Here is a 288358-nt window from a genome sequence, read left to right on the forward strand (position 1 = left end):
CCTTCTTACGCCTCGGTGGGCATTGGGAGGATGTGGTCCCCTGGCCGGAAGGGCAAGGGACAAGGAGTGAACAGAGGTGGGGGTAGAGAGGCACGTGAAAGAGCCAAGTTTCCTGGCTTTTAGGAATTTAACCTTTAGTGTTCTCTCATCCTGGATTTTGTTTGCAAATCAAGAAATGGAGAAAGATTTTGGTAACCTCATAGTATCACCAACAGTTTGTTAAAAGACTAATTGCCAAGTAGCTTATGCATGTGGGACCATTAGTAATTCTGTAGCTATGCAAATTAAAACAGTGATGTATGATTTATAGCTTTAATAATGTTCTGAAGGCTCTTAAATTTTAATCACTTGCAACATCCTTTTTAATATTCAATTACTTTATTAACTAATTAGGTCACTTGCTGAAAAAGCACATAAGGCTGGTGCTATTTTAATATCAGCTGAACATCACAAAATACCTTTGAAATGGTGTAAATGGTTTATTTATTTTAAATAGATCATTAAGATGCTATAATTAATAAATCAATTACAGAAAAAAGACAAGAAATTGATAGATGCCAAATCACAACAGTAGTGGCTTCTCTGCTTACTTCATGGATGTTCGCAGGGATGCTGAACTCGGTGAACGTGGCCACTGAAGCACCTTCCTGGATAATTCGTATTCAGCTGCAGGGGTAAGGTTCAAGATATGCCTGGTTCATTATAGATGCTTTTTGTATGAATTTAGCTTTCTGATTGATAAAAGCTCCATCAATGACCTTGAAAAGTTAAAGTATTTAAAAGGACAGCCCTCTTTTACAGCTTGCTCTTTTGTCTGCCTCAAAAAAGATAAAACTGTAATGTCTTTGTCCCGCTAATGCTGGGATGAAAGGCAGAGCTCTGGAGGGAGGGAAGGTGGGTTGATCATCGCTGACCTACCTGCTGTACCCAAAGCGGACGAGCCCTTGCCCCTGCCAAAGACAGGGGCTGTGGCAGTACAGCAGCATCGCGTCCGAAGCGGGGATAGAAAGTTCTACCCCTGCAAAACCCACAAAGACGCTCGTCTATAGCGCAGAGGTTTACACCTCCAGTTTACGCCAACCCTCGATGTAAAACCTGAAGTCTGAGAAGTTAAATTTGTCACCAGTGTGGCTGCAACTCTGAAACAGACTTTGAATAACCCATCTTCTGTTTTAAAACTTAGTAATTAAGGCTAAGACTAGGAAATTAAGTCAATATTTTTAACAGATTTTGGCTTAAATTATATCAATGTGGTGATACAGAGGGCAATAGTTGTCTCTCTTGAGAAGCTGCTAGAAAAGAGCTGCAGTAATTACAGAGCGCTCATCTTCCCATTTTAACTTTTCTTGCTTCCATTTTCTTGAAACTAAAACCCGTAAATCAGGGGGCACAAAGCTTAATGCTGCAGTGATCTTTCTGCTAAACCTAACACTGCCCTTTACAGTTGCAGGGAAAACAATTCCAAATCTCAATTTGCAGAGAGTTTCCTAGGAACTAAAAGGTATGTGGTCTAAGTCTGGCTCTAAAGCAGAGTCCAGGCGAGGTACAAGACCTCTACTCCAGCTCCTCAGAACCAAAAATAAAAGCTGCCTCTAACCTCTGTCCAGGGGAGGCTGCAGAGCGGTTGGTTATTCAACAATTGACAGTAACTTTTACCACTAGTGTAGCTTAAGATGAAATCAGATTTTTTCTCTGAGGAAGATTCTACCTAGTTAACATTCCTCATCAAAATAATTATCACTGCTTTAAGAGGCTGCTGTTCGGCATGAGTAGCCATTGAAAGGAAGAACACGCTAGGCTAGCCTGGGCTGGACTCGACAGCTGGGCAGAAGGGATAGGGATGCCTAAAATAACGCTAAATCCACGTCACGTTTATGGGAGCTGCCGCAGGAAATAAAGGCACAGAACAATATAAATATAAAATACCAAATGTTGCTACAGGTTGGGGCAACGTACGATGCTACACTCCTTGGAACAAGTGCAGATACAACTCTTAAGGGGTCAGAGATATTTATACAGTCAAATGAGGTCACTGTCACTGTTTTTAAGAGTGTTTATTTCACCCTACAACAGTCCTGTTGTACGACATGGCTCAGGGGCTCTTCTTAGTCTCCTTACAAAGCCCCAGGTCTCAGACAAATACGTGCATTTTCATCACATTCCTGTAACTTCTCCCCAGTCATTTATTCACATGGTCGATTCCCGCATTGCTCAAATAATTTGTGTAGGAAAACCCCCATCCTCCTCTGTCAAACAAAAAAAAAAAAAAAAAAAAAAAGCCAGACTAGCTGGAGTTGCAAATAAAAGGTCACCAGCGCCTCAAACACAACTGGTACCATGAGAAATAAGGCAGGAAAATGGAGCAGAAACCACCTGCAAAGCTCTGTGAGCCCAGCCCTCCTCCTCCTCCTCGTGCCATGAGGCTGCAGCTCCCTTCTCTGCCACGGAGCCACCAGTACCGAGGAGCAGCTGTTAACCTCCCCAGCTCGATTCAATGTGACAGTGACACTTCACAGCACATTGCGTCCAATCTCATTTGAAGCTGACAAAGATTGTTTCTGTTTTATATCTATTGGTTTATTAATGGCTTACAGCCTCTTAAGCAGATGCATATTCATTAGATAGCCAGCTGTTAGGAGGTTCCCAGATGTCGAAAGTAGCTCTGTCTTGGAATGCATTTTTTTTTTTTTTCCCTTATCGTGAAACAAAGTAATTGTAGCTCTATTAAAGAACCAGTTAATTACTGAACCAGTACCTCACGGCATGATTAAAGAAAGAAAATAATCTGCAAATTTGTGAGGAGTAAAGACATTTTTGAAAGCAGAGATGAGCTGAGCCTTCACTGCGCCGTACACACGCAGAACTCACACGGACGTGGAGACCTGGATTACTCCATGAAAAGAACCCCCGCTGCAGCCATCCAGGGATACACTACGTTCTGCAAAGGCACCTTTCCTCATTTTCCACATTCTGCAGAATTTCTCCCTTACCTTTTAGCCTTCCTTATGTGAACAGTGGATGCAGAAGCACATAAAAAATGAAAATGAGACACATCTCAATTGTTAAAGGTCATTTTAGATGGCGAAGCAAACTTCCACAGCAACCCAGCCAGATAAAACTGTAAGCAGATCATTGACCAAGCCATACAGATTGACTTACAAATTCCACAGGCCATCCTTTCAGTTGCACAACATTAACCAGGCTCACCTAGTTGTCTTTGCAATTTACTATTTTTTCCTTTCTTCCTTCTTTCCTCAAAGCGTCAAAAGCAGCTCCCAACAGGCAGGTCTTGGCAGCAGGGCTGGAACCACCACCATCTTCCTACCACCCCCAGGAAGCCCTTCTCCCACAGACACATTTAAAATGTTAAAAGCTCCAAATCCAAGTGGTTTGGGGGGGGAAAAAAGGGTCACGCTGATTCTTTTTCTGGCTGATGGGAATAGCGCGCAGCCCGGTCCAGCTCATCCCACCGCAGCAGCCTCCGAGGAGCAGGGAGCACAGTGCTGCTTTCTCCCCGAGAAGGAGCCGCGCTTCAGTTGCCAACGTAGGAAGAAAAGGACAATATTTCAGTATTTAGCTTCCAGTTCTCTCATTTGTACTTTTGCTTTTTGCTAGTCAAATCTGTCAGCAAGTACCTGGAGCTGTACAATGAGTGATTTTTCACTGTGCTGGCAGTTCCGAGTATTAAGCAAAAAAAAAAGTTTCCTTTGCAGTCAAATTAAATATTTTGCTTAAAACAAGAGTTTCAATATGTGTGCAAACCCAATGGGTTTGCCTGAAGCAATTTTGAATTTTAGTTAGTGACGGCTTGAAACAAAATTGGAGGGGAGGAAGAAAAAAAAAATTAAAAAACCTCATTGTCATTAAAAGCTTTAATCAGAACCAAGTGACAGTACTATAAAATGTCCTATGCTATAAAAGTGTTTACAGTCGTTCACAGAGGAACACGGAGGCAATTTTGTAGAGTGACTCCTGGAGCAAAGGCCTCTGAGAATAAAAGTGTCTTTAGATATTTGTTATCCTGTTATAGTCGGTATCACCTTGAGTATACAATGCCTGCCTGCATTATGTAAACACTTCATTGATAAATCCCTCCCCCACCTCCCTTAAGCTGTGTCAGACTGTTCTTAGCTGACAGATAGAGCTGAAACAGATGCTGCTATAAATACCCTTGTTTAGCTGTTTTGAATAGAACTTCTTTTGTAGAACACGGTGGATGCTTTAGCTATCACTGAACTTGCATCTGTGCCTGGAATTTATTACTCCTTTGTACACATCTAGAGGCATTTTTTGGATGATTCCATAAATGTGCACACAGGGATGGATCCTGATGCCCCTTTCTCAAGTACAGACATCCTTTATGAAGGATTTCACTAATTTTAACTGAACTCTTAATTAAGTTTAGAAACCACAGAATACAGAGGTGGTAAAGGCCACCTCTTACGACCAGACAGAACAGTTTGCTCTATTTACTCCAAACTTCCATGACAACTGCTTTTCAGCATGGCGTGAAAAGATCACGACACTATGCTGGCAGTGGTCACAAGGCCAAACCTGGGCTGTTACAGCTAGACCTGGCTTTAAAAGTGAAGGAGTTGTACTAACATAGCAGCATGATTTGGGTTATATTAGGCAGCAACTGATAAGCGGTAAATGGGTCATCATTCATGCAGTAGCTCACTTGTATTTTCACCTGGAAAGATAATTTATATTTTTAATATATTATTTTGCTCATAGTTGAAATATCAGATGGAAAGATTTTGATATCCACCTTAAACAAGTTCAATACTGTTTTAAGCAAGCACGCCCCATTTTATGGTTTACATTTTAGATAAAGACTGAATATATTCTGCTAAGCACTGGTACCTATGACCCATGTTTTTTAACTGGGGGAGAGGATGGGAAGAAACTTCCATGCAAGAGGCTCTCAGCACTGCGGGCTCAAGACGCATGGGGATGCACCTGGCCCACGTTCTGAAGGCATCTCCCTGGGTTTTCTTTTCTAATGTTTATTTTGGTTCAAAGGACTTCCTTCTCATCTACCTGCTGACAACCTGGCTGGCTGAAAAAAACTTGTCTTCACGCTCCATACAACCTTCTTCGTAATTAGGATATTGATCCATAAGATGAACAATGTATGGTAGGGGCAATGAATCAGTTCAGTACTACAACTGGTCCATATGCTTATGTATGTGACACAGCCTTGAGATACAATGGAGATAACCACAAAAATCTACTGTAAACTGACCAAATTTTCCTACTGAGTTATTCTAACCCTTGACAAATGTCCTTCATTATTATTAATGTCCCAATAGAAGCTAAATCACTGGTTCCTCTGAAGAGATGTGAGCAACCTAAACAAGGACATGATCTTTTAACTCAAAGCCAACTATTTAACAGCTAAACTTACCTTAAAAGGACAGCATTGAGAACGGACTCATCCTACTCATCAGAAACCCTCTGAAGATCACCGAGCAGCACCATGCCCCTCCAGCACTACTGACAATAGCTTGGTTTTCCTTGCCACCCCATCTATTGCCCCAGAATTAGCTTTCTTCCCACCACAATTTTGCATATATTGAACCACTTTGAATCTTCCCATCCGTTAGAACTAGAGGTTTTGAAGATGATTATTCCAAATAAGTTTAAAGGTTTCAGAACAGGAACCAGAGCGATCTCTCCTACTCAGCTGTTAAAGCCTGCCTTGATTACTTTGATGTAACAACACTTGAAAGCTCCTATTCTTTGAAACTAATTTAAACACATTGAATTGTTGAAAGATTAAAAACCGCAGTCAGCTAATTACACTCACTCTCATCTCTTATTCAGCAAATGAATCACTTTTCATTACCACTTAGCTGAAGTACATGAATTTCTGCCTAATTAGAAATGTTGTAGATGGAGCATTAGCAAGGCTGGAGCGGGTCAGGATATCTTGCCTGCTTCATTTTTAATTCCTAACAGTAGAGCCAGATAGGAAAGGCTTCAGATAAGAAGTCATTAAACAATTTTAAATTATTTATAAAAATTACTTTGCCCAAATTATAATTATTTTTTTTCCCAAATGCTCTCATAAATGTCAAATGGAATGAAAGGAAAAGCAGCCCAACATTGATTTTAATGAACATTTTAATGTTATGTATAACAGAACATTATGAATACAATGGAAACAAAGTTTTATCAATTTAATAATAAAAAAGAAATCCAACATAAGAAAAGGGAGGCAATAAATTTCATACCTATAATATAGTGCTTATTCTTAACAATATTCCCAGCTTGATTCTAGAATCATGATTCATGTGAACTTAAATGCAGAATTACAGAAGGAAAAAAAAAAAATCCCCAAAACCTTAATTCATTCTTTTGTTTTCAGTAAATCAGTAAAATCTTTGACTGCTACAGGTTTCCTTTATTAATATATATATATTTTAATTCATCTATTGGATTCCACAGCTGCTAATGCCATATTTACACAAAAGAATCACCAAATGTTGTATAAAAGCTGAGATCTAATGCTGTTGGATTAGGCAGGGTTATAGATTTACATAACTTAAGTGTAATTCACCTTGTTATTTTTTGTAATGATGCAAAAAATAAATATTTTTGCCTTTTGACTGCTGCTGATGCCATAAACCAGTGGCTCCGTAAGGATATTGGTGGTACAAAGGATGATGACTGCCACTGTGAAAGAACTGCAAGAAAGTGCATTTTCTGTAGTTTTTCTGAAAGGAAACCTTCCAGCAGTCCTGGATAAAGCTTCTCCCAGCCTTGCACTGGATATCAGTTATAACAACAGAAGCATGTTAAGACCCCAAAAATCTGTTGATCATCAAATTGCTGGGACAGGATTTTTACAATAAAAATTTGGGTAATATAGCAGTGTGGCTGGAATATTAGCAAAAGTATATATACATTCCAGGTCCCTTTGAATTAGCCATAATCACATAGGTAAGCCATTTTTGGACAAAAATATATATTCTTATAAAAAACTGATCATAGTACTTGAGTGACTTCAATTGTGGACTCAGTGATAGTAAAAGGAATGATCCAATTATGACAAAGCGATCAGGGAGAGGGGGGAAAAGAAAATCAAGCTCTTTAAGAAAAAAAGAAAAGTATAAAATTAGATTCAAACATTTTTACCCAACCCCCATTCCAGTCTTCCATCAAGTCTCAAAGTTAAAATTGGTTCTTCTATGTAGGAAAGTTTTTTTGATGGTCTCAATACAAATTATTTTGCAAAATCATCTAACGCATTCCTTAGAAGAACGTTTCACCTCTCCAGAATTTGAACCCTAGTTATTTCAACATTTAGAAAATAGCTTTTGGTTCTTTATGTTGAAGTTTTAACTGATAAAGGAGAAAAAAAAAAAGTACTGATCAATGTTTTCCATCCCTTCCCCATCTATATTTGTGCAGCTAAAAATCCTTCATTCGGTTTGCCCATTTATTTCCTTTGATTTCATTTTATTTATTTTACAATCTTTATTTGCTAAAATTGGCAAAATTTGCAAAGGCATCTTGCTTGGGTTGTACAGTCCCAGGAGTCAGAGAGGTCATAGCGATATTGGGTACCCCCATTCCTATTGTGCCCGTCAAACCCATTCCGGTAGCTGGCACTCCCATGTTCATGTTTATTCCCATCATTCCCTGGTTCATCATAGGCGTGGGTCCCATGGACGTCATTCCCATCGTACCTGACATCACACTGGGCATTCCCATTCCCACAGGAACGGGCCCTCCCATCAAGGGGCTTGTCTGGGGTCGAACAGGCATCATGTTAGGCTGAGGATTGAGGTTCACGGCTGCAAAGTTTTGAGTCATGACATTCATAGGTTGTTGCATATCTGCAAAAAAAGAGAACAGGACACAAAATTCATTAATCAGAATCTGATGCTGAAGATGCTCACATATTTTAGGAGACTTATGTGGTAACTGCTGTGAACAAAGATATGATGGCCAAAACCATAGCTATTTCACTTGTTTTCCTATCTTCTATGTGAAGTCTTAATAACTGTGTAAGTTTTAAATAGCATTTTATACCAATATATGTTAGTATGCATATTCTAGATATGTTCTAGAGATTAGGAAGCCTGAAATCAAGACACAGCAACGGTGCAAACTCTACAGTAAAAACATGCACAGACACCAGCCTCCTAGCACCTCAGTCTCCATTTAGAAAACACCACTCGAATCGGAAGCATCGCAGCAGTTCAAGAAAGAATTGTGACTAAACATAAGAAAACAGTAATTGACAGAATACTCCATCTCAAAGACAACCTACTAAACACACACAGAGCTCAGCATGCATGCAGAACAGTGCAAAAAAATCACTTACTTTGTTGCTGCATCATGGTATTAAGTGATGGCTGCTGGGGTTTGGAAGGCTGCATCCCAGGTACTAAATTGTCCAAACTGATATTTACACTGGGATCTGACCAAGTTGAGGGTAGAGTTTTGCTTGCATTCTTCTGGACCATCTCTGTGCTTGTATTATAAAGGGAGTTAGGCTTCGGCATCATAACGTTCATGTTTTGCAGAGGCTAAAAAAAAAAAGTTTGTTGGGATCCACTTGAAACAATTTACCAATAGGAATCAAGACTGAACAGCAAGTGTTAGTTTTTCCACATAAGGCAATAAAAAGCCAATGAGATGTTTAGCCATGAACTTCAGCTCTTCCAAAGCAGCATTTCCATGTGCTGTTAATGCCATTAGAATGGGTTAAAAAAATATTTTGTAAGCTAGAATCAAGCTCCCCAATCAATGTGCAAAATGACAGTGATCATCTGCAGTCAAGTTTTGAACTCAAACATGCTCCTCCTCCTAACACCAAGTTGACCTGTTATGGTTTCCAAAAACACCCTCCACTGAAGGAGGCACTGCTGTGTTTTGGAGAACAGATCAGTCCTTGCCTCCATCTACTTGAGGCTGGAAACCTGTGGAGGATGGCTTTAACTTTGTCTTCCACAACAAAGCAGCAATGCTTCACAGAACAATGAAGACCCTCTCAGAGAAGACTAGCTTATAAAAGGAGGCTTTTCAAGAACATTTGACACCTTTTCTAAGAGGCTACTCAAACATTTTTGGACAAAACTTTCTTACAAAATGCTGATCACAGCATCTGAGTGATTAGGTATGGACTCCAGGAGTGCAATAGATTCATTTTCAATGCTGTGATTAAGGAGAAGACAAAAGATTAATTGAGGATGGTCATTAGCAAACTGTACAAATAGCAGCATACCTGTGACCTTGACATGGGTAAACTGATGCCCACAGCATTGGAGCTCATCATAGAGAAATTCATACTTTGTGAAGAGGTCATGGTTGTCTGAGAGGGGCCCATCAAATCAAAAAGATCAGTAGAATTTGAAGCAGTTGGAGGCTGGGCAGAAGCTGGCTGTGAGCTACTGAAGAACTCTCCAGATGAAGCACTGGGACAAGGAGAAGCTTGGTTGAAGGCACTCCAGTCACCAAAGTCTCCATTTCCACTTGTTGCTGTACCTGAAAGGCAACAGTGTGGGAGGAAGGAAGACAGATAAAAGAAAGGCAGAAGACTTAGAGAAAGGCAGTGAGCAAATGCCATATTCCATGAACTGAAACAAATGAGAGCTGATCTGTGTCCGTCCAGATTAACATCTGCAGGTAGAACCTCCATCTGGACATCATTCCCTCTCATGAATATTCCAACAATTTTAACAAGGTAGCAAAGGAAATACGAAAACATCCATGCACAGAAAGATGGATGTTTGATAACATGTCACCTGTGGATGTGAGACAAATACAGACAGGTTTTCTTTAGTTGAAATATGACTGAAAGATAACTTAGGGGTAAATTGGAGGCTCTAGTCAAAACACCACACAGAACTTTGATAACATTTATCAATTTACCACCTCAGCACTCAGAGAACAGTTGTGAGGAATGAGCCACTTGATAAAGCAAATTCCATCATGATAAACCAAAGATAATTACTTCAAAATTTGGTTATATACAATTAGTAGCTCTTTGTATAAAACAATGCTGAGGGAAATAAAACCCAGAACTTTGAAAGCAAGTTGCCAGGGAATTCTTATTTGAGGTGATAAGGAATAATTTCTTCCCATCCCACGAAGCACTCGTGTAAAACGCATGAAGTTTTCTAAATCTGATTCCTGAACTAAACGCCTCAGCTTGAAGCAGGAATTCAATCTTGGATCTAACAATTCTCTCAGCAGAAGCTTTGTTGAACTCTTACTTCACCACTTAAACTTTGTTTCATTTCAATGTACCAGGGCTTTTGTAGACAAATATTTAAATCAACACACAGCAACTTACAGTGCTCTCTGCATCTTGCTGTGAAGAGCCCAACAGTATAAGCTGTTTGTATACAACTGCAAGGGTACCTATTTCAGGATCACAGATGTCCAGAGACACAAACCAGTGAACTGAGAATATGTCATAACCTTGGAGTCAAATGGGAGGAGATGTTATCTCCCTTAAAAAACACATGTTTTTCTATTAAGAAAAGGGTTACTTCACAGGGGAAGTAAAGCTTACAAAAACATCTACAGGAGATGCTAAAAATAAAGCAATGCCATTTAAACAGCTCTCGTTGCTACTAGTGAAAATCTTGTTCCAAGTTTGGGCCATTGTACAGGTCAGCCTTTTTGATTATGTCACTGATATACTTCTGGTACTTCCGCTAGGTCTCGAGTGATGTCATTGCCATATGAAATGAACAGTTAAATCATCCCTTGAATTTCTTTACATGAGCAAATGAAGTCTCAAACACGTAAAGCTGGGGTAGATGAATCCAGTGCCAGTCTCCGCTTCCTAATCTATACAACTGCTAGTTCTATAATAGCCTTCCATAGCAATTGTCTACAACTGTATTCTACCCACTCAAAAGGTAACTGGAGTAGTCTTTTATATCCATGTAAATACTTATCAACACATGCCTTCAACCTTTAGTCATCATTATTATTTATCAACATACACCTTCAATCTTTAGTCATCATTATCTTTACCAATTTAAATTTAGAATAGTAGGAGAGTAAATCTGTTCATGAAATCCAAGTATTGCCAACAACTTCAGTACGTGAACTGGACCAATATTCATTAGCTTAGGGCCTTACTAGAACATTTGCTTTGATCTCCCTCACAAAGAGGGGCTATATTAGAATGTTTCAATTAGTATTACATATTAAAAATTAAAACCTACTTTAAATATTCCTGATAGATAAGTAAATGCTGAGTGTGCTGCTTCTATGTTCAGACCTGTGCACTGAGCACCAATAATGGCAGTGGGGGTAAAAGGAATAAGGTTTTGCCCCTTCAGTAGAACTTCAAAGATGATTAATCAAGAAGGAAAAGATTCCTAGAGGGGCTTATGCTGTTCAGGAATGATTAATCATTTCACAGGACTCCTTGTCCCTTGCATAATGGTGATTGGAATAGATTAATCATGTTAATGCAGATAAAGGATTGTATCAATTTAGACTGTATTAACACACAAATTATTTGCATAGTAGGCGGCTTTGTGTTTGCAAAACAACTTGGTTTTGACTAAGAAAGCCTGTAAAAAAGCTAGAGCAGTTCTTTCCTATCAAGCAAATTAAAGGTGTATTAACTAATCCATGCCCAGTACAATTTTCCTAACACAGCAAAATAAAGGAAGAGATCCAAACATGCTGACTAAAAGCTGGCTTACAGGTAGGTTTGCTGATCAACCTCTTTGCTATTCTTTCCTCATTCCGGACTTAATCCTACACCCTTGCTGAGAATCCCCAGCCTCAAACACCACTACTGCCCAAATTAACTTCACAAGAGATAGCCAGCCAGCTCCCTCCACTCTGTTTGTTTACAGCACTGTCCCGTCTATGTAGCACTGTAGGCTCCCAAAATCATTCCACTGGAAGGAAGCTGATTGCTTTAGGTAGCTTCCCAGTCCATTTTTTTTTTTCCTCAGTCCAATTTTAAGGGAAATGTTTTTCAGACAGTGGCCATGTCTACGTAATAGCTTGCATGTTTGCGTGCAAAATGACTGGACATGCAATGAGTCAACCGTAAAATCTTGCTCATGTCATCTAAGGAAGATCTAGGTATCTTTTATTTAATAGGCTTCTCCTAAAAAAGGAAGGAGACTGTAACAAATCGTTATTTAGCCAAGCTAAAATAAAGTGTTAGTCAGCTTCATCCCACAAATGTATATATGCAACTTCAAAAGCCATTGATGTGGTTGTATTACGTATGGAACACATTACTTGAGCAAATTCCCCTCCAACACACAAGGCCTTCCAACAGCAATCCAGACATCATGGGAAGCTTTGGAAATGGCCTCTCTCAGGCTCCCCTCATTACGCCATCTGACAAGGCCAACATAACTGTGTGTCTCTAAACAATTACAAACTTTTCTTAATCTTAGGAGACAGGTGGGAGCTGAGGACATCTTTAGGGACTCAAGTTTTCTATCACAGGTGGGCTGCTATTTTTCATTGAACATGATCTCATCTTTTGGGTTTGTTCAACCTACCCATTTAATTTACTGCCCTGCCTATATCATTAAAGTTCTTAAGACCAATCTGAACCCTCTGCACATGTTCGGAAACTACAGATAGCAGCATAAAACCCGTCTACCAACTTTTCAGTTCACAGCATTATCACAAGCAAGCAAACCAGACTATTAAACACTTCATGCAAGTCTTTTTATCCCACCAGAGCAGCTGACTTTTTAAAAAATAATTAATAATACCTACCTGTATCTGAAAAGCTTGCAAACTGTTAGCTGAAGTATGAGAAAACTGCTTTTTATTGCAAATAAAATATTTGAATAATCTTACATAAAACACTGGGAAGACTATGAAGATTGATAATCTGAATGGTCCTATCACTACAGCAAATTTTGCAATCATTTTGGGAACACAAGTACTGTCATTTTGAAGCATTCCATCACTGTAGATAGAACTCCAATCAAAATATCTCCTTGCCCACAACTGCAAAACTGGGATTAAAAACTTAATTGTTTAGTGGGCACTCTTCAGCCAGCATTTGGACCCCCACTCATTCATTTCAGGTTTTACATTTCCACTCCAGAAGTCACATCTTATTTCCATGCATTTCAAAATTAGGATTGCAGCTATGTTTTAAGTCATATTATATACTTATATTATCAGATGAACAAGGATATACTTGTAACTTCTACTAACATTTTTCTGAAATAAAAGTTAATGAAAAGTTTCAGGTCCAATGAGACATCTGTGCCAGACAGTAGAAATCTTCCTTGCTCAATATAGCACTTGTGGTCCAGTTACATAAATACAGTTTGTGCTGGAGAAGGAAGTGACTTTCAATAATGCCATGTGGCATCTCTTCCCTGCTTTCTGCCCCTAAACAGCATTTCAATCTGTAAATTAATCCTACCTTGCGATGAAGGGAAACTTGCTGAAGCAGCAGCCGAACTAAAATCAGCAAATCCTCCAAATGGGTCAGTCGATCCACCTAGAAACAGAAGGAAGCCAACTGCTATTACAGGATTGTACAAAGATCCATTGCAACAACTGCATGCGGGATTTATGAAGAAAAGCTGTTCTGTACGAGGCAAGATGGATTTATTGATTCTGCTCCCTAAGTTGGCACTGGTTTTGCTGTTCGTCACCATACTATATTTATACAAGCCTGAGCAACAATAAACTGGATTATTTCCAACTGCCTTGTAGAGCTTGCAATTTTGTTTTCCTAGGGAAAAAACTAAAAGACAAGTTTTTGCTATCTCTACATTTAGAGAGATTAAAAAGGTTAACAAGTTTTAACTAGTGAGGGATGCTACTAGTTTGGCAGTTTGTAAAATTAAAACTTTGGAAGTGAAATATATAAAAGTCAAATGTTCTTATTATAAAAAAGTTAATTTATTATGCTTACTATGAAAAATTACATGTCGCCTTATATTTAGTTTTTGTGTTACTTAAAGCATGAATGATTCTGCAGTGATCTTGAATTGGGATTTCAAGGACAGAGCTTGCATTTGTGTTCATTTTTTCATAAGTTTGCTTCCTTTCTACAGCAGGAACGTTAAGTTTCTCAGGCAGACATTTGTATACTGCACATAAATTATTAACTTCTGAATACAGCACAGTAACAATTTTTCACTAAAAAAATACAGTGAAGATATAAAAACAGAAGATAGAATTAAGAACCATACAGGAAAGCTTGGGTTTGTTTTTTTTTAAAAATAAACAAAAAAGTTTATTAAAAAAATCAAATTAGCCTTGCTACTGCTTTTCAGTAGGCATTCCACTGATCTGAGAAAGCTAAGTTGACCTTATTTGTTTGTCCTCAAAGATTTCACCTCCAAGCAGTCCCACCCTCAGAAGAAGCTGCAGCAGTTCAATTATTTTGCTTTTAGTGTTATGCGTACATTATATAGGTTACATCACAGCTGCTTAGCCTGCAGTGCTTAGAAACTAGCCAGGTGGGACTGGAACATCTGTGCTGCACTCAAACACCACCAGGGACAGCTTCCAACATCTGGTGCCATTTCTGAATTGTCTTATCGCTGCAAGACATTCTGCCCCATCTGCTACTCTCAACTGGGTTAATTAAACTAGAACCATCTCCTTTTTAATAAATGGCTAGCAGTAATAAAAGGAACCATTCACTTTCTAATACATGTGTACTTGTATTTCTTTTTAATGTTATTTTACTGTAGACATCGCCAGGAAGGCGACTGTTCTTCCAAGGGGAAGTGTCTTTTCTTGCCGAGAATGTAGCATATGATCTAAAACATAAGGGAATGCAAGGATGGTGTGTCTGAATTTTCAGAAATATAGCACTACTGAAATCCTTTTACCACTTTTTCAAGAGGGAGATTTCACACAAAGTCAAGAAATTTCTTCAACACAAATTTTGAAGTGATCCAATAATCATCTTACCTATGTTTGTACACAAGTTTTATGCTGACTACAACCTGAGAATAAAGAGAGTAAGATGAGCCAGTGAAGTATCAAGCTGAAAAACTGTTCTGATCGTGTTTTACTCTGCCTACTGCAACAAACATTTTCAAATCATTTTTTTCATCACGTGTCCTCACAGAGTTCAGAATAGGTTAATGGTTTGAGGGTTTATATCAGAATGAGCAACATAGATGACACACTCTCAACCACATCCTCAAAAAAATCAATGCTCATGCTACACCTATTATCCCTTGGCTGTTTGACAAAGTATCTAGGGATTAATTTGATTTTAAAAACAGAACTAGGTTCAAACCCAAAATAACCCCTTAACATTTTCAGTCAAATCAACTTTTTCTCCACCTCTATTGCCTGTTTTCAAATGAAATGGAGTTCCAGAGAGAGGTGGCAGAGCTTAAGCTGAATGCATTAACTCTCTCTAGAGAAAGGTATCACCAGCTAAGATTAAAGAACCTCACCTCCAGTAACACCAAAAAAATTACTTCCAGCAGGTCTAACCACAGATTCTACGTCTTCTCAAACGGACTGTTCCTTCATGGTAACCAACCGCCCCCCTCACAGACAAATTGTGTTGCTTTAGCACTGTGTAACCCCCCAAGCCTCACCAACCTTCCTCCACATCTCTGCACCTGAAAATACATACATAAGCAAATTCCAAGTTCCCTGAATTCACATGACTTCCCTGCCAGTTCCTTCACAGGATAGATCAAAGGCTGCATTTGACCCTTTCCCTGTGTCTTGCCTGACACTGGGAATGTTCCCACACCCTGTGCTGCAAGGAACAGTGGTCATAACAAGTGACCTGCACGTGAAGGACAGTGCTAATCTTCTCAACATGAGCTATCCTCAAAGATTCCCATGCGAGATCTGTCACTACAAATGAACCCTTTCCATCTGCCTTCTCAGGTCAGCAAAGAGGTTATTTAGCAGGACCAGCTGGTAATATGCCTCTTCTCAACACCACTTCTAAATGCTACTTTGGAAAAAGAAGAAAAAAGGCAAGAAGAAAAAAAAAGGCTTACTACAGCAAAGAACTGAACCGATACAAGATTCAAATACACTGTAATATGGAAGCTGCCACAGTTCTGTTTGAAATATGGCAAGTCTCAATTTGAAGTGGAAAAATTTATTCTCAATGTGATTTTATTTTTATACATAAAACCAAAAACATGCACACACATATCTAAACCAACCCAAAAAAGGCTCTAATCTCTTTTCCCATAAGAATTAGATAGGAAACATTTCAGTATTGATTTGGGGTAGTGGTTCTGATCCAGGATCTTAAAATTCCACGGAACTGTGGTAATGCCAATGTACAATGAACACCTTTGTATGTGAAGTTAATAAAACACAAAATAACGCAAAATAAGTTGTTCCTTAAATTTGGGGGCATTTGTGCATAAAAACAGATGCATGAAGTTAATTTAATTTCTTAACCATTAGGAATTAACATATATTTCAGAAAAGACATATAGACTTTATCTACTTCCCCCCTCAAAAAAGTGTACAAAATTTTAAAGATCCGGCTTAATCTTTTCTTATTTCTGGTAGATCTCTGATACTAGATTACCATGACAATTTCCCTTCCCTCCAATACAGTTTTGATGTATTTTATATTCTATTAAATACTTAGAGGTAGCATTTTGGTAGGCTAATGATAAAAGGAATTGTGTCACAGAGTGCTCATTATACTGGTTTTGCTCAAACACTATAATAAAAATACCTAGTGTGACATATTACAGGGGTTCCCGCTACATTACACCCAGAGATGGCATAACTTCAGATAGAGGTAAGAGGAGTCTTTACATATGCACAAATGCAGCCACCCTGCCACACATGTGGACCTCCAGCCATGGACTGCAGCCTCATGTGGTTTTACACCATCTTTAAAACAAAGACTGGAGCTGAATATCAGTCATCTCCGAGATACACACATACACTTCTACAAGCAATGTGAATATGATCCCATATATAAGAGAAGCTGCTTCTTTGTAATGGAGAGAAGTTACATTAAAAGTTTCTATCTACAAAAATGCACACGCTCATATTTTATTTGTTATTTCAAAGTGATCTTTAAACAAAAAATCTGCCCACAGTTAACTCCCTCCCATTTGTGCCATTAGACCACAAGTGCATGGAAGTCCGTTTTTTACTCCACGCTAGCCGCAATCAAAACTGTTGATATTAAGAACCTGTAAGCACAATAACAAGTCTTTAAAGTTTTCAGTTTTGAAAAGCAAACCACCAAGCCCCCAAACTCTTCTATCAATCCTCTAAGCAATGCACTGAAATTTAACACACTCCTAAAAAGAAATTGCATTTTGAGAGCGTAAGGCTAAGTCAATATGAAAGTTAATGGACTTAAAATTCAACTGCACATTTAGAGAGTGATGGGACATGTTTTACAACGACGAATTTTACTTTTAGGTAGCAATTTCTTTTTGGTACTAGGGTTGGGATCAGCCAAGTGCCAAGACAAAATAAGATAAAGAAACAAGTTTGCCATATACATTAGATGAAAGCTTATATGAATACTATCCATCTCCAGCTGCCTAAGATCTGAACTGCACTACGAGAAACGCTTGAATATGAATGTATCGCACTTGCTTTTAGAGTTAATTATAAATAACTGCATTACGAACACAGTTTCTGACAGACTGATCTGGCAGTTAATCTTTGTGCTGCTAACATTTATTAGTCCCATGCAATAGCACATACAGTACCTTGCTAGAAAAGGTTCTAGGCAGCTCTGAATTTTTTCAGTATTCATTTCTCAATTTATCTACTACTCTATCTATATAACAACAAACAATGCTCAGAAATGTTTCAAAATATGCATTAAGAAAATAAAACCAAAATGTGCCTACCTGTTGAGGCTGGCTGGCTTGCTCCATCAAACAACAGATCAACCAGGTCATTAGATGACTTGCTGCCAGAGGGTACAGAAGCCTGAAGAAGAAATCACACAATAGATCTCATCTCATGATGTTATCACTCATCTTAAATGACATTGAGAAGCTTTCTAGGTTTTTTGGGTGCTTTTTGAAGCCAACAATCACTGGAACCTGGCTAAATTTCAAATCAAGTAGTGAATAGCTAGTAGCTCTTTTTTTCTGATAACCGAAAAACTTGATAACCTGTCAGTAAGTGTGCAGGTTCAGAGAATCCTTCACACTTCAGGCCAAGATTTTATCTTTGCTTTCCTGAAGAGAGTAAAACATGGTAATGACCACATTTAAAAAATTCTACATCTTAAAGCAATCACGCAAAAAGCATTCTGTAATTAAACTGTTCCACTGCCTTTGAAAACCCCAATTAAACATTTTTGATAAAATATAGCTCCCTTGAAGGCTGCATAACAAAAATTCTACCCTAAACTAGAAAAATGTCTCAGAAGTTAGAAGAACACTGTTTCCAAAGTCATGTTTTATTGTGCCCTGCTGTCTCACCTTTGCTGTTGGCTGGGCGGCAACAGTCTGTTCTGGACTTGCTTTATCCCCTGTATAATGTGCTGCTGCTCCCAAGTCAATGGTTCTTGAAGGATTTGCTGTGCGTTTGTGTGTGATGGTAGTTTCTGTAGCTTGTGTAATATGAATATGTTTCGTTGTCACAGTCTCCTCTTCATCTTTAAATTCAGCTTTGGGAGATTTACCTCTTCTTGATTTTTCCTCATCACTGTCGCTAGAAAAACAAAAGCGATAGAATACCATTCATGATGGACTTCTCAGTTACTTAAGTGGATATTTGGCTTAAGCCACAAGTGTTTTTGGTTACTGCAATTCCTTGCAGCAATGGTTCATAATAAAAATACAGCTTCTTCCTACATTTGAGAAAGGAAATGTTTTATCCTTACATAATGCATCTACATAACACAGCATTGTACCTATTGTACAAAAGTGATGAAGAAAAACAAGTTATTTTGTTAAACATTAACTGCAAGTCCACAGCGGAGGATAATAGGAAATCAGTGTTTAAATCCAGTACACTTAATTACCTTCTGACAGGAACTCCCCCACACATTATGTAACACTTGAGCAACAAAAAGTTAAGTTGGCAGGTCTGCTCAGTACTTGCACCAAGAGACAGAAAGCAGTGAACCAAACACAGGTACTATCTTTCAGATTTCAAGAATTCCATTCCTATTTCAACTCATTTCCCTTTCCAGAGAAACACGCTTTTATATTCTTTAAAATGGTTGTGGAAAAAGAGTATTTACAGAATTATGCAATGCAATGATACTACTCATTTTCTATCAAAGAACACATATTTATTCTTAAAATGTAAAAGAACAAAAAAGCGTCACCATTTTAGGCAAAAACTTTTTAGATGTCACTGCATAATATTTGTTTAATATCTTACATTCTACTTGTATATTTTAAGTCTTTCACAAACAAACCAATTGCCCCCCACCAAGATAAGATTTGTACATAACAGCAAAAATTGCTGTAGAGAAAGCTTAAATATATTGAAAGGTATTTTGAAATAGTAATTCCCTTAGCAACAAAGTTGAAAGTGGATGGGTTTTATATTTTAATAATGCATTAGAATACTAAAACTGCAAAATTTAAGAAAGGCTGTCCCTTTGTCAGTGGGAATATGACTAACTGCAATATACTCTGGAGGGTAGCCTTTGTTCTCTGTTAACAATAGTGGGCTCTTTGGAATACATTGCATGTGTCATTTCCTCTACGCATATTACCTACTCACCACTGGGGATGGCTCAATTCATTAACATCAGTGAATACAAATACTCACTCCCTTTTTTAATGTTTTTATTTTTAAAAGAAAAATATCATAGCTGCTGACCAACCTAGTGACTACTGACATTAGCTTGAGCCAGCCTTACACAGACAAGTGAGCTCAAATGGCATCACCTAACCTTATCCTTCCAAGGCACTTCAACCCTGACTTGCAACAAGAGGCTACTGTTCCAGTTCTAGATTTCTGCAGATAGCAGAGGGGACCACTAACCACATTTTCATTTTTGACATTAGTATTTTAATGCATGCCCCCAGAGCAGACTGATCTGCATATTAGTGTGGTACACATGGTACATCCATCCTAAAAGCCTTGGAGGAATGTGGATGATGTTGCCTTTCAGAGGCGCGTTGAAAGTATCCAAGCCTGGGACAACCGCAACTAAGACTCAGTCTCTTAAAACCTGCTGCAATGAACTTCTTGTCATCACTACAGAGTCCGCCTAGTCCATATATGCATTCTGTGGGTTGAGGAAGTGATTGATAACCATCTAAGTCAGATCAATGGAGCTACTGCTACAGAAATGTTAAGAGATTAATCTCACTAAGAATGAAAAAAAAGTGAGTCTTTGGTGATCTACAGCAAAATAAATGTCTAAAAGCTTTTGAGAAAAGAAATTAAACATATATGCCTGAAAGCAGGACAAATATTACAATATTCAGTTTTCTCTGACAACTTGTACTGCTTTCCAAACTGTCTCAGGAGATCTTTTTTTATTTTTCTTTAATGGTCACATTAACAAAAAAAGAAAAAAAGAAAAAAGAAACATTACAGATTAATGTTCTCTTTAAATGTGTTTACTGTGCTCAGAATAGTAAAATTGCAGTGCTCCATCTGAGAATTGCAGGATGAACTTAAAAATAAAAGTTAGTTAGCATTGTACCAAATAATTAAAAAAAAAATTCTGCAAAGAATGGTTGCAACTTCCAGAAACCAAAGTATGGATACAAAGTCTTTTTCTTTGCCTTGAGGTTTTTGTGGTATGGGGTGGTTTTTTTGAACAACATTCTTTAAGGCAATAAAATAGTTTACTTATAGTTTGAGACTATCTGAATTAAACCCTACTACAAAAGTAATTCTTTACATGGTTGTTGCATCCTTTTATGAGAGTACTAAAACTTTTGTCTCCTTTCTACTGTTACCTGCATCAACCTTTCTGAATACTGGAGAAACAAGGATTGACAGTTTAAAAATTTTTCTGAAAAAAGGGTAATGTTTCAGAAGAACCTCTGTATATCTGCAGGTTATTTAGAAAATAAAACTTCAGCATACAGGGATATAATCAGGGCAGCAACTGGTTCGTTCACTCAAGACCTAAGAACTAACAAGCACTATGAAAGAAAACTGGAGGTTTTCCCACCCCATGGGGTATTGATTCCAGTCTTCTCTACTTCCAAGGGGATATATTACTGGAAAAAAAGAATCCAATTCCCCCACAGCAGTACTAGCTTTTCTTCTAAAGAAAAAAAGCAGACTAGGCTTCTCCAGTTATCTGTGTGAACTGCAGTTTCACTAAAATCTACTGTAAACTCAAGCCAGCTGTATCACAGGTTAAGTTCTTGGTTACTTCAAGCATTTTTTTTTCTTCTATGCAAACTACTAGCTTTGCAAGTAGTCAGAAATCCAGAAGTTTGGCCAAGTTCTTCTACTGTGTATACTGGAGGTAAAGATCGTGTCATCCAAATTCCATTAACCACTGAAGATGTGCAAAGTCACATTTTTCCTTTGTGCTTTAAGACCTTTATTGGTTTTACAGTACTAAAGTAATAACATTTACAAAGCTATTAAGATAGAAACAATAGAACATACAACAGATTGGCCAGCTGAGCAAGTAGCACCATTTACTCACTTTTCCAAGTAAAACAGCAACTTAATTCAATGTTGTTATATAGCAGCAGGCTACAAATAAACGAGCAAATTTTTTGGAGGCTTCTTTTATTTTTTGAAAAAAGTTTGCTGACATGTGAAAACACAGAAATGCATGAATTTCATGAAGCATTTACAAGAGAATGTTATGTTGTTGTGAGCTTAAGTCACATGATAATTAAAGTTTCATGTTTCTATTCAGTTCAATGTTTAACTTCATACAGAATATAGTATTTTGTTAATATAACATGAATTATAAGGTTTGCATTTACAGTATCTTTAAGTATAAGTAGATAGGCATTCTAGAACCTTGAGTTCAATCTTCTTAGATCCTTTGATGCCTCCTGCAGAAAGAAATCCCTTTATTTCTACAATCTGATAAAATACCTCCCAAAAGGAAATTTCAGGCTGGTTGCCAAAGCAATGTTAGAGAAGCCATACTGCTGCAACCTGGATTCTTTCTTATGGCAGGATAACCAGCAACTACCAAATTGTTTTTGCTCATGTATGTCCCAAAAAATTCTCCTTTTATTTCAATCCTGAGTTTATTACTTTCATAAACTTGATGACAAATACCACATCTGATGTTTACCAAAAAATGGAATAAAAATAAAAAAGGGACAAGAGTTACAAGACCAAAAAAGAAAAATGTAATATTAGCCAGAAAAAAAGATCAGTGGAACTTGAGGTAGAGATGTACAGTGGTAAGTCCTCAAAATAAGCTTTTTATAAAGTTTAGACTGCAGAAAGGACTGTCTAAAACACTAGAAAGTACAAAACTTTACATCCGCACAAGTAAGTGACCAGGAGCCATTCAGACATAAAGCAAAGAAAATAAGATTAAAAAATGTTTACTGTACATCCTCTACATGAAACGTGGATAGTGAGCTTCATAGACGTCATGGGACAAGTTGCTTTTGAAAGGTAAGTACAGAAAAGCACACAGCAATATACCCTTGTTAAATTTGAAATTGTTTACTTCTGATCCCGTCTCTTTGTAGTCTATTGATAGTAAGTTCTAAGAGGGAACCCTGATGTGTGTAAAGAATGCCGTTTTTATGATTTATTAATGCCTTAGGAAGAGGACCATAACACCTTTTTCTCAGAAATGCTACCATTAGAATTATTTTTTGTTTCTGTGCAAAACTGCATGAATTTTTTAATATATGTGTGTGCATGTGTAATTTTATACATACATATGTAAAAATGTGTGTGTTAATGTATCTGAAGATATTCCTGTAAAAAAATTAATCAAATTTCAGTGCAAATTTGAATTTTAAGTTGTTTCCCAAAAGGAAATTATTTCAATATAATTGAGTACTTTCTCTACAGCAATTTCAGATTCTGTTAAGTATGAATTTGATCTCCGGATAATAAAATTCAATGCAATGTTGAAGTGTGATGTATTTCAAGTTCTTTCTGCAAGCAAAGCAAGGTAGGTTTTCCTCCTTAGTGAAAAAAATGTAATGACCAGACGTAAAATACAACAAGTTTCTGGAGAAGGTTCAACTGACTTTTTTTTTTTTTTCTAAATATTGAAGTCAGTCACCTACAATCTGTTCTTCCCAAGATCAGCTCAGAGGAGCAGCACTGTGTCAAGGCAGGTCTAAACAATTTTACATCTCCCTCTTTGGCACTTCAGCATTCAGAGTAACTGTAGCATTAAACAGCAGCCTCAAGCATACCGGCGCAAGGAAGACCACTGAATTGCTGAGACAAGAAAAAAAACTTAGGAAATTTCAGCCAAATTCCCTGCTTCACCAGCATCTAAGCTAAGGGCAGTAATGGAAGGCAGCCAAGAGTAGTCAGCTATTGACAGAGCTGCATTATCCCCCATAGCCAGTAAGAGCTGCATAAGGAGCCCATGAAGCAGGTACTGAACCCAAACATACTTCCATACAGACAAAAGAATGGCATAGCATTGTAACTAATAACTGGCAACGTCAAAGAGCTTTATAATAGCAATTATAAAGAGAATAAATTAATGTTAAAATAACTGTAGTACCTGCACCTTTCTGGAGAGTCTTCTCTGTCTTTCCTTCGGAACTTGCTGATGGTATCATCGATTGTGCTTCCAATTTTGTCGCTTAGCTCACCTAACTTATCACTGAACGGAAAAGCTGGTTTTTTATCCCATTCTTCATCCCATTTTGACTTGGGCTCAGGATCGTATCTTTCACCTGTGTAAGGCATTAAGATAAGAAATACTAGAGATAACGGGGGAAAAAAATGCCTGTGGTCTTTTTGGAATCACTCTCAAGCTGCCTTGCCCTACATACATAAACCTTACAAGTTTTCAATGCAAACTGAAAGCTCTCAGTGCTGAATCAACAGTATTACAGCAATGCACAGCATGTAATGCCAGTCATTAAGTGGCAGGAATGCAAATTCAAAGACTTTTGTGTATGACAATGACACAATCTTAATGCATGGCACAGCACATCAGGACACTGTTGGACTGCTGGAGCAGCACAAGAGGCACAATCAACCCTGGGTGCATAAGTAGCTTATCAGAAATGGGATGTGCCAGTTTTGTAACAGTCACCTAATGTATGATATTCCATTCTTGGCCAAGCTGTGTGCTCAGAGGTAAATCAATGGGGTTTTTTATATGTTGACATTCACGGACACATAAAAGTGTAGCACCAAAATACTGAAAGACGTAGGTGTGCAATGCATGATAACTTTGTTTTCTTTCTTTCTCACACTTGGTGATTTAAAAAAAAAAAAACCCTTTAAAAGGGGATAAAAAAAGACGACACAGTAAAGCAACTCACCTTTTCGACAGCCACTGATTACTCTGAACATGTTTACCAGCACTATTATCAAAAAATAAAAAATTTTCTAATCAAGTATTCAAGACCTCCATACTGGTATCTTAGCTTACAAACAGCTGACAGTTTTACTTGAAATTAGTACATTTGCTGTACAATCTCATTGAGAAAGTTTAAAAAAAAAACCAAACCTGAAGGCTGGGTTTGTTTATACACATCCAGCCAACCTGAGTTTAATTTAAAACAACAAAAACAAAAAACCCCAAACAACACTTACATTTTAACAAGGCTTAACTATCAGAAGCATAGCACACCTTACTAACTCGTACTGTGATCTTATATCAGACGTTCTGCTGCAAATATAGGTATATAAACCACCCCAATATAGCTCAGTTTCTAGACAACACTCAAACATACTATATTTTGGGCCATCACACACATGAAACAAGGCATTTTTTGTACTATTGAAAAATATGAAATACTAGTTAATTTTTTTTTACTTAAACCGTATAAAATTGAGTAGCAGAAAGGAAGAAAGGCAAAAAATTAATTACTTCAAGTTACATACAAATTACATTGTAGCTCAGGTAATGTTCAAGATTTATTCAATTAAGCCATTTTTAATAAAAAGAAAATGATGGATTCCAGCACTACAAGGTGCAAAATTTGAGTTATATCTGTCCAATAATACCATATATACCAGAGGATATATTTCCTTACTGAAGAGCTAAGTGCAAGTCTCCAGTGATATTTGTTTAGATCCATAAAGGATAGACAAACCTTTTCAAAGTAGAGAACCTGTTACAAATCAACGAGATACTCAGTGAGATCTTTATCATTGGAAAAGGAGAAATTGCTAAGAAATGTACTACTGTTAAATTTTGCAGGAGAATAAAATGGTCTTATTTCGATATATGTCAGGCTCTCAAGCATTTTAATGTAGGTTCCATTAGAAGGTTTCCTTGTGCAATAGGAATTTTAAAATAAATTAAAAAACCCAAGAGCTTGGTATTTTCAAGACAAAATGAGCTAAGGAAAACTCTGAAAATGCAAGCATTTTATATTTAAGTAACTAGAATATTTTAGATTAGAAGTCTGACCTGGGAAGAAGTTTGTTTTGTGCTGCTACGAAGATTTTTTTTTTTTTTAAACTTTACTCAACAAATGAAGGGATAATTAAAAATCCTTTACCATAAAAATGAAATACAAGACAAAGGAGACAGTCCTTTAAATGCAAAAACTTGAATGGTAACTAAAGAGCATATGGAGAAAGACTTCTACCCAGCATAGAGGGATAGATCACGACTCTGTACAGAGCAAGTCAAAAGATAAGCTCGGTGAACGAACAGAGGGACACATAAAGTACAAATGCAGTGACTCATAAGTACTTCCTAAAAAGAGAATCACCAGAATTCCAAGCAAGTAGCAAAAGCCTAAAAGAATATAATAAAACAAGACATATCCTGCCATGGAGATAGAGATTTTCAACTACTCTGCATACGAGGAAAAGGTAAAACAGAGGAATACAGAAGTAACCTGTCAAAACAGAAGCGAGCGAATCTAAGTTTAAGGCTCACAGTGAGGGACAGGTGAAGTTCAAGTCCTGCAGTTACTACTCAGATCTTATAACCAAACCCTTCTCTCAGAGAAGTCACTGACTCTAGCAAACCAGAGCCTTGTGACTTGGGGACTCATCCCTTAATAAAAGCAGCCAAGGATTTATTCAGGCCAAAGAAAATACAGATAAACATCTCAAGACTGACAGCCGGATCATGGATGACACACTGGGATACACTGGACATAAAAGCCAGCTCAAACTCAGATCCCTGCTATGCATTATGGCAGGGACTGGGGAGCAAGGAGGAAGCAGCACGCTTGGACTTGATAAGCAAAACAGTGCTGGTTGTGTGCCTTTACCTAACCAAGGCTGTCAGAGAAAGCTGTGTCCTCTCTAAACAACGAGAAGCTGATCACATCACATCCTCTAAAGCCAAGATCTTACAAACACACTATGCTGAAGATGCAAATAGTCTGACAGGACTCATTGCACACATGAGAAGATCAGTCACCTCAGCAAAATGGGTGAGTTTATTTCCAGAAGCAAGGGTACATCAGACTACCTGTCAACAGCATTCAGATGGTTTTCTTCTTTGTTTTGTGCATGTGTATTTTAAATAAAGGACTCTAGTAACAGAGGTCCTATTACAAGTACCAGACCCAAGCTGGATATAGGACTGGCACCTTCAGCCATCACAAATCTCAGCCATCATGGCACGATTCTTTAATTTTCAGAATTTTGAATTCTGAAGATCTGATGGCAGGTTTTCTGATTTTCTATGAGGAAGCAGATGATCAAGTAACCCTTCACATCTTTTTTTAATATACAATACAGATTTTTATTTTTTTTTAAAATATGTATTATTTTTTTAATGAAAAGTTTAGAACTTCCTTTCCGGTGTTAACTATGGCTGACACTGACAACTGCAGTTCCCTAGGATTTAGGAATGAGCAGTGGTGCACCAGATTTCCAGCCTGCATACGGGTCTGCTGTGCTGTGCAACCAACATCCAGCTGCAAGCTTAGTATGTCTACACAAAGTAAATTCGGTATTACCTCTGGGAACCCTCCCTTGAAAACACACGGGACCTACAGTACTAATCAAACAAGATTTTAAAAACACACAAACTGAGAGAGTAACAACTATATTGGTAAACTCCAGACATATAAGCTCCATCACTAACAAGGTACTTAGTACATATATTTCAAGTCAGATCTGACAGACATCGGAATCCATACAGATAATCCACAGATCTTTTTCAAGTATTACTTGGGAAACCAAAAAGTTTAATGGCATATTATCTACCTTGTTTCACCCAAACGGTATCACTGCCCTAAAAGCCCTAACCCAAATTAACCAATTCTTCTAAAGGAGGCTAGCAGGAGTAAGTGAAGCAATTCTTGTGTTGTGGTGGGTGGAAAGTATCATTACTTTTTGTTTTTTTTAAATTAAAGACTGATTAAGAAACCCTGACTAACAAGGGCATTTATTTACCTACTTCTGCTAGAGCTGCATTCATTTCACAATGAGACCCTGCCCATGGGTGAAAACAAGACAGGTTAAGTTTTGGCTAAAACAATACATTAATGTCATTTGTTTAAGTTTCTAGTTAGGTTATTACCTAAAAAAGATTAAAGATTTTTGAAGTAATTTAAATTTGTATGTGGGGGGAAAATGTGCAAGATTTCTTTTACAATAAAAACAGAAGCAGTTAAAGAAATACAAAGAAAAAGCATCTAAAGGAGCATCTCAGAAATTCCTTAAGTTATCTGTGTTATCTAAGCCAAGTTAAAAGTCAAGATTGTCAATCCTTGACCAAGAAAGCCTAGTACTCACTGTATCTGAACCCTCCAACACTGTCCGAAGAAACCCCAATGTATTTGTCTTTGTTCTTCTTTGCTTTCTTCCTCTCTTCCCGAAGTCGATCATCATCTTGAGCAAATTCAACCATTTCTTTTACCTTCTGGCGTATGTTTATACCTTGGTCTTTGCCATTTTCATCTGTGTAAGTAATGCAGGATAGAGACGATGGATGGAAGAAGGGGGGAAAGGAAAGAAAAAATAAATCAGAGGCAGCAATACTGAACATCAAACTGATAAAAAAATTGAATTATGAACACAGCAGTCAGAGAAAGATCTTATGACTACTAAGGTCCACTGCATTTGTTTAAAAGAGACCAAATATTTTGTTTCAAGACAAATTTTCATCCTTAGACAAAGGATAATTTTCACTGAACAGTGTATTTAGAAACATCAAACTGCTGCTGAAACATTGAAAAGATTAACAAAGACTGAGACAGAAATTATAGTCCCCACTTGAACAATTTTAACCCTTCAAAATATAACCCCTTCTCCTCAGTCTTTTTAATACAGTTTTTGCAAGTTTAATTGCAATAACTCACATTGCAAAACTGAATTTTTTGAAAAATTGCTTTCAGTTGGGATATACTACAAGCTAAACATGCTCCTTTCCCAGCCTTTTTCACATTCAAAACACACACTGGCCTTGCTGCCTTTGCACTGTAAATATTATTTGGTGGGAGGAAAAAAACCCAGCTTCAAACAGATGTGTGTGTTTTGGAGCTCTAACCTTTTCTTCCCATATGATTAAAGCTATTCCTTTACGGACACCACAGGGGACCAGTCTCTAGTGCATATTTTAATATAAACCCGAACACTCATGTTGTGTTGGTTCTGTTGTTATTAGCCAGTCTTTTCTGCAAGTTCTTGTCTTCACTAATTAATACTCTAGGGTCCCACGTCTTGGATTCTGCACTCTTCACACAACTGGCAACAGTCACATTCTAATTAGACTGGGGAAGCTTCTAAGCTGGTTCAGGTGACTGACAACTCCAACTACTGTTTTAATTTGCTTATAAGATTTTTCTATTGCTCACCTACAAAGTGGTAATTTTCCAGGGATCGCAAATCATAAATGTGTTCTCTGGCACTTGTAACAACACGCTCTGATCCATTCCTTATGAGGTAAGCTAGGAGCAGCAAAGACTATAAAAATACAAAGCACTTTATGATTGCATGAACAAAAGCTCTATTTAAAAAAAAAAGCCATAGAAAACCAAACCTACCCCCTCCCCAAATAAGTAAGTAATAAGACTTTCCCCTTTTAAATAAATGCTTATTATATGAGTTCACATAGAAAAAACACAACCTTTTCCCCCCATGCACCCTTTCCTCTTTAAGGTAACGAAACTGTATTTGTCAAACTCTAATTTATTATTTCATCACAAGTAGTTACCTTCATCAGCTACTGCTTGTTTTAAAAGCTAGCACTATCCATTTAAGAGAAAAAGTTAACACTGCTAAATGAAGCATTTCCTTTTGCCTCTTGTTTACAATTTTCCAATGGTTTTCACTGAGAACTCGCTCCTACAGAAATACAAGAAACCTTCTGCAGGATGGAATGGATATACAAAACTGCAGTTCAGGACAATTTTAAGCAAGTGACAAAACAAATGAAGTCTAAATAATACTTTAACTGCAATCTTTTATGTTAAGGATTTCTATCTAGAAAAAAAAATTAATGCACTTTCTGCAAAGTAGTGCCTTTATCAGCTAAAACTATCATTATATTTCAACCTATCCAAACCTGATAAGCAATTCCAAGCAGTCTTTATAACATTAAGTAGTTATGTGGGATAGCATTAAATATTAATTTATATTGTACTTCAGGGAAAACAATTACTATGAATACAAAACATCAAGCACCTGTGAAAAGCACAAACCATGCCTCAGAATTAATTGTCTTGTTACAATCCTAGCATCAAGAAAAACAAAATATAAGCTAGTCTAATACATCAGTTTTAAAAAAATGAGGTTATATTTGCATAATTCAGTGAACATCGAACACCACTTTAAGTGCAGCATAATATAATCTTAAGCAAAAAGTTTCTGTACCATGCTAATTAGCCAAAGACAAGAAAAATGCAAATTATTTGTGTTTTTTTTTTCTTTCCCAAAACCCAAGACAGACATAAAAGCCTCATATGATAAGATCTGCAAGAAAATTTGGTCCACTCAAAGCTAAACTACAATTTTTAGAGAATTATGAATTGGCAGAAAATTAAGATTAGTTTCCATTTTATGTCAGGTATTCTTGAATTCCTTCAAAACACATTTTCCTGATAGCACAGTAACTTATCTACTTCTCACAGAGCACCATAACAACTCCTTTGGGTAGATTCAAAATGTGAATGCTACTCTAATACTTGAATATCAGCAAAACATAATTGCTCTGTTTCATTCGTTAAGTAGCATCTTAGACACACTTCTAAAACCAGAAACTTTGGGTTTTTTTCATATACAGCACTTGAAAGACATCTTTGACTTCAGTAACAGAATTATAAATCATATAGTTAGGAAAGAAATTATAGGTTGTTAGTGGAGTAAGCGATATAGCAGTACCTAATCAAGACTCTACATCAGAACATTCTAACAGGAACAAGCATTGTGTCCTTTGTAGACCAAAGTCTTGAATACTTCCACTTCATACACACCTTATAAACTCTCCTCCAGTTCTTTTTATTGTCTTTCAGCATTCGAGTCCAAAGCATGTTCATAAGTTCTGGAAACTGTTCATACATAAACGTAGCCCTAAAGAATTAAAAGGAGTTAAGAAATTTTATTCTCTGTGGTTTGTCACAATAGCTTGTTAAAACTCAGGGCTGACAGTAGATGGCAGGCTTGATCTAAGCCCATTCACATTTGATGACATTACAAGGGAAAAAGCTATCCTTATTTCTTACTCATATAGAAGTAATTTACATACCAGTACTACAAAAGAAAAAAAGAGTAAATCTAAAAATCTGAGGCAGTAAAAGAACCTTCACTAATTTATAAAGAAAATAATGCTTAACATGAATACCCTAATAATCACTGCAACTAGTCAAACATGCAACTTCCAAACTCGTTTTAACAGAAAAAAGTTCAAGGAAGAATTTGACATGTTTTCTCTATTTGGAAAAGTCACAAGAAAGCAATTTGGAAAAAAACACTCCAAGAGAATCTGATATATTGAAAGAATTATGAGGCTACATAAATAAAAATAAAGAATTTAAAAAATACTTTGACTTCATTTTTTGACAGTTTTCAGTACATAAGATTACGCATTAAAAAAATAACACTTGATTTAAAGCAACTTTTCAGCATTATCAGTCAGCATACCACAGAGTTGATTTAGCAGCAAATTTCACATTCCTGTATAAAATGCACCTTTCTTTTCTTCATCACTGAGCCAAATTATCACTTACTTGGCAATCTCTCCCATGAGTTGCCCTGAAGGTCCCCATGGATCATCATTGGTTGCTTCTCGAACCTTAGACTCTATTTCTGAATAATTCATAACCACATTGGTGCTGCAAAGGAAAAAAAATTAACACACATGAAGATTAGCATCAAAACTGAGAAACACATGAAAACTTAATAATGACACTAGTGCATATCTCACTTAATGAGATACCTCTACAGGGTGGAAAAGAAAACATCTTTAGTGCAGAAGTTACCCTGAGGACACTATACAACACATTTAAGCTATCTTTAAGAAGGTTTTACTATTCTATTAGTCTTCAAGAATATAGATGAGACACTACGCATTACATTACAGCTGGATTCAGTCCAGTAAAAATGGCTTTTGGTCAAATTAAAATCCAAACTGAATCACTAGAGTCAAAGCTGATAGCTTCCCCAACCAGGTATAGTTTGCTCACAGGTTTATATGGTGTACAGTTACTTGCAAGAGGTGTTGTAACTCAATCAGAAGCAGATTTTTTTTTTTTTTTTGAATGATGAGTGCTACAAGAGAAACTCAAGAATATCAGTACCAAACAGGCATTAGTGAAAAAAAAATTAAAAAATCACACAGAAGACTGAAGTAAAGGCGATGAGGTTCACTAGAAAGTCTGGTTTGTGCCTAGAATATATTTAAGGTAAAACAGCAAAAGAAGAAAAGCTGCAGAGCATACTATTACAACTAAAGCAATTCAAAATATAAGGAGCTCAGGTTGTTTTTATGAGAATTCACAGAAAAATGTAACTTGGAAAAAGGAAGCAATTTTTCCACATTGGTTATATTAAAATAGTCAATATTTGTGGGCTTTTTTAAAAATTAATCTCAAACTGGTAACATTCAACTGTAAGCCCAGGAATCTCACTTGTGCCTCTGAAAGCATCCAGATACATTTGAGAACACAATGATTTTCCTTATATTTTAAGGTGAGCAAGCAGGCCCAAAACAGCATTCATGAGGACAAAGTTTGTAAAACAGCTCTCCAGTTATGGAGCAATATAGCACAGCACACTAATGAACCATCGGTAAAAGTAAACCTAGTGGCCTCTGCTTTCCCCACATACTTTGTAGTGTATTTGAAATAACTTAGAATTTACGTGTTTACATCTATTGTATCAAAAGTTTGAAAGTTTACTTAACTGTTAAAAGTACATCATACAACTGGTTTTAGCAGCTAAAAAAACCCAGGAAGATGACTGCATTCAACACAAACCATCCCATAAAGTCAAATTAATTAAACTGTAGGAAAGATCTAATGATCTTTTATCACAATGTGGAGAAGGCATTTGCTGCTTAAAAGCCTCCTCTGAACCTGAAAGGACTAGAAAAAAATAAATTTTAAAAATCAAGATGCTTTAATAGTCATCCCTCTGTCCATGCAGGAGTTGGCACAAAGCAGCATTCAAGCAATACCCGTTCAATTTTATTTGGCATAAGGAAAGCAAAGATCTTGGAACTGAGAGTTATAAACAGCAGAAACAAGAATGAGATCCCCTTAAGTCTGAAAGGGGACACAGAAGGTAATTGTTAAAACAGAATAAAACTCCTGGACTTAATCTTGGATTCTCAGCATGAGAATTCCTGCTGTCAGATTCTGATGTATGATTTTATTCGACTTCGTGTCTAAAGAGAACGTAAGCTACATGACTGAATAAATAATCAGCAAGCTAACAGAACCTATCTATATAAAAAAAAGCATGTAGGAACACAGCAGTAGTATGAACAACAATAATTAAGGATTTATAAATTCATTTATGCTAAATGCACCTCAAGCTTCTGTTTCTCACGTTTTCTTTACCATACATACAAATGTAAACTAATACCATCTTTATTTCCCATATGCATGGAACATTTAAAAAACCTCCACAACCCCAAAGCTACAGGCTTCAGCACTTTGCAGCTTTCAGCACACTAGTTCCCTTGTCCAAAGCAAGGAAAGGCAGGGAGCTGAATGGAAAGGTTCTGGTTGTTTTTATAACCCCTCCTTAAGCGCTTGTTTGAGAGAGAGACTTGATGGGGAGTTGGCGGGGGGGGGCATGAAATGAAGCATTTCCTTCATTTCTTAGAGCAAAGAATTTAAGATTGGAAAATGCACGAAGAGATGCAAACTTACTGTAATACATATAATGCAGGCATTAGCTATGGAAGAAAGTGCATGGCTAAAGCAGCATTGGGGTGAAAGTGGGAAACGGAAGAGAAACAAGGGAAATTAAGTAATGTCAAAAGAAAGAAGGTGTAGTTAAACCCCTGTAAGTAGAGACATATTCTATTCCTAAAGCCATCCTGCAGTAAAGTTATTGTTCTCAGCAACAGCAGAAAGCTCTTTTATAAATGTCAAGATGAGATCTAATGGCACAAAGCGTTCCAAAACAAAAGCATCTTTAAGCCACATTTAATTCGGCAACAAATGTAAACTTCAAGGAAAAAAAAAAAACAACTGTTGTATAGTTTGGCATCATTCCAGGTCACTTAAAAATAACCATTTCTAAAAAGGTGGAAATACAGTTTTATTCTTCCTTTCCCATGTTTTCTATGGCCCTCGTTCCATGCCCTACCCATGATTCCTGTGACCTTTGCAACAAAAAAATAATTTACGTCCAGATGTGAAGGGAAAAAGTGACTAGCTTGATTGCCAAGACTTCCTGTGATTGATATAAATTTAATATCCGAGGACACTTTCAGACACCAGGGGGGGCTCTCTGATTAGTTTATACTGGGTGGCTTCCAGGGAATCGTGCTGGATTGCATGGACACAGTCTGCTTTGCAAACAAATGGACATACAACAGTCAAGATTGACAAAGTATCTTTGCAGTCAGTGTTTAAAATCCCCTATTATCTGCAAGACTGCATTTGGATATACCCCAAAGCGTTAACTGAAGCCCTGCACAACTGGAATCTTGTGACAAGCGCAATTACAAGAACTTTTGACATGGACAAAGACATTAAACACAAGAAGTGTATTTTGAAAGTTACATCCAAAATAAAGGCACAGCAAATAAATGGGTTGACACTAACATTACAAACTGTTTCATTCTTTTCTGTTTGTCTTACATTTCTTTTAAGTCTATTAAATCAGACTAGTGTCAACAGATTATTTTTACTCTTTATTGTACGCCTTAAAAATTATTTCAGTATTGTTTCTTTCAAAAAACCAAAACTGTTCAGAAAAGCCAAGAGAGGGCACTGTCACATCTCTGTGAAACAGTAAGCAAAATGTTAGCTTTTAATTTCTTGCAAGATAACACTCAACTTTAAATGTTTGCACCTACAATTTATAGCAACACTGAATAGGTAGCTCAAGTCTGAGACTAAATTCCTCCCCGTGAATAAATGGACGTCGTTAATGAAAAGCCACTGGGTAATAGTTATAAATAACTTATCTCAGACTACAGCAGACAATCAGACACTTCCTTTTAAAACAATAGTTAAAAGTTTTACATACGTTTTATAAACTATATTTTAACATATTTTGAAACTGAATAGATGTACCATAGATAAAATATGAAAAAAATACTACTTTGTCCACAATTTTGTCTGAAGAAAATTATTTCAAAGAATTCAAGCAATTGTAAATAACTTCAAATTCTGTTCTAAGTTACACTTTGAGATTTGTACATTTGAGATAAAGCTGTCATCTGGATCCAGGTGCCATATCCTATACTGTGCTAAAAAACCCAGAAGATAAGCAAGAGGGGGAGAGGAGAGGGACATGAGGGGTGGAAGAAATATTGCACATACGTCAAATTATACATTTGAGGTAAAAATAATGTTTAGTTGGTGTTAGGGAGAGGCATAATCTAAGAGGTGTCCCATCCTCCCCCCCCCCCATATCAGTGGACATAAATACACACAAACACTAGTGAGCAATAAATGTATCTGCAGAAACCATCTATTTGTGTTTGATTTCAACATACTCCAGTATAAGGCTCCAATAGATGTATTTTGGCTACTCTGCTCAGGTTTCTGACCTTACATAGTAATATATGAACCAAGCTACTAATGCTCAGAAGGACAGTATTAGTGAGGATGAGGTGTACTCTGCTCTCAGTAACATATCAGTGCTTCTTCAGTAGTTTTTTTTCTATAAAATAGCTACAAAATAAATACTGAAAAAGAAAGCTTTCCTCTTTCAGACTAAGAAATAATTTTTAAAAAACAATCACTTTCATGCCACGAAAGTAAAAGCATAGTATTTCCACCCAACATTCTATTAAAAAAAATTAAATGATCACATCATCATGAATTTAAATGTTTCTTTCAGAGTGAAGATTTTTCATTGTTCAGAACCACAAGGTGTTTTCTACAGATTCACATGCTGTTACTGAAGTCAGCTCAATTATCTATCTGTTAGGAGATTATCATCACTTATAAAATAGTACACAACTATAACTATACTGCTTCTAGTAACAGCTTCCAATTGGTAACATTACAACCAGTTTTGTTGTGCCTGAACTAATTATCCCACATCAATCACTGCTGGTTCCACACTAACAAAAACCAAACCTTAATCTCTCTAAATCATACCCCTCGAACCAGGAACACTTTGGAAACACGGATGGGGAAACGCAAGGCTCTGAACATAGCAACAGAAATTGAAGGAGTCTATTTTCTCAACTAATCTCTGCTCTAAAATTCACCACCAAACTCTAACATTAACCCGCAAATAACATTTCGTAACAATGATTTACATGCACTATCAGCAAATCTACTAAAGAAAAAGGTGCAACAATTTTGGTCTTTGTTCACTTGATTCAACACTTTGGTTAGAAATTCGGATGCAGCATACAGCACTAGCTAGAGTAAACAGTTCAATGCCCACCGTTGTCCCAAAAGAACGCCACACAGTTAGATATTTGCACTTCACGCTCCCCAGCATCTTCCTATATCCTCCAGACTTTTTTCATGGTCAGTGGTGTTCTGTTCCCTCATCACCCTGACAATACAGTCAAGTGCATGAAATCACAACTTACAAAGGAAGCTTCCAGTTCACAGATAGATTTTGGGAGCAATGTTCTTTTGAAGGAAGCATTCCTAAGATAAGCGTTCATCAGGCAAGGAATAGAGAGCTATATCTCACAAAGTTTCAGATCTTCAAACAACACGTAAACTTAGCATTTTGTACTAATGCTTAAATAGCAGCAGAGTCTTAAACATGCAGAAACCTTTAAATAGCATGTGCATAGGAGACCTGCAATAGAGAAAATAGCGCCATGAGAAAAGAAAGTATTTATACATTAAAGGTAATAAAGGTAATGAAAGAATAATAAATATCTATCTATCTATCCATCCATCCAGAATGGAACTTACTTTAAAACCTATTAAGGAATCAGAAAGCCTAACAGATCTTAGTCAATGTTTCTGCACAAACTTAAAAGCCTTGAATATGCCCTGGGGCAAGAGTGAGACCACTCCATTAAAAGCACCATTAGGATTAGAGTTGCTATTGATGTGGGTGGTGTCACTGAGGACACAAGTACCATCCTGGACATTAGATCCACAGAAGATTTGTGAAATGCCATGTCTAATCTTGTGAAAACTAAAACAAACAGAAGTCACAGAGAGGGTACATTACAACAGTTTCTTTATAGTGATGATAAAGGTATTGGATTGGACAGGGTAAGCCTAATTAGAAACACTTCGCAAACCTTTGGGAAGCTGCCCACTGTGCTGAGGGACTGAGCAGCAGGAACAAGAAACCTGGTTACACAGTTAAATTTTTTTTTTCAATGTATATTTCAAACCAATTACGATATCATGTATACATGGGATTCCTATGTGCATAATATTATGCCTTTAACTATTACTCCAAGGACATCACTGGATTATGCACCTTCTGTTTTCCTTTTTTTTAATTTTACAACTGGGAACACTAAAATACTAAAAGCTGAGATGAGAAACTTTCTACATTTTACCACCATTAACAGTTTCCAATGAGACACCATTCTGCAAATATCTGTTTAAAGACTAAGTGCAGAAGAAAAAAAATTCAAGCGTTACACACGTTTGTCTATCATATGTATTGTTTGAACATTAGTGCTATTTGAACAAATAGCAACACTAAAGAAATTATAATTTTTAAAGAAAAAAATTAGTCTTAGAGGGGGAGGGGTCTGGATGAACAGAGGACAACAGAAGCTCTGTTACTGTACAGGACTATAGTGTGGTACCAAAGTCTTGCAAGAAACAAATATTTTAACCTTTTGTTATTTAAGCCTCCAAAACAGACACAATATAATTTTATCTTTTAAATAACTATGTGTATAGCATTATCCTTTCAATAGGCAGTCTCATATACTAATACTTTAATCTCATTCTTTCTGTAATTTTGTTAGCAGCTTACTTTTAGAAAGTCTTCTCCATGTTTCCCATGACCTTCACAGTGAAGAAAAGCAAAGCAAACTTCAAATTTGGTCCATGACAGAACAGACATAACTGACTCAGAATAAAATCTCATCATCTCACTTAGTGAAATAACAAAGGAGAGTGTTAGATTAACAATCTCTAAAGTCCACACGGACTAAACACAGTAAGAATACACTCGCACAGTTCTATGCTGGGCTTCTCAGATTTAAAAATGAATAGATTGTATTGTCCAACCAGAAAGGAACGTAAATGGCATCTGAAAAATAAGTAGCTCAGAAACCATTAAATTACAGCATAAGGACAGTTTCCTTTAACTCTAATTGAACAAAGAAGAACATACACAGCTGGTTCATTTATTCATTTGCATATCTCCATCTAAACATCACTATGATTTTTATGGAAAGGCACGTAGATAGGAACAGGAGTGCTTTCTCATACAGATGGTTTGTTACCAGCATGGTGGTAGCTTCAACGTAAACCTCTGAACAAAGGCAGCAGTAACTTACATCTGGATGCTGAGCTAATGCTCTGCTCCTACAGTAAAGTGCTGGCTTTGTCTTCCAGCAGATGATTTTCTCCTAACAGTTGGGTTTTCTGCTCCCCTTCAGCTGAGAAGCTAGCAGTCTTCCACTACAGTCAAGATAGGGACCCACTAGCTATTGTTCATCTGATCCATGGTGCATGTTTTAGGAATACTATCCAAACACAACAGCAGCAATTTATTTTCAGATTTCCCAAAAATCAGTACAGGGGCTGACAACTTAAGGCAAAAAAATATATATAATGTAGCTTTTCTTTTAGACATGAGACTGCATCCATAGTTGGTTTTTTTTAAAAAATGAATGAACGAATGCACTATAAAATAATATGAGCAAAGTGAACATTCAACATCTGGAGAGGAGATAAGGCAGACCCCAGAAAAATTTCCACAATACAGAGTTATCTAAGAGACCCTCACACCCACAGACATACAAATGCATTTAAGATGAAGCCTTTGGAGGGGAGGGAACACATCTTATCCCCACCATTCATCTTCTATGAGTCATGCATCTAAACTATTTTTAGTATCTAGATTAAAAGGTTCCTGTAAAGCAGGAGTGGAAATAGATGGAAAGGTTTCTGAGAATGCTAAAAAGTTCTTTTAATATTAAATGATCCATTTTTAAACTGTGTGCAGAAATTTCAACTACTGAGAGTACACAGTAAATAAAAAAAGCTAAACTACTCATCTGAGTACAGGACACACCTCCCCCACTCCCAGGTGGGGGAATCTTGGCATCTATTAAATTGTTAATTAGTTTCCAGAAACACTTTTTCCAATTAAAAAAATCATTTAATACTTATCCATCTGGGCATGAAATACTTTCAAAAGAGCATTTGAAGCGGTGAGCTAAAAAAGCAGCAATCCTGATCCGCACAGCACCACTTCCCAAACCACTGGGGGCCAGCACACCGTGCAAGAAGCACCTCGCAAAAAGGGGCATCGTATATTAACTCCACTTATTTCTGTTAGCATCACTTCCTTCAAGCTCTGACGGATTAAAGCTGATCACTAGTCCAAACTTGTGTTTCAAGAAACTGAAAGGATTTAAGACAAAGTCAAATGAAAAGATGCATTTCAGCACCAGATTTCACTGCCCTGTGACAGTCTGTCACTACCTTCAAAAGCTGAACATGCAGACTGGTTCAGCAACAGAGGACACAAAGATAAAACATAATTCATCCACCTGTTTTCCCAAACAATATAATGGACATTCAGGAATGTATGTACCTAATGTTATTAACAATTACTCAGAGAAAAATAAATTGCCTTCAAAATAAAGATGGTGCTGCTCGTCCCCCCAGTGAACTCGGATATTAGATCTCAGCCAGCATCTCTCTCCTTGCTTGGTGAAGACAAACTAGCTAAAATACATGTAACAAACTTAATGCATTTTCATTTTGCTCCTGTCAGTGATGTCACTTTTGTTATAAAACACGCAGCTTAGATTCAGAGCCTTACAGATGAAACATATGGATACCAAACATGAAGCCAGCAGTCCACATTCAATGAAGAAACAGATGGGTACCCATCTGCCAAAATGCCTGGTGAAATACTTCAGGTTACAGAGAGGTAACAGTGCAACATTAGCTGATACTTGACCATTTGAAGTTACCTATTTTTAAGCCACTCCTCAGAAGCATGACAAATATGACACCAGTCAATTCAGTACCTGAATACCGGGTATTATTACAGACCTTCTATGCAAGTTGCAATTACACTCTTTCTGACCAACGATACCATCTTCATTACAGTACAGTAGGATCTGAAATACATTTTCAGCTTTTCAACTTAACAGTTTCATAATTTATGTGGCAGATGTGCAAGGCAAACTGCACAGAAAGAGATAAGCCAAGAAAAACATCCTGATGGCCGCAAATGAATTACGACTTGTGGGAGGAAGGAACTATAAAGCTATTTCCTGTGCCTTACAACTTCTAGTCACAAAAGACTAGCAAGTAAACAAGACAACCCCAAATCCACCACACACACACACTTTCAAAAAGGACAGTGACTTTAAGAATTAAATTGAAGCCTGTTAGAGAACTCAGAAGATCTCTCTTTTACAGAAACCACCACTGTACGTTGCTGAAGTCTTCCCTTCCAAAGTTTTCTCCCTCTCTCAAAAGTTACCCAATTGTAGCTTGCTATAATCTTAATGTTTCTGTAATTGCTATGCTACAGCTGAAGTAGTTTTTGCAGATGTTGGGAACATGAGGCAACTAATTACATGGCAGTTTCAAAGCATATTCATGCAAGGAATGAACACTTCCCCCCTCCCAAGTTGATTCAAGACTGATATTTCATCTCTCCTGCTGCAGATTCCCTGTAGTATGTAAGCATTAATACTTTCATATTCTTATATAAAACCATCCCTTGTGGTTTACAACAGCAAATACATGGCTGCTTTAAAGATCTTAATTTGTCAACAATTGTAGAGTGGCAATATGTGGTGGTAAAGACTTCTCAAACTCGCTGAGGATTTTGCCATGTTAATACTATTGTTTGTGATTTTGTACCACCTCTATATAAATTATTTCTTCATCTAAACTCCAGGGCCATTTCTTTATTTCCCCATTCTTTATGGGATGTTTTGGTTCTAAACACCCACTTTAACATTCTTCAGTTAGCATCCTCTAATCTTCAAGGATTAGACTATCTTCACTTCAAATACACACTTCCACAGTTCCATTTTTAAAGGCTTAGTAAGTGCTGTCATTTTGCTTATTATACTTCATTCAAAAAACCTTCTTTAAAAGGTGACTTACCAAAATAAATGTTATACTCCAGAAAGTAGAATCAAGCAAAATACTTCCTTTTAACTTACGTTGTAAGAACACCACAACAGGGTTTCCATTGTTTGTCAGGATTAGTTTTCAGGTCACATTTTTTAGTTCAAGTTTTAGTTGAAATTAGAGTACAATTACACCTAAACCATTCTTGTGACAAATCCAATTAATCTTGAATGTGAAAAACAATTTCATAAACAAGTGAAAAAAGCTGCCTTTCAGGCAATAGTTGACACTTCGGTGGGATAGTTACATGCTAAAACAGCAACTCTGCTTTTGATTCAGACAGAAAGGCGACACTGTTACTGCCCTTTGCATGTTTTCAGTCTCCCTGCACTCATCTGAGAGTACGTCTGGCATATCAGATTGAAGTCACTGCTTTGTCGCTCCTATTCCTGTGGATTTAATTGCTTTCAAAGTTCAATACACTATGCTTAAATAATAACAGCCATATAGTCAAAAAAGAAGTGGAATTACAAAACTTGGATAGTTCTGCAGTTACAAAAGGTTAAAGAGATCTCCATATGTATGCTGTAATCACATGACTAGATTTATTTTTGCTCAGTCCTCAGACTTACTTTGCTACTCTGCTCCTTACACTTCAGGTTTTTTCTTATGTAAGAAACAAGCTGCAACAATTTTAAAAACATTTTTTAGAGTTAACCACATTTCTTTACAGAATTCAATCAGATTACGCTTCCTACTTCAAGACTTACCAAGAGCCACAATGCATTTTCTATCAAGTGCTACAACTTTAGTTTTTCTGTATTTGTGATCAGGTAACATGACTCAGACTGAAAACAAATGTTTAATTGAGTAGGACAAAGAGCAAGAGAAACTAATTAAAGCCACACTTTCTATAGAGTACTTTTTAGATGAATAAAATACCAGCACAAAAAAGTCTATCCCAATAAACAGTGCTAGACAATTATAATATAGAACTAAAATTTAAATACATTATTTTGGGGGGGAGAGAGAGCCTGCAACACTCTCCACTAAAGCTTACACCATCCAATCAACTGTGTTTCTTTGTACTTTGTTGCATTCATATAACTTCAAGAGTAACTTTCCCTGCAAATAAAAAGGTTTTTTTCAGGTGTTGATGATGAGTTGCATAAGCCGCATTCTGAATAAGGTATCTAAGTGCTACTTCCTTTTTTGTACATACAAAGTATTAAGATACCACATTCAAGCCCACAGCTTAAGTATTTCACGTGTGTACAGAAACTTTCAACAGAAAAGAGATTTGCAGGTACTCCCAGGCAGTGAACTTTCAGGATTAGGGCACAATATTTTAACGTTGAGAGAGAAATATTTACAAGAAGAATGATATCTTACCCTTCTTTCAAAACAAGAAATAAAAGGGGTAAAACTTTTCAGAGGACAAGCAAGTTGTAGTTACACTCAACATGAGGCAACAGTAAGCTTTGCAGCTGTGTAGCTTCAACCCACTTGTGTACCTCAGACTTCCCATTTTTGACCATAAAAAATTTTGGATAGAAGAGGAAGATAGGGAGGGGAAAGAAAAAAAAAAGGAAACCTCCTGATGCTATACTTGCTTGAAGTATATTAGCTGAATAGTTACATGTAAGATTTTACTCTGAAAAGTAGGAACACTGCCTGGTAGTTACTACATCTATGAATGTCACAGACCTATTCAGTATTACTAGTAACACTGAGTTCTAAGTAATCCAAGCTTTCCATACTCAAAGAAATGTTTTAAATATTTGTCAACCGACAGAGTATTTGGTGTGAACAGAAGAATGCACATGCAATAATATGGAGTTTAATATTGCCAAAACCCACACACCCCCAACATTAATGGGCCGCACTTAATGATCCTTGTAGTTCCAGCTATCCCTTCACTGCAAGCCGAGTACCATTAAAACATTGCCCTAATTCCAAATTTACTACAAATTAAGCATTACTCTAAACACATGCTAGCTGTTCCACTAGGGAGGGCTGATTAAAGTTTAAACAATACAGGCGCTGAAGCTTTTAACACAAACCGATCGTTCTCTGTTACTATATAATCACTTTGGCATTGTGACATCCCATGCACCCCTGTACTTTGTAATATCAATCTTCTGCAATCATTTTGAGAGGAATAAACCTGAGTACAGATAACTCCTCTAAGCCAACAGTAAGCACCTGTTAGAAACTCTTCTCTGATCAGATTCACAGGCAAGATACAGGTAAGGGTACCAGATCTGTCTGGAGTCCTTCTCTGAAAGCACTATCCTCATCCCCTCCAGCCCAAGGGCTCCAATTCCTGCCAGCCCTTCTCCCTGCCCCTTCGGGCTCCAGGCAACCAGGGCCAGACGACAGCATCCCAATTGCATGTAAACCATACATGTCAAACACACCCAACATTTACAACGCAAGTTGCACTCCGTCCCTAACACCCAAACTAGCTGTGAAGGGCTTGTGGTATCCTTCTGCCTTCAACTACAGAGCTATGACTCTGTGCAGCTTCACATTTCATCTGTGACGTAGCAAACTACTAACCTCACATAGCCTGAGATGCACGTCTCAGGTTTTCTCAACAATAGAATCTAGGGGTATGGTCCAAGTAGCAGGTGAAGCAACTAAACAAGAAAACCAAAAAACCTTCAACTGCTGTTTTAATACAGCCTTGTGTCCTGGAAAATGTCTCAAGACTAAGGCAGAAGCTGCACTGCACTTTTCAGAGTAGGAGAAAGGAAAAGGAAGCAACAGTTTACACAAAGTTATCAAATTGCAGGCTCATAATCAGTTGTTTTCCTTCATTTATTCAAGTGTCTTTCAGTAGAATTGTTATGCAGGAGGTATTCAGTAGGAGACAAACGCTTGAGACTACTATCTTCATCTTCATTTTTCTAAAGTGAATCACATTGTCAATTACTGATCTTATTACTAAACACACTGAGTTAATTCTATAGTTGCTGCTGTTTGCAAAAAACCCACATCAGATTTCAGACCTTTAATTTAATGAAAATAATTAAAATAAAATCAGAAAATGAATACTGATGTCACTACAGAGAAGCTTCTCTTCTCAATACTGGTTCCTTACAGTCTGCTTATTCTTTGAAGCTGAAAGCAGGAACTATTCCACTATTCTATGCAATGCTACAACACCTGCTACACTCAATAGCTCTAATGCACCAGCAGTGTTTCATATCCAATACTGAAATCCAATCCAGAAAAACACATTACATCTGTTAGACAATTTAAGGAAGGTGCTGTCTTTACGTAAGACTACATGAAGTATGTTGGATGCAAGAACCTTATTTCTGGACTCCACAACACAGAGCCATAATACAAACACAATCAAGGCCCTTTAAACTTGTGTTTCAGCAAGAGTATCTTCCTTTTCCTGTGCAGGAAGCTATTAAAAAACTAAGACTTTCCCTGCACCTCACCTTGCTAACAAGAATGAACAAGAAATTCAACATCTTATAAATTAAAGTGCAATTAAGATTTTGCAATCCTTCAGTTAGTACTTTGTACTACTTTAGCATTAACAGGGCTGTGCAAGGAGAAACCTGTTCAGTACCGTAATCTCTGCCAGTGTCAAAAGATGCTTCTTATATCGTATAAAAAAGTAAAGGGAAGTACGCAGTGACATTTCTACAGAATAAGCTGGGCATCCAACAGTTTACAGCTAGGGGCAACAAATTCAGGGGGATCTCCTGCTCTGCCTTCATCTTTTGCCAGTGCTCCTTCAGCATCTAGTGGCCCCATGGGCGGGCACTCTCTGACTTTCTGCTTCCAATTTGTTTTGAACTAGGTTGTATGCCTTCCCCAAGTTGTTCTTCAAACTTGCTCACTTGTCTCATTTTGTTTTTACGTGAGAATGACTAGCAACTCTAAACTTTGCATTTTCTTCAAATGGACATTTCAGCTTTCTGAAACACATGTTTTTGCTTTGAATTATTTCTTTAATCCTCCTTTTCACCAATGATGTTTCTTTTTCATCACTGTCTTTGAGAAGTGGAAACAGTTTCATTATGAGCCACCAATATAGCATTTTTGTTATCTCTACATCATCTGCAAGGATTCTGTTCTTCAGCGTGCCCTTGAAAGCTTTAAAAAAGAAAATCCCAATTTTTATGTAAGCAACCTTTTTGAAAAGTGTACCCTTTTTTTCTTTATGCTCACGAAAAGACTTTTAATCCAAGTGCTTTATGTTCGCTATCATAGAGTGGCTCTAACAGTAATATGCTGAACCAGAAGCAATGCACGGTCAGGATCAAGTCAAGGCTTACCACTTCTGTCTTTTTCACTAGCTCTTTGGTGAACCAACCACTGATCATCTAAATGTGTACTGTCCTCAGTATGAGATGCTGATGCAATGTGCATCTAACCTACGTAGGATACCTGAAGTCACCCATTGCTATCACGTTCCCTGCCCACATCACCTCTCTGCCATCCACGTGGGCTGGGAGGATATCAAGTAATACAGTCCTCGTTCTTGCTCTGCCCTCACACCTTTGGTCCTCAATTTTCAGTTCACTGGGACTGACTAGGTGACACGGTTTGCTTGTTACTTTGGTCTGAAAGTTTTCTTCATCCTGTTGCTCAACTGTTCAGCCGTGCCTGTGTTATTTTGTGCTTGGCCTATAACAGAGTCCTGCTAACCCCACTCTTAAAATGGGACACTGACAGAATAGATTTATCCAAAATTCTCTGAAAGAAAAATATTCCAGGTTCCACCTTATTCTTCAGTCTTCTATAATCTGTCTTAAGCCAAGACAGATTCCCTTTGTAACACATGTACATCTTGTACAATAGACCTATAACGATTATTTTTCTCTTCACCAACTGGAGGCCTTCCTCCTATTAGTTGTCATCTCCTGATCAAGTTAATTTTGTATAATCATAATAAAGTTATGCTGACAACCAGCTGTTTCCCCACTATTTCTTCTGTAACATCTTATTACATGGGATAAGTACACCATATATAATCAAAAGCACAAAATAATTTAACTGATACGAGAATTACAGATGAGGCTCATGGCACATGAAACAATCATAAAATACTATAGAAGGGCTGCACAATGTACTTTGTGTCACTCATGACATTTCCACTGGTAGAAATAGTAAAGTGTTTTTTCCCCCAAAAAAACTGTTAGGAAATACAGGACTGTTGTAACTTCTCAGTCCACTTTCATTTGATATATTCTAGCTGATCTTCATTTTAGTATTCTGTAAAGAGCTCTTATAGTTCCAGAGAGCTGAGTCAGAACCAGAGAATGGCTGAGGCTGGGAGGGAGGTCTTGTGATCCCCCAGCCCACCCGCTTTGCTCAAGCGGGCTAGTAGGAGCAGGTTGCCCAGGACCATGTCTGGACAGGTTCTGAGTATCACCAAGGATGGAGCCCCCACAGCACATGTGGGCAACCTGCTCTGGTGTTTGACCACCCTCACAGTAAAAAAAGTGTTCTGTCCAGATGTAATTTCATATAATTACATCACTGTTTCAAGAACACTCTTGAAAAAAAAAATTCTTGCACAGAATTTAAATCAGTTCAAACACAGCTCCTACGAATGGCACAATTACTTAGTTTTCAGCTTACTATACTGCAGCCAGTAAAAGTTAAGCAAAAAAAAATGTTTCAAAAGAATCTCCTCTTTTCCTACTTTAGATTGTTCATCCTTTAGTAACCCTGGATTACTATGTTTCTTTCCCGCTACAAGTGTACCTAAGAATAAAAAGCAGTCACCATAATCCTAAATAGACTAAATTAGCTTAATACCTATTTTCTTTTTGTCATTCTATTTTCTATGAAGACAGGTCACAACCTAGAAATCTTTCTACTACTGTATTAAGCAGTTGGACAAAGTAACATTAGTTAATAGTTAATGGCAGTGTCCTACAGCAGTTCACAGCAGAGTATCCAAAAATGGGCACAAGCAGTAAGAACACACCATTCAGAATAAATGAAGTATTAAGATATGAATGTTATGATGCTAATATTCATTATTTCATTAGAATCTTCAGATTGGTATCTCACACTAAACAAAAAGGGTTGCTTGGCAAACTAAAAACCCGCAAGTTCACAAACATGCCTTTTTACTCACAGCAAGCATTCTTTTGTCAAACGAGTGTGGCAAATTACATACAAATTAACTTTCAAAATGTGAAGCCATGTTTATTTGTGGAGGATAATGATGTTTCCTCTCCTTTCATAGGTATCATTTGTTAAACTGGTTCCTCCAGGAGATCAAGTAACTCTTATGCCCTAAAAAGGTAACAAGAGCTGTTTCATTTGCCTCCAAGCCCCAGTTTCTAGTTCCTGTCCACATACAGATGATAATATCAAATTACACTGTGTATTTACAACAAACCAGTTTCACTATGGTTCAATACATGAACTATTTATTTATTTCCTCTCTAATTGTAAGATTACTGGATTTTTATGATCTAATGTTTGCAGCTACAGAAGTTACAGTTACCGCATAATTAACAAAAACCTGACACTGGCAGTGTAAAGGCTAAGAGACTCCACTTCCCAATTAGACATCTATTAGCACTAAGTTTTCAAGCTGTCTCAAGCAATGCAATCATCTGTTCGTAGCAAGGAGAGATAAACCACTGTGATAGAAGTTAACCCATTTAGACAATAAACACCTTTGAACGGTGGGGGGGAGGGGTGTCCACCTCTTTTTGCACGATCATATGGAAGAAGAGTTAAAATTATTAAGTAATCATCAAAACAAGGAATAATTAAAAGTGACAGCAATCATGAAGGTATCAGCTCTAAGTTACCAAGACTGTAATTTATTTTTCAGAAGATGCATCCACCCAAGCCTTTTTCTTCTGTTTACATTCGAAATGGACTTAAGAGAAACCTTCAGCTGGGTAGGCTCACAGAAGACAAAACACACACCTCCCAAGAATCACATAGGGATGTATTTGTTCACGAAATATGAAGTGATGTCTTGAGAGGAAACACTGAACAGTCCGTAATGTACATTAGGATGCTTCTAAACAGCTTGACAGGATGGGGAGAGCAACCAGCAAGAAAAACATTTCTTGTTGTGACTCAGAATGGAGCAGAGAAAACCCCTACTCCCTAACTCCCAATAGGTCTCATTATTATTACAACAGATTAGAAAAATGCAGGTCAGTCTCATTAAACATGTTGAATATACACTAATATTTCTAATTGTATCCCAAATGAACCAGTTAATATCTATTAAGCATGCAGTCAGCATTTAACCGGTTAGGATAGGACACACTATTTGGATGAGGGGAGGGAAGAATACAACAGCTTTGAGTTAGTTTCCTTAAAACACATAAATACACACTAATAATACTGGTGTTGTCATGTTAGTTTCATTTTTAGCGGCAAACCAAACACATCCAAAAAGATTTAATCTATTTAAAATAACAGCCTACACAGAATACCACTCTCACCACTCTGTAATAACTGAAATACTACCACTATTTCTAGTATAATTAGCTGCACTTCTAAATTGAATTGAAAGCATCTCATACGAAGATCTGTTGGGTCCTGAGATCACTTCCAGCCTGAATCATTCAAAGTAGCACTATACAAGACAACTGTATTTCATTCAATCTATATCCTTTCTCCCAAATTTGGGACCTGAGAGTGGAACCAGAAATATTGATGCATATGCCCAACACAAGTGATACAAACATAAAAAGGTTAGCGCAGGAGCTTGAAGTAGTGATACACAAAATAGAAGAGCAACTTTAAGAAATTGAAACTTAGGACTTAAATTTGTGATCTTTTAGAGCAGTTTTCAACTCAGATACCACTAACAGTGCAGTTTCATATAATAAAGTTACATAAAAATGTATTATCATTGAAAAAGGGTTCCTGTCCTTTCCCCATCAACAGAAGTGCTTGTGGTGCCACGAACAGCTGCTTACACAGCACGCTGCCAAATCAGTTATGAACCCTAAAAGCTTGGGGTTTTTTTTCCGCTACATCAGCAAGATAGCGCAAGCAAATACAACCAGCAGCATAAGGAAGGCAAAGACAGTGAATGGCTAGGTATAAAAGCAGGACATTCTCTTTTAGTGGAAGAATAACCTTAGAGCTCCTCTACCTGCTTGTGAAACCACATGCTAAGGGTGTACTTCAAGCCCTAAACCTGTACCTTGCCCTCCTTTGCCCCCAGCCACTTATTCTTTCCAAATACCATTCCTTCCTTTATGCCAGTACAAATATTTGTGTGACCATGGAGTTAACTATACCAGGGAACTGATCCAGTGGAGAATTACATTGGCAAAAACAACTGGTTAGTCTGCGAGAGAGATTCTCTCATGAAGCAGAAAGTATGCTAGTGCCAGCAAAAGGGAGAGAAGTGTGCAGTCTGCGGCAGATGGAAGGCTGTGAAACCTCTTTTACCATCAGCCTACGCTTACACTGACTGAAACTACAACCTAAGATTTCACAGCTTAGGCTATGTTTTCATATTTATGATATTGCTGATAGTGTTTGTGACTTCAGGGCAACTACAAGGGGACACTCAGCCATGTGTTCCATGTCCTCCACTTACACTAGCTTTAATGGTCCCTCTCCTCTCCCCTTCCCTCCCATCTCAACCCTGCTTCCTCAGATATCTGAGGGACACTCTCGTGCAGTTGTATGACAAACAAGTTTAGGGAACTGATCTAACTTAAAACCAAATAATCTACAAAGTCCTTTTGGGAGAGACACAAAGGAAGAGAGAAAGCTTCCAATTGGATCTGTTCCTCTATCTGGTTCACTGCACAGCAACCCAAGCCACCACACTTACACAGCACATGACACAAAAATAAACAAGCAATGAATACTTTTTCTAACGCTATTATTGAAAAAATACTCAGAGAACCACAGCCTACACAGCTTTCTGGAAAGAAGTGAACTACCAACTTGTAACAATTTCACACAGTCTTATCTTAACAGAGACTTGTACCTTAAACGACAAATTGCACTCCAGTTAGAATCAGATCTTATTTTTCAGAGAGGCAGAATAGAGGGACGGTTTTGTCATGAAAGACCTATGTTCCCCTACACAACACCTCTTTCTAAAGAGGCTACTGAGTATCCTTAAAAGATTTAGCTATACCACAGCTGTTTATTCAAATGGCACATGTAAATAAAGCTCATGCTCCAAACCAAAAGATGACAGCAGCTGTCAATCTTCTTCTATAACTGGGCCCATATTTGGCCTATGTCAGTAAGATCCAGCACACTAAGGAGCTGGAAAAAGACCAATTGCAAAACTGAATGCTTCATTCACTTAGTACATTTGCTAGTAATTTAGTTTTTCATTTTCTTGCCCTGTATTAGTTTTGCCTTATGAATAAAAAAAATGGAGATAAGCTTTTAAACAAAGTCTGTAAAATAGTCAACTTTAAACAGAAGTTTATGCTATTGTACATCTTTGTTTTAGTAAAAAAGGCAATTAAAGGGAGTAGCTGTCATGATTTTTCCAAAATCAAGTTTCAGTTTTCCCTCCCTTTTTTACATACTGTCTTAATGCTAGTTTGGAACACAGTGGCGGTTTGGAAGTTGAAGTTTCACATCAAGCACATGCCAGCAAAGTATTTGGAACATACTTGAAGCAACAGGTCATGTTCTGCACGTTGGAGATGAGTTTCCCAGCTTCAAATGGGACTTTGTGTATTATAACTTCTGGACAAGCTGTGTACCAAGCTTCAGAATAAACCAATGGAGAAATTCCAAAAGATCCAAAATGAAACATACAACTCTTAAGATCACCACATTTTTGTGTTCTAAACCTACTATGAGACAATGCTTCACTCATTCTCCAACATCTCGTCTTTCTGTTTTTACAAAAGCTTACCCTTTTCATATAAATACAGAAGTTCATTTAAAACTTGAAACGAATTGAGGCAGATATGAGATACAAGAATCAGATTAGAATTTCAGGATTGCATTTTAGGACCATTGCAATCCTTAGAATTGCACCTTGAAATAGGGAGGCCTGAGGAAAGAAAGCAGTAGTGTGTTCCACATTTGCACAATGCTTTGGAAGTAATTATATCTTGTATATGAAATAATTATGCAAATCAGCTAATATTTTATAGTACATAGCTGGCAACACAACCAAGAGGAATTAGCACAGAACTAAGCACCTTGATCCTTTTGACCACAGTTGCACACAGTGATGTAGGTAAGGCTCTTATCTTTGACCAGCTTCATTTACTTCCCAAGCAGAAGCCTAGTCTTATTTCTGGCCAGGCAATGCAAAGCTATGTTTTAAAAGTACTTCAAGGACACAGAACTTGTCACACATACACACATCACTTAGATTCCCTGAAAATACATAAGACCAACACCTTAGCTAGCCTTATGCAACTTAGTACAAACTATTGTTAGCTTCCATAGGGTGTAAAATAGCAATAATACATTTGAAAGAGCACTAACAAAAGCACCACTTGAAGGAGTGTGTTAATGAAACTTGTGTATTTGGTCACAATTACCTTATGCTAACTCTTAATATATACTTCAGCTTGTAATATATATCTACCTTTGATTACTCCACCAGCTGAATATTCAAACAGGAGAATGACATACCTATGTACATGAGATAACAGAGCATAATACTTTGAAAGATGCTTATCACCAATACTAAAGTACATGGCCCAAAGACTATAACCATTTTTATTCCTTATTAAAAACCAACAACTTTCTGGCAGTTTTTTAAAGGAAGGAGGAAAGCCCTAAGAACAAGTGCTGTGACAAGTACTTGGCAGACACAGCCACACACTGCTGCAGAACCAAATGAGATGTTCAAATACATTCTTCCTTTGCATTCCCAAGACTATTTCTTCCCTCTCACTCTCTGGTATCCAGGCAGAGGACAACTCCTTATAGTGCTGGAGATAATCATCATCATCTTGCTTGTAATAACGATACAAAATGCTGTTCTTAAAGCAGTTATCAGCAGGACATCTCTTAAGCAGCAATAGGAGGATAACTCATGCAGTGAGGGTTAACTGTCCCTTACATAAAACGATGGAAGTGTTCACTGCTCTGAAGATCTTGCTTATGCAAACCAAAATAAATCTTACATATAAAGAAAACTAAATGATCCTGGAACTGGAGCAAAGGAGTTTACAGGAAGGTCAGATAGCAATGGACTACTGTTAGACAGTTATTTACCCTTTCGCTGGATATATCATATGATGGATCATTTCCCATAATACCTGCTATTACTAAACCAGCAAACAGCACTTCATTACAGAAGAGCTCAATAGTCTGGGTGGACAAATCCATGAACCATATGAAAATCACCCGTAAACAAGAACAATTACAGGCACATTAAAAAAGAAAGTAGTTAAGAAAGAGGATTTAAAACCCCCAGCTGAGTATATGTAGGATCCTGCTTATACGTTGGTCAAACATGAGCATACTACAGGCAATGAGCAACTGAGAGTTAACTGTAAGCCCTGTAATTGTAGGGTTAGTTACTGGTATGTACTTATCATATTAGTAAGTATAATGCATACATAGCATGAGCTAGCAGACAACATCATCAGACTGGAAGTCAGCAAATCCAGAGTTTTAACTGTTATCAACTCACTATGACTTTGTTTACTTGACACAATTATCTTTTTAGTTTCCCCTCATCTGTGAGGTGGGGGTAGTCCAGAAACCTCTACTCCTTAGCTGAAGTGCAAAGTCTAATTTACACACCTTACTTTTGACTACAACAGCTAGGAATTGCAATGACAATTGAAGTAGTAATTCACTGTTTTACCAATAATTTATCCTTCTCTTTACACCTTGTACAATTGGAAGTATTGAAGAAAACATGCTGTTTATTAACTAAAAAAGCTTCTTCCCCACCTAGTTGTATTGGAGCAGATGACAGCAGCACCTTTAGCTCTTCCACTAACACTAAAAATCCTTCCTCTCTGCATAGATATAAGATCGGAACAAATAACAGATGGCCCTAGTGCCTACTCTACAAATAAATTTTCAAGTGTTATAAATGCTTCCATCATTTAGTATCCATACAAGCATTATGATCAGTTCTAAACAAGACAATTTGCTCTCCAGTTAAAAACAGCTTAAGATATTACATACTTGGGCAATTCATCAAGCTTGCAAAATCTATGAAAACATAGCTCTGTAACACTTCAACTCCCACTCTACAACATCAGGGAGGGCAAATACTCTGCTGGGTCACTAGAAAGGTGTGGCTAAGAGTAGTCCTAGCAAAGGAGTTAGGACTCCGCTAGGTGGACAAACAACTAAACTGGAAGGGGCATGGAAAAACAGGAGGATGGTGGCTGTCATATTCCTAATACTGGCAAGAAATTCACAGGTTCTCTCCTCTTCCTTTTAAGTATACACCCAAGAAGCTCAAAAACTCAGTGACAACTATCTCACCCACCTTAACTAATTCAAACAAATGTCTGGATTATACTGTCCTTACTACATACACATCTGTCACCTTCACCAAATTTTTAATTAGGCTGTTTCTTACCCTTTGATGTGTGGAAGGTGCTTAAAATGAGCTCTCTTGCATTCTGGTCATGCATGTAAAAGATCACAAAAGCTAAGCATGGTAATGAAATTTTAAAGAAAGTGGCTGTAAAGTCTCATCACATTGTGACACAGGCAGCAATCTAATTTCAATGGGTCCAAAGGTCTTCCATCCTGCTTACTGCATGTCCTACATGTCTGTGACACAAACTAGTTAGCAAAAGCGTTAAGTTACAATGATATCTTATATTAAGAGAGGAATTATTGCTATGAGGATTCCAACTAGCCTTGCTAACTACATATGCACGAGTGCTGTTGTCTTCTGCTTTAAGCAGAACCACCTTGTGCTAGGTTAGCAAAATACAGTAACATTTCAGGAAAATAAGAATCAGTAGATTCTGCTTCAGGAAAAGAGGATTCCACAAAACTAGAGAGAAATATGATGGCCTGGCTTTTGAACTTGGCCACAAGGCCAAGCTAATAACTTCCTGCTTCTGCCATGCTAAAAAAATGTTTTAACAGGGTTTCTTAATATTCCTTGTTTTATTTTGAAAAAGCCATGGGGTTTTCTTTGTAGAAGTCCCCTGTAAATGTCACAGGGAACACAAAGCACAACATATACTTGTCTAATAAGATTGAAAAAGGAAGTTACCAAGTTGCATAATACTCTAGATTTCCATAGCCAGGACTCCAGAACTGTATCTCAGGGACTGTAATACCTTTTGCCAGTTCTGTTACCACACAGTAGGGAGATACTTGGTTGAGGCCTTTGATAGTTTGATTATCAAAGTACAGATGCACCTATACCAATAAAAATACAACATCTCTCATATAAGCTGCTTCTACAGAGTACTGGCCAACCTGCAGATCCTTAGCCTCATGCAGCTCACAAGCAGTTCAAATGCAACACTTATCCTCAAGTTTCATCACAACTACAGGGCTGTTTCACAGCAGGCATGGGTAACCTGAACCGCCTGCTATGGGAGCCGCAGAGCATGCAGGACTACTGTCACAGGGTCATCCAGAGACAATGCTGCAAAACCCGTTGTACAGCAGAGCAGTGGGATAGCTGGTGACCAGCACACTTGCCACCTGCCAAATGTTCTTACAGCTCACACTCCCACCAGTTATCTAAACTATGCGATGCGTGCCTCTGCACTCTGTCACATTAAGATGCTGCTATGCAGCTCGTTAGGTCAGAAAAATTGGCCACATCTTGCAGATAATGCTTTGGCTACATATTCCTACTGCAGACCTAACCTAAGTCAATGACAAAACAGAATCTAACAAAGTCAACATTACTTCAGGAGTGATTCAGAACTGCCACCTGACTCACTAACTTTTCATCAAGCACCACCCTGGACTTGAGCCATCAGAAACCTCTGCCATTTAAACTGAGTTTACTGTTATAGAGCAAACAAGTTGAGCACAGAGGGTTGCATTTATTTTCCAATTCTTTTGTTTACTTTCCAGTTCAGTTTTGACCTACTGGGGAAAAAACCCCCATACAAGTGAACAGCTGCCTTCTGAAGTTAATTTATTCACATAACAAAATAATATGAAATAGAATTTATTCCAGAAGGAATAAGAAAATGTAGTTTAGAAGATGTAGGTCTACAAGCTAACCAGAAACTCAACAGTAACTCAATTTAATGCCACGCATTTGAGGAAATCTCACGCACATTCCAGTACCTGGGAAGAAACTGGAGGGTGGAAGAAGTTTGACATTTATTTAGAAACTGCAAGAATAAAGCTTAGGACAAGCAAATTTTACTAGGCACAGGCAGGCTTTATTAGTTATTTGATTTAAGCCCCAAACTTATTCTTAATGCTCAGTTAGAAACAAGGTATTACTGTTCATTCGCAACTAATCAAGGCACTTAAATTTTAAGGGTGGGGAGAGTTATATTAGCAACTAAGAACAATGAGGTTACCAAAAAAGAGGAAAAAACCCCCACATAACAAAGTATCTTGTCACATCTTAGGACAGTCTAAACCTGATACTCAATCACATAGTCTTCCTAAACTTCATATATAATAGGACCACCATTCAGTATCAAAAATAACTGTCTTAAGCACAAAAGCATGCAGATCCATACTTCTGAGTTACTAGAAAATGCTACAATACAAATAATAGAGGTGATTCTAGTGGAAAGAACTACAAAGCAGAACTGACCTAATGAACTGGATTGCTCAATTTCTATCACACTGAAGTAAACATAAATACCAAATACTTCAATAATACTAAATACAAACTTGAATTTTTCCTGTGTATTTTGCAGTTGTTAACTTATTTTTAGGTTCTAAAACATTGAAGAATTTTAATAGGTTACCATTTTCAATTAGGTTTTTTGCTGTTAAAGTGGCCCACAGACACTGAACAAAATAATAGTAGCTTAACTATGTATCATCGCTTACTGAACTTTCACACAGCAAAAAATCTGAATCAATACAAGTCTTCTACCTTGAAATATCTCTGACCTAATCTCTCAGCCACCTGAAGCCCAAATAAGGCTAAAAAACCAGACGAGTAAGTTGAAATTCCAAGATGGTAAGTATCAGCTGAATATGGAACCAAGATGCAGAGCTAAGAAGCACTACAAAGCTAGCGAAGCTTGAACTAGTGAAATTTCAAGCTATTTGCACATTTTCAAAATCCCCATATAATCATATTCCTTTTTTAAGGAAAGAAAGAGAGTTTCTTGTTAAAGTTCAGTATGTTCCTGCCACAGCATCAGCAGTTATTTATGAGGCAGATAGTATCACTTAGCATCTTCTGCAGAGAATTTTGTAAGTCATGGCCTTAAGACACAAGACATTATGACAAATCTGCACCACACACAATGGCACTATTGATTTTGATGTCTCTAAATACTATTTACTCTGCAGGCTACACTTCCCCCACCCTCTTGTTTGGTTTTTTTTAAATACACAGCCTGCTTTATTTGGATTATTTCCAGAAAGTTAATTCAAAAACCATTTTTTATTATTTAAAATGTCCACTTCTTGCACCTGTTTTGGAAATGGAATGTCTTTTCCAAACCAGATTTTGATGTACTGTTTCGCTTAATAACTTATGAAATATCCTTAAAAGTAAACATTTCAAGAACAGAGACAGTGTTATAATGCTATAGCGATCATTAATTCTACATAAATAAGGGCACACAAGCAAAACTTGGAAAAGCTTGCTTTCCCTGAAAACGTCCTTTTACATCCTGGAACTTCAGACAGGCTTATTTGGGTTGTCTTACTATATACCTCATTTGTCACATTATTAACATTACTTTACAAGTGCTGACTTTGCATGCAAGAAGCTGTAAAAAGTAAACACCCTCCTCAGGGGAAGTCACTGTGGTTTTTCAATGTCATCTGATTCTTGGCCTAGAAAGTCTCGGTGTGGTATACAGCACCACAAATAAAATACTCGATTGTCATGAATAAGCTGCCATTTCTCTTCAGTTTGCTGTCTTTAAGCCTATATATAAAGCAGGCCAGTTTAAGAACTGTTTGGAGAAACAAAAATAAAACCATTCAAAATAGAACCTCAATTTTGAAAGACTCACCCTTTGACTTCTAAGGCTAGATACAACTATCAGGTCACATAATCTCATTTGGTATTTACTAATCTACAGATGTTAAGCCAGTTAGTCCTCTAAGTAGTCCACAATTCATGGAAGAGTGCTCCAAGTTTGGCCCTAAAGATTTATTGTTTAAGGAGGCAAAACATAATCTTTGTTGTGTTTCTTTACCATATTAAATTTTTCTCGTGCCAAAAATAAAGGAGTGGCTGAGAAACTCAACAATAACGTCACATTCTCAAGCTGCAACTCAATGATTACAATAACCATGACTGCAGCTAAGTTTGCAGTGAGAGGAGGTTCTAGTTAAGGAAATAAACTTGCAAATATCTGAGCTATTTAAACGTCCAAGGGATGGGATAGAGCATTTCACTGCTCTACCATGCACCATCTCTGAAAAGCCCAAGGGTGGTGAGTCAATGGCAACCACAGTAGAGACCTGTCTTCAGGCAGGAGAAAGACACTTAAGAGAGCATGTGGTGACTTTGTAAGCACTCTGAAAATTTACTGCTGCACAGGTGGTTCTCTACTCCCCTCCTTTTTTGAGTGACTTGCCTGTTTCCTCCTAAGCGGCCTAAGGGCCATGGCAGGAGCCAATCCAGCAGAGCCAGATTTTAAGGGCTCACGTACCAAAACGGACACACGCGCCCAGGACCCCGGCAGGCAAAGGGGTACCCAAAGAAGAAGCGCAGCTCACCAAGAGCTAGAAGGGCCCAGACGAGCCCAAGAGGGGCAGGAAAGCAACCAGCCATAATGGAAAGGCCACAGGCTACCTGGACAGCAACCCCTGCCTGTCGGAGAGGCGAAAGCCGCGCCAGGAGGACGAGTGGGGGGCCGCACCGGGCAGTCACTCGGGGAGCGGGGCCGGAGGCGGGGAGGGGAGCGGGGAAGGGGGCCAGCGGGGCACGGAGGGGGTGTGAGGCAGCCACCTCAGCAGGGGGAGGGGCAGCGGCCATGTTGCGAGGGGGGCGGGGGGAGCACGGGCCCGGCTGAGGGGCCACGACCGAGCCGCCCCCGGCCCCCCGCCCCGCCTGCCCGCGCCCCGCCGTACTCACGCCTTGTCCACCAGCTCTCGCACTTTCCACATATTCAGCATGGTGCCGACCGCCTGGAGACCTCTCCGGCCTCGCTGCCCTCTGCCGCCGGCCCCAGGAGGCCCCGCTCGCCGCGCTCCGGGCAGCCGCCGCCGCGCCGCCGAGCCAGGCCCGCTCCGGCTCTGCCGCCGCCTCTGCCAAGCGAGGGACGCGGCGCCGCTCCCGGAAATGGAAGGTCTCGTAGCCGCGTGGCCTGCTGGGAGATGTAGTCTTCCCGCCAGCGGGGAGGGGAGGCCGGGCCACCCCGCAAAGCCTGCTAGGAGCCGAGCGCCGGCCGGGCGCGGAGCCCGCTGGGAATTTTAGTCTCCGCTGACGAGAGCAATGCCTGCTGGGAGTTGTAGTGCTGCCGCCTTCCCTGGGCGGGCGGCAGACCGGGCTGGGGCTGGCCGTGTCGGGAGGGCTCTGTCGACACTATCATACAGCGGTACAACCGGGGCTTTGTGCCCGCCTTCATCTTTGGGGTGCAGGTCCAGCCCGGCTCTGACCCGCCCTCACGCTGCTGCAGCATCTGGCCTGTGGTGAACTTCTTGACCTACAGCCAGGCGAGGCACTGGAGGGAGAAAGGTCTGTGTAAATAGCTGGTTAAAGCACAAAACACAGGTGTAAAACTCATGTTGGACTAGAATATGGTTTTATACCCTACTTTTATTGCGAGGAACTCATTTAAGAGCCGCATTCTATCTTTGTGACTGCCTGTTTACTCACCATGGTGTATGGACTACAGTGAATTTTGGGTGGACTTTCTGGATTCCTCCTGCAGGCCGAGACCAGGATTTCTGCAAGAAATGAGACACAGGAAAGCAGACGAAAGGGTGCAGCATGTGCACTAAGGTAGCACAGTCCATCAGGGCGCGGCACATGCGGGAACCTTGTCTCCACTTCTCGAGAAAGGCCAAGTCAATTGACAAAAAGCCAAGGAACAATCATGTACATTAAGGCTGCCTCAGGAGAATATTAACTGTTAATACACTTGTCACCAAGCATTGCAAGACCATCTTCAAATATTGCCTATGCAGGGTATTGAACAGGAATCACAGCTCCCTGGATATAATGCAAAGGCACAGCGAAATGCCTACAGAGAAGTCAGTCAAATGATGTTATAATCAGGATTGTTGGACAGTTTCATTACATACATTTACTTTTGTTCTCTATCAACTTGTTTTCAATGCGAGTTTTGAATGACCAGTCATGATGGGGGGACTTTCTTCTCAAGAGAAGTGGAAGTCTGTTGGCTATTTCTTTGCAAGTCACAAGGCATGGACAGAGTGTCTAGGTATTATAGTTAGTCAATAATATATTCTTGATGTATATTTCTAGTTTGTGAGCTTGTGTCATAAATGAACATATTTTGCCTAAAGACAATATACATCTGCAAAATTTTATCCAAAGACAACATATATCTGTAAACTTTTTGCATTTAATTGCAAAAAAAGGCATGAGAAAGTTCAGTTGCATCTGCACTTATTGATAAAATAAGTCACCTCTTTTAAGAGTTAGTGGTTCTTTGAACTATTCAGAAAGCTAAACAGCTGATCACCTGCCCATTTTCTGACATCCCATTATATCTTCTTACATAGGTACTTTCATAGCTTCTGTCTCCTGAACAGCTCAGTGAAATCTATTTGAATATAAGAACATCCTGAACAGATCATCAAATCCAGCATCCTCTCACTAACAGTAATAAGTATTAGAAGTTCGTCTAAAGAATGTAAGAACTGGTGAATGTGGATGGATCAACCCCCAGGTACATCTTTCCCATTTTCTGTGGCTTAGGGACTTGGTTCTGGAGTATTGGTGTTAAAGCTTTCTGTTTAGGAGCCCTGGATGGACTTTTGTTTTATGAATTTAACTGATTGTTTTTCAAATCTTTTTAGATTAGCTTACACAACACATTGTGGCAATGAATTCTGTGTTATAACTGTTGTGTGAAAAAATAGTTCCTTTTGTATGTTTTAAATCGCCTCCTTAATAGTATTACTAGTTTAAGTATTACGAGAATTACTATGTAACAATTCCCTATTGCTCCTTTCCTTGTCAGTTGCGAATTTTGAAATCTGTAGATTTCTTACTGTGCTGTTTTCTTGACTGTGCCTAAGACTTGCAGTATACTTAGTTTCTCCTGGTTCAGAAGTTGTGCCATACTTTTTCAATTCTACTGTATTGTTTTGAAGCTGAAGGGGAAGAACCAGCACTGCATGCAGTAGTGAAGACACTGAACAGCCTACTGATGTTTTATGTTTTTTTTTTCCTCAGTTCCCTTCATAAGTTTGCCTTTTTGTATGCTACTAAACACTGAGATGATATTTTAATCTGCAGCACAACATCTATGGTGACTGTTTGTGGTTGGGGTTTAACTGAACTCAGTGCCAGTTTTGCTGTCCCCACAGATGTGGGGCACATTGCCATGTGCCTTTCCATCATGGACTTGGAGGAGAGATATCCTTAATTTAATATCGTAACACTTGGCAAAGCAAGCTGGGTGAGAACTCTTGCTCTTTGATATCTGCCCTTCATTTTTTTCTGTGAATAAACTGAGGACATTCATCTTAAGAAGTAGGAGAAGACATTTATAATCTGTTTAAAGAAGACATAAAGTATTATAATTTGAGGTTGCAGAAAAACAACTTTTCTGATTCGCTAGAAATGTTATTTTTAAATTTGTCTTCAGTCCATATTGGATCAAAATAAAATTTCTAAATATATTTCTGGTGAACTGCAAGTCCTCCAGAGTCTGCTGTGGTGCAATGAAACTGATTCCTCGAGCAGCAACAAGCAGCTCCCAGAGTTCTGAGTGCTGGAACAGACCTGCCAACTCATGATGGGCTGCAGGAGGTGGTTTCCAGGCTCCAGACTCTAGCCACACCTGAAGGTGCACATACCCCCAAAGTCAAATCCACCCATTCCTCCCTGTTTTCCCATCAGGGATGACATTTGGACTGAAACAGTTAGGGGTCAATAAGCCATCAGGATTTGGTTGATTTGATTGATTGTTTTTTACAAATCTTTGTTTCCATGTGAAAAAAAATTATGACCCACTGTAATCATACACTAGAAAAAGAAAATAGTAAAGAGAGAGTATTTTAGACACAGGCATAGGAGAATAACAGTATATGCAGAAGAAAGAGAGAATGAAGCTGGAATTTAAAAGCAGTTAAGATGAAGGTGCGTATCTTTTAAGCATTACTAGCTATATCTGGATGCAGTAATGGGGCAAGGAGAGACGACTGGCATTTATTGTCAATTTCAAGGTATAGTAAAAAGCAGGTCTTTATGTGAGATTGAATGCAACATGACTGACAGTAATTTTGCCATCCCCATTCTGTCAGCTACTGATAAAGTGCATGAGCATATGTATAATTTCTGAATTATGTGAAGACACTTTCTGGTTCATAAGTAGTTCCTTTAAAAGAAAGATCTGATCGGTATAGGTAGAGGGTAATGCAGTTTCAAAGCAATGCAATATTCAGCATAACAGGTAGTAGTTGTAACATATATCATGTAGAGGAACTGTACTTTATTATAATTTGAGCCATCAGTTACAGGAGAAGCAGTTAGAGAAATTGAACTAATTTGAACACTGCAATAGAGTTTGCACCTGGCTATTCCAGAAGTTAATATGGGCCATTTAGTGCACAAAAAGTCTTGCACATTCCAAATGCCTGGAGAGCAATATTGTTGTTAATATCAACCATATTAATGCAGAGCACAGAGATGTCCAAGTCAGTGATTAATTTACAATTAAAATGTAGGGGAGAGAAAAAAAGGAATGTCAAGGAAAAGCACATTGCAGCAGGGGAGGGAGGCAGTGGCACAGACTGAGAAAAACGTTTCCTTTAAAGCAGTTTTTGTTTTCACGATTTCACAAAGCTCCACTTTTTACCCACTTACACAGCTGAAGTCTGAATTTCGTAAAGTCTATTTGTTCTAAGAATTAGTCAATAGGGCAGAAGTAACATTGAAATAATGTTCTCTGTTTGTAGGCTGGTTAGTGTCCCAGGCTTTTCTGAACAATTGAAGCTTCTCCAAATCCAAATCTGTCTTTCTGTAACGCATCCCATACACACAAACATATCGTGTTACAAACAGAAAGTCACTAGGTGGGCTGGTTCGGGAACTGTCTTCCTGCTCTGCTACAGAATTTTTCTGCCTCTGGTAAAAATGGCAGAATCCTTCAGTCACTGGTGTCGTCGTACAACTCCCTCTAAAGCTTCCACCACTCAGCACGTCAGCCCATACCACACTACTATGAGGAGGAGAGAGTCTTAGGGTGCAGGCAGTAGCAGGGAATATTGGCAGCGAATACTCCCTGGGGAAACTGCAGGGTGAGTGAAGAAGAGACCCTGGCAGTGATGTATGCTGTTCCAACTTTATCCATCCTAACACCGCCTCTTTCCCCCTGGCTGAGGTGTTACACCCATTTGCTAACTGCATTTGCATGTCCAGGACATGTCTGATTCACTATAAAGGAATGTAGGTAGCAAACTTCTTCAAAGTTTTTTAAGAAGTGAAAATGATCCTATTTAAAGCTTTAAAGCCAAGACTACAACTGCGCATGTTTTATGCTTGTGGAAGACTGGGAGTGCCGGGCAGAGGTAGTGACTTATCTCAGAAGCTGGGAGGACTCTGCCACTCAGACAGCTTCTTCTGCCAAGACAACACTAGCAGTTTTTTGCAGGAAGTCCCTTCAGGGAGGCTGTATCGAATGTTAACATCAGTCTGCATTCAGCACTGGTGCTGCTTTATTTTCTAACCTGAAGAAATGAAGGTTGATTCCATACTGTGGATTTCACTCTGCCTCCTCACAATCTTTTGAAACAGTTGAACCATTTCACTTAGATGAGGCAGAGGTGCTTAGTTCTCAAAGAGAATTACAAATATATGCAAAATTCTTACAGGTTTCCTGAAAATAAATGTTACTGCTCCTGAAAAAGTAGTGCAAGCTGAGCTCAGCCCTTAATGGAAAGCATTTAAGGTCAAGGTTCTCTTCTCAGGGTTCTCCATTGTCCAATAAGCAGCAAATTCTGGCTTTTCCTGTGCCTAGGGCAGTCACAATGTTGCTCTTTGTTGTGGATTCCCTGATGTCTAGAAAGGGGTGAATTCTTACTGCCAAAATATTACTATTTAATTATCAAACCAATCAACTGTGAGACAAATGTCCCCAGGGAAGGAGTCTTCTTTAGTTCCACTTTTTACAGAGCTACTTGGGGTTTTTTTGGTTTCTTGTTTTCTCCCACATTAGCAATTGGCAGTGTGTGCATGGCTCCAAATTAGGATGAAAATGTGGGGTTTGGGGATTGCCAACTAATGGCTGATATCAGATGTTCTGAGCTTTCCTTCAGGCTGATGGTATGGCATTATCTGACGCTTTTCTTGAGGAGGCTTTTGAGCCATAGTTTTTAAAATGCTCCCACTGTTAGAAGTGTAAAATATGGGGAAAACCCCTCTGAATTACGTCCTGATGTCAGAGCTATCTCTGCCATGCCCTTAGACACCTCCTTTAAGTGGCTGTGGTACTTTCCAAGGGAAATTTAGGAATTTATATTTGAGAGCTGATCCTCAGAGTAGAATTCTCTTCTCTCAGATGAATCCTGCATGATCTTTATTCTTCTCACAGAAACTTATGTCCAGATTACTCAGTCTTTTGTTTTAGCTCCAGTATATTGTAAGAATCTAGAGCCCACATTGTTGCTGGTATTTGCTATTATGCAGCTGTTCCAGTAAGTTCTTTTGTTCACTGACATCAATCCATCTCTTTCTAGCATTTATACTATACAGGAGGAGGAGAAAAGGACAGGCCACTTCTGCTTTTTGTAACAGTCAGCCCTTGACAGGTTTGTCTTGGTTAGCAGTTTGAGTTCGAAGTTCCAAAATTCCTGTGACAGTGGCCAGAGTTAGAAAACTGGTAGCAGAACAGGGCTGAACCAGAAGCACATGCCAGACTAGTGAGGTCAGAATGCTTGGGTATGGTTGCAGCCAGTAAGTGTTCCCATTTGTTATGTTGTCAGTTTGACTGTAGTCCAAGTCACTCAGCTTTGTGCCAGATCCCAAGCCAGAACAGTCTTGTTTGCCTGATTTCCTAAGGATACGAAGCCTGTGAGATCTTGCAGTCTCTGTATTTGTGTCTCAGTTCCCTTGCAATTACTGTTAGGCCAATTGCAAACAAATTAGATACAGAGGTGGCAGGCTTAAGGATATGAAGTTATGTTTTGTGAAAATGCACAGCTGTGTGGAGAGAGATACCATATGAATACCCCTGTAAGCATGTAGTAGTAGAAAGGCTGCAGTAGGAGTTCAATTGAATAGCTAGGAATCCCCTTGGAGAGCACTGTTACCAGTGTTACTGCTGCTGAGGGCGTTTGTTCCTTCTTACACACAGGAGAATCCAACCATGAGACACAAAACTATAGGAAAAGAGATCTCCTTTACTGCTGACCGAAGACCTTGTTTCTCTTTGGTCTGGCTACTCTCACATATATTAACTAGTATAATAAATGTCTTACATGTCCCATCAGATAAAGCCCTACTATGACTATCCATCAGCTGTGAACAATGAGAGTTATAGTCATGCTTCCCTCTTGACACTACTAAGTAACCCGCTAAACAGGTGAAAGAAATGGCAAATCAAAATCATCTTCAAGCTATGGCCCAGGGCAACTGCTGTTTGATGGGCCAGTAAAACATGGTCAATGAAATCACTGCAACTTTTTCTCTTGAAGGTCATACATACATATTTTCAGACAAAACATAGGGAGATACGAAAGCAGTGTGTGAACAACCAAAAATTCATCTCATTTTTATTTGGCTGGAAGTTAAAACTGCCATAGTAACACTTCACAAGATGGTCTTCAGATTCCTTTTTCAAAATGTTTAGCTGGACTTGGATTGAAAGTAGATGGAGACATTTTCAGACTGGCAGGCTGTGTCTCTCCAGCCTGGAATTATCCAGCCAGTTTTAGTCAGACAAACTGGCTTTCTATCTCAAAGTGGGAGACAATGCTTTAAAATGCTGCTTTCTTTTTTTTCCCCACCACAATTTTTAATTAGATCATGTTCCAAAGAAAAGAATGGAAGAAAGTGCTACTGATTTTTCTATGTTCAACTAAAAAAAAAAAGAAAAAAAAGCTGTTTAATGAATTTCTTTTCTCTCTATCAGTTCACATAATAATTTATATGCATCAACAGGAAAACAGTGCAAATGCAAGTCCTGTAATGAAGGGTTCCCACCTGAGCAATTTCTGTTAGGGGGAGGAAATGGTGCTTTAGAGACTTTTACTTCCATGCTTCCCTCATCCTTCTTTTCTGTTGCAATTACTTGGAATGTGGTTGTTTTGGTTCATGTTGTTTTACAAATATAAGGCTTTAAAAGCTGCTGTTGACTATTAGTAGTTTACAAAAGCAAACTGCAACCACCACCACCAGCGTAAAAGCTACTGAGGTTTTAGTGAATTAAAAGGAAAGTTGAAAGAGCAAACCCAATCACAAAGGTGAAACCAATGAGGTTTATTGTTTCTTGCAGCATTGACTAACCTTATCCACGCTCATTTACTACAGCTTCTTTTTCAGGATTATTTGGTACTGACCACCATCAGGTAAAAGACAGTGAATTAAACAGATTAATCATCTCCAGTTCCAAAGTTGTTCTGTGAGGTTCTTGACAGTTCATTTAGTGTTGAATTTGCTGTGCCTGTGACCTTCAGTTCTTAGATTCTGACAAAGAAAGTGAGAGCTACCATCTACTCTTCCTCTGATCTTGAGGATAGCTTTGGGAACAAAGCGATGCTCATTTCCAACTGCCTGTCTCCTCCTTCTGGAATAATTGCCAGACAGATCTAAAATTTTGCCTTGCACGCAGTACCACCCAGTAAAACAAGTATGTTGCACAAGACCATAATGCAGTGGCCTGGTTAATTTTATACCAGTTGTTCTACTGCTTTCTTAATTTGCAATAGTTTCAATTCCTTTCTTGTTCCCATTGGTGTGGCTTTTATTTACTGTCTCCCCCTGTGTCATGAACTTAATGCTTACCTTCAGATGAAGGCTGAGGGCTGAGTTGAGAGAGAAAATATTAGCAGCTCTTAAGCTTTGAGACGCTTGTTCATTAGTTCATCAGTTTGGGAACTGCTTGTTTTTTGAATAGAAAAAGAGAGTATAAATGCTGCTAGCCTGAATAAAAGGTTCTGTTATTGGGAAGAGGGGAAAAAAAACCCCACAACAAAAACAAAGAGGTAAGAGCTCTGGAGAGGCACGAGTTGTCAAAAAGCCTTCCCCATCAAACAGACTTCAGAGAGCCATAGCAGACGGATTTTCAGTACCAGTCAAATATAAGAGCGTAGGAAGTTGACATGCTGTCCCTTGGAGAGCCGAGGTATTGACAAAAGACATGCAAACTTGAAAAATGTACATTTGTGGAAAAATCCATCTTGACAACTGACTGCACTTAAGTTGCCAAATGGACTTCACCCATGGGATGAAACTCAATTATTGTTGCACATCCAATGAATCCATCCATGGAGAAAGCACATGGCCAATAAAAGGGAACCGTTCAGTAATCAGATCTTTCAAAAACTATTTAGCTCTTTGCCACTCAGTACCTGCTATAAGTGACGTGTACTTCTCTGCAAACCTGCTTGGCTCCTCGACTAGCTGGTTAGAAGTGCTGAGCCATTCTGGGCTGTTCTGGAGCACAAACTCATCCTGCACAAGCCATTCAAAAGAATGTCTCAGATCCTTCTGAGGAGATGTCTGACATAGCTTTTTCAATTGCAGTTTGCATTTAGTACATATGAAGGATGTTTTTGTGTTTAGAGATATTTTTATGATACTGGCAGTAAGAGCTATTTAATGTTAAAAGGATTGTGTTAAATGGTTTAGTCCAGAAAGTCCCAGTCAAGGCTCCATTAAGTAAGAAGCTTGCAAGCTCTAAGTCATTAAGACAGTCTTCCATTTTGAGTGAGGAAGTGTCTAGTGTGCAGCTGCTACTCAGAGTTTATCTTTCCATACCAATATTTACTAGGTGCCATCTCTTTTCTTTTGAGATTACATTATCCTTTGCACAATCTGTGTACATTTTATTTGCCATCTTCTTGATTTCAGCATAGCCACAGTTATGGTCATGAAAAAATCCTTCCTAGTGAAAGATCTATTTTGGGTCATTTTTATTTTCTGCTTCATAAATGAAAGCCAGCCCCACTAATGGCATCTAAGCCATTTGTTTTAGGATGCACCTGCACACATATTTGTTTCATAACAAAAATGTCTTTGTGAAACTGAAATACTGCAACTGTTGTTTGTGAAAAACAAGCAATAGTTGCTGGCAACAGATGCTTTTAAGAACATAGATATTAGATGCAAGTATTTCATAAGTCCACGTAGTTGCTATGGCCAAATTTGAAACCTTTGCTTCTTTTACCAGCCATCTAGTTCTCTGTTGTGTCTGTCTGTTTTCATAGATCTGTCATGGTGCTTTTAGAAGATGTTGTTCCAATTCAGAATGCAGTTTCCCTCACAGAAGTGAAATTCCAGTTCCAGCACTGTGTACACACACATACGTGGACATGCACACAGACATCTGTCCTTGCACCCATCAATAAAAGGAAAAATGTCCTGGGGACTAAGCTGTACTTTTTTTTTTTTTTTTTTTTTTACTCCTATTGTTTCAACCAAGCTTTTTTCATAATCTCTCTGCCTTTCTCTTTCTCTTTACAAGCTGGCAGTTTGGTCTTGAAACATCCTCTGGGCTGCCAGGCAACAAGCTTCTCCTTATTCAGATTTTCAGGGAAAAATGCAGCACATTGTTTACACTGTCACCCTGACATAAGTTTGAGCCCACTCTCAAGATGAGAGTTATCATGCACTATCAAGTCAAGCAACAGCGATAAAGGATCAAGCATCAACCATCGAGTCTGCACCATCTCAGCCTCAGAGCTGAGAGCTGGAGAAAACATTTTAGCACAGTTTTATTCATATGGTGTGAGTGGATATGAACAGGGTACTGGATTTAACTCTTGTTTCAGCAGTAGGTGTCTAGAACTTGACTGCTCTGAAGCATTACGCGAGTACTTTGATCTCCATCCATAGCCAGCAATGCAAATGGAAATGCAGGGGGCACATGGCCTAGCAAGCTTAAGTCCACTCTCAAGCCTACTCTTCACTTCTTGATATAATCAGAGCCAAAGACTGCTTAACATTTCTAGCGATTACATTAGCAATTTTATCTCAACAAAATAAAAATTCCACATTCTTTGAAGAATCTCCTTGGGGAACTGAAAAAAACTGCCTTCGAACCCAGTAGCGCATTTTCATAAAAACACTCCATATTTGCTTCATATTTATGACAAATCTTCATCACACTCAAAGTGTATCTAGCAAAGTTGTTTCTCTATTAAACATTCTTTTGTCTTCACAGATACAGTGACTCAGCACAACAAGAACATAGTATGCAAGTCTACCATTAAGCAAATATTTTTAATTGTTTGCAGAATCCCTAGAATTCAGCAGAGGAATAGACTGGTGTGTGAGCCAAGAAATATCTGAATGTCATGTAAAGTTCAGTTAATTATTTTCTAAATAGTCACCAGCACTACTCTAACTTGGAGTAGGGTTCAACTGGTATTGTTGTGATCACACTGGAGCCTTTCAGGGGAGGGGAATGTTTGCTTTCACTTTGGCCTGCTTAGTTTCACATTGTGACAAAGCCATTTCAGTAAAGGATGCATTCCCAAAGACTTAGAAAAACCATGGCTGTCGTCTTCAAAAAACTGTGCTTTCAGGGAATCGGCTTAGTTCGATTAGTACTCTGCACATATTCCACATGCCCTTCAGCCAGAAGCACACAAGCCAGCTGTGGCCACAGCAGAATTCAAGTGAACCGCGTCTTCATCATAATCTCCTGTATCTATGTTTGTGGCAGCATAAAATAAAGAGGAAGTGCTTTTGAGTGTTTAGGTTCAACACCACAAGGCTTGAGCTTTCTGACTCTGCTCTGGGCTCCCTGACCTGTTCTAGCAGTGCTGAGGGGATGGGCAGCTGTTTATGAAAGAGTTGCTCTGGCAGCAATGAGTCAAGACTAGTGATCAACCTCTAAACACACCTCAGCAGGTCTACTGCGCTAACGTCAGAGGTTCTAAAGGTAGCAAAGAATCACCTGATTTGTAGTTTGTACTCCAAATCTTGAGATCTGCAAAATAAGCTAGAAGGTCTGACTTTGTTCTATTGCTAAAACCCTGAAAAGCAACCTAAGGAGCACAGGAGCACATCCTTGCCCAGGTTTACAAAGGTATTTAAATGTACAAAGATGCAGACAGACACCTAATAGGATTTATAAAAGTGCCTAAGGGAGTTGGGGACCTAATTCCCATTGGTTGTCAATGGGAATTAGATGTGTAATCTACTTAGGCAATGTGAAAATCCCACTGGCTGCATCTTTTCATGGCTAAGTACCATTACAAGCCTTAGCCTTAATGAATAGAATTATTATTATACTTGGTTTCATTTCCTAAAACTCTGATCTTGGTATGAAGGTTCAGGGAAAAACTGCTTGACTCCAAGCACAGATAGGTGCCGTGGATATGCAATGTCAGGAAACTGAGCTGCTGCAACAATCTCCCTATCTGTTACACTGTTGTGTCTGCAGCTAGTCCATAGAGCTCCCCAGGGTTTTGTGTATTGGTCAGCTTGGCTTTAATGTGTGTCATGTAAAAAATGCAAGTGACTTGGTGAAGGAAAATTGTGCTCACTCACAGCAAAGTAATAAAGAAAACAAAATCATAAGTGCCCAGAGGCTGTGACTAGCCAGTTGAAAGGGTTTCATTTTTCTTGCAAAGAACAGCGTTGGAATCTTCTCACCACTCCACGGACTGAATTAAGTCCCATCTGGTGCTGGAGAGAATTCACAGCTTTGGGCAGTACAAGGACTCTTTGGTTACCATCTTTTGCTCAGGCAACCCAGACACAGGCTGCAGAGCAGAGTTTAACTAAACAACAGCCTATTCCTCTCCCTTTTTCTTGTCGGGCTCGGACTCAAACAATAACCAGAGTTCCCCTATCCATCTAACTTTTCAAAAGCTGTGAAAAGCTTGATTTCCCTAGATTTTTACAGGATGTGATTTTCATTAAACACAACTTGAACCTCTTGTAATTATTTATCCACTTAACTTTACATGCTTAGAGTTATGTTGTGGGAGTCAATTCAGCATATAAAAGGGTCTGAATGAGTAATTCAGGTAGGAAATAGCTGGGGTGGATTTCTACATTGTCTGAAGCTGCAAGAAGGTACTAATTATTGATACGGTTTTCATAAATGTGTATGAACAAAACATGGTGGCTGAAATGCTTTTTGAGCTTGGTGGAATTTGAAAATACCGTTTGTGTTCAGTATGAATATTTTGACACTGAAAATTACAACAATCAAAAACTCTTAAAATGTTATGTGTATTTCTGAGAACCTTGCTCAGTCAGTGGAGTCCTTGACCAGGCAGCATGCTGTATACATGTAGGTGGTGGATATTACATACAGTGACTTAAATTGGCTGAAAATCTGACCAAAGTCTTCAAGCACATGATTATGAACTTTTTGTCATGTCTCACTAAGTGTGTGGAGTGGATAGAGAGGAAACCTGAGGACTGCTAGAAGATAGTAAGTTCTGGTATCAGAAAGTGAGTTGGCACTTCATAGGATTTGACAATAATTTTGCAAATGCTGCTTTTTACTGTGTCACTGTTAGCATTTCATATAGACAGTGGTTATAACAAGCTAGTATATGACTGTATGCCAACCTGGCACTTAAAATGCCAGTTTTCCAGTATATCACACCAGAGAACATGTCCCATAGCAGGATTTCTTGATCTCCTGGCCAGAACTCTTACCATTTCAGCATCTGCACATGCACAGACCTGATCACAGCCAGCCTGCCATACAGGATGGTATGACTTGAGGTTCAGTATAGTTTTTTGAATCAGAAGGAAAAGGGTACACACTGAATGTGGCTGTAATGCCCACTGACAGTCCTCAAGGCAAAGAAAGAGCCGAATGTCCTGTGAAAATGGGCAAGTGCCTTAGGTGCAGTCAGCACTGGGGACCGTGATTGAACAGTCACTAGGAACCCACATAAGGCTTGGCTATAGCCAACTGAATTCAGTTTTACTGCAGATTGCAACTGCCTGCTGAAATCTTGCCACAGCTAGAATTTCTTCACAGCACACCCATTGCTGAGCAACAATGTGTGTCCTTTTCCAGAGAATGGGATCAGCCCAGCCTGGCTCTTGAGAAACACACCAGCTGCACTTGAGAGGATGATGGGATGAATGTTAAAGGAGCTCTGCAGACCCAGCAGAATGCTAGGTTTCCATAGCTCATGGCAATTAGGCAGTGTAATCCCTCATGTGAAAGAGACACCCTTGCCAGAGGCAATGGCATTTAGGTGCAAGGGGGATACACTATTACAGGGAGGAGAGGGGATATGTATGTACAGAAGCCAACTGAGCTGTAGGGATAAGGTTAGCCAGCTTCTTTCTTTTCTTTTCTTTGGCTTTTTTTTCCTTTCTTTTTTTCTTGTAAGTCTATTTGATGCTAGTGAACTGGAGGAGTATTAGGACAAACTGCTTCCTGGCATGGAGTACTCAAACATTGTGCAAGAATCCTTTCAGCTCAGCTTTGCTGACATGCTTGGTTCTGACCTCAAATATCTCAAGTTTTTCCAGTTCTGAGCTCCTCTACAAGTGAAAAGGCCTGTGTCAGTGAAATTGTGCCAAAATACCTGGGGAGCTAGGGCAGACTGGAAAGACTGGGTTGTTCTCCCTATGATCTCAGGCAGGGGGTTGAGTTGCACTGCAACTCTGGGAGGCCAGTCTCCAGTAGAGGGGAAGAGGCATCAGGTGGGATGTGGAGGATTAGTTCCAGTGGGATGAGTGAACACACTGTCTGCCAGCAGGCAAATGGCTCAGTTCCTTTATTTCCAGTGGAAAATATTTCAATTACTTTTTTTTTTTTCTTTTCATCAACTTTTTTCTTAGATCCTTTTTCATTTTCTGAATAAAAGGAAATCATCCTTGGCATAATAATGGGTGAATACTGCCGTGAAAAAGCCAGCTCCCACTAAATGCCCCCTGCGCTTTCAGTAGATATTTTCCAACAAAAGGCTCTGGAATTTCAGCTGTCCTTGTGTGTGCTCCAGATGAGTTTTACTTGGGGTGGTTCATGTTCCTTCCAGTCTCTGCATGTATTTTTTTCACTGTTAGTCTGATTCAGCATCCCTTGAAAAGAATGGACATCTTCCTGGTGACTCCATCAAGACTCACTGAGCTGTATTCACAACACAGAGGAGGCACAAGTTCTCTTCCTCTCCTGATAATGATCACAGCAATAATTTTTACTCTACCTAGCTTTTGTCTGTCTTGATTGGCAGGCTACAGAACTAACTCTCCTGCCTTACAAAGGTTTTATAAACCTCCCTCTGGATATACCTCTTAAACTTCAGACTTGGGATATTTCCCAAATTATTTTCTTTTCCTTTCTTTTCATCTACTTCCTCCTTTAATTAGTGAGAAGTTAGCTGACAGCTGGGAAAACCTGCCCTTACAATTTATTTCTCTCTGTTTTCTCTGTTCTGAGTTTTTCTTCATTATTTTATTTGGAAAATGTCCTTGAAAAGGTGTTTATTTGCCCATCCAGTCCCAGAGCAGGATCTGTGTCTGTGTGTGAATGTGGGCACGTACATGTATGTGTAGCTAGTAGTATCTCCATGAAACATTTCTTTTTCTTGGTTCTGCTGTTTGAACTGCACATCACAGCATATTGAACATCAACTGCAAAGACATTAGTTACTGTATATGGGGAGAAAATCTGTCATTCAATTGACATGATCATTATTTTATAAACTTGCTTACCTGTAGCTGTGAAGAGTGATTTACTAATCCAGAGGTCTTAAAGGAGCCATTGCTGGAGAGGCTGAGGGAGAGTTTAATAACATTGCTTGTTTATGCCATTTGAGAGTTCTGCTTTGTGTTTGTTTTGTATGTGAGCATCTGTATTTACCAACTTTACTCGCCAGTCCTTGATCATGTAGCTCTCTTAAAGCACTGCAATGGTTTTATTTCTTTTTACTCAGATTGCTCTGACAGAGATGTTAGTTCTGTTTGGAGAAGGGAGCACTGAGACTGGAAGCTTTACAAGGCCTGATACCCCCTGCTCCCTTGTTGCACGTTCAGTAGTTTTTAACTGCTGGAGCTCTTCCCAGCAGCTGAAGGGCTGTGTGACATGGAGGAGACTTCACTCAACTTGAGCTCAAGGGGCCTGGGATTGATTTGAAAGTCTATTTTTGACTAGCTGGATTTAGCTAGTCTAAGTTTACACAGCTGTGGACAAATCCAGCTGTGCTGGTAGAAGATGTTGCTGTTCCCAGGAGATCATCATTGTCATCTACCTTGCCAGAGGTTACTGCCCCAGCCATTCTGCCAATGAAACATCCCATGAGTGATCCTGAATTCAAGCAATACCAGGTGGATGGATGGATGGATGGATGAACTGATCTAAATGATTTTGCAGGAAGCAAACTACAACACACTCAATGAGTCTGCTCCGTCAGCATGCCTATAGAGGGAAAGGTGGTATACTCTGGTAGGCAGGTCAGTGTAACATACCTGGGGATGGGGTCTCACACCAGCACAACTACACAGAGAAGAGGACATCTCTCCCTGGCTTAAGTCATAACATAACCTTCCTCAATTTCTGCTTCACTGTCCTCCCTGTGTCACGAGGGCTGGTTAGAACAGAACTTGTCAAAGTGTCTCTCAATTTATGCACACTGTGCAAACAAAGTGTTTAACGCTCATCCCACCCAACAGAGTACTACAGAAGTACAATCCCAGACATAAGAAAAACTGACATCTTTTGAGAATGAGTGAAAATGGCAGAGTCTGACCAAAGGTCAGAGAGTGATATGGAAACCAGCCAGAATTAGAATTGATTATGTTAACAGGCAGCTCCATTCTCAAACATCGCTCTGTCCAGCTTGCCGTAGCCTTGGAGCCACTCCTCCTAAATCCATACAGCGAAGGTTGGTCTTTGAAGAATGAGAGTGGAAAGGGATTAAGCAGTGCTCTCAGCAAACATCATAGAGAAGAGAGGAAAGATTTGTCAGGCTTTAAAGTAGCCAAAAATTGGCAGCAGTAACAAAAAAGCCTTAAACTGATGGGCAAATATGGAAGGCAAACATATTTGCTCTGCTGAGCAGGCACTAATATATCTAGATAAACTAAGAGAAAAATTTCACTTTTGCCTAATCCTCATTGCATTTCCAGCCTACAGATTTCTGGGAATCTGGTGGAGGCCAAATTGCATGACATTTCTAGCCCAATTTGCTGACCAAGGACTTTGGGATCAGCCCTGAACTTTGGACGATTAGTCGAAATGAAATGCTTTGGGCTTAGCTATTAACAGAGTGTCTGGAGCTCTGTGCTGTGAGATTTGAGCACCAGTCAGCTCAGCACAAAGCCAGGAGGCCTGACTGATTCCTAACAGGCTTGCCCTTGTCTCTAGTAGACTCAGCCTAGACTATCAGACCCAAACCCTACGTGTCTGCTTTGTGTTTTACCTAGCTCTCCTAGGGTAAAGGGGGTTAGTGAAAGAAGCTACCAAATATATGGTAGGTACCCTGACATAGTGCTACAGAGGTGCCTGTTGTCATCTGCTCCTAGCTCTTGGATTTACCAACTTCTGCCTCCTCTTTTCTTGTTCTGCACAAGGTTGCTCCTTCTTCCCTTGTTCCCAGCCCTGAGGAGTGAAGGCTGTGGCTTCATTTTATCTTCTTCCAAATTTGGGACTGCAGGTATTGCCTCCAGTTGCACGGCCACCACTGAGCCTGGGCATGGTCCGGACTGTTGCTATCCAGAGCTGCTCCACTGTTCCTGTGTTATGCTTTCCAGCACCACAGACTCTAGTCACGCAGCACAGAGCTGCCCTGCTTCAACCTGCAGGAGCTGGCTTGCGTCGGGCAGGCCTTCTGCTTTCAGGCTCCATGTTGGGCAAATGCAGCTGCAGCACTGGAGCCCAACTGTCCTTGGAAGTGCTGTAGCCACATGCAAACAGAGCTGCGTTTTAGCAAATATCTATGGCTCAGGTAATGTGCAGTAATCTTCCTCTGGACATCTTGGAGTCAACTGCACTTGTCTGGGCACCTGTCACAGATACACAGAAGGGATCTCGATGGGAGTTGCCAGAGTGAGTGTGATTCAGGCATGCAACCTTCAGCAGGCTTGAGCGTACTTGGCATGGGGTCAAGCCTCTCACAACAGCTGTGCCCCTTTGCTAATGGTTTGACAAATATGAGCATTTTTGCATTTGTCACAAAATCCCCAGGCCCGTCGCTTTCATGTTTCCCACAGCTTTAATTCCATGCCAGTATATTGGGCTGGGGCAGGGGGGGGGAGCATGGAGAGAGGGAGAAGCAATGCTCCACAGATGGCCAAGGCTGGAATATCCTGGGAAGCATTAATCCTCTGAAGACAAATATTCCTTGAAGAGAGAGATTTTAAATATGTGCCACATTTCTACAAGCACTTTAAGCTGGCATAAGCCAACCCTGCAACAACCTCTTTCAGAGGGAGGTCCACCATTCCCATTCCTCTGCCTCCTCCTTCCTGGCCCAGGGCTGCTCCTTTCCCCATGCTGGCACCAGCACACTCATGGTTGTGCAGTGAACCAGGCCAGGGAACTCTGCCAGGTTAAAACTAAACAATTTCCTTTTCCCCAGGTTAGTTTCAACCTGGATGAGTTCCCTGATCTGGTTCATTGCAGGGCCAGAAGAACACTTGTGTTGGCGCAAGGCAGGGAGTAGCAGAGGGAGAGAAGAGGAATGTGGGCTGGGGGTGAGGGGAAGGAAAGGCCATTTCCTTTAGCAGTGGTGTTGGTTTATGCTGGCTTAGAGACTTGGTGTATCTGTGGTGTTAATTGCTGAAAATTATGTGCTCCAAACTGTGTGTCACAGCTGAGAGATTTTCAGGAACAAAAGCCTCTCTCCCTTTTAAAATGGGGCCTTATTTCTTAGGTTCTTGTTAGAATAAAGTTTGGTGGGTCAGAGTCAAAACTGAGTCCCTGATGTTACTATGCCAAATCATTGCCAGTCTACCTAGGCATGATAAAAGAGGAGATGGAGGCACAGGGAAGGGAAAAACTGCTTCTAAAATTATACAGCAGATTAGGAGCAGAGCCACAATGACCTGGCATGTCTCCTTGCAGCTTGATACCCACCAGTGGCTTCCTTGTCTCCCGGTGTGACAAGGAGAAGACTGAGTCAGTTGTCTGCCACACTGCCTTCAGTTCCCATGTGCATTGAGGGTGCATATTTCTTATGTATTTATTTAAATATCAAGGAGAATAAATCTGAGTGGCAGCTTGGTGAATGATTTGTCAAGTTGGCTCATTTACGCTAATAAAAGGTGAACTAATTCCATTTGTCTGAGTAGAGCTTTCTCTGGATTTGCAGTGATGTAACTGAAAGCAGGATCAGCCTCACCGACTCCACAGCAGTATTAGCAAGTATTCTGCTGTCCAAATCACAATATTGGTGTTTGACTAAGTTCATCTGAGGCCTCCATTAAATTCTGGGGCAGAATCTGACCCGTTAATGGAAAAATGGACATCAGCAAAAGTTTCCAGTAGTTGCTCCTCTGCAGTCCCATTTATTTCAGTCACGCTGGGCAGTCTCGATGTCAGTGTGGCTGTTCTGCTTTTCTCTAATGTGAAGATATGACGTGTTCATTATGCTTGTTGTGTATGTAATTCACACTGAATCAGTCCCAGTCTGTTGTATTTTGAAGGTGAGGTTCTTGTGTGCTGATTGTGACCAAAGGCATAAGAAATTCCACTTTTTAAGAAAAGAAAAAGTTAATTTTAGTTACTTTTTTCCCATTTTCTTTGGTTCCCTAGAGTGTTATTTTCCACTGAGAAGATAATTTAAAGTGATACTTGACCATATTCCCTTACATTTTCCCACCTGAGGAGAGATATACTTGAACTGATTTGCATATTTATTGAATATATGTTCCTAGGATGGCCACACTGTGATGCCATATCTCATTTACAGCATGTTCGTGCTGGCTTGGTAGCTTGTTAAAAGAAAGACATTGTAAAAGGAAAAAAATATGCAATGCGTTATATGTGGACTACAAACATAAAAGTGACTGAAGTATGGAGGTAAAGGGATAGATTGGCAGCCTGGAGGTATAATAAGCCATTAAACCATTTAAGGGAGGCCTGCTGAGTTTGTTGTTCAATTACAACTGATGAAGAATGTCAATAATTATGATTTTCAACCCTGTATGACATTTACATTTGTAAAAGTTTGAGAGATTGGCCTTACTAAAATCTAGTGAGGCTACTATTAAGGAGCTAAGATGAAGCTCACAGTGCATCTTTTTACAAAAAGAGTGGATTATGCATCTATGATCAGCTTATTCGAAGCCCACAGCCGTTAGTCAACTCTGTCAAGCCTGAGCCAGTTGAAGCAATAGGATGGTCTGATCTCACATGTACGTCAAAGTCTGAGATGAAAAGAGGAAATGGGAATGTTTACTCTTCACTGAGCCAGACACATGGTGGAGTACTTCTGTATTTAATATAAGTCCATGAAAACTTCATCTAGGAATGACAGAAAAGTGCTGATTTCATCCATCCATCCATCCATCCATCCATCCATCCATCCATCATCATCACCATGACCATAACTTGAATTCTTTGAAGAGAACCTTATACATCTTTTCTATTTTAGGAAAGTGACTGTGAGCTGATACAACTAGATACAACACTTTATCTTTGATAATAGACAGGAGTGGTAGTTTTGCCTGTAATAAAATGTCTGCATAGGACTTTTGCCAGTGGCTGAATTTCAGTCTCTGAGAGGCAGATCAGATCAATTCTGTATTTGCCAGTTGTTAGCAATATGGCACTATTTTGTATGTTCCTACCCCACGTTCTTATTTATTTATTTATCTTCTAGATTTAGAAAGTTCATGTGTTAGAGTAAACAAAGAGAATTTAGGTTAACCCTTCAAATATTGGTTATGTAGGAGTGCCACTGGCATCTCTCGTTTTACAGGTATATCACTAATGAGAATTAAAGTGGCCCTAGATGTTTGCAGTGATAGAGTTACTGTGATAAGAAAAGGTTAAAGGATTAATAAACTCTGGGTTTCTAGAGGTTCTCTGGGACAAGTTCATGTAATCCCACAAACCAACTTTTCTATAGCCCTTTTTACCCAATGGAGATGACAAAACAATTAAGCTGATAAAAAAAAGAGAAATGAAGGTTATTTTAAAATGCCATGTGGTAATTTATCTGAAGGGTCTCATCATTCCAGATTCGTTTCCTATGCACTGTAATAGTATTGGTCCTTATAACTGTCTTTGGTAAGATGGATATTATAGCTGAAATCTGTAAGTACTGGGTTAAATTTTAGCATAAGGTATTGGAAGCTGTAAATAAGATCTCACTGATTATAATCCTCCAGTGGTACATAAAATAATCTGAAAAAAATCATATCTTATAATATCAAATGAGATTAATTTGTAACAACAGTGATACACTGTTTTGTTTTAGTATCAGACAAAATGTCTATACTTAATGAAAGGATGATGGCCAGGTGGTTTTTTTTATACATAGCAATGTAACTTAGCTATTATTCCTTATTTATGCTGGTATAGGTGAGAGAAGAACCTTATCCCAAATTCTGAAAGGCTTACTGTACATTATATTATATCATCTCATATAAATATTTTTGTGAAAAAAATATACCTTTTTAAGACCTTCACTTCAAAGAGTTTGAAAAGATTCTTTTTGTTTCTTATACACCTCCACAAATATTATTTTTCAAATTTTTAACCAGAATGCTGATGAAGAGACATTATCCTTATTTTGATTCCTCAACGCCTGTATAAGTACTGTTGTAGAGACAGGGTGAAAATTATTGTTTTTACAAAAAATGTTAAAAAAATATTTTTAAAAGGCATGAGATGTTTTCTGTTGAATATTGCCAATGCTGAAAGATGCTGAAGGTTTCATCTGAAAGGTTTGGTGCAAGGTTCCCTCTTTCAACAAGTCTGTGTCTCAAACCCTGTTGTGTAATAGCTCTAGCTGCCAACTATTTTGAAAAATAAACTGCTAAGTTGGATTCCTGTTAAGCAATCAGCTTTAATCCTCTGGAGAAAGGGTGAGCCGCTTTGTTCCTCTTCCCTGAAGTCTAGGTTAACCTCCTTCGTTTCTTTGTCTGTAATAATTTTGGTTCACAGAGAAAGCCTTCCTTGTGCTAAAAGCTCTGCTTGGACACGGGGTGCTTCCCAGCTCCCGGTGCGGTTGGGTTGTGTGTTTGTATAAGTCTTTAACTAACCAGCCATGATCTTTACGAAGGATTGTGAATACCATAGAAAAGTAGTTCTACTTGGAGAATGGTTTCACAGTTACCTTGCACTGATCTAAATCAGCACAATGCCAAGAGGGCTGGTCTTGCCCTCCTATCTCTGTCTGGAGACAGGTCTCTTGGAAAAGTAAGGATCACTTGGGGTATGGTTTCACGACAGCCTAAACTGGTCTCTGCTGGGACTGGCACAGCTTCTAGTCGTGCGAAGTTCCCTCCATGCTCGTTATTGGTTCAGGGTTCAACTTAGCAGAAACTAATGATTCTTCTCTTTTTGTAGTGTTAGTTTTCTGCCACCTTAGTGAGCTGAACTGGGTCATGCAGGAGAGAGCCCAAAGAGCACCTTTTCCTGTGCCAAGAAAGAAATGGAACGTGCACAAAAGTTCAATATCTACTAGGACAGACAGTACAAAGAGGGTACGAGACCATCAGCACAAGAAACATGTCTAACCCTAGGACTTTCCTCGTTTAGTTACCCAGTACATTTGCAAACACACTTGTACTTGCTTTTTGTTTAAACACCTATCTTTCTCGCCTGGGACACTTCTGCTCTCTGGTCTGGCAGCTGACAATGCATTTCCTTCTGCCGAGAGTCATCACAGACTCCCCAGGGTTGCCAGTACACAGAGAAGACAGTTGCTAGAGGCGCTTTCACACCTACTAATGGAAGAATCATCAAAACTAGTCCCTGGGGGAAATTATTTTCTCGAAGTGAAAAGAGTTAAATCACGGTGGGTGCTTCCTGCATGAAATGCAGCCCATGAGAAGAGACTGCTGCAGGGGAGGGGGTATCTCTTTTTAGGAGTATACCCACCTTCTTAGCACTATATCTCTGCTTGCTTCTGTCTTACAAGAGTATCTTTTGCAAGAACTGCAGCTGTTTACTACGGGATTTGTAGAGGAAAGTAATACAGCCTCCCTGTTTCTGCTCCAAAACCAGGACTGAGACTATTGCTGCAGCCGAAAGAAAAACTCACTCCCTTGCATGAGAGTTACAGGCAGGACTTGGGTAAAGGGCTAATACCCATCAACACATTTTTGATGTCACTGTGCTGTTCCCCTCTATTTGAGCTGACAGCTGATGCCAGAACTTGGCTACATCTCCCCTGCATTGAGAGGAGTTTGGATGTCAGATGCAGGGAGATGGAGCAAGCTTGGGCAGCCAGCCGTGAGCAGAGCGAAACAGTGAGGAATGACTCTTTGCTCCGGGGCGTGAGGTGCCATTGCTAGTCTGACCTTTTGAATACAAAGCATTTGTCAGAAATCCAGAGAAAAGCGAGCCTAACCAGTCAGGGTGGCTCTGCCTTTCTTTTAAAGAGAAGCTAGTGTTCAAGCAGACACACGTACCCCCAGGCCTGACCCAGATACTGTAGGCAAGTATCTGTGATGAAACTGGGGGCCGTGTTCCCTCCCATCAGCAGGAGAAGCAAACCTCACACCCTTGTGTGAGCTCTTTGCTGATTCCAGCTGGGAGCCCAGTAACTCCCAGTCCAGCCAGGGGAAGTTGTTAAAGTCTAACATGATGTTAAAGGCACTATGAGATGGGTGCAGGCAGCTCTAGTGAGAGCTGTGTAAATCTTTCTTGTGGTTGATTCTTTAGATATACTGTCCTGCACCTTGGAGCGTCAGTGCCCAGGGTCTGACACACAGACAGCCTTTCTTCACAGGGTGTCTCCCAACACCTTTCTGACTCCCTGAGCCACCGCTCTCCAATGCAGATCTCCCAAAGCCTCATGCCTTAAGCTCTGGACTCACACGACTGAATCCCCTGTCATGCTCTTCCACAGGCAGGCCAGTGCACCACTGTCTCGTTGTCATGTAGGTTCTCAGCCTCACACCTTGGTGGTCATGGCAGGAAGCTGATGGTGTGAATGACAGCTTAGGGTCAGGAGAAGGGAGTTGTAGTTTATGCACTCTGAGATCCCTGTCAGGGGCACTTTTCTGCACCACAGCTGAGTGCTCTGTCCATTCTCCATCTGGAGATCTGATACACAACATGTATCTTCCTGTGTGTGACAGGTCACAGGCTGCTCTGTATGGCAGTCAGGAGGATGAACCATCCTTATGCTCCCTCATACCAAGTATGATTTTTCAAGGAACTTTTCCTCCCTCGTCCTTTAGATCTGCTTTAAGCTGCTGCAGAGCTGCACCCTCAGTAACCTCCCAGGGACCCTTGGAAACATTCACAGGTTGCACACCACGGAGTAATACATTGGCACATTCCAGTCTCACTTTTAACTCTGCTTTCCTCCCCTAAGCCAATCAAGCACGCAAATCTCCTCTGCAGATTAAGGAAGGCAGGACACCAACTGGGAAGGGCCCCCTCCTGTTTCCTGCGCCTTTCTTCAGCAGCATGCAGAACAATCTGCCCTCCAAGCTGACCCTCAAGGCCGCACAGAGCTGCCTGTAAGTGGTGGGGTGATGAAGAATAGCAGTTGTTTTACAAGACCAGCTGAACACGGAGCTGGGTCTTGTCTGGTCTTTCCATGCTCAGCCCTGACATCTAGTGGAACAATTGCACTAAAGCATTGAAGAAGCTGAGCAGAAAAGATCAGGGTTTGCTTCACTGCAAGGCTCAGTGGAGCAATCATTTCCTCTGTATGCTGGTTTATTTTATTGCACTTAATACTGCCAAAGAATTTGCTGTGGGAGAAAGGAGGAGGCCCCAACATGAACAAAGGGCAAACCCTTCGGGTAGTCGTTTTTTCCTTTTCCTCCGAATATGAACTTCTTTTTGCTGCCAGGTGAATGGTCTAGCTGCAGCAGTGACAAACATCAGTTTCACAGTTACTTCTTGATTAACACCATTAAATGAAAACCAACTGTGACACGATCCCAAGAGACCATAGGGTAAAACTGTCAGAGAGCTCGTAATAAACCCTGTGAAAAATGCAAAATTGCTATGGGCTAAATTTTCCACCCGGCTTCTCAGAACACAGCTGTGCCACTTGTAAGTACAACTGTCTGCACAAGCAACCCGTGCTCTGTTTTCACAGGTGAGAAAGGAGCTCTCAGTGCACAGAAACATTTGTGTATATAAAGCAGATTTTTCAACTGCTTGGCTGGAAGTGATGCACGCAATTGTCTTTCATAAGGAAATGCATAAGTACCTCATCTCAGCTGAGAAGACAAACATGTGGTTTTGTGCTCTTGGAAGGTTGTTGAATGTTTGCAAAATGCCCTTTGTGTAGGAGCTGAAAGCATTACGATGGCAGTGACGACAAAGATGACCAGCTGTTGAGGTACAGCAGGAATCTTTATTTGTAACATTTAGAGACTGCATTTGTGGTGCTTGATCACCAGCACAGACAAATTGAGTTTCTCATGGCCAGACAGCCCTGTTGGGGATGGGTCTGAGTTCATGCCTGCTCAGACACAGGCTGGCAGTGGCCCTCCCACATGCAAGTCAGATCTTTACAAAGGCCAAACCCCATTTTTTTAGCTCCTGATAACAGGGGCACAGAGCAAGAGGCAGTGATGTCTTAAATGGACCCAGGAACTTCCAGCCCAGGGCTGGCGTACTCCTCAGAGACAGGATTCAAAGCACCTGGTCAAGAGACCAACTAGCTGTGGTAACAAGTTACTGCCTATCAGCTGACTCTGCTTGTGAGGCACATCTTACTTCATCACTGATGCCAACTGAGCTGATTACTGTGGCTGTGCTGATCGTTGGCAGCTTACTAAACTGCTTTCAGCTGTGTGTCTAGACCCTGATCTGAGACAGCTGAAGTGGAATCGGAGCCAAAGCTTTTGTACTCTTTGAAGCTCCTACTTGATTCTCCATCAAATGGGGCAGTGACATTCAGTGCCAGGGGACATGCCGAGTGCTTATTGTGTAGGGGCAGAGGCAGTGTCAGAGAGCTCCGGCAGAACGCTGGCATCTCTGCTGCTAATGTGTTGGGCAGTGCTGCTGTCTCGGGGCCATGGCTTCTCCTGGTGGGTTTATTTAGGATTTGCACAGTTTGATCACTGCACAAGTCTTAAACAAGGAATTAATTGAGATTTTAATAAATGGTCACTGCATGCTAATTGAATACCCACTTGATTATTTAAAAATTTTATGTGAAGTTTGTGTAATTGGTTACATTGGTATTAAATTAGCATATAAAATCTCTTGCAACTCTCATATGATTTAATGAGGCTGTTATCGTGCGTGAATAAAACGGTGATTGATGAGTGAAAACCTCTTTTCCGAGCACGGAGATTCTTTAATAAGGTCAGGAATATTTCTGACACGTACTGAGTTACTTATGTTATGCAGGTCACTGTTTGACAACAGAGTGACCCATGTGTATAATGAGGACTTTGGAATTGAAATGGATTCCTAACTAACCCAGCATGTGACTGGATTTGGACCTGCAGTCGCACAGCAGCCTGTGAAAAAAGAGAGGTCACTCCTCTGTCCTGGCTGAACTCCTCTCTTTTTAATTGTCAAGCACTGAAATGGACTGAGCTGTAATTCAGGGTGCAAAAGAATAGAAAATAGAAAAAGCAAATCAGTAATCTGGAAAAGGAGGATTTGAAGCTGCTCCTCACATTAATCCTGATGCCACTTCCGTCTGGCAGGTCAGAGCTGCCTCGTGTGTGGTCTGTCTTGGCTGTGCTGAAAACCCAACATCAGCCCAGGGACAGCCCAGCCAAACCTCCATTCCTCCAGCTATAACTCCCATCTCCTACTGTTCTGGCAGGAGAAAGGTGGAGTGTCTTAAGAGACTCTTTGATGGCCATTACAGGAATTGGCCTTGTGGTGTGCTGAACTGGTTTGGGGCCAGAGTGTGTGGATGAAATGGAGCAAGTGGATGCATTAGACCACAGCCACTCCAGCAGCGTGTGGGCGAGAAGGGACATTACCCTGCAGTGAACCCCCTTGCTAGAATGCCTTAGGGTTCACTGGTGGTTGGTGTAAGGAGAACAGCCACATGGGCAGGAACTGAGGGATGTTTGCAGGGGGTGTGAAGTCACTCATACTCCAGTCTTCCTAAGCTGTGCTGATGGCAGGGTAGTCAGCCGCATAAGATTAAAATATGGATGCTAGGATTTGATGTAACTGAGCTCTGCTCTCCCCCTGTGAAAAGCAGATGTTCTGAGGTTTCCAGGTGCTGAGAAATGCTGTGTCAAGCTCATGGAAGAGCTTGCCAGGTAGTTTGAAGATAGCCAGTTTTCTCATCTCCTGGGCATGCTCCCAAGCCAGTGTTCAATGCCTGATACAAGGCAGACAAACATCTGTCAAGATTGATGTAGGCAGCGCTGCTCCTGCCTTGGGGCAGGCAGATAGTCTCGGTGATCTCTTGAGGTCATTTCCAGTCCTCATCTGAGACAGATTTCCTGGGGAAATGGTGCTTGTACAGCCATTCTGCTTGTCTATCCTCCCCTCCCCAAAGGTTTTGGAGCCAGTTGGCCAATTTCAAGCATGTTTGAACTCAGAGATACTAAATTCCTAGAGCTTCGTGAAAAATCAGCAGCTGTGTAGAGAAGAAATACCCAAATTAGTGCCCCCACTGAGAAATGCAGTTATAGCTCATCTTATTCATTCAGAGAGGCAGCAACCAGCTGGCCAGTCATCATATGTAATGGCCAACCTCTGGGCACAAATGGAGCCATGAAACACCCACAGCTCATGCTGCCTCATGCTCAGCTAACAGGGGATGGAGGAGGCAACTGTGGAAGTAAGTGTGTGGGACAGGAGGGAGAGGGTCATAGCAAGGACTTAGGGGATGTAGAACACAAAGCTGGAGGGAAGTGAGCTTTGTTAGCTGCTTTGCTCCCCTAACAAGTTGTTTATGATTCCATGGTTGTCTTGCCCACCCTCTACTCTGTTAACAATCCTGTTCTTTGGTTGCTTGGCAGAAGATCTAACTCAAGAGATCAAGCAGCAGCAACACATTGTCCAAAGTTGTCCGACTTCATCTGGAGATTTCTAGTCAAGCCCTATGCTCACTGTCTGTGAATTATGAAACATTACGAAGGTGTCCAGGAGTGTATGAGCGTGTAGCAGGGACAATTGCTATGTGGGAGGGTAAAAGTGAAGGAGAATATATACCTAAGGTTGCGTGACTGTGCATGTTCATGATTCCTGACAATCATACTGCATGTACTCAGTGTGGGAACGAAACAGAAAATGTACCTACGTTGATATTTTTTGTTGCCACGTGTCTCTGTTCCCCTGGTCTGGGCTCTGCAGTAGAATGAGTATGCAGGTTCCTGGTTGTCTGTGTGTGAACAGACCGCCCAGACCTTCTACTGGGCTATACATGCAGGGACAAATTTTGAAAACACAGTTTCATTGCATTCCTTCTAGAGGTCTGATTCCTTATCTCTTTCTCTCCTGCCCACTGGCCTGATTTTGCATGCTTATCTGTTACATCCTTTTCCTGCCCAATAAAAACCCATTTTTGGAGCCGGATGTGTATATGTGCCTGACTGCTGACCTCTACAAAGCTTTTTAAATATCCCTAGCTGTAAGCACACATATAATTGACTGTTGTTTGAGTGATTTAGTATTCTTATTTATTTGCACTTACGGCAGAACCCTGCCACTTGGGAAACCTAATGTGGTTGGATATCACAAGTGATGGGGTGGCTAGTTTGCTTCTGATTGTGGTGTGAGTGTGGGGTGCAGCCAGATCATACTTCTTTGCACCACAGAGCCTTCAGGCAGGTTCTTGTCTGCAACTTGTACCCATGGCTGCTCAAACATGTAAGGGTCAAAACACAAGCTGTGCTTTTGATCATGCCAGAGCTCATTCCAGGGAGGAGCAAACTCACTTGTGTGTTGATTCTTCCTCAAAACCTCTCCCTCAGTTTGCCACCATCGCTCTTCTGCCAGCATCAGAGAAGTAATCCCAAAGTGTCTTAGCCCAGAGAACCACAGGGAATACCAGGCACCAGTGGCTACAGAAAGAGTGAGGACCCAGAACACTGAGAGAGGACCAGATTTCCCTTGGCGCATATGCAGAGCCTGCAGACAGGGCAGTACGTGTCCGTAAGGGCAAACAGCACCCCATTTTCCCGAGCACCTCCACGGTCTGTCTGCTAGGCCACCGTTTGCAGGGGCAGCAGACAAGCAACCTGGAAAACACTTCCTCCCAGGCTAAGCTGAGGGTGAAGCTAAGATGAGCACTAAGACCAGGGTTTAACTATGCATTGAAAACATGTTCCAGGCTGGGGGTGGCTCTTGCTGCAAAGAGAGAAAACAAAGAAAGGAAGAAGTAAGGTAGAAAGCCTCAAAGTGATGAAGTGGCTTGCTCAGGGTCACACAACAGGATAGTGACAGAAGTTGAACTGAGCTTTCTTGATGCCCGGTTTGCTGTTATTTCAGCTCAGCTGCCTGGCTTCCAGGATGTTGTGACTGCAGAGCCTACAGTCACTTGCGCCTGTTATTATTTGTACTTCTGTTGAAGTAGGTTTCTGGATTTCACCCATGCTGGTCTATCCTCCTGGGAAGTCAAATGGAAATGCTATAGTCTATAACGATCTCATTCCCCTGGCAATGCACTGGAATCACAAGCGTTTACGTTAGCTAAATATAGCAAAGAGGGACCTGTGGTTGATCAGTATTTCTCCCATTAGTGCTGTAGGTGGAACTGCACTTAATAGGAATTACACTAAATGGATATAGGAGACATGGGGATAATTGACCAAACTTGTCTTAAATGTGTTTGTGGAGAGAAAGAAGCCGCAAAATGACAGGCATTTTCCCCATTAGCCTCTATAGAAGTTAGCAGGCACTGTGGGCCAGATTCTCAGCTAGAGGGACTTGCCGTTGCCTTTTTGTCTTCACTGGAATCGAGCTGATTTACACCAGATGCAAACAGCGTATTGGTGTTGCCTGAAATATTAATGTCTTAGGCTCATGGAAAAGTGAGGAAAAGACATAACTACTACAACCGCAGGTTTATTGTCATGAGTTTGAGCTTTTTAAATAGGAATAACTGAGCCTGCTGAATAGTAGAATTAAGGCCAATATGCCCACTGGTGTAAATCAGCATGCCGCTGTATGGCCAGCAATTGAATTCAACATATTATGCCAGGAAGTAATTTAACATCGAATATATTATTTGCTTAATATACAATGTATGCAAGCTGACAGGCTTATTTCCCAGAAGGTATTTTTTAGTGCCAGTATACCTGAAACTGCAAAATAGATGTGTCTTTTCAGTCTTTCCTCTCTACAAACACAAAGCGCTTCATTTAAATGAAAGGGAACTTAATGCACCATTTATAGCTGTGCATTTTGCACTGGTATTTGCATTCAACATTGATTCCCTTTTATTTCAAAGGAGGTAGTGACAGGATTTGTAAATTATTCCCAGCCACTATCCCCATCAGTCTAAACATGAGAGGTTGTGTTTTTTTCACTGTCACCACTGAGGATTGTGCTAAACAGTAACGTGCATGTAATGGTTCTGGTCTCTGACCCCACCTCCAGTGAAGTCTTCTACAAATATCTCTTTATACCATCACATTCATCTTCTGATGACATGTGTGTTTCTCAGGTCTCAGAAGGATCTTCCTTTGAGCGGAGATTATACGGCAATGCACCGACGTAGTGCTTCATATCTCTAATTCAGAAAAAAAAAGAATCTTGAAGTTAAGTGTGCTTAATTGAAGGAAGGAGCTTTATTTTTAAGAAACTTTCTAGCCACCATAGCGACAGGGAAAAATAACATCTAGGTATGCATTTTTTCCCCAGTGTCATGCCAATCTAATGATTCTAGGACCTGAGTCATGATTTCGGAATGCTCCATTGACTCCATTGGAAATTAAGCACTTCAGGTTGAAATGCTTGTATAAGTCTTGTCTTGAGTAAGATTAGATTTATACTTGTGCTTAAGTGCTTTGCTGAACAAGGGCCCAATTAAGTTAAATATGATTATTTTGTTTCCAGAGACAATCCCCTTTCACAAGTCTGCAGCAACCAGCTCCTGCAAATGCATTCATCCTTAGGAATGAACACAAATGCCTTTACCAAGACTCAAATAAATACAGAGCAGTTTATTTTAAAGAGAATCTGGATTTTCATCTTTTCTAATAAAAAAAAGGAAACCTGATTAAACTCTTTACACTTATAAGTGCCCTACTTTCAAATCAGACCTGACACTAAGTAGGTTAGTGGGAGGGGAGCTTTAACAAATTTCCTTTAACAGAACTTGATGTGATCCTCTGACCTGAATTTTCAGACTTAATCTGCTTTAAAGAACAGGCTTGAGCCTAAACCAACAGTAAAATTCACAAAAGAGCTAAGCTATTAATTTAAAACAACACCACAACAATAACCCCCCTACACTCCAAACAAACCCAAACCCCCAACCTAGGACCATACACAGTCAGCCTGTTAGGATATTTCTTGTGCATGTGTATGAGTGTGCTTGTGTGTATGCTTTTTTTTCTCGTTTTTTTAAAGGAAGAAAAGTTGCTATTGAAAGTGTTAAAGAAGCAAACCTGGGACTAAGCCCAATGCTACTGAAAGGGGCTTTTGATGATACATCCCCTGAAAAACTACAGTCCTCCCATAAGTCATCAGATATGGTATTGCAAAGGCATTTAAATGTGAGGTCCTGTCAAGTTATGCGAAAGCCCCATGATGTATGGCCCAAAGGAGTTTATCTTGCTCTGGGAAAAAAAGACCTTGGAACTGACACTTTATATTCCGAAGCCAATAAAAACATCTTAAAATAACGCCCCCTCCCTTCCTCAAAGAGTAACTGACAGTGAGAGAGAGAGCAGGGGTGGGAGAGCAGTGATCAGCAATGATTCAGTTTCTAGGTCTGAGAACTTTGTTGTGGGCAGTGCAACTCCAATGATTTATAATTAACTCCAACATGAAGAAGAAAATGCCAGGCTTTCATAACAGCACTACAAAAATAACCACATTCTCAGTGTTTGCAAAATTGGAAACAAATGTCCCAAGGAAAACAAGAGCTCTTTACAGCCCTATCCATGCTTTAGAGCAAGGAAAATACTGGAATTCAATCATGACCACAGATGATGAGCCAATACAATTTGTCATGGGAAATTCATCTGGGTAAAACAGGATTGCTCCATTACCCTTCCATCACTCTAACAAATAACTGGATTGAAATCTCTTAAATTAAAAGCAGTTAAGACCTTTTCTTCTTTTTGGCAGAGAAATGTTGTCATCTTCTGTACCCCAAGGACCTGAAAGTGAAAAGCAATAGACTTAAATACATACATTTCTTGCGTCCAGCTAGTGATACAAGATGCCTGGGTTCTGCCTGATCATATGAATGATCTTAGATAGTAGTTACGTAAAGACACCTGATGGTTTTGGGGTCTGGGCCCAGTAGATTCTGGTTTATGTGATTTTAAGTAGGGCATGTTATTTCAATTTAGCAAGATATTACTTTTAAACATGGGAGTAATCCCAATACAGCTAGTGGGGCTACTAGGCAAAGCTGTAAGTATCTTGCTGACTCAGGACCTGAATTAGACAAGTAGCAGTGGCGTAAAGGCCTCCAGAGAATAACAGTGAAAATCCTGAACTGGGTCATGAGGAAGTAGTAAAGATGAAAAGTTTCTCTAAGGAGGTTTCATAAGGGAAGCCCTGAACAGATCATTGCTGGCTTCCATTACGTTAGTAGCAGTCTTGTGCTAATGGATCTTTTTTCTTAAAAATTCATCTCTGGGGTCCTGGGATTTTAGAAACCCATTTCTGCATCTCTCTCTCTCTCTCTCTCTCTCTCTCTCTCTAACTTAAAAAAAAATTCTAATTCTTAGAGTTGAAGATTAAAAAAAAGCTGATATAATCATGTAGGGTGTGACTCCTTTTTGCCAAATGCCAGTGCCTGTCCGTGCTGCACAGAGGACCAGAGACATCCAGAAAGGAACACACAACAAAATGTTGTTTTTGAATTCCTTTGTGAATCCTTATTTTGTGGATCCCGAGGTGAGATGTGTCAGGGACGTGCTCAGCACTCCACAACTGTATCCTCTGGGGGCTTCACCATTCTTATTGATATATTTCATGCTAAGTACTATACAGAATGTAGTAATGCCAGGCAATGATGACAGCCCCTTACCAGGAGCGTTTACAGTATAAAAACACAAATCAATAAAAGTCACGGCTACTACACAACAGAGCAAATGCAACACTAACCTGACAAAGGAAGACAAAAGCAAATGTATAATGAAAACACCCTCTCAATGTGTTTTTTATACTCCAGTGACCCTATAGCTAGCATTTATAACTACAGCCACCTATATAGCTGTCATTCCATTTCTGATAAGATGTATCCCTGTTTAAGATGACAGTTCTTTGGAGATACTTGAAAAGAAAACGCTGTGATTCTCAGTCATTATTATTTTGGTCCAGACCTAACATTTTTCTTTTTTTTCTTTTCCTCCTCTTCTCCAGTTGAACTCCTGTCAAAGGCACCCATTGGAAACAATAAGATAAACCACCTCTGTCATTTACTTCCAATGCAGGAAGTCTTAACTGTGCTCTCTGTTCATTAGCACCCCTGGCTTTCAGAGCAGCCATCCGCAGAGCTGCTGCAGGATTCAGTGACTACAAGCCTGTGAAACCTAATTTTGATTCATGAGCTGAAATCTCTCTAGCACAGCCCTTGTGGAGCTTGAAATCTAGCTGTTTTTTACCTGGTCTTGTGTGTGCAGAGTCAATGTTTGGCCATATTTAGAAGATTTTGCAGAAGAAGCCTAGAAATCTCTTGTTGATGGGTACCCTGTAAAGTGGCTTTGCAGTGAGGGAGTCTCACAAGATGATTTTTGCATGGCTGTTGTTTGGAGGTTGCTGTTAGATTTCTGCAAAATCTCACTACTTTTCTGTTCGCTGTCTAGCACAAACTTTGTTGTTTTGCTGAATATAATCACACTTCTCTCAAATTAAGAATTATCAGAGGCACTGGATACTTTTTACTCTTAGAAAAGCAGAAGAACTTCAAAATGTCTGTTTTGCTTTGCAATATATTCATTTGTGGAAAGTACACTAGAATTAGTTCGCTGGAAAATATTTTCACAAATGTAGCAGTTTCATCAACATTTTCATGGGAAGATATATCAAAATATTCACTTTGATAAGAAAAAGACCTTTCATTCCAAGAGGGTCAAAATGTTTCATTTCAATTTCTTATAATATATGAATGAAATTAAAAGGAAATACAGTGTGAAAACATTTTGACCTTTCTGACGGAAAACATTTTTATGCAGCATAAATGAGGAATATTTCAACAGAAAGTTTGGAGGTTTTTAGTGTTCTTCCAAATTCAGAACGAAACACAGCTTCAAAATGTTGATTTTCCTTGTCACATTTTTATGTTTTGAACAATTTAAATTTTCTCCAAGAGCTGCAAACGTTTATTGCATTGACATCTAAGTGGTTGAGATGTTACTATCTGAGTTTTTCCTAGTGATTAGGACCACAATTTTCTTTAAATTAATATTCATATTGCATTTACTGGCCGCAAACATACCTGGAAATACTTGACAAAGCTCCATTTTAACAAATAGATTATAACATTCATCTGGGATAGTGAAGATTTCCATAAACACCGGCTGACTAACAGTCTTAACATGTCTGTGTGGCAGGTAAGCATTATTATATTCATTTAATGGATAGATAATCCGTTGTACAAAAAGGTCTTGTGTCAATCCAGTGTCTGTGCCAGTATTACGAGTCCTGTCCAGGTGAAATTAGAGTTGGAACGTCGCGATGAAGGAACCAATGGTGGAATCTGTCTAGCCAGCCAGCCTTTCCTTCACCATTTCCTTCGAATTTAGACATCAGCACTTGGCAAATTCTTGTATCTTTCCCAATTTTTTCTGGAGTACAGTGTTGCGCACCACACTGGCAGCTTCCAGTCCTTCTGTAACCACACATCGGTGGAAGAATTTTTCCCTGGGATGAATTTGCTAGGTTGAAGGAAACATTAATGAGACTGTATCCCCTCTTCCTTTAGGATCTCATATTGCATGCTGTATTTCTGGTTGTGGGTTGGAGGATAGTCCATATTGCTGCAAAGTCCTCTCATGCACATGACTTCCAGTCCTGCTCCCTGTGGTGTCAGTAATTTATCTCTGTGTTCTTCTAAGCTGGTTAGAGCAGCGCCCTCCTGCTGCTCGCCTCTCTGCTGAGCTCTGCTAAGGATGCCAGGCCTAAGGTGGGGCTTCATGATGGAGAAACATGCCTCCTGGCACTTGTGGGACTTAACTACCTGTAAACCCTGGACAAAAATAGGTATTTGGCCATATAGTGCTAATGTGAACTGTGCTAGAAACAAATGTAACCTCCTGTGTGTGTTTTCTATGAGTTTTTACCTGTTTTTCCTAGATGAGAATTGGCCCGTTTTTTATTTCCCTATGCAAAATGAGTTATTCTATTTTAGACTTTAGAGATGCTTGTATTGAAGCAACTAAGGAGGAGCTTGGCAGCGAAAGACTATCCCAAATATGCCAAATAAAACTGGCCTTTGTTTTGTGCCATTTCCGGACTCTGCAACATTATAATAACAAATCCTGAAACCATATGACAGTAATACAGAGCATCTTTTTATGATAAACATAAGTAATGATCCTTGTCAAAGAGACACGGGAATGAGTAATACATAGCAATCTCCATTCAAAGGAAAAGAAAGAACAACTGTTGGAAAAAAAAGTGACATTTTCCTAAATCTCTGCATATCGGTGGCCATAAAGCAATAAAATTCCAGGACACTGTGAGCTTAGGCACACAGAGAAGTAAATGGGAAAAAATGTTTGGGAAGACAATGTAACATTGTCTCGTAATTTACAAACCCCTAATGATTTCCAAAGCTGGTATGCGAGATTTACCCTCCTTTTTTGGCATTCAAATTGACGCAGGGGCTTTTTCTTGCCAACTAGAACATTCTTTAGGTGTTTTTTTTTCTTCACATGAAGTTCGTTGTGATCCCATGCTTGCTATTATTCATAAATTAATTTCTGGCATCGCAATAAATTCTAGGAAAACCAATAAACCACAAACGTACAGCTAATTCTTTGTCATTTTTCCTTCTTTCTTTTTAAAAAAAAAAAAATTCTGTGGGAAAGAAAAAAAAAAAAAGAAGCAGTAAATGTTTGCCAAGGTGCTGGATCCACAGCATGAATTTATGTTTCCAATTGTTCTTCCTAACTTGTCAAAGAAGTTTTATTGCAGTCGACAATCTTTATTGGGTCTGTTGGGCAGGGCCAGCTTCAGAACATATCATAGAGTGAGCATGTGTAATACATGAAAACACATTTCCAATGACTGGTAAAACTGGGGCAGATCCCAAAACTCTGACTCAGTTTCTGCTCGGTCCTTACTATGAGATCAACAGGTTTTCTGTGTGAAAAAACTCACCTCTGAGAAAGTTATGGGGTCCTTAACTATTGCATGAAGTAAACATTCACGTCTGCATTTGATTGAAATTTCAGCCCACCAGACATTTTCATTTCAGAAGCAGAAGGAGTTGGTCACTGAGGTGTGCAGTTGTGCATGCATATTGCACCAATGTGTGCACAAACTGCTTTGGGGGATAAAATGGTACTTCTTATAGCAACTGTACCTAGCAGGCTGTCATGGGCCAGGCAATAGAAGAAAGCATCATTAACAACCAGGGGAGAGCCTGTCACTTACAGCTCATTCCCCAAGACAAAGGAAAATGTGTGTCTAGTCCATTAGGCAACTGAGATGTGAAAATAGCTCCATTTTTCTTGGTGCGATAATACAGATTTAGAGCCTCATTTCCATTAAAATTACTGGGTTGAAATGTCCACACTGGATCCTTATTATGATTAATCTATATACAGGCAGGTATGTACATATAGTAGCTCTAGCTCATCTATCTGTCTCTTTTGGCAGAGCTTGGTTCGGATTCAAATTTGCTTTGGGAAACAACAGGCAGGGATTGTAAAGTCCTTCTCCGCTTGGAGATTTTGCTCCAGAACTGAATGGTATTTAGGCACCAAATTCTCACTGAAATATTAGATCAAGAGCACCTAAGTGCCCTAAGGAGCTGGGCATTTCAGCTTTGGTTCTAATGAAGCTTCAAGTAGTTTAGCTACTTAGAGTGCTGCTTGACTAGAGATCATAGTAGTTTTCCTGGCCATCTGGAAGCTGAGCTTATTCTCCTGCAAGTTTTTCTCTTCGAGGCTTTCATGCTGCTGCTTGGGAAAGCTTGCATGAACTGCCATGTCCTGCCCTTGAAAACATGGAGGTTTCTTCAGGCTTGATGGGCATTGTTGGCAGAAAGAACAGATTTACTGACAGAAAGGATGAATGAACTTTCAGCATCCTTCTTAATGACAAATAGCCCCGCCTGAAGTTTTCTTACGTGAGCTGATTAGTTTCAGTTCAAACATTACAGCAATTAGGAAAATTCTGCTTTTTGCCAAAAGGGAAGGATTAACAGAAAGTTTTCTTTTCTTTTTTTTTTTTTAATGCTCTTCTTTCTGAGTGAGCCCTGTCAAGACTCAACCAGGCCTGCAAAGGCGCTTGGAATTACCAGCATGCCAGGTGGTAACACTAATCCAGAGGTAAAACTCCTGCAAAGTGTTTTTCTTGGAATTCTTCACCTTTCTCACAAGAGTGAAGTGCATACAGGCTTAGTGGATTATCCCCAGGCACAGGTTTGCACAGGTCCGTAGATTCCTTTCAGCTGATGACAAGGATAGTAAATAATATGTGCTGTATGTACATATATGTCACCCACAGTCCTCTGGGGTAAAATACGGAAGGGTACTGCTGGGAAGAACTGCGACACAGATCAAGTAGAAGCTGCAGTTTTTCCCAGCCTTCTAGCCCTGTGTTGCTGGTGGGCGTGCTTGGGCTTTGCTCTGATCTAATTAGCTTTGTGATAGCTACCGCCTTCACTCGCAGAATCTGTGGATTCAGTGATGTGCCGGAGTTATGGTGACTTAATAAGGTATAACCCATCAGCTGGGCTTTAGTAACATCCACGCATGCACTTCTAGCACGCTCCAGCAGCAAAGTAGTGCAGTTTAGCATCAGTGCCTTTCTCTAAGGTCAAGTGGGATCAAATTACATCACAGGTGATGTTGGCTGTGAGCTTGTATGTACTGAGGTCATAGTTCAGCAGAATGCAGTAATTTGTGGCATGAATGTGTATCATCTGAGCCTCTGGTTTGTCTTGTCTTTTGGGGATAACCGAAAGCTTTCAGAAGGAGACCCCATCTCTGAATGGCTCTTGGGGTAGTGTGGAAGAAAAGGGTGTGAATGTGACACCAGGAAGACCATGGAAAAAACAAGCAATTGTGGATGGTGGAGACTGGGCAGCCATCTTTCTCATCACTAGGATGACATAGATACATGCTCCTTACTGTGGAAAGACTCCTTCCTTTCCTCTGCTTCCTCCACTCCATTTCTAGTGCTCCTCAGTCTAAACAGAACAAAATGTGATGCTATCCAGTTCACTACAGGACTGAGAGCAGCGGACAGTCAGCTGAGGGTTAGTAAGAAATGATTAATTTTTCCAGAACACTGCACCGCTCTTTTATAAAACATATTAGTGTTGTTATAAATCAATGAACATGGTTTATAATAGCAATGATGCCCTTGAAATCTGTTAATACTGCAGTCAGTAGTGGTTTGCCAGAGCATTTAGTGCCCTTGGTTTCACCTTGGGCTATTAACTAACAAATCGGTTATTAGCCAGTGGTAATGACCAATTTTCTAGGGATGATTGCTTAAATATTGCCCACCTTGAAAAGAGAATTATAGCTCAACTGAAAACTGAACCCTTATTTTCAACTCGACAGAGCTAATGATCTTATCTGATTTCTTTATCTTCCTCCACCTACTCGAAGGTGGTCCGAGATCGTATTACTAGAGAACGGCTTTGCCTTCTGCCTTCTGTGACGTGAATCCAGGAAAAGTTCCATATTTAATATTTATTCCCTAAGCATTGGTGGATGAAGACAGATGGTAATGAAACCAGCGTTGCTGAAAGTGACCACAATGATAACAGATTCTTTATGATGTCCAGGAATTCTGGACTCTCAGTCTCGGCTTAAATGTAGCATGGTGCCAAGCCCGTCACCTTAAGCTTAGTATTCCTGTCATCTCCCTGACCTGTCTTTAGACCTGATGAGTGCAGGCTGCACTAAAGGCATCAATCTGACTTTCTTCCCCGTAAATGTTTTAAACACCCAAAGCTGGTCACAAATGACACATTCTGCAAGAAAACCTTTGTGGGGCGGGGGCTGGGAGGCAAAATATCTACAGTAAAAAAAAAAAAAAGAATATTTACTCTGGAGCTCATTGGATGTATATATTTGTTAACATGTTATTCATTGGAGGTATATGCCCATAGTTTTTACTTTCTGCTTCTTACTGTCTTTTCCCAAAAAGAACAAGTTTTAAACGTTTTTGGAATCATGAAACTCTCGATTTTTTCAGGAGAAGTGCAAACAGCTATGTTTTGAATGTAGTATATGGACAGTGGAATTTTGGTTGTTAGTTTGAGGATCCCTTAGGACCCACCCAGGTCTGAGGACCACAGGGTGAATGAAAGGGTTTTGACTAGAAGCTGAATTTCCCTCTCTTCTCAGGCTAACTCTGCTGCTAAATAAAAACTCAGCATTTCAGAAATGAAAAAAACTAAATGTGGTTGTAACCAGCAGTAGTTTGTTTGGAACAAGAAGTCAGAGGAAGAATTTGGGCAGCACGTTTGGGTCCCTGAGCTCCTGTGGCGAGCGATGCTCTCTTGCAACTCGCACAACGCGCTGTCCTGCAGGGTGCAGTTTCTGTGCTAAGGCTTCCTGTCCAGCTGCAAGGCCAGGCCCACCCGTATTAAGGTTATAAAAGGAGTCCATGATATCCACAGGCATGGAGAGTACTGTATGCTTATCTCTCTCTTCCTGCATCAGGATTGTGTAAATGAGGATTTAAACCTGTGTTATGGCACCAAATGGGCTCCGCTTCTCCCTCCTCAGAAGTCTCTGGCCTGCAGAGAGACAGCAGTAGCTTAGGAAAAACTAAACAACTCAGAAAGCAAACAAGTGTTCTGTGGACAAGCAACTTCCTTCTTTATACCATCTTCTACTTTTATTTAATTTCATTTATCTTTTTCTTGAAGGCTGGGCAGTTTGTGCTATGGAAACTGTGGAAACTGGATATGCAACTGAACTCAGTAAAATCAATGGCCAAAGTCCCCGTAAGGCCTAGCAGGTCAAGATGTGCATGCCAAATATTTGAAGAGAGGTGGAGATGACTTCTTAGCTAAAAGTGGAAAAGCTCATATGCCCATGCAGGAATTTGATGTCTTTGTTCTGTGTGAATATTACATATATTTTTTACAGTGGGACTCAATGACCCTAAAGGTCTTTCCCAACGTAAATGATTTTATGATTCTATTTTATAAAATAGCAGCATTTAAATCACTACCAAAAAAGTGCAACATGGGTGTAAGAAACTACATCTTACAGGGCAGCAATGGAAAATCAGGCCCACTGAGCAGGGAATGAATCTTCTAAGATGCTGCTGGATAAATAAATAAATAGACTTTCTTTTTTCTTACTTTCCAAATGAGCAACATGCAGTGCTCTTCATCTGGCTGAGACAGCAGGAACAGTCTGCTGGGGACATTGGGGAGCATCTTTCTTGCCTCCACTCTCTGCGCTGCCAGTGTCAGGTCACTGGTGCTGGGTCTTGTTGAGATTCCCAGTCCAACAGGAGTAAATAATGGATGTTGCACCAGCTGGCTGGTTGGCCTGTAAAATTCTGTTTCTAAACACAGGATAAAAGGAGAGAAAAAAATACATGCTCTCCTGTCCATATTCCTAATACTGCTTCACTCTAAAGTATGTAATGTAACTTTTACCTAGCAATGTTTTTAATAGACTTTCTTAGTGCCTTAGGGCAAAGCATAGTTATTCTGTACGGTAGGGCCATGCAATTATCTGTGTTCTGTAGTTAAATTAGGTATGCCACTGTTTTATGCAAACACTCGCAGCCTGGTAACCATCAGCAGTGCTCTAAAATATCCAGCACTAACAAACCAGAAGAGTTTGCTGAGCTGGATGCAGCCAGAATATGAAGGGGAAAGGGTTTGTACAATTGTGTTGCTACTACTTTATCACAAGAGCCAAGGTATATGTTCAGTGCATTGCACCTTTTCAAAATCCAACTGCCTGTATTCTGCCCTTAGTGAAAGCTAAGAACGATTCCCACAGAGGGTAGCTTTATGCCAATACCAGCTGAATTGGAACCACCCCTCCTTGAATGAAATATCTTGAGGATAGACACTTAGGGACAGATATCCACAGTGACTTCCTTGTCCAGCTGGAAATACTTGAAAAATGCCTGCATTTCAAAAAGTGGACACTGGACTTTCCTTGAAAACTCACTAAGTGATTTGAGCCATCAGAATAGAAGTGCCCATAATCGTTAGGCATTTTGGAAAGCCTGGTGATTGTTACCCTGTCAAGTTACTCAAAGTAACTATATGAAGCAGGTAAAGCTCAACAATAATTAGATCCTTCCTCTCAAGGCAGAACATGAAGTCTCAAGAGAGGCACTAAAATGTGGCATGACAAAGTGCAAAACAAATTAAATCATGGTGATGCAGTTGAAGTTCCCTTCTTTCAGTAATCCACGGTACACACAAATGCACCTTAACTTGCAAAATTTATTGCCACCAGCAGCATAGCCTCAAGAAACAGTGATTTTCTTCCTGCTTTCAGCTGACTTCTTGCAAGTCTTTATGGCACTTTCTGTGTGCCTCAAATCTGAAAGACTAAATTAACCCAATAGGTCAGCAGAGAAGAGGTTAACCCTGTTCCTTCAGGTAGACAATCTGCTCACAGCTGAGTGGAGGGATGGGGCAGCTGTAGTGCATTATCAGCCTAATTCAGGTGAGACCCTTTGTGAGAGAAACAGCTTACAGAAAAGAAGGAAAGAGAACAGGGGCATTGTCAGAACTCTTTTACCATAGTGAAGGTTTTCTTTCTCTTTCTGTTTTTACTTGCCTTTCCTCAAGGTGTCTTCAAGATGCTTTTAACAGGTAGGATAATTTCCTTTTAGAAGTGCTATGGGCTATAATTAGGATACGGTGTACCTCTGTTCTTCTGAGGGTCCTCTGCAGAGCACAGAAAGAGAATTTACCCTATTTTTTTTTGATCTGAGGTTTGGCTGTATTTGTCTAGGGCTTCTAGATAGGTGGGAGCTCTCATCCAAAAGCAGGTTGACCTCTTAAGAAGCATGGGCTGCAGTAACTTCTGCACAGGAACAGCAGACTTGAAGCTTTCTGAAAGTTTCTGACTTGCTGTATGGGGTGTAAACAGCACACATGCAGCGAGGTTGTCCAAGAAATCCTGGACATATGGTATTCTGTGATGTGGTATGTTCTCTATTACTGGAAACTTTTCTATTGCAATTGGATGTCTTCATAAAAGATACTTGAATTCAGCTGCAGCTATTGGACTTGATGTGGAATTTAATTTAGAGAAGCCCTATGGCCTGTGTTGTGCAGAAGACTAGATCAGTGATCAGTAGTACCTTCTGGCCTAAAATCACAACTGTCTGAATCTATAACTTACCTAGTTAAAAGCTGTTTTTGGCTTTTACAATGGCCAGGTTGCCCCCAGCAGTGTGATTTCTCTAAACCTTACCCTCAAAAAGACTGCCAAAAACTTCTGCTACAAGGAGCACAGGCAAACACGCAGTGTGCTATATGTCTGCTCTGTATATTTGTGGTGAGCAAAATATAAATCTTTCCAGTAAAAGAACTCAGAAGAAGTCTGTTTGCCAAGTTACTTTACTTGTTGGCTGGAAGTTTAAGGGAACTTTTTTTTTTCCTCTCATTCAAGTGAGAAAACACTTGAATAGATTCTCTACTTCTGACCCCTGTTCTCCAAGGCACATGCTCCCACCGCCCTGGGTTTCACACAGCTTCACAGGGAAAATCAGGAGCAAAAAGTTCAACTCTTAGGGCTTATCTGAGCAGGAAGTTAGTACAGAATAAGTTTGGGGGTCTGTTTTAGGCACTGTAACTGTTCTATGTTAACTCCCAGAGTGGATGTTCTCCTGTACTAAAGCGCCTTTGTGCAACTTGGGTTGATCCACTTTACAAGTGGATTAATTTAAACTACTGAAAAGGTACTTGCGGTTCAGGAGTTTGTGAAATGGCTACTGTGTTTTAAATTTTCATCCTTCTTCATTTTGTGCTCCTTTGCTATATAGTCAAGCTCTTACTAGAGCAGCATTGACACTTGCTCAGAGTAACTGCGGAGAACTATATTGCATTTTTTTCCTCTGAAAAGGTCAGAATAAAGTCAATGCATTATTCTCTTTTAGTAAAACAGACAGTGAGATATTTCAGTGTCCTAGGACAGTATCCTGTGGTTCAAAACACCCTGCCTTGTAGGTGGTGTCTACTGCAAACCTGTTGCCAAAGTAGTTTGGCTACACCTTGAAAACAAGAAAGGTGAAGGCACCAAATGGCTGCTGAGGAAAGCAAACCTGTTAAGGTTTTAATTGGAATGAGCACCTGGATGACACTTGCAGAAAATTTTCCTAAGTCTGAGGAAACAAACTTGTAATCTTTCTGGTTTTAAACCCAGTGAATTTTAATTATAACCATGTCAGGGCTATGGTCCGTCTTGGAGAAGCTCTGGCTTAAGCAGAGCATGTGCAAACAGAGGGAGGATCCCTATAATACCATTATGAGGAATAACTTTGTTGATTACAGCATGGACACTTGCACCTACAACTTCCTATTAGATGAAATTTTCTCCAGCAAGTTGATAAAGTTGTTCCTTCTGGTATCTCATGTGTTGATATATCTATATTTATTGGAAAACAGTTCCAAGCAATGGTTATCCCACTAGTGATAATTGAGGTGTGCATTGAAAGTTGACCAGTATTAAAGGCTGTCAGGAAATGGGGTGATACACCCCAGAGATAGTTTGGCACATCTGTGGCTATCTGTGAAATAGTTCTACCTGTGTGAACACCAGTATTGAAGGCTGAGTCATCCCTACCTGCAGCATGCTTTTATCTAGATAAGATTCTTGTGCTTTCTGCTGTGCAGTGTGAAGTTTTGATGCACATGCAATGCCATGGCTGAGACACAGGAGATCAGAACTGAAAGAGCAGATCCAAAATGACGTGAACACCAGAATGACACAAACATCTGGAAACTCCATTAGGAGTGTGGATTCCCAGATGGTGTTGGGGGGGGGGGGGGGGAATGGGGCTGCAGACACCAGACGGTCTCACCTTGCCTTGGCGGCTTGGAGAGAAAGGAGGTGGAGGGTCAGTAGCAACAGAAAAACAATGAGGAAGGAAGATCTACTGAAGCTTGTCTCCATTCTCTCATCTCTTTTGACTGCCTTCCACTGCCTTGGCCAAGTTGCTTGATGAATTTTCCTACTCTCAGTTCCTGGCTTTTTTTCTTTGAAGTCATGCTGTGCTCTGCTCCCAGATGGCTTCTCCTATGCCCCTGTGCTTCCCCTCTGTCAAGCACATCATTAAAACTCATTCCTTCCAAAAGGTAATTTATACACTCATAACACTCCACATTAAATACCTGGGGATTTTCAAAGGGAAACAGTAGAAATAATTTCCAAACATGCTAACTTTGCTATCATTTCTAGTTCTATCATTCTCCCTCCCCTTCCCCCCATGTTTCTGTTGGCTTTACTCAGATTCAAGGATACAGCCCCAAGGTGACACTTATTTCTTAAGAGCCTGGGAGACTGAAAATATTGTCTTCAAGTAAATATGATACATAGCTGATTTACGACAGCTAATGAACAGATGAAACTGCCAGGTAAAGTTTTGTCTTAACAGCCTGAATTGAGAACAGATTTTGATCTCCTACTTCAGTGCTGAAGGCTATTTTTTTCTCTTAGTAACCATGCTGGTACATTCTGCAAAAGGCAGCACATCCTATCCTTTGTGTTAATGGGGAACCCACTCTTTCTGTAAAGAACTTCCTAAAAAGCCAGGAAGAGGTAAACAGTGAACTTGGCTTCCTCTGGTATGGCTTTCTTTTCCACCTGTCTATATAGAATCTAACATGCTACTTGTATTATGTAGGTCATGAAAAATAAAGTAGTTTAGCTGGAACTAAACAAAGGCAGCAGGTAGGAGGGTTAAGTTTGCCATTTCCTTTGCAGGCTAAGCGCTTGCATCTTTTTCACAGAACAGATGACCAACCTAAACATAAATACTCTTGCACGGCTTGCATTGTGCCAAAGATCTTCCAGTCAGTTTGCTACATGGCTGTGCTGTTAGAATAAACTTTGCAGTGTTGTCAGGATGAAAAAAAACTTCATATTGATGCATGATGGTGGTGGTTGTTATCTTTTATCATAAACTTGGTGATGAGCTGCACCTTTGCCCATTGCTTGAACTAACAGTAGGCCTTCTCCTTCCCACAGCCTAGGAAACCTCTGCTAGTTTGCTTAATACTTTTCCCTGTAGTGTCTTTTTGTGGTGGTCTCAGCAAAACCTTGAAGGTGAAGGTGAAACACATCAAATAAAATACTCTTGCAGCAGTGCTGGTTCAGCCAGGGAAAGAGCAATAATGAAAATAGCATGAAAACACCTGATTAGGTTTCCAGCTCTGTTTGGCAGGCCAAAAGACTTTGGAGAAAACAGAGACACCAAACACTGTAGTGAAGTTTGAGCTAATTAATAATAGAGTATTCATTAGTCATTAAAAGTAATTAATACTTTTAATAATAGCATGAAATGGCAAATAGTTCCAAAGTGGGCAGATATGTAGCAGTTGCTTTACTTCTCTTAAAAACAGAAGACAAAACAACAAATACAATGTGTAACCAAGCAATAATATTCTATTTTATAGTCTCTGGCAGTAAGTTAATAATGGCTCTGTGGTGTTAAGGGCTCAGGACAATTTTAAAGGAATTTGATATTTTGGTCATCCAGGGAACCATTTTTAAAGCAAGGCTGGTCTTATTCACGTGATGGAGCCCTGAAATCATAGAAGTTGACCCGCAGCAAAAGCAAACAAAAAGAAGGCTTTTTGATTCTATCATAAACATTTGGCTGTAAATCACCACCAGCCCCAGAACCCACTTAAAAAATATGACGTTATTTGACATTTTCTTAGCAGTCAGCTAGAAAGCTCCAGCTCCCAGATCATACAAATTTAGTTTAATGTAACAGTACAGTAAGTTACCCAGTGCCTTTCATGATTATATCAACAGCACTTTCTGTTGGCTGACACATCAGGCTTGTTTAAAATCAGTAGACCAAAGCAGACATGCTTTCCTTTGCCTTTTTTCGTTTCTCGTAATTTCTGAATTGATCGGTTATAGGAGATTTTGAGAAAGTAGTAATAAAAAAAAAAAACAAACAAAGATGGACAGTTTAAGTACTAACTGTTAAATCATCATTATTAACAACAAATTGGTGTTTTATGACTTTGGAAAGAAACAGATTTACTAATCTGAAAACTGTCTCTCTTGCTCCTTGCTGTTTTCCTCACAACTGCTATTTAGAAGAAGAAGCTGCATGGCCACATTTCAGGGATACAAGAGAAAGCAGCTTCTGTGTGAAAATTAGAAATAGATTTCAATTTTCTTGCTGCTGTTGTAACTAAACAGCCTGTTAACCTATTTAAATAGGAGAACATAGTGTGTACTCCTGGTCTGGAATACATCAAAAGTAATGTGATTATGTCTGTTTTGATACAACCCTATCTCACTGCTACCTAGATGATCTTACATGAATGATACAAGGAATTAGTTCCACGTTTCTTCTCTTACAATTAGCATATTAATGTACCAGACAGATAATGCTAAAAGCCTGGATGCTTCAGTACACACAGTGCCTTCTTCATTGCGCTCCAACACTTGGCCCCTGTGAGTCCTCAGGAATGTATCTGTACATGCTCTCTGCCTCCTGCTTGTCCTGAGAGCAGCCCTGACCTATGGACCACAGCTGAGATACTTTAGGCGCTTATTTACTTTGTTGGCCTCAGAAATTCCATTAAAAAAATGGCTCAGTGTCAGGCTGCCCACAATGGAGCCTTTGCTTTTCCTATGTATGTGTGTTGATGTGTATACGTATGCACGTCACGGCTACATACATTCCTCGATATATGCGGAGATGGTCTAAGAGATTTTTAAATACCTAGCGCTCACACACACGTTTTTGATATATGCTTGTATGTATGTATGTTTAGACCTATGTATACAGTATGCATGTACATGCATGCAGGCCATGTATTTTTGTGTTTGTATGTGTAATGTGGAGGTTTAGACAGTCTCCGATGACTTTACATGTCAGGGATCCAGCATGGCTGGTGAAAGTTTCTAATCTTTAGTCTATCTTGGTGAAACACTAATGAACTTGTAAAAACAGGAAGCAGTGGAAAACAAATGAATTTCAGCTGGTGTTTGAAGAGCTGTCAGATCCCCTCGCTGAAATGTTTCAGAGGAACATCTTTCTGATAAAACCTCTGAGAAAAGTGGAGGAGTTTCAGAAGAGTGATTGGAAAAACAGGATGCCGACTGGCAGGCTTTGCTAATGCATTGCATCTGTAAAGACTCCAGCAACCGAACACAGCATTAGCTATGTGAGAGCCACGGAACTAGGGAAAGTTATTACATCTGAGCGTGATGGGAAGAAGGGGGAAGGGGAAAAGCAGGCTGCTCCCTTTTTGCATCTTGAAGTTTGCAGTTTTTTTGAGTCTTTGACATTTTTCATTCCATCTACTTTGCTGTCAGCACACAGGCTTAATTCTAACACTAATGAACAATGCTACTTTGCTGTCCAATATCATCTTTCATCCAAAGCTCTCCAAACGTTTTGCAAATGTTAAGGAAGCTTTGCAATACCAGCGTGAGACAAAGCTAGGACTTGCTGGCTTCACACAGGATGCTGTAGTGTCTGCACCTCGTTGGCAGATGTTATCCTCATTTTACAGTGGTTTAAATCACAGAATTGCAGGATCCTCAAGTTTCTATTAATTTCCCCTTTTCTCCATTCCAGAATTTCTGACTGTTAAACTGACCTCCTGGTGCTGGCCACTGCTTTTGGGGGGCTGCTTCTTCCACTGTCTAGGTGAGGAGTCTGTTGCTTTGTGTCTTAACTCCTGCTTGACACATGCACGTGAAAACCAGAGTGTGGGAGTGAGACTGGAGCAGGGCCCACGCAGATAAAGGAGTTCAAGAATATTCTTGGTTCTTCCAGTCTAGACATAGTTGTGCTTCAGAAAGCTAGGAACTGGGTCCTTAAAAACAGAGGGATGTTAAAAAGTAGAGCGAAGTGACTTGGCAGCAACTGTGAAGCAAACTGTAGCAGAACTATTGATTACACAGAACCAGTCCTGGTTCTGTGGCTTTACCCGTATTCTTTCAGTTCTGCTTCTGCTGGAGTTGTCCCCCTGAGCTGAACTACTATCTAAGGGATGTGCGTGAGAGCAGGAGCCTGTGTGTAGGGTCTCAGTCATGTGAGACCCTAATACAACATGTCAGCCTTACAACATACAACTTCTGGTATTTTCCCTCCTGGGGTCAGTTGCTTCTTGTTTCTTTGCATTCAATCAATCTGCAATTCAGCAAAATGCTTACGCGTGAGCTTTCCTTACTCAGCAAAGCACTGAAACTTCTGTCTGCAGAACATCTCGCGTCTGTTCAGAGAATGACTCTGAGGATACGCACATGCCCTGTTTGAAGTTGGTGTGCGCGATGCACTGTGGTGGAGCTGAGAACTGCCTTTGGATGTCTTTCTCGTGCTGTCACAGCCCTCTTCGGGGGAGTGCCTCCGAAGGTTGTAGGCTTTGTTTATGCCTAAGTGGTTTCTAACATCCGAGTCACAGCAGCAGAACAGCAATTCCAAACATCCTGATCTCTGCAAGAGGATCTAACACTGGGCCCAGGAAAGCCAAGGACGAGGCAGCAACTGAAATAATGTAAACAGGAATACATCTTTAAAACAACAAGATGCAAAAAAATATCTAACAAAGCTGGTCTTCATTAAACCATTTCTCAGCTGACTCTTCCAGCCGTTCCCACTGCTGCTTCAGTGCATCCTGGTTCCTTCTGCTCCAACAGCCCTTCTCTGGAAGGCAGATGCTTTTGTGGGTGAAGCACCAGGCTGGGAGTTGGGAGACTTGGTTTTGCTACTGAGTTGGGCAAAACCAGTGTCACGTTTTCCTTTTCGATGCCTGTCCTGTGATTCTTACCACCCCTAACTCCCAAGGCCTGTGTTTATGCTTAGTTTTACGTACACGAGTCACAGCAGATGTAGTTTGTGGGTTTACATGTGTGTGTAAGGTGTTAGGAGGGTCGTGTGGGCAGGCTGAGAGCAGCTTTTCCAGGCGGAAGCTCTCTTTGAGGAGACTATTCAGGGCATAACTCAAAAAGTCTCTGCTCTCACTTCTGAATGTCAAGCACTGTTTACATAGATATAAAAATATTTTTTAATCACATAAAAATATCTGCTTCTTAATTTCTGTATGCTGTGCTCCTTCCGTAACTAATTAATCATCACAATGTCCTATGAAAAATGTAATTATCTCAGTTGTCGTTGCCCCATTTCACAGGCAAGGAGAACCCTGGGGACACCTTGCTGTTTGTACCAGTATTTTGTTGATCTCAGTCAGCCTGCGTGCCCCTTAAGTACAAGACAAGATTTACAAATCCTACCTCGGTTCTGTAAGGAAATACAAGATGAAATATATGATGTGCTTTTACTTACAGAGAAAAAGAACTATTTTCATATTTCTAACATAATGCTTACTTGTCTGTCTGTCGCTTTGCTTTGATCTGCTTCATCTTTTTGAGGCAACTGGCTTCCTAGGGCAAGGTCTGCCTTCTATTAGCTGATTACATACCGTGTTCTAACACCCACTGTAACCCTGGCAGGCCTTCACGTTCTGCAGTCATTATCTATTATTTTTGACTGGATAAATGATTTTGTTTATTTTTTTTGTTGTATTTGTATTATCACTAGGCTGTATGAATGAGTTATAATAATTACTAGTTGCATTTTTTTATTCGATTTGCTCATACTTTGATATTAGAGTCCACTTTTATGAGACATACTTTGTTAATCTGCCAAAAATAAGGTAGAGTTCTAGGCCATGTTGTAGAAAGGTGCTAGAGATGTCCAGTCCCAGATCTAGATAACATGTGTGCTTCTAGCAGTAGTCAATGCAAAAATAGAAATTTGGAACAACGTAAATTCTTATATTTCTTCATCTAAGACTCTAGACATCTGAGTTGAGAAATAATTTTAATTTTGGAACCCGGTTATTCAGTATCTGTCATACACATCTGGCCTCGCACTATCATATTTGTTAGCATTGTCTAATGCTGGCTGTGACCGGAGATCAGACATTGGATGAGAAAGACTTTGTTCTCGGGTGGTTGTGGGGTGGTGTTCCTTGATCTTGGCTTCAACCCCATCTTAACTGCTGGACCCCAGTGAACTTGAACTCTTAGAAGTGGCCATGGGATGTGTGACGTTAACGCTGCAAATCTGTTTTTTGCTGTGAAATCCTCTATTGTTCTAGGTTTGAGGCCTTGAGAATTCTCTCCATCAGAAAAAATAATTTGCCAGATGTCTTAATAAGCCCTGTGCATTGATAGTTCTATATAAGGAGGATTTTTTAAAGCAGAGGATGTTTATTTTTGGCAGCTTCTGTCATTTAATGATTTTCCTGCTCCGTCTACCCTCCAGAAAACTGATAAGTGTATCCACTTCCCATCTTTTAAATTAGAGATGAGCCTCAGTACTGGGTCCAGTCTATATATTTGGCCTGAGTCCAAACACTATCTGAACATGGCAGATCTGGGGAAAGTTTCAGTCCGTGTGTAAAACTATGCAGGTTAAAGAACCTTTGTGTCTACTATTTTGCTTTTGTTCATTATGGATTTAAAGGTTTAGCCCAGATTTCTATTATTTAAAAAAGCGCGTATGTGTGTACATAACGGGAAAGAGAAATAGAACATCAACTTGAAAATCCTCCAGTTCTAATAAGGGAAACAGCTTTCTCATAGGTTCCCACATCATCAGTCAGCTCATCACATGCATGCTGCTGCAAGACATTTTTCTTGTAATGAATTGAATAATCACATCTGTTTCTCAAGCTTGAGAAAAGTTTAAAAAGTCATTAATGTTCTCCCGTTTCCATCATTGGCAGAATCTACTTTTTTTTTTATCAGCATCTCGGCAGTGTAGACATGTATGCATGTGAAAAAATGTCTGTGTGTGCATGTGTGTGCCTGCAGCTAAGGTGACGTGCGCGTATCTGCGTACACTTCCATGTGTACCAGTTTCTGCGCATGCACACAGTCACTGCTTGCAAGCATGGAAACAGAGATGGTCTCTGGGTGTAGCAGTGCTGTACCCACAAACACCTGCTTTTCTCTGATAATTCTGACTTTTTCTTTCCATCATAACCACGCACCAAACTTTCTGTGTGGCTGTAAATGTGCTCCCAAGCACATGCAGGCAGAAGACACGAGAGGGCAGGCTTTCCCTCTCCTGCCTCCCTCTGCCCGGGCTCTCTGCTATTGTTATGTTTATGCAAACAGCCTTTGACATAATAGCTTTGAAACAGTTGAAAATTGGATTGTGCCTTTAGGCCAAACATTCAGACCACCACCTTGGCCATATTCATCTGCCACAGTAAATTGGGTTCAGCGTTGGCTCCACACACTGTATTTCAGGGAAAGATTACAGCTTGGCAATAACTTTTGCATAGGAAAGACAAACGCAAACTCCTGGCAGAAACATTGAAGCTGTTTAGTTGTGCAGCCCCCTATCTGGAGGAATACAGATTGTGCTCAGAATTTCTCTGGACGTCTGAGGAGCAAATAAAACAAATTCCCAGGCTGGAATCTCTGTTCCTTTCTTTTTCGGCTTCCTAATGCAATCTAATTATGGTTTAACCTCCTGAAATAAATACCTAATAAAGGATGAATCTATTACAAGAGTAAATTTACTGCCCACTAGTTAGCAGAAGTTCTTTCTGTACTCCCTTTAAGCGATAATGTTATTCGGATTGAACATTGTTTGATTCGTTAATGGTCCCTCTACTGCAAGACAGATTATATGGAAAATAAAAGTCAAAGCAAAGCCAGTCACAGTATTAAAACCCATGGTCAAAACCACTTTTAACATAAAAAGATGTGTTGAAAAGAAGTGAGAGGGTAACAGCCCCTCCAAGAGGGGTTCAGCAAGAATCTAAGCTGTGATCTGAAAAGGAGACTGTTTCCTGGATTCACCGTAGTCAGTGTCACAATTAATTTTCTACAGACTGTGTTACAATTTTATTGCACGTTTAAGAAAGTGAAGGTTTATTTGGGCCTGATCCCAGAGGCAATGTGCTAGTTTCAGCCTTTTCTAATTCATCCTAGCAGATGTGATGTGTCCATGCAATTTGGGACTATATTCTTCCTTCTATCTCCAAGAAGGGTGGCGATCCAGGTGGAAAGGAGGAGATGGTGGCAAGAGCTCTGAGGGCTGGCAGGAGCGATCTGAAGGTGAGGTTAGGGTGGGAGCAAGGCGAAGGCTGGGGAAGAGAAGAAAAGTGGCAATTCCTCTGGCAATCTTCCCTGCTGCATCTCTAGTTTCCATCGTGGTGCTGGCCCATCAGCGGATTAACGAGGCCATTGACTTTGCCAGGGGTGGAGAATATAAATAAAAGCAATTTCCTGGCCTAGCTCCCACTGAAATCTAATCCAGTGGGAAGAGAAAGGCTCTCATCTTAAGACGAAGGCTTTTTCAGCTCAGGTGGTAGCTTAGCTGCTGATAACTTTATTGTGAAAGCAAGATTTTTTTGCAAAATATATATTGGACTTTCTGAATTCATGCAGGCTTGCACACCAGCTACTTCTGGTGTGCAAATGAGGTGACACATGTATTGTTAGCAGGAATGAATAATAACGGGTGCAGTAGAAACACATTTCTTGCATGAGTACCTAAATGTTTCCTGTGCTGGAATTTGCCCAGATCTCGTTACGCTGTACCCGCAGAGGTCTCTCAGGCAGTCTTAACTCTGCTTTATTCATCATATATACCAATATCTCATGCCCTGCTTTTAAGGCTACAGAATACAGCAAGAATTTTACCCTTCACATACAGTTCATGCTTCCGAACGAAGCAGTCCTTTTATGTTAGTGTTGGAAGTAGTAGTTAGGTTTAAACAAGAAGTAAAGCAGGCATGAGAAACTCTGCTCTGCCACATCCTCCACTGGCTATGATGGACCAAATTCTGCAGAAAAAAACCCCCATGTCCATGTTTTAAACACAAATGCTGACCACCTGCCCTGTGATAAGTAGCCTGCAGTACCTTTCACAGTCAAGAGACAGCAGTGTAGTTGGAGTGGGACAGCAAGGACATCACACATGCTCTGTTCCAAGAAAAAAAGTCAGAATTAGACCACTTGAGGGTTGTTTGGTTTTTTTTTTTTTTATTTTTCTAGACTGCTCAGTCAGACTTTCCTGTCTTAAGCAACTTGGGTTTTGCCTGTGGGTAAAATATTTGGTACTGGACTCTGCCAGAAAACAGAAGTCACTAGCTGAAAATGGATAGGAAGTCACACATAATAGGAGAATCATACATTTCCGTAGTACTACGAGGAAGTTTTGCTGCTTGAGAAAATGCTTGTTTCACAAAAAACAATTAAACTTTTTTCTGTCTCCAGCTGTTTCCCCCAGAAAGAAAAAAAAAAAACCACCTCACTAGATGTCTTCAGTATGGTCCCCCCTCCATTTATCAGGCCTCTCACACTGAATAGAGCAGTATTTTTATGGACAAAACTGAGTAAGCTGGCTGAATTTTGCTGTAGCGCACTGATGTGGTAAGGCTCTTTGTCATATATCACAGTCAGAAGTCATTTATTATCCTTCTTTCCTTTGGGAGGAGACTGGGGCAAAAGATCCAAATTCTACCTTTCCTTTTCCTCAAGTGTGTGTTTTATAATCATCACTTATTAGCAGGATTATGGTAGCATCTAGGTAATCTTGCCAGGATCAGGGCATTATTATGATGAACAATGACAGAAGTCTATTCATTAGAGTCCAGAGAAATTGTTTTGCTTGGTTGTAAAAGCACTTGGGCCAAGGAGGTCAGACAGCTTTATTCAAAGTCTTCTGCCCGTGTTACCAACTCTCGTGATATTATCAAAGTCTCCCACCATTCTGGGCTTTTCAGCAAGCACCACCTCCTGCTGTCATGTGAGTCCACAAGAAGCTCAGCCTTCATTAAACGAGAGATCATTCAAGCCCTGTTGATTTCAGGTGAAAAGACTGAAAAATATGGGAAGCAGAAGGCAAAGAATTAACCTCTTGAGATATATATATATATATATATATAAAAAATACATATATATATTAATTTTTAAAATTTTTTTTTGAAGGTCAACTCTGCACTTTCTTGGAGCCTGACTCATTGGAGACAGGACGGGAAGGGACCTTGGAAGTCCTTAGCCCCACTTTTCTCAATCTGCAAGACACTGCTCCCTGGTGCTGGTGCAGAGCGGGAAGGCAGGTGTGAAACACCTCTTTGTGTGACCTGGGGCCCTGCCAAGGCATGAAGGATTCCTCATCATTTGAAGGAGGCAGGAAGAGTGTGGGCTAAATACTCCATAGATACTTACTCCATAAAGTGAGGCTCTATTTCAGTCTAGCCTACCCATCCCAAAAGGACGGCTATTCCTTTTTCATTTAGAGGGTGAAAAGTTGGGAGCCAAGAATGAGTAGAGGGAGAGGGACTATGATAAAAATACTTTTCTCCTCTTTCTCAAGATTGCCTTTACCACAGCCAAACATACATGAATGCCACTAACTGTATCTCATTTATCCTTGGTTTCTCCTTTCCCCTGTCTAGCCCCTTTGTCTCCTGTCTCTATGGCTTGTCAGATATATTTACCCATCCAGGCTCCCAGGGTTTTGCCCAACTCTAGCAATGCTTAAAATGCTGGTTTTCAGGAAAACACTACTTAGAGCAGACAGAAGAAGGATCTGAATTAGAATTAACCCAAAGAAAGCAATTCCCTTTACTGGAGGTTTTTTGATAGCCCCAATTTCAGTTTTGTTCCACTTTGGGAAGCCCCAAATAGAATCTTTTCTGCCAATGTGATCCCCCAAATAGAGGAAGCCCTGGATTCTCTTTTTTTGTCCCTTTGAGCCACAAATGCTGGGAGCCCTGAGGCCCTAACTGATGGGCAGAGCTTGCTGAAATGCAGATTGCCCCACTCACGGGAAACCAAAATTGTTGGAACAAATGCTGGAACAAACCTCAGGAATGAGAAGGCTTTCCATGGATTGGAAATGCCAGTTCTCAGTTTGTTTTGTTCTCAGAAGACTTTGAAGCATTTGAGTTGATGTTTTTGGTTTTAGAAACAAAACAGCTGCCTGGTCTCCTGAGGCTATGCCAGGAGCCCCCCACTCCCAGGAACTCTTTTGTGCTGTCTCCACGTTATTTTCCAACAGAAAAATATGTCACAGGAGAGTTTCCATCCAGTTCCACTGGGAACCTCTTCTCATCCCTAACAAGCCTGGTACTACCAGGGGAATCCCAGATCCCATTTTGAGCACTGCTTAGTTCTTATTCCTTCTTGCTTGGTCCTTTGCCGTGCCATCTCAAACTACGTCTGAAGAAAGGCCTTGCTGTCTGAGTAAAAGCTTCCAGGTTCAGGGTCTTCCTTCCTATTCTGAGAGCCCACGAGAAAAACTTTTGATCCTGTCCTTTCAGGCAAAGGTTTTTTTTTCCTCTTTCTTTCCCTTCCCTTTACAATTAATTAGCTAATAATTTTGCTACTGATCCATTCTTCATTAAAAAGCTGAATCCCTTTTGTTAGATCTGGTCGGAAAAAAGGTAGGAGAATTTATGTGTTAATTTTAGTTCATTATGGCAGAGAGCATCCCACCCCATCACTCTCCCTCTCCCCCTCCCCTTCCAAGCCCTCCCTCTTCCTTTAGAGGATCAGTTATCACTTTGCCCCTAAACTCCTCACACTCTGCAGAGGCATTGGAGGAGCCTTCACTGCCCTTTATCTTCCGCTGCCTCATTAAGAGAAATGAACCTGAGTCTGAGAGAAATGACACAAGGGAAATAAAAATGTAATCCCTTGGTGCCACCTATAATGAATTGTTATGAAAACCATGAAAATATCTGTCTGCAGATATTGTTCTTTGATTTGAAGTCAGTGTTGTAAGCGGTAATTTTTGTCATTAAAGCTGTTAATCTGCGCAGCGTTCCTCATAAGTTTTTATGAAGAAAAACAGCCCTGCTGCCTACATGCTCATGCAGGGAGCTTCTGAGCAGTGCTACATGAACAGGGTGCCTTTGAATAATTAGTTTTAATTATAGCCAAGGTGGTTGTCTGTCTCAGAGATGGGACTGTTTCATGGCAGCCTGCTGTCCACCGTCATGATGGGATGGAATGAACTGGTTCATCTAAATCTCACTGACACATTATTCCCCCACCTGGCTGGCGACGGGGTGTGGGCATTTCCCAAAGCACTGAGCCGTGTGTGTGTGTGCAATTAGCCACAGTGATTGCCCCAACCATATGCTTTTGCATTTGGGGTGGGACTGTAAGGGATCATTGCATCCAAAGCAGAGATGAGCTGTGGTGAGCAGAGGCATGCTAGGAGTATTATTCTTTTTTGTCCTTCCCTGGCTGGCACAGAGCTGATCTCCTTCCAGCAACCCGTCTTCAGCTTTTCCTGAGTGGGGGTCCTCTTTTGCCACATCTGAGTGCTTCCCCGAGACCCCAGGTAGTTGCTTTTCATGCTGTGCATGTCAAGACAGAGCTGCAGTCAAGACACGGCAGGGGGAGTTCCTGCAGCCCCCTTCATCAATCCACAAGGATCATTGTATGCATTTCCAGTGCACTCACCATGTGCACTGTGAGTGCACTCCTTTATCTGAAGGAGTGAGCAGTCTGGAAAATACTGATGTTGGGGAGAGAAGAAAGCATGGGAGTCTTCAGGCATTTAGATTGCTCTGGCTGAAAGGAATTATGGGCATAAATGTTTTCCTGAGTAACTTCCAGCTTTTACAGAAGTTGCATTTTGTGTTTCCAGAGCAATTAGCTGCAGCAAAAGAAGGTGGAAAGGAGCGTAGCTCAGCAGGGAAAATGGGGAGAGATGGGGACACACAAACCAGGAATCTGTGCAGCCTCCCTTCTGTGGTCACAGCCCACCACAATCTCTTCTCTGGCCATCACAAGCAGGGAATTCACTTCTATGTAGCACAACTTAGAAGTGCTCTTCAGAGAAAACAGGCTGTAGGAGTGTAATGCAAACTCAAAACTTGGATTAGCTGGAGAGAGCACTAAATCTAGGGCTGGCACCTGAGGCTGTTACACACTGTGAATTGGGAGAAAAGGGGGCACATACTGATTGAAAAGACGTCCCTCTCTCTGCCTGTGGGATGGCCTCGCTTTGCCCCAGGGCCACGTGCGATACCTACGTGAGCATTGCCCACATATGCATCTCCTTGCCAGCTGTACTGGGAAGTCAGTTTTGCTGGAGACCTTGCTCCATTGCAGTTAAAGAAAGGAAATCCCAGTCAGATCATGAAGGTGTTAAGCCTCAAACCATAGAATTCAAAGCAGTCTTTAACCAGTAAAGATTTCAGAGGGAACTAGTCTAAGAGGAAAATCAGCCTGTGGAAGGTTTTGTGCACCTCCTTCAAAGAATTAGTTCCCTGCTGAAAATAGACTATATGAACCTGCAGTCTGATCTTGTAAGGATTTCCTTATTCCCATCAGAAATTAGGTAAAGTCTCAGTGTTGATTTACACTATGCAAAGATTTGGCTAAATGGCTTGACTTCCTGGATCTTAGCACAACCACAGACACCCCTGTGCTCTGCAAACATTTAGGTTCCCATTTGTGGAAAAGATGAAGGCTGAGAGTGATCGCCACTGACTTTGCAGAAAGGCCATGGTGAAGTGCATGAGAATAGAGGCAGCATTAGAGACTTAAAAATAGAAATAAAAGACCAATAAAGAGAATGAGTTAATAAAACTTTCAAGACACCAAGTTGATGGAGCAATAAAAACAACTAGCAGGACTTGCCATGGCCCCTGCCCCTTAAAGGAAGCATCTTCCCCGTTTGGTCTCTTTAAAAATGGAAGGGATGTAAATAGCTTATGATTCAAGGCATAAGACATTCATTGTCTTTTCTATTCTTATGCAACTGTCCACTCTGAAGTCCTTGTGTTTTACCCTTAAGCATCTGGAATTAGACAGGGTCCAGTATAGACTCCTGTGCAAAACAGATCAGGCAAGATTCCTGTTTATAATGCCCCTAATCTCTATAGAGAAAGTCAATTCTGTTTCCTGAAATTCTCAAGAGCATCAATAGCACCAGGTCTTTTATATAGGCAGCTCGGGGCTTTGTGAGTTCCTGAGAAGCAGCTATTTATCTGCTCTGCTTCACAATAGAGTATTCCAAAATTTGGCAAATTACCCTTTCTACTCCAGGCAGAGTAGCAGTACAGGACAGGCAATTCTTTCCTTGCTTCTGATATCCTACAGCTCAGCAAGTATTTTCCAGCGTTTTTGTGGATGTAAGAACAAGATGATCAGAGAAGAGGGCTCTGCAGACACCATTAACATGGTAGGCTGAACCTGCTGACAATATGTCAATGATTCTTTCTGACATGACTCTAAGAGTAACAGAAGGACGTCTGTAGGATGACTCATGTTAATGGAAGAATGGTATGTATGACTTGAGATTTAGGACAGATGTCAGGTTCAGGGAAGTGTGGTGTAAGGAAGATCATTTTTATTGGCATAGTAGCAGGAGACAACTTGTCAGAGTGATGTTGACTCCTTTTTTTTGTATTGTTTTGGAAGGTCCCTTGGGAAGATGGCAAATGGAAAGGGCAGAGGAAGACCTGGTAACATCCCCAGCCAAATGGAAAAGGTTGCTTTCCTGCAGACAAATAGACCATGTGGTGGTGGTGATTCCATTACCTTCAGTTTGCAAAGGAGCAGCCTTGAAGAGTTGGGAAGAGAGTCGCTATCACCTCCAGTGTAGCCAGGGTGCTTCCTCCCTCTCAGACCTGCCCATTGTGTTAAGTTTGCACCAGTTCCCATGCATTGACTTAAGTAAGGGACCCATTTAAAACATGGCAAAGCCCTCTGCAGACATCCCTTCAGGGGTTAGGCGGTTCTCTTCCTGCCTTGCACAAGCATGCCCACCAACAGAAGTTAAATATTTGTAAATTTAGGTTTAAAATATCAGAAAGCAATCCACCAAATTAAATCAGGCTTCTAATGAGATCAGAAGATACATGTCTTCTGCTGGCACTGATTTCAAGCTCCTGGGCTTAACTTTTCCTGCTTTTGAAGAAGGCTAAGTATTTCAGGACATCTTCATGGTCCAAGAGAGGCCCAGTGAAGACATTAAGCAAAACTGTGATACTTCCTTTTCTTTGTTCAAGAAGTGTATGTGGGTTGCATTCTTAACTGCATTCTGGTAACTATAACAGTAAGATCTACAGTAATGATTAAAAAAGCCTTTGAATGAATTCCAGTCTCTCCTCCCACCTCCTAAAAGCTGGGGTGAAGTTCTATCCAGCTTTTCATTGGGAACAAGAAATTCAACCAGACACCTTTAGCAGTATTAGTCTTATTTAGGTAAAGTCAGTTCTTAATTAATGTTGATGTACAATCTGTAAGGCAAGGATCAGGGCTGTCTACTTCCACTTCTGTGTGTGACCTGCACCATATTTCAGACCTTATACTTTCCTGGTTGCCTCTTCGGGCACGTGACATTTATCTACTGCGATCTCTGCCACATTTTGTCCCTCCTGTTCACAGAAACGATTGCAGATGGAATTTGAGTGGAATTTCCTGCTCTCCCTGGTTTCTGTGTTCTTTTTTGCCATGGGGTCAGGACAGGAAGTGGGATTTTGCAGAATATTTTGAATGCAGTGTGGGAGACTCAAGAAAAAAATGAGGTTAAAATGGTATCCACTGCTGCATCTGCAGATGTGCCAGTGTTTGTTCTATTGTACTGCCCTTTATAGAGTCTTATATTTTCTGTACACAACGGGATCCTGATTCACGATAAGACCTCCAGACAGTTCTGCCTTATACAGATAACATTAGGAACACCCTGAATAATTTGCAAGTTATTAGCTAAATAATAAGTTTCACAAGGCTCCACTGAATAGGCAGAGCTGTAATTTGCAAGTAGAGAAGACCTAAAACTGAGCATGAGTTGCTGGCTTAGAAAGAGAGGGAGAACCCAGGACAAGGATCACATACTCTGAACTCCCTGGGGAGGCACCCAAGCATCTCTCTGGGCCTGCTTCAGGTATGTCTGTAAGTGCCCTGAAAAGACATGTTTCTTCCGTTAGGTTATAACAGATTCCAGAGCCAGTGTGAGCTGAATAAACAGGTAATACAGTATACTGTGTATTACCGCTGGTTGCCATAGCAGAAAGACTCCTACGGACAAAGCCTGCTGAACAGAAGCCTTTGAGTTGCATTGTCTTTTTTGTGGATGGAAGAGGAGGAGCAAGATGATGTACAAAAGAGGGAGCTGGATACAGTCTGGGACTTGAAAGCCACAGGGTTATATTCCTTTTCTGCCTTTGCCATCGTGACCTTGTGTTTGTTCCCCATCTGAACAGTGAGGTTTCTCCTCTCCTCACACAGGCGTTACAGGGACGAACGTGTTCCAGGTTGTCCAGTGGCCAACATGCCAGGAGATTGGAGACCTTACAGTACCAGCCATTATGGAGGGCTGTTCTGCATCACGTCTCTGTCCTCTGACGTTCACTCCAACGCTTGCAGCTCAAACACCCAGGGTCTGTAAGCTGTAAGGATGAACCAGCTTCCCATACTTTCACAGTGAGAGTCAGGCTCTGAGCTGTGGCCAGCAGAATCTGGCTGAGAAGCGTGGGAAACTTCACAGTAAGAGAGAAAATCTGCTCTATCAAGGGCTGTTTTCCTGGGGCTGCAATTTCTGATACATCCAGCACATTTTTGGGGTAATCTGTACTCCTGGAGCAACAGTTGAAAGAGTGGAAAGAAAAGTATTTTATCTTCAAAACAACAATTCATCCAACAAATTGAGAGGGTCGTGTCAGTCACTAACAAAGTAAACGGAGCTCCTCAGCACTCAGACTGCCACCTTTTGCTGAACCCATTAACTGTTTCCTTAATGGCAGAAGACTGAAGTGGATTTTCCTCTTAATTACTTTTAGAGTATGATACAGGTTTTTAAAGTGGATCCTTTCAGAAGGAAGGAATAAATTAATACTTTGGAGATCTTTCCAGGCTAATTTTTGAGTCAATGCAGGAGATTCACTATACCTTATTTTCTCTTCACCTCTTTATTTAAGTTTGAAGAAGATAATTTTCCTTCAATATCTCATTGTAACCACCTCATTTACGAGGACAGTTAAGGGATATTGCCATGATTGTTGTGGACATGCTTTGCTCAGCTGTTTCTCCACTGTGAGTTGTTGTAGTTGTCCAACAATTGTAATTTTGAAATGTTTTAGACTACAAGTCAGGCAGGACTGTACTTATGAGAGAAGCATTAATTTAGGGTTGGTACTTATGTAAGACCTAGGAACAGCTCTTAAGAAGCAAGTGGCTCTGACTGAGTGGAAGCACTTGAGACCTGCCTCTTGCAATCACTTATTCCAAAATTGTGATATTTGCTTATTTAGCCAATCAACACACCTTCAGTCCTACATTAACAGTTGGGACCCGCTGGAAAATTACCCTAAGTACCAGATGCACTTACTGCCTACTCTTGTCAGGCAGGTTCATGGGAACTCTACTGAATTTCTGCCCCTTGCTCCTCCCATTTTATCTCTCAGGCTGGGTCACATCAAAGTGTGCTGGGCGATAGCATGCATCCCATACAGGCATGCCTAGAAGTAGCTCATAAACCTGTTTCTAAAAGAGCCCTGCTTTGTAGGCAAGAAGCACCATGTGAATGATTTTTACAAAGGCTGTGAGATACTCCATAGATGAGGAATATGATCAACGTGCACAAGGCTGGTGCAAGATGACCTCAAAGTTCGCTACAACCATTGGTGTAGAGAAAACCTGAATGGCAGGAGAGCAGCATATTTGTCATGAATGAACATGCATGTTTAGTTTTCCCATATGGGATGCAGACTGTGTAGATGGAGAGTGTCTAAACAAGCGAAACTGTTCCTTGCCTCTGTTCAATAGTGGTTCCTGCTGCATAAAACCAATGATATTACCTTCCTAATTCGCTAATGGGGTCTGAGAGGCAAGATGTCATTTACACTAAAATATGTATACAAACATTGACCATTTTTCTTTAGCGTTTGGAATTTTTCAGTGGGATTTCAGACAATATTTGAGAGGGTTGACATATGGGACAAAGTCTGCATGAAGTTGTTTTTTTTAATAAACTTTCCAAGAAGAAATGTTGAAATATTTAATTTCTAACCAGTTGTGGATTTTACTTGAGGTAAATACCATCCTTCTCTCCTTTACTTGCTACAGCCACGGCTGATACAATGTCATGGAAAAACTGAATACTGCTAACTGTACAGCATACCTTAGCAGCTGGGTTGCAACTGTTACCTGTGAATTACCCTGCTGTATGCATATGTGTTATTTCTGCTTCCTTCTCTTATGGTCCTGAATTAGGACTTCCTCCAACACCTCTGCAATAGAAACTCTGCTATCTAGCTGTTTTCCACATTACTATATGTACTTTATAATTACTTTAAAATTCTTACTTTCAACCCATTCCAGTGAGATAAACTCTAGTATTCTCACTTCAGACATGGGGAATTAAGGCCGTAGAAATAGTAAGGGTTACACTCACAAAGGCATCCAGATGCCTAGTTTCTATTTGATTCCTAAAAAGAATTTACATGTTGATATTTCTTTATGGACTGGGGTCTGAAAAACTATTTGCAGAGCCTAATTTTCAGGTGGAGATGAGTATTGCCTTACAAAAAAGCCTATGAAATTTATGTCCTGTATGAGTTTTCCAAAATCCTTCAGGAAGCCTGCAACTAAGCAAGATTCACATCTCCTGACACTGAGCTGCACTACCTAATTGATGCATTTCATACTTGTAGGAATGTAGCCAATTTTTAATCTTTGATCTTGGTGTGAACTTACTTGATGTTATAAATGTTGAATTTTTAGTGTATTTTTGTACTGTTGCAATTATGAAATTGACTTCTCATATTTATCTTCCTTCAGGAAACTGAGTAACATGATTATTGGAATCGGTTCTTTGAAGCCTGCGATTCCGCAGTATTTTTTTCTTTAGGCTGTCTCCAAGCAGTGACACCATGTCTAGGTCTCATCATAACAGCCCTAATGAAAAAGCAAACCGAACAACCCATCATTAGGTTCATATGTCCTTTAGGATTCACTAATATCTCAGTGAGTCAAGCGGCAGCGCTATCGTTTTGGCTGCAGTGTTTTATGGTCTCCCTGACCGAGTGAAGTCACACGGTCATCTGCGCCGAGGTGTGGGGTGAGCAGCATGCGGTCTCCTTGGAAACTGCAAAGTTGTGCGGGAGGCAGGAGTGCGTGTCCCAGAAACGGCGGAGAGGAGAATGGAGTCTGATAGATCTCCAGCCGGAATTTCACTGGAGGAAAGCATGTCTGATAGCTTGGCCTGCCAAGCCTTTCATCTGAACTGCTGCTGTCCCCGGCGCTCACCCCCCCAACCCCCATTAAAAATACCAGCGTGTTTCCTAGCTGGCCGGACATCCTGCCAGTGAGCTTTGGTATCACAGGGAGCCGAATCACGCAGAGATCCCCGCTGCCACAACGCATGCAGTGGGCTGTCACCCTGAAGCAGCACAAGCTGTGCACATCAGTGCCTCCTTTCGGAGGGGTCATCTTCCCCACATTGTATATGATTAAAGATACTGTGCTTACAGCTAAGGGGTTCCCAGGTGTAGCAGTGTGCTAAAATCAATGCTTGCCAACAATTAACTGCCAATGCCAAATATTTTCCCTTCCGTTGTGATAAGAGCTTAATATTCTGTAGAAAGACACTGCTAGCTTTGAAATGCAGAATACAAGTTGTCTCTGGTTCCTCTGCTAAAGCTCTCCATTGTCACACATCCCCCCTATTTAGCTGGCAGTTTATTTGTTTATTTTTTTACTGGTATTACAAGAGCACTTGGGAATCACAGTGAGGACCTGCAGCCCTGCGGGGACAGGAGCTCCCTGGCCAGGTGCAGGTCCAGCCCAGGGAGCTCACAGTCTATGTGCCACGGTGCAGTGATGGATGAATTGGACAAATTGGGCAGATGTGATTTGGAAAAAACTTACTGCAATGGGATATACAGAGTTTAGCAGAAAGGTCAGCTGGCTGCTTGATTAATAGAAAGCAATGGGAACAATCTGTGAGCGCTAAGCACAAGTAAATGATAAGATATAGTTTACCAGAGGATAGGTAATTGGACAGGTTTTTGGCACAAATGGGTGGAGCAGTGTGGGAGAACACGTGGCAATGCTTAAGGAAGAAGTTGGCTTGCAGCTTCTCAGACTTGTCTGGGACACAGTAAGCCCAGGAAGTTTCTAGGTTTTTTCCTGCAGAGAAAAAAATTAGCTTTTTTTTTAAAAACCACTGAGATTTAGTTCTACCAGTTCCTTTTCATTGGTGCTCAGAAAAGTTTCCTGACTTTGTTTTTATTTGTTTTATATTTCCTATGAAATGTGCAGTAATCAAAACTTTAAAGTGTATCCTTTGGTACAAGTTTTCAGACTTCTAACAAAGCCACATTTTGAAAACCAAACATTGCATTTTTTTAAGGGAAAACATTTCACCAAGAAACTCCTTGTTCATTTTCTTTGTCAGGTTTTCACAGGGAAAAATCTGTAAAAAGCACTAACCACTTTGAATGCTTTGGCTAGCGAAAATTTCCATGTTTGTTGAAAAGGTGTTTTTCCTGAGAAACATTCTGATGAAAACATTTCAACCAACTCCTGAAATTAGAAAGAAATAACATTAAAAGAAATTTGCTAAAGTTTCCTAAAGGGAAACAAGTGTCAGTGTTAGATAATTAAAAACCAGGGACTCAGCCTTTTCTCAAACAACTGAACAGAGCTTCCTTGAACTCATCTTGACTTTCCAATGCTGTGTCAGAGTATGGAGATTAGTGTTGGAAAACATGCTGCAGACAGGAGTGAATGCTGCACTGTTTAAGAATGAAAAAACTGCAGACCAAGCCCTCTTTTTTTTTCCTCTCAGCTACAGCTTTTGCTTGGGGAGACAGGATATGTCTCAATTACAGGAGTGCCTAGCGGCTGAAGTGCTGGATGGAGGTTCTCTGTGTAACAGGAGGCAGTCGCTGCTCTGAAGAGCTTGCAGGCAACAAACAAACCAAAAAGGATGGAAAGAATTAAGACGTTCACGGACAGCTTCTGCTGATAGTGATAGGAAATCTGGATATAAACTCAGGCCAGGATATATAGCTGAGATTTTACAGAAAATGTTCTAGAAGACAGTGTAATCTCACTGCAGGAGGTGGTAAGGAACGCTGAGCATCCAGGTCCAGGAAAGGAGCAGTATGCTGGAAAGAGGAGCTGCACTGGCAGAAGCGTACAAAGAAAAATTATGCTCTTTGTTCAGAGGAAAATTTTGGATTGGAATGCAGTTCACTGCCTTAACTATTGAGGAAAGTAACACAGAAAGAGAGTGCTTCTGGGATATTTCTGTTAGAAATTGCAAAATCTTTTTCCCCCCTTTCTCTGCCCAATGCAATTAAACAGTAATAGGAGTACGTTGCACAGTTTATGAAGCAATAATCCAGTTCCCAAATGGCTAAACCGGGAGACTGATGGCCAAGTCATTTATCCCAATGAGGAAAATAGATTATTGCTCAGGAAAGCAGCAGGATGGCATTGTTACAATTATTCTGCTGTCTGAGTTTATCAGTTCAGAAATCTAGATACGAATTCTTTCTCTGGGATCAGTTTCTGCTTTCCTTGCTTGCATTGCCAGTCCTGTGTGAGAAGTCCTGCTGACTTGCCATGATTACCTGTGGAGCAAAGTATAGCTCTCAGTGAATAAGAGTGACAGGACGAGGGTTTCAAGGCTGCAACAAAACATGGTAGCTAGTGAAGTCAGTGCAATTTTGGCCAGGATATGTGGAGACATAACATTATGAAGTAGGAATGTAACAGCTCTCATGTGACTGCACTGGGGATATTGTGCTTAGTTCTAAGCACCTCGTTAACAGAAACATATTAACAAATTGGAGGGGATCCAGAGAAGAGAAAGTCAGTTGGGTATGTTGATTTACGAATTAAGATGGGCCTGAGTGGCTGATGTCCAATCTGAATCCATATTGGAATGCCTCCAGATCTTGCAGATGTTTGTGGGTTCAGGACTTTATGATCCTGAGTCCGCTGGAGTCAGTAGAAAGACTCCCATTGGCTCCACTGATGGCTACATTTGGGTCTGCCTGAAGAAACCTTGGCTGAACAGTGATTAAGGCTAAGGATATATATATAACTTGGAAAAAGAGTAAATAAAGGGGAATGTGATGTAAGCTTGGAACTATTAGAAGAGTGCAAATGTGAGGACCACCGTCTTGGCTGACATACTGGGAAAATGAACTGGGGACCTTCAGAGTTGGAAGGAAGCAAGAACTTTTTAACATCTTGAGCCAAGGTGGCCAGACTGCAGCGTGTCCCTCTTCTCTGGATCTGGGAAGAGAGTGGAGTGCAGGGGGCCTTTGTGGATAGTACTACCCCGGTCCGACAGGCATGAGGAATCCTTAGCATTAATTGACAGAACCATTGTTTTAGGAGCAGGGTGATACATTTAAGAAAAAGAAATTATTTCTGCAGCCATTAACTGATGAACCAGAGTAACAATACCCCTATGTATTTTTTTTGCATAAGCTTTCTGAATGAATAGGTTGGACAGTTACTCAGAGAGCAGATTGTTCTTGATATTGTAGGACTATGATGTGACTCCACCTCTTTGCCTCACTGTACAAAATAAGCCCTTTCTTTGATCCTGAGACTGTGTGTTAGGATATGGTCATAATTACTCAGCTAGAGCTGAGTCCAGTGACCCAGGTGCTAGTCACTGTCCTGAAGCAATCTCCCTTAAATCTGCTGGTACAGCTGTGTTTTCCTCCCTAACCCACTTTGGGTGAGAGGATCCTGACTACTCCTTCTCCACACCATTATGAAAACTGTAGCTCATCTGGATCATTTTGACAGAGCCAGGTTGGAGAGTGCCAACACACGCAGACAAATCTGTAGGATGGTTATCTCTGTCGGGAGGGCTGCAGTAGCATTCAGACCACTTGCTTAGCTGGAAGATGAGGAAATGCTCATGCTACAGGGCAATACGTGCAACAGTTATTTCTAATATGTCACTGAAGAATTCAGGCACTCCAGATCCTGAAAACAGAGAAAATAAGCAACCCAGACCATGGGGAAAACCAGAAAAATTGTATTAAAATCCCAGCTTGGTCCATGGTGAAGAGCAACAAGAAAGCATGCTATCTCATGGATTTTGTGTCATGGCTGGATTCTCTGTCCAAGAGAGGCTTTCCCTGTGCTCTTGCTATTTCTTTCCAATATGAAGCTTCCTTCTCTAAGAGGGACACACTGCTCACACCACAGAATTTTTCTTCCTGGGAGCACTAACACTGGCTCTTTTCTCTACCCAGATCTTTCCAGGAAATTCATATCATGGAGATTTCCACCCAGTTTCCAGTTTGGCTGAAGTTGGCCAGCAGGTACACAAGTCATTAGATGGGAAGCATGATGATCTCACAAACTTTTTTTCCTTAGTAAAATTGGCCAAAAAGGTGTTTATTTACGTATTCCCAATGGCATACAAATCTGACTCAGGTGGAGAGCCCACTTGTTCCCAGAACACCAAGAAACTTCAGTGTAATTTAGGTTAAAAGCTCTGTTGTTTCAAAATCTGCATGTTTGCTGTCTGCTTCGTTCCCTTAGCTTGGCTGCAAAGCAAGAGTATAACACAATGTTGATACTGTGAGCCTTGCTTTCAGATCCTTGCTAACATCTGCTTGTTTTATATTCCAAATGCTGCTTACAGTAGAAAATCATATCCCAAACAAAAGATATTTCTCTACAAATAAGGAACCAATTAATGTCACAAAGTCTAAACCAATATATTAAGAATCAAAAAAAGGAAAGCAAATGTCACTGAACTTGGAGTAACTGATAGTGCTGCTAATGTCCATTGTAAGGCTGTTGGCTCCAGCCAGTGCGTGTTGAGATTGAATTTACTTAGTTCTGTATAAACAGTGGATCAGACAGGGTTTTTCTGATCATTTTTTTCAAAAGTACAAATGTGATGCTGGAACGCCCCAACGGATGTTGTTTCATGTCAGTGACATAAGATGGGGCTAAAATCTTTCCAAACTTAGTACTGTAGGTGCCTTAGCAGACTTAGTAATATCACAGCAGGGAACAGCAACGTCACATCTGGAACATTATAAAATTGGCAATGCTGAAAAGGCATTAGTAAACATTATTAAGAATTCCTTGCAGGCAATTAGACTGCAACAATATCTTTGGAGAAAGTTTTTTTTTTTTCCTTTTGCATCTTTATTTCTATCTTGCTAATGAGAGACTAATGAGCCACAGACTTGTTACCTAGGAGGAATATCTCAAAAAAGCTCTAGTGAACTTAAAACCAGTATTTACAGACTGATGGCTGTTCACATTCATTATATGTTTTAAGTGAGGAGGGACTGCAGTAAAAAAAAAAAAAAAAGGAAACAAGTTGTTCCTTGCTCAGAGACTTCTGAAACTCTAAATGTCAAAAGTTTCCTAATGTCGAGGTTAGAGCCTTCCACCTTTCCCACCATTTAAGGCTGAGCACAGCTATGTGTAATTTTTGTGTGTTTCTGTTTTGCTGTTACCAAAATATTAGTCTTCTCTGACCATTGCAAAACTTTCTTGTTGGTTTCAATGATTTCAAGAGATTTTTGTTTTGGTTTTTTGCTTCCTTAGGAAACCAGGCTAGTAAGCAAAACCTGTCTGTGTTGGTATACATCGGCATATGCCCATTTCAATCACTCCCTGTTTACAGTTTTTTGTGAATACAGTGTCTCTGTCTTTTTTCTGGCTTCCTAATCTTAACTATCTGAAAGGCTGCTGATAAGACATTGGAAAATCTCAAGCAGAGCGCACTTACAGTTCCAGGCACAAGGAAATCATTCAGAGCTTATCAGCAGCTCTGATACAAGTCTAGCGATTGGGGCACATGGATGGAACTTGGGAGCCATGGCTGAAATGAGTTGCTCTGCTACCATGTTCCTATGTGTCCTTGAGCAAGCCATGCATGAATAATTTTTTTAAAAAACTCTCTCTCTTACAGGTTGGAGACCTAATTTCATCTGGAGACATTAGGCTGGGTAGCCCATGGACTGAAACAAACATCTCTAGGATGTGCCCCTTAGGAGCACTGAACACAGAGACCTTTGCAACTGGATCCCATTCAGCACTTGAGCAAGCACTTAATGTCAAGTTAGGGGAATTTAGTCTCCAAAGAGTAGAGTCACCCAAAATAGAACATGTGTGACCGCACTATAAATCTGCTTGTACCTTCCTCTCCTCTTCCCACCCCAGAAGATCTTCATGCGTTCAAGGCATGGTGGCAAAAGTAGCTTTACAGAGTCTTTGTTCACAGAGACTGGGAGTGTGCAAACCCTTTTTGATTTAGAAACAGCTGTTTTGACATCATTCCCTTTGTGAGGATGCATAAAAGGTTTTGGGTTTGTTCCAGACCAAGTTAGGAAACCTTGAATGTTGCCACAGAAGAGTTCTTGGGCTGCTCACTTTCTCTTGAATTTTCCAGGGTTATTTTCTCTTGGGATGTCTGGTTAACATGTTTATGTTGCCAGTTCCTCTGGCATCTTGGATCTTTCACCTTGACCCTCTTATCCTTGGCTTCTCCCTTTTCCCAGTCTGTATCCCACATGCTTATTTGTTTTATCTGGTCTGTTACAGAAGCCATTGTGTTCACTGGAAGCTGACGTCTGGGACTTGGCACCCACTACAGGGCTAACAAAAGACCATAATCCAGGCTTTTGAACCATTCATCCACACAACTCTACGTCAGCTGTGCAGGGGTGTAAACCTGCGCTTACCAAGCACAGGGTGGCTATCCCACCTGTTCCATCATTTCTCCACCTTATGTGCACTCACTCTAAGGACTGTAAGCAATTACTCTGCTAGGTACTAAATACGATATGCAGCACATGGTAGTGTAAAATTATGGAATTTTGGGGTTTTAATGAGCTCAGGTGCAATACAAAAGAACTTTTTTTTTTCCCTGTCCATAAAATTATATGGCTTGGAATCAGGGGTTTATACAACCCTGGACAAAGCCATTTTATTTAAAGGGTGGGTGTGTGTGTGGGGGGAATACAACAACAACAACACCCTAGCCCAGCACAATTATATGCAGATTTGTTCATAAATCTGGGCTGGAGCAGATGTGCTGCACATGTTGAAAATCCAGAGCATGTTGCTGGAACTTAAAACATAAACATGAACCTGTTTCCAAAGAGGAAAATCTGCTCACAGCGAGGAGCTGACCCCGTGCTTTAAACAAAGATCAAGTCCGTTCTGCCTATTGTGCCTTTGCCATGTGTTTACTTTCCTTGCTTGGTGCCTAGGATAGCTTAAGGAATAGCCAGAAGAAAAGAAGCAATTTACCTAGGTCAGAAAAGAGCCTGTGGCACTCTGGGTGTAAGGAAACAAGAGGTAGGATGTGACCCAACTCATCCGGCTATCGAGGGTCCTATTAGACTGGGTCAGCAGTATCATGCTGGATCTCTCATCTGTATTTTTAGATGCTTGAAGTCTTTTGCCCTGTAGCTAAATCTTGTAGAAAAACATAACTGCACTTCACAGTGGGCAAGGCTGTAAGAAATAGTCTGCTTTAAACACAAACCCGCACTCTGTTGGAAGTTAGAAGTGAAGTTCCTGTAGCCATCTGTGTGATTATATTCCTTTGGAGGGTAGCAGGGCATGCTCTTGAAGACTCTGCACCCTGACTGAGTGCCACCATACTTGCTCTTCTTAATGGTGACAAGCTGAAATGCTGGCAGTCCCTCCTATCCAAGGCTGTGACCTTCCAGATTTCAGCATGAACTGATGCATCTCTGATATGTGTGGTAGGATGCAATGCATTTTTCTCTTTTCTTGGCTTTTAATTTTGTCAGAAAGGGGTGTGGGTTGCTCAAGGGACACTGAGAATGCAGAGTGCTTTCTTCTCAACCTTTGAAAAAGATTAGCCCTCCATGTAAGGGGCAAAGGTGACTTTCTGGTTAATATGACACTGCTTACATGCCATCTGCTCCCACTGGGTGTTTAGATGAAGAAAGGAGTTCATTCTCCATCACCAGGTATCATGATGCCATGACCTATGTGAATACAGAGGTTCAGCTCTCTTTCTTCTTCTAGAGGAAAGGTGGTGGCAGATGTGGTCATCTGTGTGTATGTGCATGTGTTCTCTTAAGTCTCCATGGAAGATGTTGGATGTTGAAATCCATGCTCATCTACTAATCCCACTGCCTACAGGCTGGGCTACTGGTGATGTTAAGAAGATGGTTTCTAGGACTCGTGTACGCCTTCGTGCCACTGCTTGCACTGGCAGTCAGCTGCAATAACCTGCTTACAGGAGGAGGATATTTGTCTGGAGGTTTCAGAGCTTGAGAAACCTGCACCTCTCTGGTAACCTGCTCACGTTTTATTTTTCTTTAAATCAAAGAGCCATGAAGGGGAATGACTGTTAAAAATAGTCAGATTGACGTAGATGGGGATTATGTCAGAAAGGGAATGAGCAGTTTATGCTGAGAACAGTCACAAATAAAACATATCTCTTTGGTTAGTTGACGGTAAGAGAGACGTGTATCTGGATCAGCCCTCTACTTATTGCTACCTTTCCTGCCCAATGTCTTTGCCCCCTGTACAGCCAGGCATCGGGCTGCCCTCCAGAGGTGTTACAAACATTAAACCTGCCAAGGGCAGCAAGATACCTCCATGCTTTGTTGAACAGGTATCATGATGACTAACTGAAAATGGGTTTTCATCTGAGAAACACTCACACATACAAACTCCATTAGCTAATGAGGTTTCCAAGGGGTTTTACAGTTTTGAAGCCCAAAGGCTCCTACCACTGACAGTACACAGCCCAGGCACCACACCACACAGACGAAACTAAAAGGGCCGTCAGTGCTGACATGTTCACCTTAAACTGGAAAATTTTAAATGTTCCCAGTGGCCCAACTATTTGTCCTTCCACCTGACTACCGTTCAATCCATTGCCCGCAAATATGGTAAGAGGAAGAAAAGATGCATTATTATTAATAAATGAATGGAGCTATTTGCTATTTATTATTTAAGCCCTCAATACTGGCAGGCTTTAGTGATACATGAAATACAGGCAAGTAATTTATTTATTAGGCAAAATAATGATTTTTTCCCCCCCGTTCTGGAGCCCTCTCTGACCCAAAACAGCAGGGGGTTTATCAAATACAAATACGATGACTTGTAATTTTAGAGTCTTTCAGAGCACTGTAACTGACAACCTTTTTAACATAAGTACATTGAACAAATAATTTATAGAAGTATTCTGGGAATATTTTAGGGTGTTTTATTACTACTTCTGAAAGCTATGGCATGTTATTGATTTTGGTGTATTAATATAACCTAAAAGTGAGGGCACATGCTTGCCTCCTAATCCAAATCAGCTTTGATGGCAACCCATATATTTTACTGAAAGGAGCCTTGAACTAACGGCAGAGGTTAACAATTACACATCATAGCCAAAAGTTTAAGATAATGAATTTTGCTCATTACACACTTGTCCAGCTCCAGCCACAGGAAGTTCCCCGCTACTCCCTCCTCAATGTCTCATCCAAATTTCTCCAGTAGCTATTTGTCAGAATTTTGAAGCCTTATTCTTGCATTTGTGTCATGCAATTTACATTGTATTCATGAAGGCTTCCACTGAGGAAGGGTAATCATCATTATTGTTTTCTGTATGCCATAAAAATAGTCTATTTCTCTTAAAATGGGATTGCTTGCTTGCTTTACATTTTTTCATATATATGTGTGTGTGTGTGTATGCACAGTCATAGGTATATATAACAATATATAACGATAGCTGTGATATATACATTACTGGATGTGGGTATTTCTCTATTTTGTTCTTTGCTGTTCCTGGAGTACTGCTCCTGGGCACTACAGACATATTCAGTTGTCTCCATCTGTCCAAAGGGTCCAGAGCAGCTTCAGTGCAACGTGTCAGGAAGATCGGTGCCTCTAGCCCTTGCTTTCCAATGACCTGGGTACCTGACTGTTTAATGCTTCGGTGAAAATGGACCAATTCACATGGCTGCTGAAAACTGCCCAATGGTACCAATGCCTAACCTCGCCATCGTGGTGCATATGTCAGCCAGATGACTCATTAGAGGACTCTCCAAACCGCACCACCAAATGTGTGCTCCTTTTTTTTCTTTTCCTGAGTTTTCTCAGTAATCTTCTCTGCTGACAATTAGTTTTACCGTGATTAATTCAGTTCTGGAGGACTTTTTTATCCCACATTTAGTTCTTGCTTTGAAAAGGGAATTGTGGACAGTTTTTAAGTGCCTTGACAGATTGTTTAATTGCCATTATCTTCCTCCTCTTTCAACAAACAATGGTTCTTTTATCTCATCTTTATGTTTTCCTGATCACTCAGTGGTACCATCAGTGATGGTTTGGCCAGCTTGTTGAGTGGGCAGAACCTTTTGGGACTTCTTCTGCAGCCTTGGGGGCTGTTAATGAGGAACAGACAGGCAGCTTCAACAGCAGAGTGAGGGAGAAAAGGGAGGGAAGTTGGCAGAAAAAATCCTCCAGATTTGTACCCTGCTTCAAACTTTCTGGGAACTCCAAGGCTGGGGCAGTCGGAGACTTGTGCTGCACTTCACCATCTCTGGCCCCTTGTTGCCCTCCTGTGCTGCCGTCAGCATGGATATAACAGCATCAGGATGCTATTGTGGCTGCTGCTCAGATTAGGAGAGAAAGGCATGGAGCGCTCACTGGAAGACTTTCAAGTCTTGAGGTGCTGTTGTCCTCAAAGCCAGAAAGACTCTTGCTTACCTTTATGCCATGATTTCTATTTAAAAAGCCTACGCATAGGGAAGTGTGTGAGGTGGACTGAGAAGTATGCATTCAAATATGGACTTTTTTTTTTTATTATTTGGGGTAAGGAATTCAATCAAAATAACTCTGGAGGGGGAAAAAAGCATACAGATCTTGAGGGCAGGGAATAGGCCATCTGGCTGAACATGCCGCCTGTTAAAATGTACCTTAATCCCCACTTCCTGCTTTTTTGCCATATGCTTTGCTGTGTGAAAAGTCAGGTACAAAGCGGTGCCCTTAAAAGAGAAGTTTCATTCCTGGTCACCTAAAAAGGTGACTCCTAATTAAATCCAAAAGAGGGATTTTATATTCATCATAGTAGATTTACTCACATCTTTATTTTCCAATAAAATGTGCTTGCTCGTCCTGTCCTTGTGACATGACTGATGTCACTTCCCACCCAAGAAGTTTCTGGAGCAAGGATTTTTCTTCCCCTTTTTTAAACAATTTATAATTTGCTTTACTGTTTTTGGTGGTAAAACTCTAGCACCGTTTGTGTCCTGATGTATTTAATGTCCTCATTCTCAAAGGAGGAACACCAAGGGCCTTGGGTCGAAATAGAAGTTATACTCTGTATGCCTGCTTCTTTTGCAGCCAACATTTAATGGTTTCTAAATAGTAATAATAAACTGGCAAAAGAGAGAAGATGCTTAAATGCAGTGCTAAGCAATTGCAAATGTAAATTAGTTCTTGGGCCTGTCGCAGGCAGGGTTTTATTGGTACAGGTTTTGGAACATACTAGGCAGGGATTGATACTGAGGAGCATTTCTTAAACTTTGTGATTTTCAAGCTTCATAAACTTTTTAAGCTTTCAAAGCAAATCTTCAAGCCCTGGCTAATTCACTGGTCTTCCTGCAAGTTGGTCCGGGCTTTTAATATGGCTTTGGTGCTGGAACTTGTTTCTCATGTTGTCACAGAGCTAGACCAGACAGGGTCCCTTTGGAAAGGGCCGTCAAACCCTCTGAAAACTAATCAGAACTTGAAAATCTGCGAATAAGCTCAACCATTCACACACTGCATCCCTTGTGCAGGATAGGAGGCCCCCTCCCTGGAAGTGTTCAAGGCCAGGTTGGATGAGGCTTTGGGCAACGTGGTCTAGTGGAGGGTGTCCCTGCTCGTAGCAGGGGGGTTGGAACTAGATGATCTTTAGGGTCCCTTCCAACCCAAACCATTCTGTGATTCTGTGACAGTCCAGAACAGTGGTGGGACAAGCAGGCAGTTTGCCCCAGGTCCCTTGTTCAGTGGGATGTAGCCAGGCCCACTCCAGTATCGTATTTCCTGATGTGCAGTAGACTGCAGGAATTACAGCACTCCTTCCCTCCAGGTGCACATGATCCAGAGAGCTCCTGTTGTTGTTTTGGGTTCTTTATTTTTAGGTTCAGTAGATTTTATTGGGTTATTTTCCTACCCTGTGAACACAGGCACCAGGTAGTCAATAACAATCGCTCCATTAAAAAGGAAAAATAAAATCTTCAGTGTTAGCTGCACACACTAGAAATAAAAAAAAAAAAAGGAAGGGGGAAAGATGAAGGGAAAAACAGATGCCAAACATTGTTTCACATGTCAGGGAGGCTGCTGTTCTATAGACTCATGTCTTCGAATGAGTGCAAGTAAAATGTTACAGAAAAGGTGCATTGTATTGCATTCTTCTTCTGTTCTTTGATATTATCACCTCTGAAAATCAAAATGCTTATTTAACAGCTGCATCATCTTAAATTAACTTTTGGCTTCTAACCTGAGAACGTTTTGGCCCAGACAAGACTCTCCTGAGATTACAAATCAATATGAGGGCCAGGAATAGAAGACAGATAGGCCTTCCACACTCCTTTTAGCTACCAGACCTCCTTCAGCTCAAAATCGTGTTGCACCCGAACCCGTAGTGAAGCGAACACTGGGATTTTAGTCCCAGAAAGGACGAGCTCCGATTCCTCCTCTCCCTTTGCCTAGAAGTGCTTGACTGGCGTTTAGTGCCTCCCCAAACCAGACCCTCCCTTACCGCTGCTACTTCCACTGTCTCCACAAAGAGCAAAAAAACCCCAAACCCCCATGTATTCTGCTCCTAAGCGTTCGTCTCCGAGCACCAGTCACAACTGGTTTGTGTTCCCTGCTTGCTTCTGCCATTGAAGCTTTATTTAGGCTTGATAGTGAGTGAAACAGTCAGGTGTAAGATTTTAAGTCTCCGCTCAGATGAATCGTGCACGGTACATGCCGAGCAGCCCGAGTGTTTACAACAGCCTGTGACAGAACGTGTTACTCGTTGCAACTTGAGGCACTGCCATAGAAATATGGCACATTGCACAGAAATTGCTTTTGCAGCAAGCTGGAAGTCGTGTTATTAGGGTCCGCTATTGGATTAACCCACCGACATGCAATCCAACCTGATACCAGCAGCAAGGATTTATTACCAGCCGTGACTTTCAGTCACATCAGAGCTCATGATGAAATCGTGGGGTGTGTGGGTGGGTGTGTTTTTGTGCATGTGTGTCCATACATGTGCGTGTGCGATTGCTGTGAGGGACAGAGCGAGCGGCTGAGCTGTACGGGAGCTGGGAGTGAGTTCCCGAGGTGCAGCACTGCGTCCGGAGCCCCTTGCAGCATGTCATGTCCCATGCTGGGGGTTACAATCTGCTCCTGTGGTGCTTAGCCTGCACACTATTTGTGTCACTGGACGGCGCTTGGGGATGAAGGAGGGGTGTAATTTGTGTCTCAGTTATACAGATGGAGCCCGTTGAGGTTACAGAATAACTGGGGGTTGTGGTAGGTCCCAAGGTCTTTGCCGTTTAGTCCCCCAGCCCTATGAATGTTCAGATTACGTCCTCTCCGCTGATGCTGCCACCCGGAGTGCCAATTTGTTTCAAAGCTGTTGGTGTTTTGGGGGAGATACGAACACCTGTCCAGGGGGAATTGGACTGAGGTATCACCGGTTCACTTTGCATACAGTCTGGCAAACTGCTGACAGATGGCACTGATTTTCAGCCACAGTTTGCCGACTGTTACCAATTTCTTACCTGCAACTAAAGCACCAAAAAGCTCTGTCCTTCGCCGCCAGCTAGGATCAACTGTAATTTACCTCTTTTAGCCATGCAAATGGTTTAGAAAAAAGGAAAATATTTCTAATTGTCCTTGCAGCTGTTTGACCAATGTCCCGTCCCCTCTTCACTCCAATCCTGTGAAATACAAATAGTCATTTTGTTAAGAAATGCAATTTTTTTCTCAATTACCAGCCTGTGGGTAACCAGATCACCATTGTACCTGGCAATAATGAGCAAGTTTTAATGTAAAAAAAAAGCCAACTAATGAGGTAATTAACCAGTTATTATATGATAATGACTATGCACTTGCATACTTGATGGGTTCAATGTAATTAAAAACTTTTAATATGTGCCTGTTTGTGACCTGTAAAACAATTAAGAGGTTCTGAGGGTTCGGGCTTTTCTTTCTTTCTGCTTTTTTTATACATACATTTTTTCTGTCTTTGAGCTGTCTGATCTGAAAGAGTAAAATTACATATGAGACTTAGAAATAGATTTGACTCTATGCAAATTCTTTGGAGGAGATAAGAGGACTGCAGCCTACACACCAGTGACCATTGTGACCTGAGCTTTCCTCAGTGGGACAGAGTATTTGTTTTGGATTAAATCACAGACAGTTAAGAGACACTGTAATTTTAATCTTTCATTTAGCAGAAATTTAGGCTGCTACCAGAACAATACTTCAATACTTTAATTTAAATCTGAGCATGCCCGTTCCTGAAGTAAGTGGAACCGCTCATGGGTTCAAGTTAAGCATGTGCTTAAAATATTGCTGAATCAGCTGGGAGCATCTAAAAGGCTGCCCTTTCTTAAACTTTAAATCCACAAAAGGAATAGTCTGCATTTAAGTAACACGTACCTTGTTGAGATTCTATCCTGAGTGCCTCTATCTAACAGCACTGGGGGATCAATAACTTCCTATTTTTCAGAATATTTTTTCCTGTATTTAAGACTGCGCTTGTTGCTACAAGAGTCTTTTTCCTCCTCCTTTAGATGTCCCTCCCCATTTGGTAATTTATTATTATTTTAAATCAGTACACACATAAACATTGCTATTTTAATTAGGGAGAAGCAAACAGAAGTCACAGGCTATAAGGCACTGCATGTACGCTTGCTACTCTCACATTTTAATTATTTATTGGAATAAATAAAATTAAATATTTTCATAGCGATCCAGAACAGGATTTGAAGTAATTACTCTGTCAAATTCATCAAAAATTCTCTCATCAAAATAAAAACCTTGATGTCATTGAATAATTTATAATACAAATACACAGAAATTGTAAAGTATTATAAATAGAAAACTGCAGGGTAAGTGAACATGAATTAGTTAAGGGTTATGTTTCTGAAAGAGCCTGTCATAAGCTGTATAAATTTTTAATAAGTGTTTTTGAGGCCTAATTTTCAGTGTACAGTATATACCAACAACTACAGGAAACAACCCGAAAATGGTGATTTAGAAACACAGCTGTTTATGATAGAGGCCAGATTGTGACTCCTCTTCCTGGGCCTTTCTCTCATACAATTTGAACTAATGATGTTTGCCACTGAATGCCTATGGCTTAACATGAATCATCTGCCTAAATAGCAAATACATTAAGTAAACCTAATCTCTATTATTATCTATGAATACCAAATGCTGGAACAATATCTAGCCCATTAAAACCCCAACTGTTCGGTGAGGCATCCGTTCGCCGATGACTTAACACCAGCTTGCCTGTGCTGTCTTTGATAGGGCTTCTGGTGTGACTGAGGATCTTTGCTCCTTGTGCGGGAGCTGGAAGGGGCTGTTGGTCTTCCCTGGCTCCTACAGGGCCTGATCCTGCAAGCCGCCATCACCCCACCAAGTGTAAAAGGATCTGGAAGCACTCAGCACCTTGCAGGTTGATGGTAACTTTTGCATTTCATCTTGTAATGCCAAAGGTGACTCTCCATGCTAATAGTAACCAAGGATGTGTCAGAGGCAAACCCTCTGATCTCAAGTCCTTTGTTCTTCTTTTTCTAATTCTTACTGAGTTCTGGATCAAAATTATCTGCTTAGAGGCCTCCCATAGAACAAATTAGCAACAGATCTGGTCCTTCCCACGCTAAAGCCATTGTTTTCAGTGGATCTAAAATGGATACAAGTATCAACGGCCTTTTTAAAAATCTACCACTGCCAACTCATGGTAGACTCGAAAAAGAAAACTTCCTCCTTCCCAGCCAAATGAAACCTGAGATTTATGGTTGGATCTGTGTCTAAGGCAGCAAAGGAAACCTGCTGCAGCTCCGTTGATGCCAAGGGACTTCTGGGTGCAGCGGTGTAAGGCTGAGGTAATGCCTCTGGAGTCAGTGGATTTGTTCTGACTTAATCCCATCGTAATGAAGCCTGGAAGTATTTTTTCACTTCCTTGTTGTAAAGGTCATTAGGCAAATTTACTTCTATTCCTAAAAGTAGTTCTAGGAGTTAAAGAAAATAGTTTTGGTGCCATTTTCTGCTTATTCTATTTTAAGAGGGATCATTTAAGGGAGGTTTTTTCCTTGGCTTTCTTGTAGCACACCACCATTTTGGTAGACATGTCAGTTCAGATCATATCTGGCTAAAACTTTGTTTTTTGAGAGCCAGTTAGAAGCATGCACTTTTTTGATCGATATGCGTTACAGAAATAGACAGAGGTAATGATTTTCAGACAGCTAAGCCAAGGAAGCTTTATCAGATGTGGAATATGCTATCTCATTTCATGCACGCATCTACCTCTGGCAAGGTTCTTTCTATTTCTGGGACCTAAAGGACCTCAGCAAGGTAGTTCTGCTTGTAAATCTCTGCTACACCAGAAAGGTCAATATACAAGATGCAGAGCAGTCACAGAATGACAGGAAGTGGGAGCAGGATTGGAACAAGTTAAAAATTGCAACCCTTCTTTGCTAGAAAATGAAAAGCCATGCACGGAACTCATGGGAACGGTTAGGAAGTACTCAGGAAGCTTTGGAAAGCTTTGGCTTACACAAACTTAAATGTAGCCTAAATTTTGCATTGATTCTCTGTACAAGGTGAAAAACACCCAGCTTGAATATAGTACAAGACAAATCTATTGACTGCAGAGTAGACGTAGGAATTTATTGCTGTACTGTTTCTCTTCCCATTCATCAGCCAAGATTTTCTTAACTGGCTGCATTAGCTGTGCCACCAAGCATTTTGTGGAGGTTTTCAGTGACTCAGGGATTTAGTCCTCAGTGTAATTACTGCCTGACTCTGTGTTCCCCATTCTGGATGATGTGGGGAACATTTGCCTGGTACTCCAAAGGTGACATTGCTATATATCAGGTTGACAGCAAACAAGTTTTTAATGACTATTTAATTAAAAAGAAACCATTCGATCATTTTACACTTAAATTTTATCCATAATAAACCTTCCTTTTCTTATAAATCTAGGCTACCAAAGTCTGCATGGAGCACAGAGATGGAGGCTTCCATATATTAGTTATTCGCTGGGTCCTTCCTTTCTGTTTAATAATTGATAGGCACAATCGTTCCTCCTACTTCTTCACTGTAGTCAGTAGTGTGTCATCCTCTGCTGTCATGTCAGGTCACCTTCCTGAAATGCTTAGGTTTAGGAGTCAAGTCTGGTATAGACAAGTTAAAACTTTTGATAGTAGAAAGAGATATTCATTTAATATGTTGGTTGCAAATCATTATCAACCCATTTTAAAATGAGAAAGTAGCTCGTATAGGGAATCGCTTAATTTCCCTAAGCACATTTGGGTCTCACTTACTTTAAAGACATGCTCTTAGCTTGATTTTTCTCTTTGGGTTTGGGGTCTTTAACATTTCCTCTTCTGTTGCTTGTGGTTTCATTGTAACATTATTCTTACCGCTTTTCCTGTTCCATCTATTTCACTTTCTACTCCACAAGGATATTGTAGTTTTTTTGGATGTCAAATGGAACGACAAAGGGAAAAAAATCCCCGCAATTCTTTTTTCAAACTATGAATAGTTTTCCTTTAAAAAAAAAAAAAGTTCTGGTTCATCTGCAGCCAAGTTTATTGGAAATGACAGCTCAAAAGTTCAGTGAGTGAGTGAAGTTCCTAGAGATCAGAAGCCCTCTGCTGTTTCTACTGTTTCCAGGCCTCAATACAAGGGCACCTTTTGGAAGTTTCAAGGTCAGCTGTAGGTCTATTATTATGTTGAATGGAAAGGAAATAATTTTGCACTTGTATCCAACTTCTTGTCATCTTTCTCCTTACCCTACTTGGCTTCTTTGTAGTACTTGAAGGCCTCAGCTCCATCTCTTTTGGCCATTGTAAATGGTTTGATTGGTGTTGGCCATGTTATCTCTTCTTTCCTCTTTATAAAAAGCAAATGATCATGTTGCACTGAAGAAACCATTATTGCCATCAAACAATCTGCCTTAATTTTTACCTTCTCTGAAAGTTTCAACTCCTCATCAACATTTCAGAAGGAAGTAACTGTGTTGGTTTTCAGTAACTCTGAGGAATCCTACCAGTTCTGATCCACACTTTGGATAAGTCATAGCACAGAGACCACTTTGGACAAAGGATGCACTGGTCTTTTCCTTTTATTTTTTCCTCTTTGCTGCTTCTGGTTTTTTTTGAAGCATTTGTTCAAGCCCCCTGAAGCGAAGGCAGAGACATGAATCTGTACAAAGTTCCATTAGCCAACCATCTCTCCTAACTGGCAATGTGGAGCACCCTAGGATCAAAATTGTGTATGTTATGCCCAGAATCATAGCTTTGCCTTCCTACGAAGGACTCAGGCTGCTGTGTTGGAATCAAGCATTTGCAGGAAGCCCACCCACAGATACTTTTTCTCAAATGTCTCTTGGCAGCTTTTCCTTCTTCTGTGCCCGGGAGAATATTGCTATAGTTGGTACATTAGTCTGGCTCAGCCCTGTCTGACTGTCTGAAACACAACACCCATTCAGCATCCTGCTCCTTGCCCTACCTCCCTTTTTCTGATTCACAGCAAAGATAAATGGGACATCAGGACATGTCCCTCTGAGTTACTGTTTCTGCCAGTGACTGGTTTTAAACCAGGGCTCAGGATTTAAAAAGTAAGTGCTGTTATGCCCTAAAGCACCCTCTGTGTTTTGCTTGGCACATAGAGTTAGTAGCAGTTACTTAACCACTTGGTTTTTTTATATGGTCACTGAGGCTGAATGTGGGCCTACGGAGCACCTTCAGCTCTTAGCTCTGATGATTTCCTTGGCTTTTACGGAATTACTCCTAACTGACACCAGTGTAACATGGATAAGGACTGGAGCCATCTCTTATCCCACAAGCACAGGAATGATTCTCTCTTCAGAGCCTACACGGTGCTTTTTGTGTATTATCCCTAAAGTGCAGTATATATTTGTCTCAAAACTAAAGGCTAAAGGCACACTTCAACTCTGAGTAGTTTTAATCACAGGTCAAAGGGAGGAACAGAGAAAGAATAAATATGTAGAGAAGAAACTGTGTGAGGGACCTGGCTGACAATAGCAATCATCTTAAGTAAAATGATGGGAAGTGCCTTCAGGCAGGTTAGGTTGTCCATGCTTTTGACTATCTACCACTTTTATGCTGCAAGAAACAGTGATAGCATCTGATCTCAGGGACTGCAGTGTCATTTGGAGACTACTAGTCAGAAAGATATGAGAAGGCTCTATAATCTTCCTAGGAGAAAAGAAATAATAGCATAAGCTCAAACTGGCGGGCAAGCTTACTGCCTACTTGTGACCTGCCCGGAGTGGTTTGTGTGTGAGGAAGACACATTAGCTCCCAGCTACATATCAAGTGGATTTTCAAAGAGTGTTTGATGACAGAACATGGTTTGGGGTTTGAGTATTTATCTGAGCAGCTGTCTCCCCCTGTACAGGCCTAAGCACTGTTTGACATCATCTAAAGCTGTTTCATTGGCCATTCCAAAACAAACAAAATGCAAATAAGCTTAACACCTTTGGAAGGCAACTGCTTAGTTATTGTGTGGAATTCATTTTGGACTGGGGATCTGTAAAGCTGAGTCAATACGCTGATTTGAATCTAAGCTGCAAGCTTACCTTTTAACCTGCACTTGTTCCTTCTTCTAACAGAGCTTTTTTTCGAACCATATATTATCTTGCCTTTATTGTCAACTGCCCTGCATGCATGTGTATGAGAAATACTGTAGGCTCTTGCTTTGAGTTGACACTACCAAGGAAAGAGTTGGAAATAAAAACTGCACTTCTGTCCCCACTCTTCTTGCTTTACAGAGAGATACTCTTGGGCTGCTAACTTGAAGATACAGAGCTCTTTTAGCCTCCATTGCCTTTGGTGCAAGGACTGACCATTGGGCAGCTACATCGTTTTCCCTTGAGGAGTCCAGGAGGGTTGTACTCAGCAGTTGCTCCTCTCCAGGTCCTCCTTGTCTCTCGGACAGCTGCTGCTGAAGTGCTGCTAGGTGCTTTACTGATGATACCAGGGGCTCTGATGTCTTCAGCTCATCCATAACCTACATTAAGCTGCCATCGCTTTTAGCACAGCCTGTGCAATGACTGAGAGGACTGACTCAAGGATGAAGGTTATCTGGCTGAAGGACTGCTCAGGTCAGACAGATAATACTTACAGGAAGGAGGAAATGTCTGGTGAACTGGAAGCAAAGGGCAGCAAGAGGAGTTGAATCCTTCCTTCCTATTTGCTGCTTTCATGATATTAAATCTGGTGACATGAAGTATCCAATTTCCTTTCCTAGGGTCTTCCTATAGCATTTTATTTCTGGGCTTACAGGCACAGTGTCAAGACATTATTTTCTTAGGAAGTACGGTCACTACTTCTGTTTTGGAGTGGCTATGCACCTTGAAGGGTTTAAACTTAGCCTAAAAAATCTCAGACTTTCCAGACCTAAATCTTCATCTAGAAAGTCAGGTTCATATTTAGAAAGTGATTATTTGTTTTGCTATTTTAATTTACTTGGTTTTCCTTGTGGTGTGCCCTGTGAGACTTCATGTTATCATGCTTTGAGCTGGCAGCTGGACAGGATGGGCATTTGTGAGAGTTCCTCAGTGTCTTCATTCTCCTCTATTTCCCTCGTAAGAATCATAAGTGCCCTTGTATTTATTTAGCACTCTGGGAAAATAAGGTAGAGCAATATGCTGGTGTAATTTCATCAGAAAATACGTGACCTGCCTGAGCTCCTTGGGCCAAAATGCAAGTAAGAGAATAAAGATTTTGGGTGCTTACCTTGAAATACCTTTAATAGCTGAAACACTGGGAGTTAAACCTGGGCCAGAGCTGCGTGACTCTCAGCAAAAACCAGCCATCTGAAAAACCAGGCTCTGGAAACCAAGTGCTCCGTAAAAGGGAAACATCCCCAAACTTTCTGAAAGTCTCTGGCAGTGTCACGTTATAGAAACAGGAAACTGTCAGTTTGTCTGTTTGCCAGGTTAGGTCCTTGTGTGACCTCCATTCCTGGGTCACCTCAGTACCTTAAGATCTTTTATACTTCTTATACTTTTATGTTCACGGGGCCAGATTTACACAACAGAATACATGTGATTAAAATCAAGAGAATAGAACTAATTCACCGACTAAAATGGTCTCCACACAGTCTTTGGTTGCATTCCTTCTAAAGTCACTTTTGCTGGAATTTTGAAAAATGCAACCAGAATCCCCCAAAACAGAGCACAAATGCATGCACCAGAATAGACATGTGACCCCTTCACCTTGTGTTCCCACATGGCAGCACTTACAGTTGCCACAGTGCCATTGCATTGGCTCTTATAAATGATTCTGCCACCCCACACCGTGATTAAGTATTGCTGTTATAAACCAGGTACCTCTTATGTTAATAACAACATCTGTTAACTAACAAATTGCTCATTAACCAAGAGTAGCAGTGGATTTCACCAGATTACAGCTCTGCAGGTCTTTTACGAAAGAGCTATCAACAAAATGTTGTGCTTTTTTATCCTTTAAAGATTCAAAGTAATTTTCTTTTTAGTGTTGAGTTTCTTAAAGCAGTGGTTATCCCATACACTTCAGTATTATGTAAAAGCACTGTAAGATGATATTTAAAAAGAACGGGTACTTTCCCTTACTATTTTACAGAATAAAATGTCTTTTCTATATGCCATCTTTGAATGGATTCCTGAACAATGCACCAAAACTTAGCAATAAACACACTACTGTCATATAATAGACCCTATACTTTACAATACCTACAGGGAATCACTTTTTAAAGTCTATAACATGCAGTAGTCTTTTTATATGAGTGACTGAATCATATAAAAATAAAAATTGATAAAAAATAGTAATAAATCTGGATTTTATATCATGCACTGAGCAAAGTCTAAATTAAACTACTGTATTAAACCTTCTGTGAAGTAGACCTAATTAATTAAAAACACCAGGGTTAAGCAATTTAGCCATCAATCTCTTAGCTTAAGTGGGAGATGAGGTACATATGGTAGCTTACTGGGGAAGAAAAATGAAAGACCTGTTCTCTCCAGACTCACACTGACATGATCTAGGGGAGGTTAAATATGAGCTGCTATTCCCAGGGAGACTTCTCCTACAGTTCCTCCAGCAAGATGACTTTCCCAAAGCCCTCGGCAAGTTGGAGTGTGTCACTTATCTCCTGCTTCCAGAACAGTGAGTGGAACAAAGCAGGCTCGCAACGCCTTTCTGAAGGAGTCAGATGTTGATTGAAATGGCAGTGGTGCCACGGCAGAGGGATTTCTCTGTGAGTTCAGACTAGCTACTTACATCGCTGATGCAGTGGGGTTTGCCAACACTCCCAGGAAGGAAGAGGAGATGTCTCTCCAGAGATGGATCCTGGCCCTAGAAGCATTGTTCTTGCATGCTGGACACCAGGTGTCCACTGAGGGTGATACTTAAACTGAGAGAGGAGCAGGACTGGAGGGTGGCCAGCAGTACACTTTTTTGGAAGGCAACCTCAGCAGAAAGGCAGCCCAGTGACTTGATGGATGGTTTCAGTTTCCAAATTGTCAATGCATTTATAGGAAGGGGGCAGCTCAGGAAACTGCTAGCTGAAAATTTTCCATTCAACCCTCCCTCACCACATTCCCTCCAACTGTCAACTTTTTTGTCAAAACAGAAACTTTTGGAAAAAATTGAGATTATTTTTATCGCAAGTTCTCTATTTTTCATGGAACGACCAAATGCCCAAGAGACTAAACTTCTAGGAGCTAGTTAATTTCTAAATTCAGATTTGATGTGCCTTTTCATATATCTCCCTCCAAAAGCAAAGCAGCAAAATATTTTGCTGCACATTGATTAAGTGAAAAAACCCCAGCACAGGTTAGACCTATTTTTTTTCAGTCTTTGGCTCTTCACCATCACAGATGCTACGAAGAAGAGGAGATTTCCTAGGCTTTTCCCCAAGAAGGGCAGCAGGCATTCAGCTGGGTTGCTGGTGGGTGAAGCTGTGGGTAGTGACTTGACTGAGTCTTGGAGAGCTGAGTTTAAGAACAGATCATGGGGCATCTTTCATTTTCTTGGTGGTTCCACAGTGAGAACTGTTGTTTGGCACTCCTGGGTTTTTTTTTTAGTAGAATAATCACGTTCATGTGTGGACAACAGTATGCTTAGAATAGTGTTCTCGTAATTTCCCACTTTCTTAACTGGATCCCATTTCTTCAAATCTTGCAACCCCTCATGGTGACTGTAAAGCAAGTGAATGTAGCTGTACCACCCGCCTCAAGATGCTGCAGTTGCCCAAGAGAAGAACTCTTAGCCACGGACTTTGCACGGAAGTAGAAATAAAATTCAATAGAATTTGGACTCAGATGTCAAAAAGTGATACAAAATTATAAGCAAGCCATACATTGCTTAGTGTTTTGTTCAAAACATATCAAATACCACACAGATGGACTTTCTGAATATTTAAACAGTGGAATGGAATAGAGTTAAGCATCCTCTGTAACACCTAATCAATTCCTGGTACCATTCTATTAATTTAATAATTCTTCATCCACTTGTATCTCCCATGTAACCCTTAATCAATGTGACAATTAATATTGCACACACATGCAAGTTATTGCCCCTTTTCACCTCCCTGCTACTTTTTTTTTTTGCCCCAGGCCTGACAACCTAAGGGTGAGGTTTCATGTTGCACTCAGCAGCTCTGAAGAGCTGCACCCAAAAAGCAGACCGACTCCTGCTGTATGCAAAAATTCCCCTTTGGATCAGAACTGGAAATTATGTCATTATGGGATGAATTGATTCAAGTGGCTGATCTAGCAGAAAAATATTAATTTATTTTGCAAGTCAACCAGCTGCCTGAGCTGCCCAGTGACCATAGGATTAATACATCCATCAAGAAAGGGAGAGGCAGAGGCATGTGGCTGTAGATAGAGGCTGAAGTGGGATCTCCCTTTTGGCAGGGGCTTTCCGTTTGACCAACTTGGCTGTAATGCAAACATGCACCCCCACATCAAGCCCGGGAGTTAAGCTTGTTTGCAGGCTCTTGAGACAGCAGATGTATTTGTGGTTGGAGATGCACTTCAGAGTTCAAGTGGCATTGGGAACACTCTGCATAATATGCAGCCCATTTGAGCTGAGCTACCGAATACAGACAGCCGTTGGGAATGGCGTGGTGGCTCTTAGTAGAGGAAGGCCCAAACCTTGAAGATATTGCGCATTATTTCTTATTCATCCTGTATCCAAGCAAACCCTTCATTCTGTAGAGGAGAGTTGAACTAAAGAAGGACCTTGAGACTTGGCCTCCTATAAAAAACAAGTTTACAGGCACTTGTCTCACAGAGATCCTTTAAAAGAAATTATTCTGTGATATGTACGTGTAGATGTGGCACTTAGGGACGTGGTTTAGTGGTGAACTTGGCAGTGCTAGGATAACAGTTGGACTTGATGCTCTTAAAGGTCTTTTCCAACCTAAACGATTCTGATTCTATGTGCTCCTACAGACACGGCCTTTTACCTCAGGATTGTTATGGATCTAACATCCTAAAATCAATACTTCATAAAGGTGCTTCTAGGTACATCAGCTAGGTCCCTAAGATAAGGTGGGATAAATTTCTCATCTCAATAAAGAGAAATACGACCCCCTTGAGCTTTATTCAATCCACCTAAAATCTTAATTGTCTCCTGGCAGTGTGTCTCTCTCTTCTTTGCCTGCATGGGAAGCCAAGAGTGACTGTTCCCAACTTTGGGAACATTGCACACAATGAAAGCTGGCAGACCTATGTGATAAGGACTTGAGTTGCCATTTTTGCAAATATCATAAACTTTTGAAGTGACTTCAGCACACACAAAATGCATTTATCTGGAAATAGTGCATGTAAGTCTCCTTTTAGTGTTACATAACTTCACTGCTGGCAAATCCTGGTGAATAAAAAATAAAAGTGTTACCGGTGCAGCACTGGTCTTTTGCATTTATAAACAATGAAGCCAGAACAGAGAGATCAACAGAGCAGGCTAAAAATGTATCTTAATGCGCCTGTAGGGACCTTTACAAAAAGTCACTAAGATAAGGGAGTTTTGACATAACACAGTGAGCCATGCAGGAGCTACTTTCAAAAGAAACAATACATTTGAATATTCAGACCAAGCACTGAGCAGTAAGTCAAAAAGAAACTACTACACTCAAATCTTCTGCAGCTTAGAGCTAATTAGACCTATGCCTCAGAATGCCCCAAGCCTCATGCAATGTGGCAATGGTTATGATAATTATATTTTCGTTCTGTGTTGGGCTGTGAGTTATATGCGTATCCTATAAATGCTAATGGGAGCTATGTATGTAAATCCCCTCCTCAATGAGGTGAGATTATGCCCTGATGTATCTTAAGTAGCATGTAAATGCAGCAATTGGGGTGGCAACTACTCAAGGCTGGAAAATGCAGGGCTTTGCAAACCTGTAAGGGGAAATGATAGCTGTGTGGGGAAGGTGGGAAGGGGCAACCTGAAAACCTAGAATTACCAGTGATCACATTGATTTTCTTAGCATGTATTTCCCATCAGATATAACCAGTGGTAACGATATAAAACCAATATCAATTTCCTATATGTAGTAAGAACTTTATCTGCATAGGTACATACTATTATACATTTCTAAGTTATCTGATGAATGTCAAGACTGCAGAAGGTTAGACCCATTGTACATGATCTATTGATGCTAGTAATCTCACCTGCACTGCAAAAAGTTAGTGTTTCTGATTGCATGACCATTCCTCCTTCTCAGCAACTTATTTGCTACCTGAAGACTAATTAAAGTGGTCTGTTAGTGCCTAACTAGCCAACTGTGCCCATAATGGCATAAATAATACATACAGATGAGATAATGATGTGCAAAGGGACATTCTTTCCTCTGTCCTGTAGTCTGCTGACTGTAGGACTGGTCACACATCATATTATTCCTGTTATGCCCTGACTTGTGCCTCACGGTACAGCGTCTCTAGATCCTCACTGCACCATTCAGCCATTTTAGCTAGAGACTTTGGGCATGGCTCTGCTGCAGTCACTGCCCAGGGTCTGGAAGCAGTCAGTCTTCTGAGAAACATGCAGAAAACTAGATTGTCCACTTTCCCAGTGTATCACCAGCTTTCCGCGGTGCGCGTGCTCCCACGCTTCTCCGAACAGACACAGATCTGACCTACAGCAGGGCAGGTCCAAGCCCATATGAGCCTGAGCAGCTCACTGCTTTTCAGCAGAAGCCTGTCCCAAAGGGACCGATAAAGTGCCGTTCCCTGGGGAGGCAGAGGAGAAATTCCCTTTGTTAGAGGAAGTCCCCACATCAAGGACCTAAATCAGAGTCATGTCAACTTGTCACACCACCCTCTGCAGCATCTGAGGGTTCATATAGTTTCCACGCTGTTTCCTGGTATCGGGCCTCGAATGGCAGTGCTGGAGCAGGGAAGGGAAGGTTAGGGTCACACTGCCTCTGTGACTGCTGCTGAGCTGATGGCAGGGGTCTCAGCCTCCTCTCCTGGTATCTGCTTTCCATTGGGAGGAATCCACTGACCTCAGCAAAGCAACTTTTGATTTTCTGTAGTACAAGTTTGAGGGGCACCAGGCTCAGAGCCTGTTTAACAATAAAAACCAGAAAACCAGACATGGGAGGTTTCATGACCTGGATAAGGACTTTGCTGGAGTGTGCTCTGAGACCCCCACCTCCATGAAGTCTGGACTGAAGCAAGACAGGAAGGGAGAGGTTAGATTTTCTTGTGGAAAGTGGTCCTTCATACAAAGAAACAAGTATCAGCTGAATGGCACAAAGGAACATCAAGGAGAGTGGTCCTGAGCAGCACTTGAATAGTAATGTCTCCCATTCTGTCCCTTTCTTTGTATTACTCTGTTCTTATTCTAAGTATTTATTTACTGATTATGAGAAAAAACACACGACCTCACAGGACCCCCAGCAGGTGCTCACAGCCTCCACGGGCTCCTCGAACAACCATGGTATTCTCTCCCAGCCTTATTATGGTCCTTTCTCGAATGTGGGAATGTGGAGTTCAGACCTGCTGGAGTATTTGGGGGGATTGCAAGATATAAATAAGCCAGCTGGGGCTTCAACCCACCAGCTCAGCAACATTATATCGTGCTAGTCTTTGTTTTCACTGTATCACCTATTTTTTGGACCAGCGGTATAACCAAGTTGTAAACTGCACACCTTACAAATCAGTCTATCCTGACATTGCTGGAGCGTTCATTACAAGCTGTAAAAAAACACTAGCAAGGAAGGTTTCAGTTCTGCAGCCCAATTTTCCATTGCAATAACCCAATTAACTGGTGTGTGTTTGTTTTACAAAGCTCTAAGCTACAATAAACCATGCCGATACACAGGCTGCAGAAAGCTTCGTAATTAGGACAAGGTGTACAAATTAAACCACTCTTTTTAAACTTCAAACCAGCTAACTTCTGACATACTGTACTGCTGGGGCTTCTGGGACTAAACCCAATTAACATCTTAGTATTTTATAAGCATCGTTTTAATTGCATTTGTATGCAATCTTCTCTCCAAGAGCCTTTCAAGGTGCTAGCCCTCGTTCAGATTTTATTACTTTAGTGATTTAAATCTCCTCTATCTGTGCTTCCCGTTAATAATGACTAGTGCTACTTCAAATGCCGGCCCAACATAAAACTGAGCTCTCCAAAGAATTATACTTTAAAACAGTTACATTTAACTTTATTATTACATTTTTAATTTTTTTCTCCCTCTGTTTGAACATTATGCCTTGAAACATTTTATCAAGCTGTCAGTGCAGTAAGTGCTGGAAGAGTGAACGTTTTACTTCTCGGTGCTTTGCTATGGCACAGCCTCTTGGCCTACACACAACTTGGTTTGTACTGCACAACATTGTCTTAGAAAAAGAGGTTTTCTAGGAGCAGCTTAACCAATTGTGTGCCCGTGGATTTTCAAGATGCGGGGAGGTGAGGGGGAAGTTTAACTCTATGAGAGACAGCAAAGCCAATCCCACAGGCTGAGTTGTTTTTGTCTTTTTTAGGACAAGACCTGCCCTCCTTCCTCACCCATCAGAAGTGAGCCCTGTGAAGCGTTACTCGTGTTAGTAGATTTGCTGACTGTAATGGATTGCTAAAGTTTGGACGAACTGGGCCTCGATGGGAGCAGTGGAACATTCCATGGAAAATCTGATGCGCTCTAAGGAATGTCAATTCCCATCACTGTAATTTCTCTCTGTATAAAATTCTCTCAAGTGCTCTGTTTTTCTTTATGCATCTGCTTCTTTGGAAAATGACCTGCATTTCAAAGATCAGGTAGGATTTGAAGAGAGCTGTAGAGGCATTAAGTAGTATAATGGAACACCCTCAGCCCAATTAATAAAATAATATATAAAATGTGTTCTGAAATCCGTTTTCCAGCACATTATTATCCTGTTTCACATTCTTCCAAGGAAGGAAAAAAGAAACAGGAATGTGTTGGATCTTATTGAAATGATGAAATGAATAAAATGTTTATTTTAAAACGCTGGCAGCCAAGCTCAAAATATTTGCAAAATGCAGCTTAAGGTGTATATAGACTAATGTTACTCTCATTTAGGATTTCTGTTATGTGGATACAAATATTGGGTCTTAAAAATGCGGAAGGTTCCTCCTGAAATATTTTGAACCTTTTCACTTGATTGAGTGTCTTGTCAAACAAAACTGGCAGCAGATCTCTTGGAACTGCCTGAATCTATGCAGATACGATTTCTATCATGCCCTTATTATGTGTAGTCCATAATAAGGATGAGCATGTATAAATCATTTCTGGCTGGCACTTAGGATGCAATACTCAAAGGAGAAGGACATTTCTGTCTTCAAATGTCTAGCAATTTCTGATATTATACAGTAAGTCTCCCCAGAACCATACAATCCTCAATTCCACGCAGCCCTCTTATGAAAGAATGAGACTTTCATATCTTCCGTGCAAGAGCCACCAGTGAGATAAGAATTGTGCAGTTCAGATGTGTGCTGTGCTTCAGCCAGGGTGGCTATATTGAACTTTCATTTGTAAAGCCTTCGCTAACAAAATTGCACGGAGATGAAGGGTTTTGCCTCTATCGTTCCTATATACAATTATCTATGAGTAAGCATTACTTTATATATAGTAGATTATATACTTATATATTACAGGAACTCATTTCCCATGGAATGTTCTTCTATGTGCACACCTATAATGTACACTAAAATAAACACATATATTGTATGAATGTGTTTGTGTTTTCTTGGCAGCGATAATCTAGCTAAGCTTTGTTATTGTAAAATGTAATAGCATATGAAATGATAGATGATCCAAAAAGTTCTAACAAATCATGCCTTCCCAAGATACAGAAATGTAGAGAGCTGGTCAAAACTAAAGAAGCCATTTTAAGAAAACAGTATAAAAAGATGTATGTCATCTGTTTTCCAGTACTGTATTTATAGTTATTTTACACTCCAACTCTTTAAAAATATTTTTCTGCAACATATTCCAAAAAAGCCCCAGTCCTTTTGCAGAATGCTTTTTCAACTTTTTCTTTCCTTTTTTATAGGACTTTCCAGGAGGAAAATGTAGGATTTGGAAAACAAATTTTAAAAGAATCTGAAACATCATTCTGATCAAATCTTTAATAACAGTATCAGCAGAAACAGACACAGGGAATGCCAAGGAAAATGGATTATGTTAATTAAGTTAACAATTTTTAATGACAAATTTTGTTTCAGGGAGAAAAGGTAATTTTTTTTTTTTTATTAAGAGCAATTTGTGCAGAATATTTCAACCACTCTATAGAAACATAAAAGACTAGATATTTTCTATGAAACAGTTCTTCACTGTAAGATGATGAATGATACCTTTATCATTATAGTTACACATAATAAAATGTTTATTTGTCAGGCTTTATACATTTTATATCTGATTCATTTATACACAAATACATATGTTATAGTGGAAAGAAATCTATATTGATGTTTTACTTGACAGATTCTGATTGTTTCCTAGTATGCAAACAACTAGAATTTCTTGATGAAGAGTTTAGTTGTTGGGAATCTGAAAAGCAGAGGGCATTTTAGACCAGGAGTTCAGCGTGTGGAGCTGTCAGACTTGATATCCTTGAATTTTAGGTGAATTGGAGCGCCTTGTTCCTACGGAGGTTGTTCTAAAGGGGACTAATGTCTTTTGGGAGCCGAGCTCTAGGGAGTAAGGGGCAGAGAGCAGGAGAATATTTTATGCAAAAGAACCGTCTGTCGAGAATGGAATAGAAAATTACACTTCTTTAATGACAAGCTTTTTGTAAAATACAGGGAGCCATGGGGAAGTATATTATTCTGTTTTCTTTCTTTCTATACAGTGGAAAATAAGAGGTGTCACAGTGAGTTATCATGTGCAGTGACCACTAATGCTCCTGTTTAGTGTACAATTGCCTGCCACATTACACACAATCACATGTGTCATTATTATATTAACTGGGTTTATATACTGTTCACCTGACTTCACCTAGCAGTGCTTGCATAATTATAGTAAAAGGAAGAAGCTCATTTGGGTAAGGGAGGTTGCTTATAATTCTGTTTTCTGCCTGTTTAAAGTGATGAGACCACAGCAACAAGAAGAAAAGAATCTTTATAAAAACTAACATTTTCTTAATTTTTTTTTATTTTTATAATTGGAGCTTAAGCTGTCAGAGGGCAGATCCAACTCTGACTCATGCCGGTCCGGTGGGTGCTGGATTAGGCCCTGACCTCCTTTGCCTTCCTTGCAGGTTCAGCAGATAGAGTAGTTCTTGAGCAAACCAAAATAAAGCTGCAAGTTTCCCACAGCAAAGGCTGTCTTTATTGGTGTATTGAATAGCTCTGAGGCAGTTTTGATAGCACAGTGATAAATAAATACGAGCAAATTAATTTGCAGTAATTGACAGAACGATTAGCAAAGCTGCAGTTGCAGAGTCTTTATTCCTGGTGGTGACGGAAAGAACCCAAAGTCACTTTCAGATCTCAGGTTTAATTTGCAAGTAAAAAGGCAATCCTTTGTGTGCAAACTATGACAATTTTCTGGAAAATCACTAAGCAAATGGGGAACCCAGTAATACCATTTCTAGAGCTCCTTTTTAGAACAAGACTGCACTTTCACTGCACTAAGAAATGCTGGTAAGGGCATTCTGGGATTTGAGCTACAGTTCAGGTTTCGTGGGACCTGGGAAAAGCAAAAATGAGTCTGGTGATGCAATACTTGCTGGGAATCAATATTCAGCTTCTGGTGCACACGCTGTGAGTGCGTGTGCTGATAGCAGCTCCCTGACCCAGCCACCATTCCCTGTGCTGCGGTGTGTGATCCACAAAGCACCACACCAACCTGGGAGAGCCGGAGCATCCCCAGAGCAATTGATGTTTTCAATCCCAATTCCCCCAGAATTAAATGTGGATGGCAATTTCCACACCGCAAAGGAATCTGTCATAGTAGGTCCAGTTCTATGGCAAGGGTGCATTGACCACAGCCCAGCTAAGCTGGAGCTCAGTCTCATTTCTCCTGTGAGCAAATACTACATGTGAGGACACTCGGTTTCCAAGATCTCCTGCGGTTATACTCTCTCTGCTCAGTAAATGTCAGATCAGCTCTACCAGTGGTACTACTGGGGTGGTTCAGACTTCTCTTGAGAAGGCGGCTGAGGACAGGGACAGGCACAATGTTGGACAGGAATCAAAGGCACAGAGGAGGTGAAAAGCCTGACTACAGTGACCCAGAAGGTGTCTGGGAGAAGCAGCAACGGCCAGCGCCGCTGATCCATGGGTTGTATTGCCTAGCAAGAAGCCCTTATCTGCATTCGCCCGAGTCTCCACTGCCCAGTCATCTGGCTCCTGTTGTGGAGCTCTGGCTTAACAACAGCAGTGCAATGCCTCAGCCAAGTGCCCTGGCTCCCCGAGGTGTTGACTGGTTTGTGTTTCCAAGTGTTACTTTAAGAAACCCAGAGAAGTTGAAGTGTGAAAGTTTTATGTTACATGAGAGAAGAGGTCAGCAGGCATCTCAGGAAAGAAACAGCGAGTATGTTTTATTTCCAAAGCTGATGGTGAGAGCTTCAGAGCCACTCTTTCAGCAGAGGACTTTGTCCTGCAGACAATGGGGCTCTTCAAGAAGGGAAGGGGGGGGCAACATGAATTTTCAGTCTGCTACAGAAGCTTTAGTTTCCAAGGGTCAAGGTGGACTTTGGAAAGGTCTTTTCATCCAGGGCTGTTGACTGTGTGCACACAAGGCTTAGCATGAGCTTCAGCTGCCTTCAGTGAGGTGTGAGAAATGGGGTGCCTCTTTTGTGTGACAAGCAACGATGAAATGTCCTGTTTGACTCTTCAGGCTGTGAAGCGTACTGGTTGGGTTACCTGGTTTATAGTGGAATCAGGCAGAGCAGATACTCAGTCACATAACAGGTAACCCATCACTTCCACCTCAGTATTGTGTTAACACCCTTGGAAATGGGTGCTGGCCACATCAACTTTGCCCCAGACTCCTTCATTTAGGGTGAGGAATGGTGCCAGAAAGCATGTTAGATTCAGCTGTCTTTGGTGGCTAATATCCAGCTTGGAAACAGCACCCCTGATAAATGCTCCCTGGAGCAGGGGAGGTCAGGCCAGTTAACTTGCTCTGCTACTGTGTTAAGACCTTATAGTCCTGAGACACGAAAGGCAGTGGGCAAACATACTCATCTGTCAAAGGCACTTCCACAGCCCTCTCACTGCAGTGCTTAAGTACCGCCGCTGAGGTACCACCTCCTGTCTTAGGAGGAGTGGCAGAGAGCAGGGGGTGAAAGAGATGGCACTACCTGCACAATTGTTTCATGGTTATTTTTTTTTCTTTTAGAAGTAGCTCTAGTTTCTGAGGCAAGTCATTATGAAATAATAGCAATTTAGTAGTTGGAATACCTAACAGAGCTTTTGTGGCTCTTCTCCAAGCTTAGCAGTCTCTGCAGCCTGGGGAGACCTGAGCTTGCTTTCCGTGAAATTCTCCCTCCTTGTCCACATTATCCTCTTCAATATTTGACTGCAAAGGGATTATGAAATGCTCAGTTGAATTCACACTGGGCCCAATCCAACACCCACTGACTCAATGAACAACCACCTTGCTGTCCTCAGTGGGGGATGTCTCAGCTCTCGTTTGAAATGATTTGCAAGTCACTTCATCGCCTTATTCTTGTGCAGGGCACAGCTCGTCTGCTGGACGATGGCAGTGGAGCAAAATGTTGTGCAAAGGCAAGGGGTTTTATCCCCTTCTAATATAGGCCTACTGTGACATTTCTTGCCCTTCCCTCTTCTGCAGCGTGCACTGGGCATTTGTCACAACAAGCTACTGAACCAGATGGCCCCACAGCTCTGATCCGTCTGGTGGGTCCTGTGTGCCTGTAACCACATGGGAAAGCAACAACAACAACAAAAGAAAACCAGACACGAAACCTGTCTCTGCAACGAACCATCTCCGCCAAGGCCACGAACTCTGGAGCTGAGCCGCCGCTGGAAAACGGGCCGTCGGGCGATGCGTGGCCATTCCCACGTGGCGCTGCGGACGTGGTGGCAGAGCCGCGGGGACCAAGCTGGGTGATGCACGGTAACCGCGGCTTCAGCCTTCCGGAGAGCCCCCGGCCTGGGAGTTTTGCTGGCCGTGAGTGCAGGCAGGAAGGTCAAAAAGCGGCCTTTTGGGTGCGAGGGAGGTTTTTTTCGGGCAGGCGGCTCTCCGGGGGCTGGAGGAGGCAGTGCCCGGCTAGATGGCGCTGCCAGCCCAGGAAAGGCCCCGCGCCGGGGCCGCGGCCGCCCCGAGCCGCCGGGGTGCAGCCCCGGCCCCCGCTCCCCACAGCCACCCCCTCGGCACCCCGCTCCCTCCAAAATGCGCCCGTGAATTATGTATAGGTTTTAATAGATTGTGTCACACATCTGAAGTTATAGGGATTTGATATAAACCCACCGTGCAGTAATTATGAGTGTAAAATACATTTGGGGGAAAACATTTTGCAGACTTGCCAAGACTAACAGCTTACAAATAAAGACCCATTCCTGCTCTGGCCTCGAGCTGCGCCCTGGAGAATTTGCACATGCATTTGAAATGAAACAATCCCCGTATCTCTGTGTTTACTAGCGGGAAAAAAAACCCCAAACCCTTCCTTCCATAGGTCCTTCTATAAATATGCTCCTGGCACCGGGCAGTTTGCAGTCAGACAGAGACTGCCGGTCTTTAATGTGAAATAATGCAAGGTTTTTAAGCAAAAAGTTGGCTGCTAGAATTAATTGGTGTCTTATTTTTCCGGCTGGAGCTGCTGTTTGCAAGTGAGGGCCACATGAGCAGTCCCGCCGTCTGCATCGCAAATTAGGACTGTGAACGGCAGCTCCCACTGTATTACACCGGCAAAGAGGAGAGAAGGCAGGAAAGAGAGACAGGCAAGAGTCGGAAGGAAGAGAGGGAGAGAAAGGGAGACAGGACTACCGAGAAGGATTTACAATGAGAAGAAACTGAATGGGAGGGAAGGAAAGAAAAGGATGGAAGCAGGACAGAGGAGAGGTGAGGGAGATAGAACAGAGGGGATTAGAGGAGGAAAGAGTGAGAGAAATGAGCCCCAGGGAGGTGAGGCTGAGCTGGGAGCAGAGGAAGGGCCAGGGAGGCTGGGTAAGGGGAGGCTGGAGGAACGCTGAGGAGGGAAGAGCAGAGGTGGCTGCGAGCAGAGTGGGAAACACAGCTGGAGGGAGACAGGCAAAGCGACAGCAGGAGTTGGGTGAGGGAAGACACAGATAGCAGGGATACCCAGATGAATTCCCACCTAATGAGTGTGTGGTTTCTAGCCCTTGCATCCTCCAGGAAGAAAAACACACTTTCAGGGGCTTCTTGACAGGCTGTTGGGTGCTGCTGTGCCCTGTGTACTGCTGAGGACTGGGCTGGCCTCTTCCAGGGAGGTCCCTCTGGCTGGAAGCTGTGGTTGGGCATCGCAGTTAAGGCCTCAATGGTCCCAGTAGAGAGGATGTGAGTGTCTCCATCAAAGGACAGTGGTTATTAAAATATTTGGAGCTTCACAGGAGATGCTTAGGGATGCTCCATCCAGAGTGGACTATGACCAGGGTCCGCCATTTTGACAGTAGTGTGCGCAGCTTGATTTCCCCACTTTGTAGCCTATAAAGAGTAGCCATGTCTGATGCAGAGGATGGCTACTGTACTGTGATGTTCAAACCATGGTCTGTTGACTCCCATGATATTCATAGGAGCTTTCAAAGGGATTTGCAAAAGGAAATCAAGAAAAGTTTACAGCCAGTCAGCTCACGTGCAGCCATATTTTTATGGATGTGCAGTGAGAACAAGGTTGAAAACCACAGACAGAGAATATCCCACAGTAAGGAAGAACTGGAGTCTGGGGATGGGACCACTCTTTTGTGCTCAAGCACCCTGGCAGATCTCTCATTCCCTCACATGTACCATTTTTGCCTTGTGTATAGAAATATCCCATCTATCATTTTTTTCTCCTCAGGGCTTCCTTCTCCAAGCTTGCCAGTATGGTTTCCCAGTTACTCAGAGCACAGGATCTGTCTTAGAGATGCTCATCCAGTGAACAGAAGTAGCATGAGGACGTGGAGCAATCTGAAACCTGCCTGTGCCTTATTTTTGAGGTTCAAGCAGGACTTTGGTGCCGCCCAGGCATGAATTCCCATGAGACGCCTCTTGTTCCTTGTGCTGCATGTAGTGCTGCTAGGTTGTGGCCATTTTAAATAGAAATGTGAGCACGTGCATCAACACAGTCCTTACAAAATGAATGTATATTTAAATAGAAAATGACCTGTTTGTTGCAATATTGTTCAATGGCCAGTTTCTGGCATATGAATACCTTGTTTCCCAATACATTAAACTGCCTTCCTTCCCAATAGGAAATGAAGGATTTCTGCAAGGATGCCAAATCCTCCTTGCCACTGTTCCATTTCTTCCCACAGTCTTTGCTGTTGGAGGAGGAGGGGAGGAAAAAAAAGAAAAAGAGAAAAAAAAAAGAAAGAAAAAGAAGGAGAGGGGAATCTGACGGACTAAGCATAGAGCAGGAGCTGACATTGTTTTTTCTGGCCGACACACTTAGTGTTGCTGGTGCATTTGCTGCTTCCTTGAAAGGCCAGTGGGGGGAAAAAAAAAGATTAAGGTCATCAAGATAATACAAAGAATATTCAAACTGGAAGCAGAGGGGAAATATAGAAGGTCTGTTTTTCCAATAGTAAGTAATCAGAGTACAGGAGGATGTAATTTGCAGATTAGGAAAATGAACAAAGACTATAAAATTAACTTTATGACAGAGAGGAGAACAGTCCATTTGAAGGGGGGAATAAACCAACCTCCATAAAGCTTTATGGCTGATACAATCAGCATGTTGGTTTAAACTAAATAGGAAATATCAGTAAATAATCAACCATGGGGTAGTCTTCAAGGCCTGGTTGTGTTGTAATCTGGATTGGATATGACACACAACCCAAGCCTGGGATTTCAGGGCAGTGAAACCTCCGCAGATTCCCAGTCCTGGCTGTGCGGGTGTGCTTGGGGGTGGGGAGCAGGAGGGGAGTGCTAATGTGTGCCAAACCTGTCCCTGACAGCTGTCAATCATCCATCCCCTCTTCCTCTGGTGACTCTTCTCCAAGCAAACAAAGCTCAACCCTGTAAATGTGCTTCCTCCACAATGAAATCAAATTGTCTCTCGCACTCCTGCCAGCGTGGGAGCAGCTCAGTGGGTGGATCCAAAACAAAAGCGTTTAATTAGCAAGGGGACTGCAAGTTAGTTACAGAGCAGGTTGCTATAACAGGGACCCCCCTATCTCAGAGTGATGGAAACTGTGCTCAGCTCCATGCAGAAGAAACCGTAGACATCTCTAAGGAAAATGTCTCATTTTCCTCACGAGGGGAGCTGTCCTCTTCTCTTGAATCAGTAGGAGCTGAGCTCCTGGTCTGGTCCAAATGAATGACGTTGTCAAACTGGAGCAGAAAGAGACTTTTCTTACATGATCTTCTATTTCATCCTAATTTTTATTCCCTTCACTGTCATTCTTGTTTCTCCTTCAACTATTTTTTTTAAGGTGAAAAGAGAGGAAGGCAGGAGTAACTCGCACTTGGTGAATTCTGTTGTTTGTGTTATTCACGCCTGTAAATAACGTTTCCAGTAGCCTGTGAGCCTACGACAAGTTTTATAGGACTCAAATGCAAGCCCTCTGAGGAGCTGTAACTCCAGAACCATGTTCTCCAAAGGACAATTCTCTTATGTCTCTTTGCTATTCCATTTTCTAGCAGAGAGGAAAAAATACAAGGCAAATAAACAAATATATCCAAAAAAGGCAAGTGAGGGGCTGATTGTCCTCTTGTGAAATTTGAGGTAAAGAATTAGGAGTAGCTCCAAAGGTTTTAATGAAGTTGCCTGGATGTAAAACTGCTGTAAGCTCAGGAGTAAATCTCCCAGGCTGCTTAAAAAGGAGGAAAAGCAAGTTTGCTCAGGAAGCAAGTTTGCCCAAGAATGGAATTCTCCTCATTTGTGTGACACGGATCCCACAACAAGATGTTCACACTGAAAGAGTTTTTTTTCCTTTATTTTAAATAAAGTGCCTTATCGTGAGTCTCTGTGATACTGCCATTCCTGGGGTTTATATACTGTCTTCAGAAATAGAGAGCAAAATTCTATAGGCTTTGGAAAGGTCAAGTGGCCTCAGTAAAATACCAATAGACTCAAACAGTTGCTCAAACAGTACCAGACAAAAGTATAAAAATTCTGAAGAATTAAATAGTTCTTTTGGTAAGAATGGGAAAGTTCTGCTATTAACAACATTTTTCAATTTGCTTTAAATTTTATTATCCCCAGAGTTTTTCCTCAGGTGTTAAAAGCACAAGGTGTTAGAAGCTTTGCATGAAATTCTGTTTTCTTGAAATTTTGAGTTTGGTCTTTGGAAAGCACTCGCCTTCAACTTTGCAAGTTGGATCAATTGAAATTCAGGAAAAATCTTTCCCTAACAAATTTTGAATTTCCTCATTAAGAGAGAAAATTTCAGATAAACATTCAGCAAGCTCTGTGAAATCCTATTCAGTTAGAAGAAAAAAAAAAAGTACAAAAAATAATGTGCCTTTGAAAACATGCAATCAGCTTTCTTTGTGCAAAACTTTCAGCATTAGTGGGACTATATTCAGAATTAAGAATGTGATTTTGTCCCATTGAAGTCTCAGTAAAAAATTCAGAGCCACTTTTATGGTAGAGATTTTGAAGCTTTGCTAGTTGTGTTTCATTAAACGACCGCGCTTGTCACATGGATGTACATCTTACTCCTTTAATGGGTCGTCCTGCCCCTTGTGATTAGCAGGCAGAAGCGGTTTGATATATTTGTCAAAAAGACTGTCCTTTGTGAGCCAAAATAAAACGAATTCTCTGATATGCAAGAAGTTAAATACTTTTAGACTGGCTTGGCTTGGGATCTGACATCTTTTACTAATACTTATTTTTAGGTGGAATCAGTAGTCAGAGACCTTAAAGGCAAGGGCAAGATTTCAGAGCAGATTTATGCTCCTGAACACTTTTAAAAGTGTGTGTGTGTATACACACATATATCATTGCATTTATAGTACCATGTTGTAACTGTCTGCGATACTCCAGCTGCAACGCATCTGAATGCCATGCGGTCTTCAGTGCTTTTCACCTTCATAGCTCCCCTGGGAGTTAAGAAACTGCTATTTTTCCTATTTTACAGATGGAGAACTGAGAGGTTCGTGGGCAAGTAGGAAGATTGTGACAGTGTGAGGTGTCAAGCACAACTTTTCCACAACAGAACCTGCGGATGTTTGAGACTAGTGATCCCAGCCATTGGGCTTCCTCAGTTGGAGGCAGGTAGGACGGTTAATTGAAGAGGCAAAAGAGGTCCTAGGAAATCTCAAAGTTTACCTGCAAGGGGCAGACCCCTCAGAATGAATAGCAGTGTCGGGTCCCCCAAAACACAGCACTCTCTTACTATGAGTGATCCTTCCAAGGGATGCAGGGAGTGGTGGGGGTGTGCAGTCATAGAGGGGGGAAAGGAAGAGCTCCCCATGTCCCAGAGGTCAGAATCTTACCTTGTTTCATAACCTGGCAGTTCTCCTGCTGACCTCAAGGAGTGCTGATGCTCATATGGAAGAGCACACTTCCAGAAATGACAATTACAAAAAAGAAGAAAAAAACCCAAGAACAAATTCCAATGCTTTTTGCAGGTGTGTGTTTTTTAGCTCTCCATCTAGCCTACCAGGAATGCACTGGGCACTTCTAGGGGCCATTCCCTTGCCTACATCATGGACGCTTCCCAACCGGAGCAGCTGGTACTCACGCCATAGATGTCTCAGTGAGAGCAAGGGCTCAAGCCTGGGATGTGAGGAGCCAGCGGGGCGATTGCACAGCACTGGGCAGAAGGGTTTTGCACCATCCGCAGCACAGCAGTATGAGCCACGCCGGTGCTCAGTGCCTGGCTGAGCAGGAGGGTGAGCAGTGGGTCAGGGCACTGTGGGGACACAGCACAAACTGATGGCTCCCACGCCAAGAGACTGTAAGCTGAATTCCTTCTTTCTGGCTTCTTTCTGGTTATAGCCATTGCTAATTTTTCAAATCTTTCCCAGACTATTATTTCCACTTCAAACGTAACACATCTGAATTGTTTGTGTGGAAATGTACACAAACCCAGGCCTTCCACCCTGCTGAGATTTTTGCCTCATTTGACAGCACAATGATGCTTGCCTCCTTTGAATGAACCTTAACAAACCCCTCTTCCCTGCCTGATTTAGCCTCTGCTCATACTGTGTTTAGAGCTTTGGCTTGACTGAGTTAGACACTGACTTGCATGATGAGTTTTCCCACTGAAGAAACGTCTAAAAGGAGGAAGAGGGTGGGTTAGCACCAGTCCTCCCCGCTAACATTGCTGTTGCCCTCCCCAGTGGCTTGATCTTGCACATGGATGTTACACACATGATGGAGCAGTGCCTGACAGAGCTGAGTCAGCACAACCGACTGCCTCCAGTCAGTCTTCATTTTCTGTAACTGGAGTGGCATTTCAGCCCTTTGTGGCTGGTGCAGGTGACACTAAGAGGATGGTCCTTTTGAGGACTGAGGTGGGACCCTGCCCATCTTGGGCTCCATGCTGACCCTGGGTGCTGCTGTGGGTGGGGCCCGGGGAGGGGAACGCAGCCCCCTTTTCTGTTTTGTGGTTCATGCTACCATGGGTCATGGTCCCTGCTTCCTCTGCTCAGCCCCGCGTTATCCTTGTTAGGTGTCCGGGCAAGCTAAACTGTGACAGTCTAGCCTCTCTGTTTTATTCGTGTTATATTCATATTCTTTCTGAACCTTAAGGGCGATGAGTTTGTGGAGAAGCAGATGCTGCTGGTTCTGCTCTTATTTGCTACTTTTGGAGGATGCAGGCAGCGAGCTGAGGCTGTAAAGGGGGAGAGATGGGTTGTTACTGCCTGCCTGAAGCCCAGGCAGGCAGTGCTCACTGCAGCATGCAATACGGCAATTCATAAAATGTGACATTCATGTTGGCGGGACACTGCTGTGAGCCTATTTTACTCCGTGATAAAGACTACATCTGTCAGGGTTCATCTCCTCGTCACCGGGTCCGTCGGACAATCACGCAGGGCAAACTTGTTATATGCAGCGGATAGGATTGGCTCCGCAGCCCGTGCACCCCAAGCCTGCGTTAGCGGATTATCTCCTGGAGGAGTTACTGCTGCAGAGAGTCTGCACAGCCCGGCTTACACAGAGCCTTATCCTGCGGGGTGCTGGGTGGGATATCATCACCTAAACCTCTCTGGGCACCAGTCAGCACTGCACTTCCTCCAGGCTTGAAAGGAAAAACTTGTTGTGCATTTCAAAGCCAAGATTTTAGGAACAAAAATGAATCTTTTAATTGCATTTTTCACTTAGGAATGTGGAGGAATCACTGTGAACCTTGAAAGTTTGATATGTACCAGACCAGTAAATAGATTTGGCTTTGTTTTTTTAATGTTTTGCATACTTTGTTTTTCAAACTTTCACCAGCTCTGCTTTGTTTCAGTTAATGAAATTCTTCTATTGCAGCACTGGGACTTTTAAAGCATTTTCGTAACCTCCTGTCTTGGTCTCCAAGGTATAAACATTATTTTATAATTAGCCTTCACAACTATGTTATACATTTGAAAAGGAGGAAAAAAATGTTTTTCCCCCATTTTTATATAGGGGAATTACAGTTTCTATCTAGGGACTGAAAGAATGTGTGTATATGCGCGCGCAGAGGAGAGAGAGAGAGATTCAATCTGTCGAAATTTCATCTCCTGCCAGTTACACATGAAATCATTGTTTCAGAGAGAGAGCGGGAAATTACTGAATGCATTGGAAAAATCCTCAGTCTATCCTTAATGAAGGTGCTTTAAAATACGATGGGAGAGGGAAGACTTAGGGACATTTGTGTTCTACCAAAAAAACACAGGGAAAGAACATTGACTTTTCGCCCCCTGTTATATAACTTGGCATCAGGCTCTCGCTAGCTGATACTGATGGGAACTAATTTGTCTCTTGGCCTTATTCCTGCCAATCCCCTATGGTGTTTTCTTATGGCGACTTCATATCAGAATAAAGCTGTCACCAAGGTAACCACATGTGCATATGCACAATCATGTACATGCACTGTGTAATTAAGTCCAAGTGTAAATAATAATATTCACCATAGTGTACAGTACTTGAGTGATGCTGCTGAAGGAGCCCTGACGATATGTCTTCAGCAGAGGGTTAGCCTCACTGTTTTACAGGATGGGGAAACTGAGTCACAGAGGAGAGGGGGAGCTTCCCAGGCATGGGGAGAGGCAGTGCATCAATCGGAGCGGAGGAGCTGAGTTTCCTGCAGTGTGGGGAGAGCACCCAGCTTTTTCCACAGGCACCACTTATTAATGCAGTCACTGATCTTTAAGCTCAGGTCCTTTGAAGTGTTTCTGCCAGGTTTACTCTCATCCTGGCAGAATTTTTTGTGCATGTAATTAGTTGTAGACAGAAAAGCTTCTCCTCCACCCAGTCTGGGATGGATGCACACGGACTCATGTAAGGGTCCTTGCCTTGACTTCAGTAAAAATTTGGATCCAGTCCCAACAATCGCTCCAGCCTTTGCAGCAGGGAACAGATCCACACGAAGGGAACCTGCCTTGAACCATTTTTTAAGTGGTAGCTTTCCTTGCTGTAATAAATTTTCAGGATGTTTTCAACAGAAAGAATAAATCCATGGGAGAGGGATGGCTTAATGGATTTTGAATTTTCTGCTAAGGAATGTGCCAAGTCTTTCCCAATAGAAATGTCCCCTTGAATCTTTCATTCAGGTATGTGACAGATGCCTGAGTTACAGTGCATTTCCAAAGGTTTGTGTTTCAGATTTTTTTTTTTTTCCTGTGGAGAATGCCACTCAGCCAAAGCCTAACCTAGAGGGAAGCTTGTACAGATAAAAGAGTGATCCAAGGAAGGGGAATATGTGGGAATCAAGTGGTTAATTTCCATCTTCAGTAATCTCATAGAAAAAATACATGTGAGCATGGAAAAATATTAGTCTATCTCTTTTGAAAGCCTCCAAAAAGATTTGTCTGAAGCGTGCATTTAAATGGGAAGGATACAGGTGTTTTCAGAGCTCTTCTAGCCTACAAGCAGGCCTGGGGCAAACCTGAGCATACAGTATAATGTAACGAGAAACATTCCTCCATGCTTCAGTAGGAAAATGCAAATAGACTCATTTCCTCTTTTGAGGAGGACTTTAGATAAGGCGCTCCTGGAGCAAAGTAACCTGTTTGGTGTCTTCCCTGCCTGGAATGTCATGGTGGGAGAGGAGCAGCACACACACACCGAGCTGCACAGCGCAGAGGCAACGTGGCTGCTGCTGGCACGAGGACGGGCTGCCCGAGCGGCCGCCGCTGGGAAGGATGCTACAGCCAATTCCTCCTGCGCTCTGCACCAGTTATCCACAAGATTTGTCAGGTGCCAGTTTTGCCCTGCTCCCTCTGCCCCTCTCTCTTTCTCTCTGCCAACGCCCCCGCATGCACGCGTTGAGCTGCTGCCGGTTGGGAACTACTGAAACTTGAAAATAAGTTGCCCAAGTGAGAAGCACAGCAGAGACCTGCGCTCCCAGAGAGTCCTGCCTGTCGCAGAATAAAGCATCCGTGCTTTGCTGGAGCCTGCCTGCCTCCTGCTCCCCCTCCTCCTCCCGCCCCAGCCCTTTCAAGGAAAGGCTCTGAAATATGTTTTGATTTCATTTTGCAAGTAGTCTGCTAAAAACATTTCTTTCCAGTTTGTTTTCTTTGCTAGTTCAGGCTTTAGAAGAAACAACAACTTTCTTTTCTTTCTGTACCCATTAAGAATAATATTTTTTCAAAAGTTAAGGCAGAATCCAATAGCATATACTTCATTGCAAGAGCTAAAATGAGAAGGGAGCTCTTTTGAGAAATCTAGCCCCAGTTGTGACTGCTAAGCTATGCAGGTAACCAGCAAATAATTAAGGCTAGCACAGAAATTCAGTATCAGTTGGGTGACAAAATTCCCTTTCCACCAAAGAAAATCCCAGTTGAAGATTGTTTTAATTATGGTGTTTTTTCAGAAGGTTTACAAATTATTCCCCCTTCGCCTCTCACTGAATGATTTTAATAACTGTTGCAAAATAGGAATTGCCATCAATTCTTGGCTTCGCTTTTTTTTTGGGCTATTTTTGTATAATCCATGACCATGGATGTCAAAGTAGTTAATAGTTTCTTAAAGCTCCAGCTCCAGGCATCATGTAAATACCTGCTTTTGTGGCAAAGCAGAAAATATGCTGGTAGGGGGAAGAACTCTGGTTAATCCTTGTGCAGCTTTAAATAAAGGCAGAAGAAGATTCTAAATTTTTTTAATTATAGTTTTTTAAGGAAAGCTTATCAGATTTGAGGACCTGATTCATGGTACCTGAAGACCTGAGCTTGACAATGCTAGACTGATTGTGATATGATTTTTTTCTAACAGAGCAGAAAAAGGACTAGGCTTGAATTCAGCTTGCCTAACTAGATGTTGATGTCTTTCATCAAAGAAAAATACTGACTTGCTATTTAGGGTTGCTCAGTTCAGTTTACAGAGCAGCCTTTCTATTTTTGAAAGTTAAAATATTTTTCATGTTGCTTTAAAAATAAACTGACCAGTAGCCAACCAACGAACCAATAATATATCTAATTTATATAGATATTTCAAAGAACTAAAAGAAAATGGTAAGTTAAGTGTTCCCCTATATAAAATAAATCTTTTCAGTGAAAGTTTCCAGCTGTTTCTGAAATATAGGAAAATCAAAATCATCACTGCCATTCACAAGCCAATTATTGAACTCAACGGCACGATGCTGAATTTCCACTGATTTAATTAAGAGCAACATTTGGCCCTAGCTAGAAGCAATAATAAGTGCTTCTTCATTAGGTGTTTTCAGGGTAATTTCTTAAGGGAAAAGATAGATGCTTCTAAATCTGTCATTTGGTGAACTGTTCCGTGTAATATATTAGAGCCATTGATTAGTGTAATATGGCAAAAAGCAAAGCCTGATCGATCATCCATTGCAGTCAATGGGTGTCTTTGATTAAGTCCAAAAAGAGCAATATAAAATCATGGTAATTCCAGGCAATATAGAGACGCACTCTTGGCTTGCATCCCTAATTCCACTTCAGGATCTCTCTGTACCTAATCTGAACTTCCTGAGGAGCAGCAATTCCATCTCACAGAGGCTTTCGAGGTTCCTTTTGTTCTACAGAGGAATGAAAAACAGACCAGTTAAAGTCACATGCACATAACTGAGTTTTGTTGGGGCATTCGTTGGCAGCTGTTAAAGGTCAGGGGGGTTTGTTTCACGGGAACATGGAGGAGAAGAGCCCTCCCAGGTCAGCGAGTCAAATCTCTGCCTATCGGGGGCAACTAAGTCTTGAAGTCTGAGTCTTCACCACTCTGAAGGTGACTTGGAGCTCAGAACCCCCCAAAAATGTATCTCCAGGAGACATTTTGGCTTCTGTGCCAGTGTTGATATCAGTACACCTCATTTTGCACTGACAACGTCATGACCGGCTCTCCCTTGAACCCTCCCAAGTGGTGTGGGCTTCAGCAAGGCTGTGTGTGGTCACAGCAGGCGTTAGCACATCCTCACGCAGGACAGGACATGACCCGCTGTGAGCTATTGCCTGTCTGCTCAGATGAGGGTCATCATTGTTACATAATTAGTTTACTCAACAAAACTTCAAAAATATTTAACCTGGCTGTTTGCTACCACATTTCCTGGGTTCAGACTGCTTTGTTTTACGTGAGCGCTTGTATTAACATCGTTATCCCTTCAACCAGTGGATAAGTCATGCTTTTTTCTCCTGTGTCAATGGACCCAGGTTTTCATCGACAACATAGACACCAATAAGCACTTACAGGTATTTAGGAAAGAGTTAATTGAATTAGGTGCCTGATTTCCTTTGCTGTCCATTTAGGATTAAGCACTTACTCGCCAAGTTGTTTTTGTATACCCTGCTGCAGCCCTGACTACCTGAAGACCTTTATAAACTGGCTCCATAAGCTTTTGATCTGGCCTCTGTGTTTTTCTCTAAAGAACAAAATGTTCCTTTCTACTGAAGCATTGGTATGTGCTAACTATCTGTCTGGATATTGTGTGATGAGGAGGGGAGGGAAATGGCCAGTGACAATGATTTCTCTTGCTGATTGGGGTTTTTTTTTTTTTCCCCCCACAATTTAAATCAAAATATCTAAACCTCAGACCTGAAACCAACTTCACAGTCTTACTTTGTATGTAAAAATATTCCATTTAAATCAGCAGTAAAGCTAACATGAAAGTGCCAATAAATAATATATGCAAAGAGTTTTTTTATCAATATATAAAGAAATGTGGAGTTGTGAAGCTGCTGAAAACAAGCATTAGGAAATGTAATGAAGCAAGAATTAGAACAGCATAGTTCCTCTGGCCATTATAAATGAGAACGCCAGGTACCTGGAGAACAGGAAAACTGATGAGTACAGTCTGTTCAGGAGAGAAGGAGGAAAATTTCCCCCAGGAACACATTTCAAATTACTTATTTATGAACTGATGAACTGGGAGACCACCTATAGAGAGACAGGAGCAAGCAGTCTGCTGCAGACAGCTACAGAACTCCAGCTAATTGTGCTGCTGTTTTCTGTTATAACTCCTGCTCTCCAGCTGGGCTTCGGAGGCAGGAAATTTAGGCATTGACTAGAAGTTGCACTTTCCCTCCTTCTTGTCGGCATAAATATATACATATATATTTTAATCTGCTGGAATAATTCAGCAAAGGCCTGGGAAAACAGCTGCTGCCTTTGTCATGACAGTGTTAGGGAGTTTGTGGGGTAGGGCTTCCAAGGGAAAAGTTCCTAAGCATGGGCTCATCCCTCAGCAAAGGTCACTCCAAAATTTGGAGATATATGGCCTGAAATTGAGAATGTGGAACGTGCCCTTTATTTTCTTCTCTGCACGTCACTGTCAGGATATTAACTACACATAAACAGATATAGAAACGTGCATGCATATATAACAACTAAATACAACATGTATTAACCATGTAAATGCATGGCTGTGTGCATACAGATATAGTTCACATAAATTTCCTACATAAATCCCTGCTGGCAGATATTCTTTTCTCTGTCCATGCTCATATATACACAAGCATCAAAATGTTATTTCATTTATGCTGGTTTAAGTATAGAATGACTCCAGTTTACTCCATAATGCAGAAATCAGAAGGTAGCCCAAGTTAGAAGAGTTGTTTAAGCATATCAGAAAAGAAAAAACCATAGCTTTAGGTACTTGTTAATGTGTTATAATAAGATAGAGAAGAGATAATTAATTTACTCTAAATATTCAGTGGTTGAAAATGAATTTCAATAGACCTTGTATTGGTTGAAACACAGGAACTCTTAACAGAGAATTCAGTTTATCAGCTTAGAAAACAGAATTTAGATGTCTGGCTTGTAGGAAGTGAAGGGAGACAGAGGAACCTTTATCAGAGGACTGAGAGGCTCCAAGATCATTTGAATGGTTCGACAGTCTCAGCCTGTGTTGTGATTTAGCGTGTGGGCTCTACATAGTGCTATCCAGAGCCTTAACTCACGGCCCACTGAAACTCCCCCAACTGATGGCTCACGAGACATGTCTGGCCAGCCTTAAGGTCAAATATAAATGTGAAAAGGCCAAAGGACTGGGGAACAATGAGCATAAGACTGTATGTGCCTTCCAGGAGGAAAGCAAACTTGATTGCCCTCAATGAAAATCAGACTGAACATCTTGCTACTTTATCAGTGAGGGTACTGTGCTTCCTCAGGGAGGCAGGGACCAGACGACTGAAGGGCTGGTTGTTGTGCATTGGGACCTTAGACTGTTCCTGGCATTCGTGTGACGGCCAGCATGGGTCACAGAGCACTGGTGCAGCATCCTGCCTACATGGACTGCCTCCTAAGAAGTTGTCCGCTGAATTCAGCACTGGCTGCAGCTTTCAAATGCAGCTCATTCAGGGTGCTCCGCATTTAGCCCTCTGCAAAATGATGAAGGCAAAGAGTGAGGGGGTGAGAGACATGTCTGAAAGACGAGGATGCAATTGTTTGCCATGTACTGGGTAATAAGGTGTGCTTGGTGAATACTGAAACCTGGTACCTTAAAGAGGTTTAGAAGAAATGTCGAAGATTCAAACCAGCCACGTACCAAGGGTGGTTTCAGTGGGAGCTGGGAGTGCTCTGATACAGCACAGAGACTATACTCCTTTCTTCTTTCCTGTAGGTACATTGGTAAGTCAATACAGAGAAAATGTGCAGTGCTGTTGCTGGTGCTACATGTGTTCCATGAATAGAGAATACAATTTCCCATGCTGTCATTTATTATAAAATGCTAACAAGAATGGGACTGGAGTGACACAGTGGGTCTATCCCTGCTCTTCATTAATTTAGACACCAAGAACATTTAACAGTTTGCTGCAATAGGACCTAGAAAAACTATTAACCCCAATAAAAGCCCTGTAAGGATGTGCAGAGATAAAAGGGAACTTGAACAAAGTGGGAATTTTTATAGCAATGAGACAGAGAGAAGGGCATCAAGATTTATTGCAAATGACTCTAGCAGCAAGAGGTTAAAGCATTAGCTAATTTTTATTTGCTTCTTTTATCATAAAAGTAGCTGAATTTTAAATAATCAAAGAATCACTGATGATATTAACACTGCTTCAATGAGGAAACTTAAATACTTTCATTTTTTGCTTCTGTTCTTAAAAAAAAAATTCCTTCTGCTGAAATGAATATGTAACAGCGTCACACCTCAGTGAAACTTTTTTCTTTAAGTATTCAGAACATTTTGTGAGGCTGATCAATTGGGATTTTTTTTTTTAAATACCCGACTTGGTTACACTGGCAGGTATTCACAAGTGACAATTATTTCAACATTAATTTGATAGCTCCCGACAGCCTCGGAGATGGGATAGAATCACCTGGAAGCTGGCATTTTGCATCGTACCACTCTGTCTATATAGTAACTGTCATCTTCCATTCAATATGGTAAATGCTATCTGCATACAGGCTTCTAAAAAGTTATAATTTCTTCTAAGTGATTGAAACTCATAGATCTCTCTCTCTTTCTCTCTCCCTTTTCAAGCTACACCTGAGAGGTAGCAATGATGACAGGCTGGTTTAACGCAGCTCTTGCCGAGATTAAGTAGTTGTCAGACAGATATCATTGGAGACTAAGGGATTGCTTTTGGAAGTCATTCTGAATTGCTAACTAACGGGAAGCTTGTTCCTAGACGGGTGTCGATTCTTTTGTTTCCAGGGATTGACACATCTGCAATAACAATGGAGCATGCAGTCCTTGCCTGATATGTGATTTGTGCTGGTCACCTTTCTATCTGGAAAAGAGGATGTAATGAATGCCCCTTTCACCACTGATTTGCAAAAGCAGAAAACGCCCAGAGCTGCTATTTTTGGACCGCTGGCTTAAGAAGTCTGATTATTTATAGCTAGGTGAAAATGTTTGCAGCAATAGCATTCGTCTGTTAGAACAGACTTATATATTGGATGAATCTATGTGAAGGTTCAACAATAATCTCTCCGCTGTCAGCTTTGCCAGTTTTTAAGCAGGCTGTTTGGGAGGAATGTGTGTATAACTGCCTGTTGTATTCTGCTCACCTCCCGTTTCATATACATCCAGTGACAGACAGCCCCCAATGAACAGGGAGTAGCTGAGGCTGACAGGTCAGCTGTAACACAACAAGTTGTCACTGTCATGGGAACATGGCAAGTGAAAAGTAGATGAAGTTGCCTAGAGGATGTTTTCATCAATTTAGTGTTATATACAAGCTAATAAATCTGCAGACACTCTCGTTTCGCTCTACACAATGTGTGTGAGAGAGAAAATGACTGAGCTTTGCCTGGGTTGGCATTTACTGGACCAGCTGCAGTAGCCACTTGAGCTAATAGTGCGAATGATTTAACTCCTTTCACTCCCCACCTTTCCTAACAAAGTATTTCCCTTGGGACTTCAGACTGAAAAGTTTATTTTTAAGCATGGGAAAGAGATCAACTCCCTAGAGAGCTTTGAAAGTTGCAGGGGGCTGCTTCCTCAGAAGATGATGAGTGTGGTGGAGGTAAGGGGATGCCTCCACCACTGGAATCAGAAGAAGAGGGAATTCATGGGACAGGGAAGAGCTCATTTGTCAGAAACCCTGGAAAACGCCCTGGACCCCCAGAACTGCCCATGTTGGCTGGTTGGACATTCTTAAATTGATCAAAATTTCCAGACCCTTGGTGTGAGATATTAGTAGGGATGAGTAGTTTTCATTCTCCTACCCCTCAGATATTAAAAAGAAGAACCCCAGCACAGCAGAAAGTAACACACTGGGGGTACAGATATTATAATAATTACTTAAGGAGCTGGATGTTCTGCCATGGTTCTGGATTATCTGCACCATGCATGCTAGTTTATTAAAGTATATTCCTTATTGAACAGTAGAGATTGTTTAAACTGTTTGAAGTGGTTTACCTTTATGAACAGCTCGTGGATCATTTGTAGCAAATATTGAAACTTCAAAATTGTGCCGTGTTGTGTTAGTTTAATAAATTGTACAGTATCATTTCTCTTTCCTGCATGGCTGAGTACTTACTCAGTTGACGTAGTGCAACAATTGAGTGATACAGTCAAAGAGACAATTTGCAATAGGCTTTCAGTGACTTTTGAGTATTTAAGCTTGTGGATGAACGCAGGAAAACATATTGCTCTAGGTTAGATTTCTGTACTGTTGGGTTCAGCCACCACCAACTGATTCGTAGCAGGTATACTGAGTAGTATCACCTTTTATCTATTAGCACTTTTTATCTACCGGAATCCCCTGATTATTTCAGTGGTAATAAAACATGCTCTCTGCTATAGAAGAGTCTTGACTGAACCTTGCACCAGTGTCATGCAAATGGTTCCATTGATTTCAAACAGCAATTGCTAATATATTCACTGTGGCATTATAACTTAGTTCAAAAGAAACCTAAAATACCCCATAATTTAAAACTCTTTTATATCTGTAGCTCTCACCTAGATGTCTTCTTGGTACAGAACTTATGCAAGTCATTAACTCTGAGTTCAAAGTTATGTACAGTGAAGAACTTTGTAAGGCTGAGATTGCAGTTAAATATGTAAATTGAACTTCAGTATTCTCAAAATGCTCTAGTAAATCAATGTTAATGATGGTAGTTTCCCATATAACATATTTAATTCTTCCTCTTCAAAGCATTTTACAAAGAAACGCCATTTTACAGTAAATACACGGAAGTACAGAGCGCAGGAAACACAGAGAGAAAAGGAAATTGGTAGTCTGAAAAAAAAATGAAAGAGGCTTAGAAATAAAAATTTTCTCATAAATGAAAAAAATGGAATTTGAGATTTTAAGAAATGTGACTACTTCTTGTTAAAAAAATGAAAGCTATAAAACAATTTGGAAAGTTTTCTCAATTTCTACCTTAATTTTGAAACACAATAAAAATGTGAAAGTACAAGTATTTCAGGCAGAACTATGGTTTCCAGCGGGCATCAGCAGTGGCAGCTAGCCACTCCCATTGCCCGTAAATTAGCGTTTGCATTCTGTAATGTCACAATTTCAAAAAAAGAAAGGAAAAAAACCACTCCATACCTGAAAAACATCTGAAAATAAAAAAAGCCCACTCTGCTACTATCACTCTTTTACACTTACTCACCCAGTATTTCCTGTACCCACCCTGCAATAATGAAGCCTCTGCAAGTTTGCAAAATTATGTGTAAATATGAAACTGAGACACTACTTAGAGACTGTTAAATACTGTATGCTGACAAAGACTGGCTATACTAAAATATTACTGCTCTGTATAATATTGCACACTATATACTAATCTGCGTATGTCAGTTGACACAAGACAATAACTATAGTTATTAAAACAAACATGCAATTTATGTATAGTTAAATAGTCTTAAATAAACCTACCAGGGAATTTTGTGACACCAAAAATTGTTCAATCCATCTACTTCCATTGCAAATTGTTCCTTTAGATATCAATTCTGAGGCAAGAAATGGCATTACAGGGTAATTTAATCTATCATGTGATTATGTTCTCCTAACTGTGCCTTTGACACACCAGACTGAATTGTCTGTGTGAGTAAGTCCAGGGCCACAAAACAGTTATGCCAATGGAGACTTTGTCCCCCAAAATATATCAAATCAAGGGCATGCAAAACACAGCAGATTCCCATTGAAAAATAAACAAGCAAATGCATTTAAAGCCAGCTGAGCTTATTTATTTTAGGAATCCCTATCAGATAGTGCATGTCAGAAAAGATTTAAGGCCATGCTAACTTTTGCTTCAGTCACTTTTTTTCCCCACTGGCCTGTGGGCTGAACAGAAATGGTTATAGCACTGACACAAAGCCATTTATTCTGCTTGCCCCTGTTCCTGCATCGAGTAAAAAGCAGCTCATGAAGCCTATATTTAAACTTTCCCTTCTGATTTTTTTTTTTTGTTTCACTGATCCTTCCAGAAAAATAATGTTATGGCAAATGAAGTTTCCTAGGGAATTTTTTTTGGCAAGGAGAGGGTCTAAAATAGGTCAGTGACAGCTGAAAAATTGCATTCACTTCATATTCATTCGCTGAAGGAGACTGAAATTTCTCCTGAGCACTGCTTCAATTTCACTTTCTTATTCTTGCCCCAAGTTTCCTCCATGAAGACTTTTTACGGCAAGAAATGACTCAAAACACAATCAATGTGGGACTTCTATAGTTAAAAGCCAGTTTGCAACAACAACAAAAAATGGCCGTTGTTTTGTACTGCACTGATAAATGGATGTCTATTGTTCTTCTACCCTGGAAATTAATAATAACTGGACCAGTTGCCTTAGAGACAGCCAGGCAGCCATTAGCAATCAGTAAAAATTAATGTACCGCAGGGAATTTAGCAAGGAAATGTGTTTAAGTGTGTAGGGGCACCTTAACCACCCATCCAATACGGGTGAGTGCCGGCAGTCTCCGAGCCGTTACCGCTGCCTTGCTGTATAGACACCCTTAGATACAGACAAATGTTCTTAACAAGCGAGGGGAGTCCCTGCTAGGCGGCCGTAACTCGGTGAGGAGCACTGCGTTTTCTGGGCTTCCCTTGCCTTGAAAACATGTCTGGGCAGCGTCGTAATACAGCATTTTCACAGGAAGAGGTAAATCTGGAAATGCAGAGGGCCCAACATGGCAGGAGCTCTTTGTTGCCCCTGGCTCTTCCCGCCTGCACGGCTGTGGCTCCTGCCCTATGAAAGGTTCTCTCAGACGGGTTAGCTGTGTTTTAAAAAGTCCCTGAGCGCTTTTAAAACTGTCAGCACCATTATCATTCATGATGCAACTGGTTTGCAAGCCTGGCTTCTGTTTTTCCAGTGGGCAGCTAAAGTCCCCCCTAGATAATTACCCTGGTTGTGCAGTAGCCAGGCTGGTCAGGCCAGGCCAATTACCGGAGGTTTCTTTGTGCCGCGGATGCGGGGTGGCTACAGGCGCTACCGGCACAGGTGGCGGGGGCTGCGCCTGCTGGGCTCTGCCCGGCCCCGGATGCTCCTGGGGGATGCCCCGGACCCTCCCAGCCCCACTCTCCAGTACAGGACTGGATTTGCACGGCAAGGAGTCCCCGTCCTGCAAGGGCAGCAGCTAAGCCTCCTGCGAGGTTTGCGTTTCACTCTTCCCTCCTCTTGTTTCTCCATCCCTGATGTGAGCGCGATGGTGTCACGGATGCTCGCTGTCTGGGAGGGTACGGCTGAGCCTGAATGTTTGGTTGCCTGATGGTGGCCGCCCTGCCCTGTGGTAGGACAAGCTGTCATTAAATGATTATGAACTGTAATTAAAAGATCTGGTTTGCAGGGGCACAGATGGACCCTGCGAGGGCATAACCACTGCACACGCACAAGGCTTCCTCTGGCTGCCTTCCTCCTCTGTTCCTTGCGGCTTTGCAAAGGGGATTGGCCTCCTTCTGCCTCTTTACTTGGAGGGGAATTTCACTGTGGTGTTGACCGCATGTGGTTCAGGGATGTAACAAATCTACTGGCAAGTGCCCTCCTTGGGGAACTCACTGCAGCATGGGAATGACCACTTTCGTACAGATGCTTGGGTTAGAGCTAGACTGATCCATTGGTAACACATGTGTAAGTGCTATTAAAGTTCAGTGGGAATAGTGAATCAGTAAATGAGAATTGAATTTGGCACCTTACTATCCAGAAGCATGGTTGCTTTATGGAATGGATGGGGTAGGTGAGTTGACAAGGGAAGCAGAGCTCTGAGAAATAAGGAAGCAAACAAAAAGAAAGTTTGCAAATGCAAAACACTGATGAGTTGCTGGCAGTCATTGCTTCCTGTGAAATCTGGCAAATGGGCAGGACGGCTGAATTGAATTATCTTCTGATTTTGGGGAGGAGTTAAAATATTAACAGTAGAGTGTTACCCACAGTTCTCCTCCAGCACAGCTGGAGAGAGAGGCATCCAGAAAACCCTGGCCTTGAAAGTTAGGGTGTTGGGAAAGGATATCTCCAAAAGTGCATGGTTTTCTGTCAGACACCATCAACAGACCAATCACTCAGGGACACCAAAAGGAGCTAGACTTGCAAAAGGGAACTCTCCCACATCCTACTGGCAAATATACTGGTCTGAGCAGAGATATTCTCCCAACAACCGCACTTTTTTTTAGAGTTTCTTGGAAAACTTCTTGTGTCATCGGTGTCAGACAAACCAGATGGGAGTTCTGAATTGATGATCACATTTTGAGGCTGGAATGCAACATCTGGAGTTGATCAGCATTCCTCACAAACTGATCAATCATTAGGTGGAACTGATTACTACCATCTCCTCCTTTTACTCTTGAATCACTTAGAACCATTTTTTTTCTTTTTATGAAAAAGAAAGAAAAGAAGACAGAAAGCATGAAACACAGCTGCTTTATAGGGACTGAGGTTATGTGAGTCACAGTGACTAACTCATTATACATATCTCTTGTTGCAGTATCAAATGGAGCAAGGATGAGATAGATCTGCTCTAGTAAATATAAAATATCATGGGTCATATTACTCAGCAACAGTGATTTTGCAGCAGCAGCAGTTTTGAAGTAAGACCTTTTCAATAAGTCACTATATATAGAAAGATTAGGACTAATGCTACTAGCGTCAGTGTCTGAGATCAGGGTTATTTAGGAGTATGCTACGTTTCATGCAAACACACTGCGCCATGCTGTGCCAGCCTCGCCACAAGCTAAAACAGAATTGCAAAACACCAGAATAATTTTCCAGCCTCTGAAAAGTCTATCATCTTCCTTGCATTTGTCTTCCAGGAAAGAGAAAATGACAAGGCAATGTGCAAACCAGGCCACGGGTGTGCTCCACTGTCCTCACACGTGTTTCATATATCACCACTATTGTCAGACACTGCAACCACATCCCAAGTGGTGATAAAACCAGTTCCACCACTGGTCTCCAGGAGGACCGCTGTCTTGCCTCTCCATATGCATCCCAGAGGTGTGCTGGAGGACCTTATATTTGTATTGCCGATATGCCATATGGCACACACATACATATTTCCGTGTGTTTCCAGTGCCAGCTTGTGGCTCTAGGAAATGAAAGACTGAAAGAACATACGCAAGCCAAGCCCAGTATTTGGGTCCCATGTGCACATCTCCACTCAGTTTGGACCTGCATATCCCAGTGGATATTCCTGCACCCAGTATGGTTTGTGGAGATGCAGATAAATTGCTCGAGAGAAAATGGACTGTGACTGAAATTGTGCAAAATGTCCATTGTGAAACCTGAAAGCCAACCCATTTTAGAAGTATCTTGATCTGACTCATTTACTTTCACTTCTTTTTTTTTTTTTTTTTTTTTCCCAACAAGAAACCCAGAGTAGGTTCACTGCATAGTTCCTGGGCACTGTTACTATGAATCTTCTTTGCTTACTCTGGCATAAATCAGAAATTCCCCACTGAAATCAGTGGAAGGTTTGATTAGGATCTTTCCTTAAGCCAGCTGATGGTTTTTCATAGAAAGTGCGAGCATTTTGTGGATTTTCCTGGATTTAAAACAAAGACCAAAGAAATGTGGTGGTTTCCAATGAGTTTCACTTTGAGGTTCTGGGTCTGTTCATCATTTCATGCCCAAAATGAAACACAAGAAGTGAAAAACCAGAACTTGTGTCATGAAACTGAACAAAATGTTCCCACAAACTTTATGTGAAAGAAACCACAGTGTAACCTGCAAGCTTTAGAGAGACGTGACCGTGCAACTCGCTTCCCACTGCTGAGTCAGGGTTCCCAGGCAGTACTGCAGCCCTGGAAACGGACCGAACCTCTGTGACCCAATCTCTCCCATCTTCTCTTTGTGCTTTTGCCATTAACAACGTGCATTTGGGGAGTTCTGCGAGCTCTGTAGTCAGATCTGAGTTCCCATGTGCTAGTGACTGGATGTAGGGAAAAGTGCTCCACAAACGTCAGAGAACTTGTAATTTTCCCATTAGTAAGCAGTTACCTGAATAATTTTCCTGATAAAGACACAGGCATTTGTTCTGAAAAGAGCTAAATACTGATGGGGACAAGAGGTTATTTACCCGGTTCTAAAGAAACAAAACAGAAGGAGAGAATAATTAGCACAAATGTTCAATGACTCACCAAAGGTAAGTCAGGGAGCTTTTGGCAAAACCAAAAGCAAAACTCTGTTCCTTGGAGTCCCTGCCTTGTCACAGGAACATCTCTCCAGAAACTTTAATTCTGAATCTGATGCTGTGCCTTTTGAGTTCTAACACTTTTAACAGCTCAACTTTTCAAACTGTGTAGTATTATAAGAAAAAAATAACCCTGCAGCAGTGAAGGCAGCTGCAAGCAAGGAAATGCAGAGCTGTTCCTGTGAATTCCTGCAGCCCATTCTGTCAGGATATTCATGCGCTAGCTATCCAAGAGAGATGAATTAAAACATTTCAGTCGAAGTTAGGATTTTCCCAGGGAAAGGAAGAGGGTTATGCACAGTTTTCTCCCTTTTAAAGTGACTTTGTTTGTTTACTATTCTAAAATTATTGCAAATGCTTTTTAAAAAGGGATAATGAAGTAGCAAGGAAGATGACAAACAGCTGATTATAGATAAAAGCTCCTTATCAGCAGTGTCAGCTAGAGTAAAACGGAGAGAATTGTGTTCAGAGACGTTAGTTGGCATTGGCAGCCTGCTTCTCTCCAGAGCTTTGAACCCGTTCGTGCCTAAGCTGGTGATTTCCCTGAGAGGAGAGCCTGTCCCCATGGTGCCTGACACAAGCATCTGCCTTCTAGCATCACTGTACACCCACGAATTTCCTGGCTGGGAGTGCACTTGGACAACTCACCCAGGACATCCCTAAAGGCTTTGTGTTTCTGGCAGCCTGGGAATTAAGCGATTTAGGATTGACATGCAGAGCAGGGTGTCCTGTAAGGGCAATAAGTCCTCCACTGCCCCGTTGTGGGGTGTAACAAAGCTCCTCTTAGGTATGGAATGAGAAGACTTGGGTGCCCTTACTAAAGAAGCAAAAATACACATGAAATGTAAGCAGTAATGTGCACAAACAAGATACAGCCTAGAGAGCACAACACATGGGATTCAAACATTCCTAGCTGAATGGTTTTACACCCCAAAGCTCCTTCAGCACTTGTTGTATTCACAGTCACGCTGTACGTGAAATTCATCTGAATCTTGTTTCCTTGGCCTATGGGGTATTTTCATGTACAAATTAGGCTGGCCAACATTCCCTTTCTGCAAAAATTCCCAGGAGTGCAACTTAAATGTTATTAAAAAGCCTAATAAAAGAAGAGTGCACATTTAATAATGTTAGAATAACACAGCCATTGCAGCGTGGTGTGCCTGCAGTTCCAAGCAAAGTGAGAATATGGAGGCACTAATGCAGTTATTCAGAAAAAAACCATAATTATCAACAACTAGGAAGGAACGTTGATGCTGTGCAGAATGCACCAAAATGTTTACAGGACCCCCAGTTTGGACCTTGTCCATGACCTTCTTGTTTGGCCAGGATCCGGGCACAGTCCCAGTTGAACGGGGACTGTCCTGCTCCTGTGTGCAGTCCACGGAAGGCAGTGGCCACCGAGGCCAGTGCAGTAACGCCTTCCCCACAAGCATTAGCCCTGTTTCCCTTGTGTGAGAAGCTGATTGCTGTCGATGGATGGTGTAAATTTTGCACCTTTGTCAGCTACCATGCTGTGATACTTCTCCGTGCATTCTTCCTTCACCTTGGCCCCGTCACACTAACATCTCTTCCTGACCTTCATCCTTCTGCTACAACATGTCATGTTTTCCTCCCACTTATGTATCCTAGGATGACTTTTCTCCAGGGCACAAGGGCTAATGCAAGACCTGGGTATCGACTCTGGCCCACTCGTTGGAGGGATTAAATAAATAGAGCAGTTCATGACATTAATTAGTGACCACTCCTTCAGTGGGAGCAATAAAACCATGCATGAAACCAGGAGGGTGGGTGGTTTCGCTGAAGGGATGGGAAGAGAGGCTGCAGGGCATGACCTGCTCCAAACCACAGTTCGGGTCTCCATATCCTCTACCCAATGGCTCCATCCACCAGCCCACATGGTCTCCCCAGAGTAGAAAGTAATATCCTTTGGAAAGTAAAGCCTCATGAACCATAAATTAATCCACTGCAAATAAATACCCTATCTAAGAAACAAACCTTTAAAAAACAAAACAAAACCTGGAACAGCAGGACAGTATCTGAGTTTTGAATAGAAATGGATTTAGTTTGGCTGCGGCACAAGGACAGCGGGAGCGTTCAAAGCACTGCAAGCCGCACGTGGAGACTCTGGTGGGGACACTTCCTTCGAGGCAGGAATCCTCCCGCACACAATGGCATTGTTATGCATTAAGCAATTTTTTTTTCCTCTTGGGGTGCGGGGGCGTGATGGGAGAGAGGAAGGCTCGCTCGCTCTGCGATGTGGTCACATCAGCTACACTATATTTGCTTAGAAATGGCTGCTCCCCAGTTCAGAACCACACTGGTGGTTTGTTTTGGTTGTTTTTGTTTTTGTTTTTTCCCAGGTTGAGCAAATAACAGAGAAAGAAAACCCAACTGGCTTGCTTTGCAGGAGGCAGGCCCTACATGCTGGTGTTTCAGACCCTCAGAAAAATCCTCGGTTTTGACAAAGCAAAATGAAACATTGGCACTTCACTCCTGCAAAGGAGAGAGAGAAGAGGGGCTGGGATGGTGAGAAGGAGCCTGCATTTTCTGACTGCTTTTCTAGTTCGAAGTGAAGAAAGTACAGAGCAGTGGGACAGGAGAAGGCCATCTTTTAGCAGATGCTTCTCTCAAACAATCCCACAAGCTTTTTTGTCCTGCCATGTGAATAGTGTGGCTCCATAGTTCAGACTACAGCAAGACCCTACAGCCTGTTTTTTGTGTGTAGCTTCATGTGGCTTTTTTCTGTCTAGAACATTTTTGCCCTATCCTCCTTCTGACCTGCTAGTTATCTTTTGCAGAAAGTTAAAGAGAATTTTTGAAAAAATTATAGGAAGTCGATCAAGCTGGGTTTGAGTTACAGGTCATTAAAGTTCACTGTAAGATGAAATTTTTACTATATAAACACTGTTAAAACCTAGAATACCAGCCAAGTGTATCCATGAACCATGGGAAACTTAGGAGCAGCGGAGGCAGGTAAACCTCAGCATATCTATGCTAGATGCTTGTGCAATGCTTTCCTTGCTTGTTAAAGGAAAAGAGCAGTCGAAGACACTTCAACGTTCAAATTTAATAGTATTGGGTTTAGTTACTTTAGGTATACAAGATGACACTTCTTCCTGTAGGCTTTTTTGTGCCTGGTAAATAAAATCCAGCCACTGAGGGATTTTTTTGCAGCTTTTACATTTCAGCTCTAACATTAACAAAAGCAAAGGTAATGAGATTTTCTGTCTTTTTTAAAACTAATTGTGCAAGTAAAGTCCCCTGAATTCTTTGAATGCATCGCTCAAAATTTTATGGTCATATCCTCTGGGATTATTTAAAACACTTCAGGTTTGAAGAATATATTTTCTTTTCAAGCGTTATTTGAAGTGAGTATGGGAAAGAAAGGGTTAAGTTTTTTTTCTGTGGCTTATATGTAAGTGAAATGACATTTTAACAATCTCTTTAGTATAGCCTTGCTGTGCTGGGACCTCTGTTGCCTGCTGTCTTACTTCTTGGCCTCTAAATAGAGAGTTATTTTCAATTTCTCCAGTTCCTAATGTTTTAAATGGAACTACTGTTCCCCTTAGAGCACCCAGTGGCTGGCTGGAGACCTTTATTGATATATATAAATTACTTCAGTCCCCAGGGCTGGCTACAGATCCAATCATATTGAGCTAATGCGCATATAAATAAAAACCTGGAAGTATGGTTTATGGCAATAAGTAGTGCAGTAGAAGTTTATACCATCCTGCAAAGACACCTTGATACATTGCTGATAATCTCTATAATGTATTTAAAGCGGCAGTCTGTAGATTCAAGGCTGAAAATTTCACTCATCAAAGCCATAAATCTCGGTGAGCTTCTGTTGATTGGCCTGGAAAAGAAGGAATTTCCCCAATTGAGGGTGGAAGGCACCAAGCAGGGTGATGCCAGTGTGTAAGTCAAGCACATCAGGCCCAGCAGGCAGGCGAGGTTAAAGAAGTTCCCTGACATCTTGATGTTTGTCCACTTGCCAGCTTTTGCAGTTCGCAGATGATTCCCACTTTTGCATAGAATGATTTGCTGCCCTCTAAACAAAACAATAACGATCTGATGTTCAGCTGATAAAGCTGACAGCAACTGAATTATTCAGGTAAGCAATCATTTCTCTAGGCAGGTGAAAATTTCAAGGGTTAGGTTGAACCTTCAGGCTAAACCCTGAATGAAGAGTGCAGCAGGTAACTGTTTTCCTCTCGGGGCATCGCTGGGACAGGTACATGACCCAGGCAGCCGCACTGCTGACCTCCTGCTGCATTGGGAAGGTAACTCACTGCCGCCTCGGAAAGGTGCGGCTACACCTCAACATCTCCCACACCTTTGCTGAATCTGGGTCTCACTGGGTTTGAACACCCCAGCTGTTAAAGGCAATTATAGCTCAGACACACCAGTGGGACACCGACACCCTGGGCAGAGCTAGTCCTTATGACTCGCTGGGCTCGGGGGTAGGGACTGTCCTGTTTGTCCCTGCAGCACCCAGCGGAATGACCACGGTGCCTCGTCACTTTGGCTGTGCAAAGAGAGCAAGGAGCAAACCTCAAGCTGCTAATGACTGTGGCAGTAATCCAGTAACCCCTCTTAGTAACCAGGAGCGCCTTCGGCAGAAAAAGTAACAGACGGTCCCGTTATCGGTTCTTGGGAAGGTCCTAAGAGGGCCTGGGGGTGACTGAAAGGGATCAGAAGGGAGCAGGACAGGTAGCGGTGTGGCAGCCCAGGCCAGCATCCCACACTTGCTCCCTGTTTGCTGCCTCAGAGTTGCCAGAAGCAGCGCAGTAGTTGTATTAATAAGCTCCTGTACCATGGCACGGCAATAGGGTCCTGAGGCAACTTTGGCGGGTGTGAGATAGGGCATTTTATATATAAGTGGTGCTCAATGAGCACTGCAAGATACTGCCAACTTTACACAACTTTATTTCTTCATTTTCAGATCCTTCAGGCACCAATTTTACTGCTTCAGAAAAATGGTTGTAACTTAAAGGAAAACTCTGGTATGAGTTGTCAAAGCAGCCTTTAGAAATACTTGTCACTCTTTCAGTATCATAGTCTGTGGAGCTGTCATTGCTGTCTCTGGGTGCTGCCATTTTAATGTCACCTCTTTGCTTTCCCTCTCAGAAAGTCATGGAGGAACCAAAAAAAAAAAAAAAAAAAAAGAAAAGTTTAAAAGTTCTTGTTAACTCTCCCGGAGTGTCGAACCCAGCAGACTCCAATGAGTGTGAGAGCTGCAGAATTTTACTCTAGAAAACCATTTATCAGTAGTCAAACAAGCACTTAAAAATTGTACAGAACAACTAAGAAAGCAAATATATCAGTTTTTGGAAGCGATTCTAACTCTGAGTCTCGGTGGACAAGGTTCCGTGTTTTTAGTGTGTTTAGCCAGGTGCCATGTCATCATCCTATATTTAACAATCTTCCTGTATTTAAAGCTTTTTCCACACTTACATGTAAGGTGGTTTGACTGAAATTGGGTTTAAAACTTGGTTTAGTTAACCTTGTGCATAGTACTACATGGCTACTTGCAGAACAATTTGAAGTTAGCACAGTTTAATTTAGTAAGGAATCATGAAGCCAATTCAATTTAAAACCATTAAAACAATTGTAGAGTGTCTGCCCAAGGGTTTTGCATGTTTTCACTAAATGAGTTTTAAAAATACATTTAGTTAAACTGATGGAACTTTAAGCATCAGTAAAGGCTTTATCTTACAAACACTAATGCTTTTCTTCAACGCATCCTTTGCACGTGCTCAGATGTCTGTCTCCAGGATCAGGGCTTTATCAGTTACCATATTTAAGAGAAAGCTTTGGTTTTGATCTCTTCCAAATGAACTCCTTTAAAGAAAAGTCTCTCCCTTTCTCTCCTGTGTTTGGGGTGAGATGATCGATCTTTGCTTCCCTGGGCTAAAATTTATGTGTTGAAACCTCAGTCTTGCTTTAAATCACATAAGCCAGACTGGCACGGGTGGGCATGGTGCCCGTCAGCTTTTTCTCTCACAGTCCCACGGACCACAGTGGAGGTAAATAACTCAGAGCCTCTTCAAAACAACGCAGTACCTACTCATCCACAGGGTGGTAAGATCCATGCATCTATTCCTCCTCAACAAAACTTTCCTCTATAGAGTTTCATTAAGCCCATTTAACCCCATGGTTGGTTGGAAAAGATTTGCTGCAGTTTCTGCATCTGATTTTTTCTTTCTCTCTTCTGCTCCAGGCAACTAACTCACTGTGTGCAACTTATTTTCTAGGACATGTTTTTTAAACCTGACCCTAGATTAGGTGTGGGGAGAGTAGCTCTTGTGAGTCTGAATCTCTGACATTTTGTCTCCTGTCTGCTGCACTGCTATGAGCTCTGTTGATCAGACTGTGCATGTTTGAGGACAATATCAAGCAGGTGAAGCAAGGTGTATTTGTGAAAAATAATATTGCAACTCCATCTTTTATGGTTCCAGTATTTTTGCCACTTCTGAAAAAAATAGGAAACTGAGACAAGTAAATATGAGTTAGAAATGGGGAAAGAGTTTTCATGTCCCAGGATGCTTGGGCTCCCACAGAAACCTTCTGCAAGATCTCCAAAGGATTTGTGTATGATAAATGTTGAGGACAAGGGAACCAGCAGCTTTTCTTTCAATTAACAACACAGCAGCAAAAGACTGGAAGGCACCTCCTGAGTCACTCAGTCCAGTGCTTTGTGGTTGCAAACAAACAATGGCACATAATCCCTTTTATAAAATGATCACGTTCCACCTTGAAAGCCACTAGGTTTTGAGGGCAGGACTGATCCCTACTGCTAACCCTGTGAAGCCCAGAACAAATATCTGAGCTCAAGATAATGCTACTTACAACAGGATTAAATCCCTGCTGGGTGCCCTATAGTTGTAACCACAGGGGAACTCTGCCAGTAACAGCACGACTTTGGCACTCCATGTCCATGTAAGGGTAAAATTTGCTCTGTTCTTCCTCATAATTAGGTGCAGTGACTAGATCAGGCTTTATGTTGTGTCATACTTCTATGCAGCAGATGCAGCATTAAATGGAGGGCTGAGCAGCCACATGACATGGGGACACGTGTGGTACAGACAGCACCAGAGGGATGCTCCAGTGGTGCCCTCCAATTCCCTGTGCTCACTCTGGGTAACTGCCATCAGTTGGGATTCTGTGCATCACCCTCCTGTGAGGGAGGCTAGCTCCTGGTCCTGGGAGAGACCCGTGAATGGGATGCAGCCAAAGGCAAATGCTTGCTTTCCGCTAGAGGTATTACTTTTTCTCCTTCTTCTGTGGAAGGACCTCATCCAAATGACACTGAAATCTGCCGAACTCGGCTCGCACGAGGCAGACTTGGATCAGCGCCTGAGGCTCTTCTGTGGGAATTCCTGCATGCCATCTCAGACAAAGAGGGTGACCACATGCTTACATCATGCGAGTTGTTTAGTTTGGACTGAGGGAACCAATCTGTCAAACAGGCAAACAAGTGGGCATGAGCCAAAGGACTGGCAGGAGAGGTGGGATGACCCAGTTGGTCAGGCTATAATGGTCCCTATAAGACTACTAGGAAAGCCCGTGTTCTCTTATGCTGTGGGGGCAGTAGCAGTCATGTACCCCGACCAGTTCAATGCAGGGAAGGCTGGAGAAGGGTCTGCCCAGCCATGCCTCCACCATGGACCCAGAGCAGGAACATTGCATACGTGGGATGCTAATGAGATGCTGCAGCCCCAATAGCTCTGTGCTAAATGCCCTCCTGCCCTACGTCCTGCGTGCTGCACAGATGTATGACGGGGTGCCACCCCCCAACAGGAGTGCAGAGAGCTGTAAGGAGGAGAGCGCAGTCTGGGTGGCTCCTGGATACGGCCCAGCATCAGAGCTGAGCACTGTTCTTGCTCGTGTGGCTGCAGTTAAGCCCACTCAATAAGAGTTTAAAGGTGCAGAGTGCAGCAAAGGCAGCCGCAGGGCTGTAATGTCACCTCACGTGGGAGCCTGCATGGTTTCCTTGGCTGCCGGCTCTCTTCTGTTTTTGATGCCCTAACCTGCTGACCTGATCCCTGCCCTGATCTCCTCATATGCCTTTCTGAGCTGCCACCTGCTTAGTTACCTTGTTTTCAAAAGAAAAGGGTTTTGGACAAACAGAAGTGCTGTTATTTCTCTTCCACCCTGAAAACCTCAGTCCTGTGGTGGCGGTGGGAATCTGCACGGCAGTTGCAGCAGTGGGACCTGCAGACCTGGTCCTACCTGCTGACGGGGCAGTTTGTGGGGCTTTGGGGCATCCCTTCGCAGCGTGGGGGGACACCAGCGTTGGGAAAGGTGCAGGCATTGGTGGGTTTGCTGAGTTTAAAGAAAGGCTATAAAAGTAGGAGAGAGCAAGGGGTAGGAGATGTTGCCATAACCACACACGTGTGTTGGAGGTGAGCAATTTAATGCAAACTTGGTCCGACAAGAGAGAAGCACAAAACCTCGCTGACTTCAGTGGGGACAGCCTCACCCTGTGCAGGTTTTCATATGACCCATCCTGCTCACAGCGGAAGGCCTCCTTCAGTTGCTTACATCCTCCACAAGCATTAAATTCATGCAAAAGGGGGCAAGAGGGAAAGGAAATGAATATTATATACCGTCTGGATTGAAGAGATCCACACTATCTATCTGTATCCTTCAAGCCATCACAAGCAATCTATGAGCAGTCTCCACAAGCACACGCAGACCCAACCATTAACATAATTCCCTCTTTTATTCCTCATCATTGTGGTACCGTATGCTAGAGTCTTAAACATTATTTGTTTTATCCACTTTTCAGAATTTTAAGCTCATACTATGCTGGCTAAAAAAAAAATCCCATTTTTATCTCATCTGATTTGATATTCATCTGTCCCTCGCTGATTTTTTTCTCCCCCTTTACCATAATTTTGGTTGGTATTTTTTTACCTCAGAGAACATTGAGAACTCAGTCTCAAGGCTTCCAGATTAGACAGAAGACTGATAGGATAATGATGATAGTATGTTAAATGCTATCTATGTAAATCAGCTCTCTCCATCAATGGATACAAGATGCAGCTACATTAGATCCCTTTTTGACATACATTTTCATTTTTTAAGGAAGAGAATATTGGATTGTTATTAAGCTACTTTAGAAAAATCTTTGCATTACCAGGCACATTACTATTGTGCATAAAGTCATATTAAATTTTGGGATGATGTACAACATCATTTTCTTTTAAAGGCTGCTTTTAACCTCAAAGTATCTTCTTTTTAGCTTCTGCTGAGGGATTTGTTTATGATAACCAATGACTGGGGGAGGGGGGAAAGGGTGTTTTTTATTAAGCTTCTTGTAGTAGATAAATCTGAATTTGCACCTCTGATAGGAAACTGGCCCTGTCTAAGGGAAAAAAAAGTGCTGTTACATCTCATCTGTTTCAAATGCCTGGGAAAATAGCTCAGCAGATAGCCTGAAAGTCAAATTCAGACTCCTTGGACTCAGTTGGAAGCCAGTTGCAAAATCAAGACCCATTCACTGGAAAAATCTTGCTAACTAACCCCTCCCACTTTGACTTTTTTTTATGAAAAAGGCTATTTTTGTTTTCCTCTTTGAACCCAGAGACGCAGGAATGAGTATATTTCCAACAATAATGAGTAAAGTGGTGGAAATCAGCTTTGCTTTATTCACGCCTGTGGACTCATGCTGATTTTCAGTGGCAGAGGAATTGGCCAGCTAAAAATATATCATTAAAGTTAATCTTCAGCCTGTCACTAATGTGGGAAATTTCACCTCAAATGTAGGGTGGGCTTTGTTTACTAATTTATAAGAGAATGTATGGACAACTCTTAATTTTTTAGAGTTATCTTTGGCTGCAGTGGCCCAGAGCAAACTAAATCCAGATTATATGTTTTTTTCCATGAGCAGCAGGACTGATGAGCTGGGATTCCAGCATTTCTTTTCTACATTGACTCTCTAATGTCTAATAAAGGGTGAGTTTATTAGCATTTTCTCTGTGGGAGACATTAATAAGAGCAGTTTCCTCTATCCAGGAATCTATTTTCATAAAACCTGCGTGAACTTCATATCTCTGAGACCTCAGTTGCTCTGACAAATTTTCTCTGAAATTAGCCATTTCATCTTAAAGTTATTAAATGGGGACCTACAGATGTAAAGAAACGCAGTTATGCACAGCATGATAAATCTCATTTTTCCGTTAGAAGAACAATGAAAGTACAGCAGAAAATAGAGAAGCTGGTGGTACTGGTGATCGCAGGCACAATTGCTAGGCTGGTGGTGATGGGAGCAGAGGTACAACCTGATGCAAATACAGCATACAGCTGTGCTATTTCCAAGGCTGGCTCATATAAACCAGCTGAAGTCTCCTTGCACTTGTGACACTGGTATCTATAAGTGTTAAGGCTTGGGGTGGAGGGTGATGATCCAGGCTAGTGGTTTCACCTGAAGGCATGGGAGGCTTTAATAAGGCTGGGATTCTACATGCAGAGCAAGAGTGAAGCAGAGCTGAGGGGGGAGCCTGGTAGAGCTGGAGCAAGAGGCTCGGGTGGGTGACAGGCTGCAGGGAAGTCACTTATACACTCACCTTTCCAAATCTACCTACTCTCCAGGAGGTCTTGTCTGCTGAATGGCCCCATAAATCCCTTCCCTCAGGGGTATGGTAAGGATTTGAGTTAATATTTTTTGGTAGGGGGTAGAGCTGTGGATCAAAATAATGTGGATAACCCATTAATGAACAATGAAGAGTTAACTAAAATATAAGGCAGTTTAATAGTTGTGTGAAGTGTGTGTGCATGCATATTTGTGTGTATCCTTTGGCATAAGACTATGCTTCCACTGTGATTATACAGTTTCATGACTGTAAGTTTTAAGTTAAACTTTTGTGCATGTAAAATCTTCAGTAAGTGTCAGGAATGCTGAACTCATTGCTGAGATTATTGTAGCAGGAGATGTTAATTTGTAGCTATTCAGGGGGTGGTGGAGATGTGGGGCTTTTTGCCTAAGAAGTCACTTTTGAGCACTGCAGTCTCTAGATCTGAACCCAGCCCTGCAGTCCTGTCTGTTACAGCTGTGCATCCAGTTGTGTGCTGGGCTGCTACTGTGGGCAGGCACGCGTGCACTTAAACTGTGGCCCACTGGTGCTGTTATGTCAGAAGGGATCAGAGCTGGAGTCACTCGGAAGGCATAAGTATTTTTCTTAACACGTCCTAAATGGCAAAATTCACATTGAATAATTTTGGTAATAAATGGCAACCTAAATATGTCAGGAATGATTTAGTACCTGTGAACCATGTGGCTGAAATGTAGATGAGGCTAATTAGTTGATTCCTTATCCCGGCTCCCCCTTTCCTCTCCCTCTTTCCCCACCAAAAAAAGTGTTCTTTTTCTCTGCTGTTTTCAGAGCACACAGGGTTGGGTTACAGCTTTGGCATTGCTCTGGTTATTTTGTCCGTGTGTCCTATGCTTAACAGAAATAAGTAGAGACAAGAGGCTTGAGAGCAAGGTAGGCAGCCAAATTCAGAGTGAGTAATGCAGGCGTCAAGGCAAAACGAGGTCAAAAAGAGCATTTGCAGGCAATGCTATGCAGAAAGGATGCTTCGCTGCTACCTCTGTGCAAAGCACCTGCCGGTAGCCACATGGTGCTCTCACGCCTGGTCCAGTTTCTATATGCAGAGGTGAGACAGGATCAAAAATCAGCTGCTGACTAGGAGAGATTTCTAACGTATCTCTGCCTGGGCCCAAACCGCACTGTGCAGTCTGTGCTTTAGAGATGTGTGAATAATTAATTTTTCAGCTTGCTCACCATTTTAAGAGAACACAAAGCAAGTTTTCTTCTGAAAGAGCTCTCACTACTGTCATCTCTTCTGAAAACTATCACTTTGAATTATGCAAAACATGTTGTTTTGTTCTGTTTGAAAAAATTGTATACATCTATATATAAAAAGCCTGAGTTTGAGCAAATTTGGTCTTAAAATCTTCCTGTTGAAATATGGAGCTGTAACATTTAATTTTCAAAATGTCAAACAAAATGATTGGACTTTATCCTAAAAAATATTGGATTTTTTCTTTATCTGGAGTTGTCTGGGTAACCCTTAACTGCACTTTTTGGATGAGCAAACTAGTTACTTGGGAACTTGTTGCTACCTCTGCAGACAGACCCAGAGCTCTCACCTGGCTTAGCTGGGTGTGTGGAGAGCCTCAGAAGGGTGCTGAGGTGGGGCTGCAGGCTCATGACCTCTGCATTTTCAGAAAGCACATCATACAGAAAGGCTTATCCAGAGGAGCTTGCAGTGCCAAGGTGAAGGAGGCTCCAGCTGGTGCCTCTCAGCCAAAGTACACAGGGCTTGGAGACATCTATGTATCTGCATCCCTGTCATCTCCTCCCCTAGGGAAGGGAGGTAAAGTCAGCACCTTAAAAAATACTGGGGTGGAAAAACAGAGACAAGGAAGAAAAGCTGTTTTTCTGGTACAAGGCATTTTTTTCTTCCTTGACAGCTTCTCTTTCAGGTCTGACTGTTGCTCACCTGCATACAAGCAGTGGCACAGGTACAGCCTGATGAATCTGTCATGCAGATGTGTGATGGTCACTGCCGACAGCCAGCAGCCACTGAATTTCTGTTGTAGTGACGCTGCAGCAAGCCAGAAAAAGAGCCTTTTGCCTGAACTGGGGCTTCATCCTTCTGAACTAAGGGTGTGCCTTGAGCCAGGGTAGCTTGTCCTGTTGCTCTTCTCCAGTTTTTAGCTGCTCTCAGCTCTCTGGAAGAGCGAGTGGGATGAAATAACCATCACATGGTGCAACTGCTGCTCTCTCCCAGGCACAAGAACCGGCCTGGCTTAGGCATTGCAGTGAGTAAGAGCAGGAAACCACTCTTGCCAAACAGCTGGCTGGCATAAGGAGGAGCTCTTGCTGATAAAAGAATTTAGGAACAAATATTTGTCTTGTGCCAGCTCTGCTGAGCTACACAGCTGATCCCACATCAGCCCCAGGGCTTCCAGTTCAGCAGACTGGAGCAGTGCTGCTGACTCAAAACTGAATCCTGCACGGGTCACACAAAGCATGGAGGTGAGACACGCCAAAAGTTTCCCCTATGCTATCTAGATTGGCGAGTGATGATAAGCCTATTGGTATCTGCTCACTGTGACTTTGTGTAATGGATGTGTAGAGCAGCCTGTGGTTTGCCCTGGATGCTGTCCTAGTCCCTGTCACCAGTAACCGCAGGCGGGACCCACCGCTGGGATGCTGCAGCTGGTACTCCCTGGGGCTCAGCAGGACACGCTTTCTTCTGCAACAGGAAGGACTGTGGGGCTTTGTGATGCTTCCAGCTTCACCCTCTGCCTGTGTGATGCTGGCGTACGGCAGGAAGGTGACCAGAGCCACTCTGTCTGGGGCTGCTTGGCACAAGGGCTGGTGGCACTTGCAAACTGTGCTGTATCTGGGGTGTCAGAAGTAACCTGGATCCGTGTTGGCTCCTGGCAGTTTAACAGACACTGGTTAGACAGCCACCAGGATCCATGCTGCCCTGAGAGGGTGTCTCTGATGGCTTTAGCTCCCAAATCCCATGCAGTGGGGTGAGTGTCTAGTCCAAGCTGTGGGACAGAGCATGCCCAGGCAGAGTGCAGGGTCTATGAGACTTTTAGCAACACGCTGCTGCCTCCGTCTCCTGTGATCTGTGCTTCTTGGACCTGAGAGCCTTGAATGTAAACACACAACTGTATCATCTGATCCTCCTCAGAGCATTGTTTGTTTGGGGTCAACTTATCTCCTTTTCAAGAGCAGGATGTTTAGGAAAAAAAACATAAAGCCTATCTGTAATAGTCTTAATTGTAAACCAGCCTCTATACTTTCAGACTGGAACCTAATTAATCATTGGCTGTACAGGGAATTGATTAATTGCTTTGCTGCTCTTTACTCATATAAATCTTTGATTTAGTGATTACTGTATTTTGATTTATCACTTACTACGCAAGTAATCAATATTTATGATGAATGGATAAATTCAAGTACCACCCATTTTGCAATATTATATATATATAAAGTGATATATAAAACACATTGTTTTCAATGTCTATTTCTAACTATCCAGACTGGAAATATGTATCTTTTCACCCCCCAGTGATGTCTGTTTTCTGACAGTGTTTTACAGTGGTGTAAAGTATGAGTAACCCTTTTACGTCAACACTGAAGTAGTGATAAAGAAGAATCTGGGTTTGAGATAGTGAAAACATTCAAAGGGGAAAAGAACTTGTGCAAATAAAATACTAACTGAAGAAAGGGCTGCACATTTTTGCTAAAAACCCTTATAGGGACAGACCTTTCACTAGTGTAAACTGGTATAGATCTTGGCCTAATTTTTGTTCGTATCTTTCTTCAAAGTCCTTCAATTCAATGTGAATCTGATCTCAGGGATTATTACACAGGAGTCTGGCTGTCTGCAGTCCTTCAGAATTACAAACTAATTGTGGGATAAGAGCTATATATAATTTACTAGCTATGGATTTGTTTTCCTGCTTTCAGAAGTCCCTTTATCCCCCCTTTCTCCCCTCCCCCAGTAGCTGAACATGTTTTTTTGGGTGAGAATGGGACCACAGTGGTGGCAACTCATCAAAAGCCCAGAGAACATGGTCACCCCATGCCCTGGGAGGGGGAAGGTGGGGATGTTAGTGGGGAAGAACCCCCTTCTGGGGCCTGACAAGTTTACAAACCCTCTGGCAATAAGATGTGGTTGATGGTGCTTTTGCTCTGATCCCATGAGTGCTGAGTAGGTACTAGAGTAAATAGAATCTGCCTGGCCCATTGCTGCTTGAAAAAAATGCAGAAGGGTCTCATCAGCATGGACCCCCAACCTGCTCTGCGAGCAGCTTCTTTCTGTCTTTGCAGTGGAGAAAAACCTTGCCAGTGAGTCACCAGCTGTGAGCCCTGGGCTGGATCCAAGATTGGCTGAAGCATTTTGAGGTGTGATGTATAGAAAAGGGATGCTCTCATCTAGGGTTCTTGTGCTAAAACCATAATCTTGTGATCAAACTGTACTGTAATCCTTGCCCGCAGGTGGTGGCAGAGTGTTTCTGAAAGGTGTGAGCTGTGACAAGGGTGAACTGGGTATTGACAAACCCGAGTGCAACTTGTAGACCACAGTCAGGGCACTGTCCGGTCTGTCACAGAAGATCTCCATTCTGTTTCTGGCTTGTCTGTCTAGATCAGAAGGCCTTCATGGGAGCCTCTTAGTAGCTCCATGAGTTCCTGATTTTATTTGGGAATTAAGAGTGGTGGCATAAAGCACACAGTGAGAAATGCAACCTTTCGGGTCTCCCACAGTGCTCTATGTTTGTCTTTCTATTTTGCAAAACAAATCTGATCCTCAATAGAAGAAGCATTTTATATAAGCCTGTTCATCACCTGGAATACCTCAGTATAGTTCCTGTGATGTTCACGTAACTATGGAAAATTAACCTGAGACCCATTTGGAAAGATGTTGCTCCTTTAGGGATTTGTGTTCAAGTCGGTTGGTTTTATGTGTGATTTTTTCCTTTTTTTCCCAACCTCCCATAGCTGTTCAGGTAAAACTAGATTCTTACTGTGAGCAGAAGGAAGAGAGAAGCTCCTTGTCTGCAGCATGTTCAGGCTCAGTTCTCCTGCTCCAAGCAGCCAGTGAGCCCAGCACTCCTCATTTATTTTGTTCTGGGGCACTGTCCAAGAGTTATGACCAATGTTCTTCAGATACTGATATATATTACATGTGCTTAGAGGAAACCCATTCATCTGTCCCTTGTCTCTCTCCCCCAGAGCCCGGATTTCCTTGATTGTAAAGCAAGATAAAGCTGCTATCTTGACTTTAAAGACTCTGGGAAGAAATGTGTTCATGCTTTCTCTCTCCAGCGTACTATGCGTCCTGCCTGTGATGGACACATTTTTTTCTTCCTCTGTGCTTGTCTAAATGGCTGAGATTTTTCTAGATGAAGAATTAAGAGCCTCCTTACTCCACAGAGGAATATATTCCCACCCCTTTGCTTTTGGGTGAGGAAGGTAGAAGGTCAATGTCCTACCAGGTTTGTCTCATCTGCTGAAGTGAAGCTGATGCCCCACTGAGGAGCATTAGTCTGGCATGTGCAATGGTTGGGTTATGGCTCTGGCAAAACAGTTGAGATATCCAGATTTCGGTTGTATTTATGGTATCCTACAAGCTAGAAAATGACAAAAGGGCCCTGTTTTCCATTGTGCTATTGTGCAAAGCATGGCAGCAGCTGCTGTTGTAGCTAGGGCAGAGAGCCACAGAAGTCTGCATAGGTGGAGTTAAGGGAGGGAAGAAAAAAATGGAAACAGAGCTAGAGAAGCTTTTGCAACTGGAAAAAAAACATAATAAATCCATGAGCTATGCATAGCCCTGGGGCTTTATGACCATGAGCAGGCATGAGGGAATGACTTGAACTTAACCAAAGCCGTTAATTACCTGGCTGAGATCAAAAGCATAAGTAAGGGAGTATATTTACGATGCACCTTACAGGATATGTTTCAACTTTCTAGATTTTTTTTATTAATTGGTTTGATTAAATAGATTTAAAGAGCCTGGGCAGAGGCTCCTAAATCATACTCCATATTGATCTAATGAAATACTCAATAAATTTACTAATATGGCTCCTTTGCTTTGTGCAGTCTGAAAGGAAATGCCACTCTAAATGGCGATAACTCAATGTGGAGCCTCAGTAGTGACTCATGGCGAGCAGGAAGGATGCTGGGAAAAGGCTCCCCTGCAATTTGCAGGAGACCTCAGAGTTTAACGGTGGTTCCAGGCTCCCGTCCGCTCTGTCCCACACCTGGCTTTCCTACCAGTTTTCCATCATATCGACCATCTTCTGTGACTTCTAGATTTCTGACATTCACCAGCTTGCTAAAGTGTGTGATTGTTCAATATATGGCTCAGCTGAGACCTCCCCGAGCAGAACTGTATTTCAGAGGTCTCTGCTTTATAAATACACCACACAATGTGTGGTCTAAATAAATCCTGCTCAGCTCAGGGTAGATCTAATGTAGAAAATGTATGATGTTTATTCCCTCCCGATGCAATAAATTGAGAACGACTGGATGGGAAGTTTACAGTTTTTCAGTGTTCACTTATATTGATGAAAATCTAGAGTTTGGGCAAGGATGAGCCCTTCCTGCCCCAGGGCAGAAGGCTGTTATCACACAGTCTTTTGGCTGCAGTTTTGCTGGCTGAGGATGTTGCCATCTCCTGTTGCTGCCCCCTTCCAGATCTGTCCGCTTCCCTAAGCAGCGTTCAGCTATTTGTACGGCAGATCCTTAGACCTGTTTCTGCTGAATCCAGTTAACTTAGTACAGGCTGCTGAAATGGCTCTGCCAGGATGCAGTCAGGCAGGTGATCTGGCTGGCACATCTGCAAGGGCGCAAGGGAGGAGGCTGGATGTGGTGGCAAGGCACCGACACAGCAATGCCTCCCCCAGTCTGCCTCCAGCCCCGTGCAGCACCTCAGCTGGTTTACCTGACTTGTTTAACCACTTACACTTTCTTGAGCTAAATAAGTTGGTGTCCATTTAGTGTGTGCCTGGGAAGTGCTAATGTAAACTAATCTGCTAGAAGCCAAGTTTAAACATGTGCAAGTCTGTCCATACAGAGTTCTGGCAATTTGGAGTTGAATTTCACCAGACAATTACAGGACTTCCCAGTAGTTTGTGTGAGCAACCATTGCTTCTTGCAACCATCAACAATTTCATTCATATGCAATTTTTTTGTCATGCTGGAATATAGTTTTAATAGTCTAATATGGATCTTAATTTTTAATCTTCTCTATTTCAATTAACAAATTGAGAACAATGTGTTTCTGAACGTGGTGACTCAAAGCCAGTGTGTGGGATCAGGGCTCTCCCCATAAATTAGGGAGACTGTTCAGTCTCATCCAAACATCCGTGTGATTTCTCTTTCTTATTCTTTTAATTATCCTTTTCTCCTTTTCTCTCTCACTTTTCCCTTCATCCTCTTTTCTGGGATTAAATTGATTTTTAACTATAAACATAAATCCTAGAGAAGAGATCCCACTGGTGATGTATTTACTAATGGCTGTGAAAATCGGAACCAGAGAGAGGCAGGAAAGGAGGAAGATGGCAAAGACAAATATATTTGGAAACAGCTAACTGAGGAACAAATTAAAAATGGCCTTTGAGTAAAAACAAACCAACCAAACAAAAGAGGCTCCCCTCTGAAGAACATAACCTCAAAACTTTTGTCTGCCTTTATTGAATCTGCATCCCTGGATGTTGGGAACTGCTTATAACTTTTGTCTGCTGGAAAATAATCCCTGATGTTAAACAAAAGTCAAAGCTTTCTTGGTCTTGTAACCCCCTCCCTTCTCTAAAAAGATGCAAGTTTGTGATATTTTGTGATGCAACTCAGATTCTGAGAGTGAAAATGAGAAGGATGAAATGGATCTTACTGGAAGATAGTTTAAGGCGACAGATTTGTGGGGGTCAGAACTGGGGGGGAAAAGCCCATCCAAGCCTCCCTCTTCTTGCACTGCTCTGGTAGTTAACCTTTGCCCAAGGGATGATGCCAAATGTAACCCATAGCCCCAGCGTGGTTTCACTAACACCCTTGTGTTCCAGAGACTTGTGCCATAGTTCTCAAGGTAAGGGGTGGCCACAGGGACTTTAGTGCCCCTTAGTGTGGGAAACTTCTGCCTTGTGCATCCATCTGCTGATGGATTTCCTTGCTCCATCCTCCCAAGCAGGCATGAGCTGACTGCATCTACAGTGAAAAGGCACAGCAGTGCCCCAAGTCCTCTTTGACAATCCAAGGGAATTCCTTACTCCTGGAGCAAGTGCTGCAAATCTCCTGGTTGGGTTCTTGCCAATATTTGCCTAGACAGGACTAGGATGTCAAGAGGTATAAATGTTCCCAGGCATTGAGTGTTGGTCACTAGGCATAAACAAGTGGGCCCAGGAGAGAGCCGGAGGCTGTTGCATGAATTGATCGACCCCCGATCTTTTCCTGTTTTGTCTCCTCCTGTTTATTTCACACCTCGTGGTGTGCAGCGTTGGGGGCTGATGTGCCTCCCACATTAATACAAAGCTTTTTCTCCAGTGACTCCTTCCAGCAGATGTTTCCGTGTGTTTAGTTTTCTTCCTTCTACTTGTGATTTTTTTCATTTCCACGAACAGCAAACTACCACGGTCTCATTCCTTTTTTAGATAGTTATGACACCCATGCTACCAATGCTCTTCGTTTCCCAGCTTCTTTACTTTTGGCTTACAGAAACATCGATTGCCCTTCTACATTGTCCCTCTGTAAGGGAACTATGGCTCTTTGGAAAATGTACTAAAGGCAGAAGGAAAATATGATCTTGCTTGCAGTGATGAATTCAGCAGTGTTCACTGGTGCTAGTGACTTGGAGCAGGATCAGTGATGCCCCCTTCCTTGTTCGGTAAACATTCTCTCATCTGCCCGATGTGCTGTGGTACAGCCATTCGATTACTTTTAACACCACTGGCTCATTCCTATCAATGTTAGCAAGAGCAGAAAGACTTTTGTGTTTCCAAGTAACGAAATGAGGAGGGCTCCATAAATATCTATACCTAGGTATTTGCTACAGAGGCATCTTAAGTTTGAGGGGAAAAAATACCCACAGAATACGCCTGAAAATAATTTCTGAGTTTACAAGGCAATGTGCAGCTTTTCAACACGTGATCAAACGTTGCTGTTTCTGAAGGTAAGCACAATAAAAGGCATCCAGGAAAGAGGTGGTGAAGTTATCAGATATCTGCATCAAAACAAAACAACTCCCCCCCTCCTCCAAACAGGTAAGATGTTCTAGCTGTGATCTCAGGGTGCGAGACCGTTGTGTGGGTCACCATGGGATGTAACATCTAGTTGGAATGTGGTCCCGAGGATTCACCGCTTGCCTGTGAAAGGAGCCAAGAGCTGTAATCAACTTACCCACTATATTTGCTCCTGCTGTTCGCTAATGAGTGAAGACAAAGCAAACAGCACACTTTCAACTCAATCAGACTGAGATATTTACCTGTAGCCAGTAAGTCCCTAATCAAAATTAAAGCAAACCAGGCAAAATTAGCTTGTTAGCATTTTTCTCTGTTAGCATTGGAGAAATGTCACTTTTTGCCTAGGGCAGTTTTGGTAGCTTTACCATGAAGGGAAAAGGTATTGTACCAGCTCTGTCCCTAAACATTTAGTCCTGGGCATTCAAATGTAGCAAGAGTGATGATATGACACTTCTCTATTAATTTATGCAGAAAATGAAGGAGGCTGGGGATGGGGCAGACCAGTCCGTAGCTCAAAGCATAATGTAACTGGCAACTAATGAGCGCTTTTTAGTTGTCTTTGATGTATGGATTTCTAACTTTTTTCTATCAGAGAGATGACCCTTTGTAGAATAATTTTAAGCCAATTGGAAAGAGATCTGCTTCTCTTAGTCATCATTTCTATGTCCTTCGGGAATTGTCCCCACAGGCTAAAGATCTGATTCTCTTTATTGTTTGTTGTGACAAGCAGCATGCTAGTTAGGGCTATTTTGTGTGCTGCTTTCTTCCAAAATCCCATGTGTATTCATCCTTAGGAAGAGGCCATACCTTCGGGATGGATGTCCAATTGTTCAGAGCCTGAGAACATGCAAGACTTGTGTTCAGTTCCCACCTCTGCCACGGATTCCCAGCATCACCTCAGGCAAGTCCCTTATCCCCTTCATACTTCACCTTCCTGCCTGTAACACCAGGAGAGCACCAGGTCCTCTCTCAAAACTAGATACTCAGTAGATGAGATATGATCCAGTGGTGGAGGCTGGTTAAGCTGTTGTCCTGATTTTGGGGTTGACTTTTCTAGTGAGTAGGCTGAGATGCTCTTAAAGCTACAAGAGTGTTTGAGTTTGCAGGCCAGTGCATGGAGAAGCAGAGAGATTGTAAGTCAGCCTTACTGAGGTGAAATTACAGAAAGCAACGCAGACTTGGGAAAACAAAAAATATGGGTTAAAACAACAGGAAATAGTCTACGTGCACAATGGTGCTGGCAGTCAGAGTTAAGGCAGAGAGTTCCTGCCAGTCTTTAACTCGCCAAAAAGAACTTCAATGCTGCACAGAGTCATCTGCTACCAGAATAGTGAAGACAGCAACTTTAGAGAGCAGCCAGTTGAATTACAAGGGCATGTAGTGATAGGACAAGGGGTAATGGCCTTAAGCTGAAGGAGGGGAGATTTAGATTAGATATTAAGAAGAAATTCTTCACTACGAGGGTGGTGAGGCACTGGAACAGGTTGCGCAGAGAGGTTATGGATGCCCCCTCCCTGGAAGTGTTCAAGGCCAGGTTGGATGGGGCTTTGGGCAACCTGGGCTAGTGGAGGGTGTCCCTGCCTGTGGCAGGGGTGTTGGAACTAGATGGTCTTTATGGTCTCTTCCAACCCAAACCATGCTATGATGATTTGTTAACTATATGAGAGGTTTCTAAAAAGGTGGTTGCCAAGTCCCAGTGCCTCCATTCATGATGTCAGTGTCACAAGCACAGTAACTGTGTGTGTGATTCACATCACCTCCACAATTTGCAAACAAGCAAATACTGCAGAGGTGGCGGTGACCACTTTTCTATAGCTGTAACTGCACTAGAGTTACTGGTGCACTTTCAATACCAGCAAAAACATGGTGGAAATTGGAGAATGCGTATTTAAGGCAACTCTTTAAAGTGTTATTGCCTGTGTACCTAGCTAACTCTAAACAGTCATTACTCTCATTGTGCAGAATAATAGAGGGTAGGGGACAGTGGAAAACCCAGATGAAGGCTCCGCTTCTGTGGGGCAGGGATCGCGGGGCAGGATGACACTGAGAAACTGTTTCTCCTGGTGAGTGAAAGGGCGCAGCTGAGTTCATAACCCACTGCATCTGAGCTAGTATCAGCCCTGCTGAGACCCAAAACCAGCTTGGACTGGGCAGCTGGGGCACTTGTTCCCCCTGCCATGGCGACCCTGTCCAGAGGAGCCCCCCATGGACATCAGAGACCTGATTCTTCCTGTCTCTCAGGGGTGAGCCCACTCATAGAAGCACAAGCTCTATGCCAAATTGCTTTCTTCCAAAAAGAAGCCATGCCTTTATTATTTGTCTAAAATACAACCCTGGAATCGGCACATCCGTAAACATTCCCTGTTTAATATACTTTAAATAACACCACTGATATAAGGCACTTTTGGAATAACATTAACATCTGGGCTGACCCCGCCTCCCTACCAAGTTTCAGCCTGATGTTAATTAAAACAGGCAAGTTATAAACCCCAGGAAATGGCAGCTGACCCTTGACTATGAATGTAATGCTGTAATAATATGCAGTAAAAAAGAGGCATAGTCAAACTGCTGCCCAGTTTGTTCCTAGAACGATGCTCACTCTTTCTCACCGCTGTGCTCCCTCGCTCCGAGAAGTGAGACCATTACCTCACCGGCACCTTTTATGGGCTGCTCTCCATTTTCGGGGTGGTAGGTGGCAGGGAGGCAGCCTGTGTGCTCTGAGTCACCCATGAGAAAATTATCCTGGCGTGACAGGAGAAGCTGCCTCTCGGAAATCTGAAAACTGTTTCCTGACCACATGTGGTCGCTGAGGATCCTGTGATGCTCTGTCAGGACAGAGTTAGCCAGAATAGCCCTAATGTCTGGAAAAATATGGAAGATTGTTTTCTTTCCAATCTATTCCCAGCTGGACATGTATGGGGAGGGTGGAGGAGGATGGCCCCAGGAAGGATGGATAATAAACCCCACGGATGAGGGCAGAGTGGAGGTTTGCTATGCACCACCTCCAGAGATGCCATCTCAGCTCTGCACTGGAACAGTGAGAGGCTGTGGATTTTACTTGTGTGTGTCCATCGCTGTAACTGACCTTTCTTTGGTGGCCCATAAGTGAAGGGGTGTAGGTGGCTGTGATGGTGAGCCAGCTAACGGCTGAGAGCCAGAGTGGTGAGATGGGGTCAGGGTAGAAGTGGAGAAACCCCCCAGATGCATCGGCACCTCTCTCACTGACTAAATACTAGATGTGATTTGGAAGTAATTAAAGAAATGTTTTTGTTGTTGTTGGAAAATGCAGTACTGTTGAAACTGGAGTGTTTCCTCTCAAGATGCTGCCTTTTGTCAAGCTATGAATAAAAAAACACAATCCCAAACAAAAAAAACCCCCTCCCAAAACAAAACAAGCAAACCCCCAAATCTGAAGGGCTCGTTGCCCTGCGAACTCCTCTGAACAGACCCTACAGGTTTCCGTTCCTGTGGCACACAGGAATCCATCCCAGCAGTGTTCACAGGGTCCCAGACAATATGTCCCATATGTCCCGTTGTTTGTAAACAAATTAAACTAGTTTTTGAGCAGATAAAATATATTTTATCTTCTCTGTGAGCTGAAGGAACCAGGATATGAGCCCACGAAAGGCTGGACTGTAATGGATACACCCTGCCCCTTCTCTCTTTGAGGCATGGGAAAGGTCAACTTTTGTCCTCTAAAATGTGTCACTACTATAAATATGACTGCATAATTTATTGCAAATTGTTTAGCAAATTTATTGCAAACTATTAATAAACCTCCTTGAAACAGCACAATGAGCGTGTGCAATAAACAAGGAAAATATTTGCTTGATTCAAACCACATTGGGTCATGTTAAATTAATGTTGAATAGATACATTTTGAAGGCCTAGAGGGATGAGCGCAGCCAGCGACCGGATGCTGCATCGCTTGCCCAGAGCACACATGTCAGAAAATGTCGGGGAAGTGACCAAACCTTTTTGTCAATGGCTTAAAGCTGAGATAAGCCCCGAGTGTTTAAATTGGCAATTCTAATAGCTACCTGAATCCAATTCAATTCACAGCAGCTTGGCTTGTAAGGCAATCGGTGATACAGTGTTAATGCCAACTAATCTGATAAAAATTGACACAATGACAACGTTGGGCCATTAGTTACCAGCAGTTTTTATGTCTGTGTAAATCCATCGTGTTTTACAAGGTACAGGGGATTCTGGGAATCAGGGAATCTTTTTTTTTTTTTTTTTTTTTAGAACCCTGGAATAAAGTGGTGTTGCTGGTGAAACAAACTCATCCTCTTGCCGTGCGTGCTGCCTGTGAGCGCGAGAGTGTTAAATGGCAAAATTCATCACAACTAATTTCTATTTGCCGTCTATTAGGCTACATTGTTTTGTCCTCAACGACAGGTTAAATAATGAACCTCTCGGAATCGAGTAAATTAACCTCCACTTTATGTTCATGTCATTGTCAAATGGAAACATCACTTGTACAAATGAAAAAGATTCATTAGTAAAGCTAATGCATAGGCTCCACTCCAGTAAAAGATAAGAGCGATTGAGGCCTTGTCATAATGCAGTGTCGAACCGCTGGCTTGTTATTTATGATGCCTGCCATAATCTTTGGAGATTATTTTCAGCAATGGTAATTAGCACACAATGCATCAGGAACAATTATGGAACAATGTCTTAGCTTGACAGGTATGCCACCCTGCTGCAGGCGAGCTATGATCCATGAGAAATTCAATCAAATCTGCATGCTGCAGGGAGTTTATTAATATTTCTCCTTCCGAGGCAGTTTGAAAGGCAGCTATGCTTGACCGGCCACCCAAAAATACTTAGCAGTGTGATATGAGTGTGCTCCTTGTTAATGCACACCTATCTGCACAGAGCCTTCCTATGCACTTACAGCTGATTAAAATAATATCTGTTGAGTTGGCTGTTTACCATGGTGAAGAGAAAATTGCTGCCTCTCCTAGCTGGCCACGGGGCCTCGTTCAGGGTAGGTTGTTGCTAAAAGAGCTCTGTAACGAAGTGGCAAAATCCTGTACTGACACAAATCCTGTAAGTCTGCTAGAAGCAGTGGGACTGTGCTGATTTACAACTCCTTACATCCCAGCTTAGGCATCAAAGTATCCCTGATGAAGGCAATTTTCCACTGAATAGCACAAATGCAACACCGTGGCAGTTTCTTGTTTCAGGCATCCCAACAACCCTGTGTGAAGCCTCTCCAGAGAGATCTTGGGCAGCAACAGCACACAGAGGAGGGACGTGGTTGAGCATTGTACATGGATGGCAAGTGTGGGGTGGTTTAAATGCTGGGCATGAAAGTAAATGATCTTCCTTGCAGCAGTGGTGGTTATTGGGCTCCTCAGGAAGAATCAGGGTGGAGCAAGGGGGAGTCTCTCATTTTTGCTGCCCTGCTTGAGCTGGAAAGTGGTCTCTTGCCAAAAAAAACCAACCCCAAAACAACAACCTGACCAATTGCTAGGTGGCAGGATGCAGGAACCCGGAACCGCAGGGTGGGGCTGAGGGAGTTACCAGCTCCTGTAGAGAGTTAAGGGAGAGAAGTGGGAACATGGATGTGCCCTAGGCAGAGCTGGCTTTACAGACTTGAAGGCTTGGGACAGTCTTCCTTCCCACCAGCAACTTGTGTGATTCATAGGAGCATCTCACTTCACTGGGTAGTGGATGGATCATCTCTTTTCCCAGGCTATTGGGACTAGCTTAGGGCTCCATAAAAGCCAGGTAGTAGCAGAAGGCTGAGATCACTGAAGGCAGATAGAGCCTAATTTCTTCTGGGGCTGAGGAAAGTAGAACCCCAAATTCATTTACAAGTGTTGGTGTAAGTACTAGGAACAACAGATGGCACAGAAAGTCTTGAACAAGAGACGCGAAGACTGCTCTCCAATGTTTTTTTCCCTGCATTTAGCTATTTGTTCAGGCTTTCTCCATGAAGGGAAGTCCAAGGAAGGCTGCAACTCCTCTTTGCCCTGCTCAAGGTGGGAAGCAGAGCCTGGAATCACAAGTGCCTTGCCAGGGGACAGCTGAGGCGCTGTGTATCTGCTCAGCCCCCTACCAACGCTGTGGCTGCCTTCAGCCTCCTTTGTGCCTGGCTGCTGTCCTGTTCAGTAAAAACTGGTGCTTTGCTTTGCAGAGGGTGGTAGAGGATTTCTTCAGTCTTGTAAATAAAGACATCCCACATGGATGGTCAAATCCTGACCTCAAGAAAATCAGGAGTTATCCATTGGTTTCAGCAGAGCAATTCACACCCACATCCCTCCAGCCTGACCCAGTCCAGAAGGTGTAATGGGAACATTAGTGCTGGTTTTCCCAGATTACTTTCTCTGGGCTCAGTGGGAGGAACTCAGCCTCAGCTGGGCAGTTCCCCAGAGGCAAAAGCAGCTTCCAATAAACATGGAGCTTCCCATTTTCAATGCTGGCTTGAGTCTGAGTAACAAGAAGGGTGGGCTCTGGTTTGCCTCCCTGAGTCAGTGGTGCCTGAAGACATGACTATAGATGAACTCTAGAAGATGGGCAGTACTTCCCCCTTCCTAGTCCTCTGCAGACATCTTGCCCAAGCATCATCCACAGAGGGAAACCTCATCACTGTGGTATGCAAGCACTTTCCAGTATGACACGTACAGAGATCATTTCTCACCTGTAAGTTCCAGCCAAAAACGTGGACATATCTGGGTGGCAGATGAAGGGTGGTGGGCGTAGTCAATACTTGCATTACTTCGCAAGGATAACTTGCTAGAAAGTCCTGCTTAAGCAGGACAGGGCTCAGGTCTGTATCTGCAGATTTTCACTGCAACTTGCAAACTCCTGAGAGCCAGGACTGGCCATCTGCTGTCGCTGTTGCTCTCTGTAGCTCCAGGTAACTCCAGCTGATCTGCCATGAACAATTTTTTTCCATAGGGTTACAGAGAATTGCTGCCATGTGGCTGCTCATCCTGGCACTTGCCTGAGCCAGCACAGAGCTAATGTGAATATGTGGCACGTGGTGGTTGTAGCCACCCCTTGCAGTGTAGATGTAGCCTCTGTGGCTACAACTGATTTAGTACCTGCTGAATAATCCTTCTGGTGTTTTAGAGACAACCTCACAAACATCATCTTTTTTTTTTTTTTTTTTTTCCCCTCAGTAGTGACATGAGGATCTTCCAGCCAACTTCTAGACCTGCTCAGGAGTGCACAGCAGAACTATACAAGATGGGGCCAAGCTGAGGTGAGGAGATACACAAATCATGTACCAGTCTTTGGAAATACAGTTGTTTTCAAGCTTTATTAAAAAATAATGCTATAAAGCCAGAGAGCTCCTTGGCCAGGTCTTCCAGGACTTTGGCTTCATGTTTCCTAGGTATGCAGATTGAGATAGCTTCCTGATAAATACTGTTTAACATCTTTGGTTGCTAATAGACTGGGGGATACTTCATCATCCTCATTTAATAAAAATACATCAGTCTGCTTCTTTCTACATGCAGAAGTGGAAGTGCTAACTGCACATTTCTGCCCATTCTGCATCATTATTAATGATTTATCATCGTCATCCTTTAATAGGCTTATATCATGATTAGGATTTCTTTTGTTCTTAATAATGCTTAAAGATCATTAAGAAAGAGAATTCATGTGCACATGTCAGCGGGTGAAGAGACACCCTTAAAATAGGGGGACAGTTCTGGATGGATAGCAGGAGTGTGGGAGGGACGGCTGGTTGCATTTAGCAGCACTGGCCATATTATAAAATCATCAGTCAGAAAGGAATTGTTGCTTTTTGTTTATTTTAACATTATTTTCCATGGGGACTGCTGCTAGGGGCTGAAAGGCATGTCTAAGTTGTTTTTTTTCTAATGCAAACATTGTTTGGTATTTCTGTTGCACACAAGCTCTTTCCTTCCTCTTGTTTGGTATTTAAATGTATGGATGGCTTGTGATTAGGAGCAGGTGGAGGGGGAGAACAGGACAAAGTGATTTTAAGTCACTCCTCTTTTGTGCCACCATCTGTTCCTGGGCTGGAGTGAAACTGAATGCACAAAAAACTGATCGGCACCATAACTTTTCCAAAGAAAATGAGGATGATCAGGAGAATCCCAAGGGACGTAGGCCTGATGGGAGAGGTCACACCCTCCTCCTCTATACCCTGACAGATTGCTGCGCTGCTTTTCTGCTTAGAACAGACAAGCCGCCATTTATTAATTATGGGTTGTTCTGCTGCTGAACCTAAAAATCAAGACCCCCCTGTGCTCGGTGCTGTATTAACACAGAGCTCAGGGGCAGTCATTGGCCCCAAAGACCTTACAGTTTGCATGTAAGAATAAAGAAAACAGATGGATACAACAAACTGGCTGAGGGAGCATGAAGTAACCATGAGACAATTATGATCCGTTAAACTATTCAGGTCAGGAAATGCACTGCAATACTATCCTCGATTGAAACACTAGAAGGATGCTAAATGGGCAGAGGGCAGAGTGTAATGATTAGATTTGGGACAATGGATTGAACGTTCTATTGCAGAGATTGCCACAGGATTTTTAATGACCAGTTGTGATCATGGTTTGCGTTTTACATACTACCCAAGGAAACTGTATCTCCAGTTGCTTTATACCTTCTTGATGTGCACCTTGCGAAGGCCTGGAGGGCTGTATTTAACACTCACATTAATTTTGATGAGATAGCCTGCAATAACAAAGCAGCGCTGACCACTGCAGCTTGCGCATCCCAGAAGCTGAGTAACTCCCTCACAAAAGAGCTTTTGGTTGCTGTAGTCATCCCTGCAAAAATGCCCACATACCTAAAAGCACTGAAAGTTGTTTGGGAACAGGCTCAGGATGTTCCAAGGGGATTTGCTCAGTGTGTCTGTGAGTGTCAGCTCAAGGTGAGGGACCTTTAGAGAGCACTGAAAAATACCTAGCTGAGCTTCCAGCTTCTGCAGTGATGGTGCTGTGGAGGCAGCACCAGGCAGAAGGAAGCCTAGTGCTTATTCCCACCCCAAATTTAGCACAGTGATTGCGCTTGACTTGGTCAGAGCCTCAAAGGAGTGCGGGATACAAGCAGCTAGCCCAGAAGCTGGAGATGTGTGGTGCGTGCAGGTGTCTGCAGCCCTCCTGCACTGTCCCTGTGCTCATGGACACCCTAAGCTCTGTGTGCTCCTTGCTTGCCTTCTGTCTGACACCTGCTTGCTCACTGCAGAACAACACTAGGCATGATGCTGTGGTGCCCAGTGGAGAAGATCCCTATGGACGTTCTAGAGGGACTGAAGATAGTACCAACCTACCAAGCTCATGAGTGTTTTCCACCTCTGTCCGCCCCAAAGGAGGCTGAGGTCCTTCAGCAGCTGACTGTTAGCTCCTAAGTGGACTACTTTGAAGGTGATGCTGGCCTGAGATCTTCAGCAGTGCCTGATGCAAACATCCAGTGAATAAGGACAGAGCAATCATGTCCCTTAGAGGCTTTGAATAGTTCATTGGTCAGAGCAAAGTGCCTGCCTGTTGCTGAGGGAGCCCATCCAGACTGCGGGGTTCACTGTACTTGTACTCACCTTCTACGAATGTTTGGGTTGGCTCCAATCTATTGTAGCTTTCCAGAGTTTTACATCTTTCAATCAGGTATTCAGTGCTCTTTAGACTCCATGTTGGTCCATACAGCCAAACTCTGAAAAAAACTGTTTAATGCTTTATACAAGTATTTTCTTTTTAACAATTCCGGCCAGAGATGCTGAGTTGAAGAACCAAACTAATTTCATGTGCTTCTCCAACACCCCATTATGACATTTATGACATATTTTTCTGTTTAGAAGGATGATTTTTTCCAGATGCCAGCACATCTAAAACTACCTAATGAGATTTCCACAGATGTAGAGCTTAAAACCATCTACGGTATTTTTATTTTTCTCTCTAAGTGATGATGCTTTCCAACTGAAACATTTCCCGTATAAAGCACTAGAAACACTTGAATGTGTACTGGATTCATAGAAGAGCTTGTTCATTGGTATTATGATTGAGTCTTGGTTTTTCTGCCACTTGATTTGCAATTAGTTTTATTGTCTTTGGTGTTGGTCAAGATTTAAAGACCAAATTTCAGATCTAGAGTCCAAGGTGGACAGGGAGTACTTCAAAGGCCCTTGCCCAGCTCTTCTCTGCAGTAACACCACCTCCCTACATACAGTGTCTTGCCTTGCACATTGCAAACCAGGTATTATTGACCATGTCTTTTACACTGGGAAAAGACAGGAACAGAAAGATGAAGTGACCAATGGGTGAATCTTCCTCTTTTCTCCATGGGTGGGTGAAGCCCCTGTTTCCCTGATGACAGCTTTCCCTGTCTTGTATTTTGTCCTTGGGGGGATGGTGCTGATGAGTGGCAAGGTGCACTCCCTGCTCTTCCCTTCCCTAGTCTACCCACTTAGGAGGGAGGAAACCAGGCTGATGAGTGTTACCCCACCAGACGAGGTACTGTGCAAGGTTGTTTAGGGTCCCCAGAAGAAAACTGGGAAGATGTAACATGGTGGTTATTTGATCTGAGCCTCAGCAAGGCAGGTTGTTTATATTGCTGCTGGATGGTCATTTTCACCGCTTTTGTTCTTCACACTTTTCTTTCCTAATGCAGCTGATGAGACTCATAGTTTGGTCAGGATCAGAAAAAGCATCTGAGTCCTTGAGAGCCATTCCCCCTAGTGAATATGGAATAACTCAAGGAAGGGATGCTGTGTTACTCTGTGGCTGGCACCGGGACTACAGGCTTGGGTGTGATAGCAGGACATGGAGACATGGGAAAGCTGTTTAACTGCGTATTGGGTGGGTGTAAGTCTTGCTATCTACTGCTTCCTCACATTTCTTCTGCTTTCACACAGAACAATTATTATATTCTTTCGGTGAAGAATGACCCCTATTACACTTAAAATAAATTGCAGCATTGTCTGGAAATATTTAAGCTGAATCTGTCTCACTCTTGTAAGAGCAGAACACCCACAACCAAGGAAGGGAGGCTGGGCCGTTCCAGCGCTGAACTCAGCCTTGCAGATGTCTGTCACCTGTTTCTAAGGAAATGTGCAAGTGTTTGGGAAAGAGCTGGGCTTCGTTGTTATTGTGGGAATCTGAAACCACCCTGAACTTTGCCCTTCTATCCCCTTTCCAAATTTCTTTTTTTACAGAAAAGAAATTGCTAGGCTCATACTTCACTAACTGGTTTGCATTAAGGGCTTTATTCTGCAAAATGCCAAGTGCTCTCAACTCTCGCCCAAGCCAAAGTTGCTCAGGACCTTGCCAGAATCGAACCATAAGATTCAGATTTTGGCCATGAGCTAGAAAGTCAATCTCCAGTTTGTGTTAACTGATCTCTTCAGACAACGCCCCCACTCCTGGCTGGGGAAGGGTGTCATTCGGCACGACACATGGTATTAATACATAAGAACAGAATGTACCTGCAGCAGCTTTTCCATTCGTGGGGCCCACACCTCTTGCCCTACTAGGCAGTGTGCTGGGCAGGAAAGCAGTGAGTAGTGTGCCTTCTACCTGCTGGTGGGGGCTGCTAAACAAAAAGCTATTGTGCCCTCATGGAGAAAGGCAAAAGCTGGATGCCTGCAGAACTGGAGGGGAAACCTCATGGTCTGGATCTGGCCCCCATCTTCTTTCTGAACAGCCCACAGCTAGGTTACTCCCTTTGTGCCTTTCACCAACTGCATGCGACTCTACTGTACTCCATCACTAAAATCCTGTTCCTGCACCCCACCAGCCTGGCAAGTCACTGCTGCTCAGGAATGTGGATAAGAAAAAGCCTTAGCAAGTGGAAAGCAGCACGGTATGATGCTTGTCATGAGGAATCTTCCCAAACTTCTGCCACTGTTATGCAGGAGTCTGTCCTTCTCGGCCCCAGCACAATCTTGTCTTGGAGAAGCTGCTTTGAAAGCTCCAGATTGTGTGGGCAGAGCTCCACTGACATCCACATCTCCATAGGGAAACAAATATGCTGCAGAGTTGGATGTTGTTTTATAGAAGAGGTGCCCCACATCTGGTACGACCTCATGGACACCAAATTTAATAAATTAAGAGCAGGATCAAGACAATCATCCAAATGCTGTATTGGGTGGGACTGCCAGCTGAGATCATTTTGGATCCAGAAGCAGGTTCATGTCCCAGCTAACAAGAGGTATGGGTTTACTTGGAGTTAGAGCCAGCTTGAATATCTGCCTACCACTCACTCAATGGAATGTTTTGGTGTTAGAAACCATCTTGAAGAGGGTGTGAATATTGTGCACCTTTGCATTTTGTGTAATGAAATGGTTCCTGGTCAGCTACCCTGTCAGTTAAGAATTATGCATCCACTGCTTTGCATGATTAATCAGATGTCAGGATGTATGTGCTCTCCCAGCATATCATCCCATGGCAGGCAGCAGCGCATTTACAAATGTAGAAAGAAAGAAAAAAAGAAAAGCAATAATGGGAAAAAGAATTATTTTTATGTGTACTTGTCTTAAGACATATTTTTCCATTCAGTAATTTGAAAAAAATAACCATCTGGAAAAAATCATATTATGGACAAGGCGTGTCATGACATTTACAGCAAATATTTTTGCAGCTAGTATCAAAACCAGCTCTTTGCTCTATCAGGGGCTGAATATGCGTATACACATAAATGTTCAGTAAATAAAAGGGCCTCTGCAGAAACTCAGCGCTGAGCGATCCTGCGCTCCCAGCATTCGCATTCTCATTTGTTTATACTTTTTTCAAAATCATATTTTTTGCATCTCAGATGTAAGTGCCTGTAGTTCCTTTCCCTTTGCCCTTTTGGTCTCAGGAGAATGACAATAAATGGCACTACTGTGGAAGAAGTCCTGATGTAAGTAAAGGTATCAGGAGGTTATGAGGTCATGAGCATAAATGAGGCAAAATTTCCAAAGAAATCACCAAGATGATTTATAATCATGGGCAACCTAGTTCAGCCAGAAGAAGAAATGAAATGTGTGCGCTGTGCACCAGGTTTTGAGAGGGAGCAGAGAAAGAAACCAAACAGCTCCTGTCATCTTCTAGATTGGTTGGAGCCTCCTAACGATGTTGGTCCCTGCAAGCTGCCCTCTGGCAGCAGTGCTTGGGGTTGAATGACAACTCCCCTCTCTCTGGCACTCATCCTACTGAGGTCAAAGAGCCTTTGTTAAGGCTCAGCACTCTTTTTAAGCCTAGAGGCTAATGTATGGTTTACGTGAGGTAGAAGCCTTGCACAGGGTCTCTGCACATAGGCGGGTTGGATGTCCAGCACCCACTTTGGGTTCCTGCAGCCTGTGCATCCCCCAGGCAGTTTTCTGCGTTGGGGCACCTGGAACACATTCCCAGGATGCTGCAATGTCCAGTATCCCTACCAGTGTTATCTGCCCTGCCCAAAGCGGCAGCTCTGAGGGTACTGTTTCAATAAGGAACATGCCCTGAAAAGGTGAATGGAAGTGAGTTGTCAGCATCTGCGTTGGGGTGGCAGAAAGAAGGAACTGATGGCTACAGTTTACAGAATAGGGACAGGAGCGATGGTGACGCTGACAGCCAGGTGTTCCCAGGGTGGGGGTGTTTGGATGCACAGGTTTCCCTGAGGCTAACCCTGGCCTGTTGAAAGGTCGCATACTGTAATGTCCACTACCACTTGTCCAATTACTATACATACTATAAACTCTTATACATTATTGACTTGAAATGTCTATCTAAAAATATAACTTAAAATATTAAACAAAATTATAGAAACTTTCAGGCAGTATTGATGTTTATATATTTATCATATGTGTTATCATGCTGTTAAAATCCAAAATATTCTAGAAATTGTCCCCTTGTTTTGCACAGATTTTGAACATAACCTACTATTTTATGCAAAACATGTCCTTTGGAAATATTACAGTTAATTTTAAATATATTTGCCTTTTAAATCTCATGAGCACTGTCACCTAAAGTGCTTTCACAAAACTTGGAGGTAGCAGACAAGCAGCTGTTCTGCTTAGCCCAAGCTTAGAACCCCTGACTATACCAAAATCTCCTTGAAATGGTAACGTGGTAATTCTTAATCGCAGCATGTTAGTACTTTGACATAAAGGAACAGTGATTCTTTCTCTGGGAGGAGGGTCACTGGAAATGAATCATCTTAACAAAAATCAATACCCCAAAATTTGAAATCAGTTGATGCAACTATCTGCAATTCAACTTGCTTATTAACAGACCCGACCAATGAGTTCTGTGTGCTCCCTGTTGCTAAGTTGCCTCTATAAACAAATTGATTAATTGATTTTTTTTTTTTTCCCAAGGCCTTTTAGTGTATAAGCAGGTCAGGCAGCTATGATTTCATTTTGCTCATCTGCTCAGCGCTGGCTTTGTAAATCAGTTTGGAATCCCAGTTCCTCATCTCAAAGATCAGCGGTGTCATCTGCAAGCTCAGATGGAGAGGTGGATCCATGGAGAAACTTCAGCTCTCTGGGAAGATGGGGAGAGAGGGGGACTGGGTTTCAGCATGAGAGTGGAAACCATCCACCCTGTCCTGAATTTGGAGCACATGGATTAGAACCTGTCCTTACAGCTTCAGGCCTAGGTTGAAATGGAAAAAACCCTAAGGAATAAAAGTACGTTTTTAATTTGGCTTTTTCTTCCATCTGTTTCTGAGTGAGATCTTGACAGAAAAATATGTTTGAACAGGCTAATATTAACCCAATTCTATGATTTGAGGCCAGATTCTAGTGAGAACAATGTCTGAGATTTTAGAGATGTCACATATGGCCCTAAGACTCAGTTTGCTATTAAATTTGTCTTTAATCTCACCTATATAGAAAGGCTGCCTTTGCAGATAGTGCTGGCGGTCCTATTGCGTAGAAGCTAAGCCCCATGCTTAGCTGTTTTGCTCAGCATGTTACAGCTTGAGAATTCTTCACTGTATTTTTGAAACTGTGTTCCTGATGCCAGGCAGAAAGGCAGTCAGAGCAAGCCTGTTGCAGTTTCAAAGTCAGAAAACAGGGCTAGTCCCACAGTACACTAAACAAAATTTGAAAACAAACAAACAAAACAAAAACCAAACAAAAAAAACCCCAAATGACCAAAATGAGATGGGCAGAAGAGGAAACCCAGAGTCTTCACTGCGCAGCAGTAAGAAAGGAGGCACAAAGGGCCAGGTCTGGAGCTGGCATAGCCGCACGGGAAGGAAGAACCACAGCTGCCAGTTATTGCTAACGATGTAGAATGGTGCAAGCTGGTTGCAGGCAACCCCTTTTATAACTTCCTCAAACCCAATTTCTCCTCCTGCCATTCCACCCTACGTGATGGGCTGTTTTGAGAGGTAAGAAAAGCATCTTGCTGAATGGCTTTAGAGGCTTGTTACCATTAGCAGAATGCTTAGCTCCTTAGCAAAAGTTTTTCTGGACTCCTATTTATTTATTTACTTAACTTGTTGTAGTTATATTGAATGAATCCCTAGTCTTAAAGCTGAAGGGAAAGTAGCCGTGTTTGAGGATCAGGTACTGCAGGACCAGTGCAAATGGCAATGTATGTGAAAGCTACTCCTGGTGCGTGGCTTGGCAGGTTGTTAATGTGGGAAGGGGTTAACAGAAATGGATAGTATTTTAGGAGACTGGCAAGATGTGTCTACTGGACATCCTAGTACAGAGATAAACCCAAAACGTTTTAGCCAGAATTCGGAATGCTTTTAATTGTAAAAAGGTATCTTTCCTGAATCTAGAAATATGCAACAAATTGGGTATCCAGTGGGTATTTTGGGTTAAAATCAGCAATTTTAAAATGTTAATAGTTTATATACTGGCACTTCAGATACTTCTTTCCTTTCTGTCCCCCCACACCCTACTTAAGTGAAGAAGCCATAGAACACAACAGCATCCATATCTTTCTGGAATGAGTCCCTCTATACCTTCCTCATTCCTAAAAGTTAAAGTTGTGGGTTCTGTATTTATTTTTCTCTTCGCAATTCTTCAACTGTACAGAAACTGAAACATAGCAGAAAGAAACCTGGGAAAAAAGTCAGTAAAAATGGAGGGAAAAAAATTGGGGAAGTATCAGTGATTCCATCACACTCAGTTGCAAAACCTAGTGAAAAAGAAAAAGCAAGGGGGAAAAAAAAAAAAAGAGGCTTAAAAAATGACCCTAAATATTTCAAAGGGAAAAGTTTTGGAAGGAAAAACCATGGTACTTTTTAACAGCCTTTCTTTTTCTATTTGTTTAAATCAGTTCCAGTACTATCAAGTTAGCTTAGAAACTTAAGTGTTAGAGTCAAGAGGTTCAAAATGTAGCCTTTTAAATTGCAAATTGAATTTCCAGAAGGATTTTATGGTCTTTGGTAGAGAATGATTGATGCTTTTTGGAAGTCAAGTTTTGGACTAGGGTTGGGGTTTAAGGTTGAAGTCTTGCAAACTTTGTTTCTGTAGATTTTGGCTACACAGCAGCAAACATCTTGCTCCATTATCTCAATTTGCAAAAGCATCAGGAAGGTAGTTGCTCTAATGAGCTGTTGGTCCTTTTCCCATTTTAGGTTAGATGCAAAACCAAAACACGGGTGGCTAATTCAGACCTTGGGATTTGAGCCTGAATTTATCCCAAAATTTAGAACCGTTAATCTTCAAGATTTTGGCTTTTACCTATCTCCAGTCAAAGTAGTTTTGCATGACTTCATCACTTAGCTAAGTAAATTGAAGGCAGTTAATTGTTTGTTTCTTTCTTTATTCTCAAAGTAATTAAAAGTTAATTCTCTCCATAGCTGAAACAATACTCTGAAGCAGAAAAAATTAAGTTTTTTATTACTACCAAGGGTTTTGTTATTGATCTTAACAATACAATTATGCTTGTCTTCCAGGTAATAATGCCTTTTCTCCATAGATTTGAGGTCTCACCAAATATTAATTGAATACCTCACCTAAGAAACAAGATAGGCTAAAGCTTGTGTGCTATAGTAGATATTAGTATTACATCAGCTTTAAACGTAGGCAAACTAGGGCATAACATTGCCAAGGGACACCTACAGCCAGCCAAAGAAAGGTGTGCAATGGTCCTGGGGCAGGTGCTGATGCTGCTCTTGCCCTCAGCAGGACCATGCTGGTGACCTCAGATCTGGTCTGGATCCCACCAGCTGGGACAGCCCTGGGCTGTGCCTCATTTCATAGAGCAAATAGGACCCCAGAGCAGAATGCAACTGAAGAGTGAGAGGCCCGTGTATATTTAGGAGTAGGAAAAGATGATCTTCCTATTTCCATTCATCCTTTCCCAGGCTATCAGCAAGAAGATCACCAGCAGGACACAGCTTACCTCTCCTACTGTGTGAGGCAGCCATGGCGTTCCCCTGGAACTTGCTAGTTTGTTTGTTTGTTTGTTTCTCTCCTCATACCACTTTGCCCCTTATATACATTTCTTCACTGTACTAGAAATTTGTTTTATATATCAAAAAAAAAAAAAAAAAGCCTTCAAAGATCCCTTCAAATGCCAGAACCTCAGAAACAGTGGAGAAATGTAGCGTGACATTCAAGCTTAGGCATTTTTTTTTCCTTTGACTGATTCTTTTAATCTCTAGAGGAAAGAGGGACCTTTTAATATGAGTCTTGTTGGGTGTTCATTTTCATTTCCGAGGTAGGGCACTAACTCTGCCATCCCCAGGAGTGTATGACCTCTATCCCTCAAAAATAAGACAGACAAAACCACCCATCATCATTAATTTTAAACTTTATCTCTGATTAGCACATCAACAAAACAACCTTTTCTTATGCCACTGTTTGATATGCTGGACATATGTCAGGAAGACATGGGCCATCCATATCTTATCTTACATTAAGAAGAGTTATCCAGAAATGTACCTTCATTACTGCGACAGTCATGTCAAAAAGAATCGATTTATTGTCAACGCATCTAACCTAGCAATGTTAATGGACTCTTCAGACATCTTCTCCTTCTCATTTGTTTCCTACATGCCTATCAAAGAGACAAAGCAAGATAGTTACCAAGCTCTGGGGAGTGGTGTATGTTAAGAGAGTCCATGACAGCTCCTTGGGCTGCCTATAATGAAGCGAGATGGGGGTGCAAGAGGAGGACTTGGGAAGAGGTATCTCCAACACTGACAGACCTAGAGTAGAACTTCAGCTTCCTCTGCTGCTGTATTTTCTCAAACTTTAACAGTTCTTTTGGGCGTTAGTTAACAATGAGGTTGGTTACCCCATTGGTTAGTCATATCTGGAAAGGATTTACCTGTGTTTCACCTCTGCATATTTACTTGTGGCTCTGATGCAACCAAAGGCTTGAGCCAATTGTGCTCAGCACCTCTGTGAAGGATAGATGTCCTCTGGAGCTGTCAGAAGGTGAATGTTTGATATTGGGCAGAAGGTTTTCTACGTTGTGTCTTTGCCAAGTCAGTCACTGGGAAACCTATTCTGAGAAAGACTCTGCATTCCTGTTATGAATGAACTCGCCTTTTGCCAAAGTATGACTGGCTGTCTGGTGCTAATCAGTGGTAACAGGATGACCTTTGCAAGTGAATAGAGCAAAAGGCAATTTGTCTTATAGAACTTGTACAACTGTTTTGTTTAATGAAACAACATGATTATAATCTTTCCACAAAGGCACATAAACAATTAGAGTAAATCTCCCTCACATGTTGCTAGGTGTTTACATAACTCATCCTTCTCTCTTATCAAATGATGTGTACAATGCACTCCTGACTCTGGCAGAACTTGGATTGTGTAAGCTTAATCAAACCTGATAAACAAATGTGTTTCCTATGATGCTGGAACAGCATCAGCACAAGTCAGCACACATTTATTTATGTACCCAGGTTCTGTTTTAAAAAAGACTTCCAGTCACCAGTGTGCAGTATTTAAACAACCAGGGGGAATGCAGAAATGTATGCTGTTACTAAGGGCATAGATATTACTCTCTCGGTGCCTGTTATATTCTTCACTTACTCCAAACTGCCAATTTTCAGTCTGAGTTTGTTATTTGAAAGATGATCGAGAGGGCCAAGTTGTTGGTACTTGTATCTTTTATTTCAAGTTAAAGCTATCATGAAATTATTTGTTTACAAGCATTTACTAAGCGTACACTAAAGAAGGCATGTGAAGATTTCTGCTGCCTACTTCGACACTGTCCTGCTGTGTCTTGTCTTGGTTCATTCAAATGTCATTTCACAGGGACTGAACCAAATGATCAAACTCCTCATATAAACCTAAGGTCTGAGTCTTAAAAGTTTTCTTTTTCTTTTTTTTTTTCCCCTCCCTTTCCACTTTATGTGGGAAAACTACAGAACCTACTTTCAGTGCACAGGAAAAAGTGTGTTAATGTGCCAACATCAAGTGAATTCCACGAGTCTTCTATTCATTAAACTCCCAGTTCCTCTGCATATAATTTATGTCAGTTCAGTTATGCTCCTCCAGGGTGTGCTACTAAAAGAAAAAAGAAACAGGTATTTAGCCAAAAAGAGGTGTTTTTGGCTCCAGAAATCAACTTGCACCTACTGACAAAGGAAAAACAGACATGTTTTGCCAAAAAAATAAATAACCAGGCCTATTTTTTTAAAGCCTGCAGTTAGAAGGTATAACATTTACATTGTTCTTTAGTGATTCCCTTTTTCTAACACATATGCAAAACAAACAACCCCCCCACTATTTCTCTCCATGATCAGCCTCGTACATACATGACCCTGCTCGTAATATCTAATGGTGACTTCATGCTTGTAGAGGACTGTTTGGTGACAAATCTGAACCAGACCTTGGACCCGAATACAGTTCTACAGCTGGGAACGATTAACTCTGCGCCCAGGTTTTGACTTGGGCTCCTGGATAGTGGAACTGACTATTGGATAGTGTGAGACTGACCGAGTCCAGAACTCGTAGCCAAATGCAGTAATGTTAAAAACAAAGGGCTAAATTACTTCTGCTCACGGAAAGTACTTTCACTGTGAGCAAAACTTTGAGGTTCCTGCTCCCCCTCTCCCCTTGTTCTGGCCCCCTCCCCAAAACCAGCCGGGTCCTCCTGGGTTTCCATGAAGCCTCAGATCTGGGGGCTGGGGACAGCCTGTGAGGCTGATTTGCTGGGAGGCATCAGGTTGCACAGTGCCCTTTGTTAGACTCTCTAAGTTAATTATGCTAATTGGAGCCCTGAGATTCCTCAAACCTGCCACATTAAATAGGTCTGCTTCCTCTTTGGCAGAGCCCGGACCTGGCGCTGTACAAGATCCTCTGTGGATGTATGGATGCAGGAGCAGATGTACGCTTAGGGAGAGGGACCAGCCGCTGGTCTGCCTTGTGATGGAGGGTGAGGAGGAGACATGCTCTGAGAGTATCTGAACCTGATTTCTGAGGTCCTGGCTGTAACCATGTTGTTTCCCTCCATAAATTCTGGCAGGCTCTAAAGCCTCATCTATAAAAGAAAGTGAGAGACAGAGAAACTCTGAAGACAGGCTCTGAGTGGGTGGGAGACTTGATTAATTGCAATGTCAGACAAAAAGAGAAGGACATATTTTAAAGTAACAGCAAGACCTTTCCACTGAAATAAAGTAATTTTTAAATCTGCTCTGCTACATGGGCATTAATCTCAAGTCCCTCCTAGAAAGCCAATGGAGGTGATGAGGGTTGGCAGGGGGAAAGTGAGAACAAGATCTGGCCTGTAAACATAGAAACAAGGCGAAGGAGAGGAACGCTTTCCCTTTCTTTGGGGCATTTAATTGACCAGCACTCAGATAAACCCCTCCTGTTGCAGCAACATGCCCTACTCCATCCTCTACGGGCTCTGCTATTTATGTCTTGTGTGTGTGTTCCTTTTGTGCCACTGGTGCCAATAACACTTTAAAACTAAATCTGTAACTGAGCTTTATATTTATTGTCTTAGTATTTGGAAGAATCATGTAAAAATAACACTGAGTGCAAATTGTTCAAAATCATCTCCTCAATGAATTTCTTCCAATGAAACTCTCTGATATAGAATGTAAGGGAAACTACAAGGCCAAGTGCAAGGTCCTGCTCATGGGTCAGGGCAATCCCAAGCACAACTGCAGGCTGGACAGAGTAGATTGAGAGCAGCCTCAAGGAGAAGGACTTAGGGGCGTTGGTAGATATGTTGGCTCAACATAACCTGGCAATATGCACTTGCAGCCCAGAAAGCCAACCGTATCCTGGGCTGCGTCAACAGAAGCATGATCGAGGGAGGTGATTCTTCCTCTCTACTCCGCTCTAGTGAGACCCCACCTGGAGTCCAGCTCTGGAGTCCTCAGTACAAGAAAGACATGGACCTGTTGGAGTGAGTCCAGAGGAGGCCACAAAAATGATCAGAGGGCTGGAGCACCTCTGCTATGAAGACAGGCTGAAAGAGTTGGAGTTCTTCAGCCTGGAGAAGAGAAGGGTCCAGGGAGACCTTATAGCAGCCTTCCAGTACCTAGAGGGGCCTACAGGAAAGCTGGAGAGCGACTGTTTACAAGGGCATGGAGTGATAGGACAAGGGGTGATGTCCTTAAGCTGAAGGAGGGGAGATTTAGATTAGATATTAGGAAGAAATTCTTCACTGTGAGGGTGGTGAGGCACTGGAACAGGTTGCACAGGGAAGTTGTGGATGCTCCATCCCTGGAAGTGTTCAAGGCCAGGTTGGATGGGGTTTTGGGCACCCTGGGCTAGTGGAGGGTGTCCCTGCCCATGGCAGGGCTGTTGGAACTAGATGATCAACCCAAACCAGTCTATGATTCTATATGGTAAAGAATTTAACTGTTGAGGTCAGAGTGCCCCTACCTTCCCACGTGTCCATTCAATAAACAGCTACTCAAAGGAGGAGGAAGAAAAAAACCCCTTTATTTCTTTTACCATTTGGGTCCACAAAAGTCCCATCTCTAATATCTCATGGGAGGAACTAAGGAGTAGCTCTTTGTAATGTTTAGAGATTTATAGAGCTGGAGACAGTGAAAGCATTTACTGTTAATGGGTAGCATCATTTGCAACAATTGTTGTACTTTGAGATATTATATGGGTAAATCTCACTGAACGCCAAATCCCATTCCAGTGGAAACAGTGGTATGGACTGTTGAAGAGAAAAAAAATACGCTATGGGAGGGAGAAATGTGTTTAACTTCAGAAACCTTACCCAAACATGTACAGATTAAGAGGTTAGAGTCTTTTACAGTTTAAATGCCATTTACCTTGCTAAGGTGCCCTGTTTTTGATTTAATTTTCTTCAGATGCTTTTAAGATAAAGCTGGAGATAAAAGAGCATGGTTCAGAGATCATTGGTGTCAATGGCAATTGCTTAATTCACTTCAGTAGGCTTTGGTGTCAAATGAAGAGATCTCCCGAACTGGGATGCAATCTATAGCCCATTGAGGTCAGTGGAAAGACAGACACTAATTTTAATGAATTTTGAACTGGACCCTGAATGTCAGACCAATGCAGACTACTTGGGTGGGTGGAGTTAAATGCATATGCTCAATCTTGGGGATCAAAGTTTAAAAACATATTCAGAATGAAAACCTGTATTTAATGAACGTCCATTCATCGTCAGACAAATAGCTTCTTAGTTTTCAATGGAACTAATCCCAAATAGATGGTGAGGCAGTTTGGCCAAATATCCGCACAGTAGTCTTTCCTTCAATAACTATTAAAATACAGTCTCTGGACTGACTTTTTGGTTATTAAGATATAGGTTCAGGATGGGCTTCCCCCTCTTCATGCTGATGATATGGTATGTACTGTACATGCTGAAGGGAGTGCAGAAAAGTGCTCTCCTTTAGCTGTTAATCAGCTTACCAGTTCTTGCACAGAAAATGCTATATTCTGGACTGTGATCCTGGCAAATAACCAAATGGGAAGTGGATTTTCAAATGCTTATTTTATTAATCTTTAAATATCGCCTCGCTAGGGCTCCAGGTGCTGAGTGGTTTATAACACTCTAAATTGTAATCATGGATAATTTTTAATCCTGTGCATACATTCCCCTACTGTAGCTGAATGGGGATCTGGGATACTGTAAAATGGAGAAGAGCTGCCTACCAGATCTGTTCCTCCTCTCTGGCGCAGCAGCACAAAGGAAATTTCCTGCTAACCCATCAAGTCCTTGAATGATTTGTAAAATACCGTAAGAGTCTGAGAGCAGTTAAAAGGAGGAGAAAGATACTGAATTGCACGTTCCTGTCCCTGGCACATCAGCCAAGTGGGACCTAATCCAACCACCCCCTGTAGTTAAATGAAGAACTTGACTAATTTTTGGATCAAACCCAGGTAGTACGCTGCCTCACATTAAGAGCAGTTCCACTTACCTTTGAGTTGCATTTTCCTTACTTTGTTTCTGTACAGATAGTTATTTGCTTGAGGGCTGGAGAGTTTGCAGACCAGCAATATTTGAGTTTTTCACCGCTATCTTCATCTTTCAGGTACGTTTTTACAAGGAACTCAGGGGTGCTGCATTATGACATTAAGTTTATTTGGCTGGCACAAGAGCTATTTACAGAGGACTTTGGCTCATCCTCTTTTCAACATTTATTAACTCAGAGGTACAAGGCGCAGACCTGATTCACCTATTGACTGTGGCTTCCTTCCAGCAGAGAGAAGCTGGTATAAGTGATGATTTTTTAAATTGAGGAAAGGATTGGATATAGGTCGGTCTGACTGAGGAATAAGTGTTGGTGGTAGAGGAATGGGGCTGGCAGCTGGCAGGGTTTGGGGAGATGGGGGAGAATTTCACTGCAAATTGAATTATAAGAGGATCTATGTGATAAAAGGAAGCCTCCTAATGGAGGTTAGTGCTCGTTCCCTGTGAAAAGCCATCAAGGTTTGGATGGCTGGCATTTCTAATTCTGTTAAGTGTCAAAATCGATGCTTGATGGGTCTGCGGGAGCCAGGCAATGGGCACGCCTGTGCTGACATACCAATTTTGTACAAGAAAGGGATGAGGAAGGGACTTCCCAGAATAAGAGTGAAACATCTCTTGAAATTTAATTTGCTTAATAAGGTTTTAAAAGCATTAAAAAAAAAAAATTAAATAACAAGGCCATTTCCACCCTCCTCCTAAAATAAACCTCGAGCTTCATTTGCAGTTTTCCACTTGTAAGCGACACATGTAAGCGAAGGGCCTGTTGTTGCAACCCTGGACTGCTCCCAAGCAAATGATGCTTCTTTATTGAAAGCAAATGAAGAAAAAAGAGAATCTGTCAAGGAAAGAGAACGGTTTAATTGGATTAAAACCTATGAGCATGTACAGTAGGGGAGGAGAGAGCTCCTCTATCCCCGATTCCTGTGGAGAAGGCAAGGAGATTACCGGGGGGTGAAGTGAGAGCTATGCAACACAGCACAAGCAGCCATCCAAAGCCTGGAGTTAGCCAGTGCAGGGGCCCCGGAGGAATTGCCGGTTTCTTTTGGGCGGCTGGGGAGTTCTCCCTGGAAAAGGGTGGCTGGCAGTGCTCATTAGAGGGAGTGTGGGTCTCCTCTGGCACTGAATGCAAATTAAGGAGCAATGTTTGTGTTTGTGGTTCATTAGCAGTCAAGTGGTTTGTCCAAAATACATTTTGCTTTTTCTCTAAAGGGACAGCCCGTAGATTCAAGCCTGAGATTTCTTATGCATTTCAAATGACTTACTCCAGCCCTGGTCTTTCATCCCCACACTGTTATTTAAAAGAACCCTGAGTTTTGGATTCCTTTTCATCGGCTCTCAGGGAAGCAGAGACTTTGCAAGGAAGGTGCAGTTATGCTGTACAGCCAAGGTGGGAGGATGTGGAAAGTCACTCGGTGCCTTGCACTTGGGTTAAAATTTGGATGAAGAGGAACTTTGCAAATTCAAAGTCTTTTTGCAAAGCCACAGCTAATGATGGTTCAGGGTCAAGCCACTCCACCAAAGCATTCCCTAGCTCTCAGGCTGATATCTCAGTTCTGGACCCTGTAGGCAAAGTTTCTGAAGGGCTCCATGTTTTAAGAGCTCTTCTCAGCGGTGGGTCTGGAGCCTTGGAAATGTGGGTCCCGAGCCATTTCTGGAATAATGCTTGGGACACGTGATGGACGATGCCAATGTTAAAATTCTGAAGCCTGGATCTTAACTTAAGCTGAAATTTCGAGGCCTGGGATGGTCCTGAAATGCTGCTGCCCCTCACCCCCCAGTGCCACCAGAAGGGATGGAAAGTAAAACTCGGACGGGTAATTAATTGCACAGAAAGGCAGGGACAGAGAAACGGGGAAGTTTTTGCAGGTTGGGTTGGGGGAAGGGACTTTTATTTGAATACGAAGAAGCATTTGGAGCCAAACCAGCAGCAGATTGTGGTACCTTCTTAATTCTGTGAGCCACACATGAATGACCTTTTTGTCTGCCTCCGCCTGCCTGCAGTGGGGGGTTCTCCCCCCTGCCTTTCCCCACCACACACACTCATTGATAATATACATGTGCTAAATAGGATTAACTCTCCCTCATCTGCATGAGTTGTTTCTCTCCCTTGCGCCACTCAACCCGTCTTCCCCCTCTCCCCTCCTGCACCCTTCAGCCCCCCAGCTCCTTCTGGAGCTCCATGTGGGCCTTGTGTGGAGTTTAGCTCCCTCATTGTAGGGCAGCTGGTAATGGGAGCGGGGCTGAAAAGCCGGCTGTCAGGCTCAGCGCTCAGGAAGAATAGGCAGACGTCTGCTCCGCAGCTTTCCCTTTGATAGACGCGGATAATCCCTGCTATGAGAAGGCTGAGTCAAATGGAAAGGGAGAGTGAGCCCAGCGCCCTCCCACAGCCCCGAAGCAGCACAAATTGCAAATCCCGGGATTTGAGGGGAGATGGCTCATCCCTCTAAGCACCTTGTGGTGAATCCATTTCTTCCTGGAGATGTCTTTCTCTGGAGGGAGGGAAGATAGTGAAGCTGGCTCTCTGGAGGAGAAGTGCCCTTTTTGCAGCCTGAGCAGAGAGCTGGGAATAGCTCGTTTCTCCCCAGGAGCCGGCACGGGGTGCGGGAGGGGAGGACCGTGCCCCCTCCATTCACGCTTTCATCGGGGAGCGTTCCCGGCTGCCATGTGCAATTAGGCAGTGGGGGCAGATTGGGAAACAAACTCACCCAACGCAGCGAGGATCAGACCTCCAGGTCTCCAGCATGAGCCGTCCTGCGCTTTGATTTGTGAAACCAGTGAGGGAACACGTCTCAGGGTGGGGGTATGGGACATGGGGTGGCAGCCGGGAGGGGAGCAAGTCCTAAGGAAGATGCATTGGTGTTGGAGGGCCTCCTGGACAGCCAGGGCACGAGGCTCATACAGCCACTTTAGGAATAGAGCAAGGGGCAGTAGTGAGGGAATACTGCTGCAGAGGTGGGAGCTGGTTGTTTGAATCTCAGTCCCAGTGTGCAAGAAGTGATGGGTTACGGTATCACATCACTTAGGGACTCGCTAGGAGGCAAAAACTCTGGCTCAAAGTCTCTTTCCAACTTGAGCAGTCTGGAAACTTGTTTTCCTGTCGCTCAGGTGGGTGTCTTGCCCTTAGTCAGGCACTGGTTGGGTGTCTCTGACTATATCTCACTTTCTGCAAAATAGTTTTGAAAAGTCTTGATTTTGAAATGTTTATCTGGCATGAAATGGTGACTTAAAAACTCAGAAAGGAGCCTTTTTCTTTTTTTGCATGTAACTTGTATGGAGCTGGCATTCCCTAGCATGTACCCAGAGGTTTAAGACAATGTTCAGGCAGGATGTTAAATAATTTTATTCACTGATGTTTACAAAAACTCATGGTTTAGGGCTTGGGCCAAGTATTACCATGTTGCTTGGTAACACCCATGGCCCACTGAGAGAAGAAGATGAGGCAGAGCCAGAACAAGAAACAGGAAAATATGAACCAGTGAGAACCAAGCAGGGCTTTTTAGCTGAACTTCAAATTTCTTTTGCACGTTTATGTTGAATCTACTCTACTTATCCACTCTTGGTGCCTCCAGCCCTTTAGATGCGTACAGTTTATCTTCAGATTAAAGAGGTTGTTCCCTCACATTCTCCAATGCTGAATATTTACCTGTACCCGCCGAACCTTTCTGATGCAAAAACTTTGGCTTGATGTTTCCACAAAACAGGTTTTCTGCAAGCTCCCTCTGCTTCCAGCTAGCCTGGGAGGACACTAGGAGACACTGCTCTCCCAGTGTTTCAGGGCCTGCTCTCCCATATGGGATCCGAAAACAGAGCAGTATCATAAGCAAATGGGTGGCACTAACCAAGCATTTGAGAACCTGGAAGGAACTTTTGTTTCCAATTCAGCTTTCAAAAGAGGCAAAAGGCCAAGGGCTTTCATGTTATTTATCTGAACCCATTTTCCCATCCTTACTTGAGGCTCAAACAAAAGTAGTCCATGCCGAGTCTTGCAGATGGATTAGCAATCAAGCATACAGCTGCACATACCTGGCACTCAAGTGTTTGTGCTAGCCAGCCTCCTAAGACCCGATCTCATTTTTATTTTTTGGGTGCTGGAATGTGGGAGTGGGTGGAAGGGCCAGGATGTGAGAAGCCTCCACAGATGTTTTACAAGAAGGAAGTGAATCTATAGTTTAGGCAATCTGATTTACTTGAATCTCCAGATTGCTTTCTTGGAGGGTTTTTTGAGTTTTACTGGAATTTCTGATGGATGTTTGGGCCGTAGCTTATTTTATTAGAATTGATTTTCCTATATCCCTTTATATAGTCTTCCTCTTCTCCTCTTGAGACCATCCTGATCATCTAGAAGTGAGGAGCTGACCTTACTGCATAAGCAATGGCAATTTGCCTCCAATATAAAAGTCTTCATCATGTCATGAACAGCTTTATCTATTTCTTTTAGATATAGCTTGGAAGCCTTTCCCTAATTAATTTCAAAACCTTGAGGTTCCTTTTTCAGAAGTGTTTACCCATCTAATATCAGCTAACTATGGGCAGCTCAGTGTCACCCTGCTGTATCAATCCAAGGGAGCAGTCTGTTGGACAGCAAACTCCCCACTGAAGCAAAAGAGAGGCTCAAAATATTGACAGCAGTTCAGGTTAAATTCGTAGGCTTCTTAGAACTGCGGGCTTAAGCCTGTTGAAGGGCTTGCATGTGAAACCTGGCCGATAGCAGGCTTGAAACCACACACACCACATATGGTTCCACCTAGTATGGACAAGCAGTACAGCAGAGGCTGCCAGAGTGGAGTGAGATTTCAGCTGAGATTTTGGCTTTGTTCAAATCCAGAAACTTCAAAACGCCACCACAAACAGAGAAAGTTGGAAATGAAAGGCAAAGGGCTGGATTTGCCCTGGAGAACGGGATGTTGAGAGGGACAATGGGGCTTCATCACAAGGGGCTTTCTGCTGGAGCTGGAAATGCCCAGCCCAACAGAAATGCTTTGCCACCGTCTGTACTGAGCAAAGACCCTCCTCCACTAGATCTGAAACACAAGGGTTGTATCAAGGTGTACAAGGTGACCTCTGTGCGGCCAAATCCCCCTCTTTGTCCATGTGCTTTGAGCAGAGGTCAACAAAATGTTTCAGGAAAGATGCTGCATGCCTGTGTGCACACACCAGGTTGTAAAAATCTGTGAAACTCTTTCATAGAAAACCAATGGGCAGGCCTCCCTGTAATGCAAAGCAGCCTGTGTTCTGTTTGCACTTGGAAAGCTTGGAAATAGGAGTGAGGTCTGCGTTGGCGCAGGGAAAATCTTGAATCCTCACAGCCAGCAGTGCTGGCAGCCGGAGATGATCATTGTCAATAATACGCAGGAAGATTGTGCTCTATTGTTGCGGTTCATTATTAAATTACATAATTTTCATTTTTTCCATCCTTAAGTTTTACCACTTTAAAATGGTTTGTCCTATGCAATCAAATGTGATCCTTGAGCCTCAGCTTAAAAACCCAATAACAATGAGCATTCTCTGGAATGGAAAAATAGAAAGAAAATAAAGGGGTTATATAGTAATTCACTTAAATATGTGTGTAGAATCTATCTGAGAGCCTGATACAAAAATATTGAGTGAACTGCATCCAGACCACTGCTTTGAAGGCACAGATAAAACATCTTGGTGCTAGGGTCAGCCCAATCTCCTTATCCCAGGAAGAAATACATCTGGTGTGGAGGTGGGCATCAGGTAAGATAATTTTCTCAGGGACTTTACTAGCTCTCTGATGAGAAATTTGATAGTAGTTTAAGCTCCCCAGTATTGTGTTTGCAATGGACTTCAAGTTTTGACATGGTAGTCCCTGTGCCTCAGCTGTATAGAGGAAACTTTTAAAGTTAAGCTCATGCAATTGCTTGTGGTGATGTCAGTGAAAGCCAGGATGTGGATACTCAAACATTATGAGTTCAAAACTGATAGAATTGCTTAACTGGTATGATTGCTTTTTATAACACACCAGGCAGCCATGGAGGAACTGAGCTGAGTACTATAGAGCAGGAAAGAATCTGAACTGATGAGTAACAGCTCTAAGAGTCTAAACCTGGTTATCCTACTCCACCAAGAATTAGTTGCTAATGGCTCCATGCAAGTGCCCAGAAGATTCTTTTTTTTCCCCATGCCAGCAGCTCTCTGTATTACAAATTCAAGTGTCCCACGAAATGTTGCTGCAATTCATTGCCCTGAGCTTTCAGCTGACCACCAGACTCTTGCTGTAGTCAATGCCTTTGGATGTTCTTCTCCTTTTTGGATCCAGTTTGTGCTGGTTTTAATTTGGGGATTTAAATCTGATGTTATGCCCTTCTCCCCCACTACTAATGATAGGTCTTATGGTGCCTGAGTCTGGATTTCCAGCCAAGGTCTATTTCTAATTGTGCAAAATAGTGTGTTGTCCATTGGGGTAGATATTGGAAAACCAGACTGAATGCTTATCTTCAGCCCCTTGGTGGTTACCCTTACTTGGTATGTTCCTTCTTTTATCCAGCTGGAATGGAAGATGTTTAGATGAGTTCCTGTCTATTTAGGAAGAGTGTAGAGCAGACATCCCACAGCGGTATCTGGCTGCTTGTGTCCATCTGGAAGTATTGCCTTTTGATTTCTTGGCCCTGCTGCTCTACTGTGCCGAGGCCTGAGCTGCAACCTGCCGTTTTCTGGTACTTTCACTTGCGAGAGGCTGGTCTGTGCTGGCCATAGGGAATTGCATGGATTGCCTCCTTCCAGGCCAAGTCAGAACTGGTGAAAAATAGCAATGCTGCATTAAAACCAAAAATGAAACAAAGCAAATCTTTTTTTTGAGGTGCTCTGGACCAATCTTTTTATGTCAAGTAGAGATGACAGGAAATCTGTGAGTTTTCCCAAAAGCCACATCAGGGATTTTATGAGTTTGGGGTTTTTGTTTTTTCTGTTCCGAGCGAGGAGACCAACCTGAACCCAAATACCCAAAGTGGAGTGAGGAAGCAACGGAGTGAGCCCACACACACTGAAAGGGGTAAGCAGGGGCAGGATTTCGGCAGACCAAGCCGCCGTGTCGCAAGAAGCTACTTAAGAACTAGTGATTCACGCTAGGAAAGTTGTTCCACTTTTTCCATCTTTCTTCCCCCTCCTGCCTCTTTGTTTGGTTTTGTTGTATTGCTCCTGGGATGTTCAGAGTGACAATAAGGCAATTGTTCCTTCATGAAGAGGGCTCAATGAAACAGTGCAGAAAAAGTGACACGGCAAGAAAATATGACAAATATTCTGTACTTCTGTGCAGAATACTGCCATTTCCTCAGTATGTGTTCCTGAGAAGAAAAATATCCATCAAGATATTGATTTTAAACAGGGAGTTGCCATTTGTGTTTCTCCTCTCTCTGAAACATAAAGCTCAGATCTCTCCCTTGCCTGCCCTGTAAGGAGAAAACGCACCTAGTATCAATTACATTTTTAATCTCTAAGACCCAGTCTCCAAATGTGTTTGTGTCTATGTATACACACAAACTGTTTTCCCTTTGTCTTCCTATCCAAAATGCAAAAGCATCTCAGATGTTGTGATTCCTCCAGGTTTTTCCCCCGTGGGAGGATGGAAACATGTAACATTATCTTCTAGCTGCCTACTGCCTGTCTCTGAAATTAGCATTTCAGTGACTGAAAGGTAGTTAGTTTCCACACACAAAAAAAAAAAAAAAAAAAAAAGAAAAGAAAGAAATGGAGGGTTAGTACGAGGCTGACACTAATAGTAATAGGTGATGAGGGAGAGGGTACGGGACATGTTGGATTACTAAATGAAAACTGTGATTTTACCAGACGTGTTAACGGAACAATGAAAGGGGCTTTTACGGAATAAATTAATTCTTTGGGTTTCTGTAATTAGCTGCCTCAGGAAGCTTCACAAGGCATGTTTACACAGAGTTAAAGGAAGGTTCTTTTACTATCCTAAATCTGGGGGTTTTAAAGTATTTTGTTTTTTATTTCTGGGATGTTCTCCAAATGAGCAAGGGCAGAGTAGATGCTACTGGATGTAAAACTGGGCAACAGCACAGACGGTCGGATCTCATGTTAATTAATGGAGTCTGTTGTTTATGGCTGTCATGCCAACAAATCACTCCTTGTGCAAAAATTAAGCACGTCTCCTGCGTGGGGCTGCAGGGCCGGGTGGCTTGGCTTCACCAGCCAAGGCCTGATCTGAAGTACTCACCTTCCAAGAGGGGGAGCAAGGGCTGGGAGCTGTGGTCTGAGAGCTGTGGTCTGGCAGCTGGCTTTGCTCAGCTCAGCTCAGAGGGGCAGGAGTCGGAGGGGCACTAAGGAAAAGTATAAAGAAAACTTTTGTCCTCTCTATTTCTCCTTCTTTCTCACAAGTGTCTATGTTTTTCCTGTGGCTGAAGATGCTCCTGTCCCAAATCAGTAACATGAAGCTTGCAACATTCTCCTTTTGCTGTTAGAAAATTCGTCTCTCTTGCCACCAGGTATCGAAGAGGGAATATGGTGGAAATCTTGGTCTTGGCTTTTTCTTCCCAGCTGAACTCTGTTCAGAGCCCATAGCCAGGGGGAAGGATTTGCTCTGTGCTGCTCTTCTGAGCAGAAACCCTCAAGAAGTTGCCGGCTGCCTACAGAGGTCAGAGGGACATGACTGGTGTGCACCGCTGTCCCTCAAGAAGCTTCGCAGATTGGCATTGCTGGGCACCAGTGGTGTCATGTCAGATGTGGAACAATTATTGTGAACATCCAAGTAATGCATCAAGGATGGACTTAAATAGCCTTACCTGGGAGGGACTTGGTCACTGGAATAAGGGCAGAAGCAGAGGTGGGAAGTCCCTGGGATTTTTCATTGATTTTTTTTTTTTATCCCTAGCTTTTTATTCTAAAAAGCCTGAAAAAATCCTCTAAAACACCCTGAGCCAAATCCATGGAGGAAAGAGTTGAGGGAGGAGGACCATATTCTTGAAATCCCACAAAAAATTTTGGTGACGTTGAGGGAGGAAAAAAACCCCAAACTCTTTTCCCCAACACACTTATTAATTAGGTGCCTTTAAGATCAGGCCTTGCACAATCCACCCTGCTCTAGCAGATTTCAAACACTCCAAAAAATAAAACGTCATGGTAGGGATAGACAAACAGAGTAATGTTTCTACTCTTGGATGTTCCAGTTCCAGCTGGGTTCAGATATGGGTAGAAATACTGGGAAACTCCGGCTCCCACTGCACTCTGCGGATGGCTGGTTCAGTCAGACTGCAAGCTTGTTCTGCAATATATGGAGTACAAGCTTGTGTGTATTTTAGGAAATGAATTAGAACAATAATAAACTGCCCTCAGCTTTGAAACATGCAGAAGCTAGATCTGTATGCAAATTTCTTAGACTTACTGCTTTACTTGGTAAGCTCCTGCTCAGTTGAGGTTGATCCCTGGGTTTTTGGAGTTTCCCCAGCACTGTCCATGACCCAGGAGGTGGGCTGGGGGGCACAGGCAGTGCAGTCTGTGTCCAAAAAAAAAATGGGCCTGCCTGGAAAGTGAGGGGAGGCATGGGAGACAGAGGTGGAAAAAAACCTCTGTCCTATTTTTTTTTTTGTAGACATTTAATAGTTTCTGACCTGTGCTGGAGAAACAATGAGTTTGGCCATCCCCATTCAGAGCAGGGTGCTTTCATTTGGTTTCACCACCGTACAATCGTGGCTTACTGTGAAGCCTAAAATAGATATTGGCCTCTACTCTGGCACCTAACGTCAGGCTGGATAACAGCCTGGTAGCAGCCGGGTGGGACGGCACAACGCAGCACGTGTTATCTCTGCTGGGACGGTGGCTTCCCAGATGGTTGTGGAGGGAGCAGACGTCTGGTAGCGTTAGAGTGGGTGAACCAAATTCTTCGCTGTCTCCTTGGCCTTGGATGCTGTATGGTAGTGGGTGTAACCTGTTGTAAGCACTCTTGTTTGTGCTCATGGTTACCTTTTATAATCTATTTCCATTTTTACTGTTGTTTCAGGGAGGTCCTGCTGCCTCCCCACCTTTGCTGGAGGGTTCCCATCCTCAGTCAGAGTGGATGCTTTTTGGCAGGGGAGGTTCCCGGGAGGGAAAAGTAAGAACAATATTTTTGTGCTTGAGGTTTTTCCTAGCTGATTTTTAAACTTGATTATGGAGCACTCACAAGGAAAAATTAACAGCCTCTGCTGCTAAGCTTGCCTATTTTAAATCAGGAAGGGTCTCTACTGGCTGTGGGCATTTGGACTCTGTCGGCAGCTGGAAGCTCAGGTGGGTGCAGGATAAGTCCATCATATCCTGCCCAAGGCAAACCTTGGCACCAGAGGTGGGACAGCCCGAGGGCGAGGGCAGAGGCCGCGGGGGTGGTTCATGTGCTCTCCTGCAGACAGTGTCCTTCGGGGTAGGAAATGTGCCACACTACCTAGCACGGGTGGTAGCATCCACTGCGCTGGGCTCCTACGGCCAGTTTAAAGGGAAACAGCATTATTTGCCTCTAGCACCTTGGGAAGAAATTTTGGAGAAAAGTGGCTTTTTGGAGATTTAAAGTAATACTTTGCTTGTCCCCCAAAGGATTTAAAAGTAAATTCTTGTTTAGTGCTTGAATACTGTATTTCAGCAATGGACGGTGCATTTACACGTACATCTCTTGTAGGTGGATTTTGTTTGCTTGCCCTACCCATAGCCCATGCAGCGTGGCAAGGAGCCAGGCTCAAAAGCCATGGGAGCATGGTGCGGGGTTTGAGCTCCAGTCAAGGTAGATAAACAGTCCTTTGCTTACAGAGATTCCTTCATGTCAGCAGGACCACGGTTCAGATGCTCAATTTTAGGCACCCGTTTTGGAAGTGGGTGGGCCAGCTGCAAGATTTGCCGCTTCCACCAGTGTCCCAGACCCAACACAAAACTGAAACTCTGGAAGATGGTTTTAACCTTTCTTGCCACAATTAAAAATGTTGTGTTTAATATTAAATGTACATTAATTTTTAATCCAGAAGCCTGGCTTTCTGCTCTCAAAACACCCATTTGTAATGAATTCTTCATCCAAGCAGGGGAAAGAAATACTTGGTCCTGGAAGCCAGCTCCATAAAGAAACACAAAGAGTATCTTTCTGAATAGCACACAAGTGTGAAAGGAAACATGCAATTGCTGGAGAAATGGAATCATTTGTACTCGGTGAAGGGAAAAAGAAAAAAAAAAAAAAAAAAAAAGCTTTTCAAAAGGAGATCTGTGACTGAAGCTCTCCAGAACTGTTTAACCTGTTGGGGATATTTAGCAGATGAATTCTGACCCACGTTCTCCACTTTGCTATACCCTGTGACAGAGCGACGCAGCATCTGCCGCTTGTGTTCCTCTCCAGACACGCTCACAATGCCGGAGGAAACGGGGGAGAAAATTATGCAAATTGCTCTGAGCAGATTACTTTGACCAGCTGCTCTTCTTCCTCCTCAATCAAAGGTCTGCCTGGGAAAGCCAATCTAGATTATATATGTCAGTCGCATACTCCGAGGCTGAGCCACTGCCTCTTGGCTTCTTTCTCCCCAAACAGGGACGTTTCTTACGGTGAGGTAAAATGCAAAGCGTTGGGATATCAATTGCTGAAAAGAGGGCACAAGGGGATGGGAATTCCTTTTCCTTTTTGTGCAGTAGCACCTTGCCACGTCTCTGCTGGTTTTTCAGGGCTATTCCCAGAGAAAGTGGTTCATCTCCATGCTGGCAATTATTGAATTTTATTATTAAGCATGATGAAATGTGGCAGAGAGAAAAAAAAATGAGCAAACAGGCTCCCTAGACGGCGTGTTCACGGCATGGCCTTAGGTGGTGTTATTAAGCACATGGGCTGAAAGCTGAGTAGCTTTACCCTACGCAGCCAGGGATGTTGCTGGCTCTTTTTTTTTTTTTTTTTGTTGTTCTTGCAAAGTGAAATTTATTCATGAACACAAACCAGAGGCCGACCTGCTGATGTGTGTTTCACAAACGTGCCAGACGTGGCCATGACGTTGCTCTCAGACAGACCGAGAGCTCCAGCCGTGTCCGGCCGCTCCGGGATGGAGCTCCTCTGCCTCCCTGCCCTCTCCTGCCACACGCTGCCTACACTGCGCCTTTAACAATGTTCAGAGTCCAGACAAGGCTCCACAGCTTCATAAATGATTAATTCATTCTTTCTTTTAAAAAAAAAAAATAAATAAAAAAATGTTGCTGCACCAGAGAGCACCTAACCCTGGCAGAAAAAAATACAGTCCTGTCACAGTCATGTGGCAAGCCAGATTTCACTGCATTAAATCACCATTAAGGTTTTCCGTAAGTTTGATGGAAACTTCGGGTTTTTTATCCCATATACAAATCAAAGAAAGTCCCATGTTAGCATGTGATAAAACACACACACATAAATGTGAGCTGAACGTCGCTGCAGATCTGTTGGGATGCATCCTCCAGAGGGTGCAGTTCCAGTCAGAGCCCTTACTGTGGTTTAGAGAGATTAATAATTCTCTTGCCCTGGTTTATTTTTTATTGGTCCTATCCCACGGATTTTTCCCAGCGGATGCCAGAATGGCTGAAGATTTTAGCATTTCAATATACATCGCCTCCTCTGAATTTCCCATCCAATTCAGCACACCGCTTCTGCAGGTACTGACGAGCATCGCCAAGCAGGTATGCACCGAGGCTTGGAGTTGCTTTGCTGAGCTGGGGCCTTGGAGCGTGAGGCTGAGCGGTCTGCCGCACGTTTTGCTGCTTTTACCTACATTGTGTTCGCCCAGTTAGTATGGGAGGGGGCTCGATTAGTGTTAAGTTCATCAAGCAAGCAAAATTTAATGAGTGGGCCAAAGATTTCTGATAAAAACTGTATGTTCAGATGCTCAAGGCAGTTTTAGCACAAAAGTGCAAACCTCTCCCTGCTTTCCACCATCACGTGCCAATGGTGAGGATGACATTTTTAAAATTTGAATCAGCACAAATTATTTTAACTTGTTAATCATGTGATGTGAAAAATAGGCAAAATAAGTTAATGCAACTGAATAAAGAATTCTTTTTTCTTCTCCTGGTCTTAAGGTGCTTTTTTAAAGAGGTATCCTTATATCTTTCCAGAGTTTAAAACAATGATTTGACTTTAGCATAAGAAGTGCACTGGCATCGTTCAGTAAAATTATCATTTAATACGTGTTTCTGTGCACCACGCTCTTAACATTCTTTACAGAAAATGTTTACAAAAAGGAGAGAGTGACAAATAAAACCCACTGTAAGTTTGCCCTATTATTTCTGGATTGCCCGTAGTGCTTGCCTCGATGGCACGCACGGTGTGTGCTGACAACAGAGGAGTCTACGGGACTAGCTGCTTCATCTAATTTCTGTTTGCTGCTGGATAAGTCTGAGCAGCCCCTGTTCAGGGAAAAGCTGCAATTATGGCTGTGATCTTGACACCAGAGTTCACCTGCTTCTCGGGAGAAGTTTGCAGATGTTTGGAAGCTAATGAGCTGCAGCTAAAGCAGGGGGAGCTCTGCAGCTACTTCTTTAGGGGGGTTTCTCAGCACCGTGTGTTATTCAGCTTTTCTGTCTTGCTCTGGGCCCACAGAGTGCATGTTCTCACTTTATTTCTCCAAGCTTTGGCTCTATTCCTTATCAGGACTGTCAGAATTGCTGCAGTGTATTGATGGAATGAAAGTTACCTGCAAAAAAAAAAACCAACCAGCCCTTGAGATATGATGAATTAGCTGCAATTTCAGTGGTAAAAATGGTATCTCGTTGCTGGCTATTAACTACACTCTGGTGAATACATTTTCATGCAAGAGATGGTTTGCTATTTCAAAGGAGTCTCACTGAGACTTGATCAAGTTATTTTCAAAAGTTTAAAGTATTATTAGATGGTAAATCCTACTGCTCAATTTTACAGTCATTTTTTATTTGCTGTTGCTTCTCAGTGTGTACTCGGTGAACCTGTCTGGGTGGGTACCAAAGGAAAAGTGAAGCTAACTACTCTGAAGAAACTGGAGAAAATAGAAATACTTTCCTGTTACTCTAGCTTAAAGGAAGTATGACCTTGTATTTCATGGTACTGCGGAGTAGGCTGGAAATCACTCCCTCACCAGCATGCTTGCATTTCTAAGCTGCAGCCAGGATTGTCCTTATCTTTTGCAGAGCACAGTCACTGATGTGCCATTACGGGTCATTTGTTAAAAAACTCTACTTGCTATTTTTGACACACAGTCAAGAGGGGTTTTTATTGTTGTTTTATTTTGGTTTTAGATTAATAATGAAAGGAAAAATCTAGCCAGCAGGATAGCTCAAAAAGTTAGAGTAAAATGATTGCCTGTTAGATCATCATCTCTAAAAGAAGAAAGAGCAAGAGAGGTTGCTGCCTGAGAACCCGTCAGTGGCAAGTGGGAAGGAATGACTGGTCCTGAGCAAGCTTGGGAGATGGATGTTACTCAAGAGCCACCGATCAAAACAATTAGTAATTGGCAATTCAGCAGAGTGGCTAATGAGTTGTGTATGAACCAGCTATCCTCTCACCTGAAGAAAGAAGTTTCTTTCCAGATCTGGACTGTTTCTGCAAACGGTCTGAGGGTATCTCAGATGCACTAATGCCATCGGAAATTTGAAATCCGTAAGGTATTGGATCATCCTGTATTTACTGTGTCTCTGCAGGAAACCTTAATTACAGAGAGGAAATGACTTGCTGGCATTTGCACTTGCCTGCTTTGCCATTGAATTCATCATGGTCAGTGTTTTCCTTGTCTACTTCCAGTTTACTCACTGTAACTCCAGTAGATCCTTCACTCAATCCCAGTCAGCCCAGGCCAGTGTGTGGTTAGGAGTTGTCCAAAGGAAAACTCAAGTGCTGAAGTAATTTCTGTTGAACCCAGGGTATTTTAGGGGCATGTTCTTGTTAGATCCATGGTGAATGCGTGGTGAAATTCTTGTCCACATTCAGTAAAGGAAGGGTGTTAACTTCTGTGCCTTACCTAAATTCTAACTCCTGCCCTTCCTGAAACATGTAATTTCAGGTGGATAAACTGTACTTCAATGATCTATGGCTATTTTTTCCTGATGACAGTTCTTCTTTGTCTTCCATCCCAGAATTTGCTGCATTTCACTATGGAATAATTGCTGAACAAATCCATAAACATAATGACAACTGGATGATCCCATGAGCTCGTTCTTTCCCAGTACACGCACATCTTAAGAAGTTGGATCTTTTTTCCATATCTGGTCTTGGGGAAGTCGCTGACTTAATATAAAAGTGCCCAGCTGCAGAGCAGTTTCGAACCTGCCCAGTGCTGCTGTGAGGGACCACGGGGCACGCGGCTGGGCAGGAAATGGGAATGGAGATCCGATCTGTTGCAGCAAGGCTGACCTGCTGCCCCTGCTCCTTTTTTCTTTCCTCTGAGGCATCCTTTGGATCTAAAGGCAATTCTATCACGGCAGCACATGGTTCTTCCTCTCAGGATGCTTTGTGAGTAGGACCTGCATAGGATGTAAGTTTTTTTGAAAGTTCGGGTTGCTGTGTGCGGCACTGTCAGAAGCACAGAGTAAACAGTGAGAGGGAAGAACATGCTGTGTTTCGCTCAGCCTTTTGCACTGAGATGCACCATGGTTTGCTTGCTAGGTTCCTCATGGCTTTACTCTAGCGTGGGGGAGTGATGTGGATTTATCCCATTTCATTGTCAGATGCACAAGCTGAACGTGAAGCTGGAATTGGTGGATGCAGTTTTTCCTGGCCTGCAGAGCGAGCCGGTTTGACAGAAGCACTAGCAAGGCAGAACAAGTACAGAGACACTGTGTGATCGTAATCACTCCTAAAGCCCACCTCCCTGATGCTTCTGAGCTGGATCTCGACAGAAGCAAGTAAGCAAGGGTTTCTCTCTCAACTTGGTCCTGTAATCCCCACCCTCTCCTTTCTCTACCCCCTCCCCAAAATCCCCAGGAAAGCAGTGAAATCCGATAGGCAGCAAAATCAAAGCTCTGTCCTGTTACCAGGTTTCCCACCACTAAATCTGCGAGGGACTTGGGGACATTCTCTATGACTGAACAAGTGACTGCTCTGTCCTGGGGGTATAAATCTAATGCAAGCTTGTCAGCATAAGCCTTGTATATTTATGGGAAGCTTTCAGAGGAACTGCACGGGATCAGAGTTTCTGTTCAGCTCCAAGACACAGCATCCCCCGGCTTGCCTGCGAACGGAGAGGCATGTCCCAGGCACACGCCGCTGCCTCGCTGCCGAGCCCTGAAGAGCAGTGATGTATTTGTACTGATTTGTCGCTTCTGGAGCCGGTGTAAGAGACCTGGAGTGGGAGCATGAAGGATGGAAGTGACACCCAGGGTAAGGGCAAGGAACATTCACGCTATATTTAGGGCAGAAGCAGATAGTGGTAACAATTGCAAGGATCATATATAATGCAGTAAAACTGTCTACCTGAAATATAAACAAAAGCCCTTTCCTGAGGCAGTGAGGGGTGATCAGTCATGTTGACAGTCTCCTCGGCTAAGCAGCCAGGACATCTCATTCAGAAAGCATGGACAAAGTGTAGGGCACTGCTTATTCCTTTAATAGCACCCTGGAAAAAGTGTCTTTGCTCTGGTGCAGAGTAACAACTCCTCTCTAGACATTTTACATGGGCTTCATGAGTGCACGGTAACACCTTTGGCGTTTGCTACACCCTGAGCAGCACGAGGGTGGTATACATGCCAGGATACAGCAGAAAAGTGGAGAATTTGACTTAGTTTAGAGTATGCTCTGAATCTCAGTAACTTGTTCAAGAATGTATATTGATCGGCTGTATTGGATCCCAGATCAAAATATATTAATTTAACTTCTGAGTGCATTCATTCTGCTTCCGGGATATTTCCTTTACACAAGCAAAACAGCACTAAACCCAGCAGAATTCAGTCCTGCAGAAATGTGCCTCAGACCTGAGGAATGGGCTCTGCTTTGATCCACCCTTTCATGCATTTTTTTCAGCCCACATGGAGCAAATGTACTGAAAAATTTCAATATGCTTCCTATATTTTTTTACCCTTTCCCAAGACATCCATTTTTGGCCACTCTCAGTGAGAAGATGCTGGCTTCATCTCACCTAGTACATCTTTACCTACGCTGTGCTAAGACTGCCCTCATTCTTCCAGGAGAGGACAGTAGGCAGATGCTGTCCATTGCTTCTCTGGGTAATTCCCACGTTCTGGAGAGCATCATCTTTTCCGGGCAGCACCCGCAGTGCCGACAATAGTGACAGAGAGCTCTGTGAGCTGCAGGCTGCTCGCTGTGCTCCCTGTCTCATGCTAATTCTTTACCCGGTCTACTTTTAAAAGTCTCAGAAGAATGAAATTCCACTCTGAGATATCCAGATACAATTCAAGAACAAACCCTTCAAAGTGGTAGATGGAAGGTAAGAGATACAGGGGGAACCTGATCCCCAGCCCCCGCGCCCAGGAGGAAGGCATTTGATTGCAGTTTTATTGTTCCGCATCTCAAAACTGACGGACCGTTAGGAGCAAGGGGCTGTCTCTGGGGAAAAGTGACCCACAGCTGGGTTAGCAGGGGCTTCTCTGGGTCCAAGAGCGAGCGGTGGGCAGCGACCGGGGCTGGGACTGGTGGCAGCCGTGTGGCTGAACTGCCGTGCATTACTGCAGCTCTGAGTAGCAAAGTGCCCCCCTTCCTACCTGCTCCCAGTCTTGGCTACCAGCCCTTCATTTACACCGATAATAAATTCACTCGTTAATTGGAAGAAATAAATATGATGAGCTTTTGATACAGTTCAAAGGAGCAATAGCCAGTTTCTTGATTCCCAGGTTGGCAACTGTCCTTCCTGCGTGCCCCAGAATCAAAGTGCAGCTCTTGCTCCGGCAACTGTCGGGGTTTTTATATCTTTTGATCAAAAGCCTGGCTGCAGAAAGGGAAAAAAAAACCCCAACACCCAACTGTTTGGATCTTTTTTCCCTACAATTATTATCACATCCATTACTCAGCAGAAGCCTGGGATGCCCTTTCATTCTTACACAAATACTTCCTTTTGGGATTCATTTAAAGTTTCCTTCTGCATGAAGTGGTCACTTGTCAGCTACCCACCTGAAGGGGTGAGGCAGAGAAAGCACAGTCAGCTAAAAAGGAACCCTGACTTCAAGCATTTAAAATGAATATTGACAAAAAGAGGGGGTGGGGAGGAGTGGGAATCAAAGCTCGAAAATTGCTGATTAGGCGAAACCTGACTGCCTCCTGCCTATGGTAGGAAATGGCATCATTAGGGGGGATGCAACAGGGCCGGTATTATGCAATGCCTGGTCGGGAGCAGTGAACAGCGCAGCAGTAACTCCCGCTCAGACCAGAAAAGCAGGGGATTGCCCTTTTGTCTGGCTTGTGAAATTTCAGCCCTGGAAAAGCCCCAGGCTATGGTGGTCCCCAAGCTGGATCGCACTTGTGGTCTGTGCAGCTCCGGCTCGCTACCAGAGGTGCCGCACAGACCAACAGCAGGAGCCCCGCAGGAGGCTCGTGTGGGATATTTTGTCTCCCTATCACAGATTACATCAAACCCTGTGTTAATTAAGCCATGAAGTCTGGTGTTTCTATTTCTTCTTGTATTTTACCTCTGATCTAAGGGTGTGAGTGGTAGCATCACCAACAGACCAGGCAACTCAAGCATGGACAGGGATGGAGCAGCACCTCGGGCTGCTGGAGACCTCCAAAGGGACAGGGACTGGGGACACAGAGAGCCGAGCATCCTGCACAGAGCCTTCCCTCTGCAGAAATTTAATAGTGAGTAGGGCTGGGGTTGACAGTGATGATCGGCCGTTACTGGTTATTAAGTGCCTCACAGGTAATGAATGGTGCTCTCAGGCTGGCTGTGTCCACAGTTCGAAGGAAAAGCATCAGGACTGGCATCGCCTGGCATTGCAGTGCCAAGAGAGATGGAGTTAACTTTTTTCTTTTTCTTTTTTTTTTTTTTTAAATAATTTCCAAGCATTTACTGCAAGTCAGGACTGAGACACTGGAGGGGAAAGCTGCAGCACTGCTTCCCATGTACTCTCTTCTATGCTGAGCAGACCCAGGCCCCTGGGATATGGATTTCAAGAGCAATAAATTCGCTCTAAAATTTTAAAGAGAATGACGCAGAAAACTTCAAAAAAACCAAACAAACCAGCTCCACACAATAAAAGCCATTTCTCTCCTGATGTCTCTCTCTAGTTACAGCATGACACATCAAGGTCAGATACCCTGTCCCACAGGAGCACAGCTTTGTACAGGGTGAAAATCGTCCCCCGATGGTGTGTGATGTCTGGTGTTTCGTAACGATAAACTGTGCTTATATAAAACCCAGGATTCTCATGGTGGGACATCATTTATAGCAAGTGTTTCCCTCTCACAGGGCAGGAAAGCACTGAGCTGAAGTGCCTTCAGGAGGTAGGAAGTGCCAAAGAGATATTTAACCTGTAATTGCTGATCCCAGGCCCTGTTGTCTAACTCCTATATCATACTGCCTTCCTCAAGCAAAGGAGAGCTCACATCTGTAGCTCAATAAATTAGCCATTCATACCAGGAGGTTTCTCTATGGCAGAAGCTGAACTCAACAGCAAGAATAATAATCCATATGTTTGTTATTGTGATCAGCTCCTCTGGAAGATAAAACTTAGAAAGCTCTGCTGGAGCATCACGAATGCAGCAGCGCTCAAGGCCCCTGATGCTTTCCATCAGGAAAGGGGATGGGAACAAGGAGCCCCTCCCTGCCTAGAGCAGTTCCACCCCACCACTCTCCTCCACGACTTGTTCGGCTTCCCTGCCATACTGATTTTTAGAAAATCTTTTTTTTTTTTTTTTCTTTTAATGCAGTGGGTTTTCTCGTGCGTAGTCTCCTAAATGAATGCACAGGCTGGTTCTGGCATGCTTTAAACCTTCATGCATTTTTAATGATTTACAAGGAAAAGAATTTTTTCTCTCTCTTTCTCTCTCTCTTCCCCCCTTTTCCTCCTCCTTGATTCCCTTTTTCTTTCCTTAAAAAAAAAAAAAAGAAAAGAAAAAACAAAAAGAAATGACTTAATACATATCAAGTGGAATTGTTGGTTTGTGGTGACGGTTTTATAATTCCAGGTTCAAGTTTTTTCTATTTAATTATGCACTATAATTCTCATGAACTATAATGCAATAACAATAGCATGCACCAGAGTTGGCATAAGTCTGTTCTTTATTAGTATGGGTATGGGTACTGTGCTTTATGTGTGAAATAAAATATTTGGAACTAATGCTGAGTCTGTTTCTTTAGAATTACACAGAACACTTCTTCCTCTAAAACACTGAAACTGGGGCTCTCTGTTCCCTATTTGGCTTGCTTCTCCCCTGATAAATTCAATTGTACTTCATTTCATGATGCCTTACTTGTTTGTAACTGCCTTTGTAATACCTTAATTGAATAGAGGGTTCATACATTAACCTGAAGTCCTCTATAGTATCTTAGTTTATGAAGGTTAAAAGTGATTAACTGATGAAAGGCTGCTTGCTGTAAATATTGACATTTCCCCAACCTGCCAGGGTTTTGATTAGCTCCTGAAGTTGCCTTAACATTTTTGTTTATCAGGTTATCAGCGGTTCCAAAAGCTTATAAGCATCAGGACTTTTCTCGTGCCAATTATCGCTAAAGTTTCAGAGACTGAAGGCAAATGCACAACAATATATGGCTGAGTACATTCATCACCATTGAGTGGGAATGTGTGTGCAATATTAAGCTTGATTGTAAATATTTGCACAAATGGGACTAATTTTGCAAAAATTAATTTCTCTTTCTTGCAGTCACTTTATTTCCTTTTCATTCAGTTTTGATGATAATGTTTGTAAGTTTTTGTTTTTAAAGAAGAATAGTTTCTGGAGCAAGCAAGATTGCTTTTTGCAGCTGCAAATGTTTATGTGCAAGATTCTGCCTTGCCCAAAAGCAGCTTGGATTTGACAGCAAGTGCTGGTGAACTTTGTAATGTTTGTAGCTGGTATTTTAGAGAATTCCTCTGAAATCTGCCTTCCTCAACGTTTCCATAAGTGCTCCTGGCAATAAATATTTAACCCTTCTGTTTACCAGAATGCTCGTAGAGATTAAAAACTCCTGAACCTGTAAAAAGTCAGATTTAGTGAGACAGCTACCTTTGAAATGCCTTGTAGGTAGCAAAATGATATCAGGTGACTTCGGGAACCTGTCATGCAGCTTGTAAAGTCAATACTATATGTATATATATCTCACATACTTTTAGCACTCTTTACTGCAAACTGCTCACAGGTGACCCAGGAGCTCCACAAACAGGAGGGAAAACCCTCCCGCACCCAGGAATAATGTCGGGGCAAATTTAACCAGGGCAGTGCTGCTTGGTGGCTCCTCGAGGCGGGAGCTGCAGAGATGTGCAGAGCTGCTGATCTGTGCTGGGCTCACTGCCGCCCTGAGCCGAGAATCTGCCTCTCCTCCAGCCTTGCTGCAGAGATACAGTGGTAAAGACCCTCCCTGCCCTTTCCAAACAGTTCTCAGCAGCTATCAGCTGCTTTATTTTAAATTAGGCATTGCTATCGAGGGTTCAGGATCCAGCCTTTGCATGCCTGTTCCCACCTACATATGTTGGGGAGGGGGCTGGCTTGCTTTTTATTAGCTTGTGATCTCCATGATTTGGTGAGATTTAAAATTCCCTCTGGTGTGACCTAGCCTGTCTTTCCTCAGGTGTTCAGACTATTTCTAGTCCTCTTGCATAACTCCTGTCCTTGTAATGTGTGCCAGGCCGTTTCTCAACAAACAGCAGCCTTAGCAAAGAGTGGATGCTAAGGCATGTTAAACCCTAGCTTGCTCGTTTCCCTTATGATTAAAAATAATGAATTAAAAAAATCATAGGCACCTGTGACTTTTTTATGATTTTTTTACCTAACACAGAAGAGACATTTCTTAGCTACAATTAGTAGGATGTTCTTTAAAACTCTAAATATCTCTTTTCATGGTTGTGTTTTACTTTACAAATTGTGACTCTGCTGTGATGTGACCTGCCTAAAGTCTTTTCTTTAGTATTTGAGAATTCTGAAAATCTTTCTAACATAGCTGTGATTTCATCTCTGGCCAAAGCAAAGACAAACAGATGCACACAAACAGTACATCTGAAGTTTCTTGCAAGAGAAATAGTTCATAATCTAACAATACTGAAAGCAATTGTGCTCTTCTGGACTAGGGGACTTCCAAGGTTTGGGGATTTTTTGTTGTTGTTTTTCCTACCCAATAAGTTACTATGCATGTGTTTGCTTCTGTCATCCTGGTCTGAACTTCTCAAGGGCTTGCGTTGCACTAAAGGAATGAATGGTGAAAGTATTAGTTATGGCGTTCATTCACCCTTAAGGGCTGCGACATGTTGCAGACTCACTTGGAAGTGAACAGAGAATTTCTCAGTGAGTCCCAAAACTGTAACACCATCGAGACGCTGTTGCAAAGAGCTGTGTGTTGAAACTTGTGGTGAAGCATAAAATCAAAGAATTCCTTGGGTTTTTTGTTAGGTGACAAATCTAAGAATTGTTTAGGTTACCAATATTTCACTAATTCAGAGCAATGCTCAGTGGATGCTGAGGTGTGATGGGTTTGGCTGACTTCTGCTGTCCTCCTCCATCCTTGACAGCATTTACTTTCCCACAACTCCTTAGCCTAACTTCGCCTTGCTTGTCCCCTACATGTCACTTCCATTCAACCACAGGGAATAAACATCTGGACACAGGCACACTTCAGTTTCATCAGCCAGAAGTGTCGGCAGGCACCAGGCAGAGTTCTCGAACACATGCATTGTCCTGTGCCCCTGGAGAGAAGGAGGGTAAATAAATCACCTTATTTTTACACATAAATTCCACTTAAACAGTGCTGCATTTTAATAAACACACTAGATGGTGTGTTGCTTTAAGAGGAAAATAGCTCTAGTTTTTTGCTACTTGATGTGTTCCTAAGGGTATGGCTGCACATTCAGCTGCTGGTTTACTTTTGATGGAGGACCTTTTCATTTTAAGCTGTTGTCGATATCTGTTTTTACTCTTGTGCTCAGGCTTTAAGGTGAACCCATGGGCCAAGTGCTGCAAAGGTGCAATGGCTTCCTACGTGCTATCCTTGAGCCTCATATGTGGAAAAGGCATGTTGCTGCTCGAAGGGGTGGGCACTGCGCTTGGGTGGATAAGCTGAAGGCACTGCCAACATCTGCCTGGCATTAAGGCAGGCGGATTTCAAAGGCAGCAAAGCAGCTGAGTTCCTCTGGCAGTGAATGGCACGCACCCATCTCTTTGCACTCCTTGCAAAACTCAAGCCCTGTTTGCTGGGAAAAGGAAGTGTAACCTTTTGCATCAGCTCCACCTCCCTCACCTCTTTATGAAAAGATTACTGAAAAGTAATCCTGGAAGATCGGAACTCCCTGAATGCCCATCCTGCAAGGCTGAGCCGCTCGCTTGAGTAGTGGTCGTAGAGGCTTCAAATCCTTTTGATTGAAAGGTGTTAAGTGAATATCATCCTAAATGTACCCTGAATTAGTAACAGCCAGGCAGATGTAGCTATTCTGGTGTTGGGTGTCAAAAAAAAGAAGGAGGGGGAAAAAAAAAAAGGCACTTTATGTGTCCGAGCTTCTGGAAGGATGAAGCCACGGTGCTTCTTTTGGAGCAGAGCTTTGCTCTGCCACGTTGGATCCCATTGTAGCTGCAACAGCCCCACCTAGTCCTGTTACCTCGCTCTGCCTTGCAGCAGTGTGACACCCCGTGCGGCTCAGTCCGCTGCGGCATGGCACAGCCTACCCGACGGGATGTATTATTGATGCTAAGGAAATGCAAGTGTTACAAGGGCTTTGTTCAGAGCTGCTGAGCCGACTAACAGAACAGAAGTAGCTAGAAGCAGGGAGTGCCCATAAATTCACAAATGCACTTGTTTAGCCATTGATTTAGATGTCCGGCCCTTTATTCCAGTTGCCCAAACCTCCAGTTGCGTTTTTCTTGTATCTGCAATGAGGACTGTAAGTGTTACAGGGAATCCTGTGGAGGAAGTAGGACCTCAAAGGCAGCTGCAGAGGAGTATTGCTTGTAAAGCTGGCCTCAGAGGCTAAAAGGGGGTGAGGAGGAGACAGGGACATACGCATGTGTGTGCCCCCACGAACCTGTTTCTAGCCACCAGGGAGAATAAGGAGCAAAATCCATAGCTAAAAAAATCTGTAAGATTTTCACGTCTCTCACGAGTTGGTGAGTGTTCATTGTGTAAGCTGGCACTGAAGTTCGGAGAGAGTCCCCGAAGGATTGGCAGAAGTGCCTGAGCGTGCCAGCTGCTGCCCGAACACGCCGCCCTGTCTCTCCGCATACCGTCACGGGCGCAGAGCTGGTCTCTACCGCGTGGCAATGCTACTTACTGGAAGATTATGAAAGTCATAAAAATGTCAGCTTCTGTATTTCAGTTCTGTAAACTACACGTGCACAACACTCTCCTCGCAGCCTGTACAACCAGCAAGGGTTGCCTTTGGCTTTCTGCTTGGATAACAACGGGGACATCTCCCACCATCCTGACAAGGGTCTGCGGTGCAGACAAATCCCTCATACGGTTCTGGATGGAGCTGAGCTCAAAGAGGGTTTGGGACATGAAAGCATAGCCAGCTGCACCACTGCCACCAGTTTAAAATAGGATGTGATGCAAAATAGTTAGCTGGAGGTTTTAATGCTGCTGGTGCAGCTGCATAAAACACGTGTTGTTACCGATTGTTACTTGTGCAGAATGGGCTGGGTATTTCAGGAAGTTACTACAGTTGATGGTTTGCTTTGGACAACATTAGAGCTGTAGTTTCAAAAGATGGCCATCTAAAGTGCATTATTAAAGTAATAGGTATAATGTGTAGCTGCAGGTAGTAAATCCCTCAGTTTAGGGGGTGAATCTTGGCAGCTGCCCCATCAAAAGGAAATCCCTGCGCTTTGGGTCTCAACGGGAGAAAAAAAACAGAACCAAAAGGCAGATACTGTGGAGCATGGAGCTGTATGTGACTGTGGGCACCAAGTCTATCAAACCTTTAAGTGCACACTTAGGTTTAACATCCACCCTTACTTAGCAAACCCAAAAGTGTTTAGGCAGATACCTACTGCCTTTCTGGGCTAGAGGCAGCTGTCGTGTGGGTCATACGGAGACCATGCAGCTGCTCTACCTGCCACGTATACCTGTGTCATGCAGGGCTTACAGCAAACCATAGTCCCTTTTTCCCCCAAAACATTGGTTCAAGGGGAGTTGAAGCGTTAGGAGCATGCGTAACTGCTGTGCAAGAGATCAGGTCTTTGGAGCCTGATTCACATTCTGTTAGACTCCATATGAGCCTCTCCATTGATTTCAGGGCTTTGTATTGGTCCCTTATCTGTGATTAAAACTTTTTAAAATGGAATTTGGCACGAAAACCAGGTGTGAGTGTTATGTGCCTGGCACAGAGCCAGCGCAGCCCCTGGTCTCCAAAGGTTGGTGGCCTTGGGTTTTGCACTACTTTGCCTATTGTTAGAGCAATGTCCTTCTGTTATGGACTTTTTTTTTTTTTTTTTTTTTTGCTATTTGCAAAAGTGACTGGCTTTGCTGCACACATGGAAGTTTTAATAATTATTCCCAAGCAGCTCTGAGAGTTTTTTAACATGGAAACAAGTTCTACATTACTCGTTAAATTGGTCAAATTTCAATAAAGTCAGGAAAACATCTTGAAAACAGCATGAATATAATTTACAAAGAAAACAATCCAAGCGTTACTGCCAAAGAGTTTTCCAACAGGAAGGAAGAAAGAATTTCTCTTTCCCCCCACATAGAATGACTGTACTGTACATTAAATTAGTGGTTTTGGAGCGAAGGAAACCACCACAGGATCCACAGTGTTAATAATAGTGAAGCTGGTACCCGATGTGAAGATAGGTCTTGCTTCTTTGTTATCTTCCCAGGTAGGTTGTATGAATCCTGGCTGCCAATATTCATGTTCCTGTAAGTAGCTCTGTATCAGCTTCTTTATCCTAGATGAGCTCTTGCTTGCTGTGTGTTTAAATCTAGCAGTCAAACTCCGTGCAGGGGCTGAGGTTTGGCAGAAAGGCTCTGGATTCTCGACAAACGTGGAAGTGAATGTGATGCCCTCTTTCCCCTAATACCATATTGTCCTTCAATTAATCTGCTGAATCAGAGCCTGCATAAACCAAGTGCAAAACCACGGGCTGATCTGCCTGCTGCAAACCGCTCTGGAGTCCTCAGGACCAGCACCGTGCAGTCAGGCAGTGCCCGAGCCACTGCGCGGTAACCTTGGTTAAAGGGTCTCATTGCAGGGGAAACCCTTGTTGATTTTATTACTCAGAGTGCGAAGTAAAAAGATGGGGAGTATAGCAGAGCATTAATAGCAAATCTCATGCTTATTTCTTGATGAAGTAGATTCAAACATATATATGCTATGCTACCTGCAACGTGGCCATGTGAAGGGGTGGTTGTAAGTAGGTATTGACTGGAGACGTTGTTGTAATTACTTGTACTATCAACTCCACTACCTGAAAGGGAAATATAAAGCAGACCCAAACTTGCCTGATGATAGAACTAGATGTAAAACTACAACTGTGTCTGGTGACCACATTTTGCAATTTTGAGATGTTTTTGCGCTGACATGAAAAGTAATCTTTCCAAGATTTTTGCAATATAAAACTCAGACCTCAAGATCAGGGTCTGAACTGATTGCACATTCTCTCTTTCTTTTGTTGAGAGTGACCAGTTACTCTGCCCTGAACTTCAGAAACCTTTCTGTTGATATCTCAGGCAAAATCAAGACAATTTTTGCAAAACACTTTAGCTTTGGTAACAGGGCATTTTTTTGGCTTTAAAAATTCCTAACAAACCTTTCAGTAGAAGCAGCTCCAACACGTTTTGTCTGTCAATTTGTATATAATCTTCCCTGAGGTTCCTTTGCAACTGATACGAAAACAGAGAGTGGTGGGGGAGAGTGACTGTGCAAAACCCACGAACACGTTTTTGTAAGTGCTGCACTTTGCAATGAGGCTGCTGCACTGTTTAGTTTGCCACTTTCAGAAATGTTGTGAGGTTTAATTAACTAAAGCACTTTATCATCATTAGAGAAATGGAGTTCTACAAGGTTATTAGTAGACTTTTTAAGGGCAACATCTGTATAGGAAAAATTAAAATCTCAAACTATATTTCTCACCAGTAGGATTGGAGGGAGAAACATGGAAAGGGCACAGCTACTAATTAAATTATTGTGCGCTCTCCCCCCCCCTTCACTGTTAGTTTAACAGCTGTGCTCCATCTCTGAGGCATATTTGTCTTTATCTTTGGCCACTTTGTCAGAGTTGGCAGAAGGAATCTTAGGTGGGGTTGTTCTCTTAGCAAATTAAACAATGACCAAAACTTTGCTCATTTCTTCCATCATTATTTCAGATTCCCATGTCTTCATTTTGACTTAGCAATATAGAGGCAGTATGTCTCTGCTCTTGAAAATGGAGCAAGGGGTGGGGACAACTCGAGGACTGCAGAACCTACAAGGGTCTGCCTCTTTCATGAGTGCTCAGGGGACGGGACTGCTCCGTGCACTCTGCCATCCACCTACGCACAAAGACAATATAGTAAAATGCTTTTACAGCATTTTAAGTGCATAAAAGTGCTCAGGTCTATAGCTTCTGCTCAGGCAGAGTAATGCACTGGCGAGATGAATTTTATCTGAGCTAGGTGACTATTAGTGCTAGTAAGTATTATCTAATATAAGCTATTTGAGATCCAAACAGTTTTAGTATTTTCTATTTCTTTTTAGTGCTTAATGACCATCAGAGGATTTAATTTGTCAATAGACTATACTATGGCCACCTCCATCTGCTGCTGTGACAGAATACAATGAACAGGAAAAACCCCAGGTACCAGCCTTTGCTAATCTTTCAAGTGTCCTTCTGGCCAGTTAGGCAAACTTGTAAGAAACCTGACTTAGAAACTTAGGCTTGCATCCAGGCTTTATTGTTTGGTGGTGTCAGTCTCAGTGGAGAATGCAGGTGAGAGGCGGAGAAGCAGAGCAAGGAAAGAGAGCATAGAGAAATGTTAGGAGACAAAAAGAAGGCCGGGTTCAGAAGTTTAAATACATGCAGGTTCACGTCCCCTGGTGTCAGCAGGCCTGTTTGCACCAGGTCAGGTTTGGCTGAAGTGTATGCTCTACACTCGTGGCACACACATGGTTTGTGGCTCCTGAGGTCTTGGGCTGAGGGAGCTTGATCACAGGGTGTCAGCCACAGCCCGGGTTTCCCTTCCTTTCCCTTTCCCTTGCAAAACTTCAAAAACAAATAAGCAAAACCTCCTGGGCCAGACAGGCTAAACCACCTGCAAACTGCTCCAAAATTAAAAAAAAAAATTAAAAAAAATTACTTGAAATATGAAAATATCCATGGCTGCTGTGCTAGGCAAGGTTTTCCGGGCTTAATGATCCTGACCAGCAGGTATGTTGTGGTGTATAACTGGAGATACCTTAAAAGGCTGGAGCAGTACACGCTCTGATGTAGCCTCCCTCTGACTGAAATCGATGTAAATCTGCAGGGAAAAGGCACTTTCTCACTTAGCTGCTGACAACCACATCCCTGTGAGTTATTCCCAGTTGTACACCCAGAGCTGAGCATGTCTGTGAGGATGGTAACTGGTCTGGTGCCCTGAGACCTGCCCGTCTTCAGCAGAAAATACAGTCAGTGCCCACATGTGACAAAACCATCCTGAAGTAACCTACTCACCCAGTAACACTCGCCGGTGTCCCCTGTCACTCTTACTGGTGGCTGAAATGCCGGGTGAATGTTATGATGATCTTTCGGCAAACCCTGATAGAAGAAATAGAACACCAATTTAAAAAACAAAGAAAAGGCTCGAAGAATCTATCATTATTAATCCTGCTGTCAGTTTTAATTTTGGGGACATTACCTCACTCAGCACTTGTTGGAGAGAGCTGCCAAAAATGATGATGTCATCATCACCAGGCACATCTGACCCTGGCTGCTGATTGCCAGTGTTGAGTGCAAGTTAATAAATCCCCTGGTACCTGGATACACATTGGAGTTTTATTACAATGCAGGCATTCCATGATACCCCAGTAATTAAACAGTCTGGGGCGGAAAGAAACCAAGCCACTGCTTTCTCCTAGTTAGAGAAATTGTAACATGTAATTGTCTTTCAGATAAGCTTCCTTCAACTGTCATGCAAACTTCTGATTTGACTGAAGTGAAAGACTAGGAGGAAAACTTGGATGTAGGCAGAAATGTAAGATAAAATGAAGTGTAAGATCCAGGATGCTTCCCCAGGACTGGTACTTGCAGACCGAAGTAGCTCCTAAGTTTTGCATCATAGCAGAAACCTGAGATCCTAAAGCAGTGAGGTGGTGGCTATGGGACCTGCATGGGGCAGGGGGGAGTCTGTGACAGCTCCATGTGTGTCTCTTAGTGCTGGTGGCCACCAGTCCACCCTCATTGGTCTGCCAGGTTGGCTGCTGCTGTCCTGAAACCCCATGGCAGGAAAAGGTCTTGAATTATTTTATGATCTGGCTGGTGAAGGCTCATGTGAAGACAGCCCCTCCTTGCCAGCCGGAAGCCCTCCTCACACCATGGTACCTATGGGTGGCTGTAGGTGCTGTGGTGCAGGCAGAGCTGTGCCATTCCCTTGGCCTCCACAGCCACTCACCTGTCCATCCTGCCTGCCCTAAGTGGTGGTGGCTCAGGCTCTGCATGTCCCCCTCAGTGGATTGCAGGATCTGGCCCAAGATGCTGGACTGGTCCCCCTGATGCCTGGTCTACCTGGACCATGGGAGAAAGAGCCAGACTTGCCTTTAGGTGCTGAGGTTGCCAGCACTTCCTCCCCCTGGGAGCTTGGGCAGGATGATCCCAAATGTGGTCTGGGATGGCCTCATTGTGCAGCCTTGGAGACTTCCAGTGCAGATAGCGAGGGTGAGCTACAAACCACCTTGCTCCACCTCCAAGAGCCAGAAATATTTTCATTTCTAAGGAAAACTGCAATTCTGGCACCTCCACATGGACTCAGGAGTGGGCATCCCACCACAGTCATGTCTCTACCTTCCTGCCACCCCTGCGAGCTCCTTGCCATGGGGATTTTGGGTGGTGTTCTCTAGCAGAGTAGCCAGGTCTGAACCCTGTCTAAAGTCCTGAACAGGAGCGATACATATTGCTTATGAATAGTGGATCTCCGTTTTCACTCTTAGCCCATCTCCAGACACAGCCACAAGATGAGACAAAATATTCATAGGATTGCCACATTCCCATGGCAGTAGCAGCATTACTCCCAAATTTATAGTGCTCATTGAATAAAAGAGCAATTGAAGAAGCAAAGCCTTTGAAAGTGGGAGCAGAGCTGGGGACATTCACACCAGAGGAAGCTTTCAAGTCGTGCTTGTTTGGAGCTGACATTTGTTTACCTTTAAAGGTCTATAAATAATATTACTTTTCCTCTTTACTAACTACTGGAGATGATGCTTTGCTTCTGTTTACGGACCCTCTCCTCCTCTATCTTGATATTAGAGTTATCTGGCTGAGCGATTTGACATCATCACAGACGTTTCCCATATCTCTATAGCAACGTATGATGATGCCACAAACAGAGGATTATGCAATCTGTGAAGGCTCAGATGGAAGGAGAGGCAGGGCTGGGAGCTCTGATTTAAACACAAATGTCTCTAATAACAGTAAGGGGAATACAGAAACTTGTTGGCAAAGGAAATGGTTTTTTGTATAAACATTCTCATTTTCCAAGTTTTGCTCCGGTGGGAAAGTCCCTCCTTAAAGTTCTCTTATACATGTGTATATATATATATATATATATATATAATATATACGCAGTCACACAGAGATATGCATATTTGTGTGTAAATGAAAATACGCAAATACACTATTGTTCCCAGCATTGTGCAGGCAGAGGTATTGCCAGCTCCCTACGCACAAACTTTAAGGCATCCAGGATCTGCTGTACTTCACTCCTCCGGAGCACAAAGGTGCTATGGGTCTGCCCAGACCTCGCACTTTCTCTTCAGCAGAGGACTGCCCCGGCAGACCCCGCTGAATGTCCTCTTTCTTGTCTGGGCACGTTCATGTCCTTGGCTAGACAGGATCAGCAGCCTCCTCGTTCAGATTCATGCTGTTTTATCTTTACAAGGTTTGTCCTGTGGCTAATGCACAGGAGGAGCTTAAGGATAGATTTAAATTTCTGCCCTCCCAAAAGCTTGTTAGCAAAGCCTAAGAAAAATGCCTTTGAAGCCTCCTCTGTGCCTCAGTTTCTCCAACAGTAGGACAAATAAACTTCATTCTTAAGCAGACAGTGAGGATAATTTCACTGGCGTTTCCAAGTGTTCTGACTCTTTGGTGAAGGGGTCCATGGAGACTCTGGAAAACACACTCCTGGGCGTTTCTTCTATGTTTATCTTATTTTTATTGAACATACAAATGCATCCTATCTAGCACATGTTGTCAGAATCAATAACTGTGCCTTGTTAGCAGTTTTTCCATTTATGGCATATTGTCCTGACATAGCTGTAAAACCTCAATGAATATGGTTTTAATAACCCAATGGTATTTAACGTACAATCGCTGTCTTATTAAGTCTAAATTAAATCCTTACTTGAGACACTTAATTTAAAGTGTGACTGATCTTTTCCTGGCCTGGAAGGAGATACTTAAGTGACACTTCTTCCAATTTGGCCACATGGCTGAGGGGGTGGGATTTAAATAATGTATTTTGATGATACTACTCATCTGGTTAAAGCTGAATTGCATCATTTTATGAACACTCAGAGACAGGATCAAATTAAACCCAACTTCCCACCAAGTTAACTCAGCTGAGCTTCGGAGCTTAGCACTGTATTCAAAACACACACTTATTGTGACTATCCACTCATCAGCATCTGCTTGGCTTTTCCAAAGGGAAAAATGAAGTGCACCATATTTTTCTACTCAGAGCCTCTTGTGGGGTGCCTTTTGAGTTGACAAAGACAAGGCTTACATTCTGCTGTGGGCACACTAATAAAATAAACCTAATAAAATAAACATTACATGCAATAACGATGCTACTAAATCTAAGTTCAATGTGTAGCTAAAGCGTTACCCACAGATCTATTTAGAGTGAAGTGCCTGGACTTCTTTCCGTCCTTTTCCAACCAAGAGTCACATAGACATTTGCTAAATTGAAAGCATTGTCAGGACCAATGGGAGCTCCACAAGCAACTTTGGCACACGCAAAGCTGAGGAGGGCGCGGAGCTCACAGATAAATGATGTCCTGTCATTTCTGCATGCCAAGGCCACCACTGAAGAATGGCCAGACCTAAGGGTATGGAAGAAAATTTCTGAACAAAAGTGCCTGTCAAGACATTGGAAGCTATCACGTACATTGTTTCTTTGCTTTGTGCTTGAGCCATACAATAATAATTTTGTTGGTTTAATGCAAGTTGTGTAGCTGAAGGTGGACAGGAAAGGAAAGCATCCTTTAGTACAGGCAGATATGGGGTCTTCAGGTTTATGTCTGGGAGGACAGTCAGCCAAGTGACTGGGGCATTGCACTGGAGCCAGGAGAAGCAGGGGCACTGGGCAGTGGGGTGACTTCTGGCAGGACTTCAGTTTCCCCGTCTGTTTAGCCTCTAGGCCTTTGACAGCACTGATGGAAAGTTAGGCAGCGCCATCATTATTGTAGCTTGCAGCTCAAATTCTAGCTGCATCCAGAACTAGTCTCTCTGTATTATTTATTGAAAATAAACTCTGGAATACTTTAGTTCATTTTCAGTATAAAGTGGAAGCTTGTTCCAAAAAAGAAATAGGAAAGGCAATTCCTAGAGTTGCAGAAATCTTTTTATCTGTGGTAAAACTCTGCTAAAAAAGCCTCTGTAGATTTACCTGCTGTTATGCTTCATGACATGGGTCAGCCCCCACGCTGGCTGCCACACCATGGCTCTTTGGGCAGTCCCTGGAAGGATGTGGTGGAGTTGCTGGAGAACATGTCTTTCAAGACATGTTCTGGACAGGCTCTGATTCATGGCAGTCTCCATATTGAACAGATTTGGTGATCTGTGCTTGCTTTCTAGTGAGCTTGGTGGTGGTGCTCACTTTTAGAATGAACTTGTGTTTTGCAGTACTTCAAGATCTTTCTTTATCAAAACCCTGGCTCCTGGATTTATGGGATTACACAAGAGTTTCTGCTGTCATTCAGAAAACCAAAGTAAAACTCAAGTCCAAGTGATTTCAGGGGAAGGGTTCAAAGTGTGACTAAAACCAGAGGTGAAGCATGAGGATAATCTAAGTGTATTCCTCCTTTAAAGACCTCAAAGTTATCTGTGAAGCAGAAGCATTGTCATGATTGCTTTAGAGGCTTAACTCCATGATGTCAAGTGCTTAGAATTGGGAATACTGCTGCTGCATGCAAATAAAGGGGCAGGACAAGATGCATTAATTACAAGGATCTCTTTAAGGTGTCTCACCATAAAGGTGCTTGGAGGTCTGTTTGCAAGGCAGCTGCTAGAGAATGATCAGGGTTGTGTCTCAGAGTTAAAAACTTTGTGGTTTTGCAATGCCTATTACTGGATGCGACCTCGCAAGGGGCTCAGGATAAAGAAAATGTTATTACTATATAATCCCCTGAAAAAAGTTTGACAGTGCAGTCTGTTCTGAAAGCAAGGAGAATGCGCATTGTTTCACATCACCACCAGCAGAGCCTACACTGAGGGCAGTATAACACTTCAAGTAAAAATATTTGTGTTTCTATTATGTCTTCCATCCAAGAACTTAACTGCTCTTTGGTTCAGTTCAGTCTTGATGATTGATTTCTCCTGGATGCTGGGGTGAGAATTGTTTTAACAGTTTACAGATGGACAAATGAAGCAGGGAGGTGTCCGATGTATTGCCCAGCACTGTAAGCTAAGCCAGTGGCAGAACAATTGTATCCCTGTTTGATCTCAGCCAAGTTTGATCCCTCTTTTTTCCTTTTGTAAAAATTGTACTTCCTCCCTAGCATGTGTACACTTTAATAGCTGAATCACAGCAGTAGAAAATGATGAGGCTGAAGACACTGATGAAGACCTTTCATAGTGATATTTATTCTTCTCATTCTAAATCTGGAACAATCCTTATTGCAAGAATTCCAGTTCAGGGAGATAAATGAGCCTTGCACAGTCGTTGCTGCTGCTATGTCTGTGTATTTAACAGTTTTTGAAATAATTTACTGAAGCTAACAAGCTTTAAGAGCTTTTCCAGGATGCAAGAGAAGGGAAGGGAATGTCCTCACCCAGAATGTTTTCTTTATACCTCTTTTGTCTATCATTAATTAGGAAGGGTTTCAAGTGATAAAACCAGCTTGTTGTTATAAGTCATCCACACGCTAAATGAAAGTGGGCAAACTGACATGGCAGTTAAACCCTCAAAGCCTGAAGTCAATCAATAAAATCTATGGAAAATTACTCTGAGCAAATTAACATCCTTTAATACATAAATGCAGATTTTTTTTTCATGTCTCTGCATAATAACTCTGCACAAATTTCCTGTCCATCCCAACCTTATCCCAAGCCAGGCACCACACACTCTCCTCTTTCCACCAGTACATCTTCACAGGAGTCCAGAACTCTGCAGAGTGGAGTGACAGCTGGGGTAAAGCAGTGGGCCAGGCTGGAAGCCAGGGTGGCTGGGGACACTGTGCCCCAGCTCCTTGTCATTCAATGCTCTCAGAATGACCTGATTTAGGAAAACCTACTAAGAAAAGTGTTGAGGTTAATTCGGCTCTTTTTGACAGAGCCAAGCTATGGAGCAGCTATAGCACAGTGGGAGGGAGCAGAAAAGGATGATGAGTACCTGGAGGCAGGAAAAATTCCTAACGTATGTTTGCTGTGCTGTTACCTGCAGAGTTTGTGCCTGATATCTGTTGGTACTTGTCTGAGTCCATGGCTGAGAGTCGCAGAGAGGAGTTGGAAGAGCAGACTGGGGAGAGCCAGCCATGGTGCCCACCAGCAGCGACCCAGCCTGGGTCTTCACCACCCACCCCTGCCCTGAACCAGCTCTGTAGGGTGTCCTCTCTTTCTGGTAGATTTTCTCCAAAGCATCTTTTTGACTCTTTCCTTAAATTTGCCAATCCCAACTCCACTGAATGTGCATGCAGAGAAGAAAAATGGATGCAAACAACTGGAGAGTAGAGCCAGTAGATTAGATAGGTTTGCAGAGCAATGGACTTAATGGTTTCTGGGGGCTAAGGACACATACCATCCATCTTTCTATGTACCCTTGCAAGCACTCAGCATTAATATCTGAGGGCCTTTTAGTGCCACTGAAGAATTTATTTTCAGAATGCCACTGGGAGAAAGAGGGTTTCATAGCTCTAATTTCAGTATAAGTAGGAATTTGAGAAACTGGGCCATAGACCTATTGCTTTCCACTTAGCTCCTGTCTATGGATATTGTCAAAAGATTACAAGACTAGATAGATGAACTAGAGAGTATCTCATGATGTTTTTTTTTCCTTTCCTATGCATCAGTGTTTCTAGAGTTCTAAGGACTTTAAGTCTATGTAATTGTTTCAGATGATTTGGGCTAAGTCACCCCAGATAGAAAGTGCAATAGGCCAACAAACTACAGGATTTGAGGTATTTTTAATTGCATGGTCAAAAGCTGACAGTTTGCTGAAGGAGAAAAGAGTCCAAGGTTGTGAAATGTGGGAGTTCATTTCTCTGCCAATAAAGCTCTGGAATGGGTTTTCTAGATGTTTCCTATCAAGAAATTGTTCTAATAAAAATTTGTCCCTATGCAAATTGAAATTTTCTGCAGGAAAATTCTGACTTTGCGGAGTTGCCCCCTCTCCTTGGGAAAATTTAAACAGGGCTTCCTGGCTTCCTGCTGGGAAGATTTTTGCCAATTTTATTTTCTGCCTGAAGGGAGAAAAACAAATTGATGCATGTCTTCCAACAGCCAGCAAAGCTGGGAAGAGGAAGGAAAGGCCAAGTGCCCTGGCTGCCTGCCTGCCACACAGCGTGGTCACCTCTGCCTATTGGGTTGGGTGGGAGAAAGGGAGGCAGGGGTCCTGGAGTGCTGGTCTCTCTGGAAACCTACCCAAAACTTTATTGTCTGTTTGAATTTTAACCTATTAAAAAAGTCATTTTCAAACCTCCTCTAACCATTTTTTTTTCATGGAGCAAAGGGTGAAAATTTGTTCAATTTTTTTTTTTTTTTTTTTGGAATGGATTTACATTTTCTGGGCTGCTCCCCTCACATGACTGCTACAAGAAAGCTGAGAGGACAATTACTTTTGAGCAGAAGTCTGCAATACCTTGGCAGCTGGAATTCCATCAGATAAGCAATATTTGATTAATATTGGACAGTAGGAGGAGACAAAAAGGGATAGTATGGACATATTGGAAAAGCACTCACAAGAGCTACTCATGGATTTGCAATATTCCAGCACAGATTGCCAATGTTGCATTAAAATATTGCCTCAGAAGCAGTTTCGTAGACCCAGTGCAGGATAAGCTGATGAACAACCCCCTCTTTCTCCGTTCCTCATATCTTCTCCAATGATATTTCCACCCATTTCCTCTGTCTATTGCCAGTGGCTTGAGCAAGGTTGGTTCAAATGAATTTAAAGCAGGGATAAATATTGTCAATTCAAATCACAGCTTTCCAGTCTGTCCCCAGGGCAGGCATCCCTTGCTGAAGCAGGTCATATTCCCTCTCTAGATGAGAAGAATGAGGTGAGGGGATGGCACGGAAAAGGCAGGAAAGGGAGAAAACAAGTAAGCAAGCAAACGATTCACAGAGCAAGGAAGACATTCAAGCTTTTGCGTTTCTTTTCTCATTGTAGTTTATTCCAAATCCTGCCACAGCCTTCCTGGAGCAGGGGGAAGGGCATCGGCTGATTTGCATCTTGTGTTACTGCTGACAGTAGGAGGTCTTAATTGGGGCACCAAAGAGCAGGTGTATGTGAACGTTAATCTTCCCTTTCACCTGTCACTCATGCAATGAATATGATCTCTCCCTCTCATTAGCAGCCCTCTGTCACATGCCGGGGAGCTTTGGAAGGGTCCCTCTGAAACTTGTTGGGATTGATTTTGCTGCCTGTGCTGGGTTATTACTGCCAAACCCTGGACAACCGCTCCCAAGGAACACATCCGTCCGGTGGAGGTATGGAAAAGCACTGCCTAATAGCCTCAAATCATGTGTGCCTTGTGGAAAAATGAACAGTAATTCCTATATCAGCCTTATGATAAACAGATAGAGACTGGCTCATTTTGAAAATAACACATCGTGTGCTTGAGTGTTACAGAGATGACCTTAGGAGGAAAGTTAATTTAGCAAAGTTATTCAATTTGGTATTATCTCCAAATGTTGATTCCTGGAATCATTACTCACTCCATAGTCAGGCAAAACTTCCCTGGATTTCAAGGACTCCAGCTAGAGCCAAGAGGAAATTGGCCTGGGAGAGGATGAAATAGTAACTCCAGAATTTGAACCTCCATCTCTTGCAGTTCACCTATCACAGCAACTCAAGCCTAATCCGCTTGAGTGATGCAAAATATTAGGAAACAACTATGAGCAGCCAAGAGCAACTAAACCTGCTTTGTTTTGCTCTTCATGCACCGTGAACTCTTTGTCTTGTGAGGAACCTGCAGAAAGGACAATGATCTCTGTCTCCCAGCCAAGCACTCCTTGCAAAGAGAAGGAAAAAAAAAAAAAAAAGGAAAGTCATCTCACAAAGAGTTTATCTAAACTTTTTACATTCTTCTAGTGCTGCTCTGGAACAAGTTCCACTTTGGTTCATTCAGAGGTGAAATAAATAATTATCTTTGGGGGAAAAAATTCACATGGTTAAAAGTATTATATTCAGAGAGCTACGGTTTGTTGGCTGTGAGTGTGATCCAGGGGGATGAGCATCAGCTGCAGCCCATGTTCTGAGTCAGAGCAGAGTCCCATGGGAATCACAGCTGCTTCAAGGCCCTGGTGTTGGTGGATTTTCTTTAGGATGATGATGGTTGGCCTCTTCTTTTACTTTTATCGTTCTCATCGGTTGTTGGGAGGTGGCTTTCTTTATCATCAGATTCCTTCCAAAAGCAGTAATACTGTGATTCAATATAATGGAAACTGAGAAACAAATGGGACTGACACATTAATAATGTAATTCTAACTCATAATTTTTTTTTTTTTTTCTTGCTGAGATTGGGTGATGGCAAGAGACTTTTCTCTTTTCTTAGATTGGGAAAAAAAGCCCCCAGCAGCAGTAGCTAATTGTTTAGCCCGTTTCAGGATAAAATACCTCTGGAAGAGCACAGGGAGAAGCCCCAGCTTTCCCTCCAAGAGAGCACGTTTGGGAGCAACCTGCCTTGTTCAGGCAGTTCATCAGCGATGCAGAACCCTCCTGACTGCTAATATTGCTCCCAGACACCATCCCGCAAGGACCAGGCTGCTGGCAAACATGCTGTTAGAAGCTGTGGTGGTTTTGAAATTTTTGAACATTATTTCTCTTATAAGGAAGAGGTGCCATCCCCCAGCTACCCAATTAGATGCCACAAATTGCTGCTGCTTCTGCCTGGGGGTCTTTTCCCCAACCCATGCTGCAAGGGGAGACTGTACAGCCCTGTAGACAGGACAGGGGCTGGCAGTCAGGGTCAGGACCCATGTTTGCAGACCCACCATCACCTACTGCTGCTTAACTAGAGAAGATTCCTCAACAGCCACATCCTAAATTTAATTACACTCCTGATTTGCAAATGTGTTATTTGACTCAAACTTGCCAGGCCTAATCATGTGTAAAACTGAGGCTAATTATATCCCATAATGGTCCAATCTGCAATAGTGAGATGAAGTTAAGAGAAGGGAAGTGAGCTCTCTTTAGCTGTGCAATTGTCTTACCCAGGAGCTTGGAGCAGCTGGCACGTGTCCTCTGTGCCTGCATCTTTCAGATCAGCTTGGGAAATACCAGAGACGCAAATAGGAACCCTCCTGCTTTCATGCTGGGCTTATCTATGGGGTCTGCTTTAAGGTCCATGTATGGTCTTTACTGCTACAAACTTACCTGCACTGGTAGAAGGACGCAGGAACCTGATGGCCATTTTCATATGTAATTTCAGTAGTCCAGTGATCATGTAAGAGCTACTGACCTTACAGAGGGCTGCAACAGCACTTTGTGATAAGTAGGTGAGGGTCAAAAACTGATGGTGCGACGTGCTCCTTAAAAGCCTATATGAAGGAAGTAAATATTTTCCATGAAAATTTTTGAAAGAAAGATTTTGTTTTTAAAATTTTTCAATTCGCTTTTCTCCAAGGACAAATGAAACTTCAAAATCAATCCTGAGTCAATACATTTATTTTTTAAACTCTTCTTTTTATTCTAAATTTTTGCATTCAGCTCTCCAGTAGAGGGAAACAAGGACCTTTACAAGAAGAACCAATATTCAGCCGAAGACAGGGGGACAAAAATTGCAAAGACAACCCTACTCTGACTGTAATTTCTCCATTGTGTAGTGGAAGACATTTTATCTTAAATTCACAACCTCCTTATTGACTGTCTTTTAGTGAATTTTAATAAGCATATCCTTTAATTCCTATGTTTATCTAGTGTCCTGTAATCAAGTAATTACCAAAATTATAAGGGACAATCATAGAACTGTAATGCCTAAGTGCAGGAGGAATAACATGATTGATTTTAAGCATAGCAATATTACAGATTTCATATGCCTGGCGAAGTGGGGCAAGGCAGTGCCAGAGTCAGTGAGCTACCTCATGTGCTTAGCAGTGAGCATGTGCTTAGCCATGTTCCTGGATGGGGAGTCGAAAATCTCTGTTATTCCAGTCTGCGAATGTGTTGTCTTGAAACGTACAAGCTGCAATTAAGAGCTATTGGATAATAACTATGCCATGAAAATGTCCTAAACTATTAAAGAGCTGAAGATGATAGTGTGCTTTTAATGTTTCACATAAACCATTTGGGATTTGAAGAACTTTCAGCGCTCATGAAGAAGTCAGAATATATGCTTGCTTGGGTTAAAGGGAAGGAAGAGAAAAAGCCCTGAATTAAATTTTTGAGCTCAACACCCTCCACTTTTCTACATGTTGCTCAATTCTAAACAGGGAAAATAAAATCAGCTTTGTTCGTGAGCATATGCTTTTGACATTTTTTCTTCTTGGAGCCTGTGAATTATTAATAAACTAATTTCTCTTTATAGTTCAATCTTTGGAGACTTAAAGTGCTCACTCAAATGCACTGAACAAGAGGAATGCTTCAGCTCCAATCAGCTCCTGTCTTCTTTGGAAACGCTGGCCTTGAGGTATCTTTGAGTCTTTGAAATCAATCTTTTATTCAACCGGGAATTTCTGATGGCTCGGAGGTCTAGTCTGTTAATTCTGCCTAATGCCCTGTTTAAGTTGGGGGCATTTCAATCAGCTGATTTTCTCCTTTTACTTTGCTAAGGGACTAAGAGCATCCCTCTCCCCCTTCACCACACCCCCCTGTTTCTTTGTCACCAAGTGGAAACAAAAATGTTTGTTGGGCTCAACAAGTAAGTGGGGGGTGGGATGATCTAGAAAATACCCAGGGTGGCACCTAGGTGAGGTCTCGCTGAGTTTTTCAAAGCCAATTTAATACAGCTTGATCTCTAGGATCCAGGAGTGCAGGTGTCGAAGGGATCCTTGTGCTCTGTCTTGCAGCCTTTCATCACTACTGCTTCAACCAAGGGTTTCTCATGCTGCTGGCATCAGTAGCACTACTACAATTAAGCCAGAGGAGAAGGTGGAATCAGGGAAAGAAGGGGCCAGGGCAAAGCCCCAAAGTCCTGTGCACGCCAGCCGTTCAGGATTGTGAACAGCCTGCAGTAACTAACTGGGCTGTCCAATTTTGTCTGCTGTCCTCTGGATAATTTGGACCAAGATGTGAACCATAGGATAAGCATGCAACGTCTTCCATAAAGCGCTAACATGAACAAGAAATTACAAGATTAGGAGCCTTTGCTAATGAATTGTGATTTCCTCTTCAGCAGAGCCTGGGCTGAGCACTGAACAAACTCATTTCACTTGTGATCCTGTGTGCATGTGAAACAAAAGCTCTCAAGGATAAAGCAACATTGTTTGGTCCTTCCCTTCTCATGGTTCTAAAAAAACCCCGAAATGACTGAAAAAGGTCCACATGAAATTTAAAAATAGGCTGAGGGTTACAAGTCACTGAGCTCCATGTGGTCAAATAAAACCAACAACAACAACAAAAAAACCCAGTGCTAAATTAAGCTGTACAACAGAATTTCATTTACCAGAAACATTTAGCTGTAGAAAACCACATTAAGGCAGTGACCTCATTAAGAAAAATGTCCTATGCAGAGGTGGCTTCCTAGTTAACATTTGGGGGGGAAAAAATCTGACTCCTGAAAGAAACTAAAGAAATGGTTAAAAAAAAAAATCTGGGTTTTTCTCACGTCTGATGTATTTCTCTTCCTTAGCCCTCATTACTGAGGCTATTTGCATGAAAACTGTAGGCCAGACTCTCACTGTCCTTTATGCTGGAGTAAATCTGGAGTAGCTGCACCAGGTGACCCAGAGCTCTATGCTGGCTCTGAGCTCTGGTCACGCAAACTCATAGCATGAGCAGTGGTGGTGGTAGCACAGAGGGACAGAGCAGTGTTTTCTGTGCCTGATTTATTTTCCAGTGCTCTCTGAGGCCTCAGCAGCTCTGTGAGGCTGGGAAAACACATCCAAACCTGGGAACGGGAAAGGTTTTTCTTTGCTGGTGCACAGGGGGATTCCCAGTGAGGGACACAAGCGGTTTGGTTCCAACCTCCCATTCAAGTCGATGGGAGCTGTGCACCTCAGCCCACGAAGATCTTTGGGAAATTCCAGCCATGAAGGTTAATTATAAGCCTTTAATTAATCAGACATTCACTGTGGGCTGAAGTGGTCTGGCTGGCTGAGCACCAGCCTGGGAGCCAGGAGGTGCTTAATTAACGCTGCCGGCTCCCGGCAGCAGGGGAGCGGCGTGACTCTGGGGCAGCTGCAGGGCTCCTGCGAAGGGCAGGCGATACCGGGCGGGTTGTACCGGGCGGGTGGTACCGGGCGGGTGCTGGAGATGCTGCAGGGCCAGGGTTGAGTGTTGGGCTGGGGAGAGCGGTTCGTGCCATCGGTCTGGTTCAGTCTGTGGCTGGGCTCCACCGGGCTCCCCAGAGGTGAACAGGAGATAACATTTAGTGGGAGAACAGGTTGTAAAATGGGTAAAAACTTGAGGGTTTTATTATACCTTATGAACTTAAAAATTGGAATAAATTGGCAGTGGGAATTAAAAATCCAAACTGGTTAGCTTACTTTGCGAAGCTTTTAAAAAGAGCCTTCTTAACTTAAAATTGCCTAAAAATTGAGGTAGCAATAATTACTGAACTACACAACAGTATATCATCTGTTGGTTTTCCCTGGCCAGTTAAACTAACTAACGCGTGGCTGATGCTCCAGAGGTACCTGCAGCAGGGAGGGATTTGGCTCTCTGTCTGCAGAATATGGCCTGAGAGAAATTCTGGACATCCTCAAACCAATGGCAAAGTATCATTGACTTCAGGGGATCTGGGGTTTCTCTCAAATACTATTATTAACAACGTTTCAATACTCTTTAACTTAATAAAAACAAAATGGCAGCACTAGAGAGACATGCTGATGAGAGAGGATAAAAGGCCATTTCGTTTCTCCCAAAATCACAGGAACTCTATTTTTTTTTTCTTCAAACATATGCTGCATTTCTTAGTAAGAGGGAAAAAATATGACGTGGGAGAAAATAACTTTCAGTTGATGCGCTGAAACATTTTTAACTATCAAAATGATGGAAGCCGCATCCCTGAGAAAATCAGTGAGGACTCCTAAAACAATATGAGGCCAACAGAAAAAAAGAAAACAAATATCCCCATTCCTGGAGGATGCCTGTTTCTTTAAGCAGCTGTTTCTTGTCTCTGAGGTAACAAAGTTGTCATGTGATGCATCTGTTACCATGGCAATAATCTGTAATTGTGCAGAAAATCCACCAAAGTAGCGTGCAACTCCTTAGTGAATTGGACGGAGAGAAAAATCACCCCTGTGCAAGCCTTGAATTGATGATGTTGTGAAACTGCATTGGCCAAGTCAGCCCAGTTTCACCTCCAATGAATTTCCTGTATTTATTTGCTCTGGTTCTGGTGTCTAGTGTTTGCTCGGTCTTTAAATATCCTCCTTGCTCGCGCACTCGCGGCTGGTAAATGGTTTGCATCTTCATGTGCGCTCCCACCCTCCCGTGTCACATTAAGGACATTTTATATGAAGTAAATGAACTGGGCACTCCTACCGTTTTGGCCAAAGGTGCGAGAACCGTAACTATTGAGCCATTCTTTCCAAACACAGGTGGTAAAATGGCATTAAATATTGTGCCCTGCTACAATTGCAATGGGAAGGGGGGTCCTGTGTTTGTTTTATCTTATGGTTCCAAAGGGGCAGCCCTCAACATCTACATTGTCTCTGACTCTTCATCAGGATGAGTCGTTCCACCAGTACCTTGGGAACAGCTCCCACACACATTCATGTGCATGCAATACTTTTATTTATATATTATATATAAATTTAAATAAATCTTCTGCTAGCAGGCCAAGTTCAGTATCCCTTAAAACTAACTGAAAATAGAAACACAGAAGGATGAGAAGATGAAATCTGCAAAACTTTCTTCCCTGCATTAGTCATAAAATAAACTGCTGGAATTTGCAAAGAAAATCCTTGAGTATTTTGAGTCATCTGCTCATGATATCATTGGGCTAAAAGTGCTTGCTACTATCCAAATCAAAACGCCAGAGAAATCTCATGAGAATATGCCTCGTGGGCAAATCCCAAAAGGAGAACATCTGGATTTAAGATGCCATTGCCCTGTACTTAACCCTAAGCCACTGAGAAAAATGACTATTCTCCTGCTCTCACTCCCTCTATGTTATTAGTAAATATTTATACTATACAAGCACCCAAAGGCCTGAAATGAGAGTAGACTTCCATCTTCAGGCTTGTGCAGGCCTAACAGAGAGAGGAACCGCCCTCTGCTCTGAAGAGCTTGCTCGTTATTTATTTTTCCTTTTAGCTACAGTGCGATAAGCTGCCCCATGCCCAGCAACCGAATGTGATTTCAGGTTATTGGCCATTAGATGACATCCTCAATTCTTCCACAGGAAAAAAAAGAAAAAAAAAAGGTGTTTTGTTCAGTGGTGTTAGTTCAACTGAGGCAGCTTAGAATCAGCGAAAACTCTTTTAAATTGTGGCCACACCAGCAGTGCCACCCTTAGCTTTGTCTATCTGGGCTCTAATGTAACCCATTTAGCCCAAGTTAATAACATAAAACTGCTTTGTCTTCCCTTGTAGTGTAGAAGGTGTTAATTAGACTGATGTGGATGATTTAATACTGCATCACACAGAAATTGAATCCTAAAGCCAGACCGTCTCACAGCCCAGAATTTGCAGTGAGTAGATTGGAGTTTCCCCCACCCGTGCAAGCCCCTGCCTGCTCTTTAAGGCCAACATGAGTGCCTCGTCTGCAGAAGTGGGACTGTACCTGAGGTTGGAAAGACCTTAAAGAAAGTAATTTGCTCTCTGGCATGTTTCCTGCCAGCTGAACCCAACCCCACTGAGTGGGCAACCTGAGATCTGCCTTCTTCCAGCCAATTTGAAAGAGGGATTCTGACATCTTGGCTGTGGGAGCCTCATCAGATCATAACCTGAGCCTCCTGCAACTGTTTCTGAAAGGCAGAGGTATGACCCCAGTGTAAAACAGAAGGAGCTTCCAAACAGCCATGAGACCTTTGTTTCATGTAGGGAGTTTGTCTCTAGACTTCTTTGCTTGATGGTTTCTGATGAAATGGAAACAACCCAGTAACACCTTGGATGAACTTCCCCATTGCTGAAGATGTCCAGCATCTGTGCACTCCTCAACACATCTGACAAAGGGAAAACATAATTAACATAATTAATTGAAGTAGGGCCTGGGCTGGGCTTCCTCACTTTTTTTAACAAGGACCCAATCAGGTTGAGGGCTGTGCACCTGAGAGACTTGAGCTTATAAAGGTTTTGGGAGGAGGAGAAGAAGGGAGGTGGTTTCTTTGGTTGTGAAGCTTTGTTTCTGGCTAGATGTTGAGAGCTGCCTGAGAGTTATCCATCCCTGTTGTCACTAAATTCTTCTTTCCTTAGGGAAGCTGCAGAAAAGGTAAGGGGGTGGTGTGTTTAAGTGCTGGATTTGGGAGTTCTCCAAGGGAAAGGGTTGGCTTGGGGCAGCATAGGGCTGGGTCTTTCTGAGCTCAGCCCTGTAATGGTTTGCTCTGCCATGAGGGTCTGCTGCTCCTCTCCCATCTCTTTGCAACTTTCCTGCTGGACATGCTGAGACTTTTCACTTTTGGAAAGAGCCCCCCTGAGATGACTCACTGTGCTCCCCCAGCACTGTGAGATAGGAAAGCTGGTGTGGCCACTGTGGGAAGTCAGGAAGCAGCAGCCAAAGCACAGCTATTCTGAAATAAGTGCTTAGGAATGCTCTGACCTCTTGCCTCACTGAAGCACCATTTTTTCCCCCCTTTTTTTCAGAGAGCACATTAAAAGAGCTGTTTGTACATAGCTTTAATCTGTGTGCACACATTCACAGATTCAGCCTGGGTGGGGGGAGAGGAAAAGGGATCACAGCTTTGCCAGTTGTAGGCGTTCAGGGCTCTAGACAGCTGTGACAAACTGCAGCCTTTTTACTACCTTAAAAACCATAATGGACCACTTTTGTAATTTTAGCTGTAAATGCACTTCTGCTGTATCACAGGACAGTGCTTGAGTATGAGAAAAGAGAAAGAAATACAAGAAGTGCAGAAATAATGTGGTGACAGGCCAAAGAACAGAGCTTATAACACACCCACAGAGTGTTTCCTGTGAAAACAATATTCTCCCGGTTCTGTCTGAGATGCTCTTGCTTACCTGCTTTAAGGAGTAATTTCTCAGAGCGATATTTTAGATGTTCAGCTCTTGTAAACTCTTCGGTTTAATACATTGCAACTTTTCAGCTTGCTGAGTTTGAGTCACTGAATTACAATTGCACCCGCCACCACAGTCATCAATATTACTGTTAACTTCCCATCTCCTCTCAACCCAGGCTCTACCTAATGATTGCAACCTGTGATCCCAGTTCGTGCTGCATAAATGACTAAAGAAGCTCGTGGATCTCAGTTTTTCCATGATTTGGACAAAGCAAATAAATAAGGTGAGTGGTATGTGTGTAAAAGTGACCTTAGGTGAAGCCTCATGAAGTAGCAGAAGTCCTTGTGGTATGTGGTCATGACCTGAAAAGAAAGATGAAGTCTGTGATGGTGTCTTGAGTATGGACCTGAGGGAGGGATTGCACTGAGGAAGGGTGTCTGCTGGTGTGCTGCTGTATAGTGAGAGCAGCAGCTCTGAGGTTCTGCACAGGCTGCAGCGATTGCTGGATCTAGCTGGGAAGGAATCGTCTCCTGGATGAAGTTACCAGGCTTGATGTCATTAGGGATGAGGCATGCAATATAGTTCATGGGGTAGTGCCTCCTAATGAGGTCTCACCCACTGAATCCCCCCCTTGACTGGGGCTTTAAGTTGTTGCTGGTACTCAATCAATCTCTCGTTGCAATCACAACCCACTGGTGGTGGCCATAGCAGTGCTGATGGCATACCATGGGGTGGGGCGCAGGCCCTGCGGGGTGCAAAAACTTGAGTGAGGGATACGATAGTTCCTTCTAGTCTCAAAGTCTGTGAAATGGAAATCAAAGGCAGAATTGATTCAAACAAGAAGCTGAGTTGTGGCTGCGTTGTGGTTTATGTTGTTGCTTGATGGTCAGTGAGGCAGGCTGCGTGGTGGGAAAAGGCTTGGGAAGGGCTTCATTAGCATGTATGCTGGCAGCTAAACACTCTGGAAATCTGTGCAGCAAAAAAGGTGGTGGTGTTAGGGGGAGCCTGAAAGGCCAAACCTGAGCTTTGGAAGGCCTTGGTGTTTGGGTAAAGCCAACTGGGGATGCACTGAATAGAGTTGGGATATGGGATCAGAGAAAACTTTAAGGCTGTTTAAATCTTTTAACAGAAATCTCAAGGAGCAACAGCTATAAACAGAAACATTTCACTCTAAGTCAATAAAACTGATCCAGTTTTTGTTCAAAAAGACCTGCCTTCAATCCATTAAAGCTAACAGCTCAAATTCCTTTAGGGAGCCAGCTACACAGGCTTGTCTTTCCATAGGGCTTACTGGCAGATTGCACCAGTTACCTTCCGTGCCTTGTTGGAGGGGATACTGGCTCTTCAGGCACGTATTCCTGGTGCAAGTCCTCCTAAAAGTGTTTGGATCTGCATGCAATCTGAATGGTGGTGGCTAAAGTAGTCCATATGGCTCCACATCAGGAGAACGTGGGGCTGGATGTCCTGGGAAGTCATCTCATCCCCTGTGCTGGACGCTCGTTCTCCTCCAAAGGCTGAGCAACTTGGGTTACAGATGTAACTGAGCATTACGTCTGTCCTTGCTGGGCTTGCCATGCACTGCTGGCTGGGAGAGCAGGGAAAGACAGAGCTGCAAAGGATGGGGAGAGGGAATATATGTCTTCTTTCCCAATCTATAGATGTGGATGCCTCCAGAAATCTCTACCTTCCCCCCCTTCCCTTTCTTCCCAAGCCCTGAGGTTTGAGCATAATGTTTTTATATTGCCTCAGAAATCAATCTGTTGGGTAACCTGACTGAGAATAAGTAATGCAGCTACATACTTCTGAATAGTTATATGTGCACGATCTGTTTGTACGATATGCTCCAGTCTTCCTAACATCTGGTTTGAGCCAGTTGCTATCAGCCCCTTGGTTTTATAAGCACTAAATTTACTCAGTTTTTAATGCAGGGGAAAAAAAAAAAAACCAGCCCAAAGAGCATAACATTTACAAGCATTTTTTGTGGGAGTGGAGACAGGAGGCCAAGTTCTGCTCTCAGACAGAGTCCAGCCTTTGCATTTTTGGGTGGGCCTCTGAAACCATATTTTTTCCTTAAGATGCCTCCTTTTCAGCCAAACTAAACTGATTCCTGTCAACTATTATCACTCCAGTATGAATGGGTTTGGCATAGAGACTCGAGGGAGGGTCGGCAAGATGGCTTTTTGGGATGCTCTTCAAATACTAACTGAACTGTTATACATGTAGTGTGCATGTGTGCCATGGCTTCTGGGAAAGGGGAGACAGGGATGGGGTGCTTTCACGTTTCTGGTGGCCTAGCCTGCCTCTTTTCTCGCCTGGTGTCCATCGAGTGCTGCGTTCAGTGCAGCTAAGGGGAGATAACTGGTGACTATGGCAGCAGGCTGCAGCATCCCAGGGCCCCTCCCCAGGTGGCTTTTTCAAGTGCAGCCCTGATCATGTAAGCGAAGACCTTTATGCTCCAAAGCCACCTGCTCAGGATCAGCAGAGACAACTAAGGGTGGGTTTTTATTGAGCACATATGACAGTGGATGATCGAAAAGGACAAGGCAGCCTGACAAACTCACTGAAACCTCTCCTTAAGAAAACCAAGCATCTACCAAACCACTGTGGCCGAGCCAGTTGCTGACACAAGCAGCAAACCCATCAATAGTCAGATACACCAAAACACTTCAACCCTTGGAAAACCCAAACCCACATTATCCACGTGCAGTTTACAAGAGGGTTGACCATCTGTTGGCTTGCTGTTGTAGCCAAATTACCTTTTTACTATCATGTTATCCTTTATCTTCTCATCCCAGTTTTGTGTTCACCCTCTTCTGTGCTAAAACTTTTGAGGGAAGAGAACGGTCCTTACATAATTTGAATAACTGTCCTGAATAACGGGAATCAGATTGTTAAGACCAGTGAAATCTTTAGCAATGCTAATTCTAATAAAAATACCATGTACTGGTGGTGCTGTTTGCTCTGCGAGGGGAACAGAATTGCATTTAGGGGAGAAAAGGAGGTAGCAAACCAGAAATTACTCATACTTTAAGTCACTGAAGGGTTGCAATTCACATATGGATGAAATTTGTCTCTGGAATAACATAATGTAGTTATAAGTGGAATAAATCTGGTCCACTAATTCTTTTTCTGCCTGTTTTGTTTTTGAAAGACTAACTATCTTCACTTTACATATGCACATAAAACATGGGTAGCTGAAACAGGTGTAGGATTTACTGGATTTTTGGCCAAGCCTCACTTTCTGGAAAAGATCAGAGTGAATGGACATGTCCACTTGTAGAGGTCCTGCCTGCTCCTGAACTGTGACTGGTAATGGTATGGCACTAATTCAGATCCTGCAGAATTGCATATAGGTTTCCACAGTTATTTTTCTGTTGTTACCAAACACTCAAAGTAAGGCTACGCTGTGGTCATATAGACAGGAAAATTACATCATGCTTAAAACCACTAATCCAAAAGCTTTGGAATCTGAAAGACAAACTGTATTCTAATTAGGAACTAAAAACAATGACATTTGAAATGGAGAAATTTCTGGGATTATTATTATTTTTAAATCTTCCCCTGGCTTCCCTTTCAGCCAAAACTGTGACAAGTGCATTGGAGCTGATAATAAACATACACCTCTGAGGTCACGGCTAGGATTTTTAATTTAAATAAATAAATAAGGATGAATTTTCTGGTCTCCAGGGATCCAGCACTCGGGAATATGCAGCGCAGAGTCTGCTGTGCAGGGTCAGTGTGGAAGATGGTGTTTTTTGTTGGGGTTTTTTTTGCTATTTAGCATAGCTGGTTTTTTCCATTATTTGAAAATACAAACCAGTCTTATTCTATACTTCCCCCTCCCTTCAAGGTTGGTAGGTGGTAATGACAGGCTTTGGGATGGTGACGCTTTGTAGGGATTATTCACTGCGTGGGAAAACCCAGAATTACTCACAGCAGCCACACTGTTTTAGGAGGTCAGCAGATGTGACCAACTTATCCTGCTATGGATGACAAGAGCTGGCTAGAGAAATGTTGAAGAAACCATATTCCACCAGCTGTTGGGGTTCTGCATGTCTCAGTGCTGCTGCACCTTCTGGAAATGAGTCAACTTTGTTTTGGGGGAAAAACAGGGTGGAGAAATTTCACCAATGTTAAAACTGACTTATGGACACAAAAAAAGAAAAAAAACCTATTTCTTAATCTGAAACAAATTTTCTCTTAAACTTCTTAGCATTTTGGGGGAGCTAATTGGAAATTGATTGCAACAGAAATGAAATATTTTAATTAATCCAAAAAAGCTGCTTTTATTTTCTCCTTAGAAACTTCCTTTGCAGAAAACTGAATTTTGGGGGAAGAGGATGGTGTAGTTATTTTCAAGACAGCAACACTTTGAACTCCTAATTATAAATTCTTTGAGAAAGGCACCTCCCATCTTTAAGCCAGGTCACCTCATTTCCTACTTGAGTCAGTCATTGCTCAAATGCAACAAAGCCTGCAATCACCTTCCCCCCCTCCCCAAAATGAGGTACCCATAATTCCCAAAAATGCATTGCAGAAGCTGGTGTCTACAGAGACACTTGAACCAATGCTGTATGTCGTCCCCACTCAAGAAATTCTGTTTGAGTGACCCCCTTTCCCCCCCGCCCCCCTCCGTGATCACTCACATTGCAGGCTAGGCAAATGGGCTCTCCATCTCTATCCTCTGCCCCGGCTCACTTTACCGCTATCCCCAGCTGGAGAAAAATATAATGAGAATAGTTATAGAGGTTGTTGCAAGGAATCACCTACTATCATGCACCTGCCAACAGGGTGGATTAACTGTCTGGTTCTTTTAGGAACAGAATAAATCCTGACATATTTTGAAAATGCATCCTCACTTGCTTCTGAATTTCTGTTCTGCCCGGTTTCATCTCAGTCATAGCTGGTTTTCTAAAAGTGCCACTATTCTTATTGAATTTGCACCTTGCAAGCACCTGCAGGCTTATTGTTTGGCGTGGACTGTTCTTTATTGATTTGTTTTTTTTCTTTTTCTTTTGTGTTCTGTTTTGTTTTATAACATTTCATGGTGTAGACAGCAACTTTACGGGTACTGGGCTAGCCTACTAATTGGTTTCACGTCTCTCTCTGAGCGTGGATTTAGCAGGGTCTTTGCTGGTTCTTGCTTATTTCTTTTTCCCACAGAAACGAAAGCAAGAAGCAGCTCGATAATGTTATATTACCATTCATTACTTGCTACGACTGCCTCTGTGCAGACCACCAAAATTATTTAGTTGCTGAGAGAGGGTAGATGGCATGAGGTCCTCTAGACTAAATATTCCCTGTGGCAGAGGAGGTGTCTTCCAGTGTCAGTGAGGAGAGAGCGGGAGCAAGGCTGGGCCCAGGGCTGGATTTAAAGTGCACGGATACCTTTGAAGGCTCCAGTGCAGGAACTTCGGCTGTGCCACTCTGATAAAGCAGATCCTTAGTGCCAGGGGAAGTTTATGGGAGTCTTTCAGCGGGTGTTAATCCACTTTGAATCAAGATGTTCAACTTATTGTTTCTTCTGTGCTTTCGCAACACGCGAGGTGAATTTTCGGAGACCCTTTGCTACGATGTGGGAAGGGGCTGTAACGAGACCGCCCAGACCCAGGGCAGGCTCATGCCTGTTGCAGGCAGCCCTTCAGCAATGAGTTGAGTTCAGTCTCGTTGCTTCCAGAAAAACAAGCTATCGCTGCTCCGGTTCTGACGTCAGTCTTAACTTCTTTTTCTAACCTTGTCTAAAGCAGACTTTTTAAAAAGTGAAAAACAGATTTCTGCATTTATAAATTACAATTAAATGATGAAATTATTTACACCTCTGTTTTCATTTACTACAGTTACTGTTTTGGAAACTAAACATGTCCTGACAATATTATGTCTCCAGCTTTGACTTATGTGGCAAGCAGGCTTTTCTAGAGACTATTTAAGAAAATGAATGCTAGGATTTTTATCGCTAGTTTACTTTTGCCATCTGATAATGACAATGGTGCTTGGTTAGGGGGGAACAAAAGTCAGATGAAATAAGACATCCTTGTAATAGCATATGCTGTTCTTCATGGTACTTAAGACACACACGAACAACAATAAAACAACTTTAGGTGAAGGGCCAGTGAATGAGAACACTAGGCTTCATTCTTTTTCCTTCAGAATAAATTCCCTTCTGTGTGCAAGCATCTCATTTGCTGTTTGTACAGAAAGTCCTTTGTTAGTCATTTCTCATTACAGCTATTGATAAGGCTTGTCCAAAAACATGCCAAAGTGCTTTTGTAAGTTAGATATTTTACATTAAGTACCAACAGCTAGTAATCATACAGTGGGTCTCTCTTAAAAACTTTTTCACTGTTGCCTTTTTATTTAGATAACATTGCCGTGATACAGCAAGGGAATAATATGAATGCTTCAATATGGTGCTTGGTCGGAAAAGCAACTGAAAATGCTTTAACTGTTAGGAAGGAAACTCCACTTTAATTAAAATGATTTCAAATATTATTACTTGTACCATATGAATGTCTTATGTTTGTTGCAATGAAATAGTATGGAAGATGGGAGCAACTTTTTTCTGTGTTCCTGAGATACGGTCACAGCAAAAAGTATAATAAATGAATAGTATATTCTTACATTTATACAGCTTTAAGAAATATGCAAGAAAATACTGATAGTTCATTTACATATTTATCATCTGTATACGCAAAGTAACTTCTCTTCCCCTCTAAATCTGATCTTTCTTGCAAACCTTTGCACATTTGTTTGCAATTTGCAATTTCAGTACTTTCCAGTATTGTCTGTCCATTGCCAGTCTAAAATAAGCAGTGATATGGAGAAATGGTTGTTGGAAATGGTTATTAGCTATTTCTCATAACACTAAACAGTACCAAATAAAATGATTGCACAACAGGCTGTAAACAAACAAAATCTACTTTTTCGCACAATGCATAATTAAATTGTGGAACTCATTGCCACAGGATGCTTTAGATATCTAAAGTTCAAGAAGCAACTAAGCAAGTGAATGGAAGCAAAGGTCTCTAAAGAGCTATTAAAAGAGATGACGCAGATGTAGGCTACAGCTCAGGAAGTTCTTAAACCACAAATTGCTTGAAATGGAGAAGATATGGAGAATTTCATACATCATTTCTTATACACTTTCTCCTAAATGCCCATTACTAGCCATTTCCAAAGACAGGATATTGTGTTGGATGGGCCTTTGGCATGACCTGGTCCAACCTTTCTTGTATGTGCCTCTGTCTCCTGGGGAGCACAAGAAGGCACATCCCCTCAAGCACAGGGAGAGGAGCAGGGGTTTTCATTCAGGTTAGACACAAAGATAATTTTTTCAGGTGCTGATGGTCTAAAATAAAAATAATAAAAAAAAAAAAATCTCATTTTAGGCATATAAGAAATCTGTGAGTCTTGAACTGCCAAGTACCTTGGGCTCTGCTAGTTCCTTTAAGCTCAACTGTTTGGGGAGAGAAAACTGGGGATGTTATATATCAGGCTGGACAATGTCTACCTTCTTGGGAAAAACCTCCAACAGTAGTGTGTGTGAACAACCAGTGGAAAAATGTGGTGAGCTGTGCTGCGCCAAGAACAGGACATAGTGACAGCCTGGCTAAATTACTCGTTATCCCTGGTCCGGTGGCCATCCTGTGGCATGGAATCCTTCAGGTCCCAACTAAAGTCAGGTCCCATTTACTTCAATAGCACATCTGTCTCCCAAGGGTTTCCTTACTTAGAAAAGCTACCCATAGGCTGATGAAAGAGATGAGGAAATAAGTGAATCTTTCCCTTGCTTTAGAAATTTCAGTCTGAGGCCCAGTGAAATGAAGTGACTTTAAGGAGTATTGGATTTTTTGGATTTTTCTTAGTTTTTATGGAACATGAGACATTTTCCTTGGCAGTAGTTGTGATGTAATGAAGATGGTATTTGCTTTTATTTTAAAGTAAGACCACAGATCTCACTTGAAGAACAGAGATAGCTGTATCAGCCTCCATCCAGTCTATTTTATGTTGACTTTAAGGAGACCAGTTGTGGGAATCAAAAGACTTTCTCTCCTGAAAATAAATGTTAAGCTTCCCTCATTGGATACAAAGCAAAATAGTTACTTTTTCAGCCTCCAGCTGCCAAGGACACCTATGAGCATTTTCCTACCACAGACATTTTGCAGGCAATGTGGAAAACATGTCACATGCCAAAGGCATTAAAAGAAGGAGCCAATCATGAATAATTCATTTGGAATTCACTATAATGACATTAGTCATAATGAAACCTAAGCTGGTATTAACATGTGGGTAATAGGTACAGCACTTCCTGACGAATCACTCTTTATTAGGAGGGAGAATTAAGGAGAGCTTGGAAAAGGGATACTGTTTCTACCCTCATGATGCCCTGATCTAGGGATAGCGGTGTCTGATTGCCTCCAGGAAAATATACAAGCTATGTTGGCTATGATCAGTTATGAGGTCTTCAGCCTCCTACTTTAAAAAGAAATTGCTTACAAAATGACTATATGGCAGCTGCTTAGAGCAGCAGTAGATGTGCCAGTAGAAGCGTTGGTTCAAAAGAATAAGTGATCTGATCATATTTCTGTTCCTTTCTTGTTCTTCTTCCAACAAGCTTCCATGCAAATGAGGTGTTTTTGTATTTGTTTCACAGCTGCTGGGGGAACAGAAGAGCCTGTTGTTGCGTGAGGAGAGAAGAGGGTTGGTGTTTTGGGCTAGCCTTCGTCCTGGCCGGTCTGCAGGAGGGTAGAGCCTGGGATCCCCAAAGGGAGGTGGGATGCTGCTCTGGCACGCTGGGTGCTTACATGCAGTCATTCACTGCGTGAGTAATTCACCAGGGAAGGAAAAAGCTGCACTGTATAACTTCAGTAATGAGGCGATCCAGAATCAGTCAAGCCTTTAAGGATGTGCTTACTCTCTGTTGAAAGCCTGTGATGATCAGGTTTAGGTTTTTCCCCAGACTTTGAAGTAACTGAGCAGTAGGTGTGTGTTTGGAGTTGAGTGCTCTTGAACTGGGACTGCATAAGGAGTAATCAAAGGCAGAGTCAAAGTAAATGGTTCACAGGCCACTCTAGTTGAAATATGTTTGCATAAAGTTGTTATCAGAGTCAATCTGCAGAACGAGATGTGAATGATTCAGAAACAGGCGTAAGGGCTAAACCATTTGTGGTAAACAACTTGTTTTGTTTTAGCCAAGACTGTTCTAAATCTCAACTTTGTCCAGTCATGTTAGACCAGTGTGAGCTCTTAGTTCACTGAGAGGGCAGGCTTACAGTACAATTTTCATCATCCCTTCTGTTGCCATAATCCTTATGTGGTGACCACAGAGCCCTTGCTAGAGATGCCCTGAACTGAGAAAGCAATCTGCTCAGCTAATGAACATCCTGCAAAGTGTAATTATGAGACCTTTGCTTCATGAGGTGGAACTAATTAACCAAAACACTAAAATCACAGTAAAAGTTAACAATAGTTACCTAATACAATCAAGCCCTGCAAGGTGTGTGGTTACAATATCACACGTGTAATTGTCAGGTGTACCAATGCACACAGCTCAGCAGGCAAGGCCAGGAGGATGCCACGATGGTATGCTGGAGTCTTCCCTGCTGCATATTATTATTTGTGCTTACTGTATACCGGGCAATTCAGCTCTATTTCTTCAGTGTAAGAACTTGCAAAATAAAGGATGGAGGCAAGAAGAGTATTGTTCGTCTTTCCTTTATTTTCTGACACCAGAACTACAGGTCTGAAAAAAACAAAGGGCTTGACATTTGCCATTCATAAATTCTGCAGAAACAGAGATCCAGGCTCTGAAGCTGCAGGAGTGAAAGAATACAAAGTTCATCACATGCTGACACTTGTCTTGAAAGGAGAGTGTCAGAGACAAATCCTGCTGGTTGGGACTGAGTGCCCAAGAGAAGTGTCAGGTTCCAGATCTTTTGCAGCGTGAATAAGATAGTCTTCTATTGTGAGCCTGCAGAGATGCCAGGACCTGCACATGTTTGGACACAAAAGGGAAAAAGCCTTTTTTTCCTCCTTGAAGATTATGACTCAGCTGGGCTTGGTAAGGACCCTGCAGTCATCACAAGGTTGCCCCTCAACCCACCCTGTTCCACACATACCCAAGGGCCATCAGAATGAAAATTAAGCAGGTTTGGGGTTTTTGTTTGTTTGTTTTCTGAAGAGGATCCCAGGTTATGGTACCTGTCAGGAGATGGCTCTCCCTGTAAATGGTGGAGAAGGAAGAGCTCTCCAAGAAGGTAACTGAGCACCTCAGTGAGATCCCTGCTCTAAATTGCCCACAGATGAGTTTATCCCTATTTGTAATGATAGTGGCAACCTAGAGAGAGAAGTCTCTTTGAGGGAAGTTATATGGTTGAGGTCTCTAATGACTTCTTGATCAACTTTCTGTTCACATCAGGAAACTGAACTTGCTTGGAGGTAACAGATTCTGGGTGGATTTCCCACTACTGATGAGATTGAGTGTGTGTGCAAGGGACACCCTGACTTCGTGCTTGAGGGCTCTCTGCATCAGCAGTACTGATGCTCAGGGGTGGCCAGTGACTGCTTCTTTCCATGCGTCTGCAGGAACACAGGCTTTTCCAAGGAGACCAGAAGAAAATATGTGTGTATCTTTTTATCCCAAACATTGGCCTATGAGTTGTGTCAGGCAAACACAGGTGCTTCGGGGAATTCTACTTCAGGTTATTATGAAGTACGGAGTAATTGCCTCTGTTTTACCTTCCTCACCTTCTCTGTTAACAATACAACCTATCCCCTGGAGATTTAAACCTATCAGTGTCAGAAAATCCAGGTAATTCCAATAATAATTTTAAACTTTTGTCTTTTTTGCATTGTCAGAATTGTGGTATCATCTTTTACTAGATGATTGTACAATATTGTACAATACAGGCAGGGTGTTCTTTGGAAGATGTAGAACCGGGGTGGGGTTTGTTACGGAGTAAGGGCAAATGAGGATTTGCATTTCCTTTCTTCTGAATGCAAAATCTTCTTTCCATTCCCATGGGAATCTGCTAGAACTTTCTATGTTCACTTTGCTTAGCTCAGATTGGACTAAAATGCTTGAGATCATTACTTATCTGTGTAGTTAGATCTACTACTGATTGCAAAAATCACGTGTAGCTGTAAACAGCTTTAATTCCAATAACTTTAAACAAAATAATTAGTGGTTTAACTAACAGCTTCACAACAACTTTTTTAAATAGGAATGACTGTCCCAATTTTACAGATGTTGATTTGTGGTGTACAGACTACGTGATTTACTGATGGTGACACAGTGAATGTGTAGTAAAGCCAGAAAATGGTTCCAAGACTCCGATGAGGACATGAGCAAGCTGTCTCAACAGAGAAATATTTGCACCAAAAATAGAGCTCAGCCAAAGATTATTTTGGTGTGGGTAGGAGATTGTATTTTATTATATTTGTAATTTTAAGGGAAAACTGTACGAAAAATCAACCAAGGACATTATTTTAAAGTCAAATTTTAATTTTCAATTTTGAGAATGGTTCTGTTAATGTTTTCCCATTTATCTCAATGATTTTCACTAGTGATTGTGTTAGAATGAATTTTACTTTGAAAGTTGGAATCTTTTCTTTCTCTCATGCCCATGATTTCCAGAGACTATATTATTTGTATTTGTTTCTTGTTCTAAATTGCTGCATGCTTTCCTCTGTGTGCTTCAAGAGCTACTGTATGTCTCCCTACGATCAATGTTAAGAAAAGGTGTTTTTTTAATGTTCTGTTAAAGTTCTTTGGATAGAATATGATGTATAAAGGCAGTGTGATATACATTTAAGACTGGGTAATGTTGAATACCTTGTAGTTTGCGAAAACAGCAGTACAAGCTGTGTAGAATACTTCCTTCACATTGGTTAGTACTCAGGCTGTCTCCTGCTTCCTTCCTATGCTGTGCTAAGCTTCTGGTCTTTTCAGTCCTAGAGATCTGAATTTTGTGATGAGGCAATAATTATGGGTTGGCTGTTTGATGGATTTACTAGACACTTTGAAGATGGGCTTCCTTGCTGTCCTGAGGAACTACATTAGATGACCCAAGTTTTAGTTTTCATTCCCAACTTTCAAGACGCTGTCCCTCTGTGGTGTTCAATAAATCAGGCAGGTAAAAATGCTGAACTTTCATCCAAATGCATGCAAAGCATCCCTTTTTAAGAAAAGTTACTTTGCTAATAAAGAATGTGGCAAATCCACGAGGCAATGGCTAGGTCAGCTTGGGAAGAAAAACTCAGGAGATACACTGCACTAAAATGGAGGTATTTCTATTTGTGGAATGTTGCTGTTATTTTCTTAGCATACCTCTAAAAAGGTGGGTGTTTTTTTATATTAAGTTGTGTATATTGCAGTTGATGCCTTGTAGAATTTTTTTTTGGTACCATGGTGTACACTAAGGAAATGCGCCTTGTAATGCAGATGGAGTACAAGAATGTATATATCACTTTGTACATGTACTTTGGACATCCGCATTTTATTTATACATATCCTTAGAAAAATGACACTTTTGGTGTCGTCAGCTAAGAGCTGTTGGATTCCCATACTGAGATTTGAAGAAAAGTATTAAATTATGTAGACACTGTGCTGAGTTCTAGTAGAACTAATAGTGCAAATTCACATGATTTGCATGAGCGTGATTAATTTTTCAGTTAACGATCCTGTTATGCTTACAGATTCCACATGTGCTTTGTGTACAGCACACAAGCAAACAAAATATACGTATGGGAATGCTGTAAAAGCATACATATATGCTGTATGTTTAAGGCCTTTGAATGGAATTTCTGGGAAATTTTCTTTAATGGTAATATTATGGGCAAGTACAAAATATCTGCAGAGGCTGACTCTAAGCTTATGTAGTCCCAGGTAACTTGTCAACTGCAAGGCAGAACAGCAAAATTACAAATTTCAGAAGCCATCTTAGGAACTGATAACCATGTGGCAAAGCTGCATTCATTTGGAATATTACCAGAAACAGAGAAAAGTGTGTAAGCATAATAAAGTATTTCCTCTGCTGTGTATTGTATGTTTAATGGACCACACAAGATTTTACCAGAAAATCCTATTTCACAAATGTTTTAAATCCACAAATGCCTGGTGATGACATAGCCATAAAATACAGCTTTTAAAAATCCTCCATCAAGGGTATAGGTTCTCTGATGCATTATATCAGCAACATTGATTTAAACAATGAAGAATTGATTATAAAATTGGATTCCAAATTGAACTGTGTGAGTAAATCCAGATCTGTGCTTAAGCCTCAGTTTGAGCTGAAAGATCTGGACTGTGTTTGGTTTGGGAAACCGAACCTCTGGTTCTTCGGTGAGGTCCTGCTGCCACTGTTAGAGATGCTGTTTACATAAAATTAAATGAAAATGAATCCAGGCAAGGTTTATGAGAAATCAAGTTTGACTGCATGGCGTGTACAGGATATAGGTATCCTGCCAACACTTAAACATCTTTTGTAACACAAGTAAGTGTTTGTAACACCTTGATGTGTATTTAACTGTTAGATTTAGGAAAATACATTTCTGTATCAGTGGAGAATGACAGCTCTGAAAACTTTACATCCCCACTGTTGCGGATACCTTCCTTCTCAGCGTTAGCCCTGACAGACCACAGAAAGGGAAGACGTGAAAAGGTCAGAGATGAAAAGACCAAACTGCAGTGTGCCAATAGCATGTTGCCTCCCAGAGCCGTGGGCTGTCTTGCAGGTGGTGAAATTCCACCAAAACCACCAAAGCTTCCAGGCTTCCACTCCATAGGAACACAGCACGTGTGTTTATTGCATGAGTAGTAGCTTGACTTTAGCTCCGGTTCTTGCACTATTTCTGAAGAAGCTCCTCTCAAAGGTCAAGTCATCAATGTGATTCTCAGGTTCCTCCCGAGCCACAAGCTCCTTCCGTAACCTGTCATCTTTAGATGCAGAGTGCTTTGCCTGTGACAGCTGGCTGCATCAGAACTGTGTCGTGTGACATTTTGTTGCATGAATCAAGTCTCTTAACACTTGGCAGGTGGTGTTTGGTCGCAGTTATGTTTGTTGCACAACTTTTAGTTCACTACACTTAAATTGCCTTCCCTCTTTTCCTTGGGCCGGTGTATTCCCAGCTTTTCTGTGCATGCTCCTGTTCAAAGAGAAAAGGTAGAAAGTCCTTTAGCTAACGTGGTTTGTAGGTATGACTGTGATCCCACATTTTGGGTGGGGAAACCGTTGTTTTGTAACACCTATAAGTCACAAGTTGCCTTTTGTGGTATCTCAGGGAAGACCAGAGGTTGCAGAAATTGGCTTGCCCTATTGGAAAGGGTGGTCCCACTCCTGTGGGGGGCTGTAGGAGGGAGTCTGATTCTGCCAGCCCCTCACTTCAGTGCATCTCCAACAGGTACAAGTGACCTTGGCAACCCAGATGAAAATCCGGTAATCAAAAAGTTTTTATTTGCCTTTGCTGGGCTCTGGATCAGTTGGCATGAAACACCCCAGACACCTGCTGTGGTGCGGTATAACCAGTCCCGTGGCAGCCTGGGGAAATCTAACCTTCTCCCTTGGAAGCAGACAAACCCAATGGACCTTTTGGACTTCTGTGCATCTCCAGGTGTGTGTTGTCACCGCTTCACCATGCATAGTACTTTGGTAGCAATGCAAGGCTCTGCCAGTGGTGAAAGGCAGGAATTTGTTCCTGACCCCTTGAGTAACCCTCCTATGTCATGGACTGTGTGGTTTCATCACCTTTGCCATTATTTTACCTTTCAGCTGAGTAGTTACAGGTACCATTAATCTATAAAATAGATGTAGGCAGACAGGAGGACGTCATGTAAAGTCTGCAGAGACACAGAACCAACAGACACAAAAAAAAGAAAAAAACCAGCTTGAAAACATGACCCCAACTTTTTACTGTCATGTGTTCTAGCAAAATGATTTATTGTTGGCATGTACCCATGTCACACTGATACTCAGGACAAAGTAAAAGTCACAGTAGTCACTCCGGCCCTTGCTTCTGTCATTGTATTTTCAGATATTTCAAGGAATGAGGTAATGACTTTAAGATCAAGGTCATTTTCAGCTGCATCAATTATTTCACTTTCTCCTGGCAAAAGCATCTGCATACCTCTGCACAATGCTAACTACCAGGCAAACATTTCACTGGAAAACCTGACTGTTCTCAGCCACAGAGTGCCTGGTTCATACATTAAATTGGTTTAATCATTTAAACTTTTACTATGTAACTTAGAAACTGGTATGCAGCAACACTGCATGTTACCAATTTAATGCATTTAAAACAAATTTAAGTGGGTTCCAATGTACTTAGTCACTCCTATACAAAGGAGAGACCCCATATTTCAAATAACAAGGCTTCAGCAGAGAGATGACGTTAGTGGTGGGTAATAAGCTGAACTATCTATCAAGATATCAAGTATGAAACAGATGGTGAGAAAAAAAGGTCCAGATACATTTACAAGCCTTTTAACATGCTCACCCATTTAATTCACCGCAAGGTCACAACTTGATGTCTTAGACATGTAATCTCCTCTTCAGCTAGAAATGAAAGCAAGGTTTAGAAAAAAAAAAAAAAGACTGTTACAGAATACTTTGTGGGGTTTAGTCAGTGTTTCTGGGAAGGGAAAATGGCCCATCGTCAAACCTTACAGATCTCTGCTTGCCAGCACTGAGTCTTGAATACATGATTTGTAGACCTGCATCCATTGATTCCTCCAGTAGTTCAGTACATTAGGAGTGATTTGTTGTAATGATTCAACTCTGAAAAATTCATTCCCTTCCTTTAGGACAATAATTTTGGGGGTTGGGAATATTCTTGGTTATACCTCTTGTGGTTTTGTGTTCATAAAGATTTGGAGTTAATCAGTCAAATATTTCTATCTCCTGATCTGTTAAACCACTGTAACTCAGTCATGTATCTGAGTGTTTATTGGCTGGCCATGAAGGCCATCCCTCCCTTTGATTTGCGGGGTTATCTCTCTTACACCCCATTCTTGAATTTTGACACAATATAACCTGACTATGTACATACCTTCTCATAGCATAGATTAAAATGTTAAAGAACCTCTAGTAAAAGTTATACTTTTAGTTGAAGCCTTCATTCTAGTAGCTGGGGAATTGATGTCAGATGGAAAATGATTTCCCAATGGTTTGGTTTTGTAGCAAAAGTCTTCAACTTTTATGTAGATAGTCTTTGAAGTTAGAAATTGTTGTTAGACTATCAAATATTGTTTGAGGTGTCACTCATTTTTTTTTTTTTTTTCTTTCTATTATGGGAATGGGATCTTAGCAAAGAATTATTTTGGTAGAAAATGAATGTATGACTGACACTGGAAAGAAAGGTGTTTATGGGGCATATACAAGGGAATTGTTGTGGAACCTAGACCTGTCAATATAATCTTGGTTAATTCTCCAAGTGTCTGGTTTCTCACTCAAAGAAGGCAGGGTTAAATCTCCAAAGGCATAATACTTGAATATGTCATCCATGGTGTGGAATATTTTCTAAAATATTTTTCTGCTGGTGTAATTTCATGTTGCTGGTTTATCTGAGTCACACCCGTAGTTTGAAACAGGGGGTGTGACTGCCTTTTGGGCTGCAGTTGGCTTGACCTGCCTAGAAAAATACACTTCCTTTCCCTGTTTTCTGGACAGCTTTGTCGTACGTGATCTCTGGCCTCCCACCTCCTGTTTTCTCGCCCTGCACAACTCTTCTGCCACTGCTTTTGTCCGAAGAAGAACTGAGCGTGGGTTGGGCCGATAGGTGGCACACAGGGAGCTCTTAAGTAGGCTGAAAAAAATATACAAAGAGAAAATGAAAATAATAATACTCCAAATACCACAGGAAAGATTCCAATTCTGGGTTATTTTTTTTCCCATCCTCTGGCTTTTTATTTTTCCTTTGCTTTTGAAATTCCAGCCAGGTCTGGCTATCCAAATGAGTCATTAACACTATATTGCCTGTCCAAAAATGAATATGATCCTACTCTGCAAATACCTACATGACACGGCTAGTGCCTTAAGTACTTCTCTGTCACGTGCATTGCTTTAGCATCTCAGGCCAGACACCGAAATCCCGCTCTGCTAGCAAAATCTTCCTGTCCTAAAGAGCTCACCAGCAAAGTATGAAATGAGAAATCAGATGGTACAGGCAAGCGGAAGAAAGCAAGGAAAAACTGGGATGGCAGTAATCAGCGTGATAGGCCTTAACAGTACTTGGTTTAAACAACAACAAAAAAACTCTCTAAACTGAGTTTTAGGGTGTTATAAGTTACCCTGTTACAGGAAACATTTGAAGATTTGCAAGCTCCAGTTGCCTTCAAGTCCTACAGAGAACAGGGGTTTGGATTTTTACCAGTGTTTCAAAATATCTTCAACATCTTCAGCCTTTATAAATAGACCTGGAGCCTAAAGCAGTACCTCCACGAACAGAGGGTTTGATACCTTTCCTTTGACTCCTGTTGGCCTCACATGGCCAGTGAAAAATGCACAAGCCACTCAGTCATGTGAGACCCTAAATTCAGACAGGCCAAGTCATGACTGCTGAGACGTATAGACGCTAGATTAAATATGAAAGAAAATCTGGGTCCAGGTAATACCATCACCATAGAACCTGAATCACAAACCTTCAAGAGCACTGGTGGAGTTTTCATGCCATACTCAGTGAGCCTCCTTGGGAAGGAGTGCAGTCAGGCTCTGTGTATTTTCACATCTCTAAAAGCACAGGAGACAGTCAATAAAAAAGGGATGGCTGTCTTGAGATTACCCCCCCTTCCTCTATGTTCTGAAGGCGACAGAACGGAGTGGATAGCGAGCAACCTGCTTGCCTTGGGTGCAGATGGCTTTAATTGTCATTCCCAGATGTTCTGCCTCTTGAAGGTCAAATTCACCTTGTATAAATCGGGCTGGAACCATCCAGAGAAAGCACAGACATTTTATTTGAAAAAATGTAATAAAAGAATGTCCTTCCTTCTTGTTATTTCCTTCCTTGTAAATTTAAAGGGAACAGATTGAGAGAGAGGCCTGGCTGGCATGGGTCATGGTAATGGGATATAGAAGCTTTTATCTGGAAGATGCGTGTTGAAATCCAACTCTATATCACTGTGGTTAAAATATTGTTATATTTTGGCTGGTGTAGCTCAGCTGTAGGTATTACTCCAGGATTCTTGCCGCCGCAAGCATCGCTTTTTAAACATGGCAATACGAAAGCCATGCTGAAAAAAATTGCCAGATGAAGTATCCATTGCATCAGGAAAGGACGTGTGTCATTAAGGCCACGCATGCAGGGAAACTGGTGATGCTTTTGTCTAGTTTCTGCTTGTCTTGTAGTGGTGTAGGTCGCTTTGGTCTCCAAACTGGCATGTTGTGCATCTCTCCCACAAACGTACCAATCTCTCATCCTAAAACTACTTTGGCTGTTCATTTCTCCTTCCTCTTCTACTCCTATAGGAAGTCTGGTTTATCAACTCCAATGGGGTTGAAAACGTTTTTCTTCTGTCCAGTATAATTTATTAGCAGACAGACATATATCCACTTGGTTTTCTGTCAATAATGCACAGTGTATTTTTTAAGTGTACTGTAATTAGGTGGAAACATACTGTTATGTCAGGCATCACCAGATGGGGCTTTTACACATAGTCTGCAAAGTTGTTTTTTTTTTTAAAGCACATGTGCAAGCTTTGACTCTGGGGAGGATGTACTGCAGAGTTGTTTTCAGTTATTTAGGCGTCTGTAGAGGCAGCTTCAGAAGCAAGACTGTTGAGTGAGCATTAAGATGTTATTTTTCTTGAGCTTGGATTAGAATCAGTTATTGAGACAGGAACCAAACTTCAGATTTAGATGTCCTCAGATGTCTCAAACAGCACCAAGAAGACAGAAGCAGCCAGAATTACTAGATATCTTTTAAAATCTCAGACAAAACCTATATTTTTCCAAGATGACTGTGTATTCCCATATCGTCTTACTGCAGATACAAAAGAAATGAATTTTTAGGATTGCAGCCTTATCCTTTGATGGTTTCTTTGGGCAATTTTGGAAGAAAGGAATGAAGATTATACATGTGATAAATGTGGATTTTAATGGAGAAACAGCTAGAAATTCTAAAGGTGATTAATTAAAGGAAAATTAAGATGCCATTAAGCAACTGTTCAGGGCAATTTCACACTGGAAAATTTACAGATTGAAACACAGCACTTTGTAAATATAAGCCATGAGATGAATAGAGAATTTTTATATGTGACATTTATTCCCTTACTTTTCTTGTGGACTGAAATATTTTGCCTCCATGATCTCAGAAGTTCCAAAATTCCAAATATCTTTGATTCATATTCCCATACTTTATGCTGCAAGCAGAGAGCTTTGGAACAAGGCATTTGGTGGATAATTCAAGATACTGAGAAAATATATCAAAGATCTGTTGTGCACACCAGGTCCTGTACCATAAGTGGTGTTCAGGGCCAGAATAGTCATTGTTTGCTGCATACACAGATCAGAAAGTGCTGTCTGAACCCAGGACTGGGAGAGTAGCATGAAAAGCAATGGATATCTAGCAACTAGGAAATTGGGGGTTGTTGTTCAAGTACTTGCTGCTTAACCACGTTCCACCTTTGGTCTACTGATTGTGTTGGTGAGTGAGTATTTGTGCAGGTTATTTGCTGGGAGGGCATGGTTTAGCTACCATTGGAGGTCTAAATTGTGGGTCTGGGTGGTGCAGTGGATACTTGCCAGCGTAGATGAGATTTAAACTAGAGGTTTGGGAAGACAAAAAGGAAAGAAACCCAACTGCTGTCATACTGCTATTTTATGTGTTCATGAGGTGAACTCTAATGCTTGGGGTGGAAGTTCTTGTTCATGCCAGCTTGCCCTCAGAGCAGAATGTTCACCATGGACCCTAGGTTCTTTTTCTTCCTGATCCTTAAGTCACATCAGGCAGCCTATGGTCCCCCAGCCTTTATCTGGATTGATGTCACGAGTAGAAATGTCAGCACATATGGTAATACAGGAATACTGGGGACTGCCTAAACCAGAGTTAAGCGGTCAGCAAGCAGCCGCTGCACACCACGGTTCTTATGTTCACTAACACTTTGCGGAGTTGTGCAGGGGACAGGTTTATTCTTAACACTGCTCGGCTATGTTAATGTCTTTGATAAGCTCTTGTTACTTTTATGTATGGTTTAAAACTGCACTGGAAATGAACTTGCAACTTTGAAAATTTTTAAACTGCAAACAAACAGACTAGCACAGTAGTCATGAATATCAACAGATTGGAGTTCACCTTTTTTGCATGGTCCCCATACCGGGTTAACACTAGTTCCTAAAGTTCCCATCATCTTGGCACAATAATGGTGAAGCCACCACGCGGATACTTTAAACAAGCAAGGAGGAAAAGCCAGGATAGAAGGAACTAATAAGTACACAGCAAAACTGTTCTGCTCTGCAGTGTGTTTGAGGGGGAGGAAAAAAAAAAGATATAAAAAATAAAAAACCCAGAAGAAACAGATGTATCTGCCAGAAGTTAAATACACATCTGTTAAGGATGCTCTTCTCATATTTGGGGTCAGAAAAATATGTACAAATGTAGCACCTTGCTGATTGACAGAAAATCCTCAGTTCTGGCACTGAGAATCTTGTTTTCTTGACAGCACTTTGTTTTAAGGCTAGAGGCAGAAAAATGTCTTATGCTTGTCCTTAAACTGGAAGGCCCTTTGTTCAGGATACTTATACCATTTGCAGATAATGATGTGCATTGCAGTTTCAGCTGTCTGCATATGCATTTTTATGTTTTTTTATGACAGCTCTGCGTACTGAACTAAAAGGCCATTTAGAGCTGTCAGGAAGTGACAAGCATTACCCTTTACATTTACAATTCTGTTAGCATGCGTTGTCAGGTGGGCTCACCATTCCACCGACATACGATTTTCTTTGAAACCTATGTATGACTTTAATTTAATACAGCAGTCTCCAAAAAATAGGAAAAGAAAAAAGCAGCTTATTAAGATTTCCTTTTCCATTTATCTACTTTTTTCTTTCATGTAGTTCTTTTTTCCACTTTTCCTTTCTTTTTACTGTTTTCTTAAGCAAGAAACAGGGAAAAAGACAAAAGTAGCTGTCTAGCCAGGAATACTGCAGCAAGCTCCTCCATTCCAGCCTGTGATGTTACATAGAAAAGAGTTGATTTTAGTCCATTGACTTAGGAAAAAAATGCTACCAGCATATGCTAAATATTGAACCAACTTATGAAAGTAGAGAGATCAGAACACCTGTAACTTACGATCTTGATATGAACTACAATAAATGTATATGATTTTTTTTTCTTAGCTAGCAATTTGACAATCCAGCTGAGACCAATTTCCATCCCTATGGGTCAGTTTTGAATGCACTCAAAATGAGTTGTCCCCCAGTTTATTTTCTGTTGGTTCGCATTGCTTTCTAGTAGCTGCACTGTAGGTAACCTTCAAAGGTCCTCTTTAGTTTCCAAAAAGTCACTGTCCCCCAACTGCATTTTGAGCAGGAACTGCTCAATGGATTTAACGACATTCCACCTAAGAAAGGTCCACTCTTGGAAGCACCAACCATCAGAGCCAGTCTCTCCTCTGCTGAGCGTGCAGTCCAAGTAGATGCACATTCAAAGTAAGGGAGGGAAACAGAGGCACAGGGCTGTGAAGAAGGTTCAGCTTCATTCTCAGCTGGAGAGAAAGTGGTTAGGAGCATCCAAGTGACAATTAAAGCAACAATCTCCGTGTGAACAGATTTTTGGCTGTATTTTTATATGGTGATGATAGGGATATATTATTTAACTGCTGACAGTATGTTCAGTCTCTCACAAACCCCAGCAGAAGATGCATCCCCAAAGAGCTTGTAGTTGAGGCAGTGGCAACTGTCTAAATTGCACAGATTGGTGTGATGGTTGTTGAGGGTTGTGTCTGACTGACTCATACCACTTCAAATCGAGTCATTGGTATTGTGTGGCTGGAAAGACTGGGTAACGTTAACAGTAACACAAGTATTTTTCATGCTAGGGTTTCAGTTTGCCTGTTGGATTTGTCCTGAGGTGGGTTTTTTTGGATGTTATATGCAGTCCAGCCCAAATGGCAGGGTCATTAGCTCAACAAATCCATTTGTTATTGGTAGGTGGTGTGGAGAGATCTGTGTGGATGGTTTTGTAGTTCAAGAAGGCATCATAAGAATCAAGGATCAGAGCACAGTGTGCTTT

The 288358-nt window shown here is 41.8% G+C and overlaps 1 protein-coding gene and 3 long non-coding RNA genes across 4 annotated transcripts; 3 read left to right on the forward strand and 1 right to left on the reverse strand.

Annotated features, from left to right (window-relative positions):
• Positions 1-6111: 6111 nt before the first annotated feature.
• CLINT1 (clathrin interactor 1) lies at positions 6112-58196 on the reverse strand. Its single transcript, XM_054841445.1, has 12 exons — positions 57985-58196; positions 31167-31271; positions 30414-30510; positions 28797-28905; positions 27736-27900; positions 23573-23747; positions 18393-18624; positions 17811-17892; positions 13397-13474; positions 9242-9501; positions 8339-8543; positions 6112-7847 (listed from the first exon to the last, which is right to left on the reverse strand). The coding sequence occupies exons 1-12, from the start codon at positions 58023-58025 to the stop codon at positions 7486-7488; spliced, it is 1911 nt and encodes a 636-aa protein (XP_054697420.1). The 5' UTR covers positions 58026-58196; the 3' UTR covers positions 6112-7485.
• A 119-nt stretch (positions 58197-58315) lies between these two features.
• On the forward strand, positions 58316-149321 carry LOC129212619 (uncharacterized). Its single transcript, XR_008579230.1, has 3 exons — positions 58316-59296; positions 59601-59767; positions 149006-149321. It is a non-coding gene; the product is annotated as an uncharacterized LOC129212619 (long non-coding RNA).
• Positions 149322-232752: 83431 nt separating this feature from the next.
• LOC129212763 (uncharacterized) lies at positions 232753-236636 on the forward strand. The gene is made up of 3 exons (XR_008579282.1): positions 232753-232878; positions 235303-235678; positions 235894-236636. It is a non-coding gene; the product is annotated as an uncharacterized LOC129212763 (long non-coding RNA).
• A 20573-nt stretch (positions 236637-257209) lies between these two features.
• Positions 257210-266423, forward strand: LOC129212764 (uncharacterized). Its single transcript, XR_008579283.1, has 3 exons — positions 257210-257347; positions 260386-260487; positions 266316-266423. It is a non-coding gene; the product is annotated as an uncharacterized LOC129212764 (long non-coding RNA).
• The last annotated feature ends 21935 nt before the right edge of the window (positions 266424-288358 follow it).

This window comes from Grus americana, chromosome 14, assembly GCF_028858705.1.
Source record: "Grus americana isolate bGruAme1 chromosome 14, bGruAme1.mat, whole genome shotgun sequence".
Taxonomy (NCBI): domain Eukaryota; kingdom Metazoa; phylum Chordata; class Aves; order Gruiformes; family Gruidae; genus Grus; species Grus americana.

What these genes read in the sequence shown, in the direction of transcription:
- CLINT1 (XM_054841445.1), bottom strand. Translation starts at nt 58,025, where the DNA reads ATGCTGAATATGTGGAAAGTGCGAGAGCTGGTGGACAAGGC. An exon ending in CTCATGGGAGAGATTGCCAA is followed by an intron (nt 30,511 to 31,166) that starts GTAAGTGATAAT and finishes TTAATTCTTTAG; the next exon opens with GGCTACGTTTATGTATGAAC. An exon ending in TACCCATGTCAAGGTCACAG is followed by an intron (nt 8,544 to 9,241) that starts GTATGCTGCTAT and finishes TTTTTTTTTTAG; the next exon opens with CCTCTGCAAAACATGAACGT.